A 288,358-nucleotide genomic window follows, 5' to 3' on the forward strand; every position below is an offset into this window, starting at 1 on the left:
TTATTTTTTTGTAATTACAGTGGTCTTTAAAAGATGATCACTGAAAATTAAAATTCAGTTTTGACTTTCATCCTAGGTCCTTTCTAGGAATCAATTTAAAGAAGGTCTAAAAAGAATTTGTCATCACTGAGCTTTCCACTCTCAGTTCTGATAAAGAGATAGCTACATGCTGAGATTTTACAGTAATTTCACGAATACAAGCCGCACCAATTTGACCAAAAGTTTGGTGGAAACCCGGAAGTGCGGCCAATATTCCGGGGCGGCTAATACATTGACAAAATTCTAAAAGCTGCCAACACGGAAGTGACAGCCCGCGGCAGCCCCAAGCCAAGCTGGAGCCCGGCCGGCCCCGGCTGAGGTGGGAAAGCCTGGCAGAGGCGGGGCCAGCAGTGCGGGGGGCGGGCGACAGAGCCTGAGCCAGCAGGGCGGGGCAGGGGGGCGGCAGAGCCCGGGCCAGCAGGGCGGGGGAGCCTGGGAGAACTGGGGCTAGCAGTGCAGGGGAGCATGGCAGAAGCAGGAAGGCCGACGGGTGGGGCTGCCTGGCAGCGGGGGAAGCCCAGCAGAATCGGGGCCAGCAGCGTGGGGGAGCCCGGCGGTGCAGGGGCCTGCAGTGCCGGCCAGGGCGAGGAAACACGGCGGTGGTGCAGACGGGAGGGGGCGGCCGGCGAACCCGGCGGCGGGGCTAGGGAACGCGGCGCGCCGCGGCCGGCGAGCCCGGCGGCGGGGCTGGGGAACGGGGCGCGCCGTGGCCGGCGAGCCCGGCGGCGGGGCTGGGGAACGGGGCGCGCCGCGGCCGGCGAGCCCGGCGGCGGGGCTGGGGAACGCGGCGCGCCGCGGTCGGCGAGCCCGGCGGCGGGGCTGGGGAACGCGGCGCGCCGCGGTCGGCGAGCCCGGCGGCGGGGCTGGGGAACGTGGCGCGCCGCGGCCGGCGAACCCGCCGGCGGGGCTAGCGAACGCGGCAGCGGGGCGGTGCTGACGGGAGAGGGGGGCCAGCGAGCCCAGCGGTGGCCGCAGCACCACCCGGCCAGCCCCGCCGAGCCGTGGCGCTGAGCTGGGCCACCCGGCCCCGTCGGCCACCATGAGCGGGCCGAGCCTTCCTGGCCCCGCCCCGAGCCAGTAAAGCCCGCTATGCCGCGATCCTGTTACTAATTGGCCAATTTGTGAAAGCTGCGCACGGATTCTCGCTACGAACGAAAGTGCGGCTAATATTCGGGGTGCGGCTTATCTATTGACAAAGACAGCAACATTGTCGAGGCACCAGGGGTGCGGCTTATAATCCGTGCGGCTTGTATTCGTGAAACTACTGTAATTGCATTTTATACCTTAGAAAAGTTTTACGACAGCAGAAGAGGTAAATAAGTAATCCCTGCTCCAGTAGTGATGAACTGTACTTGCTTTTAGGAAGCATTTAAGCTTACATAATTGACATTTAGTCTACACTAAATTAATTTACCGGGAATGGGCATTTTCTGAAATCTTACAGATTGCAAGTTGGCCAAATAGCTGAAACTTAAACAAAAACATCCAGTTGGATAAAATTATTGTTTTGTATAGGAAGGACTTGAGAAATAACTGCATAACTTTACAGATATGAAGTTAAAGTCATTTTATCTAGTAGCAAACATGGGACATTCTAACATTATCTTCCTCACGTGACATCATTCCTGAAAAGTTATATTTTTTATAGGGTAGATGGGGACTCATGAAGTAACATGAGTAGCTAGGTGCACCTATAGCTAACAGTTAGAATGGTATACACCCTTAAGTTGGGTCAATCTTAACCATGTGACCGCAGATTTCCTTTTTTATAAAGGACTGTACTCTCTCTGTAATATGCTTTTGATTTCCCCTACGTTGTAAGGTTGTTCTTAGATTGTTCTTACTCTTTTCTTCTTTTTTTCAGTTAGTCGGTATTCATCATTGAATCAATGTCGTTTTGACAGCAAAGTTAGGGAAATAGGAGTTTGAGCAAAGTGTATATTATACCATATAAATGTGATATAAAAAACTAGGATTATGTAAATAAAAAATTTATGTGCAAAAGATAGCACATAAACAAGTACAGGCAAGGGATAACACAGGAAAAAATCCATCAGTGACATTCCTAACATTGTCCCTGAGGCCAGAATTGTTTATGTTCCATTCTAATAAAATGAAAACTTAACCAATGTGTTAATGTGACAGAAAGTCATGCTTATATTATCAGCCTGCAAGTGAAAGAGTTTACAAGTGCAGAAGAGATTTGTGCCATGGGATTTCTATGAGATACGTTCCAACTGCAAAAGTAAGAATGAAGAAATATGATCTTGATGGTGAGCCAGCACTAGAATGAATGTATATCTTTCACTTTATGAAGCCAGCTGTTAAAATTTAAAATAAAAAAAAAAAAATAGAAGATAATTTAAGGAATATCTGTCAATCATCAATTTCATCATTCATTAATATTATTTTTTCTTAGAAAAACATTTCAGAATCTCTGGTATAGAGTAAGATTATAATCCAGTGTGAGACACAATCTTAGATCCACAGAATCTTCTCTCTAAAAGCACATGGAGTAGAGAATGAAAAAGAGGTAATTTGGCTTGCCAGCAAGTATGTCAGCTGCAGAGGAGAGGGCATGACTGGAATGTTAGATGATGTCCAGTGAAATACGAGGTTTCTCATGATATTTTGGAAGTGTAATCCTTCTTTAATCCCCATTCTTTTGTCTGTTTTTTATTGACTGAGATTCTCTTAGGTGGGGGCTATTTCTTTCATGGGTGCAGAGATAAGGTGTCAGTCCAGTTCTGTGGCTCTGCTGTACATGGTTGTCATGAACAACTATCGTGATTGGTTATGTGTTAGATATAAATAATTGGCTCTTACACAAGAAATCTTCATTCTTATTTGTAGAATTTTGTTGGGCAATGACGCAAACGGTGTGAGAAAAAGAACAGCAGTCATTTCAAAGAGAGCAACAAATTTCTTCCAAGGATGTAATATCCACGGTCTTCTGTCCAATTCAGGAAACAGGAGTAATTTTCCTCCGTATTTTTGTAGAAATATGTTGTGAGCTAAGAAAGTAAAAGCTAACAAAATCTTTCAATCGCTTTTGAAATATTTGTAGCCCCGGTGCTGAATCAGCCTCATCTTAAGTGGCACCATCTGTTAGGTGTTGAGCAAAAGTATTTCTTCCAGATCTGCTGACTCTGCACAAGAGGAGTGGCCAGCAACTGACAAAGAGCTAGTTAGAAGTTTAAATTAGATAAAACCTATACATTCATGGAAAGGTCCTCTCAATCTCAACTTGTGCAGCCTGGAGCCAGAGCCTTTATTATTCATATTTGATTTATGCTTGAATACACAAGCCTGACTGAACATGTAGGGCTTGTGAAAGTACTGCATTTTTTTTTAAACATATGATCAAGATACAAAAGAAAAACTTTAATTTATCTGGATTAATACATAAAAATAAGTGTAATTTTAAAAAAATTATATCTATATATATATGCAATAGATATGCTCACTTGATTAAAATCTCTGTTTCTCAAGCATATTGTGATATAATATAATAAATTACTGCAGACATCTAAAGGGATCAAAGACCCCTGTGCAGGATCCTCGAGTGTGCAGGATTAACACACAAGTAAAAATATTAGGTGTGTGTGAAAGTAGAGCTATGTACTCCCACAGCACAAACAACATCAGAATGTAGAGAGTTTTGACCATTTATTCTATAACACTCAGGTCACAAGTCATGGTTTAGAAAGATTCTTTTTAAATAACTACTTCATTAACAAAGAAAATACAGAACAGAACATAATTTCTAGACATAGCTTCAAAAGCAATGTGAAGACCTCAACAAACAAGGTATATGCAAGATACTCAATCTAGTTATGCAGTGGATAAGTAAATTTTCCTAAGAGGCAATTTGTACACTGTAAAACAGGTTAATTCTTTGAATGCAGGGTAATTCCCTCTGCACACCAGAGACCATTCCTGTGCCAAGAAAGAGTGAGCATGTGGCACTTGACTGGTAAAAACTAGACATTTTTTGAAAATTTTTAAGTTAGAAAATGAAAGTCAGAAAATAAAAGAAGATTGAAACCTTCAGACTCCACACATTTATATTATACAAACTCCAAAGTTCTAAAGACTAAAATAATCTGGACTTGGTTTTGTTTATCTTCTTACATTTATATAAATTGCAAGAAAAGTCAGTGAAAGTCATTACTTCATTCTTATATCTCAGAGTATTTAACTAATATTTTATCCTGATATACTTTTATCTCCATTGAATATCTAATCTACCAGTAGTTCTTCTAGTTTTATACTGTACAGTTATTCTGATAAAGATCTTTTACCTGTTATCTTTTGTCTGTTCATTTGTCTTAATAAATATTTTATTTAAAAAAAAATCTGATTAGCCATCATTTGAAATTGCAGGACAAGGTAATTCAATTAAATCACTGTAACTCTTCCCACAACAGCAATATCACAGCAATACATTGATATATAGCGTTAGTATAGTACAGGATCCTTAAATGTTATCTTTGGAAATTTAGACAAACTTTTTTCTCCTTATAAAGCATCCAAGAACCTGTGCTAAAAAGCAAGTTGCCTAAACAAAGGCAATAAATACATTTATTTTTTCTTTAAGAAAATACTCTAGAATGTAAAAACAAGTGTTAAAAGAAAAACCTATAAATCATGTTATTTATAAAAGAATTGCTTATTTGGAGAGTCTTGTTTTGTGTTATGTTATAGTGCAGTCCAAAAATGCCCAAGATTTAGTGTTTAAAAATAGAAATACCAGCCTTAAAGATACAACTGTTCTCCTGTCTGAAGCCCCAAAGTATCTAGGCAAGAGTAACAAGTGTTTTAGATGTTTTGTCCCTAAGTACTAGTACTCACGCTCTCTCCAGACCATGTGGCTGGAAGAGCTTTTGTTCAGTATAACTAATATTCTTTCAAAGCTGCCTAAAGTTTTCTTTCCCTCTTTTTATTTTTTTCTAAATTCTTTTTTCCTCCCCATCCTTTTACAAAGCTTGGAGAATATCCAGGTAAGATGAACAAGAAGATTATTAGTAACCACTTCCCATGGAAGATATTCTCCAAAAGATCTTTTCTTCCAAAGCCCCTAACCCTCCTGTAGACTACAACAGGTTATGTCAGGTTACGTCAGTCTGTGGTTGGAAGTAAATGAAAGGCTACCTTACTTCTGTCCAATTTAGCTCTGATTTCCAAGTCATCTGTTTGACTTGAGTGGGTTTGCATGTAATAGCCCCTGCATATTGTGAACAATTTGAATATTTCAGTTTACTTAATATAGAGCCTTCATGAGAAGGGAGAAGTGTCAGGAGCTGTGAAATACTGAGACTACAGTCATATATGCCTGAAATTCATCAAAATTTCATTTTTAACATTTAAGCAAGCCTGAAATATTTGGCCATTTATTAATGAGTCAAAAATTCTGCTAGATCTGCATCTGAACCATGACTTAAATCTATTTTTATTTTTCCCTGAGAAAAGATAAATTCCTCCACCACATAAGTAAATTTCAAAGGAACCACAAGCAACAGTATCTAAAAGGACAGTATAATTCACATATAATTATGTGGCAGGATTTTTTTTTTCTTTTTTTGCTATTGACTGTATCTGGTGTGGTTTCCAGTTTCTTTGTTTCTCACGTCTGGTGTGCAATCGCTGGCCAGTTATACAGAGTATTGTTCAAATACATGACTAGTTTAAGATAAATAGTAAAATTACAATGCCCACATTGGAAATCTTTATAGGAAAATTGTGTGGGAGGAGGTGTATTTTCCTACAGGAAGAATAAAAATGTTTGTTTAGTAATAAGAATATCTATTGTTATATATATGTCAAAATGTCAGATACCATAAAGCCTTCTTTAAAAGAGCTCACACTTATGAGGACATGATTTAAAAATCTTTACTTCACAGGACTTCAGAGAATAAAATTTTTGAATTTCAAAAAATCTCTTCAATAGATTTTTTTTTTGTTCATGGAATTTCTATTTGTATGCAAAATTTCCTGATGCAACATTTCTAACATAGTGAGAAATTTTCCAGAGCAAACAGAACTATTGGGTCGTGAAGCATGTTCAAATGAAAGGTTAGGTCTCTAAATGTTATTAAGTCTTTTTGAACCTCAATCCTGCTATAGGTATGGCCTCAGTATCACATAATGTATTTGTGGTACAGCAGAGAATCAAAATCAGATCTTGAAAATTGAACACTCTAATCCTTAGACTGTTTTTCCCCTCTGAGAAAATTTGTTGTGATAGCATCAATAGCAGTTACTGGTTGCAGGATGAGGAGAGATGTGAAAGCTGTTTGGGCTATATGCTAGGTTTAGTCTTTTATCTACAAAACAGCAATGGAAAATGTTTATAAAGCATTTAAATTAGGTTCCTAGCCTGTTGGTGGAGAGAGGGAGAAACCAAAGTAAAAAGTGAAAGATTTTTGTAATATCTAGAAAATACTGGGAAGCCTACAAGCAAAATAATCCTATCTTTTCATAAAATTATGGAGAGGATGTAGTCAAAAGGGCTGATAATTTGTGTGTCTTATGAACCACATGGTTTTAACTGCTTTTCCTTTGTAGATTAAAACAATCAGTCCTGTCTTTTGTTCAATATCTTCTCCTAGGTTTTGTTTCATAACACATAGAGGTCTCTTATTTATTCTTCCTTTTCTAATTTGTCTTGTTTGGAGAAACTGGAATTTTGAGAATGAGACAAGAATAAGAAAAAATAATTTAGTAACTAACCAGGGTGGAAGATGTTTTATATGAGCCCTCAGTTTTTTGTCAAGAAAGGATGTAATGTGGTTTGTGGTCCTTGACAGAAGTGAATGCCATCATTGCTAATGAACGCAAAAGTCAAAGTTTTCTCTCAAAATGATTGCTGCACAGTGTAGTACCATAAGTATGATGCTGCAAGGAGCAGAAGCAACCAAACTCACTTTCCTATTGATTTGTATATTGAGTGTGAGTTCCTGCGCCAGATTGTCCCTATGAAATGTAAGGGTTGCACACTATAACCTCTGCCTAATACAGTTTTTCTGCTTTATCCAAGATTCTGTTTTTATGATTCATAGAAACAAAGTCTTGCACTCTTCCACTTATTATGATTGAGATGGGAGAGAGGCTCTAAAAGCTGATAAGAGGTTTCATGCAGATATATATATACACACATAAGCCTCATTTCCTTAGGAAATGAAGTTACTTATGAACTCTGAAAAATCTTACCGTTATCCCCAATATCTTCATAAATTAATAACAGGAACATTTTAGTAGAACTTTACAAAAGTTTGTCTTAAACATTACCCTTTTAGATAACTCTGTTAAAGAGCAGATTGAATCCGGACTGAAGGTTAAATTGCAGCAGTGGGGGAAGGAGCTTTAGGCTTCAATCCAAACTCAAACATATCATATCAGAATTATCTCTGCATTTTCCTTTTAGATCTGGTCTTCCTTCAATTTGGCTAAGTAAGGAGGTTGAAATCCAAATTGAAGTTGTTTTTTTTTCCAATTTTGTTCCAGAAGAGGAGGAAAATATTTTCCTTTTATAGGTGACAGATGTGAAGTTTGTCTTTGTTAGATAATCAAAACCAATACATGCGCATGACAGTTGCTGTTAAATTTTAACTGTTAAACATAAAAAACTAATCTCACATAAAGACTGTAGTCAAGCTTCTTAAATTGTTAAGGATGGAGAACATCAGAAAAGAGTGTTTCAGAAAGGACAGGAGTGCAACTGGTAGAAAGTAAAAATATTACACAGGAAATGCAAGTTTGGGGGACATCATAATTTCTTATGTTCATCAATATCGCATGGTGATGCTGACAAGAAAAGAATATAAAACAGCAAAAGCTGTTTTTCAATATTTGGAGGTAATAAGCAGAACATGGAACTGTTCATTTGCAAGAGAAGAGCTAAATATGTAGCAAATACTCTGAACAATTTCCGTAAGTAGTTGCAGACACCCAGTTATGCCTCTTAGGAAACAGTAGCATGTCAACTACACAACTTGGTGTTCAGACTTTGAGAGTTGGGGATGACCATTAGTTTCTGCTCTGAAGCTGTTACAAAATTTCATGTATTGCAGTTATTTTGCTCCTCAGATTTTCTCCAGTTTAATTCATTATTGAACAACATCGACTGTGCACAGAGAGTCTGACAAAAACTTGCTGAATCTTCTTTTGACAGTAGCAGTGATTCGACTCTTCAGAACACTTCGGGAAAATTTTCTGCTCTGCAGACAAATTTTGCACACTGGTCTTTCTGAGTAGCAGAAGCCCAGTGAGAAAGAAAAAGTCTAGTGTAAAAATCAGACCAGGATGGGTAACTCATGTGAAATGGAGCTTTAAACCATTGAGGAAATCACTTCTTCTTAACTGCCTTTTGTCTTCCCCAATTTGTGTGTCTGTCCCTTTCCATGTAACCTCTTTAGGCAACATTAGTCCATCAGTTACAGCTCTTGAATCTCCAGTCCTTCTTTCAGTGATGGTTCTGGATGTTGGTGTTAAAGATGGGATGAAGATGGTACAGAAGTGCAAAACATATAAATTTTTGTTTAAAAGCATTAATACAACTGGTGCTTTCTCAGAGTCTAACCATTTCCTGAACAATTGGAATCAGATTAACTCAAATGAAAGTCTTACCTCACTCTTGGGTCTCTTTCTGTCTCTACCTTTTTGTGGAGAGAAATAATTAAATTTTCAAGTTAAGCACACTGTATTATAGCAACTTGCAGGTGGCCTATTTTTTACTCATTTCAAGCATTCTATTATTAATGAGAAATTCAGCTTAATTATATTTCTTTATGACTTCAAATTAAAAATGACAGACCACTGCAGAACATGGAAATAGTTTCCAGGTCAGGTAATAACATTAACATGCACATTATTTATTTTTTCTGGCAACTGGTCTTTTCTTTTTAATCTCCAAACTGATGTTAATTTAATAATAAAGGATAAAATTCAATGCTCCAAAAACCTTCCTGTCCCATCAGGGCTTATGCACATTTCTAAACCTGCTCATTCATCTATCTTAAAACCCAGAAATCCCTTTGGTTACAAAAGGAAATGCCTTCTGGATCCTCTGATAGTGGAACACAGGGATTAAACACTTGCATCGCTTGTATTTGAAAGTGTTATAATTGGCATTCAGAGTTCAGAATGTTTTTTTACGTAGAGTGAACTATAAAAGGTTTCTAGAGGTCCAGATTTTTTAAGAAAATCAAAATAATTTGTATTTCTAGTATTCTGCTACTTTTTTTACACTACTAACTCAGATGTTCATGACTTATTTTCTAGAACAGAAACATTTGAAGGGCAGTAAACAAATTAAATTAAATAAATTTTAATAGTAGTAAACAAGCAAAATTTTGATTCAAACTCAATTAATTTGATTACTTAGGGCCAATTAAAGTCTTTACTTTCCTGGTAAATACCTTTTAATATTTTATTCATTCAAATGTTTCAGAAGAGGTTTATTGAAAAAGTGCCTTTATTTCAGATCTAACTCCTTCGTCCAGTGAAAAGAATATCCAAAGTAATATCAAAGCAAGAAATTTAAAAGCTCCATCAACCAAGCCTATTAAATAATTCTTCCTAGAATCTTGTCGGAATTCAGCTTTGACCAGCTTGAGGTGCATCTACTTTTTCAGTACAAAACATAACCTCATGGTTACAATGTCAAAGGTTGCAGATGTTTTACTAGTAGTCATGAGAGACTGAAAGAAAATTCTAAATAATAAGAGAGAAGGTCAGCAGCTACTGTGCCAGAAGCAGGTGTTATAGGTAATACTCTATTTTCTATTTATTTACTGTACAGTTATTCAGTCTTCTGTCCTATTGAGTAGTATATTCTTAAATTTCTTCTAACAATGTAAAAGTGAAGCAATATAATTTTAAAATATTGAACTTTCAGGTTCATTAGGTTTGGATTTTTTAAGAAAAAGGAATCAGAGATCATCAAAAATTCAAATATTAATTTCACATATTTCTGGATGGAACAACATACAGCTTCATTATATAATCCAGCACATTTTAAATTATATAACACAGTAAAAAGAAACCCTGTATTTATTTATTTATTGGTTTTCAGTAAGAAGAGAGTTTCAAACATTTTAAACATTTCAATCAACCATCTCTAGAATTGCATGTTCACTGAAAAGAAATATGAGCTAAATTTAAAAAGCATTAACATCCTGTAGTGGATTTTTTTGGTTTCTGTTCCAAGTATTTGCCTATGTGATTTAACGAAGTTAAATATATTGTTTACATATGTAGCATCTCCCATAGAAATAACCAGATGCTAAGTCCTTTCATGTTCTTTCATACACCTCCATTTATTTTGTGGTTGAATCCTCAAAGTTTCAATTTAAAGAAAGCAACTGATCTTTGTAGCGTCCCTTCCAGTTCAGTGTTATCCTCATTTAGGAGGCCCTAAGTCTCCTGTACAAGAGTGTGTATTTTAATATGTTTTCAAAAGTGGATCTAGGTAGATAATATGTTTGTAACCCTTCAAAAAAGTTTGGGAAACAGTTTTTTGACATGGATTAAGTGAAATTCAAAAGTTTGAAAATACATATATATTGTGCATGGCGATTTTGGTTTAATTTGAATCCAGGACATAACCTGGTTCATGGGATACAAATACATCTTTCCTTGAAAATTAACCTGTTCCCAGACCTGATTCCACCTCTCTGCCCTCACTGGACACCACAGTGTTTTCCTCACTGTTTGTCTTTATGAAAAAAAGAAACAAAGGAAATTTTTAAAACCATATGCAATCATTTTTCCACTTGTCTTGTTGTTATTACTTGTTCCCAGGAATATAAGAATTCATTGCCAAAAGCAATTTAAATGGTTTTTTTAAATTTTTATATTAAATTCCATATCAAATTATTAGCCACATAGAAGAAAGGATAGTTACAGCTTTATAATGACACTAAAACACTTATATGTCTGAGAGGTAAAACGTTCATGGTGATGGAAGGCTACAACATCTCATAGTGAGAATGATAAATGCAAAATAATTTGGGAAATTCTTTTGTATGAGGCACAACAGAAGATAGAGACAATTTTACAAAACAGATTGCACACCTTTTCCCTGCTCTGAAGTGATGACAGACAGTGATGTGCAATTACTCTAAAGGGAGAGGACTGGATTCATGACCCAGCTGAGGACAAACACCATGTCCTCAAAGATTTGTGTCTCCAGAAAATCTCGTCCTGAAAGACAAAACCTTTTTCTCTCTACTTTTTTGCACATACAAGCTTTTGATTTCTGTCTCAAAGGTCAGTAGCTTGGACACCAATCTGTAGTCTTGAATCACCAATACATGGACATATTTAGTGGAAAAGATCATGTGAATACTGCCATATCAAAAAATTCAGTAACTTCTTCAAGCAAAACCTGCCCACCCATGCCACATACTTTTCCTAGTAGACTTCTCATTTCAGTTTTCTAGGAAAGCATGGTATAGAATCCCATAGTAGGAAAGCTTAATGTCTTTTGTGAACAGATATTTGTATCTAAATCTTTAGTTCAAAATCTTATTTTGAGCAAGTTGGGTCACCAGATATTTTTTAAATGTCTTCTCTTTATGTAGATTTTAGTGGGAAAGTTTATTATATCTGGTTTAATGCAATCATCTTCAATTTCTAAAGAAGGTTCTAATATTTAAATCTTCCTCATAGCAAGAAAACTCTACTATGGTACATTTGTCTGATTTTAAATGTTCTTGTTTCTAATCCTCTTTTGATGGGCTTTAAACTGCTCAAGGGAGCCTTTAGAATTTTCTTAACCATCTACTTGAAGTTCCAAGAATTACCTGATTGTATAAGAAGTAATCATAGCTCTGAACAAGCATCTTGGAATGGGAAAAATATACTAAGATGAATATTACCTTTGGAAAAAATAAGATAATAACTGAAAGGTCAAGAATACAGTAATTTCACGAATACAAGCCGCAGCAATTCGACAAAAATTTTGGTGGAAACCCGGAAGTGTGGCTAATACTCGGGGGAGGCTAATATGTGAATAATTTTCTGACATTTACAACCCCAGACGTGCCAACCAGGGCGCCGAGCCAAGTACCTGCCAGTAAAAGCCGGCATTTCACGGTTGTTACAAAGTGTTACTCTGTTGTCCTGGCTCCCTGCAGGCAGCACGGGGGGCGGGGAGAGAGGCAGAAGAGCTCTCTTCTTCCCTCCTCTGCTGCAGCCCGGGGGAGAGACGGGGGGGCCCCGCGCCACCATTGCCGCGGCTCAGGGAGGACGGGGGGAGCCCGCGTCACCATTACCGCAGCTCAGGGAGGAGGAGGGGAGCCCGCGCTGCCATTGCCGCGGCTCGGGGAGGTGGGGGGGGCTCTACCCCCACCCTCCGCCACCGCGGCGGGAGCAGGGGGTGCTCCGTGCCCAGCCGGCGCTGCGGCGTGAGCAGGGTGCACTCTCCATGCCAGGCCGGCGCCACGGCGGGAGCGGGGCCAGGGCGAGCGAACCCAGAGGCGGTGGCCAACCCCAAGCGGCACCACCGGGCTGGGCCACCTGGCCCCGTCAGCAGCCCCTAGCGGGCCGAGCCTGCACAGTCTAAGTTGAGCCAGTAAACCCCGCCCTGCCGCGGTTCTGTTAGTATTTGGCAACTTTGTTGCACGCGGGTCCTCGCTGCAAACGACAGAGCAGCTTATCATCAGGTGCGGCTTATTTATGGACAAAGAACGAAATATTTGCCAACACCCAGAGATGCGGCTTGTACTCAGTGTGGCTTGTATTCGTGAATTTACTGTACTTTAGTAACATAAATCAAAATTCCATGTATGATTTAAACATCAATCCAAATCTGAAACCTAATTCTAACCACACTAGAAAATTCAGGTCATGTTGATTAAGTGACTTACAACATGATGTCCAGTAAAGCTGAGAAAATTAAAATCCACCTGGCAGATGGAAGTGTCTATCTACCAGGAAATAAAGCAAATTTGTTCTTCAGGGCAGGAAGCCTCTTAGAGGACAGGTGGAGTTTGTGTTCCCTGGAGTTAAGCCAGTTAACCACACACAAGAAGTGGCACAGATCAGTAACTCAACACGCTGACATCTGTGTTCACAGAAGTTTGAAGCATATTAAGCCCATCATAAGCCCACTTGAGCAGGAAAAAGGTTATAACAGTGCTGGACTCAGATAGATCACCTGCTTTAAGCAGTGGCAAAGAGGAAAAGGATGAGGAGCAGATGGATGTGCTGCACTGGGAGGACTGACACAATGGAGTAAGGGCTGGAATACACTGATGCATTTGAGCCTTCATTTGGTTTGATTCACCTTCAATCCAGATACTTCCACATTGAATTCAGATGATACTTCCACATTGAGTTCATGATCAGTGCCATGGTACACTGAAATGCAAACAAAAGGAGACAGAACTTTATCTGTTGTTTCAGCTATCGTGAATCATTGATTTAAGGCAGTAATTCTAACAAAAGCAATATATTATTCAGGTTGATATGCAGTACAGGAACAGTGGACAAAATTGTAATTCAGTCAACAGTATGAACAATAGAAGTACCCATGGGTGGATGTTGAAATACTGTAGTTCTTGGAAAAAACAGTCCTGGCAAATAGTGTACCAGTTCTTTCACCAATCACCACGCAAATCAATAACCAAACAAATACAGAGCAGGGTATCTACCTGATGGCAGCATGAATATATAGAAGTAGCAAAAAGACATTTATCCTGAGGAATCTATATCCTGCAGAATCTATATGGGAATAAACGAAATAAAGAGAGAATGTGAAACAGCTTTCAGTCAGGGTCTGAGTTTGCCTTGGGGGCAGTAAGGAAATATTGCATAATTGTTATTACTGCAGTCGAGAGGCTTTTAAATTCAACAAATCTGCAGCAAAAGTTGGAAAGAAAAATTAACATTCGTTGTGCCCACCTAGTCAACATTCAGCATGGACATACCTAAATTTTCTGATGCATTCTGATTAAATATTTCTTTCTTTTATGATATAGCTATTGTTTATCAGCAAAATTTGTTACATCAATTGGTTTAATATAAACCTTCATGTTTTCCTAAAAGAAAAGCCAATGTGAATTCTCTTCCTAATATTATATATTTTAGCATTTCAGCAGGGCTTGCAGAAGAAGTTAGTGTCATCTTGGTGACGAGCACAGACACTGAGAGGAAGATTTCTGCCAGTAGCTCGAAACCAGCCAGTTGGACAGTCTGGAATGTCAGTGAATATTTCATTCTCCAGAAGTGACAGACTTTCCAAGGTATAGGTGGTGCTTTTTTCAGTATAATTTCCTTTAGAGAGTAAAGGAAGAATTATTAAGGGGTACTTCTCTGTACTGACAAAGTAAAATGGTTGCCAGGGTTATAGATCAGGCTGCCTTAGATGAATTTGTAGGAAACCTTCCAGCTGCGGAGGAGGGCAGCAGAAGGAGCAGCAGGCAGTGTGGGAAGGATGGGGGGAGCAGGGTGGGAGCAGGAACAAGCTGCACTCTCTGCAGGACTGCAGGGCATGGGGAGAGGGGAGGAAGGAGATGCTGTCCTTAGCCACACTCTGGAGCCTCACTGCATAATGGAGATGTTTACACAATGTGTGTTTCCATCCCTGGAAATGAGAGGCTACTGTAAACAGCAATGTGCCTTGAAGCCAAGGAGCACCTGGGGACTCTCGTTCTCAGCATTGCAACAGCTTCATTTCGTTCACTGCCACTATGAGAGGGTCCTCTTGTATTTCAGAGAAATGAATCGGAGCAGGTCCAGACTGAGTTCCTAGAAACTCTGTTTCTCTGGGTGTTACTTTTGGGAAGGGCTAGGAAAATACTTTAATATTCACTGTAGATGTTGACAGTGTCAACAGGGTTAGAAGCAAAATATTTATTCTTCCTGTATAGGCCTTTGAACAGTTTCTAAACTCTTTTGAATGATCTCTATTTATTTCCATGATAGGTTAGAGATTTAATTCAGCATAGAAAAAACAGTGGATAGAGGAAAATACATGTTCTCTCCTCCAAAGCTCCTGTTAAATAACATACAAGTTCTCTCAGAGTAGTCTTAAATCTAGATCTGAACAAACAGTACCTTCTAGGGAATAATTAATTCATTTTTCTTATCTACGTATAATTATTATGCAATGTAGTTTGGTGTTTTTTTTTTTTTTAGAAAAAATGAGAGGCAGTAATTAAGGTACCTGTCAGAAGAAAAAAGAAAAAAATGCAATCGGGAGCTTTCTTCAGTATTTATACTTAGCATATTTAAAAGTAGTCTTGTTTTCTTATAGCAGTAAGCTAAGCTAATTTTCTGATATTTTGCTTCCTTCAGACTTCAAGAAATTATGGTTACTGTTAATTTAAATGAATTTTCCAACATTTTTTAATCTGAAATTCTATGGTATTTTTACACAACTCTACCCATAGCCAGTATTAAGTAGCAATTTTCCATCTGGGTATAGTGACATGTCATCCAGATGGTGCTGGTGTTTACTCTAAGGCTGCCTACACATCTGTCTTACAGAGAAATTGAAGTATTCCTTTCTGCTCTGAAAATAAATTATTTCTGGATTTCTGCACTATGAAAACATTATTTTCAGATTAGCAGTAGTCAAGCCCTCTATTACTTCTTTACAAAATGTTATGACATATATCTTTGGGGACAATAAAGCCTAATTGCAAGGATAAAATCTTCAACTCCAAGCTTGCCTGTGTTGGATTGGTCTGAAAAGAGAATGTGCATGGAAAGCGTTGTTACAGATAACATGCTTGCTCCTGTGTCACCTATCAACTGCAAATATGTAACTCAAATCCTTCCTTGTGGTTCTGGTCTTCTGGGACACCCAAGGCATTGTACTGTGGAAGTGAATGGTGCCTACGGCACTGGATACCAAGGGCTACTCCCCCATTTTGCACAGTGAGACCATGTTGGCTTTGTGGCCATCTTGACAATGCTCCAGACCTGAACTTTCTTCTGCAGATGATGGTTTCTGACTATGAAAGGGCCAGAGAGGAAGGGGTTTTGGCTGTTTGGAAGTTTCACCATGGCAATGAACCACGCGTGAAATGCAGATGGGACTGGATTAAACAGAAGGTTCTGGGATGAGCACAGCAAGCTTAATTTTGTGTGAATCAGGACAACTCGAAGGTGAGGTGTTCAAAAAAAGCTTAAATTTCATTGAATATAAACATCGGGAAAGAGAGAAAACAGAGTTTGGTCTCCCTGTGGAAAGGGCTGTGGACCTGCAATGAAACACTTTCACTTCTAAAATGCTTTACCGTGAAAACCTATGACACATATATGGATCTCCATTAGTTGTTCTTTGCTACTTACTTCAGGAGATAATGAGCATGGATAATAAGCATGTTTCTCATCTAATAGTGTGTTTATCCTGTTAGTTGGATGGTAATGTTTTACGTTTTGCAAAGGAGGCTTTACAGTTGTAACGGGTCTAAGCCCAGTGCAATGAGAACCAGACCACATCTCTGAAAATACTCTTGTTATGCCTATCAGAAGCAGAGGTTTCAGAGATTACCAGTGAAACTGCTAAACTGAGATGTCTTGAATAAAAGACTGAACTTCTACTGCTATCTTAGTTACCCCCACGCTGTGTGAGTCTGTTGCAAGATATGTCCTCCTCCTCCTTGTTCCCACTGTGAGATATCCAGGCACTGTTTCCTACTGGATGGTTGTGGTGCAGCTAATATAGCAGGGTCCACTAAGCATAACTGCAACACAATTATTAAGTAATTATACATCTAGCCCCACACTTTGTCCTTACTGGATTCTGTGCTAAGCAGCATTTTATCATTTTATCATTATTTAGCCAAGTTGCACGTACATGTCTTTTTTTATTCCCTAATAAACTAATCTCCCTAGTCCCTTCCTCTCTTTTATTGCTTTTCTCTAAAGGAAAAACCTGGAGAGGGCCTTACAGTAAAGTAACCTATTTTTCATATTTTTAACAGCAGTAAAATGTTCATGTTATTCATAAATAGTATGTGATACCAATGGTTTAACAGGTTTTGCTTGGTGCATTTCTAGCTGTGCCTCAGTTTTCCTTATACCTCCTTTTTACACGTTGCTGTCACTTTCCAAGATCTGGAATAAAATTTTCAGTCTTCTGAAAGTTTTGCATGTGCCTCGCGTGTCTCTCTACTGTTGTGTAAACTTTGTCCAGCACTAGCTTGGGATATAGTGACCCTTGAATGCTCAGCATACAGATTTGCATGTCTGAGCATGAAAACTCTTCGAAAGAAATAAGCTTTGTACGAACTCCATGTTCATACAAACATATGAAGGGTGGTTACCAACGTTTAGGTCAGGCAGAAAGGAGTTTGTATGGAAATACATGAAACAGCACAAGTTTGAATATGCAGAGGCAGACCATGCTTATTAAAAATGTGAGCATTCTATCTTCTTCCTTAAGAAATAAATGAGAATGACAGACACAATATTATACACTACTTTAGAAGATTAACTAGATGAATTTGGGAACTGACATGTACATCATTCATCTCACATAGCAATCATCTTTCATTAACTATACAATAGTAAATTATATTGAATATTGCATAAATATATAAACCATTAATCACAAAAACTATTATTAGCATAAAGATAATGCTGATAAGGAGGTGAACCGCAAAATCTTGCAAAGCAGCCGAAGCTCTATCTATATATTCTCAATCTTACATATCTTTTTGCTCAGAATTTGCCATACAACTGTTAATCTCTCAAGATTCAAGGCTAATGAATACAGAACAGCTAAATTATACCTGAGAATTTTTCAGTAATTAAAATGTTTCTTTTGCAGTGGCAAGTTACATTCCTTTAGATACAGGGAAATTCTGAAGAAGGTATCCATATCCTGAGAATGGTGGTTAGTTCCTCATAAGAATGTGGAAACTGCTGTTCTTTTCTGAGTTAATGCCTGGTGATAGAAAGCTCTGTAAACAGTCTGTGAAGAAGAAAGTAAATTATTTTCAAGTTAACTCCTGGAAAGGTGGGGGAAAAAATATCATTTTACTGCGAAAAGAATCATGCTAAGCTGTCAATGGAGTAAATAGACTGCTATTTCATTAAATACAACAAGCACAGGCAGTGACATTGAGATCACTAACAGCACAGGAGAGATAAAGTACTCCAGACAGTTTGTATAAAGTGTTAATTACTTGAGTCCCTTTGAGACCATAGAAGTACCCTTTGCTGCAGGGCCGAGTTCTTATGCAAAGTAATTAAAAACAAGTTTTGGCCAAACTCTTTGATGTAAATACTACAGATCTTGAGGACATTTTTCTAAATACTCAGATTTCTGATTTGTTTTATTATTGTGGTTGATCAAGCTTTAAAGACATGAATGCAGTCCTCAAGAGCTTCATATTGTTTTCTTGTTGCATATAAGTCCTCTTCAGAATCAGAACCAAAGTATTTAGTATTTTGCAGTACACAGACCTCACAAAATCATGGTAGTGTGTGTTAGAAAGTAGGTAATGGCTTTCAGATACAGACATAATGCCTGCAAATATAAAAGTCTCTAAATATAAAAGGGGAGACTATAATTTTCCAAAAATTATAGTTATATTTGACCTCTGAGTCAAAATGTAATTACAAACTTTGTATTATTTCCTTTAACACAGAAAACATGTCTCCACACAATATGAATTACTGGGCTCTTACAGGAAGCTATTGCAAAAAGACTTTGAGACAAGACTCCATAGATGAACTTTTCTATATTATAGCAAACATGCTAAAACAGTAATTTACAAATTCTGGGCTACAGAACTGAAGTGTTAGGTATAATCTTCCTTATGTAATCACTAAGTAGGATCATCATGAAGTATTAATGGATTCGTCAATAAAATAAGTGTAGATAAGGTCAAACACCTTAGGTGTTATCTCTTCAACTATAATTGCTGCTACAACATGAGTTTATGAACAGCATGATACATCCTGCATTTTAGCAGTGAAAAGACTTTTTCAAGTAACAGGCTGTTTGAAGGTAACAGTAAAATAAAGCAGAAGTGTAAGTAGAACCTAACTCTGACCGATGTGGTCTTAGGGCTGCATACGGAGTCTCTTCCTGGAGCAGATTCTCCCATTCTGCTACTTTTACTAAAATTACATGTCACAAAAAGACCAGAAATTTATAAACTCTAGGTAACTTAGGATTCTTCATCATTTATTGGCTCCTTAGGTAGGTCATTATGCTGCTTTCCTGAGGCCACCACCCAGCAATGGCTATTTAAAGCGGAAAACCTGGCTAGGTCACCCTGGGGAGCACCAGCAACTAAACGACCTTGTTAGGATGTCATTTGTCATGTTTGTCATGTGGTTTCTCATTCTCTCTTTGGTAAGCTTGATCTTAGGCTAGGGCCTAACCCTAACACAATTTACGAGATTGTAAGTGCAATGTCAGTGCAAATGAAAGCACAACACTACTTGCAGTTCTTTTGCAGTCAGTTGCAAGTGCTTCAAGATGCCAGTCACGAAAAGCTAGACTGGGTATGAGATGTGTGGCATTAAATAAATTAACTGCAAAAGTTGATACATATTTGTGCTCAAAGAATGTATTTAGACTTACATCGACACAGAGGGATTTTAATATTGAAGGTGGTTAAACATTTACCAGTTAGCATCTTTTTAAGGCAACAAAAAAAGAAGTCATAGAGGGACTAGAAACTGGCAGTGAATAATGAGAGTTGCTGATTCAAAATGTTCTATATGATTTTTCTGCCTATTGACATTCCTTAACAAAAGCAGAATATGCTAAAAGCCCTCGCTGATTTCTCATTCTTATATCACTTTAAATGCATTAGGATTTGATGAAATGTAATCAGTAAGCAAACCACTGAAATGTAATTTTCAGTACAATGTTATTTGCAACTTTACATTCAAAATTATTCACAATATTATGTACTGATCGTTTAAGGGGATTCACCTTGGAAAATACATATATCTGTTTGAAGTTTCATTTACTTCAAGAATAGGCTTGATAAAGGTTTGATCTTACAAGGAGCAACACTGAGATCCACCCAGGTACAGTGGTCTGTGAACACCGAATTTGTTAAACTTCCTAAGAAAGAGGAGCAGGATTTTCTCTTTCATACACCATCTACTACTAGGTGTCAAGGTTAGCAGTGTTGTACAGTAAAGAAACATCATTATCAACTGCAGTGTCTTGGCAATCTTGAATTCTATCTGGTTGTTACAAAAACAAACAACAACAACAAAAAAATAAACCACGGGAAATAAGTTTTCATAACATTAAAAATGTCCTTAAAATACTTAAATAATATTATTTCCTTTATAAGGTACAATTTTGGAATGAGCTGCAGTCTGAAGACAAAAGTGAAGTTTCAGTTTTTAATCTATATGACCTAATTAATCAGGAAGTTTCCACTAAGCTCATCAATTGGAAAGCTTCATTGCCTATTTTAGAAGAATGAATGTGTCTTGATTGCATTGTGTTTCTTAAATATTTCATTAGTGCTGAGTTTGGAACATTTGTGTTCAGCAGAAATTAGGATCTCAAATCTTATCTTCTCCAGGAGACAAACAAATGGAGAAGACTAGCTTACCTAAGCAATCAGGATGATTAGAACAGAGAATTATCTCCTTTGGAGGAGAAAGATTGGCCTGACTGTTCCACAAGCATGGACCAACCTCCTTCATTGCCACAGGCAACAAAATCTCTGTGACATCTCTGAATATCCTGACGAGAATGCATGTAAGCATGTTTGAATGGCAAATCAATTTTCTCCCATGCCACTCTGTGTATTATAACGGCTCAGTTCTATTTTGTCATCTCTTTAATAGGCACAACTGATTTCTAATATGGAGAGCAAAGCTTCTCCTAAGATAAAGAAATTTCCTCCTGCAATTTGAGACTCTCCCCTCAAGATGAAAAGATTTTTAGAAAAGCAACTGACATGTTAAAAAGATTGTTTAAGACTAATCTAACACAGCCCTGCAGAACTTCAGACACTCTTAGAAACACATAGGTTTCACCTTTCATAAATAATTCAATATTACTGGGCAAGACTTCTGGGCATGAAAGTTTAACCAGTTGTGAAACTGTTTGTATATTTTAAAATTTCTAATATGGCCCTCAGTGTGAGTTTGGCCCAAGTCAAAACACTGTCTCAAACAGTATTTAAATTGGAATCATGAATTTGTATAGACCAGAATCCATTCCTCACAGGTAATTACAGGCAGTTTGTTTTGAATGGTGAAGAGTTTAGTACTCTGCAATAATTAACTGTGGACTGTGTTCTGCCAGCTGGCTTCAGCACTAGAGATCTATCACAAGCCTTTCACTAACCTTGTTTCACAAAGAGATCCCATTTGTCTATAGCTACTTACCCTCTTCCTCTACTTCTGTGACTCTTCTTTTTCCTCAAAATTTGTTTCAATAAATATTTTCCTGTTCATCATTGAGATACTTTAGGAATTCCAAGAAAAGTCACAGGCAAATAAAAGAGCTAATCAAGAATCTTAAACAAGAAATTCAACTTGACAGTGAAGTTGATGAAGGATCTTGAGACTGAGTCACATGAAGAGCAGCTGAGAGAGCTGTGGTTGAAGAGAGCATGGACAAAAGGAGGTTCAAGGGGGTACCTTACGGCTCTCTACAACCATCTGAAAGGAGGCCATAGCCAGGTGGGATTAGTCTCCTTCCTCTGGCAACTAGAAATAGGACAAGAGGACACAGCCTCAACCCACACCAGGAGAGGTTTGGGTTGGACATCAGGAAGAATTTCTTCCCTGTAAGGATTGTCAAACATTGGAATGGGCTGCTTGGGGAGGTGATGGAATCACTGTCCCTGAGGGTCTTTAAGAAAGGACTGGATGTGGTGCTTAATGCTATGGTTTAGTCTGTTTGGTGGTGATTGGCCAAAGGTTGTACTCAATGATCATGAAGGTTTTTTTCAACCTTAATAATCCTGTTCTATGGTTCTATTCTATGATTCCTTGTGCTGCTGATTGCTGAGTGTTTAGAAGATTTACAAAAGAAAAATTGCATTATCATTTTCTTCTTTTATTTTTTCTGAATCATGTGCAATGGTTAGAGGAACCCAACTGTGCCTGTACTCTGCTCTACTGTTCTTATAAAACCAAAAAGAAAATGCTTGTGGGAGACATTATTGTTTTTTATCGTTGAGGGGCATAGGAATTTTTATTACATGCAAGCATCATAAAGGGTAGCAAATCTTGTAGTCTATTGTATGAAAATTCATCTTGATGATTAACATGATCATTGTGTGATTTTTCCTGCAGTAATTATCCATCAGTAATGAAAGAGGAAAGCAGGAAACATTCATATCCTATTGTACAATAGACTAATTTGCAAAATCTGTTTACAGGGAGTTACAGTAATATAAAAAATCATTCCTAAATATGATGAGATTAAATATTGATGTTTTCCTTTTTTGCAACACTTTTTAAAGACAATTCCAAAGGACATACCAGTATACAAACACCTATCGAAATACACATCCACTGCCGAATTTTTAGAATGTAATAAAAACTACAACTAAATATGTCACATAAGATTGGGTAGAGAAAATGCAAACAAAGTAGCAAACCCACATCTATTCCACATTTTATAGCTGTGACCTAGTGTAAGCTATAGATGTAATAAAACCAGTATGTAAATATATATATACTTACAAGAACTGTATTAGAAAAGTATGTAGGATTAATCTTGTGTTTTTTGGGATCTGTAGGATGCTGTATCTGGATATTATTGTAAAGGACTAAAATTTTACTCCTATGTTTTGTTTTGTTTTGTTTTTATGTTTTGTGGGGGTTTTGAAGTTTTTTTGGTTTTGTTTTTGTTTTTTTCTGGGGGGAAAGTGTTTGTTTTGTTTTGGATTTGGTTTTTTTGGGGGGTCATCCAGCGATTAAATTACAAATATTATTCCCATGTCAGGGATTGAAATCAAGAAAATGCTTTTTCATAACCTTGAATCATAGTCTTCACTGTCTAGTTTGTCCAGCATAAGTGTTTCCTAGCCATTCGTTGTTACACAGTAATTGTATGTTTTAAACTATAAGTTTGACACAAATAATTTGTCCTTTCAAAATAACCTAAATATAATTTAAATTTGATTTCTGGTGCATTTTAATCAACATGTACACAAATTAGCAGATTAACTTTGGAAATAGCATTTTTTGCCATGGTCCAGTGACTTTTGTTTGCCTTTTGTTTTCTTTTTACAAGAACAAAGGGTCACCCAGGATAAACTATACATAGAAAAAAAAAAAAACTAAGTTAATCTTCTACTTGCTGTGTAAAAGTCACTCTCTCTTTGAACTATCACAATGCACTGAACTGTATATGGAATCCAAAGTTACTTTTTAATCTAAATGGAGGAAATTGTTCATCTGATTTTAGTTGATAATGGTACTGTTCATGAACTAATATTTTTTATTCAGTCCATGCAGACAACATTTGAAAGATTTCATTTGGGAGATAATGTATATGGTGGGACTTTAAAGTAATTTTCTGCCATTTTAATGTCTTAATCATTAATTTTTTTTATATTTATGGCCAGACTGTTTAAAAATAAACTTTCTTAGCATATAGCTAGGACACAGAAGTATTTATACACGTACATTTCCCTAGTATCACAGACTGGTTATGCACAGATATGAGCTAGATATGTCTCTGAACTAGATAAGTTTATTGCATTTTTCTGATTAAAAAACATACATTAGAGAATATATAAAAAATTTTTCCACAGTGGATAGATTCATCTTGATGGTAAATCACAGAAAGCTACAGCAGAGTCATTAATTACTGCCAAGAAAAGATAGTTCATTTTAGGAATCTAGCCATCTGTAGAAGTGTCAATCTTCAGCTCAGCCCTGGACTTACCAAAACAGCTTCTCCCATTTTACTCACTAGCTTTGAATGCCTTTTTAACCTCAGGACCTTCACTACTTGTTGTCGACACATTTGAATCCATGGGGAAGTTTGTCCAAAAAATGGAATCAACATTAACCTTTCTCATTTTGTAGATCAATTTCTCTCTTATACTGTCCTTCTCTTTTCCACTGATAATACAGAAGACTACTTTCAGAAGAGAAAACATCTGTTTGAGCAAAGGACTATTGAAAACTCAGCCCAGAACTGTATATTACTGTCATAAAATTTAATCTTGCTAAGGGTACCCCAGAGCTGCAGTTTTCAAATTGAGATGCCTGCACACCAGGGGGTAGGGAAGAAAATGGTTTTAGTATAATTAATAAATAAAATGTTTTAAACATTTCATCTTTACCTATTTTTAAAAAATTTCCAGGGGATTTGTATGTTTTATAAAGGACATATAAAATATCAAAGTAGTAAATGTATGTACTTTATAAATAAATTCATTCATAATATATTGACAGTGTGGGCTCAAAACTTTTTAACTGATAGGGTTGTACAAACAAAAAGTTTTGGACACCATTGCCCTAGAGGCCCCCTGTGTGATCACGGAACCACCCAAAACTACCACCCAGCAAGTTGTAACTTCCTCTACAATTTTGTCTCCTCCAACACCAAGAGTAACTGGATTGCGTTGCTGATAAACCACTCTGGCTTATTCCACCCCCTTCCTAAGGGGATTGTCCCAAAGTCCTCAAGATATATATCATATTGAAATTTTCAGCATCTTCATCTTGAACGTATAACAAATAGATAGGTATTGTTCATCTGGTTTTATGGATGTTCTGTAGCACGTCTTCTGTGTTTCTTTACTTATCTTTTTATCTCCTTCCTTTTCAGCTTGTCCATCTTGGCTTTTTCTGCACCCACACAGTTATTTTATACCCTTTACCTTCCTCTTGTCTTGTGTTTCTCCCTATCTGTTTCTTTAATAAAACCCCACATACTTACTGTACGTGACTGCTTCATCACAGAGCAACTTTCAGTTTTCATCAATTAGGTAATTACAAACTAGTCACTAACACAGAAAGAAGAGTAAACAGGAAAAGGAGAACATAGCAAATTAAACTTTCCTATTATTGTAACTCCTGTGTTTGGAATCATTTATGTTGTCAGCTCTAAGTTTAAACTATAAACTCCTCAAGGCAGAAATAATTTTTCACTTTCACAGACTGTTATGCCATCTTATGGCACTATATAAATACTGGTGCACATTTTTAAACACAATTAATAATTTTGCATTTCACAATGTTCAGCTGTCCAACTAAAGAGTGCTTGAAGGTTTATGAATTTTACGTGGTAGGTACTGTTCACGTCCTAAAATGGTATTTCTTTAGAATGCCATGTACTGGGATAACTGAGGTAATTAATCTTGTTAGAAAATTTGAGTTAACAACAACATTAGTCATGCACATTTTGCACATGAAAATCTCACTGGTATCACTGCCAGGAACAAAAAAGGGGAAAACATAGAATCATAGAATCATGGAGTGGTTTGGATTGGAAGGGACCTTAAGGATCTTATTGAGGCCAGGGAACCTTCCATTAGACCTGATTACCCAGCAGCTCATCCAGCCTGGTCTTGAACACCTCCAGGAATGGGGAGTCCACAGCATTTCTGGGCACCCTGTTCCAATACCTCACAACCTTTTAAGGATTGCTTCTGAGTGTCCAATCTAAAGCTGTTCTCCTTCAGGCTAGGGTCATTCTCCTTCTTTACATGCCCTAATGAAAAGCCTCTCTCCAGACTTGTTGTAAGCCCCCTTTATGTACTGGAAGACTGCTATGACTTCTCATCAGAGCCTTCTCTTCTCCATGCTGAACAGCCCCATCTCTCTGAGTCAGTTTATGTAGGAGAGATGCTCCAGTCCTTTTATCAATTTCATGGCCCTCCTCTGGACTTGCTTCAACAGGTCTAGATCTTTCTTTTGTTGGGGACACAGTAGTTCAGGTGAGGTGCCACAGGAGTACAGTAGAGGAGAATCACCTCCTTTGACTTCTTGGTCATGCTTCTTTTGATGCAGCCCAGGATGTGGTTGGTTTTCTGGGCTGCAAACATGCATTGGCAATTTATATTGAGCTTTTTATTCCCAAACACTCCCAAGTCTTTCTCCCCAGGGCTAGTCTCAGCCCATTCTCTTGCCAGACTATACTTGTGCTTGGGATTGTCCTGACCCAGGTGCAGGATGCTACACTTGGCCTTGTTGAATATCATGAGGTTCTCACAGGTCCACCTCTCAAACCTGTCAAGATCCCCTCTGGATGCATCCCTTTCCTCCAGCGTGTTAACAGCACCACACAGCTTGGTCTCATTGATACAATTTTGAGGGTGCACTTGATCCCACAGTCTGTTTCATAAATAAAATGTTAAAAAGTACCAAACCTAATTCCAGTCCCAAGGAAGGTCACCCTCACTGCTTTCTGCTTGGACATTGAGCCGATCACCACAACTCTCTGAGCGTGACTATCTAGACAATATCTTTTTCACTGAGTGGTCCATTCATCAAATATACAAATATTTAAACATATATGATATGGATCCCTCCAGTAACTGGCCCAGACAGTATAAACTGAAACAGGTGCCTGGATCTCATTTGTCCGGGAGGAGCCAGACAAGTGAGCCAAGGCCTGCAGCCTCATTCCAGCTGCTGATACAGGCTTACACACATGCTACACGTCCACTGAGAATTCAGTAGCTGGTCAGTAACTGGTCTTATCCAGTAACTTGATCCAGTAACTTCCCCTTCACTTCCTGTTGTCTCATGCAAACTGCACCCTTGGTTGAACCCAAGAAGCCATGGTCAGCTCAGCACCTGGCTTTGTCCTCCAGATCCCCCCGGTAATCAGCTCATAGAGTCAATAGTCTCTCCAGTGCCCAGAGTCCAATTCTCACCATTTCTATATGTGTCCCCCACATTATGTGCCTTACTTACCCATCAGCTCTCCTTAAAGTTCACCAAAAAATACACACTGACAAGTATTACACACATGGTGCATACACTTCAGCCTCTAAACACGAATAAATGAGGCACTGGGAAGAATTAGCACAAATCAGAAAAATGGTTGCAAGAATGCATTTGCTGGTGGTCCCTCAGATTAAGACAATCTCAGTATATTTATTTGCAACTGCTTAGGAACACCAGATTGAAAGGCAAAGCATGGTGGTTAATTCTCACTGCTCACAGATTTAAAGGGCTGAAAACACTCATAGAGAGTCAACTCATAAAGAACAGAACAGCCATTGAAAACCAGCAGAAGACAATACAACAAATATGAAGAGGACAGGACCCTTTACCTTCTATGTTGTTGCAAGGAATTCTGCTCACATCTCCTCAACACAAAAGCCTTGGATGCTAAATGGTCTACTTGGACGCATAGGCTTTATTGGACAGAATGGGATTTAACATGTGAGTGTGAATGGATGAAATTGGTTTTATTTTAAAATTAAATCACAATTCCCTGTAGTACCTCAGGATAAGCATTACTACATTTGTGTTGCTACAGCACTGCAATATTTCCTACAGGCTGCAATGTCATCTGGCTTGGCCCCTCAGCTGCTGTGAACCTCGTTACTAGCACAATAGGAGTAACCTCAAGGACTTAAATGCTGAGCTTCAATTAATGAATTTCATTAGGTGCTTGACACATAAATGTTTTGTCTGGTAATGTCATGCTATACCAATGAATCTGCTTGTGGATCTGGTTGTGTTTCTATGACAATTCATTCATTAAGTGAGATCTGTTCTGCAAACCTTGCCTGATGCTCAAAATAGGACTTGTTGGCACATTAGTAGGCAATAATCACTTCTTTATTTGACTGCTAAAGGCTTCACAAAAACCCTAAATAATCTTACAATAAATTCTAATTTTATATATATATATATATAATGAAATTTGAAAATTTCTCACCCATTTTACTCACAGAGGTTGTGTTACTTTCATTGTACCATTCCATGATAAATTAACAAGCACAGATTCTGAGTCTTATGAAAGCTGAACTACAGCAAAATAAAGAAAATTTGGTTAGAGAAAGAACAACAGGGTTTAGTCAAGTTGTTGGAGCTGAATTCAATGTAGTCCAATTACTTACTGAGCAGCCAGAGTGTGTGGGTGAATGAGGTTGTGTGTGGGAAGGTCTGAATATGTGTATGTATTGCTATTTGTAACCACTCTTCATGCAGCAGGTGGTACATTCTGCTTCCCTAACAAGAAACAGTTCACTCCACTACAAATAAGTGCAATTTTCCTTTTCCTTTTCTCATTTATTTTGATATGCAGTGTTGGGTTATAATGTGCAGCTGTAATAGCAACAGCTAAAAATATCTTAGAGAACTAGGCAAAAAAGTGCAGTGTACAGGTGACTTCTAAACTTACAGGGATGAAGCACCAAAAGAGTCCAAAGGCTGTTATCTCCCTTAGTACCAGAAATATAATAAGACAGAAACAGTAGAGTATGCTAAAGGTAGGAATTTACGTACACAAAATGCTTTGTAATGCAATGTAAAATTTTGTATTGCCTTTTGTCTCTCTTGCAGGAATGTTTTCCTCAAAATTAGAATAATACTGTATCACTAGGACTGCCTTGCTGACTCCTCATGGGACTTTCTAGTGAATGGGACACTTTCTGCCGAGAAAGTGTAAAGTGTGTGTGAAGGTCAAGTGTTTAGGTTGCTCTTCTTGGATGTGAAAAGCCTAGGTTATACACAGCTGTATTGATAAAAGCTTGAGCCTTTGTTCCTTAGGTCTCCTACTTTCACACTTACTGACTTACTGACCTAACACTCATGAAGAGATACTCAGCTTTGGGAAAGATGAGAGAGAGATAAAGCCTTTTTTCTTTTTTACACTTTTCCTACTGCACATATTTGTAATCTCCCTGCCCAACATGCTTGGGGCTGCACATCCCACTCTGTACAGTTTATACAGCTATGAAAACACAATTTGTTCTGATTTTTTCCAAAACAAGTGTGCTTATCCCTCCTTCTAATAAGTGCTCATTCCCTCAATCTTCACTTTAAAGAAGACAATGTCTTATGGGAGAAATAAGCAATGCATTCCTACCTGGACATTTTCACAACTGCAGACCACATAGAAGAACTAGTTCCTCCTATACACGCAGACCTAGTTTTCTTATAAAAAACATCATATTTTTTCCATGTTTATATTTTAAAGAGACTTGAATAAATGTTTATATGTGCCTGCTTCCTTTGAGACAAAGCCAAACAATATTCATATTTCCAACTACGAGTCAGAGCAGCTCTCTTCAGTTTCAGGTTAATTGATTTTTATTGTGCATTTCATTTCCCCTGTGAAATGAAGTTCTGAGTTCTTTTCAGTATATGGCTGTATATACTCATGTTCAGCACATATATACTCCTACTTTTACAGTATGGCTTGTCAAGTTCTCACTCCACTCAAACCAATAACAAGAATCTACTGAATTCAGGTCCAGAATTTCATCCACAGTTACAGAAAATAAAGCTCTTTCCAGCCTGCAGTTCCGGAAAGGAACAACCTCTTTTAGCAACAAACATGGCTAGAATTCTGTACTTTATTTGTGAGACAGAATTAAAGGCATTTTCTTGCCATCTGGAGGAAACATTCTGTTACCATGGGTTTGTTTTGAAAATTCAAGATTGCATCCTGGATTCATAAGCAGAACAAATTTGGTTTTCAGACACAATAGCTTTATTCGAGTATTTGACAGAGCCAAGTGTAACATGATGCTCCATTCACTGCTTAAATTTCTTGGTAGGTAGGTTTGTATACCAATATTGGGATCAATCCAGGTTGTTTTCTTTTTCAAAGTCCTCATTTTCTCATCACAAAACTGCTGAAGGAGGGATGTGGTTATTTTCTGTTTAGAATCTATTGCACTGATTCTCTTCCTAATTGCATGTCTCTTTTCCAGATTTTACCAGCTGTTGCTTTAAGAGAAGATAAACAAACCAAGTTGAGACCACGTTCAGGAAGATGGAATAACCATGCATATGTTCTGGAAGAAAAGAAAAATCTCCCTGTTAGGATACAGGGATACTGTGTATTAGAAAAAGGGTAAAGTAGAGGTTTTTTTCTCATGCATCAAAACTCTCCTACAACCCTTACAGTAAAATCAGGAAGTGTGCAAAGGGTAACTGAATGAAACCCTGGGTTTTAAAGTGGATAAAATAACAGTGACAAGTTAATATAGAGAAAGTGATTATCCAGTTTTAGCAAGTCAGTAAGAAACTACAATTTAAAGCTGAAAAGTGAAAGAATTAGCATCAGGTTATTATGATAGGCTAAGTAAACTGCAGCATGCAGAGCTCTCAGTCTTCCTCCTACACCTGAAGCCTCATCTTGTGTGAACATGAAGCAGTCCTCAGGTTTTGTTCACTATCTTCTTAAGTGGATGATTTCACTTAAAGTCCCAGCACAAGGTGCAGTGCAATGTAACACCACAGATCTTACTGGTATCCAAATTGTTATTTGTTTTCTTGTGTGGGTATTACAAAGGGTTTTTGATGGACTGAAAAGCAAAATGCTTTTAATCAGGTTAAAGAGGATTTATCACTTCATCTTCATAGTTATAGAAGTCTTAGTCCATCCTTTCCAGAGGTTTGCTCTCAGGAAAACAGGTGAAAACTCAATTCAACTGGAATAAGATACAGATATATCCTCAGAATTTGCTACATTCGTCTGACCATATGACTGCATTTTTCAGCCAGTAGTCAGATACTTTAATATCTTTGACAATTGTACTCAATAAAAATAAAGTATTTTTAAAACCATTGATTATTTGGAACTTCCCACCCTCCCACCCATGACTCACTATTTGGACAGACCCTCTGTGTTAGAGTGCAGTTTGGGGGAGTTTGTGCTTATAGCTTTTACACATATAGGCAAAATTAGATTCATGTTTCCTGTGACATCAGTAAAAATAGTTTGGATCTACTTTCTATCTTGTACATTATATTTTACAAGGGAAAAGTATTCTGGCTCACGTTTTTGAAAACACTGGGAACAAAAAAAATTACCAGAAATAAATACCTATACTGAAGATCCATAAATGAAGCACATTAAGCTAATCTAATGCTCTGAAACGTGTTTTCTGATCTTTTAACTATCTTAGCTTTATATCTACTTTTCATACTGTGTTCCAAGTGCTAGTCTTGCAGGCCACTGTACATTTTAGGCAAAAAAAGAGGTAAGTATGTGTGCAGAATGTGTCCTCTGGCTATGGGACCTGGCATGGCACTAAGATTAGAACCAAGGTCTTGCTACTGGGAAAGGGCTTTTCTTACCTGGCCTGCAGAAGGTCTTTGCTTGAATAATTAATAACCTGGGAAAACAACTAGAGGGCTACTGAAGTAAAGCTGGTGGCTGTATTCATCGTAATAACCACTCTATCCATCTCCATCAACAGTAAATTTTATCAGCAATGATTTTATGTCTTCCATGTAACTGAAAACTTTTGAATACTGTACAACCAAAAATGGACCACCAGTAAAATCAGAAGAGTTGATAGTTCTTCATTCAGAACGACATTCTGACATATAGAGTTTTGAATCCATCTAAAATAATATTTTTTGTATGGGATTTCTGATTTAAAATCCAGTGAAGTCAAAATGTGAGACGAGAACTTTCACCTTTATTGGTAAAATTTGGGTTTTTTAAAAATTTCATCATATTAGTTTGATAAAATATTTGATCATAAGCATCTGGTGATGTTATTTTTTTAGTTACTCTTCTTTAATAGCAGTGTCTTAATTATACTTGTTGCTAAATGAGAAGATGATTAACTGAGAACATAATGCCAGTCATTAAGGTTGCCTGTTCAGGTCCCCCTCTAGAGATTTAGATGCCTTTCCTGGGAATTTGGATTGTGCTGAAAGCTAGCTCTGGAGGTGCGTAGATTCCTTAGAAGTCTAAGCTTTTACTAGTAAAGATATCCCAGGTGCTGAACATGTACTGCTGACCTCATGCAAAGCCATAAATGGCATAGCAGAAGTGAAATATTCCTTGTATACATCAGGAATATTCACGAGTGTTGTGTTCCACTGTTTATATCATCTCTCATGTTTGTTTCAGCAGATTTTTCAAAAATATGGTTAATGTTCTGACCTCCCCTACAGGAAGATGTCTCTTTAACCTGACAGCCCAGTGCTTAGAGCAGCTAGATCCTGAACCAGGACACTGGTTCAGAGAGTCCCTTGGGAAACAATCCTTAATAACAAAGGGGTCCAGGAAAGCTGGATATACTTTAAGAAGGAAATCTTAAAGGTGAAGGAACAGGCTGTTCTTATTTATCAAAAGACAAGCCAGCAGGGAAGAAGGTCTGGGACCTTTGGCAGAAATTCAGGGGGAGAAAAAAGTGTTTATGAACTTTGGAAGAAAGAGCAAGCAACTCAGGAAGAGTACAGGGGTGTCCTTAGGTTATGGAGACAGAAAATTAAAAAGGAGAAAGCTCAGCTAGCACTAAATATGGTCACAACTGTAAAAGATAATAAAAAACATTTTTATAAATGCATTAACAACAAAAGGTGGGCTAAGGAAAATGTCCATCTGTTTATTGGATACGGAGGGAAACGTGATGGATGAGGAAAGGTTGAGGTACTTATTGCCTTCTTTGCCTCAGTCTTTAACAGAAAGACCAGGGCAACTGCCCCCCTGAGCTGGCAGACAGGGACAGGGAGCAGACTAGAGACCCTGCAATCCAGGAGGAAGTAGTTAGTGGCCTGCTGAGCCACTTAGACACCCACAAGAATATGGGGCCTGACAGGATTCATCCAAAGGTACTGAGGGACCTTGGCAGAAGAACTCACCAAGTTGCTATTTATCATCTATCACCAATCCTGGTTAACTGGGAAGGCCTCAGATGACTGGAGGCTAGTCAGAGTGATGTCCATTTATATGATGATTTGGAAGGAGGATCTGGGGAACTACTGGCCTGTTGATATTTTATGAATCTCTACAACTACCTGAAAGGAGGTTTGTAGCAAGGTGGGTGTTGGCCTCTTCTCCCAAGGAGCCAGTGACAGCGTGAGACCCTCAGCTGCACCAGGGGAGGTTCAGGCTGGACATCAGGAAGAGTTTCTTCACTGAAGTGGTTGTCAAGAATTGGATTGAGTTGCTCAGGGGGTTGTTGGAGTAAACCTCCCTGTAAGTATTTAGGAAATGTCTGAACATGACCCTTAGTACTATGGCTTGGTTGATATGGTGGTGGTTGGTCAAAGGTTGGCCTCAATGATCTTGGAGGTCTTTTCCAACCTTAATGACCCTATGATTCTATGACCCATTTACATGAAATTTAAGATGGAGTCCAGAGACCCCCATCACAGCCCTTGTTCTATTCAGGTCACCCAATGTGAAACAAAGCTCTACTTTGTCCCTTAGTTAGGGTCAAGGCTCCAGAGATATCTGTAACCAGATGAGTCTCAGATGCTGACTGCTGTTTTGGAGACAGGTGCTTGTGTGCCTGATTTCTACAAAAACCGTTGGGATATCTTTCCTAAAACGTTTGTAATAGGGGTTGTTTTGAACTTCTTTCTTTTCTCTCACCCCTTTGAAGCAGACCCTAGCCACTGTGTTGAATGTACACACATGTTCCACTCAATCCAGTTCTGATATTCAACTTTTCATTTTTCTCAACTACAAAGGTAGAATAAAGGTGTGCAAGGACTTTAGAAAACAGTTCTGTTTACACAAAAAAGAAAACACATCTGCAGATGTGAACTTTTCCATGCCACCTGAAAAATTCAGCTTAGAATAGATGAGGACACAGTCTCAGCAAAGAGAGTGCTTCATAATAACACACTCTGGGGACTTTGAGGTGTGCAAGTATGCCATGCCTCTTAATAGGAGACTCATAAATTAATTACAAATGAGGCTACTTAAGCAAGACAAATATAAACAACTTCCTTAACAATCAATAACATCACAAAGATCTATACATTACTTTAGACATTTAGATTACTTGTTGCACAGGTAGATATCAGCTGTATGCACAGAGATATGAGTTGGTAGAAGTTTTTGGTTTTTTCACTTTTTAAGATGAGATATATATGTAATTATATGATTCTTGCCCAGGTGTTTTGACTATTTCATAGTCTCAGCCTTGCCATGATTTTCCTTCCTTTCTGGATCTGTTCCTCTGTTTAGCTGCCAAAGGAATGCAGCAGACATCTAAGAAGTTTCCTTGGTGTATCTTAAATATTCTGATTTATCACTTGCTGTTTTGCCTGATGGGATCAATCTGCCCTTTTGATGTGCATAACACCTCTCTCAATTATCCCCTATCCACTGGAAGTTTAACTTCTAGCTAACGCAGTGTTTCCTCATGGCATCTCTTGAGTAATACACAGCTGCAGCATATTGGAACTGTTTTCTTTCACATCTGTCTTTCTGATCACTACATTACTTTTTCTGATTTAGAAAGAAAACAGTCATTACAAGGAGCAGCAAGTGAAGCATCCTGTCTCTAGCATTTTGATTCCTTTGTTTGAGACAGACCTTGACTTATTATTCCAATAATAGTTTGAATGTCATATAAAGTGACATTCCCATTTAAACAATATTAACAGTAATTTTTCAATTCATACTATTCCATAGTGGTCTGCTCTTACTAAATTACAGCTATGACAACTGAAGCTGAAAAATAGGGAGAAAAGAACAAGCCAAAAGAGCATTTTACAAAAATCCAAATTCTGGAGGGCGAGAAAAACCCATTAAGAATAGATTCTGGGCAGCTTCCTTTTTTTCAGTCCTTTACAGCACGCTGCTGAGTCTTTGAAAAGTTTCTTTACTTGTCATACAAGGACAACAGTTCCTCTAATTTTAAACAGAGTAACTATTAACAATCAAATGTACACTCACTTACATGCTCCAACCAATAGACACAACACATAAACAAGATAAAGCACATTTGTTTAATCTTAAATTTAACATAGCATTTTTTCTTTTTTACATAAATTTTTCTTTCCTCTCCCTGAAATATCTAGTTTCCAAAGTAATATATCAGCCATCATCCTGTAATTTGGTTAAGAACTTGAAGAACAAGGCAGACGTAATATGCACATCTTCCCCCTTCTTTTTACTTGGCAAAATGGAATACAGGAATGCTATCATGTAAGCTGACACTATAATATCCATCCAGAATAAGCAGGTTAGGAAGGCTCTGTAGAGGATCAGGCTTCTTGTCAGGTCAATGGAAATAAATGGGAACATTCATTCCATTATGAAAAAAGCATCTAAAATTTCTTTTATATAGGATGTCTGTCTGTCCATACAGAGGATGCCCTTATCCCTTCTCCATACGTCTACTTCAAAACAGTAACTCTGGAGAGAATCTATATTGCTACTTTAAATTTTACACCAAAATACTTTAAATGAAATTAATGTATGTATTCAAAAGAACATATCCAAGGATAATCCAAACAAACATAAAAGTTGTTACTAATCACTTCAATAAAACCAAATCCTTAGACATAAGCATCACCAACTGAAGTAAGGATTCACAATGCAAAACTGAAACTGTTTTTGAGTTTGCTCTGCCTTCTCTTAATATCTCTATGACCATCATGTTCAGTCCCAGCCAGAAGCTCCATAAATAGTTCCTGAACTGAATGTTATGGGATTTAGGAAGCCTCTACTTCTCCCTGTCTAGTCATTCAAGCAGTTATGCTCTAGGGTCACTTGCTAAAGCAGGCTCTGCAGACACGGTAGGACTTAATTGACAGAAGTGTTATTATGGGCTGATTAAGAACTTATAATTAACACCTGTGTGATTATTTAAAATACTTCTGTGGCATCTAAATGTTGAACCTAATGAGGTGGAACGATTCACCACATCCAAGGCATCTAAGTTGGAAAGATATTTTACAGCTGGCGAGACAGAGATGCACTTTCAGAGGGGTATTCAAGTCCTCTGACTCATACCTCTGCTGGTGGTCTCTATCCATTTTGCCTTGGGATTTTTCACTTTGCTTTGCACTAACAAGAGAGGAGAGTGAGAGGAATTCAGAGTTTATAATGCATATCAGCCTTTCAGTCCTTTGAACATTTTCCCTTTTATGTACAATCCCTTGTTTGTTTTATGCATTTAAAATATTTTTTTCTTTTGTACACATTGGTGAAAAGATATTTGCCATTAACAAAGGCATTTTTATATGACTTCCATTATCTAAATGATACATGGTTTAAAGGAAAGGATGAGAAAGTTGAAATTGTTCAGCTTGGAGAAGAGAAGGCTCCAGGGAGACCTTAATGTGCCCTTACAATACTTAAAGAGGGTTGCTAAGAAAGATGGACCGAAACTTTTGGCAGGGTCACTTGCAAAAGTACCAGTAGTAAAGGTTTTAAACTACAAAAGAGTAGATAAAAGGAAGAAATTCGTTACTTTCAGGGTAGTGAGATACTGGAACAAGTCGCCCAGGGAGGAAACAGATGCCCCATCTCTAGTAACATACAAGATCAAGCCGATCCAGTGGAAAATATCCCTGCTCATTACAGGACATGTTGTGCTTGGTGACTTTTATTGCTCTCTTTCAATCCAAACTATTCTATGACAGATATCAAGCTAAATATTCTTCTCAGTGCTACATGGCTACAGCTTGTTTCCTTCATCCCCTAGGCACAGTATCTTCTTCAAGGCATCATTATCACTAGCTCTCCTTAGAAACTCACATTCTTCAATTGCTTACAAAAAATGTAATTCATTAATTTGATGGATGTGAATGCTCAGAATATTGGTCAAGAAATTGATTGGATCCTCAGTATTTGCAAAGTATTTGAAGAGAATTTCTATTTCCTTCTAACTTAAGTCTTTATGCTGTCACTTGTCATTTATCTGTGCATGGTAATAAACTCATTCTCATAGGAGCTGCTACCATATGTTCAACCACTGCTAAAAGTAAACTTTAAAAGGGCAGGAGCTTTGAAGTGATTGATGTTTCAGAAGCAGAAAACAAACAGGAACTGAACAGGTGCCCCAGATACATTGCCTATAATTCTGCTAAATCAAACTTCTGTGTTGTGTAGGAGTCTGGTGATGCCCAACACAGTGATTCACCTCTCTTTATTTTATACTCTGTTTGTTTTCCCTGGATTTCTCCAGTAAGAGGAAAGCAAACATCACTGATATATATTACATATCTGCTCCTTACAGAATGAGACAAGCTTTAGTTTTAGCAGACAGCTAAGAACCCAGAAAAATGAGTTGTCCCATTTTTCTCAGACAAAGCAACTGACATGGTTGTTGTACTTCCTGTAGTTTGTTTAACAAACAAACAAACCAACCCAAAAAAAAGAATCTAAAATGAATCTACAAGAAGATGACAGAAAGAAGTTTAAAGCTGATGGCAATTGCTCTTAGACCCCCATCACAGAAAAATTTTGAGTTATGGGAAAAAAAATAACTTCAAATGAGATGCTGCTATGAAAGTTTTCTATTTAGCTAAAAATAAAACAGGAGTTTTGGAATTATGTTCTAGTTCTAGGCTTTTTCTAACTAAAGTGGGTTTGGACAACATGGATGGCAGATTGATAATGGCCTCTTTATTATAGGTCCTGCCTAATTTGGGGTCTAGTTTAGTCAGTTGCCATAGCAGATTGATATGATGAAGGAAGATTAACAGGATAGCATTCATATTATATTTGTTAGAACAGCAAAATAATAGCTAGGCTCATTTTTTTTTTTACTGGACATTCTGAGGTAAAGTTATTTAAGGAACTAATCATTGTTCCAGTAACATTTATTAATCTATATTTTTTGGCTTATGTGATATCACCATAATAAAGTTGTTTACTTAAACCAGTTATATAATGATCCATGAGTTGTCTTAGCTCATCATAAATTGCTAATAACTCCCTATTCCCCAGTTCTCGGACCCTATTACGTCATTAGCATTTAAACCATCTGGACTTCTTTATATAATTCAGAAAAACAGAGCTTGTTCAGACTTAAACCTCAGATGCAGGGTCAACACCCTAAATATTTTTACTTAATTGTTGTACAGTTGTGGGAAAAAAATCTCCATAGCTTTAGGAGACTTGTCCTGGTTACAAAGAGAGGGTGGAACTTTGAGCCATGTAGGCCTTGCTAGGTTGCTCTTCTATGCCACTGACATCTTTGCTGGGTGCTGTGGTCCCAGGGGGAGAAGAATGGAGAGTTCCCTGGAGCTGCATTATTTGTCTCCCTCTGTCCACCAGGGACATTGTAGGGATCAGCCCTGCAGACCTTGTCCTCTGCCATGGATGGACATCCTGTTCCCCTACCTCCACGAGGAGGCACCAAGAAGTGGTGCTGAGAAACCAGCACCAGTGCAGGGAACAGGGCAGCAGAAGGGAGCTGGAATGCAGCCGAGTCTGACCTGAACCAGAAGGAACCAAGCATCAAGCCCAGCATCCAATGAGGAGGATACTTTTGCTATTAATATTTCTGCTGTTACTGTTTGACTTTTATTCTATTGCTGTTTTCTTTCTCTAAATTGTTATCTCAATCCATAGTCTCTGACTTTGTCCTTCTGTTGCTAACGGGACAGGGGAAGGGGCATGGCTTATCTGGAGTTTAATTTCTAGCTGATTTTAAATAAACACAAATACTGAACTCCTGAAGTGAAACAATAGTCACTCACAGGTTTATATAGACATGTTCTGTTCATGAGTACAGACCACTTAAGTGGAAGTGGAAGACTTTTTCATTGAGCAACTTCTTATCTGAAGCATCATCTCTTTAGGAAACAAAAGTTTTGCTGCACATTTTTTCCTTACTGGAAGTAGGGTTTAGCATTTGTATGACAGTTTTTCTAAACTAAAACAGTCTGGAAGCTAGATTTAGTCTTTTTCTTTACTATTCATTCAATTAAACCTTCTAGAATTGAACTAACATAGCAGGGAAAAGATTTTCTATTGCTATAACTAATTATTTGAAAAGAAGTGAATGAACCGAGACTGTGAAAACGCCAACATTAAAAAAAAAAAAAAAAATCAAACTAAGGTATGCAATCCTAAGATCTTTACTGTAATATTTTTCCAAATCAGTTGCATGGTGTCTACATTTGCCTGAAACACCTCAAGTTATTTTAACAGATTCAGAACTGCACAAATCCATCTTTATGATTTTAATAAAATCACAATTCTCCCTCTGGAATATAGGAAAAGTTGTCCAAAACAGTCATAAGAATGTGTGAGAATTTCAGTTTACAGATATTTATGTTGGAATTAGACTCAACCTTTATGTTACAAAATCTTTTCTGTATAGGGCTGTCCTAAAATTACAAATTGCATAAAAATATAATTTCCATTCTTTCAACTTTTCTTCTGTCATGGAACCTTCAGTTTATAAATTCAGCTCTGAAACAGACTCACAAGTATCCCTTTTTAATGACAAAATTATTCGTTTCAGAGGAAGAACACTGTTGCATTCATATGCACAACTGACATCTCATCAAGTAATGACCCACAGCCTGAAAAATCCTGAAAATAAAGAGTCTGTTTACTGATAATAGATTCGTTAGGATCTCTATCCTGCTGCCAACAGGCACAGGAAAAAGATTTTTGGCTACATGTTCTGGCTACTCCTAGTGTTGATGGAAGGACTGAAACATCTTTCAAGAGCGTCCAAATGAAAGGAGATCTTTGTTCTGTGTTCCAGTGGGACTGAAAACACACATTTTTAAATTCAAAGGTGTATGCTCTAGGAAGACTTAAATGATGTTTGTTAACAGAGGAGGTTCCAACAGGGGAAGTTAGACTAAATGTGTCACTGTCAAATTTATGATGAATTCTAGAGACCCAGACACTTCAAGGTTCCAAAAAACTCCAAAGTAATGCAGAATGTGAAAGAAAATTTTTTGCATGTACTTTACAAAAGCAGATTCATTGACTGCATAATTATGTTTGAATAAAATATTTAAATTGAAATTTAAACTTAGCTTGCTAGGAATACAAAATATTTCCATGGTGTAGCTTGCAAGAAAAAAAAAAGTGTATGTATGGAAAGGATTCAGTTATTCTATTCAATCCTAAGCATAGATATTAGCTGCAAGTTGCTGTTTTAAATATTACTATAAAGAAAATATTTCTTCTAAATATATTTCTTCTTTTATGTTCTAATACTATGAGTGATTGAGAAAAGAAGTGGGCTCAAATATGGTTTCATATTAGTTGAAAGAGATATCAGCTCTTGGGGTAGTCACAGGGATGCTCACTTTGCCAAAAGGGCAGGTGACAAGACAAGAATTTGGAATACCAATATGTGTGGACTCCCAGTATTGCCCAGAAAGAAGCTGGTGGCAAGGATGATGATGAACAGACAAGTTAAACAACAACCAGCGAATTATCAAGGAATTTTTGAATAAGAAGAATCAGCTTTAAAAGAAGTTCAGGAAATGTGAAAATTTTGTTGGTAGGAGGAGATACTTTGGAGAAGAAAGATCAGTAGTAATTCTGGCATGACCCTGTGGCCCTGGGGCTTGACCTGGAATTAGCAGCATGGCCCTTCATGGACCCCCCCAGCAGTGGAAAAAAGTGCAACATTATGAAAACTGGACTCCAGGGCTACCTTCATCTCATCTGTCTCTCACAAACAGCCTCATCCTGTTTCTTTTCATAGCTTTCATTCCCAGGGGTAGGTTCACAGCCACGTATAGAAAACAAAATTGAACTTCTTACATCACTCCTTCCAGTAACAGTAGTAGTAGTAAGAAAAAAGTAAGTTAAGACAGCTGTCCACTCTGCCTCTAGTTAACAACTTTTTCTCGTCTAATGTAGTTTGTAGCACACCCCTGAGATGCAGATGAGAAGTTGACAAATAAGAGAGTCCTTCTGCTGATAATTGTTCTATTTTGCATGTCTCTCAAGCTAGAGAGGTTGCTATGCTATCTGTTGCTGTCTTTTAGTAATGTTTACAATATATTTAACAATTTTAAATTTGTAGCTTGCAGATATAGAGATGAAAAAAGAAATTATTGAAGAATTAGGGATGCTAACATAATCAACTTGAAAAAGCATAACTTTTACTTGGTACAAAATAATCTCAGAGGACATATTTGCCTTACCTCAATTTTATGAATCATATTTTAATTCATAAAAATTTTCTGCTAAAAGATCCTATGTGACTATGAGATGATCATTGCTTTTAGTACATCACAAATCATGTATTTCCATTGTTGACCTGTCCCTTTCTACTACTATCAAATACTTTAGGCAAGTGACCCCAAACTCAGGAGCCCATCTCCCTCTAGGAAAGTATTTAAATATACAGACATGTAAGCTTAATTTTCCTGCTGAACAGGTTTTAATTCACGTGCTTAAATATCTCATATGGTTGGAGCTATAATGGCTTACTATATGCTTGAAATTTCTCTCTCCATGGGTACATGTGAACAGTTCAGCTACTTCATTTTTTGCATCACTCTTAAAGCATGTGGAGCATACCCTTTCAGTCAAATATTTTAACTGATTCAGACATTTACAACATTTGGATATAATCAGTGTCCCTGGAACCTTTGCTGGAATTGTTACAGAGACTTTGGTTCACCAACAAAGCTTTGAAATGCAGGAAGTTTTGCAAAGAATTTTCCTACAATTTTTTGCTAAATTCTCCTGAAGATGAACATACCAAGGAAATGGTCTCTAATTAAACTGAATAGTCCAATAACTTACATGTGCAGCTTGTAGATGAAGAGGAATATGTGGACATAAGGATGTGCAGTACGTGAGGATGTGTTGTTTGTGAGTATTCTACAGAAAAGGCTGGGAAAAGATACAGGAGAAGTAATAAATTAAATACTCAGATGTACATATCCAAAGGAGCCATAGATAACAGAAACAGTATCAAAGACCAGAGATTTTAGATGCCTGATTGAGACAGGTCATGGATAGAACCACTCCAAGCCTTGAGAAGATTCATGCAGATGTTTTATAACTGATAAGTAGGAAAAAAGATTGTCCTGATATTTATAATAAAGAAGAAATGTGTTATGGGATATTCTAAGGGGCTTGTGAGATTGTGGATTTTGTAAGAGGATGCTTAGGAGAAGTGCCTAAGAAGATATAAATGAGTTGCTGGTCTGGCACACTTGGTTGCATGAGCCCTGGCCATTATCATCACAGTTTGCTGTGTCTTTTTATTTAACCCCTCTCCTTTTTGTTCTGCGTTTTGTCCTTTTCATCACCCAGAGTGTGCTCTGGGTGTCTGTACACATGTGTGTGAGACATGGCAGTGGTCATGAAGCTGGACTAACTGGTCAGCAGAAAAGACGGTCTAAGTGGCTGCTATGGAGAATAGGGACTGTGTGCAGATTAAAGGACCTTATAGGAAGTGAGGCTGACAGCTGGAGAGACTGGTACCTGGGGCTGGCTAGTGGAGAGGATGATGGTCTAAGGCCAGAGGGAGGGATCCATTTGTGTGTGCATGATGCTACCAGATTGCAAGCTGCGCTAGCCAGTGAGTCACAGCATATGGCCTGGGAACCTGCTATTGTACAGGCCACGGGTCTGGGGATGGACATACTGGGAACAGCTACTGGAGGCATCCTAAGACAGGGCTAGCCACCACAGTGTCCCATTTGTGAGTGCATGAGTGCAGGCTCTGTTAGTAAGCCTTGGAGCTAATGAGTCTGCAGTAAAGAATGGAATCATAGAACCACAGATTCATGGAATGGTTTGGGTTGTAGAAGTTACCTAGTACAACACATCTGCACTTTCAACAGGATTGGGTTTCTCAGAGCCCCACACAAGCTGACCTTGAAAGTTCCAGGGATGGGACATCTTACACCTCTCTGTGCAACCTGTTTCAGTGTCTTACTATCCACACAATGAGGTCTTTCTTGGTCTAGAAGCTCATTGGCTTTGCCACCCCATTAGTTTGTAGACCATGAGGACCTTTCTGAATCACACCTTGCATACAGAGGGTGGGAGTTGCAGGCACTGACCTCCTAAGCCTTACCTTGACTCCTTGCAAGAGCCCCAGCCCCATCAAGTTCCTAGATGCCTCCAGCACAAAAGTGTGTGGAGAACAAATGCAATCAACATGACAAAGAGAGAGGATGACCATCAATGTCCTAATGCCCCATTTCTTACAGTAATAGGAAGTTACCAGCTGACATTACTAAAAGTAAGAATTTATTTTTTAATATATTCAGTACCTAGTACAAGATTAACCTACCATGACTGTCTTCTGTATCACTTAAAGAAGGTGAAATGCAGTTCTGATACAGAATTGTCCAATTACAAAGGAAAGATTCTTTCTTATCCCCAAAAATACCTAGAGGAAAATCTAAACTATGAAATCAATTTAGTCCTGTATAGACACAGTGCAATATGTTTCCTGTTATGTATCAAAAATTCATGGCCAAGTGTTATTGATAAAGAACCCATTTCTTTTTATCTTTCCAGTGTACGGAAGAGGGAAGAAATGGTGACAGAGGGGAAATTATGTTAGTGCTATTTCTTTTGTCAGCTAGTTTTTCCAATTTTGTTTGGGTATTTGCTGGTTTTCTATTTTGTATCTATATAAGTAATATGTAGGTTGCTGACAAAATCACTTTTCCTTGGCCTCTTTAAAAACACTGGCAAATATATGAAACACCAGAACAAACTTTGTAGTTTCCAAAGAGGGAAAGACTTTCAATTTCATTGACAAATTCTTTAAGGACTAAAAATGTCACTCACATCTTGGCTCTATCTTGTCATTTCCTTGTCTATTTGTTTTATCCAAAAATTGTTAAAAAACAGCTGTTAACTATGGAGGCAAGTACTGCAGGAACCCTAGTACAAAATTACAAGGTAAAATTTACCTATGTTACCTTGTTTACTCACAAGGGTCTGTAAGATACCACATGGTGGTCAAAACTTATCAGCACTATTAAATTCATTAAAGGCTATAAAATCTATTAAAATCAACGAAGTTTTAATTTTAAATTTGTTTTTATAGTGATGGTCTTTGAGAAAGCCATCTGGAAAAGTCTTACTTAATCAGTCACATACTATATCACTTATTTTGAATTATTTTTTTATACCTTAGGAAAGGTATCTTTCCTTGTCTGGAGAAACTATAACAAATAACTAATTCTTTGAAAACTGTACCTCAGGTACATTGTTTTTTCTTAGCCTTCTTGCTTGTAAAAATATATATATATATAATATATTATATATAATATATATATAATACATATAACACATATAATATATATAATGTATATTATAAATATATAATATGTAATATATAATATATAATATATAATATATAATATATAATATATAATATATAATATATAATATATAATATATAATATATAATATATAATATATAATATATAATATATAATATATAATATGCAATATATAATAGATAATATATAATATATTATGTATTATATATTTTATCTATATTATATATATATATTATATATATTATATATATATATAATTTGTGTGCCTGCGTGTCTGTGTATCTATGTGTGTATTTAATCATGGAATCATAGAATGACTTGGAAGGGGACTTGAGGATCATCTAGTTTCAACCCCCTCAGGTAGGCTGGAACACCTTTCATCAGACCAGGTTGTCAGAGGTCCATTCAAACTAACCTTGAATACCCCCAGAGATGGGGCATCCACAGCTTCTCTGGGCATCTACTTCCAATGTTTCACCACCTTTAAAGAATTTCTTCCCAGCATCTAATCTAAACCTACACTCTTCTGATTTGAAGCCGTTCTCCCTTGCTCTGTCACTACATGTAAGTAGTCTCTGTTCATTTTTTCTTAGGCTCCCTTCAGTAGTGGAAGGATGCAATTAGGTCACCCCAAAGCCTTCTCTTTCCAGGCTGAACAAACCCAATTCTCTCAGCCTTTCCTCATAGGAGAGGTTCTCCATCCCTCTCATCATCTTGGTGGCCCTCCTATGGACTCATTCCAACAGGTCCATTTCCTTCCTGTGCTGGGACCCCAGAGCTGATGCAGCACTGCAGGTGGGTTCTGAGCTGAGCTGAGCTGAGCAGAGCAGAGCAGAGCAGAGCAGAGCAGAGCAGAGCAGAGGGGCAGAATCCCCTCCCTGGCCCTGCTGCCACACTGCTTTGGATGGAGCCAAGGCTGCAATTGGCTTTCTGGGATGCCAGAGCACATTGTTGGGTCATGTCCAGCCTCTCAGCCACCAGCACCCCCAAATTCTTCCTGACATGGCTGATCTTAATCTGTTCATCTCCAGCCTGTGTTGATACCACAACCCCAACCCAGGTGCAGCACCTTGCTTTTGGTCCTCTTGAACCTCATGAGTTTCCCATGGGCCCACTTCTTGAGCTTGTCCAGGTCCCTCTGGGTGGCATCTTATCCTTCAGGTGTGTCAACTGCATCACTCAGCTTGGTGCCACCTGCAAATTTACTGAGGGTGCCTGCCTATACCACCAATGAAGATATTAAATAGCACCACTCTCAATACAGATCCTGAGGGACACCACTTTTCACTGACACTCAACATGACTCCAAGCCATGCATATACTGCACTTTTTACAGACATGAGCACGTAGAATTATACCGATTAATTTAATGTGTTAGGGAGACAAAAGATACGTTTAAATTATTCCAAAGATTAATATGGCACTTGATGTCATGATTGAGTCGGGGTGTTGGGCTGGGTTTGTCTCAATAATCTTGGAAGTCTCTTCCAACCCTGTGATTCTGTGATTTAGTTTTTAATAAAGAGGTACTCAGCTGCCCTCAGTGTGCCAAGTCAGTCTTTTCATGAGTCACACTAAGTAGCAACACGCAGAGAGCATATACAGCATAAATCTTGACAATGTAAAGATCTGTAAAAGGGGGACTGTCATAACATGACACACAGAAACACTTATCTAAGTTTAGGCCTTCGTCTGTTTAAAATTCAATTACTAACAGTGAACATTACTGTTATAATAACTTTCAAAAGTGTGTTTTCATGATCATTATCCTGAAAATCATCATCCCCCAAGAGGTTGATTATCATTGTGTCTGGTTTCAGTGAAGAGGCAGAAAAGCATTACGTGCACTTATCCCATTTAAATATTGACATTAAGTATATCTACTTATGTATGGCTTGATATGAAATACAGAATTCAGCAAATGGAGATCCTTCACATTTCCATTTGAAATTTCAGTTACCCAAAACAGTGGGAAACTTGCTAGCTTATTCCTCACTGAGTCAGGTCAATTACAGCAAATGCTGTTTGTTTGCCGACTCAATATATAAACACATAAAAGACAATATGGGATCCAGTCCAATATCTTGAGCCACTTCCTCGAGGGTACTACTTTAAATTTGCATTATTCTTCTACTTTCCAGCAGTCCTACATTTTGACATGTGCTGTCTGGATTCCTTGTGCCTGTGGAGCTGGTTTCTTTTACATGGTTTCAAAGAGGTTTGGTTTCTTTGTATTTATCAATTCATTTGTTCAGAACATGTCAACTTCTAGTGTCTATGATAATTTATAACCAGCAGATGGGCACCTTACCTGTGTGCTGTGTAATGAATCTACTTTGGCTAGCTTTAAGCCTACCACATACTAGTTTCATTTGAATAACTTACAGGGTAAGTCAGTGAAAAAGTGCTTGCTATAGATTTACTCATAGAATTCACTTTTTCAGACCATTTCTGTGTTTCCCCTCAGCTATCTTGTCTGAAAAGTCATCCTATACATAGTCATTTATTATAGAGGAGAAACAACTTTGATAACTTTGCTTATCCTTGTAACCTATATCCAAACACAGACACATTATAGAATATTATTACTTTGCTACTACACACATTTTGACATTCAAGTGGAGGAATGGAGGCAGACTTTCAAACAGAATTCAAGATGAAAGTGTATAATGGATTTATACAGCAGCATAATGATTTTTCTGTGTTTTGGGTCTTTTTGTTCTCTATTCATTTCTAACAACTTCTAACATTCACTTTTCTTTACTGCCACAGTGTATTGAAGTATCACTTACAGATTTCCCTCTCACAGTCCTAAGAGCTGTTTTCAAACACTAATACTTGGCTCAGAAAGCATCATTATAGATAAGAGTTTTATTTTTTTTTCATATGTGTTTCACTTACACATAGTTTCATTTATGCACCATTTCATTTCCAATCTCTTACTATTATGCAGATTTTATTTTTATAATTATTAACACTCTTTCTTTGTCTTTATTAGTCAGCATTATCAGCAAACTTTCTCACACAATTTTTTTCCAGATCATTTATGACTATTGTGAATAAAAATCTCTGTCAGATACTTTTATGATGTCTCTTTATTGTAGAAACTAGGTAATAATGCTTTCTTTTGCTTCTGGTAGCTTAACAACTTGGTTATCCATCTGAAAACCTTAACTCTTTTGCTGTCACAACCAAATTTCTTTAAGAGTGTTTGGAGAAGAATCTTACTAAATGCCTTTTGGAAATCCAGAGAAGTGTACCAATTTGATTAACACTATTTACATGTTTCAAGAACTCTAATAGATGATTCTGTTACTAAAGTAACTCAGATTCAATTCTAATGTATTATTTTTATCCCTGTGTTTACAAGTCACTCTCCTAAGGTTATTTTGCTCACTAGAACAGTTTACTTGGCTGCATATTTTCAGATTTTGCACAAAGCTCTCTAAAAAATCACTTTAACCACCTTCTTGTCATGAGGTAGTTTTAGGAAGAAATGAGCCAACACATTTCATAAATCAGTTAATTTTTTTTTTCAGTACCTTCAGAACACTTAAACCAATTACAGCATAAATTTGATACTTGTGATCCCACCAACTACTCTGTAACATCCTATACTGATGTTTCAGCTTGAGGTGATACTATGACAATCACATCCAGGAAGACAGTTTGACCTCTTCATGTTCTTGCATTTTTAATCCAGATACAGAATTTCATTTCACAGAAGTGAAACAGTGCCCATTATACCATCAAATAAAGTAAAATAAACTTAGAGAACAGTTGCAGGAGTATCCTGTGAGACACCCACACAGCTACTTGTTCACAGCCTGTTGTGCACAGCACAGGGGCAGAAGACAGATTGGAAAACCTCATGAGCTGAGATAAAGACAGGAAGATCAGTTAGCAATAATTGTCATCAGCAAACAGAGTCTGGTGAGAAATGAATTTAATTTATTGACAGTTAAGATAAGTTTGGATAATTGAAAAACACAAACATACTAAAACACCACCTTCCCCTCAGCCTTTCCTTTTCCCAGGCTCTACTTCACTCATGTTCCTGACTCTTTTACATTTCTCCTCCTTGTTCAGGGCAGGTGGATAGGGAATAAGGGTTGTGGTCAGTCTGAAACAACTTCTGTCTACATCTACAGCCCTTCCCCTCACACTTGTTCCGTGCTCCAGTGGGATCTCTCCAGAAGTTCCAGTCCTTCAGAACAAACCTGCTCCAGATTAGAGTCCCTCCATGGGCACAGTGTCCACATCTGGTTCACTATGCTCTCTTGCACAGTCTGCTGCGGAATCTCTGCTCAACACCTAGAGCACAATCTCTTCTTCCTCCTTCTCTGACCCTGCTGACTGCAGGGATGTTTCTCATCTTTTTTTAGCTCACTCCTCACTGCAGGTGCAGTATTTTCACCCATTCTCCCAGAAGCACCACCTGCTTTGTTGACGGGCTCAGTTGTGTCCATGACTGTGTCCATTGGAGCTGGCTGGGAATGAATGTGTGCAGCATGGAGCAGCTCTGGCCTCTCCTCACACCCTGTAGCTACTCTACCAGCACCTGGGCACTGGTAGCACAGAGCCTAAATTTCCTGTAAGCCACCAGGAAGGGGGTCAGCCAACATCTTCAACTGAGGAAGAACTTGCTGTGTCAGATGTGACATTAAAAATGTGAAGAAACACAGAATTTAGTAGTGGCCCAACTGAAGACATTCACTATAAAGAGGTTTTATTTTCATAACAAAACTAGTGTCTAAATTCCTTCTGCGTTGACTGGAGGGGCAGTTTAGAATCAGATTCACATTAGTTGCCATAATATTTCCTAAATGATGTCTGAAGTAAAAAAATACCGAGAAAATACTAAAGAAACAGAGTCGTTCAAATACTTCTTCTCTCTTTGGGTTAAGTTTGTGAATAGCAAAAACTCTCTGAAAACTAAAAATGTAAACTTTCCATTTTTAAACACAAAGAAGACTAAGATAATGAAAGCCATCCAATTACTAAGAACAGACAGATTCTCTTGAGCTGAGGAACTTTGGAGTCTAGAAGTCTCCAAACTCCTGGGAGAATGCTTGAATGAGCTGACCTCTACATGTCACTTCAGAGTAGCATTTTAAGTAGAAGAATCCTGGAGAAGTGAAGAAAGATAATCAATATGGTTATTAACGGCACAAATGTGAAATCTACCTGTTCATCAATTGATGAAAACTCAGAGTTCCAGATGTTTCTCAAAGAGCAGAGCCAGAGTTGTACTGTCTTCATTCTCCAGTGCTTCTTACTCTTAAGAGTAAGACTAAGTGTAACCTTGCTCAACAGGTTGACAATTATAAATCACATTTTTGGTGCTCAGTGTATGGAATGCTCAGCCAAGCTATTGGTGATTCTACTCATTTCAATACAGTGTTGAAACAGCTGGCCAGTGGTGATCATATGGTTCACCAAAGGTCAAAAAAACAGTGTAACTGTGCTGAGAAATTGAATATTATACCAGTTAGGTAGTGTTGTTATGACCTAGGTATCTTTTTCACTCTAGTCACAAGACTACCAAAGTAGCTGCAAAATTACTTTATGTTCTATGCAGATGGAAAGAATCAGGAAATCCTGAGATTGCCAGGCTGCAGTTTGGGTCTAACTGCTACAATCATCCATGTAAAGATTATGGAGGAAAAGCTACTCAGGGGAATAAGATTATCAAGGCTAAAATAATTACTTTTATGTATAAAGAAGAAAGCTCTGCATGAACTGTATAGCTTCTGAGATAAACAGGCACATATGATTGTGTCAGTATAATTTGGAGAAAGTTGGGAGAAGTGAAGCGGAAGTTTTTGTCCCCCAAGGAACTGTTCCTGCAGCCCACATCAACAGAGGCATACCCACTGCAGAGTGCCATGTAGCCTGACCCATCAAAAGAATAATTTAATCTCAGAACTTTCAAATTCTCATCTCTCTGAGCCACTTAGGTTCAATTCTTTTAATTAAAATTTAAATGAGATTACAATTCCCTGTTTGGAGTTTCAACGGTCACTAGGACTTTACAAAATTAGGCAATGTCCCTTTCATATTAAAGGATTTGAAAAAATGTCTCACATCCAGCTATTTTATACTAACTGTTGGTCTGGATTTATTTTGCTGCTTCCTCTTTAACTGCTGATTGTTCCTGGGCCTGATAAGTAATATAGCCCGAAAAATGTGTATGGTCTAGATTTCCCCAAAAGTTAAATACATAGAAATTCCATTGTCAAAATTAATTTCCATATTGTATAAAGCACAGCTGACAACTGCCCTTGCTAAATACTCTGGTCTTTTTTGCTTTTCTTATTTTTTTTCACAGATTTATCTTTCCCCCATTTCCATCTTTTTATAAAATTATTAATATTCTCTGTGTATTCGTTTACCTGGTCCTTCATCCTCTGAAGGACCTGAATATACACAGTGCAGTAACATTTCTCACTGGTTATAAGCTTAACCTGTACAGGTACAGGTGATGGGTGACTTAACTATAGTTACATTTTAGCTGACAAACAAAAGAAATCAAGAATGGGTTGTATTGTATTTGCATGGTCAGGTTTTAGTAGTAGGGGACTACAGGGGTGTCTTCTCTGAGGAGCTGATAGAAGCTACTCCCATGTCCAACAGAGCCAATAGCAGTTGGCTCCAGAATGGATCTGCCTCTGGCCAAGGCTGAGCCCACCAGGGATGGTGATAGTGCTTCTGGGATAACAAATTTAAGAAGGAGGGAAAAAGCCCTGAAACTGCAGATGGAGAGAGGAGTGATAATATGGGAGAAAAAAGCAGCTCTGAGTACATGAGGGGTAGTGAAAAAGGCAGGGGAGGAAGTGTTTCAGGCACTGGAGCAAAGATTCCCCTGCAGCCCTGGTGCAGACCGTGGTGAAGCAGCTGTGCTCCTGCAGCCCGTGGAGGTTCATGATGAAGCAGAGATCCACCTGCAGCTTGTGGAGGACTCCAAGCAGGTAGATATACCTGACAGAAGCTGTCACTCCTTGGGAAGCGGGCACTGGAGCAGGCACCGGGCAGGACCTGTGGCCCCATGAAGAGAGGACTGTCACTCTGCAGGGGTTTGGAGCAGATTTGCAGGGAGGACTTTTGACCCCATGAGGGAACAAACCTGGAACAACCTGCTCCTGAAGAACAGCACTTTGTGAAAGAGATGCACAAAAGAGCAGATCATGAAGAACTGCAGCCTGTGGGAAGGGCGCACTGTGGAGTTTGTGGAGGACTGTCTCTAATGGGATACTGAGGTTTAATTGTTGGCTGGGCAGTGTCCAGTGGTAGTACAAAACTGTAGGAAAGTCAGGTATGCAAATTCATGTCACTTATTTAACCAGAGAGAAGCATGTTTTGAAGTCCCTTTCCATTTTCCTTTTAGTTTCCTTTGTATTGCGATTCCTGACAGTGCTGACATACCCCATTTCATTTCATCGTGTGAGTCTCTGAGTGTTGCTGTATCCAGCATTTATTCTATTGTCTGCATCTCTGTTCTCCTGGAAGAGGGGTGAAAGAAATACAATTGATTTAACTTATGTGTCTTATGAAGAGAAAGTATCCTAAATTAACTGCCAAATGTATCAACCTGTTCAATGGAGAGAACCAACTTCCGAAGGACCTCAGCTAGGATACAAATCTATTATATTCAGGTAGAGCCCTATTGTGGTTACTTTAGGCACAGGTTAGGAGTTGCAAGTTGGCAATTATTCCCTTTGCTGGACTTGTAATGGGCATTTAAGTTTCTGATCCCAAACTGTTTTGCTGATAGACTAAGCTGACCTTGGAGAATGTCAAATTTTACCTCTGAATTTATTACAGTTCTGAATCTAAAGAGTCCCTGACTTGCTGCCAATTATTCCTAAACAGGATTCACAAACTCATAATTCTTATAACTGACCTTCTCATGAATTGTTAGGCTCCATTTCTTTTTTGAATTGAAATACTTTGAGAACATGCCTTATGCCTGAAATTCTTCTACCTGCTGGGATCATATGGAAAGAATGATTCTATCTTACCCACTATGCCATTGTGATTCCTGGAATAACTGTCTCCCAAAAGTAAACACAGGTTTTATGCCTAAAAGGCCTAGCTAATGCACTCCAAGAGAAAATCTGCAATGCACACACAGTGTAGACTGCTACAGAAAGATTTGAGAACAAAGTTATTTGACACTGTGACAGTATTTTGATACTCCATTTTTTCCTTGTAAAACTAGTCCTTCACAGATAATATAGTATTTCATTATAAAAGAACAACATGAATAGAAAAACTCTTCAGAATCTTTTAAAACTGAATGCATTACTTAAATCACAGTATGATCCAAAAGCATGCAGTGGGAAGCTGGCCACTGGGACAGGATAACAACTTTCTGGTGTATAAACAAGAGGAGTGCAGCCACACTTTCATTTGTCATAGTGAGAATGTTTGACTGATGCTGAAAATCAAAGCAAGAATTATCTATGAACCACAACACAAAAGTACTGCACAGTAAATCACTCATCTAGTAATTAGACAGCAAGTGAGCAAGTAATGGATAACAAGAATGCCTCTACATGTCACTTCAGAGTAACATTTTAAGTAGGAGAATCCTGGAGAAGTGAAGAAAGATAATCAATATGGTTATTAATGACACTAATTTCACACCAACATCTGGGAAATTAAGGATGCTCTTTAGGAGCTGTTTCTTGCAGTAACTTGTAAAGGAATGAATAAGTTGCAAGCCAAACTTCATGTCAATATACTGAGTGGTGTGGTTGCAATGATATTTATTTCAGCTTGGAAACTTTTCAGAAATCAAATAGTAATGTAAAAACATCTCTGAAAATATTTTTCAAATACTTTTTCTTTTTTTTTTTTTCTTGCATGCAACTTTACAGCTAAATACTTAAGTTCTCTTCAATCTGAATACCCCAGACTTAAAATATAAAAATAAATTAAAAACTTACAGGGAAAGAGGCACTTAAGTGAAAAAATCTGTATGTTGCACGTACTAAAGTAAGAGGATAAGTTTTTGTCAAGTCTTGGGAAAACTGTATTCTGAAAGTTTGTGCAGAGGCTCATACTATACTTCCCTTTAGGCTGAAAGTGACTTGAGTGAACACTGGTTAGGCATTGATTGGGGTCTAGCTTTTTATACTAATGAAGCACAGATCAAATGCGCACCTAAAATTTGCATATCTTATAGCAAAATCTCCTTATCAACACAGACTCATTTTCACCCAACACCTGCACTACACTGCAAACATACTTGGAGAAAAGGCAGTTTGACTCATGTGTATTGTGGATTTCAGGACTAAATATTCATTAAAGTGCAATTCTTATAACTCATAATAAGTGCTCATATAACAAGTACCCAGAGTTTTCCCATTTAGTTCAGTAAATGTTCCATAAAATATTGATTTATTTTATTTTTGGTTTATTTTGAGTGAAAAATGAGTATGTTCTATGCCATTGTATGCTTTTCTGACCTGAATAAAGTAATATCTAATATATTCATAAGCTTAAATCCCATTGAGAGCTATTCATGTCCAAATGTTTAGTTGATTGTGTTCACTTTTAATAATTCAAATAAGCAACAAGAAAGAGGTTGGCAAGCAATGATTATCTGTTATTCATAATCATTTTTGTTTAGCTAGTTAACACAGTAATTATTTCTTGATTGGAAAGCTTTTTGAAGAATACCTAGAAGCTAAAGCTTGAATTTGGGCCCAAACATTGAAACAAAAATCTAATTATCTGCTACATAACTGTATGGCAATAGATCTGAAAAACTGCTCCAAATTTTTCGTATGTTAACTGTGATTGTTGATGTTTACTAATCAGTTTTCTGCCTGTAGCATCACCTTTACCTATGAAGTGAATGGTATTGAGAAGATATGAATCAGCTTGGAAGTTGTTTCAAGTCAAATCTTTCAGGAACAATGCATTTCCATGAACTTAAGAATGATGAGGTAGAGACACTGCCCAAACTATTCCATTCAGACCTGATGTTTTTCCTGTCAGTCACGTGTATGTAAGGCCCACCCATAGACCTTCTACTCTTTCATGGCTGAGAACTGCAGTCAGTGATTTCTGTTTCAACCATGCACCTCTTATCTAGAATGAAAAAGAGCAAAGCTTCAGGTAGTTTAGTTATGTGATATGTTTGGCCTCAGGTCCTGGACCAGCTTACAAGCACTGCTAACTTACTTGCAAGGGCACTGAAACAATAATAACTTTATGTTTTTCTTCCAATAGGCAGAGCTTGTTCCTGGTTTCCTGTGCCTACACATACGCATGGGTGTAGAAAACCTATAATGCTTTATAGCCTAAGAAGAATTACATGGCTGTTGACATGGGAGAAACACAGATCTTTGCAAAACTGAGCTGGATTGCTAGTTGTACAAAACTTTCCTTTGCTCTTAGTCTTCTGCTCTTCTATTGTGGTTTGATTTCAAGAAATTTTTTGCTGTTGTTGTGTTTACTCTTTGCCTATTTTCTAATTTGAATAATTAGACGCAGCTTTTCTTTACATTATGTTTTTCATGGTTTTGTTACATATAACAAAGGAGGGAATTCAGGCCCCTGTTCATTTTTTGTAGTGGCTGTGACAGCAATCTCCCAGGCATTACAGAAGTAGGTCCACTGTCCCTTACTCTGCTTCTTTTCCAACACAAATTAGTTTTTCCTACTCTATCTTGATTGGAAAAATTAACTAACATTTTGTTCACCTTGCTCATAGCCAGATACATCCATAATATATCTATAAATTGTCATTATCTGTTGTTATACATAGGCATTCATGTTCTGAGGCTAAATTTGGCTTTAATGCTATACAATATTTAAAGAACAGCAGCATAAATCTTACAGCAATTTATACCAATTAAACCACAATGCGTTTATGAAAATTTTTTTCTCTTGTCTTATTTATTGACAGATTTTTTTTTAATTACAACACAATGAAACAATGGTAAGTACATAAGATGCAATAGTATAAAAAGCCATTTTAACCCTTCCCTTGGTTAAGACACTTACAGCAGACAAGAACTGCCCCACCCCAATTCCCCCCTTCTCAAATGAAAACAAAAAATAAATATAAATTAATAAATATAAAACAAATCACTGCACAGCCCTTAACTCTTTGATTGCCATGGCAAGAACCATAATGATGATTCTAGCGTGTGACGTTCGGTGGTTAAAGGTTGCCGCAGCAGTCAAAGGGTTATAGCATTGTAAACATAAGTACTTTGTTGAAAATGTTCAGTCATGTTAATGGTCTACAGCAATGAGATTATTATCATGACCCCTTGACCTTTAATGACACAACAGTATTAGCTTGGTGAGCTGTTACATAGATTAATTAACCCATTTAGTTTAACAATGCACTATGAGGTCTTGGTTTACTAACAAAAGACTACCTGTGTATAATAAAACACTGTTCAATGCATTGATCAATAAAATCAATGAAAAAATCAGTCTAAGCACCACAAAATTTTGCCTGATTATATCTGACAGTCATAATACACTTTAGCACCATTTAGTCAGCCTTGCATTTGCACACAAACAAGCTTTGTGTTTGTCAGTAGAAGCTACCTGAAGGAATAACATATGTCAGTTATAAAAAGGTTACCGTATAGAATGCTGTGTGAGCCAATAAAATAAAATAAAATAACAATAATAAAATGAAATTCAGTTGCAGAAAGCAAATAAATGCTCCAGTTATTTTGATACTAACACACATACTAATAAGCGGAACATGGGCATGAAATGAATATGGAGCTATGCAGAGAAAAGGGAATAAAAATGAGAAATTTTTCACACAAGAGAAATCATCACATCCATATTCTGACTTATTTGTCAGACTCCGAAAATTAAATGAACAACTGTTGGGTGGTTGAAGATAAAGAGCTTGAAGATTTGATGTTTAACAATATGTGAGTTTTAGGGTCATGTTATGAATAAAACCACTTTCAGTGATATCCTATCAACTGCAAAAACACCCTTGTCTCTGCATGAAAGGTTGATTTGCTCTTTCTCAGACATGGAGGATAAATAAGCAAATCACTGGGTGGGAACAACCACAACTGTAGTAGCTTCTATCTAACACATTGGAGCCAGAACAATTTCTGTTGGAAATACAGGGATGAAGGAATGCCAACAAGAAGGAAAATGGAATCAGCTGCTAAAATAGCACTCAACAAAAAGAAGTAAGGAAGAAATCAAGTTCTGATAGATACAAGAATACAGCACTTGGAGAGAACACAAGGTGCACAAGGTTTCTTCATAAAGAGAAACAAGGATGTGTATGAAGCTTGGAAAACAATGTACCCTTCTTGTATATATCCATATCAAACTCTAGTTGACTACAGACTGACAAAACTAGCTGCACATGCTCTAACTGCTAACAATACTACCACAGGACTGGCAAGGAGAAGACATTGCATCCCTTAAACAGTTTCTGATCATATAGCAACACCTACAACATAAAGCAAACCTCAGAAGTCAAACACCTGCACCTTTCTCTTCAAGCTGCATCTGAAGTGGGCAATGAATCCAAGACTACAGTAGCAGATGACAGAGTGAGTTTTTTATAAGTGATACCAAAAAATTAGGATCAATTGGAAAACAGTGCATAATAGCAAAGCATTCTGCTATGTAACAGTGCTAGCCTATTATGCTACAGCAGTAAGGTAATGGTAATTGATGCATGTGTATGAACTGACTTGTGGTAGAGGAAGGAGCCCAGCCATAAAATTCTTGTCTGAATATCCATGACAAAGATTATAAGCATCAGAATGCAAAGAAGAAAGAGAACAGGTTAAAGATGAGAACTGGAACCACTGAAAATAGCACAGACTGTCATAAGCGATACATACAAATAGTATGTAATGGCTGGCACCAAAAATGGTGTTATACTATTGTACATCTGACAATTCAAGTAGTTCCAAGATGCAAATAAAGAATCCATGACGATCAGCCCTGGCTGTACCATGCCTTTTTCATTAAAGAATTAAGGATGGTAATGTCAGTGGATGGCAAAGGCTTCAATAGTCTACTGTAAGTTAGAGTTCAGTGTTGAGTACTGGACAATGAACAAAATTCAGTGAAAGACAGACATCAAGTTCCTCAAATATTTGCAGGAGATTTAAGAAGGTACTACCTCTTCATTGTAGACACAACAAGCTGCATTTCCTAGTGACAAACTGTAAAAAGTTGTACATGATTAAATGAGATAGACAACAAAATTGGTTTTACTTATTTTTATAATGAACAGATAATTTCCTACTTGCCTTCCAGGAGAATATAAAATTAAATATTCCCTTAAATAGTCAGGAAACATGCCAAGGTGCAGTGAGAAAAGGGGATGCAGGGGAATCAGAAGTTTGACTGTATTTATCAATTTACATATAGAAACAGAAATAGATGATACAATGGCCATCAAAGTATTTCTGTCATATCAAACACCTCTGGACTATCATGGAAATAAAGATACGTGGTTGTAATAGAGACTAATAGAGGTTAAAGACTTCCTTGTCATATAGTATTTTAATCAGTTGGATTCTTCATCTTGGATCTAATTTCTGAGAACAAACAGAAGGACATTTCACTGTGACCAGTTTTTGAACAGAGATTCAGGTTAATATTAGTTTGACTAAATCTATCTCAAAAGATTTTGACTGCACCAGATAAATAATTAGCATATATTACTACATATATTTGCAGTCATGTTTAGAGTAACTAAATTGAGAAGCTTTTTGACTGACTGCTATTTGGTGGGTTATGACTCCAAATACAGAATTCAGTGGACTTTCTACAGCCTAACAGATATCTTTGTTGTTGGAGGCCAATAATACTTTCCAAGCTATCACCAAGTTCTTGGTAATGTCTCTTCTCTTTTATTGTTGATTATGTGAAATTTTAGTAGTGTTAGTCATCCTTGTCTCCATCTCTTTTCGACAAATTGGTGTTATACTTACACTTATAAGTCAAAATGTTTTCATTCCTTTTCCTAATGCTTTACCTATTTCATTACATAGAGTAAGAGTTGGGAATAGTATTTGCATCATCACACATTCCTTCAATTCTGGATACCTATTCAAGGTAAAAATTACATTGAGTATAATGATATCAGTTATTTCTGTAAGCTGTGAGTATTGACAACAGCTATTCTGAAAGGTCTTTTTGATTGTTTTCATCTGCCTGGTGATGCATGGCCAGAATTCATAGTACTTTATCATATGAGGTAAAACACAACCATGTACATATAAGCTGCAGCTATGCCTTGCAGGTATGAATTTTAGTTGTCATTGTCATTTAAAACAGAGCTGTAGGTTGCTGATGATATCTTCTGAAGGCATGTCTTCACATGTATCATTTCCTAAGTTACATAATTCTACTTATATCCAAGCAGACAAACTGCCCAGAACTGACTTCAACACAGTGTCCCCAAAAGATATGAAGGTGATCAGTATGTGAGCACTGGCAATTTTGTGGCAATGGCCAAGCATAGCAAATAAAGTATATTTTTCTCTGTTTACAATCACTGTATGCCCAAGTATGAGGCTGTGCATTTGCCTGCAATTTATCAGTTGTAAATCAGTACTTTCTGAGATCTATTTAATATTTTAACCTAATTTTAAACACTGACAAAGAGTACTAGAAACCATCATTATGGAAAGGGATGGAAAAAGTGATACCATGGAAAAACCTATTTTGTCTTCTTTAAGGTTGCAAAATGATAGCAAGGGAACCAAATTTATTATACCTTATAAATAGAGATTACGTGCTGACATGTGGTACTCTTGGGTTCAACAAGGCAGATGAATTTATGCACAGCCTTGCAAGCTATGAATGTGCATGTAAAGGGGGTGTTGAATACCAACACATCAGGATGGAAATATGAATTAGAAACAGTATTTTATGACTCCATACACAACCCTGCAAGTGGTGAACCCATATGGACATCCACTGATTGGCAGAGTTACACTGCTCTGTTGCCTGTATGTAAGTAACAAAATACTTCACTAAAAACTCCTCAAACTCTGTCATATTGTTGAGGACTAACCATGTACTTTAGTTACTGTATGTCAGCATTGTGTTACTAATCCCAGTACCCAGAAAGCCAGTTCCTGTAATGATGGATTGGTAAATGGATTATCCAAGACACATGCATTGCACAGAATGAACAGGATTATTCCACAGGATGGAGACAATATTCAGTATGTTTTACTGCAAGAGAGAAATAAAATAATAAAAAAAAATATCAGGATAGGCTATGAATTAAGATATGACACTCCAAGAAGATTAAGGTTATAGTTATAAAACGGACATTTCAATTTCATATGGTGGAAATTATTAACTAATCAGAAATCCTTGTTTTATGTGGTAGCTATAATAGCAATAATAATCTATGGACAATGGTGTTCTACAGAAGTGGAAAAAAACTAAGCTGTGTGACTGGAAAGCTTCATGCCATCATAAGTGTCTGGCATGTGTAATGATCATTATTTATGAAGTTTTACTGTGACAGCAAGTAGCACTATGCTGCATACACATCTAAGTACAGAAAACTGTCTAGCACGCTAGTTTACATCAGCCTTTCTTAATTTATATATAAAATTTATTTCATCTATACTGTTAGTAGACCAGAGTAATACTTAAGGACATCACCAGAAAGTAAACATACTTTATGGACACACTCACAGAATATCCTCTTTCAAAGAAAAAATGGGCAGCTGCAATTCCAAATGTTAATTAACTGACCATAATTTGTAGATGATATTCTAAATCTTATGTAAACCGGGAAAGAAGATCGGTTTATAATGCATGTGTTTAATGCTGTCTACATCCTTCCTTGAAATACATTTTGATTTTAGGAACAGATGCTTGCTGTGCTCACACACTGACGATCCCTCAAAATATGATCTTCTGATTATTATTGGGCATTCCTACTTCCATACATACATATATCAAATAATTCCACATCATACAAAATCTATGCTGCCTTACATTAGAGGCTTCCTTACATCAAGCCTCAAATGGAGCCAGTTTGCAACAAGTGATGGCAAGCTTTTGATGTTTACCAGATATTTTAAGCATTGATGGCACTGATGACAATGTCTTTCTCCATCAGCCTCTGACATCTCAGATGGCAAGTCACAAGAATGGGTTAGACAGATTTGACTCACACATTACATACTTTTCATGAGACTAGTGGTAGACAATTCATTGAATTACATGCATATATCAGATTAATTTTATGAGCACATGGTTCATTTACACCTGATTTTGTAACTGACATATGTTTAAATGGTCTTATCTCATGAGAACCACTCTGTTTGTCTGCAGTCTATGTAGTAGGAACTAAGGAAGTATGCCTAACATTACAGTGCTGGGGTATCACAACTATACCATTGTATTGAATAACAGGTTATCTGTTCCTCAGCTTCCAGACTACATTATTTGATTTACAGCATAACTGGACACCTAAGTGGCCAGTGACATTTATTTCCTTGGCTGATAGTAATGATTTCCCTTATAGCTCATAGACTGCAACCACCTACTTGTATTCCTGGAAACAGGGGTGTCCAGAGATGGTCTTGACAACAACAAAAGGCAAACCAGGAGCTATTGTTCTGTAATGGCAGCTTCACATCTCCCACTGCCATGGCGCATGGCTTCCTTCACCTTGCAATAGCTGATAAAACTCAGGCCATGTTTTAAGGAGATATGGGAGCCAGGACAGAGCAAGCCCCTGCAGTCATATCCTTGCTCCTCCGCCCAGTCATCTCATGCTCTTTCCAAAGTAGGCTGCTAATGGTGTGGTAGCTTGCATTTCTACTTCCTTAAAAATCCAGTGCCTGGAACATTCACTGTTCAGTTTACTATGTGTGTGTTTTAAGATTTATCGTAACAATGGTCCAAACGAAAAGAAAATAGAATTTAAAAAAAGAAAATAAAAAAAAAATAGGAATTCAATGCTTCCATTGCTTATGGGCAGACCAACTTCCTAGGCTATGCAGTTTTTTCTAACCAACGGCCGAGAATTAGATTCTATATAATTTGGTACCAAAAGCTACGTTTAACTGACATTTAGATTGTAAAGTAAGACCCCCCAAAAAAGTTGAAAATTCAAAAATTAAGCCTTATACTCTGTTCTTAACCCACAGTGCTAATGGCACAGGACACCTGATGAAGCAACTGGGGATGTGAAGTATGCTTTTAAGAAAAAGTGTAAGTCTGCCCCTTATGTTTGGAGGTATTAGCTTATGTTATTTTAATTCACAAAATTAGCCTTAAAAAATCTTTTTCTTTACTTATCCCCTCCCTTTTCCCAGTTTGAAAGAAGAAAAAGAACAAAAGTTCATAGGAATATATAAAATATGTATTACATTTATTCAGGAGACTTGAAAGGGCTCCTTTGGAGCCATTTGAGTCTCTCCACCCCAGCCTATCCAGTAAATATACAGTTACATATTTTTAATTTTTTTTTTTTGATAAAAATTAATTTTGTCTACAGTCAATAACCTTTTCGTAGGTTTAGATAGTGAAAGGCCAAAAGAAACACTGCCATAATCTACTCTGGCCTTCTGCATCATACAGACCATAGTACTCTGAAGATACATGACCTTGTGTAGTCAGCTTGATAGACTGTAGCTGATTAACACAACACATATTTAGTTTTGTATTGTTCCAAAGTACAGATCATGACAATAGCAATATGGAAATGTTTATTAAAAAATTACGGCACATGTGCAGGAACCGAGATTGCAGAACTGAAAATATTTTCAATTTGCTTTTTCTTAATTCTGATAGTCATAGGCCCTTGTAGAGAAGCAACTATTAAAATAAATGAAATTGTCTCAGAACTTTTACTAATTTAAGTTCAAAATTAGATCAGGCAACATCACTAATTTACTCTGAAATTCTATAATTTGAAAGTAGACAGTATGTATTTGGAAATTACAGTGAATACAAATGCTCCTACATCTTTTACTTAAAGCAAACCTTTATGACTGCATTACAACCTACTGAAAACATGAGTGTGAAACAGAAACGTTGACACAATCTTGCTTTGCATGACATAAACATGCCAATATAATTTTTTTTCTCCCTCTCTCTGTATATAGCATATATGCACTTTTAAGTAAAAGAAAATAGATTCAACGATCAACTTATCATGTATTCGTGTAACCACGATGTACCATATACCAAGCACTAGAATTATCACACTTACCTTCCTGTGTAATTACAGTTAAATTCTCCAAACACAAATATTTTTGTTACCTTATCAAAGAACAACAGTCAACATGCTCAGCACTTCATTACTGTCAGGGAAATGGTTGCAGAAAAAAAATTAAAGCTGCCATGAAAGAGATTTCAAAATTGAAATGAAATTTTTAAGTGAATAAAAAAATCTGATGAGATGCTGTTTTGACTTTAAAAAAATATAAAATAAATTCTTCTATTTCCTATTTTATAGGAAAAGCAAATACAGAATAAGTAGTTCTTTTAGTATTTTCCTCCAACTATCCAAGGGAAAAAAATTGGAACAGCAATATCAATAATTTTATTCTGTCTATAGCAGAACATAAGTTTTAGTAGTTTGTTGACAATAACATTCTCTCAATGGATTAAAATGTGCATGTCTGTGCATGTGTGTGTTTGTGTGCTTTTATAAGTATACAAACACACACATCTTAATAGATATTACAAACAGCATAGAATTTCAAATTCACCAAATGAGCTGATCTGCAGCAAAAATCCTGTGCAACTAAATTGTCAATAAATCTATATATTTTCAGCAACAACTGACTTGGATTTACTAAATAATGCTATGGGCTGATACTGGTGCGCTTCTAACCTACAGGATGCAGTACTTCTACAAAACATCTCCAAAATGCCATCTGCATTGCATATTTGTTGTAAAACTATGTCGTCTTCTAATCTTCATTTTTGTTAACCATACATATGTATATCTGTTTATGCTCTAAGAAATAAATTTGCAATGCTTTCTAGCATGCCACATATGTTCGTAAGTCCTCAAATCAATATAAAACCATGTAATTGAAAAAAAGGCATACTATTTTTCATGCTATGCTCAATATAAATATAAATTCAAGGCAGTCAAGCTATCCATTACCAAAACAATAATAATCATAATATATATGTATATATACCTACACTCTCTAAAAAGTGATCCAGTTATGTGGATTAAGAAACCAGTAAGAAATTGGTTGAACATAGTATAAAAGTCTCATTTCATGTAAAAGCCCATACTGGCCATTTCAAGTATTTTAATACTTTCCTATAACCTTTTCATTACTAACTAGATATTTGTAGAAATAATAATTTTATACTGAAAATTGTATTCAAGTTAAATAAAAATTAACTTCTGCTGTAATTCATTTTTAGAGTGTGCATGTATACATAGCAAAATACCTTTCTACAGACCTATCATAAATATTTTAGTCTATGTCATTTCTCTCCTACTAAAACACTTCAATTTTTTTTTTCTCAAATTTTGGATCACGTCTATCAGGCCTTTCAAGAAATAAAACTCATTTCATTTGCAACACCAGATTCCCTTCAGTTTGTGCCAGTTTGCAAGTTAAAGGTCAAAGACATAGGACAGTACACTTTAAGGAAATTCAGACAGTGAAGCTGTTCACAGAAGACAATGTTTAACTTGGTAATGACAGTCAACAGGTCAATAATCAAGTTCAAGGCAAGCTGTTCATTGTTGCAAAAGCTACTCCCCTCAAAACCTGGCTTTCATAAAAAACCAAGTGTCTGACTTTTGGGGTGCATCATTCTGACCATCTTTAATAAGTTCACAGCCCAGTGACTGTAAAGCCTATCACTGCAAGAAGCAGCTCCTAAAATCAATAAAGAGGTCTGTCAGTTGCTGACTTTTCTCTAGGAAAAAATTATTGATACAAACCTGCTCTGCAGGTCACATGAAAATGACAATACTGCTGTTAGCACAAATTACACAGAATGACAAAATGTTTTGGTGGTCCCTTGGCTCTGTCAGTCGATACCATGTTTGACTGAAGGCCAGAAATTTTAACCCTTTGAGAACTATGATGAACATGCAAAGGGGTAACACACCAGAGGATACTCATGCACTATCAGAGTCATCTTCTTAGTTTTCCTTTGAAACTGTAACTCTACCTCTGCAGAGGCAAATCAAATTGTCATGCAACATAGTCTCAAAACAGAAATCCAAAATGCTTAAGATAAGAGGCTAAGCTATAAAATTGTTGTCAGCTCAGAAAAAAATTCTTGGTAAGTGATAGAAATTATTAAAACACGTTTGGTTCCTTCAACCAGAAATATATTTTGTTTTCTATTCATGTTACAAATAATTTTCTATCAATAATGCAAATAATTAAAAACACAATAACAAGAAATATGTTTCGAAAAACTGATTTTCTTTTGAAACTTGTAATACCCAAACACAATTCTATAATTTAATGATGATCAAGACTAACATCCACCAGACTCTGAAAACTGGATGCAGTAGTTCTCAAAGGGTTACACCATCAATATAATACCAGTGTCAAGTTTTAAAATAGCATGTCTGTTGTTTTAGTTCATTGATATCCACTTCAGAGACACACTGCTTTTTTACCATTCTTTGGAATGAGTGCTCCTGACAGACCTATAAAAGGCCTGGGGTAGTTGGCTTGGTACAGCTTGGGAAAGATAATGTAGGAAAACCAACCAGAAATCAAACAAACCAATAAAAAGGTTCTGCTTGAATATAGTATTGAATATGAGTTTAAAACATTGAGGACATAGCCCAGAGCAGCTGTAAAAACCACAAAATGAATGTATTAAGGCTGTTACTATATTGCAGATATTTTGGCCCCTTGTTTGTTGGAAAATGGCTGTCCGAACAGTCTGAAGTCCTGCGTGTCATCCGAGTCTCCCACCTGACAAAACTGGAAGTAGGAGTATAGGACTTTATCCGTAGCAGACAGAAAGCAATCCTCTTTGGAGACGAAGCTGTTTTGGGTCTTCTCACTTTCCTGAAAGTTCCATTGTTGGTTGTTGTGTTTCTCTAAAAAAATTTACTTTCAGCAAAAAATTTTTCAAAGGGGAACAGGCCTTAAGGGGAAAATGTAGAAACATTGGAGATATTTTTATTCCTCTTCGTTAGTTAATCCTGATAGTTTATAGGGCATTGATCGTGCAGAGGGAAGGCCTAGAATTGAATGACAAAGAAAGACAAAGGACTGAAGAAACAGCAGATACTGTGTATCATGGAAGCTTCCCAGCTGAGCGAATCGCCACTCATGCGCAGGACAGGCAACCCCTGGGTTTCAAAGATCAGCTCTGTTTCAGACTGACAGATGCCCGCTCCTAGCTAGGAAACTGCATAACAGCTCTTGTGTTGAATCTCAAGTTATCACAAACTCCTGGGAGGGAAAGAAAAAAAAAACAAAACCCTACATCACACCCACTCTTGCATAGAGCGTTTGCAGTACAGTATGTGGCGGGGTGTTCCTTTCCTTTTGAACTGGAACACAGTGTAAACCAAGACAAGGAGGCACAAGGCCAGGATGCAGGGAATGACGATGGCTATGGCTTTCACAGTGCTGGCTGTGTTGTCCAGTTTGATGACAATGTCAACATCATCTTGAGGGCTGTGTCGGTCTTTATCTCGGTCTGTTGGTCCATCACAACCCATAAAATCCTTGAGGATGGATCTGGGATAGCCAGGTTCCACCTTGAGCATCTGGTTATTGAATTTCCAGTACTCTTTTCCTTTGTAGAAATATGTGAAGCCTGAGGAAGAAAGTAGCAATTATTCATGGTCATATGAAATCATGTCATCAAAATACCATGATGGAAATTACTGGCATTGATTTTTGCATAATTAAAAAAATCAAAACACATAAAGAATAGATTTCAGTTATAGATATTTCAAATTTTTTTTTACAATTTTTATTTCTTTACTGTCTCTAGAAATCTAACATTGAGTTTGAGGGTTTTGCTTTCATTTTGGTTTTATTGTTTGCTCTTTAGTTGTTCTTTCATTCAGTAAATCGGGATTTTATTTTCTTTTATTACTATAAAAATAATTAAACAGTTTCAGAGAATATGGTGTATGAAAAGTCAAGGTTTGGCCAGTTTGTTTATTCACTGAAAAATCAACTAGAGTTGGAATCCTCAGGGACAGGACTTCAAAGCATCACAACCTCTTCAAGATGGGAAGTCTCCTGAGACAAATTGCAATGCTATGCTATGCAATCAAGAAATAAGAACTGACCTCTTTAATCTCACATAGCCTATTGTTGTACTTCAGAAGGAGACTGGATGAAATAACAGCATCTTTCACACAAGAAAACAGGTGTGACCAGATTTAAGTTTTCTGTAAAGACCTGATAGTTGTTCATTCAGGCACAATCCAATGTTATTATTAAACATGCTTAAATGGAGAAAAAACCTTGATTGTTGTCAAAAATCTATGTTACTTTATTATCTCGGCTGAAAAATGGCATTGATCTGGCAGGATACAAACCTTCACATGGGTGAACTTTCTCCTACTATTTATGAGCTGAATGGAAACAGCTGGATTTTTTCTTATCTTCATTTTATACATCTCATATATTTCCTGCAATATTAAAGGCTACTAAGACAGATTAAGCACTATTTGTAGTTAACAATGCTTCCTGAAAAGGCTGGTAACTGCCTGTCTGGAGATAACATTATTAACCACCTATTCAATCATTAGTTATTTTCTTTCAACTCTAAAATTTGAAAACAAATAGAAACATTTGATAGTCTCTTTTGCAGCTCAAACTGTAGGAAATGTTTTCATTACCCACTACTACTTTTCAGAAAAACTTGAATATTTCACCATTCTTCTACATTAGGTACTTTTGTAATTTAAATAGCCTCTCTAACCAATGAAAAGATATTATTTTCCTTTCCTTAATCCCTTGCATTTTTATTACCTGCAAATATGGTAGTAGATATATAGAAAGATCTAATACAATAAAAAAACAAAAAAACCACAGAAATTTCACAGTAAAAAGACAGTAATTTCACAATTATAAGCCGCACCATTTTGACTAAAATTTTGGTCCAAACCCAAAGTGCAGCTTATAATCAGGTGCGGCTTATATATGGACAAAGAACAAAAAGTTGCTGTTTTGGTTTGGAGGACAGGTGTCTGCTGAGAAAGGCAGGAGCTTCTCTTTGAAATAGAGAATGTAAACCCCCTCCCTCCAAATTATTATAATTTTGAAGTCAAAAATATGGGAATTGGGAATAACAGTTCTTTACTAGGGAAATTAAAATAGAAATACAGTACTACAAAGAAACAAACTCCAAACTCTGACAAAGTCAGAGTACAACCTGACACCCCGTCAGGCAGGGTGTTGGTAGCAGTCCCACTAAATGGTGGTTGCATCCTCCTGCAGTGACAGATGTGATTCAGTTGAAGCAGTGCTCCTGTAGAAGGTGCAGTTTCCCTCTGGAGCTCCAGTGGTGATGTGGAGAAATCCGGTTTTCCTCTGGAGTCCAGTGGAGAAAGGGGCTCCCTTAGTGTCCCAAAACCTCTGTTTTTATTTTGGTAAAAAAATGTTGGGCTCTTCCCCCTGGTTGGAGCAACTTCCAATGGGATGCAGTAATTTTATCAGTCCCACAGTGGGACTCAATGGGCCATTAGCAGAAAATGACTCGCTGGAGGAAGGATGGGTTGTGAAAAGATAAAGAACAATGCCCCGCCTGGTTTCAATGGCTGGCCCATTAGCAGAATATCTGCCGTTGAGATAAGGATCACTGCCCCCACCCTCAACAGATGGTGATAGAACAGATACCTTTTATCACACTCTGTATTGTAACGTGTGGCTTATAATCAGGTGCGGCTTATATATGGACAAAGAATGAAAAGTTGCTGGCATCCAGAAGTACGGCTTATAATCGTGAAATTACTGCACCGATATGTATCAAAAGAGTAGCTAGACTTGTTCAGAAAATGCCTTCTATTCTGACTGGAATAAAACCTACAAGAGGACTGGAATCCTTTAAATATGGTGAAGTTTTTAAAGCAATCTGTAGTTTTAATGAAAAGCATTATCAAATGCAAAATTTCAGTATTTTGAACCACAGTTACCCTATCTTTGCATTCCATATAACAATACGCCTTTCCCAAAGTACTGCACATCCTGGCCACAGATAAATATTTCATATATGGAAATTTGATGTATTATCTTTATCAATACTTTAATACATATATAGAGACTATATACAGATGTGACACCTCTAAATCTACGTTCATGTATATATGCAGAATACATGTTATCTATACTCAGGGGTAGAGGTAAGTCAAAATACAGACTTTAGTTAGAAGCAATTGATATGCAGTAAAAGGTCAAATTAAAATTCTTAAAGCAGCAAAGGAATTGACAGCTGCTAGAGATCCAATACAATTTTTTCAGTTAGAGCACATTTTCCACTGGAACAGTGAACATAGTTTAAACTTTTCTGCCATTTTTGCTGAGGTAAGAACCAGGATAATAGTCAGTCACAGCTGAAAGATGGAAGCTACCAGCAGAGAAGGACAGTTCCAAGAGACTGAGTAGTTTTACTGCTTCTCTAGACAGAACAAATGACTTCACACAACTGTTGAAAGTGATTTCATCTAATCTGCTAGATGTGTTAAACCTGCTTTGAGACCTGCTCCTTACAATTTTCTAGGCACTAGTCACTGAGAAGTGAGAGCAATATCTGATCCAAACAGCACTGAAGGGTTTAGCAGTCACTACTACCTCAAATTTATTTATGTAGTAAGTATAAGGCAAAAAAAGGCCAGTGGACTAATAGACTACCTTTTCTCTTTCCCCTACCTAAAAATTGCCTCATCATCCACTTTTGCAGAATTTCTAGTTGGAAAGTTAAATTTTCTCTGCTGCTCTCAAGGTAGAAAGAAAGATTTCTCCAATTTGGATAACTTTGTGTGATCTCAGGTTCCATGTACCAAAAGATAGGAAATTTCTTGTCCACCCCCTCCCAACAGTTTCTACCACAGTCTTGGAAAACAAATCACAATATGGGAAGTAGCAGGACAAGTTTCAAAGATGGTATCTGTACTTTAGCAAGGTTTTAGGATACTGAGTCAGGATACTGACTATAGTAGGAAATTGGTTTTTCTCATCCTTTCCAAAACACTTAATGCAAGACTACCGAAAATTTTGCCATCACTGAAGGAAACTTCTGCATGACCAGAGTTACTGTAGGTGCTCACTTGCGTAAGCTACATAATAGCAAGACAAAAGAAGGAAGAAAAAAAAAATTAAAATGAAATGGATTCCCTGAAAGATGTGCTTTCAGATGTATCCTTATGAAGGTTCATAGTAAAAGTTGTTTATAAACTTTGCTTCTGTCTAAAGAAATAAAAGCAGTTTCTGGCAAAATGCTATCAACTTATTTCCAACTGAGTTGAGGTACTTCTTATTTGCATCTGCTTTTATTTCTTTCCCCATACAAACAACAGCAAAGTTGTGAACTGTTTCTTAAGACTTTAATTTCTTGATTTCAGGGAAAACATCTTAGTGGTCTTCTTGAGAATTTGATGGTGTCATTTTCAGTCCCTTCTTCTGCCCTGGGGCCCTTATGGGATTTCTGAGTTCTCAAGAATTTCCTCTTTCCTTTCACCTCCTCCACAGTCTCCTGTCATGTTTTACTAACCTCCTCATCCAAAGAGTCCAGCAGACTATCAAAACTACTGGAGTTAGTGAGAGAAGTGCCTTTTACGTAACCAAAAGTCTTTCATGCCTTAGGAATGTGTGCTCTGCCTCTGCATTGCTTTCAGTGGTCTGGGTGTTACAGTAAGATAATTTTCATTTTTAATGGGAGGCACTTGTACCTGAGTTCAGTACAGAAAATATAATTATATATATATAAATATATTTATATACACAGATATGTGTATATACACATATATACAGATATAGACAGATGATAGATACACAGATATAGATGTATATACATGTATATATATTTCTATAAAATTTGTGACTATTTCCACATACATGTGTATTTTAAAACAGTTAATTATTGAGTGTGATGTATGCAGAATATCATCTTGATTGACCTACTTTCCAGTTAAAAGCAACACAAAAAATCCAATCTAGCAAAAAGGCCAAAATACAGACACAAAGCAAAGAAGCAATTATCATACTTTGGAAAAAACCCTCAAACATTTCCATGTTAAATTACTTAATCAAGTTAGAAGTTGAAATAGGAGACTAAAATGTTTTATAAAAGGAAAGAAATATTTTTATTTTCTTGTTAAAAGGAAATTAAAATAACATAGCAATAGATATGTTTGAGTCTTATAACTCAAACAGAACAAATTTTGAACCTACTAATAAATAAATCATATATGCCATATAACAATTGTCCAACAATGAATATTTTTATTCCTATCAAAAGGATCCAAGAACTCTGTGCAACTGAGGGGTCTGTTGGCAGCTGGCCAGCATCCCCTGGGTAGCACTGAATTCTCCTAAGAAGGAGGAGATTTTGCTGCTCATTTGTTTTCAGGTGTGTCTAGTAGAGACTCCAAGCTTCAGGCATGTGATGATGCATGTTGATAAAGGTAATAACACATCATACCAAAATCTACATTTCTACATCATGGACTTATGAAATCTTTGATTTACACAAATTCATTGGGATATTTCTGCTTCCCTTTGGTAGCTTTTGAGAATGAAAGCAATACTTTCTAAGCTGTTTAGAAAGCCAACACCTTGAAAGTTCAATACAGATATACTGTGTTTATGAAACTTGTTTTAAGAGGCATTATAATTCAGCAGAGAAAAAAGACAAAATTAATTAAGACAGAGGAAAAAAAAGACTGGAAAACTAAAGTTTAGAATACTAAATTTGAAAGCTTTTTCAACCCTAGGTTAAATAGTACTGCAAAGAACCATTTTCACTAAAGCCAGATCTAGAGTAGGAAATAGTCTGCTCAGATCTCAAAAATTCCTTCACTACTTAACCTGAATAGTCAATCATCCCTCTACTACTCTATCTTACATTAAAGCAAGAAGGTGTTTTCATACCATTTTCTTTGTGGACAAAGGCTCCCTGAGGAGATTCTGGGATACCTTTCCAAATTGTGATTGGTTTGGGATAACCAGGGTCCATGGATCTCATTTCTTCACTGTACCTCCAGTATCTGAAATATTTTTAAAGGGAAAAAAGCACATTTGTAAGATAGCAGATGAGTAACTTTATATTTTCCCCCTCCTACACTTGCTACATTCATTAGCTACAAGTGGGAATACCGGATTTCTTCTCTTTGAACACACTACCAGATTACAAATAAATTTATTTGCCATTTCATGTAAGTAGATAGAAGATAAAATATTTTTGCACTTCAACAACAAAAGCAGCATGCATCTCACTTATAATCACTACAGTTCTGGTGCCTAGGGCTTTTGCACAGTGACACAGAGAGATTCAACACATCAAAAAAAAATGTACATGAATGCTTTTCATAATATTGTAATAATGCAAGTGACAGTAGATTCAGATTAAAATACTGCCAGCAATCTTAATTTAAATTTTCACATGTATTTATTACAGTCGCTTTTCATTTTGTTTCATTATCACTAAATAGATGCAGTGTATTATAAAATTCAACCTGTTTGTGTGCCTTTTTGCCAGCCAGCCCTTCTCAAACTTAAAAAGCTTCAGCATGCAATTCTAATAACCCTGAACATCTGATAAGTATTTACACTTACAGATAATATTGATAATTTCTGTTTCCTTTTACTGCTGATCAAACTGCTATGCATATCTTACAAGCCGGATCTAAGAATACTGCATCTCTCACATCCTCTGTGTACTCCACTATTTTGGGGGGTCATTTCATGTTTTGATTTGCCATAGTTTTATCACTATCACTGATAATCTGGTCGCTGCTAAAACTAAAACTTGACCCTGTTTCTCATTTGAATTCATTTGACTTCAGTTTTTAGAAATCTTTTTCACTATCATCATATATTAAAAAATTCTTAAGTGGATGGTATTTTACTGGTGTGAAGGTACTTAGGCACTCTAACTAATTCACATTTTAATCTTTTTTTTTAAAAAGTATAGTGGTCTAACCTCCTCAGTATTTCTCCCTGTAGGGCATTTCTCTGGCTTTAAACTTTCAATGAAATTAAAAGATGGCAGAATTCAAGTGGGTTAAGCATTGGCAAGTTATATTAAAAAGACATTTCTATTTATTTTTTCTTTCATATGCTTTAATTATTTTTATAGCCTCGATTCTTAATCTAGTCACATATGCATCAGCTACCAACCAACAACACAATGCTCTTTATTTGGATATGTAACATCTATGCAAGTTTACATGCAGAAACAACATGTAGAAGTAGTAAACAAAGCTCTAACATTAATACTGTTGAAAGCAGTTCTTCCTCATCTTTTTACTCTAAGATTCTTGGTCTTTAGTTTATATGTGTTTAAAAAATACATATTTTCTTCTTCCATTCCAGAACTCTATTTCTACCCTGCATAATTTCTCTCATTTTCCTTTTTTTCTTCCTATCTTTTCACCTTTTTGAACTCCTTCTTTTAATAACCTCTGGTTTCTCACTAGCTTAAATGACTTTCAAAGATACACTTGTCATTAAAAGAGTATGAGGACATACTCAGTGCACACTCAGAAATCACAAAACTTCTGGGTTTTCAAAATTGATGAGAAATCCTATTAGGAAAGGACTGATCACAACATCACCTCAACAATCTGTGCAGGAATAATGAACATGTCTGCAAGGTCAGGGAAAGTACAGTCTTGATTCTACTCGGCATGCCAAATGTTCACAAGCAAACTCCTTAATGATGGGTTTAGCTCTACAGCCTATATAAAGTTGTTGCTGTACCTCAAAGACTGATAAATAACAGAGGGGGGAAAAATGAAAATTCACTACATAGCTTTAGAAAAAGGGAATTTGGAAAATATTTGCTAAGTCATGTTCTATATCTGTTTACTTAATGATATCCTGAGCCATTGGATGGTTAAGTTTTATGAAGAAAAAACATTGATTTAAACTCTAAAGTGCATAAAAGCAGTTGGACCAGACAGGGGCATAAACAAAGACATGAGTCAAGAAGTTCCTCAAACCTATTATCTTCTAGTCCCAAATGACTCAGTTTTGGTGGGATAGGAATGACAGAGTGACTAATGTTTTATGTAGTCAGTTATTTCCCCTTTTTCGGTTTCATACAATTATTTGGAAGAATTATTGTTAGTGTTGAAACAGATAATGTCAATAATGTATGGAACAATGTTCCATACATGAGCTGCTTTAGACACATGACTGCTTAGTGGTTTGACTTTTAAATCTTCTTATTGGTTTGATTAATGGGATTTTCTTGGTTGCTTATTTTTTTGTTTGGTCACTTTTATTATAATTTTTATTTTATAGCCAATACTTGATGTCATAAGTAATGCACATTGAGAAACTTACTGTTATAAGAGTTTATTCACATTGATGGTCAATATCCTGTAATGGCTCAATTATCTCTGCAAGGCTCATGTTCAATCTTCTTCTAACATACTGTATTGCATTTATATCCTGCTGAGTTTCATTGTGCTTGTTAGCCCTAAGTAGCAACTTTTCTGCCAGCACCTGTTTTCTCTGCTAGTTCTTTTTGTCTTCTGTTATTACCAATTGTGTTTTAGAAAGTCCTGAATATAAGCAACTGCCTATGCATGGAAATACAAAATGACATTGCTGAATAAAGCCTAAAGGAAGCAAGATTCACAAAATATTCCTAATGTACATCTTCTAACAATATGTATGTGGAGGTGAAAAATTATTACCTGAAAAAGTATTCGAATTTTTTTAAAAAATGTACTCAACCATAGGAAGCAAATTATTTAGGCATCTTCTACTCACTATGGAAATTTATTGCTTGAAATTACAATTAGTTTTAAAACATAAAAAAAATCTGTCTTAGTTATCTACTTCCCTCACCATGAGTATTGGAGAGCTATATATTTTTAAATAATAAAAATAGCTTTGACCATAAAATTTGGTGCAGCATTCTGCAGTGCAATTTTTACAGTATTGGTAAAAAATTACAAACTGTACTGTCCTAAACAATAGCCTATGATGTGCATTAAATTTATTTCTTAAGTGATCCATGAATACTATTAGTGTCTGAGAACACTAAGTGCCACACAGTAACAAAAGCCATCATACTTTTAATATGACTAACAGAAGTATTACAGTTATTAATAAGGAATAATTTGTCTCTGAGCACACAAAATTTGCACAGTGATACATCAATGAACAAACTCAGCACCATACCAAAAACCTGTAAAATCCATCATTCAGACAACTTGCAGTGTTTAAGAAATTAATAAATTCTCTTGATGTCTCTATAAAGCAGACAGATATTCCTTTACTTTTTTATTGACAGGCAAATAAAGATACAGACACTATGTGACTGGTACAAGTATTTCAGGAATGGAAAAACTCTTGGATTTTACTCTTTTTTTTCTGTGCTTGTCTTCTTGTTGGGGATTGTGTTGTTTTTTATTATTAATAATAATCATAAATATGTGTCCCTATAAGATTTATTTAGAAGTAATTCCAAGAAAATGCTCCAATGCTTCTCTAGCTCCCAGGTTTAGCTCTGAGTCCCCTTTTTTACCTCATTAATAAATAGCAGCAAAGAAGTAATTTTCACTGACCTTAAAAGGTTTGCATCATGCCTTGCCAGCTTATGTGCTGGGGTTTAGAAATGTGGATAAAAAGAAACAGGTAAGAGTGTACATAAACACATCACTTTGAATATTTAAGTAAAAATTTGCCACAATTGCGACTTGCCTGTCGAATTCTAAAATGTAATCATTTGTAAGACAGTACAGCCGTCTATGTAGGAAGAGTTAGTTTCATCCTTTTGAGAATCAGAGGAAAAAGTTAAGATATTTATCAGATATCCACTGAATTGTTCCCTTGCAGAAATCCTATACTAACCTATCTCCTTTGAAGAAGTAGGTTTTTCCAACATCTTCCCACCAAATTGCTGAATCAATGCCATGAGAAGGAATTCCACTTCCAAGTGTTATCAAATCATGAGGATAACCTGGTTGGAGAGTAGTGTCCTTGAAAACCCAGAACTTGTTACCTGTACAAAAGCAGATATATACATATATATGTGTGTGTTAGTCATCAGTACTGTCAGTAGAAATATTAATGCATTCCCAATAAATCAGAAAGACTCCCAAAGGTCTGTAGTAGTGGTTCTTCCAAATACAATGAAATTTAAAATGTTCCATTGCTACAGATAATGCAAAATTAAATATGCCTTATGGATATCTAGCATTTATAAAGCACCTTTCTTCAAATAAGTCCACAGAATATTTTGATACCAACTACGTAGAGACCAAAAGTAGAAAAAAAAATTAAATCATCTTACAAGGCTGTGTGGTTGATAATGTAATACATTTACAGAAAAACTATGCAGCAGTTTTATGTTTCATGAGAAAAGAGTGAATTTTAAAAGAAAATAAGGTAAGAGTAAGAAAACACAAAAAAAATTAAAAATAGAAATGGCAAGCCTTATAGAGACCAGATACTTTTATTACTCTGTATTTCTCTTCAAGAAGTTAAATTACTTATTAATGATTTATTTCAGAAATAACCATAGAATTTAATTATTAAACATATTTTCTTTAGGGTGGCCTAAAGACAAGAAACTGAGAATCTGAAGTCCCAAAGGTGAAAGCCTTTTGTCGCTGAAAATGATGGGGGTTGCCAGTGGCAGTAAGACTTAAGTTTTGTCTATAGGTGACAAATCATTCAAAACCACCCAACTGAATTATTAAGCGCTGAAAATGCAAGGTGGTTATATGACTCTAGTAGATGTTAGCACAGTGTCTACACAAATTTCAGATTACCCAGGTTACTCAGGTTACTGTCTGAAATATGAACGATAGCCTAGGGCTTCCTGGACTGCAAGGCTGAGTGGCTGGAACCCCTACTGCCAGAGGGGTAAGTGCAGTCATTAGACAAATGTTTTGTGTACATAGGGATCCATGCCTACAGAAGTAGCAGCTGCACCAGTGGTTTATAGTCTAAATGCCCCCCTGTTTGTGGGAGAGGATGCTTCCTGTGGTCTCTCTTCCACCTGGAGAGTTCACCTCACCTGCCCATGACTCCAGTTTCCAAGCCTGAGCTTTTCCTCTAGCTTCCTGGCCAAGCTCTTCTTCACTGAACACTTCCATGATTATCTCACCTATTTCCCCATCTCGTATTCAGCCTACAGTCCAATGTTTCCCTGATAATTTTGCTGTTCTCCTAGGGACTTCTCAACATACTGTGCCACCTGTGCTATTCTTGCAACTATCTTCTATTTTTTAAATTTCTGCTTTTTTCTAATTCTTCTTTAAAACTCACTTCTGACCTGTGTCTTTTCAGCAGAGACTTCTCTTTCAAACACAGACAGCTTTGGCTGAAAAAAGGGAATAAAGAGCCCCATGTGCTCCCTAGAAATAGGAAAGGGGGAGTATAATTTGCATGTACACTTTCTGATGAGCTTGCTTTGACACCTGTATTCTCCTTGTGTTTTGTCCCCTAGACCACAAGGACACTCTTCTCAGGCTAGACTGTAGGCTCCATTAGTAAGAACTATGTGTTTATTTTCTCTTCAAAGTACTACCATCATAATTTTTTCCAAAAAGCATTGCTAGTTTAAGTAATAATTACACTGAAGGAGAAGATACTCTTTGACATCATATGGACACTTTGAGCTAAATCACAAAAACTCTAGACGAGATCCATGAACATATATGTTGAATCGGCCTTATTGGATTCTTCACTTTGGTTTATCAATTGTTATGCATGACAATCATGTTTAAAATGCAAGGGGAAAAGTTTGAAAACAAGTTTTACTCAAATACATTTGGAAAGAGGATATAGAATAAAATCATGGCTGTTCACATTAGTTTTTGTACTTACCTTTATGGCAAGACAGGCTGTTATACAAATTTAGGAGGTTAAGGTAAGATGTTGCATAAATATTTTATAAGGAAATGTAATATTACCCCAAAGACCTAGGATCAGGTGTATTGCCAGAATCATCAAGAGGGAAAATCCAGAGAGCTGCTCTGCAGTTGGTTTTATATTTTAGCTATGCCTCTGTGGTATTAAATGCTTGTTTAAAGGAAAGGTTTTTTTAATCTCCTTGTTTGTACTGTGGTGATTTAAAGCATGTTTTCATTTTATCAGAGTTTTAATGAGGAGAGGAGGTATAGTTTCCATCCCTCCCATGCTGGGTTTCCAGGGTTAATTTTTTATCAGCTTCTTTACAGCTGCTTGTCACCCACTTTCAAGCACAGACACTGCAGTTTACTCAACAGATCTGTTTTCTCTCCCCTGCCAGATGAAGGACTCAAAGCATGAGTATGTACAGAGCCATTTGAAGTACTGAAAATAAAAGAGGCACAGAGATCTATGAAGAGTAGTCATGGAAAACTGAGTTCTCTGTTGACCTGGGATTAAGGCCTTTGCTAACCTGAGATTTACCTTTACTGAGATGCCTTATAAAAATTCACTTACAGGGTTTGATAATGACAGAGGTGAGGATCCTCAAACATTTTCTGTCCCTCCTCCCATGTGGTTTATCTTTTGCCAGTTTACATGACTGGACACAGAAGGCTTCAGATGTTAATGGCAGTTTCAAATGCAATGATAGGAGAAGTCAGGCATTTTGGACCTTACTAGCTGGTACTTATGGTGTGAATAACAGATGGCATCCAGTGAATGATCCTGGGCCAGCACATTTCTGTTTCAGAAGATCATTCAAAATGACAGCTGTTGCACAGCATTGAGAGGCATATGCTGTGATATATGTAATGCCAATACTTTTCTCTGTGCCTCACAAGGAATTGTCAAAAGTCAAAGCAATTGTTACAAATAGATCAGCCATACTCAAGAAGGCAAAGTTAAATATTAACAAGATCAGGTCATAAAAATGGTTATGCACAAACCATTGTAAGTGACAGTACCATTGAGCCACATAATTTCTGCATATTCAGATATACCGAAGTAAAAGGAAAGTGTAGATGTGGGAACAGACATAAGAAACGGAATTCTTCACATAATTTCTTACTAAAAAGCAAATTCTTTCTTAGAAAACAGAGAAAAGGTAAATTTAGCTGTATTCTGAGGAGACGGGAGCATTGAGAGCTCTAACATATGTAAGCAAGGCCTATTAATGCTAACTAGAGGGATTTTTACTTAACATTTGCTTTAGAAGACATGTTTAGTCTGCTGTAACTGTGTTGATTGTTAATGAGAAGTACTGTATATAAGAAATCCAAATGTTCCATTTGGCTGACAGTTTTCACTTCAGCTTTTTGTTTGTTTGCTTTTTCTAGGAGGTTTTAGGAGGTTTGTTGTTGGTCATATTGTTTTGGGTTGTTTTTTTTCTGTCTCTCACCTGGAGGAAAGTGGGTGACTATTGATCAGAGAATTGATCTGATCAACAGAATATTAATCAGAATCCGATGTTAGGAGAAGTTAAAGCTGAAAATCAGTGCAAAAGATGCCCAGCTGTGATGAGAATGAGATAGTTTGTTTGTAACATATTTATGCAACTTTAAACGTAGTAGAAACAAATGCTATAGTCAGTATGCTGTCATGTAGCACTGTCATATTCCACTTCTACTAATAAACAGTCGATTAATTGTGGTCATAATGGAAAGAATTATGAAAAAAGTAGTCATATTTTTATTCTTGTTATAGATGAATAGTGCTTCTCTGGAGTCAGAACCTATGCCCTTGGCAGAAACCAGCACTGTGTTTATTTTGCAAAGTTGTTTTTTTAAGGTCTCATTGGTAGGTTTGTTATTCTCACAAAGAATAAAGCACCACATGTTTCATGAAGTCTGAAATTTCAGAATGTTTAATCTCTCTCCTTTTATTCCCTAATGTAAGGTCTAATATAATAAGAAGCAGATTGGCAAGGTCAGAAGCTGAGAGTGAAGCAAGTGATAAAAAAGGTGAAATGTCTTCTTTTGAAACAATGTTTTGTTAAATATCATCACTGTAGGGAAACAGCTGAGAAGGATGAACCATGGAATTATTTGAAATACCATCTTTGCCATTCTAAAAAAAGTACTGGAAATAAAGGACATCTGTATTGCTCTGCTTCACTTAAAATTACAATATTCTAGATATTCCTCAGCTTGTTTGATTTCCTACTGACTACTGCCAATAAATATGCAGTTTTTAGTAACTAGTTCTTACTTTATAGAATCTGAATTCTGAATAATTATGCTTCTAGGATTTTTTCCCCATATTATTTGCATTATAGTATGCGTGCATTGCAAGAAGTGTGTTCCATATAATCACTGTGTTAGAGTGGTGAGATGATTTCCTGAATTTTTAAACAATGACATGTAATTTAAATAGTTAAAAATTTAATATCTAATCCTGAAAGTTGTTTTTTTCCAGTCAACATTCCTCTTAATTTTGGTCTTTCAAGCCCGTATCTAATCTTTTTACTAGTATCCTAAAATTAATATTCATGGTTCCTTTTTCCTCATTCCCTGTTTCCCACATCAAGTTTCTGTAATTTCTTTGTTCCATGATATGACACTATAGTAAATCTATTTTTCAATATAAAACTGTCAGGACATGAGGTAAGTGCAGTAGAATGTTATGATGGAGGCACTGGTAGTATGAATTTTACAGCAGCCTTTCTATTGCTACATTTGGTTTACCATAACATTCAACAGTGCAGATGGCTTGACGATTTCATTTTTAGCACTATATAAATTCCCAAGGTACACAGGATGAATTTAACTATTCATGTTTTCTCATTAAATAAAAATAAGAAAGAAAATAAAAAGGTGTTTTCTGATGCCATCCCATTATCATTCAGTAAGGACACTGGCAATGAATAATAACAAGAATTCGAACATCTGTTTTTGTAAGCAGCTATCCACCAGACTTCTCTGTACTTTATGAGTATGGTCTGGTCTACTGGGGGCTGATGAGTCCATCTGGCAGGGAACAGGAAGAGCATCTTGGTCATAGGCTTGCCAAGCTGGTAAAGAAGGTTTTTAACTAAAGTTGTTGGTGGAGGGAGTACCTCAATGCATTCCACTCCTACCAGTGTGGTGCCAGTGCCAGCAAGAGATGTCCAGAGTCTAGGAGAGAGATGACAGGTCAGCAGGAGAGCACCTGAAACAGCACAAAGGAATTCCAGCCACTCCAGCCTGTAATTTGGTTTCACTGGGGGCAGCAAATTAAATGCCTCTATGGAAACACACTTATTACGTGGAATGAGCAACAGGAGTTGAGGATGTTCTTGGAAATTTGTGCACACGTGCAGGGCTCTGATCTTGCCAGCATCACAGAGATGTGGTGGGATGGCTTCCATGAATGCAATGTTAGAACGGAAGGCTACTGGCTCTGTTCAAAGGATGGGCAGGGAAGAGGGCATGGCGCTGTTGTTGACTGTGTCAATGACCCGCTAGAGTGCATGGAGCTCTGCTGGGATGAATGAGGAACCTGTCACAGAATCACTGAATCAGCTAGTTGGAAAAGACTTTGGAGATCATCAAGTTCAACCTATGACCTAACACTACCTTATCAACTAAACCATGGCAACATCCAGTCTTTTATTAAACACCTCCAGGGACAATGACTATTCCACCTCCCTGGGTAGCCCATTCCAATGCCCATCCATCCACTCTTGTGTGAGGATTTTTTTTCCCACAATGTCTAGCCTGTATATTTGTAGTATATTGTGGGTCAGCACTAAAGGGAGAGCAGAAGAGGTGACACTATAGAGTGGGTCAGAGGAGTGCATATTGACATTAATCCATTACAAGTTCTCTGCTGGCACTTAAGCCACCTTTTTTTTTTTATTCTCTGAATAATGGATGTAGGCATTGGCTTAGGTATGTGCTTTGTTAACACAAAAATCTGTGTGCTAGACTTCAGATTTAAAGTTCCTTCTAAAACTTGTTTGGACCAATTTTAGACTGGTAAAGCACACTACCTGGATAAGACATTCTACTTGCTCATCATCTTAGCAACAATCAACATGTCTATTTCTAGCACCTTTGGGAGGAGGACATGTACTCTTTTCCCAGGAAATTTTGTGATGGAATAGAAGAAATGAGACAATGATCATTTACCTACAGTCTATTTATACAGATTTCTGTGATCCTATTCCACAAGGCAGCTGAGATCCTTGGAACAGGAATTTTCACACAGAAGACTCAGCTGAAATTTTTGATTCTGTAGCAGTGGGAAAACATTAATTATACTGATAGAAAACAGTAACAGTTAGATATCAAGAGTCATGGAGACATGGCAGAGAAGCAAAGTTTTTTTTAAAAATTGCACAAGAAAATACAAAGACTTTTGACCTTGGCAAGTAAAGGGATAATACAAATTTCATTGGAAAACTAATGGAAGGAATTTTGAAAAGAAGTCATACAGACAAATATGTACAGAAGAATATCCAAATATCATAAGGTATCAGCTAAAAAGCACAAAACTAATGGTCTGAAACTAGATAGCATAAGGTAGAGATGATGTGAAAGGAAAACTGAAATTTTAAGAATACAATCCCGCTGTTCCTGCTTGCTTTAATTAATCTTAATTTAATTTCCCAGAGAGAAAATACAGAAGTTCCATCCCTCTTCTGTTGTTTGTTATCTATAACTCACAAACCACAGGATCAACTTATTCCTCTAAGACCTAACAGGAGCCAGACAGCAGTGGATGAAGAGTTAAATAATGATGAAACATATTTCAAGGTCACTGGGAAGGAAAAGAAAGCAGCTATAAGAGTAACTTTGATCATTTCTGTCTGGAACTCAGGTAATGGATCCCAGCATTATCAGGGTAGAAGTCTGGAATGCCCAGGTGCATGACATGGTGCAAAGGAATAGCCACAGAATAATATTTTTACCCTTCCATGTCCTACGGACCTAAAAATCAAGCAGTGAGATGGAGATTTGGAGACACATTCATCATTATTCCAAATCATATAAACTTTCCACAGTTAATGACTTAAGTTTACTCTATAGCAACAGAAGTAAAAGCATTTGCTATATTGAAGTCATATAAATAGAACATCAATTATATGGAATGTAATTTTCCTTATGATTCACACAAAAACTACAATTTCACTATTAGCAAAACATAAACTTCACTGTACTGTTAGGAAGTGTTTCTGCATGTTATTATTTTTAGTTTAAAATATCCAAGATCCTGTTTCCTTAGTGAATGAAATACGACTTCTATCTCCCTGTTAATGACTCCACTTGCAAAATTGAATTAATTTTTAAAATATAACAACTTTTAAAAATCTACCTTTTTTGTAATGAGTTAAAAAATTAAACATTCAGAACACTAAATAGCTGAATAATTTTTCACATATTTGTTATCTATTCAGTTTCTTCTTCTCTCAAATGATTACTTTAGAAAACATACTTTGCATAATTTGCAGATTTTTGTTGCTAAGTTTGCATTATTAAACATATAACTTTATCATTAAATCTAAATTAGGTACATGTTCAAGAACTTGAATTTTGAAGATCAGCCAAGGTCTGGAGTGAAATTTGAAAATAATTGTTAGCAACAGTTTGATCTATATCACCTAATTTCTGTAGTTTATGCTTCTTTGAAAACAGTAAATACACATCTCTGAAAAAGATTACTTTTCCCCACATGAAACTCCTAACATTACAGGTATGAGATTAAACAAATACACTGCAGTATAGTGTGGTACATGAGCAGAGGTTCCATTTAAATATTTAAGAAATTCATTTGCAAAAAGGAAGAAGAGTAAAAAGAACAACACAAAAGTTAACAATGGAAAGGTGTTCATTGTGTCTTCCTAAAACACATTAAAAAAATTATTTCATGGCAGATCATTTCTATGTCTCATATTTATACTTTCAAATTTTTATTGAATATGCAAGAGCAAATGACCTGATACTGTGAAGGGTGATCATAAATTAAAAATGTAATTGCCAAACAAGAAAATGTTAACTTATATACTACTCATTTAGCTACCAATTTGCAACAAGATTTACAAATCATTAGTAAAAATAAACAAGAAATCATCACACCCAAAAGTGTTTCACAAAATCTTACTTTTGTTCTTTCTTACCTTTAAAGAAGACAAAATTCCCCTCACTGTTTTCATAAACTGCATCAATGCTGGGAGGCAGTCCCCTCCAGAAGTAGGTAATCTGCATGGGGTATCCATCCATCACCCTGTTGTTTCTGACTCGCCAAAACCACTGATCCTGGAAACCAAACACACACTCCTTACTACATTTATATGTGTTCAGCTGCTGTCTTGGACATACTGAACAGCCTATCCTGGCATTTTTAGAGCAGACCTTTTGCTGAGTGGATAAGCACATTGTGTTTGCATTTGTGTCACATTACAAATGTTTCAGAACTGGTTTTTGCTGAGGTGGGAATAAGCTACACACCAGGTAGAACCAGGTGTTTGGAGCAGATAGCCCTTAGCAGAACATACGGTGTGTCGTATGAGATGATCTGACTCTCTCAACTTATAAGAGGGGCCCAATTTAAAATTTGTGGTCTGACTACAAGTGCTTTTAGACTGAACCATATGCTTATGTGAATGACCAAAATAATGGGACTACATACAGGCTTTGAAGAAAAATTAAATTTTCTTTTTTGCAGTGGCTGCTAAGAGTGAAAGATTTATAGATATATACGTAACATTACTACATCAGTCCAGTAAGAACTATGCTTTGATTACAATTTTACTGTAGTGAATTTTAGCAGCCTTTCCAAGTGACATTAAATAGAATGGTTAATATTACTTCTATATAGCCATATACATATATATATATATATATATGTTTATATATATAATAGGTGCTAAATCCAGTTAAATCCAATACATGGCCCATTAAATGGGTATCAATAAAGATATCATCACTATACCTTGTCAGAACTGTTTCAGTTCATTCAATATTTAGAGATGAAGGATAGGGTAACTACTTAACTTCTTACATACATTTGAACATTTTTCAGCATTAGTATCATACAAAACAACCCCCTGTAATAATAAATAAACACCCCCCTGCCATAATCTGTCACAGTTTACATGACAGTTCTTCCTCTCTGTAAGGAACACAGATTTCACAGTGCAACAAAACCTGTAAAATCATGAATTCAACAAATATCTTCTTGAGAATGAATTATGTTTCAGACTTGGTGGACTTAGTGATCTGTGGAGTATACTTGCATTATTTTATTCTGAGAGCAAGACCAATAAAATTATATTTTGCAGATTTGGTATTGAGTTGTATGTCAGACTCTATTTCATACTTCATACTGCTGACTTGCAGTATAATAGTTAGAATATTCTTATCTATTATTTGCTCAAATTCCTTAGCAAACCAATAATTTTTCCTGCTATACTATTCACATTTTTTATTATTTAACAATAATACAATTATGGCAAAACTGGAATGTTTGTTTCATTCAGCACATCCCCATGAATTTTTAAAAAAATCTGTTTATATGTATATGTATATGGGTCATTGCCTTTAATGTCAAAATATTCCATTCTGAAGCATAATTATGAATATAACATGCCATGTTCTCTCTTCTGCTGAGGGAATTTCACAGACTTATTTTCCTCATCTATTTTCAGCACATATTCCTGTCCTTGCAATAACCACGTAAATGGGATATAGCTCATCATTGAGGATGCTACAGGTTTCCACAAAACTATAATTTTGAAAATTTATAACTTTAGCATTTTTATGGCCTTATTTAAACAGACAGAGGTTGGCATATGATTTGTCAATAGATATAATTTCAGGAAATTGGCAAATATCTGGAAATGTCAGAGGTCAGAATTGAAACTTTGGACCACTTATAAGATTGGGGAAGGTAAGTGTTGGTAGAGGATGACGGAATAATTTGTTAATGTAAATTTAATTTTCCTGGCTGACTTTCCTATGAAAATGATGGACTCAATGTTTTTAGATTGTCAGAGTTCAAATTCTGGAACTCAAGAAATCCTGCTGTAAAGCATGCCAAGGACCTTTCTGAAGTATCAGATGGGATAGGCTCTGCTTACAGAAAGAATTTCAGCACATATATGTAAATGTAATTAATTTGTCTTAGACAAAGTTATATCTGCCAGCAATTTTATCGTATGTATTCTAATATATCTGTACATTTACCAAAAGTATGTTTCCACAAGAGTTTAGCTATTATTGAAATTCAAGAGAGGCACAGTCAAAGAGAAAGCATATTCGCTCTTATAAAGCTCTTTCACACTTAAAGTAAACAGCTTGAAATAGTTTCTCTGGCAAAACACTTCTTGTGTACTTGTTTATGTTGAATAAACACAGTTTTGTCTCTTTTGAGAAGCGGTGTGTATTGAGAAAACCTTTGCCTTTCCCACTATGTTGGTTAAATATAGTTTTCATCAAAACACATTAACTACAGCAAAGAGGTTGAACACATGACTTGTCACATGCACTGCAATGCAAAACCTGCCAAATGCATACATTGAATCCATGGATTTTACTGTCTTTCCTTTCTGACTAGCAAATGTCTCTTTGTAAGCATCTGTAGATACCAAATTGCTTCAATAATATGGATCACTCCTGTGCAGCTGAGATCTGGCATAATAATGGATCATTAAATATTATGACTACAGACACACCAAGTGAATTAAACTTGGGCAATTATTCTCATTCAAAAAGCAAAACTGAAACAAACAAAAATCAACATTTAATTAAGATAGAGCAATATATCTAAAACCCAGAAAATGGGCACTGAGTGAGAAGAGACTGTAAGATGTTTCAAAAACTATGATGGATAAAGAGTAATAGTAGAATGAAGAAGCAGTTGTAGTCACTCAAACTGAATGTTTTGACATTTTGTTTAGAAGATGGGATATTCAGATATGAGATGAGAAAAAAAAAGACAATAAAGCTTTTTAGAGAAAACAAACTAAACAAAGGTCATACATAAATCATTCTGCACTGTCATAAAATGCTTCAGGTATTTTTTTCCAGTTCATTTAAAGGGACTAAATATAGTATATTATGCATGATCATAAAAACACTTCTTTATTAACTCAGAGAATCTTTATTAACTCAGAGAGTATTAGAGTAAAAAAAAATCTGGCTCATAATGCATAATTTTAATACTTTGTTGGTAGATACAGTCTCCTCCCAATCTTAGAACATACAATTTCACCTTTTTTTTTGTGATGATTGTGTTAAATTGTTCTTTATGTTTTATTCTATGAATGTTTAAATATTTACTCCTATGAATAATTAATTTCCATTTCAATATTCATTAACAACTTAAATATCTTTCAGATTCCTTAAGGGGCACAACTGATGTGTATGAGAATTTAAAAAAAAATCTCCAGGTATTTTGGTTTATCTTTAATAAATAAACTAGAGAAGCTTTTAGTGCAAAATTAATGGACCTTTCTTGTCTCAGCACCTCATTTTCTGTTATGTCTCTGGACCAACAACCATTGTCAACATTAAAACATTAATTTGCTACAAAATGTCTAGAGCTCTGACCTTTATTTATACCTAATGAACTCTATCTACAATTTTGTAATGACATGTGACACTCTGACTCAAGGTCAAATGATACCCAGTAAAAACAGAAAGACTGCCCAATGAGACAGACATTCTAAAAAGCCTACAACAAACTGGAAAGAAGGAAAAGATCAGAAATCTTTGAACTGGTACCTTTTTAACTACTTGGAGATGAAGGCAGGTAAAGATTTAAGGCAGACATAGAGGTGCAAAACAAGGCCAAATTGCAACTGTAAATTCTATTATTTTGACTATGATTAGAAAAATGTGTGTGAACCCCCAGTAATTTTTGAAATACCCATGCATTGTGCAGCAAAAATCTCTGTGAATTTCTGCCTGACTTGATGTTTCAGTATATATATGTAGTGCTGTTAAGAGTATTCCCTTAATAAGATGGAGAGATGCAAAATTTAATAGCTACAGTTGACAGGGAGGGAAGTTTTACTATTTCTAGATTCCACAGGATAACTGTTTGGCCTATTTAATCTGGAAAAAAAAGAAAAAGCCAAATAAGCATAATACTTCTGCCCTAAATAAAAGTCAATTAAAACAAATACTAAATTTCAATCAATACTGTAGCTTAATGTTATTGACAAAATACATCAAGGTATCACATGGGGTCTTGTGTTCTCCCACAAGTATACTCTGATCATGTGCAAAAGCAGGCCTGTGTCAATGGAAGATTAAACATATCCAGCAGCTAAGCAAAACAGCAGCAACAGACTGACACATTCAGACAAATGAGTATCCTTCTATATTTGTTTTTTTCATCTGAGTATTGCAGAAAAAAAAAGAGAAAGAAAATAAGCCAGTGGCAAATAATACACTAAGATATTTAATAACTTTAAATTCTTTTAGAGACGATATCTGGTTACATACAGAGAAATTTGCCAAAGGACAAAGCCTGCAGAAACTACATTTCACGACTGTGATCAAGGAGACAATAAAGTTCCCCTACTGTACACATTTATGGGATATTAAGAAAGTGAATTTCTGAAATGCGAGGTATAGTTATTGTATCTAAAGCAAAAGAAATTTGGCATATCCTTTTAAAAGTCTTGATCTAATCTCAAAAGGCTCTTTTCCACATCTACTTCATCAGGTTGTGAACTTCATCAGGGGATCTCAATGTTGGTAATAACACACCTGTGGTGTGTGGAATTAAAGCCTTTGTGCCAACTCATTTGGGGAATTCCACTATTTTTTTAGTGATATCCATTTTCAACATTCTGAATTTGGAATTTATAGCATTTAAGCCAAAGGACATTACTGCACAAAATAGGAAAAAAAAATTTTAAAAATTGAGCAACTTTCTGGGAAAGAATTTTCATGAAGCAGAAAATAGAAGAAGCTACCATCCAGGGGATTTAAGTGCAGAAAAATTATTAGCACAATTCAGCTATGAGAAGGATTCTGGAATTGTTTTTCTTTTCTGTTTTGCTTTTTTTTTCTCAATATAGAACCTGCAATGAAACTTACAGACTACTTCTATTTCAGTTCCTACTTAATTCCATAGTAAAAAACAATTGGCTCTATTGAGACCAGAATCAGACATTAAATAGATGCTACCAATCTAGCTCATTTTAGGAAACAATCAACTAAATGGACTATTTATACACACACAGAATACTTCAGCTCAGCTCATTATGAAGCTGGTTCACGTTAAGAACAAACAAAGCTCCTTTAAAACTACAAAGGACTGTTATCCATTCATTAACAGATGGATGTACAATGCATCACTTACTTGAACTTAGAGAAACAATTTATCTTTCTTAATGTGTTTGGGACAACAGTATAGTTACCCAGCTAGAACAGGGCATACATTTTATCTGAGAGCCATGGTGAGAAGTCAGAGCATCTAGCACCACTCAGAAAAATCTCAGCACCTCCTATGTTGAGATCCTGAACCTCCTGGTGATATCCTTACTGGAAATGAGACAAATCATTGGATTCAAAACAAAGATATGCCAAGACATCACCAAATACTTGTTCTATTTCTTCCTTACTTTCTCAAGTAAGGGATTTACTTCCTTGATGCCAATTATTAATTACAATTAAATAAAATACCAACTATTTACTGTTTGTACCTAATCAGACACTGGAGAACTTCTGTAGACAAATTAAAACCATTGTTTGTTATGAACTTATTCTTTTCCTTAACAACATGTTACAGCAAACTGACAACCATGAACAGAGTGAAAAACTGGCAAACATATCCCACTGTTGAATATGAGAAGTGCTAAACTGAGATTGGTTTAAAGTATCTGTCTTCAGCTAAGCTGAGATTCAATGGTGTAAATACATTTTCAAGTGGAAATATTATATAGCGATTTTATGTAGGAAATCTTTGCAAAGTATTCTTTTTCTAGTATCTGTTCTTATCGCCTCTTCTGTATTTCTGACACAATTAAGTAATGTCAAGTAATTTATTCAAGGTTGAAAATGGCCTTATGTTAAAACCTGTCTTCTTGGCATCTTGTTCTGAGTCCTAACTATTAGCCTGAATAGTGTCTTTCATTCATTTGAGATATCTCAGAACTACTTTTCATTGTTCATGCTGAAATCTATAGTTACACTTAAAAAAAAAATCAAAAAAGAAAAATCCAGAAATTAGATCAAGGAAGATATGAAAATGATCCATATATTTTTTAGAAAGGACTCAAGAGATTATGGCATTTTATATGCATTCTGAGTCTCTTCACAAGAGAAACCTATTGTTCTCCTCCCTCATTTGTAAACTGCTGTACAGATCTCCTTCATGGACCAACAGGATGCAGCAAGAGGAACTGTGATTGAAGCTGGAGCAAAAATATCTCCTTTACCCTCAACATCAAATTCTAAAGTATGATCGATTAGCCAAAACACTGACAGTCCTTCTGAAACCTATCCTGAATTTTTGTAGTGATTTCAATAAGCCACAGTCAAATATTTCCACTGATGCACAGTGATAGATCCAGGATGCAGAGTTTCTCCTTCTTTACTTTGTCTTTTAATTTCCTCCCTTCTCTCTAATTGTCCTTTTTTTACTCTTTCTCTAATGTGTACTTGGGTCATTTGTTCAGGGTGTCAGTGCCCAGGCACTGGCAGAGGGAGCAGCAGGGCTGACCTGTGCTGGAATACTGCAGGGAATGCCTGAGCCACTCGGCCAATCTCCTGCATCTGTGGTAATACGTTTAAGAAAGGGAAAAACCATTACTCCCCACCCAGAGGTCTTTTTCATATTCAAAACCATTTTGTGACCAGTAGCAGATTTGAGAAATTTTTCATTTTATTTCCATTATAAAAATACTGAATGTTTAACAACAAGCTACACAAGAACTCTGTAGTTCTTCAACACACTTTGAAGAGCACACATTCATTTTTAAACTAGATTCTGCAAATCATTTCTTTGTGATATATACTTCTCATTTGAAAGACAACATTCATTGTTCAGCTATTTAACGAGGAGTTATTTTATCTAATGTCATAAACATAAAAAGAAGGTAAAACTATTCATATATTTAGAGCCATAGAATCATAGGAACATTAAGGATGGAAAAGATCTCTAAGTTCATCTAAGTACAACCTTTGGCTGAATACCACCATGCTCACTAAATCATGCCATTAATGCATCGGTGAAGCTTATTTTGGTTGTTGTATGTTGAATTTTTCCTAATTATCATGTGTATTACAAGGCAAATATGTAAAAAGTGCACAATACTGCGCACATAAACAACCTAAACAATATATAACAAAATATTCAGCCAAGTACCACGTGCAATTTGGTCACTTGCTGTGCATAAATTATTCTGGACATCTACTTGGTTGACTATTAGTGTATCCAAACACTTTGTGCTATTCCTTGAATATTGAATGTATAAGACATACAAAGCAAAGCATTTCTTAAAAATAGACTCTAAGCTTTAAAAAAATGCTCAAAGGCACATATTTATCACTTGTTTTGATAAACAGTCTTGGTATAATTCAGAGTGACTGAGAAAGTATCTCTTTCAATGAAGGTAGTGACTGTAGCCTACTTGCAGAGGCATCCACACACATGGCTGTTCTTGTTCTCATCTGGAAAACATCTTGATTGAAATCCAGGTCCTTTCCTGTCACTGCTCATCTGAGTATACAAAATAACTACTTTTATCCATGTTGCAAATGTTATATGATTGGTGTTGCCCAGTCCAATTTCTAGTGTAGATAAAAACTGTTTATACAAAAAATAAATTCTCCACATTTCAAATTAGCAAATTTATATGACTGCACGTAGAAAAAAAAGTTTTAAAATAAACATCTCTAAAAACTGCTTTTAGTATTTTGTGTTCGATGATAGTAAATAATTTAAGAATATTTTGATGCACATTTGTTTAATATTTAATTTATTAATACTGTATCTTCATTTTTTCAGCTGTTTTTATTAGTAAATTATTCTTTGATTATAGCCCTTATTTTATTTCTTCAGTCTTATTCAAATTTTGTTATAATTTCTTCACTATCATTTGTATGTGAACTTTTTATCAATTTTTTTATGCATATCCATCTATCCTCTCTATTTTTCCTGTGCAGACAGAACCAATGGTGTTTTAGCATTTCTTTGTATACATTAACCTTTCAAAAATATCCTGAAGTAATCAAAAGCTGTAAGCATTTATAAAACGCTTTCAGCTCAAGGAAAATCTGTTCTGCAGAATCCATACAAAACCTGCTATGGAGTTTTTGGCTAACACCAGTGACTGAGGTACATTAGATCTCACATTTTACATGAAACTCAGCAAATTTAGAGACTTCTAACAAGACCATGGGTTGATCTGGACCTTCTCTGGATGGTTACCGTGTACTATATCTCCACCATATACTTTCAAAGAGTATTTGGCTCCTCCTGGTAAATCTTCCACGTGAGAACTTGTCCTCTGTATCTCTTCAGATTTCAAGTATTACAGCAATAGACCTTGCACTATGATGCAGGATGCAGCTGGAGATGATATTGCTTTTTCTGATCTGTCCCACAATATATATAAATGGTGACAACTCAGGTAATCAATATTTTATCTTTACCAATTGAACATACAAAATTTTTTTTAAATAATAAAAATAAATAAATAAATAAAACCAATCTCCATTTGGACAGGTTTCTGTAATTCCTAACTGAATTGAGCTTTTTAATTAATTCTGATTTTGTCCAAATAACTAAACTGAGACACTACAAAATGTTCCCATTGCCACATGGTTATGATCCAATACGAAGAAACAAATAGACAGACATAAAAAAAGCAAAATAAAGTCTAGGCTTGCAGCCAGGAATCTCTGGAACGTTCAAATTCCTGCTAATGCTCTCTAGGTATCAGCACATGCTCATGTAGTGCCCCACAAAACCTTTCATCCACATGATCAACATTAAGCCTTCATAGAGCAGTTGAGGGTTTATTTCTTCAGTAGTGACTGTACGTTGAGACTATAGAACCATCTGTAAATTTTCTTGAACCCAGTTCTGTTGCCCTTCCCCATAGGAAGTTAACATAAAAGCAATGAATTCCATGAATTCATGGAGCGGTGGTGTGTTCTGCACCATGGAAAGATAAGAAAATTGGGCATTTTTTATGCCCAAAAGACCTACCAATTTTCTTGGTTAGAATTGAAAAACTTCCTCCTGGTACTAAGAAAAAAGTGTTCCGTTGAAGTATTCTATATTTAAACTGCAAATATTCTAACAAAGATTAATCAAATGCAAAAAAAAAAAAATCGCAGTTTTATTAATACATGTATCTGTCTATGTAATATGATACAAGCAAGCGATCCTTTATACATCATCTTTAAAATCAGGCGGTACATAGAAGAGAAGCAATGAAAAGAGATAAAAAAGGTTTAATATGTAGCTGTGGACATGTGATGAACATAATGTTCAAATGAGTCAAATCTTCTTTTGCACTGACCAGCACCTACTTCTCGGTCTTCCTCTTCCAATAACTCATTCCACTTTTGATGCACTCTTTGGGAAACTATATAACCTATTATTTTCTATGACACTTTACTAGCTTAAATCTGACAAACATATGAGCCTTTAATATATTTGAAAGCTCAGTAACACTAATTGTACAACTCTCTCCATCACCCAAATAATCTTTGATATTATATGTCATACTCCTCACTTTTATTCCATCCTTTTGCAACCTCTTTTACCATTTCATTAAAAAAAAATCAATAACTGTGAACAACCTTTTTCCCTTTAATGAAACTATCAAAAAGATTTCAAAACATGGGAAATTTTCTATGAATAGAGAGAATATGAGCATAACAGTATTTTCAAGATTCTTTTCCCAGCTGCACAGTATTTCCTATCATGAAACTATATTGTCTTATTAACAATAGCACAGAAACAGAAATTTCCTTCCTGAAGAAGACCAAGTGTACCACACCAAGGATGCAATAGAAAAATTAAAGATTTTTTTCCAGAGTAGTTCATAGTTTATTTTTGCTATCCATCCTGGTCTATGAAAAGAGAATAAAGAGTAGTGGGGTTTTTGTGTATATATTTCTTTTGTAACTTCACATATAAACGTGTGAAAATCATTCAGGACAAGCAAAACAGACCCACTACTGCAATGAAATCAGAATAATTTGGGGATTTTTTCTACTTGTCTACCCTTATCACTCTATCACTCACAGTATGATGCTTCACTGTCTGCTGGAGGTGAGCAGAAGATTTTAGAAACTACAAAAAATATGTCTGAGTCATCAGGCTCTCTGTAATGACTCAAGCACTCCGTGGAAAACAGAAAGGTCACAGTAGAGCAAACTCAACTACCATTCTTAATTTCTTATTCCCAAAAGATATGGGGTATTAAATAAGCATAGAATTGAGGCCCTGATACAGAAAAGTTACAGATAATCCAAGAGAGAGTATAACTTTTCACCAAAAATTTCTAGAGGCAGGCAGCAAAAACATTGAAAGAAGTAAAATGGAGAAAATATTAATAAGCCAAAACCATAAATACTTATTTCGAATTTCATTACTTCAGGTAGATATTCCTGGTGAAGCATGAAGATTAGAAAACTCCAAATAGAGTAGAGAAAGATTCACCTGGTAAAAAAACATAATGTGCAGCTACATTAATAAGTTTGTGTCTTGTGAACTATGGCATATCTATGAGATCACTTAGCATAATTTTCAGCTAAAGGAAGCTTCTAAGTCTGTGGAAATAAATGTGGAAATAAAATAGAAGTCATTGTCATTCACTCTTGTTGGTCAAAAGCTTTTAAAGACGCAGTGACAAACTATGTCTACCAGGATTATTCAAAATCGAACATCAGAAATCTATTGTTGATACTGTAGAAACACAGAAATTAGTACTCCAATCATTTTTTTCTAGATGTAATGGAAGATTTCATTTCCTTTAAGCAGTGACCTTTTTACTAGAAAGAATTTTAGTATTTTACTATTTTTTATATGATTTATCACTATATCACCTATATTTTCATATTTCTGTCACATCCATAAATTCATATGCAGATATGTTTATTTCCATATGCAAAGGAATGTCCCAGCCCATGGCAAGGGAGTTGGAATGGATGATCTTTGAAGGTCCCTTCCAACCCAAACTGTTCTGATTCTGGGATTCTACAACTAACGATAGGAAAATATTTACAAGGAAGAGGAAAAAAATAAAACATTTAACGAATAAATGAAATGTATAGTAAACGGAACAGTGACATTAACATTACAGTTGTAAAGAAAGAGGGATGTCAGTGATAGAGGACACAGCATAAACTGATGGAAACCTCTATGTACATATCATACACACATACAGAAATACAAAACATGAAATCAGCTCTCTCATTGACTCTCATATTGACATTTATTATGCCTCTGAAGACCCAAAATATACATGTCCCTCCCTTGAATCTTCATAATTCGTGAAAGTAAATTTCACGGTTTTGCACATATATGCAATTTAATGTGATCCTACATGCAGATGCAGTATGTGCTCATGCTACACTTATCCTGTCTCTGCCTTCTTCACACTGCACATTGCATGAAATCTCTGAGGAAACCAGAAGAATTTGGAGTGCACTGATGAGTCATGTCAGAACCACAGGTGGAATCAAGAAAGAGGGAGTAATTAAAATATTTCCTCCTGATTGCAGTAGTTTAGGACAGTTCATGCATAAATAAGATACTGAAGCTGCTCTAACGAAGAGGAGGTTCTTAAGAGGGCATCTCACTCCTTAATATATTTTTTGTAGGGGAAGTGGAAGAGGAACTACACTACCCATTTCAGGGTCATACCACCTCTGTCTACATATGCATATCTATAACAAGTAAACACTTAAGGTGAGGCTGCCCCAGTGCAGAGCAGAGCAGGACAATCCCTTTCCTTGCCCAGCTGGTGATGTTGTGCCTAGTCCACCCCTGGACATGGTTGGCCCTCCTGGTTGCCAGGGCACTGCTGGCTCAGATTCAGCCTTCCATCAACCAGGACCCCCAAGACTCTTTCCATGGTGCTCTCTCCAACATCTTGCTCCTGAATCTGTACATAAATCCTCGTTTGCCCTGTCCCAGGTGCAGAATCCAGCCCTTTGCCTTGCTGAACTTTATATGGTTGGTGATTGCCTAGCCTTCTATTTTGTTGAGGTCTCTGCAAGGCTTCTCTGCCCTAAGTGGAGTAATCAGCTCCTCCCGATACAGTGCCACTAGCAAACTTACTCAGCATCCTTTCAAGTTGTGTCCAAGTTGTTTGAGAAAGTGTAGAAGAGAACTGGTCTGGAGTCATTTGAAGCCTACTAGTGACTGGACACTAGCCTGATGCAACCCCATTTACTATAGTCTCTTTTTATTGTCCTCCACATTTCTGGACAGCTTCAGCCCCAAGGGTTCTCAATAGCACTTATTTTGTCAAGTTCTGGCCTGCCATCCTACTATTTATCACTGGCAATTGCTTATCACTGGTTTTGTCGCTTTTCCCCTTCCAATCTAGTTTAAAGCTGTGTCAACGAGCCCTGGTAGCTCCTGTGCTAAAGTCCTTTCTCTCCTTTGAGAGTCCATAGGTGAGTGTATGAGGGTTATTTTGCACTCAAGCCACTGCAAGATAAGAGGCTAATATATACTTTTTGTTCTCATTTTATTGCTTGTGTTCTCTGATATTGTGCTGACAACAAAAAGAAAAAAAATCTAGGCACCAAATCGAACTCTGAATGCTATGAGGCAAGGATAAGTAAATGTAGCTCCCCACAGTAATTAGTGGGTGGGCAGTGATAATTTCTAGTGTCCCAGCTTTGAGGTTCACAGCAATGGCCAATGAGCAAAACAGGCCATTAAGAGTGAAACATCCAGAAAACAGCAGCTAACAATAACATCTGTCATGACAACACAAATATGAAAAAGATAGATATTCAATTGTCTTTGCTCACTGCCTCTGTCGCTCAGATACAGGGATTAAATCTTGTAGTACTGTGAAACTATTTTGTCTGTGAAACTATTTTGTCATTTATGATTCTGTGAAACTAGAAAGTGAAGGAATTTCTAATAGTGAATATGCAATATCTTAAACCACATTTGATTACAGATAAGCTGGAAATGTACAATTTAAAGCAGTAAATGACTGTGGGTGTTATAAAGGGCTGGCCAGACATCACTTCAACACAAAATTAAAGGCTCCATCATAGTAAGATTGAGGACAAATGCTGGTGCAGTCTTACAGAGAATGGGAAAAGATTGAACTCTGCCATTATTAAGTATAAACTTTGACCTAATACAGCTTATTAACCTTGGTAAAGATATTTTCTTTAGACATATATCAAATCAGGAATTAAAATTGTCCCTGTGTAATTTTTTATTTATTGACTGGAAATGCAGCACAATAAAATTTGATTTTGTATACAAAACCAGTTTTTGATTTCATATACTTGGTATTATAAGCCTATCTGTTGTTTCTCTTTAGATTTTCCCTAATATGTATTATTCATAATACACAGTCCCTCATAGCCTCATGCCAAAGGTAATTAAAACCACGTGAAATCATCAGTGTGTTATAGCCAGTGGAGTTTTTTACCATTATTTTCAGTTGGGCCAAGTTTTCACTCAATAGGCAAGGAAAGCAACACTTTGAAAATATTTGAGCTATAGCTTGTAAAAGAGAAGGAAATTCAGAATTTAAGTAAATTATGTTATAAATTTTTGTCATTTTTCAATTGCCAAGAGTGTGAATAGTGTTTTAAAAAATAAACGTACATGTGTTTTACATTATTTAAGATCTCAACTGTTTAGTAGTGCAGTGTTTTGCATAGGAAATGGATAATTCAGAGGAACAAATGAGATTAGTTTATTTGCATTTAAATCCCTGCCAAATTTTTACATTGTGGACCTTCAAACCCTTGAAAGGGACAGAAAAAAATCAAAGAAATTAAAAATATACAAATTCTGCTAGAATATAAAGCTTTGGCTGCACATGAAGATTAAGAAAGTATAAGGAAATAATAACTGCTTGAAAAAACCTACATTACACACCATTCAAATTGTTTTCCAAAATGTTTACCTAAATTAGTTGAAAGGCCACAATTTTATACAACAAGAAATTTTAATTAAGCCTTGTGCTTGAAGTGTTTTTGCAATTACTCCCTTTGGTTCCATTAGGATGTAGCCTCAATTAAAATGTATTGTTAATATTACAAGATAACACTTGCTGGTGGCACAAAATTGAAGATATGCCTCTATGTAATTTTAGATTGTTCCTTGTTGCAAGTTTTTGCAATTATTTTTTGTCACTAATGCTTTTTTCTATTCTCTTGCCAATGAAATATTTTTAATCAATACACTCAAACACTGAGCCTCCTAAAACTGGCAATTTCTACAAAATTAAATACCTTTTGCACACTAGAATTCAGTTAAAACTTTCTGTTATTCATTTTTACTGCATTAAAATAACAAGTGAAAAATTAATAGGGTCACAGGATTCTCTGACTTTGGGAAACAAACATTGTAACTGTGAGGGGAAGAATCCCCAGGATTGCATCTTTCCACTTTAAATGACATCATTAGTCCTTTTTCAATTGATAATGTCCATTGAGGGCATTTACATTCCCCACACTGAGATTCTCTGTCTATTGTTGAGCTATGCACAAGAAATAAATGCAATTAGATGCATTTTCACATGCATTTGTTTACCTGCATTTTTATGTCTTTCTCTTTTCAAATAGTGTTATGAAGAACCGTAATTGTTCAGTATTCTTTACATTCGGTTGTATATAAAACTTGTGGTTGAAAACACAGTTTTTAATGTAGATTTAGTTTTTAAGTAGATTTAGAACAAATTCTTGTCATATGGGCAGGAAAAAAGGAACAGTTATTTTCAACATCTAATAACAATAGCCCTTCTAAATGCACAAGTAACACCATACAAGCATTGTTTGTTGGAGCAAGAAAATGTAACAATTCTATTTTTTTATACAACTTACAAGTACTTTCCAAAGAATACATAAAAATTTGACCCACTCTATCCTTTCGCATAAAGCAAGTACCAAAGAGCTTCGGATTCTCTCAGTTCTGCTCTATTTTAAAAAATGTTTTTAAAGAATGACTAATTCTTTGAATTGTGGCCAATGGTTTGCAAATATTTAGTATTACATTTTACAGTATTTATTAGATTAAAACTAAATCAGAAATAAGAATTTGTTTAGATTCACATTTAAACTGCCCACAGTTTTCAAACATTGTCCCAAAGCCTGCTACCACATTTGTACAATAATTCACACAATTCCCTCCAGTATTCCCATTAAACTCACACTGTCCAACTCTCTCTGAAAGCCCTTGAAGAGTCTGAAGTGCTCCTTTTATCTGTGAGGACTCTCTGGGTTAGGGAGTGCACCTTGAGGGTATTAATGGCTCATCATGAGATGGTGAGAGTTTCAAAGAGGTTGGACCAAGTCAGCCTTTGAATAAAGCGTTTTAGCTCAGAGCCTGACCCTAGGAAGGAGGATGATTTCCTCTGAAAGCTGACCCAGGAAGGAAGGAGGCAGCAGAGTGTCTGTCTCACACAGACAGAAAGGGTGGACATTCCCTCCCCTGCACTTCTCTTATTCGTGTTTGTGAGTACCTTCCACATACCCCAATCTCCTCTGCCTGGTCTGTTTTTCTGAGCTGGAATGAAGAAGTCACAAAACAGTCTGAGCAAATCTCACTAGCTATTGCATCTGACATCCATATTCCAAAGGAGCTGGAGCAAATGCTACTGGAAAATGAGTGGTTGAAACAGTCAAATTTCAGCACATTCACAAAATCACAGAATGGTTGAGGTTGGAAAGGACCTCTAAGGTTCTTAGGGGAGTACGTAGAAACACTTGAAACTTCCTTTGGTGTTAAGTGAGGAAAATAAATGACAGAAATATTTGGGAGGCTATGGCTTTTTAGTGCTCATATTTCTGTTCTACATATTTCTTCTACAAAAAGTTGCAGAAGGGACAATTGTTTTTCCTCATGTTTCAATTGAAATTAAACAAATAATCTGTCTTGCAATTCTCTCAAGGAAAATAAAATTCAGAATATTAGCTTTCAAGTTCAAGGTGATGTCTCATCACAGCTGTTAAATCCACCTCATCTTCATGAACTGTACTGCAATGCAAACTTGTAGTATGGACATAGTCAAGCGACAGGTACAATTGTGTAATGCAAAAAGTTGTATGGGAAGAAATAATAATATATTTTGCATATGAGGGTTTATTTGGGTCAAGATGGTGTCAGCAACTACATATAAACAAGCTAACACACCATTAGATGAAACACTTGTGTGATGCACTCTCATGGGGTCCACAGTCAAAGACACCAGTGTCTAAGGGATGGTTACCCTTCTGAAAACTCTGAAACACATTTACTGTGCAACTGTTTGGCCTCAGAGGACAAACTGTATCTAATTAAAAGCAAAGCACATATGATGGACATGAGAGGAACTCAGTACCATCTGCTCTACTACTGATTAAATCCTTTTACACCACACTGTTTGCCAACGAAAACATAGCCTTTTGGAAAAAAATAGTACTCCCTCTCCTGGCAAATCTAAAGCCCTGTGGAAGATACTGAGTCATACATCCTGGTAAGGTTATACTTCTTAATGGGCTACTACATGACTAATGGGAATTTTACTAGGCAGATAGTACAGACTATTAATCAGTTCAAGTTGCTTGCAAGTGTCAAGAAGACGTATATTAATTATACTGATACCTTTGTAAATACAGCCCTAAAAATAGAGTTATGATTTTTTTAGAATTTTGTATACATAAAATTTACATATATATACAGATATGCATGTAGGTGCTAGAGACTAAGATGACTGGGCTGCCATCTTTCAAATGTGCAATAAAGTTCAAGGCAACTTTTTTTAAAAGAGAGACAATAGAAGGATTTTGAACAGAACTATTCCAGTACAATTATTATCCAGGTGATTACATTTTTGTCTAAATTTCTCTGCAGCTGGATGGAATATACTACCCACTTTCCACACTGTAAGGAACAGATTGTACTTCCCATTTTAAGCCTGTGAAATGTGTTAGCTAGAAACCTTTCCTAGCTTAGAAGCAGATTGAAAGGCTGAGGTAATATTTGGAGAATATTTTTACATCTGTCAGTGAAAGTATTCAATTATCAAAAACAGACAAGCTATGATTTTTTAACATCCCAGCATGTCCCGGCTTTTATCCTTCTTGACATCCTACAATTTGGTTTTCTTTCATAAAACAACCATGATGTACATTTCCAGGTAGCTTGGTATATTATCATACATTGAAATCCCCACTGAGTTTTCACTACTTTTCTCCTTCCTTTTCAACATATAAACTGAATTACCTGAATTAAAGCAGCTCTCCTTCCCTGATTAGTTCAAAATTGGCAAATTCCATCAAGTTGTTCTTCTTAACATGATACAAAAAACAGAGGAAAAAGAGTCTGCTCTCTGCAGACTTAGCTACTTCTGAATTGCTGTTCCTAGTATTTTATAGCTAAGATGTTAAGTGGTTTTGCCTCTCAGATCACAAAGTGTCTACTTCCTCAGGATCCTTTGCTGAACTTTCCCAGGCAGCAGTTGACAGCTCAGACACCCACAGCACGACATGACAAAAACCAGCTACACAAACAGACCACAAGAGCTCTGAAAAAACAGTCTGCTTTCAAATACAGTGAAATCAAGTCTCATACTATAGCTGTTTCTTTGCCTCTGTTTTTATTAGTAGCATTTTCTCTCTGTCTCACAGATTTTTAATTAGATTAAATAGCCAATGCTAAAATATTTTAAAAGTTTCTAATGTGTTTACCTCACATCAAGAAACAGATTTTTTTCCCTTTCGTGTTTAATGGCATACTCTATATAAATACACAGTTCTAAGAGGGATATTAAATGGAACCTATACTGTTACGTATGAAAGCAATTGCAGTTTAAACTAATGCCAAGGAGCAATTACAGCCTAATTGCCTTGGCTTGTTTGGTATGTCATAAATGTTTTTACAATGGTTCTTAGCAGATGAAGAGTCAGAAAACAAATTTCTTCAAGTTGTGGAGAAATTACTACAGTCTGTTAAGGCCTTCCTCAAACTGGTTCCCTATTCTACCATCTGCAATGTTCAGAAGACATTTCTCTGAGCTGTAAATGCTATTTGTCTGCCAGAATAAACTCTTTTTCTAATACTTAAATTACATTTCAACAAACGCCACAGTATATGAGAGTATTTAAAAAATGCTGCTGTTCAAGGAGTTGATTTTTCCAACATGAATACTAAAACCATTAGAGAACATATAGGATCCGTTAATTTGTTTCCTAGGGATTTTGCATTAAACAAAGGACCAGTGCAATCTCTATGAAACATTTTTCTGTGAAACAAAAACCTGTGTCACATAAAAAAATGACAGTAACTTGTCCCTCTAATTTGGTGCTTATGAAGGACAAATTCCACATATACTTACTTTTCTACATGCAACTTGCTCAAGAAAGCAGGATTTTTTTAAAATCTGTGAGATTGAAAAGAATGCAAAGGAAAAGGATAATGACAGCAGTCACATTTTGTTGAAGAAAAGCTACAGGTAATGTTGTTGCCATGGAACTAAGTGCGAATCGCACAGGACACAGGAAGAAAGCGGAAGTATATGCTGCAAACTTCTTCACTAATGGATCTTTTCTGCAAACCTTAGACAATGGTTTCTTTTCATGATGCACTAGCCTGGAGGTACTCTCAGGAGATGTTAATAAGACAGTATTGTTGGACACCACATATTGCCACACACAACGGCAGAGAGGATTTTCATTAAAGGCAGACAGTGTCATAACACTTTGCATAACTTGTCCAGAAAAGGAAGAAATTTCTTTTTAACCATTTTCAGCTTTTTTTTCTGTGTCCCAGGGGAATTCTAACTAAACAGGAGAAAAGATTGGAAATGAGTGTGACAGCAAAATACTAACTTCATTGAGTATAAATACAGAAGTTAATAAGCTATCCAAAGATAAAACTTGGCACACATGAATTTTGGCATAGAAATTATTCTGCCCTGATAGTTCCTTATACTAATTCAAGCATGAACCAAATAAAAGCAGTATTTATCAGCTGATGACAACTGAAACCAATAGTTACATTGTATTGATTTTAACAAACATTTTCCTAGCATGGCATACTGTGTCCCCAAACCTTACAGCTGGCAGGGACATTTTTAATAATCTTTTCTTTAAAATCCAATCATTCCTACCAAAAAAAGTTGATCTGCAAAATTATAATTCTATTTGATGATCATTGGAGAATTTTTAGTAAGTTAATTGCTTAACTTTTGTCTTTAATTTATGCTAGATCAAGAACAGTCCCCCTGTTTTTCATCTCTATGACCCAACAATTTTTATCAAGTGTTTCTAGGATTTTTACTTTGTCAAAGTGATGGCAAAACAATAAAAAGAGATGGATAAGTGTAAACCGCATTTTCTCTTTACATTTAGTGATATTCAGTTTTACTCTGGATATATCCATTTGAGAATGCCAGACAGTCTTAAAACCACAGACAAAGCTCATAAATTTGACTGAATGTAGAACTTGTTTCTAAGATTCTGATGCTCTTAAGTATACCTAATAGCTCAACAGCCAAGAGAAAACAATCTTGGAATTAATAATGCTTGTCATCGACTATGAAAATTCACAGTGTATCTCAACGTGTTAGATTTCATGCTTCAGTTTTATGCTTAAATTAGAATTTAATTATTCAAAAGTGCTCAAATTCTTCAACTGTGTGGCTAGGTTCCCAAGCAATTTCAAGGATTATTTAAATAAACTGAGCTCCTGATTTTGAGACTTGCCCATGAGAAAAAAACCTGGCTATTTTCAACTTGAAATCAGTACATGGCATACATTCCATTCAGGAGGCAGTAAAATCTGCCACTACACAATAATTACAGACCTCTGGATAAAGACAAAGAAAGAAAAGGATTTAATTTGATCAGCCTCCAACATTATTCATTTAACTCATCTGGGAACTATCCAGCATTAATTCTTCCAATGAAGGTCATAATTCTTCTTTAATTGTTTCCACCTGGTACAGTACTGTCATCAATCCCCTGTTCACCTTTCTGTACTTGGCTCTCAGCCCATCACTCATGCCCTCCCAGTCCTCCTTTGCACTATCATTAAGGGGCAAGGGAAAAGAGGCTTGGGTTATTTTTGCTGTGACAGATCACAGAACCTCCAGCTTGGTTTCCTCCTTTGCTGGATGATTTCCCTGTAATCAGCCCCTATTTCTGTTTACACCTCCTAAGACTTAATTCCTGCCTTTTTTCTGCTACATTCAGACATACTGAGCTTTTCCTTACAACCTGTCCCATACCCCAGGATTCTGCAAAGTTGACTTTTCTAACTCTTCTGCTTTTCTGCCCCTTTTGGAGTCCTCCCCTATACATCAACCCCTGCTCCCCCTCAAAAAAATCTCAAACAGTTAATAAAAATCCTTTAGCAGACAAAATCTTCACTAGCAAATTAATGCAAAAAACAAGAGACTTAAGGCTCACTAAGTCAAGCATTCAAAGACACTCATTTTACAAATTCAAATTCTCTATACTTAGGCAAATGCCATTGCTTAGCATGCTAACCCAAGGCACGCTATGTTGTAATATTACCAGGCATCCTGAGGAGAAAAGGGAAACTGTGGGACCCTAAAGAAATTAAACTCAACAAAGGTGACCTCTTACTTCCCTTCCTAGCACATCGCTTTTGTGATTGCACTGACTTCATCTGGGGAGTCAGACTCTATACATGAAATATGTAAGCGTTCTGTTACTGATCATTTTTCTCTGAAAGACTTTTATCATATTTCCTCATTGGAATGATCATGAAAGGAAATTTCATTTTGGAACATAAATGCGGTCTTCACACTAGCAAGCATACATGCTTTACAGTAAATATGTGGTGTTAAGGCAGTAAGCAGCAAACATTTTTGAAGGAAACTTAATTTGTTTTCAATCAGACCAGACAAGAGTGATTATAAATAGTGGTGAATATATTCATCCAGGAACACAGGCTTGCCTAGACAGGAAATTTTGTATTAGTGGAACAGCATTTCTCAGTTTATTGATTTATGTCTAAACTAAATGAGAATATGTTCTATTGCTCTTCAGGTGGATGACATGAGATTGAAGTAGGTATTTTAATATCCTGTTTAATGTCAAGTTAGAAAATTAGGTTCTACCTCAACCTTTGAGTTTTATTCACAAAAGACTGATGGTTCAGGACCTCCCAATGTTTCACCATAGACCATCTATTCAAATAGAATGGGCTGACAGCCCCAGGCTGCAAAAATCCTTAGCTGTTTATGGGAAAAATATTTCCTGTCCATTGGACTGTGAAGGTAGCTCAATAATTTTGAATGAATTCATGTAAAGCTATTTGTACAAGTTTTTTTTAGATATGCTAAAGAAAGTGAAAGCCTGGGTAGCATTGCTAATAAATTTATCTGGTAAAATAGGTTCTATAAAAAGAAAACACATAAGGGAGAAATGAGTCCTATCAGCAAGGACAACAAAATTTAACTGGGAGCTTCATGTTTTGGGACAAATACATTGCCTTTACCTTGCACTTACACTGAAGAGAAAATGGTTATCTAGTCACATGAAAGACCCTTCTTCTCTACCTATAATGCTGGAGATAAAAAGATCCTATCACACAATTACAAAACAAAGATCTCACACTTCCCATTGCTTAAGTAAATTTGACACATTAGTACTTAAAAAAACAGATTATCTCATTGCTTGTTTCTGAAATTTTTGCACAACATTACCTGTCATCAAATTGGTTTAAGAGACTGAGCAATAATGATTCTGTAATTTTTCTTCAACATTCAATGCCTTCTGGAAACCATACTGCAGAGCATCTTCCTAAAGATACCTTTGATGTCCATGAGCCTTAGAAAAGTGCTTCTATTAAAAGACTGCCTTTCAGTTCAGTTTATTTCAATTTGTTGCATATACACCACATTTTCAGCTCAGACCAAGAAGATGAATGAAAATAAATAATGACACATTTGCAGTAAGAATTTTGTGGCAAAGACCTTTAGTAAAATATTGTGGTTTCAATGCAACCACAACACAATGACAAACTTCCTTTGTAAATGACAGATCTAATTTTAAAGTTAAAATTATAATTTCATGAAGAAAAAGAACAAGTGCTGAAGACACAATATCTACTGTATGTTGACATATGGCTGCATTCCCAACAAAAGCATCCCTATTATTCATTAATTGATTTACACTTTTTATCTTTCCATAACACACATTTATTTACCCTTACATTTTGAGGCATTACAGTTTCGGCTGACGTGGGTATTTTCTTAAAATAGAACATTACAGCAGTCCCCTGCTAGATGTTTCAGCCATGTGTATGTTTATTTTTTAATTTTTTTCTTGAACTTTCTAACTGTGAGCAGGCTGGGAATGCAGAGTCATGATGAATGAGAGTTTGCTTTATAGAAAAAAACAGAAATGTAGACATTTGATGTAACACTGAAGAATTCACAGCCTCCTACCTTAAAAACAAACATTTCCCGGCGAAGAATAGCCAGAGTGTTGAAGTTCCCATCACAGATGTTGGGCTTGGCTCCGGGGTAGGAAGGTTTGTCACCAGTGGGTGGCCGGGGAGGTTTAGGTTGCCTGTCATTCTTTCGAGGGTCTGCTGGAGGGACTGAACGATGTGGGGGCACTGTTGGCAGAGGTCTGGTGGGTGGTGGTATCCTGTCAGGTGGACCTTTAAAAATACAGCACCTGGATGTAATATACAAACCCACCAAAGGAAACACACACAACAAAAACCAGCTGTAAGCTGTACAAGCCCGACAGTTAAAGGGGAATGAAAAAGTGACCTAGCATACCTTTCTGATGTTATTAAATCATTGAATCACAGAATATGCTGAGTTGGAAAGGACCCATTAGAAACACTGAGTCCAGCTCTTGGCCCTCCCTGGGAAACCCCAAGAGTCACACCACATGCCCGAGAGCATTGCGCAAATGCTTCTTGAACTCTGTCAAGCTGGTGCTGTGACCACTTCCTCGGGGTGCCTGTTCCAGTTACCAACCAGGCACTGGTTATAAAGGGTATAAAGAATGACTACCAAAACCAAGGAAAATAATCAGTTTTCATTATCCAAAATCTTCCTTTTTGGAACAACAGTCCAATAAAACCTTCAAAGGATGCTTAGGCTACCATCACTTCAGATGAAAAGTAGTTCAAAGCAAATTATTTGCCAACTGAGTAAGAGCTCTTATAACAGCATCATTTTCTCTCATACAAATAAATGGAAAAAAATCTTGCTCCTTATAAGAACATCAATCGTCAATAGATTTTCAACCTATATTTTTAATCTATAATCATCAGTTCACACAGGCATATATGTTGCATACCTGCTGCTTCCTAGTGGCCAGATTTTTAGATCAAGTAGCGTCATACTCATTAAAGAAAGGACATTCCCAGCTTTTTCCAATGGCCTTTGGTATGTACAGGAGTGCCTAAAACTGGACCTTAAATCCTAGGCATTTATATAACACACATACCCCATAATTCCCTGACATGATTCACATATTTTCTTCAAGTGAAAAATTAAAACGCTGTAGAGTAGTGTTAAAACATTTTTCTTAATTCAAATATATTATTTGCCAAAATATAGAGAGCTTTATGAAATTACCACCCCACTCATAATTTCTGTACCTGCAAGTTATCAGGCCATGCCATAAAGACACTGATCATAACCCCAATGCCATACTGAATGACTTGAAATGAGCGTACTGAAAATGCCTTCCCCATTCTACACATATCAGCAACATTTATTTTTCATAGAAAAAAATATAAGATTCTTCACTTGGATCAGTAAGACGTCTGGAAACAAGATGAATGTTTTAATTTTTTCTCATTCTATTTACGCCTCTCTCCAAATCTTTTAACTAGACATTCACTTTGTCTTTAAAAGATAAATAGTTTGCATGATCACCTTCAGAAACACTTTTGAATAGTAAGACAACTCTAAAACTGCACAAATGACATTTTAATTTCTGAGAACTTTACAGAAAAACACATACTTTATAAAGAAAAAGATGGATTATGTAAGGAAATCTTAAACTTGCCAAATGGTTGTCATGCAATTTGATAGCACATTTATTTCATTCACAATTTTAAGACTTGTGACATTTATAATTTACAGTTAATAACAGTATTTCAAGGAATACTGCAGACCAAAGTAATTATTTTAATAGGTGTGACATTTTTATTGAGGCATATGATTCCAGATGACATCTTGATTTTAAAGGGAGTAAAGGAATCAGTTTGCAGTAGCTCGTGTTGGAAAGTTTTTAACCCCAAATCAAAGTTTTTTTATGCCATTTGGTGGTGATGTCAGATATTACTTCCCAGGGGTAACACATTTCTCCTAATGTATAGCCCACAGCTGTTCGAGCTTAGCAACTAGTTTTCAGCAAAGTATTCTTGTCTAGCCCTTAAGTCTAGACTACCAACTTATGAGGTTATGAGAAATAACCCTCCTTCCACCTAATCACACAGGAAAAAAACCCAACCAAAATAACTTGATTAGCCAATCATTCTGAAATCGCTATTTATGTTTTACAAAAATATATATCTGTGCTTGTGAATATGATATTTCAAAATTCTTGTTAGTATTAGACCATGGAGTCTGCAGATTTCTAGTTAGCAGTACAGTAATTCTACATGATCATAGTTGTCCTTTTGGGTAGGAAAGATAAAGAAGGAATGGCCTGTAGGGGATTGTATGAGACTGTAGACGGCAGGTTGGACGGTTGGGACAAACACAGAGATTTTTAAAGCTAGGTCTTGGAACTTGTGGTTTATTGTAAAAGGGTGGGGTGAAAGGGCCCTGCTCGGAGCTGCCAGTCGCAGCTCAGAGCAGGGCAGTGAGAAAGTAAAGAGTAATAGAACAAGGCGTAAGCGGGTGGTAAGAGAGGGAAGTAAAAGGTAAAAGGTAGGAGCTAAGAGGAGGAGTAGGAGCAAACAGAGTAAGAGTAAAAGCAAGAACTAAGAGAGCGAAGTTCTTGTTACAATACAACCAATTTTTTTCTGTGTTGAATATTCTAATTTCTACTAATTAATTTCATACAAGATACAAATCCTATAGCATTTACATACAGCTTATAGGAATCATTACATGACTATACTGTGTTACACTTTATTTGGACCCTTTTTGCTAAGCTAGCAGGGTCTTCTCTGAAGTGCTCTCTAGCAGAAGGCATTGTTCTATTAAGAGGGGATTACTTTCAGCCAGCTATCCTACTGTTTTCTAGTTATTTAGTAACTAGGGTTTGGTATCTCAAAGATGGCTTTTATTTTAATCTTGCTTATGTTTTCTACATTCTCAGAGTTTTTTGCTATTTATATGTACAAGGTTTTCCTGATTCATCTTTCCCAACAACAATATTCCATATAAACAGAACAAAATTTACACAGGAAATACATACTTTAATCCAATGCAGATTGGATTAAGGAATATTAAGCAAGGCAATATCAAACTATATGCACTGGATATAGAGCATTAACACAGAGATACAACAGAATTTTCAATCCTAAAAATAAAATATATCTTTAAAGAAAAAAAGGAGACCATTTAGCATATACCAACAGAATCAAAGACATTAAAACCAAAACTAAAACTATGTCTTTGGAAATTTAAGGGATAGTAATATGGGAGTTAATGTTACATTCAACCCATAATCACAATTACGTTATTGTTTTGACTATTACAAAAATTTCAATTGCCTAGTTAAATGCAGAATTTATTTGCATCGCATGTATTTTATATCAGGCCATAAAAAAACCTAAGTTGACATATTCTAAAGAAGTACTTCTTTCTTTACCCCCTGTAGGGACTGGTGATAACATTATTTTGAGATCAGTTTGTTATATTTATCATAATAAAGGGTGTTTTCAGGACCTCAGATTTTGAGGGAAATTTTCTGTATTATAACTGATATACTGAGAAGCAATCAATTCATCCAGATACATGAGCTTGGACACCTGTGTAAATAATTTCATTATAGTTAAAGGCCTGCATTTCTTAATATTTTCATCATTTGGAATAATTTTGCATGAATTTTCTTTATGGATTTTTGAAACATTTAAAATTATTATTCCAGATGAGTGCAAATTTGAATACAAGTTGTGAACAGTGAGAAACAAAATCAAGAGCACCCTCAAACTCTTTGGATGTTTTACTCACATAGACATTCTGCCATAACAACTGGGGAAGTCCACACTAATGAACTCTTTGGGGAGGTGATATGGACAGGAGGAACTCTAAGGCACTCGAAAGCAAAAAGCTTGTGCTGTCTGATGAGAATGCTGTATATCATATATACAGTAATTTTACGACTCTTTTGACTAAAATTTTCCCCCGAACCCAGAACTGTGCCTTATAGCCCGGTGCACCTTATATAATGGACAAAGTTGCGAAATTTGCCAACCTGGAAGTGTGAGCCGCAATGGGGGGGCAGTGCCGCAGGAGTGCCAAGTTGCGCGGGGGGGTGAGAGTGGGCGGCCACAGCTGGCAAGAGCCACATGGGAAGGGAGGGAGCTGCCGCCAGCCCCGGCCCCGGCAGCCGCACGGGAGCGCTGAGGCTCACAGCATGGGGAGGGCACCTGGGGCTGTGTTTAAAGGCTACGCCAATCTGTGAAAAATGTTTGCAAATTGAGCACCTGCCAGTAAACCCTGAGATTGCGCGATTCTGTTACTATTTCGTTATTTTGTTGCAACTCCTCGCTGCACAAAAAAAGTGCGCCTTATAGTCCAGTGTGCCTTATATAATGTACAAAGTTGTGAAATTTGCCGGTTCCCAGAGGTGCGCCTTGTAGTCTTGTGCGCCTTATGGTCGTGAAATTACTGTACATACATACACACACATATATAACATACACATATAACACATACCGTATATCTTCTGGATGCCCTGTAAATCGTCATTAGGTAGTTTGAAGTTGTCGGTTTCCATATATTGGTAAAATGGAGCCATGATTGCAGTGGGGTCATTGGAGTGCTCCAAGCCCAGAGCATGACCGAGTTCATGTACTGCAACTAGGAAGAGATCGTTTCCTGTGAAGAGAAGGAAAGGAAAAAGACTTTTGAATCCACAAAGCCAGTTAAAAAAAAATACATGGAGGACTCTGTACTTGCAAGATGTTTTCACTGCATTTGAGTTTCACATAGAAATGAGTAGAAATTAATGGTTCAGCAAGGATATCAAGGATATCGTGGCAGAAAAAGAAGTTTTTCTCATTCCTTGCTCTAACAAGAAAACAATTATGCTATAATATATGGTATTCTTACAGTCATCATAAACATAAACCTTTTTAATTGATAAACATGGTAAGTATAGGGTTCAAGTGTCATAGCTCACGTCTAGGCTTTTGTGCAATTTATGACTTGACGTTGCCATGAACCCAACAAAAAATGCTTTCATTTCATCAAGACATAGTTCCAATAGGAAAATATCTTTGTTTTGTTTGATAAACTTCACAAACTTAAAATTACCTATTTAGGACAAATCCCACAGAGCACTTAGTCATCCAAACACTTGTAATCAGACCCCTGCTGATTATATGTAGATGTTGTCCATTTCTTAACCACTGTAACTGAAATCCTAATGAGGAAAATAGATGTCCTAATATATTCCACTGTGCAATTCCTTGTAATAACTGTAGTTTTTTTATTTAAGTATTAGAGCTTTTTTTTCTGTAGCTTGGAGTTAATTTTAAAAATTAGAGCTAATTACTGCAGGACTGAAGAAAAACCCTGAAACAATGCACTCATGTTATAGACCAGTTTAATTTTTTTGTTACATTCTCTTCTCAAAAGTATCTTTAAATTCCTTATTACAGAGCATTAGATACAACTGGAAGATTTGGCAGTAGAATTATGGCACTCTTCTGAAGCAAACACAAATCAAAGCCAATGGGATCTTTTCTTAAAAAAAGTTTCAAAGTTTTGTCTATTTTTGCTCATCTAAGATTTTGTTCTGCATATCTTTCTGTGAGTCTTTCATATAGATTCTGTCATACTTAACCTGTCACAAAATGAGACTTTGGAAAAGTGTTTTGGATCATGAGAAAGATTCCAGTTGTCTGAATAGGGTCACATCTAGAATACAGCTCATTTCACCACCTGGGGATGGGAAGAGCTATCCTCCAGAAGTGTGATCCTGTCCCACTGACAAGTGAAGTACTTTAGATTAGCAGCTTGTCCTGACCATCTAATTTGTAAATGCTGAACTCATGTGAAACTGATGTCACCTATAGTAAGCAGTGAGAAGTATAAATGTTGAAAGACCTGTGCTTTGGCCTAATAGTCATAGTTGTGAATATGAAAAAAACCGCTCAATCTTAGCTCTTTTGCTATAATCTGTAGATTCTTTGGGTATAGACAGTTATTTTCCACTGCTGGAACTTGATATGGAAGTACTTTTAAAATGTCAGTAGCAATAATATTATGTTGCATCAGCAACAAAATTACACATATATACATTACAGAATTTTGAGGACATAGTTGACAGTATTTCAATTTCTCAAGCATTTCCTCTTGTTGACACAAAAAAATAAACTTCATCCAAAGTACATATGAAAGAGGAAACACTAGATGCCTTCATGATGTATGAAGCCATGCTGATGTCTGAAAAATAATTTTTTGAATGAAATAATGAAAACAGACACAAGTAAAACTATACGCTTAGTTCAGTCTTCTCATAACTTCTGATTCTTAATTTGAAAAGATGACAACTAAATGTTCTTGATATTTTATTCAATATAACTGTGAAAAAAAATCACATCTTTTAAATATTAATGTGACATAATGTGCTTTTAGAAACGAGAAGTTTATCCTATCATTTATAATTATGTGGTTTCCAGATGAAATGTTTTATGACAATATTTTTCTTAGCTACAGCTCTTTTTATAGTAAAGCAGAATCTCAATGTGCTGTTTCAATAGGTTTGATAAATCTGACTATCCTGGTGACAAATGTTCTTGATATCTGAACCTGGCCTTCTATATGCAGACAAAGATGATCTTGACATCACCTCATATGAATAATCCACAGCCTCTGTAGCTGACATCAGCATAGGAAGTGATGCACAGAAGGAACTTTGCAAAGGTTTTAATCTGCACTTATAATGGAATAATTAATGCAATTTTAAATAATCATAGGTTTAAGATGGAAAGACAGAAGAGCATGTACTACAACTTTCATACTATGATGAAAAGTCTCACTTTTTTTTCAATTATTTTCCGAGTTTTGTGAAAGTTCTAAACTAGGTTTATTAGAATGCAAAAATGTCTTTCCCAGGTATTAACTTGAATATTTCAGAAGAAACCTTCTTTTGCTTTTCTGACCTTCTGAAAACAAATTTATATGCCCATGCTTTCTACATCATAATTAAGAATATTAACTAAGTCTTTTATTTAAAAATGCACTAACAAGTTGGTTACATTATTTATTGAATTATTTTCATATAGTTTTGGATTAGGAGTATTTATTCTACCACTATCGTTAGTCTCATTACTATCAGTAGATGAAACAGTTTTCTACACGTTTTACCTCTACTGTTTGAGGCAGGAAGTCTAGGAAGTTAACTAGTTATAATTTCTAAAATTTCAAGAAACCACAGTCTTGGAAGAATCCACTATTTCCATTTGTGCCAGTTTTGCAATACACGAAGCATCAATACATCCTTTGGTCCTCAGTCCTTATTGAGTCCCCTTACGGATTTCCAGCAATTCCTACATTTTATTCCATGTTGATCCAAAAGACGTGAAATACACAGTAACAGGGAAATAAATAAAACCGACTTTCAGCTACTGGCATATCTTCCTTCCAGAATCAGAGATAATGAGCACATAGTAGAGCATTTCTACAGTAGTACTAAGTGACAGTGGGACCATGTCAGACAACAGATATTATGCAGGGGCTGGCTCTTTCCCCCTTTGTTTTTGGATAGGGAAGATTATGTAAAGAGAAAAAACAAAACAAAACAAAACAAACAAACAAAACAAAAAAACCAAAAAACCCAAAACCCAACCAACCAACCAAAAAACCCCAAACATTACATTCAGTGTCTGACTGCCCCTCTGGATTTAGTCTTTCTTTCCACCTGATGCAATGCAACTTGTAGCCATCAGGGGAGCCATTAAGTGTGGCAAAGGCAGAGCAGCCCTTGAGCAAATGAATAAAGGGGAAGGGAGAAGGTCACAGGATAGAGCTGGGAGAATAGTATTCTTGCCTGGGGTGACAATGATTTAACAGGGAACATATTTTCTACTTGTAGCCAAATAGCCCCATTACTCATAACAATTTCCATCAAGAGTCATGATTGTCTCCAGGGCATCCTGAATTTAAACTGACCCAAATAACTTAGTGAGTGCAATTGAAACTCAGGTTTAAACCAGCCCAAGATGAGCTGTCTGAGTCCAGTACAGGTAGGGCCTTATTACTATCTTAGTTTCCATCCTTTTTGTTTTGCATATGATTAGATTTCTCTAATTAGGCAACAATTATTCAGTGACTCTTTGCTTTAGGGAGCTGACTTGCCCTGAGTACCTCAATGTTACTGTAGAAAGCTCCTGAGAGTGCAGAAGGACAACTTTCTGTAAGTATTGCTCTTTTTCTCAAGGCTGCACAGAAGCATATTTGTGACTGCAAGGTCAATGGTAGCCCACCTTCAATTCCTTGGTCAGCACTCAGAATAAGTTCAAGAAGTGTAAAAATAAGTGACTATTCATATTTGCTCAGGCTAGCTTTGTTATCCTATCAATATCGGGGAGCTTTTACATTTTCAGTTGCCACCACTGAAGGAGAGAGTCCCAAATCATTCTATATTTCAGTATACATGATCCAAGTAGGACATACTTCAGTCCACATGGAAAAATGAAGTACCATCACAAACTTTATTAAATCATTAACAGTGTTAAAATGCATATGACTATGATGATTTTTAAAGCAAAGTTGCGACTGAAAAATATACAATGGTGAATATCCATTGTGATAGTCTAAGCTACATCTTGTTGCATATCCACAGAGCAGTAGGAAAATATTGGAAAATATATTTCACAAATTCAAAACTTGTGAGTCTCTCTTTTTGTGTTCCCTATTAGCATGGAAATTTGGAATAAAATGGCTGTAAGCTCAAAAAGTTTGTGATTGTTTTTCTTATTTTGTCTCAAGTTTGATTTCACAGGGGAAGAAAAAAGACACTGTGTGTAAAGAACTAAGATAAAATTATTATTTTTATACTGACACTTTTCTCTGAGGCTATAAACTATTTTAGGCACTAAATCTGTCTGACTTTACAAGCACTGCCCAAACTCCAGAATATAAATATGTATTAATATATCAAATATTAAACAGCCAGCAATGTGGAGCATGCTGTATGGGGAAGCCTTTCCCTATAGCTAATATATACACTATTATTCACATCTACAGATAAACAAAGCTAATATGTTTGTCCACGGTAAGTTATTAAGAAAACCTAGTCCTGAAGATATTAATTTCCATTTTAAATGGCATGTGAGTTCAATTTATTAAAGCAATAACTTAATAGCTTAATATGTGACCTCAATTTTGAAGACTTTTCCATCCCAAGGAAAAAAAAAAGAAACCTTAGAAACTGAATTTCAAATTACAAGTAAACTGTAAAAATACAAAGCTATTTTATACATAGACATACATTCATTCTTCTAAAGACTATTTTATTTCATTTTTAATGATGTAGATAGATGTTTTCTAATTAAATTCATATCAAAATGAAATTCAAATCTGCGCAAGCTTCTTTTATAGTCCCATTACTAACAAGACAGTATCTCAAAGGAAAACTTACAATTAATCAGAAGTACTGCAGACACACAAAATACCCATCACTTTCTGTTCGATGTATGCAGAATTTGCATTTTCATTCTCCTGTTCATTCGTACTACCTGATGCATCCAAACAGGTGAAATGTTACAAACTGTAGAGTAAGAGTTTTACTCTACACAGCATACAAAAAGAAGTATTATCTTTGTTATTACTATCCTTTCCAGACAGGACAGAATTTTGAAGATGCTACTTCAACAGTCAATTGTAAAAGAAGATTCTTTCTCTCTGACCTTATTACAACACAGCAGAACTGAGCATATACATGTATGCACTTACATAAGCACCATATATGTACATATATGCTATATTGAGAGTATACATGGTCCTAAATATAAGTCATAGGAATACTCTTACCCAAATAAAGGTGCTACATTTTCCAGTCTAAGAAATCATATATAATTGCTTGACATTATCTCAGACTTCTGCCATTGGCACTAAAATTTGATAGCCTGGTGTTTATTTTGGAAAGAGAGTTTTGCTAAAAGATGGATGGAACCCCTTCGAAAAATGAAGAACAAAACTAATGTTTTGTAATTTTAAATGAAAACGTATCATATAGAGCATATCCACTTTCTATATGAACTTTGCATATCTATTTTTACACACTGTATTTTAAACAATCATTTTTCAACAATATATATTTAGGCTTTTTCATTGTGACAAAATACAGTGACAAAAAAAGGTCTTCTTTCACCCTATTAATACATAAATTCATAATAAACTCCCTTCCAGTAAGCTTAGCGATATATATATATATGTGTGTGTGTGTGTGTACATATGTGTGTGTATATATATATATATATATATGCAGACAGAACGGGGGTACAGACAGATTGTTACATACAAAGTCTGTACTAATTACTCTGTCTATAAGTTAGAATACCTACATCCATATGCGTCTATTTTTAAAAAAACTATTCTATTTTTAAAAGATTAACAGATTAGTGTGAAATTTAAAATTGCTTGCTTGAAATTTGACAAGGGCACATTACTACAGAGCATGGCTGTCTTCAGTTGACTCAGATCATTGATGAGATATGATGAGAACATTTGAATTTAGCAGCCTGTGAGTCTGTCCTGGCAATGCTTTACTGTTTCTGCATATTTTGGGCATAAGTTAGAAGTCAGGAGCCCACCTTTTTTCATAACACATATCAGCCTGTACTTTAGAAGACAAAGACATGCAAAAGACAAGAATTTCTGACTTACATCTTAGATCTGTTACCAACCACATTCTACAATGTTTAGTAAATTGCTTGAAATGGTGGAATTAATTATTTTAGTTATTCTTAAATTTCTTTTTGTAAAAAGCACTGATATTAGAATATTTCCACTTTTTCTTACAGTTTCAATCACTAGTAGCGAAAAAATTTGCAAACCATTCTGACTAGTGAATAAATACCAACTTTCCCAAAGAGAGACAAGCAAAATAGCTAGAGATGATCCTAGGGGAGGTAGAGAAGACATGAGAGCTTGCTTCAATGTGATGGCATGTGTTCCTTCTGAAAATATAATGCCTATGGCTTTATTTCATGCTTTGAGGAAACCCTGCTGTGACAGGAAAACTAGCAAACTAAACATTTATGTTGAATCTCTAGCTCCTGGGATCAACTTCTTCATCACTCTGGTCCACTACTGAATTTGTATATTATTCTCAAATGGCATTTTCATTCTACTAGTAATAAAGCCATATTGATTCAGAATGAAAAAAAGTATTTTGGGTGTTTTCATGCTTGTGTTTATACAATAACTATCTTAAATAAATTTGAATTTTAATGAAATTTTGCATTTTGCTAGAAAAGGTCTCCATATTACAAATGCTGCAAATATTGTAATAGCCTTACTTATACTCTTTCCTGTATTTTCTTTATTTTCTTTAGTTTTGCTTTTATTTTTCAGAGGGAAAAATAAGCTAAGAAGTAGTTAAACTTGCTTTCTGAAAACACTGAAAATGAACACATGCTGGGATTGAAGATTTGAGTATGTACATGAGAAGAGCATGCATCACACTGTTCTCAGCTATCCTCCATGGTCTGGTCCCTGTGGGTCATTCAGGTGAAGGGAAAGTACAGTAATTTCATGACTATAAGGCGCACCGGATTATAAAGCGCACTTCCAGGTGTTGGTAAATTTCCGAACTTTTGCCCATATGTAAGGCGCACCGTACTATAAAGCACACTTTTTTTTTCCAGCTCCCCCCGCGTGGTTGCTGGTCATGGCCCCTCCTCCACTCGGCTGCCGCGGCACCGCAGCCCTGCCTCCACCCGGCTGCCTCAGCCCTGCCAGCTCCTCCCACGGCTTGCGGCTCACACTTCCGGGTTGGCAAATTTCCAAACTTCATCCATATATAAGGCGCACCGGATTATAAGGCACACCTCCGGGTTTCCATCAAAATTTTAGTCAAAAGGGTGCGCCTTATAGTCGAGAAATTACTCTATATCTTTCTACCCCTCCTAAGTGGCACTTTGGTGAGAATAAATGCATGAGAACCTTATTTGTGCATGAGGCTGTACTAAAATTGAACTCTCATTTTGACAAAAAAAAAAAAAAAAAAAAAAAGTGGGGTTTGTCTCTAAGCCACTCAAAGTGCAGGTTTGTTAACACCGTGGCTTCTTTTGTTTTGTTTTTACTCATTTACCCCTATGTTCTGTGTCTCCTCCTATGAAGAAATATTTGTAAATGCTAGGAGGAAGGCCAAAGTCATACTGCAAATATTCACAATAGATGCAATTTTTCATGGGGCAGAAATCACAGAAGCATGAATGCTTTGGGTTGGAAGGGACCTTGGAGACCATTCAGTTTCAACCCTCCTGCCATGGGCAGATGTGACAGGCGGCGACCTCTTTTATGGTCTGAGGTCGCTTACCTGTACAGTAAAGGGTGGTCTAAGAGTTCTTATTTTGCAGGCAGGGCGCAGCAGGGCACGAAAGAAGACTCGAGAGCTGTTGTTTTGAGGTTTCCAAGGTCGTTTATTCTTCTTTATCTAAGGAATTTTCTGTCTACCTTACAGCGGTCCACTCTGCAACTCATCCAAGGCTGTTCTCCTGCCCTCCGGGGCAGGACTTATCTTTTATACTCTAATTTACGTCTACTTTATTTACAATTAATCACCAATACTTTATACCCACTTTACACCGAGCAGTTTTCCCTTCACCAATCCCGAGTTGGCATCCCGACCCAGAAGATGGATGCCATGAAGAAGAAGAAGAATTTCTTACTACGCCACAAATCCTCCATCTTGTGTCCAAAAACCCCTTAATGTAAACAATCTTTAAAACCTTACTTTTCTACCTTTTAACACATCAATTTACACTCTACTTATTTCTGTGACTCTGTAATTCTGTATATAAAGATGGTAATTTCTCCCAGGGACTTAGATCGAACTCACAGAGATTTTTGGCACCTTGCCAAGGCTTCTGAGCCCCCTGTACAGGCTCCAGGGAAGCCAGGGGAATACCCTGGGTTCCCACAGGCAGAGACACCTTTCACTAAACCATCACAGAGCCCCATCCAGCCTGGCCTTAAACACTAGCAGGGATAGGGCATCCACAGGTCCTCTGGACAACCTGTTCTAGCATTTCTCCGCCTTTTGGAAATCTGAAAGAGTCCTAGAGACCACTGAATCACAATAGAATGCACACAGAATTAATATGTAAATCTTGTGCTGGCTAATTTTTTGTTTGATAATTTTTTTACCCTGTACCAGTAAATTACTGAGAGTAATTATAAAATCCTCAAAATTAGCTCACATTAAACCACCAAAACCAGGTGATTATTATTATTAACATATCATTTTACCTTCACACAGACACAGGACTTTGAGAGTTTTAAAACAGTGACAATCGTTTGTATTTATAGATAAATTTTTTATATGAACAATTCTTCCTTCACTGATACTTTGTTTTTTTTAATTCACATTAAGAAAAAAACAGTCAAGATGGATGTGTCCACAGTTTGGGTCTTTTTCATTAAACTGGTGATAAAAAGAAGTGGGAATTTTGAATCCTAATTGGCAAAGTGATTAGAAGAAAAAAATCATTAAAAGTTCTCTGATCTGAAAAGAAGACAAGTTTTCTAAGAAGTCTGCAGACTTCAAAGGGAAACCTGATCCAAGCGTGCACCATATTTTAAATTGAGACAACTTCAAACTGGGGATTGTGTATACAGAGAAAGTGACAGAAAGAAAAATCTGCTACTTAGGTCTTACTCTGTTGAAATTTACTCATAAGAAATGCTGTGATCTATTGGAGAATCTGCTGCTAAGATCCTAGGATTCTATTCCCATACGGCTGTATGCTCCTCTGGCTAGAGACACCACTGCAAGGCTCTCTAGAACTTAGGGAATTTGGTCAGTTCTCACCGGTGACTCTTGGCACTTGTTGGCATGGAGAGGACTGAGCCCCTGCCATGGAGGGGCAGCCTCCAGGATGATTGCAGAGGGCAGAGCAAAGGGTGTTGGAGAGGACAAGATGGTCAGGCAGCCAAGCCATGCTGCTGCGCCTGCCAGCAGAAGAAAGACTATGGAAGAATTTGCTTAGAGAGGAAGATGAAGGCAGGAGTTCATTGCCCCTGACAAAGTTCAGGAGAGATTGTACATGAGAATGTAGGCCAGGGCAGAAGTCAACCCCTTCTCTGAATTAGGAGCTCAGCAGGACCCCGGCCTGAGGCAATAGCACTTGGCCTCAGCAGGAAGAAGGGACAATGCCAGAGGCTTCATGTTTGATGGCTCTCAGACCAGGGCTCCCACTGGGAAAGCAGAGATCTGAACACAGAGTCATTGGGGCTATAATTTTCCACAGGTGCTTTGCCGCATGCCACACTCAGGAACGTGGGGATCACATCTCTGCACTTCTGCAAGCCACTATGGTCAGCCCTGCCAGTGTCACAAGTGATCATTAAAAAAAAAAAACAAAACAGCTAAGGAGTGACTGTTGATTATATACAGACTTTGGTGGCTTTGGTTGCTTGCTGAAGCTCAGACCCTACTACTTCTGCTCCTTCTGCCGGCACCGCTAGCTGGAGCACAGCTAACAACATTAATTCCATGTCACTACTGGATCTTCAGCATCCTGAATACTCAGTAATCCCTTTTCCACATCCTAACATAGCATCAGTTTCTAAACTGCATCACAAGAAAGGTGCTCTGTATGATTCTTAGAAATGGGCAGCTACAAGTATGTTTACACATTACCATACTACCAGCTATGCATTCAAAATTTCAGAGGTGCAACCCACTTGTGAATTACTGTGTTCAGACCAATACGAGTGTTTGTCTTGCCATACCAAGAGGGGCAGGGAACAGCCTATGCCTGCAACTGCCCTTTCTGACTGCTGTACTGAAGTGCTCCAAAACAGCCATCTCTGGGGCTGAGACAGATTTCTTTTGACCCCAACTGGTGTTGCTATTTTGAAGTTCTTATCGCTACAGACTGAAATGTCACTTATCACTAAAATCAGAAATGGCACAATTCAGCATCACTGGAGGAAGTTATCTAGCTACTCAACAGTGTAACACAAATGTCTCTACCTGTACCTCTCACAGCAAGAGATGAGAAACAGGTATTTCAGAACATGATTCATGTAGTTTTAGACACCTACTTCAGGATACAACAAACCTTACCCAGAAAGGCAATATATCTCTCCCATAACTCTAAAAGGACTCCATGAGATTAACTCTGATTTAAACACCAACATATGGTCAGATTAATTCCACCCCCTCAAGTCTTCTGGCTTTTGACTTAGGTCTTTTCTTTTAAGTCACTGGCAAAACATTAATTATAGAAATACAGGATCCGGACTTAAGTGATATATGTACAAACCCAGGAAGTACTTACCATAGAATGACTTGAAGAAGAGAGTTAAACGTTAAAAAAAACCCAAAACAACCAGACAAAAATATTTTGCACAAAAAAATGTTGCTCTTTTAACCTCCTTTAAAAAAAAAAAAAAAACAAACTGCTTTCAGTTTTTTGCACAACTTAATGTTTCAGCTGTATATGTTTCCAGCTATTAGTGTTACCTGTTCATCACTTTTTGGAACCCAAACAGTTAGGAAGAATTCTAAATATAGATTAAAACCATTTTGGCCTCAAGAACAAATAGTTTTGGCATTTAGAAGTGAAGAATTGTCAGAAAAGCACAAATTATACTCTAGACTTGAGAATGCTAATATTGTAGGAAATCCTTCATTAGTTAATTATATACTACTCTTAAAATTCAGATATAGTATTTTCTTAAATTTTTTTATTATCTACATCTTTCTAATTTTTCAATATCCAATACATTTCTGCTTAATAAATATGTAATTAAATATGTAATCACTGGAAAATTCCGGTCTCATTCTCTCAGGAAACCATGACAACATCCATATTAATTGGTAACATGATTTTTCAGATTCTGTTTGCACCTAAAAAGGCAGGAGAAACGGGAGGGCAATGCAGTAATAATATTCTATAGTGCATCTTTGGTATTTCCTAAATCTGCTGGCTTGAAGAAAAGTCTTCATTAAGTAGCCCTAGCAACAAACAGAGACATGAGGCACCCTGGATCACATGGGAGTTGGAATGCTAAGCCTGATGCCTGGTTTAAATGACTGAAACATCACTTCCTGTCTACAGGGAGAATTTTAGGTTCATAGATAATGCTTCTTTCCTACATTACTGCTACTGGGAGACCAGAATAAAAAGAAATAATTTCAAGCCATTCATTCATTAGCTGATTTCTTAGTTATAAACTGTTTTGACTTATTTGCAATAATAAAAGGAATTTTCTCTCCCTCTTTTCTTTTTTTTTAATTCAACATGTTTGAGATACGGCTTTTCACAAATTCTCCACAGCAAATAATCTTTCAAGAACCTGAAATTCAGTCTCTGGTGAAATCTCATAGCTCATAAGTCAGTTCCTCTATTATTAGCACTACTATTAGTTTGTATCATACATTTTAAAGAGATATTGCCTGTTCGTAGGCTGACAGTAACACATAAAATGCATGGACGATAAGAACAAAAAGCAGTGAGACGTGTTATTTTTTTTTTTCATTTTTTCCCCATTCTCTAAAACTTTCTGAAACATGTAAGAATTATATGAAGTTCTCTCAGATTCAGTACTCAACATCTGCTAAGATTTTTTCTAAAAGGAGGAAAAATCAGGGTAGGAGTATTTATTTGTTTTTTGTAATATGTAGTGTTAGGGGTTTTTTGTATGAGTTTGTGGGGTCATAAAAAAAATCATGAAGAGGCTGGTCCAAGTTTTATGCTTAGATTCATTTAGAATTATTTGCCTGAACAAAAATGGCTTCCCAATGCTCTTTTCTCATATACTTCAGGGGAAAATGAGAAAGACAATAAGAGAAAATGAAGCCAAAAACTCCAACACTGTTTGTGTCAACTTACTAATTACTTCAACAAACATTTTTCAAGTAAATTTCACATTTTTCCGCTAAATTTCCCCATTAAAACTCTGTTCTCCTAAAACATTAATATGAGGGTCTGATTAAATTAATCCATTTTGGTAGATAAACTGGACTTTATTGTTGCATAAACAGTTGTTTGAGGCAACCACATCTTTAAAAGAAAAAAAAAGAGAAAGAAAAAAAAAAGGAGGCAGGTTTTTTTTTCAGTAATTGTAGGTGCAAATGCTGCCAAAATTGTCTGCAAGGACCCATGCTGCCTTTCAGCTAGATGTTTCCTTGGCAGCAAAGTCGATGTAACAGACAATGTGAACTTTCCTCATTTATTTCCATGCAAAGTCAGCCAGATCCACTTTAACACTTTTCATTAGCAGTTTAAGAAAGGTTGGCTGATTGCAAACTGAGGCAGATGGCAAATGCAAGCAAGCAAGCAAGTTCTGCTGGCCCTGGTATGTGGTAGATAACCTCCAGTGGCAGTTTGAATGGATAGCTGAGTTTGCAGCTTCCCTAACTACTCCACAAAGGATTGCAATGATCTGTGTTTACCCACACCACGATGGAAGCAATATGCAATTTGGTGGCTCGAGCTGTGTTGCCTTTCTGGTTTGCAACCTGCATCAGGACTGTCTCTGGCAATTAAGCTACACTTTAAATATCACCTTGCTTCTATAGACATGAAAAGCATGATGAAAGATGTGCATCTAAGTCTACAATCCCACTGCTTTAATTAAGAATATCACAAAAGTCAATTCTCTTAACATATTCTTGAGCCTCTCTTTCAGCATAATAGGGCGTATAGAAATGCTAGGCCAAGAAGGAAGCTGAGAGTAAGATATTACACACTGAGAGCCCCTGGGATGTACTAAAATCATCTAGTCAAACATACATCTAGAACATGGGACTGGATTCATCCACCAGACTGCTGACTTCTCTTTTAATAACATGCAAGTGAAGTGCTTTCCTCAAAGCCAAAAGGGTGCTCCATGAAAGCAAAATCGTCCCCAAAAATTATAAAAATGAGGTCAGTACTTTGCCAACAATTAACATTTTCCATCTACTGGCTTCCAGCCAGTAGATGGGGTCCAGCAGACAGATCCTTCTCTATCTGCATAGTTCTATGTCCAATGGTTGAGTCCTCACCAGCAGCCAGGGCCATTTATGATTTTTTTAATCATTTCCCATCTCTTCAATAGCTGAAAGGGATCTTTCTATTCTCCAGTGCAGCTTTGCATACCATAAGAATATTTTCAAGGGTGCATTTTATTCATCAGACGCTGGATATCTGAGAGTTAAGATTTTAGGTACAATCATGGAGTGACTGGATATGGGACAAGTATAATCCAGAAAGGTTTGGAAAGTTTGAGGACAGAGGATGTTCTATCAGCACAAAATGCATTTACTGATAAGGGAAAGACTGGTTTCTTTTTAAATGCTGAAAACTTTGTGGTTTAGAGACAGAAAGTATTACTTGTGTTAATTGATTCCTGAATTAAATTGGATTTCAGGGAAAATGATGAAATTAAAAGAATCAATCGTTATTCGGTATGCCTGCAACTTGCAAAGCTCTTTGAAATATTATCCTGGCATCTTCATCATTGTGTAATATTATAAATGCAATAGTTGGGTTTTGTTATCTTTTACAATATTGCTAATTCCCTCATTTTGCACTCAAATAGTTTCAATTTAAAATGGAAGTTGTACTTCCTTAACCTTATAATTATATATAAACAAGGCTGCAATTCAACAGTCTCAGCCTCTTTATCCTGTAAGCAAGATATGACAGAGGCCCATAAAATATTAACGGAATAGATAAAATTATTAGAAAATTACTCCCTTCCAAGATGAGCATCCATCTGTCTTAAAAAAAATCAGAAAGAAGTAGTATTTCACATCTGCTTAAACTATAGGACATATTGTCACAGGATGTTGTGGATACCAAATGCTTATGTGAGTTCAAAAAGAGATTACACCGATTAATGAAAGGAAATCCCGCACAGGCTACTAAACACAAAAATATGGCCTGTGCCTCAGAAAATCAATGAGCCACAGATTACTGGAAGCTAAGAGGGAATATGCTGGGGTTTTACTGCCATATGTTTACTCTGCTCTTATTCTCTTCTTTAGGTATCTGTTACTAGCTATTAACTGGAGATAGGATATTTTGTAGGATAACCTTTGATCTGAACCCCCTTTTGCAATTCTCTGTTTACAAAGCAAATACACAAGTACCATAAAATAAAAATTCAAATAACATATTAATCTTTTACATAGTTATCATAGTGCAGAACTAGAAAATATGCATATGGCAACTGGAAGGTCACACTGCTTGGTTACAGATCAATCTGATGTTGATAATTGCTTATTAAAAACATACATAATCAATTAAGAACACTATGCTTTATGAAATTAAAGCCATGTTAACATTGTAATACAGAGCTTCCTTTGATCTGAAATGCTTGGCTTCCTTTATAACAAGCCACAGCATGAGCACTGTTCAAGACACAGAGCTCCCTTAGGAGATGGTTTTCACAACTCCGCCGGTTCACATTTCCAACAGCATATATCTCCTGCACTGTGTCAACCACACTGGCAGCCAAAAGAAATTTACTACAAGTTGATCTATGCAGTTCAGAGATCAGGATTTTCATAAATTTTTCTTGGCTGCCAGCACAGTGCCCACAGCAGAATCTACACACTAACTTGAGCACAAGTACATTACACAAGGCACTGTATTTGCATCAGGTCCAAGAAGCTTTTACTTGGCAACCTGCAAACAGCATGGTACAAAGTGACAGGTTTCTTTGCTTGTTTTCTTGTTACTGCCTGCAAACTTGAATAGTTTTTTGAATGCTGGAGAGTTAACAAAAAAAATAAACAAAACTGAATTCTTGAATTTTTGTTTTCCCAAAGATGGAGCTTTATGTGTACACAAGTTACAAATATCCCACATGTATGTAAGTACTTGGCAGTAATATTCTCCTTACATGTCACTATATACTAAAACAATCTATTACTTTTGTAAGGGAGTTCCACTTGTTATAATTTATCACATGCTCTTTGATAGAGGAACTATTTTCTGCAGATTTCAGTATGGTAGAGTATCTACCTTTGTAAAATTGCTACAGAGGTTAAAAAGAATGTATTTTAGTTTAGACTTCTATTTATCTTGCTGATATGAAGATAACAGTATCAAATCACCACTACTGATCTACTGTGTTTATCTGCACTTAGTTTTTGCCAAATATTTTCTGCTGCTGGAAGACACAGTTCTGTGGTCACATTTTATCTAGTAAGTGGTACATTACATATCATGCCTAATGTGCTTGAAAACTAAGCTCCCAAGAAATCCTTGTTTTCCCCAAGCACTTCTAAATCTTGCAATTTTTAAAAAAGCTGCACTTGTGCAAGTAGGTCGATCTTAAATTAATCTAGTTATAAGTAGTGCACTCTCAATTTAAACTGGTTTAACACTCCCTTAAATAGGTTTAGATGCATTCAGTAACTTCCCAGAAAAAAAACAACTGCTTTAAAAAAGGTTTAAACTAACTTAAGTACATGTAGACAGACAAATGTGAAATCAATTTTGATAAACCAGTGCAATAAAGGCTAGTAAGATGCTCCTTTCAGTTTTGGTACCGAAACACAGGACATAAGACAGGATTTTTCTTCAAGCTACTAGAAAATTTACAGAGACAGTATCTATCCCAGATGTTCCCTGGCAGTGACTCTGAAATTCATCAGTCATTTTAAATATTACCATTGAAGAAAATACTTTGAAAATGGTTTTTGTTGCGGGTTTTGATAGTACAGTACCTCTAAAGTACTGCCACTCCTAGGAAGAAGTCATTGTCCTTTTCTGGATTTAGATACATCATTCATTGTCCATAAATTTTTAATTTAAAAACAATGAGGGGATACATATCACCTAAATGGACTGGAGTCATGGGAACAAGGAAATCTCTCCCTAGACTCAAGACTGATATATAAAGATTTCTTCCTCTTTCTTTTTTCACTTTTTTTTTGTTTATTCTATTAAGTTCTTAAGTTCAAAAGAAAATAAGGATTTAATTTTTTCTTAATAAGTGCTGATTTTTCAGATATCTACTTATGCAGCATGATTTGGACCTCCTGTTTATTCCTTTACCTTTTTACATCTTTAAATGTATGCATTGTGAAACATATTCCTGTAAAATCCTATCCATTTTGATTTGCTGTTCCTGAATAGTGTTGTTTCTTCTTCTACTGTATTTGCCAAGTGCTAGCAGAATAACCTGAGCTTTAATTGAGACTGCCTAGGAGCACAAGATACTTTGCAAGGTGCATGAAGAAACCATCCTGTTCCAAATAATTCAAAAAGCTAAGGCTCTTATCTCACCTGAAGTCTAGATAGGCAGATCATAAAGGAAATGGAGTCTACTGTAAGTGAAACAGCCTACTCCCACGGGAACTTGAAAAGCAGCTGTGCTAAAAGGGAAACTAGAAGATGAGAATTGACGGAAAGAGAACTACAGTCCAATACACACACTTTGTATAAAGTACTGACAGAAGAGCATTCCCTTTTCTCATAAAAAAAAAAAAAAAGAGGAAAAAAGAATAAAAAAATGTACATCATATTTTGTCCTCCAGTATGCCCCTCATTCCCTGGCAAAAGAAATCCTGTCCTTGTTTCCACTGTTCCCCTGTGATACTAAGTCTATTGTCCTTCTTTCTGGCAATATTTCTGGGATCACCTGCAGCACCGTGGATGGAAATTCCGAGAAAAGACCTCCACAGCTCAGCTGGCGTTGAGGTACCAGCTGTACTCTGCTTACAGGGTATTATGAAGGCAAAGAAATATACCCTTGTAGAAAGCCTGCAAGTGTAAAATTGTATGACAGGAGGTTTTTTTCCTGAGTGACGGGTCTATTAGTCTTTACTCCTACAAAAGCCTCGTTCATTCATTCATTCATTCTTCAGGATGAGGGAGGAGTCAAAGCACAGATCTCTTCACAGCACATGACTGACAAGACAACATACCATTGGAGTGAGAACAAAGGAACGCAGCAATGCACTGTGCAGATGATGTATTTGTATTGTAACTGTCCTTGAAGTCTAGAGTATTATTAAAACAAAGGAAAACACAAGAAAATTAACAAAACATGATATGAAAAAACCCACCAAATCAACTGAAAACCTGAAGTATGAAGACACTGTAATTAAGTAGTCAGAATAAATTGCTGTAGTAATCAACCATACTCAGAATACTGATTCTGTATATGATTTCTTATTTGGAATGAAAATTACTTTAAAAAGGACAACAGTCTATGAGAGCATTTCATTAAGTTGCCTCTCTTTTCTGAAGTAGATGGCATATAAACAGTTTCCATTAGTACAGTACAAGGTGAAGAATGAGGCTAGGACTTTTCAAAAGGACTTTATTTTTGCATTCTTGCTGCTAAGTAAACAAGTTGTTCTGAGTTTTTGAATCTCTCTGGGATACTGGAATAGGAATGAGACACAATCAGCCCCTTGGGGTGAGAGTTTAAAAATAAAAATAAATCATCAAATATTTTTCCCATTCTACCAGATTTCAAATAATATTACAAGAAGATGACTACTAGACTATTGGAACAATGGATCTTAAAACTGACACTCACCTGGGAAAAATGACTCATACCTAAGGTCACATATATATTTTCCAACCTGCTTTTCAGTGTTCTGAAAATCAGCTCAAAATGATAGGAAGCCTAAGAGAGCTGTAAGTCTTTCTTTCCTGTCAATCCCAAATTGCATGTTTGTCTTCTTCTTCCCCCTGGAAATTTTTCCCACGCACAAAAACAAAACCCAAAACAACCAAACAAAACAACTCCAAAAACAAGCAAACAAACAAAAAACCCCAAAGCAAACACAACAACAACAAAAATAAAACCAAACGAACCCCCAACCCAAACAAAACCAAAAAAGCCCCCTAACCGGCATGATCCTCCAGAATTCCTAAACACAAGCTAACCAGTAAGGCAATGATGAAAGCCTGGCATACCCGATAGGTAAAAATCACTAATTAGACAAACAGGTGCCCTGCTGTTTCTGATGAAATGCACCTATATTGCTCTTTCTAAGGTTACGATGAAGGGGAGTTTTCTCTGGATAACAACTATGACATATGGGTCTCACCATTTCAACAACGAAACTAGCAGTTGCCAAAATTCTTCAGAGGACTTGTGCTGGTAAGATATTTTTTTCTAATTATCATGCATTTTAAAAAAATCTTCCTTTTTTTTTTACTGTGAATATTCCATTTTATCAGGAATATGTGTCCCCCCAAAAGATATATATATGAGCACACCCAAGTGCATAAGTTATCAAATTTGCAGAAAAAATTTCCAATGATAACTCTTAAACCTTTGTGATACATATAGCAAAGCTTTTTGTTATAAAAGTTCAAAGTTCTAAGATACATAAAAACACAGTTTTAGTGATAGCATCAATTTACTTTCCCTTGGGTTTTTTTTCATCTAAATATATTAAAATTCATTAATACAAGCAAAAACTTTTGAAAACTGTTCCACAAAACTCAACCTCAAAAGCCATATAAAGACATGAGTATCATTTTGCACTATGAAAATTGTTTAAGTTAAAGAAGAATGAGACAGCCAGAAGTTTGTTCACTTTCATACAAGGTGTGAAACTGCTCCGAAAGAGTTATCCCCATTAAACTGACATCCAGACTTCAATGTACACAAGCCTGTAGATTTTCCTGAGCGCTTGAAACAACAGCTCCAAAACCACTGAACATTATGTCAGTGCTGATCTCCAACATAAAACACCAGACACATAGAATCACCTTTATTTACCCTCAGCTGTGACTGACTGTGCACCTGAACTGCACAAACGGAGGACTCCCATCAGCGTTTCTTTGAGCTAAAGAGGGCAAATATGAGATGTGCCATACCACAGTTTTTGCTAAATTAAGAATCTAGGGCCTGTGTCACAAGAAAGAAGTGTCTTGAACCCATTGCACAACTGAGAGCTTTCACAGTACCACACACAGCTCTCGCTACAACTGACTGGTCCAGCAGAAGTACTGTACCAATGGAATAGTCACAACACAATATTTATACTCCTAAAATGTTACATTAAGGTTTTGTTGCAGACTCTAGGCTACAAATACTGCTACATAAAAAGCTATGAATTTTACTTGGAAGATCTCAGGTGAGAAGGGGAAAGAAAAGGAATTAGATAAAGCCTCTCATCATTCACAAATTCAGTGTAACATTGAAATACAACAGTTCTGCACTTCTTGTCATCTTTATCATCTTTTGTATGCCAGAAACATCCTATTTGTGCACCTGCGCATCCTCTTTTGTGTATCATTTTTTGCTGAAGAGCTGTCTCAAACTTCATGTAACTGACTTAAAGAGATCTACCAGGACACCTGAAGCTGTTTGGAAACAAAACCTGTGACAGCATCAAACACAGAATATGACTGCAGAAGATCTCTTCTTTGATACTGTTTTGCAGAGATGCAAAGTTAGACTTAGCTTTAAATTAGCATTCCCAGATAATGGCAGTAATTTAGTCACATCACCCCAGAGCTTGGCAGTGGATAGATTTTAGTTGTGAAGAATAACTTTTAAGGGTATATTTAGTCTTTATTTGGTAAATTTTAGGTGTGTCAACTGCTATGAAGTCATTTACTTGACTATGAGGAATGTAGTATTGAAGTAAATTGGACATTTTAAAATCAGCAATTCCAAAAGACATTCAAAAGTTTTTGAGAAACACCAAGTCTGCTCTTAGAATGGCATCTTTAAGACTTGCCTTTAAATGCTGCCACTACATCATCATAAATACAAACTGAAGACTAGGTTTTATGTACATTGGTATCCACAGAACTGGCAGATAGCTGGAGCAGTTCTTAACCTCTCTTATATCACTGCTAAAGAATATTCCACATTTTCCCTGAACCTAAATAATTTTGACATGTTAAAACATGCAAAACTAAAGTAGATTAGGTATATATTCACCAGTACAACATTCGAATGATAATGAAGTTTCCTAATAAGAATTCAGTGTTTTTCAAACAAAACATGTTTTCATACTGTATTACATTCAGATACTTCTCTGCCTTGGATTCAAAAGACCAATCAACTGAATATAGGAACACAGAAACATGGAAGTAGTTCTGTTAGCTGAAAATTCACGCCACTTTTCTATTTTGTTTAAAATTAAATCTTCTCTTACCATCATGATTGGGATTTCCCAAAGTCCATGGCTCATCTGAGTCAAAATGAGTGTCTCCCCCAATTCCTGGGCCAGGAAAATATGCATGAGCTAAAAATCCTCCCTCCCCATCAAAGGGAGAACTGTCTCCATGAAAACCTGATGCAAAAATGATAGTAATATCCACGTCTCTCTTGCCATTTTCTAATTCAATATAAGGAACTTCTTCAAATGTCAGAGGAGTTACATTCTGCCACACATCAAAGGCACGGCGAATGGCTTTACGAGTTTCAGCATCACCTACTTTTGGAGTGACGTTCTTTATGCTGAAAAAAGGAGAGAAACATTACATAGATTAAATTTAACACAGTGGTGACACTGCTAATAACCATTTTCCCCTAATTATTATAAGCTCTGTGCTTTTAATAAAACATGCTAGTCTGGCATTATATACTTTAAGAAGAGTATTTTTAAACAAGCTGGTGCAGAATAATGGTGTCAATCTGTATAGCCCTTTAAGCTAGAACTTATTATGTTAGCGAGCTTACTCCCAGCAGTACAAAAAAGTCTTATATTTAGAAGATTAAAAATATATTAAAATGAAAAATTCTTAACAGTGGGATAACCAGATTAATCAACCACTGACTGTTTACCTCCTGGACCACAATTATAATCCATCACAGCTAAAAAATGCCATGTTCTTTCTGATCAAAAGAAAAATGTTTTTAGTTAAATGAAATTTTTACTTATTAGTGAGTTCATTAACAAAAGCAAACTTCATACTGTGACCACCAACCAGTATTCACAAAGCCTTGTTGCATTTGCAACTGCATAAATTCCTGATCAGAAACAAAGCCTTTTGACTTCAGTACAGGCTAAGATGTCCTTTTATGATCTGATTACATCTGTAAATCTTGCATAAAACTGTTGAATCCATGAGAGAAATCATTTTATAGAAGGAAATTATGTGTTAACTCAGGAATATGTATTTAAACAGCAATTTCAGTCCTCAGTACTTCTTCAAGTGACATACATGTGAAAAAGGAAAAAAAAATCAGAATTGAAGTTTATTCTCATAGTTAATGAATTATAGTGAAAACATCTTTTAAAAAAATCTTTATTTTCATTATTCAATTCAAGAAAAGAATGTCAATAAGGAATTTTAGGCCTATCCAATTTTCTGCATCATTTCCACTCAATTCATATGGGCAGCAAAAACTCTATTAGGTTTGTGTCTGCCCTGAAACTACTGCAATCAGATTCTCTTTGTTCATTTGACATGTGCATGACTGAATATCCAGCACAAATTTCAGAAATTGCATAGAGTACATGTAATATTTTTGTCAGTTTACACAGCATGGCACATTAAAGGAGAACAAATATACTTTCATGAATAAACCTTGAATGATTGATTTGTTTGGTATATTAAATGTGCTTGATTATATGGTATTTCTGTTTATATAAATGGAAACAAATATTTCGTGTATTTTTATAGATTTTACTTCATACATACATTTTTTTCATAGCTTCATGTAGAAAATGTAAAGTTACCTATTTGGACTTCCACTCAAAAAGATTGTATTGCAATAGACCTGTCTAACCAAAGCATAATTTTTTAGCTGGTATGTATGTTCCAAAGAGATATCAACACAGGTTATAAAATAATACATTGTAAAGAATCCACTGTTTTCCTTGATCTTTTGTTCCAAAGGTGATTTAACCAATCAATTTATACTTGTGCCTATTCTATTATTTGCCTGGCTTGTATTATTTGTTCTTGTTCCGCCTTTCTCTCTCACATACATGAGCTTCAAAAATTTTCCCCCTATACAAAGACATTTAAAAGACATTTACACACTTCAAAGTCATTACCTTCTAGTTGTTTCTAAGAAATAAAAATTTTGAACTCTTTAAATCTCTGGTTACAAGACATTTTCTCCAGTCTATCAAATATTTTCTGTGATTTTTTATTTAACCCAATTTTAAAATTTTCTTTTAAAACTGGCTCTGTCAGAACTATAAAGTACTGCAGTACTGATCTTGCTGTCAGAGAGAAAATGTCCTCTGATCTGTAGGCATGACATTACTCTACATAATGTAAATGTCATGTGCTTTAATGTGCTTTCTATGATGCCCTTTCATAATTATTTGCTCATCAGTAATTTTATGATCAGTGTTGCATTGCTTTTTCTGTGGTTAAAAAAATATTGGACACACTGGACCAACAATCAGCCCTTGCAGAACCCCTCTCTGAAAGCTCCCATATTTGAGAATTGGGTTTTTTGAGACGTTTTAATTAGCAAGTTCATAAACTACTGTCTGTGCCCCCTGAGAAAGTACAACATTTTGGAACCTGTCCTGTGACACAAAATCAAAAAAACACATCACAGGGGCACATTTATACTGCCACTACCAAAAACTTCACTGTTGCTATGCTAAAAATATCCCTGACAAATCTGGCAGATGTGCCCTTAGTCAGTCCTGCTGTGTGCTCCCTAAGGCACAAGCATTGCCTCAAGCAGAGCTCTTTGAAGGATTAGAGCCTCTGCTATTTGCCACATATAAGGAATATGGGAAATGAATCAACAGGCTCTCATCGAAAACAGAGCATGTCTAGAAAAACTTGAATATTGATATAGAAAAAATTCATCTGAAATGCACAGCTTGTTTTGTTTTGGTTGGTTTTTTATTGGTTTTTTTGTTTGTTTTTTTTTTTGTTTTGTATTTAGGAATCTTAGTAATTGGTTAAAGTCCCACTTTGGTTTTAAGTAAACAGGAGAAGGGTCTTCTGCTATCATATGTGAAATGAGGAAATGGATAAAAATGGATTGGAATTTTGTATTGATAATAAAATGAGTAATTAATTGGTCTAAAAGGGTTTGACTGAAACATTAAAACATAATGTTTTACATTTTCTTGCTTTTCAGCACATTGAATTAAGTTTTATCAGATTACAAATGAGAAAATGAGCCATTGGGCTACTTTCACATTAGAGCAGACTACCTTTGATAGCTGACATTTTCCATGGGATTCAGCTATTGACTTACTTTTGTAATAGCATCCTACATCTCCAGATTCATTGTAAAGTCATATTTTTTCAAAGTATACTTTCTGTATTAAACCAGAGAGATTTCTGGCTTCCAAACCAACATGCTAGAGTGGGTAAGATTATATTGAAAAATGTAGCTTGAAAGAGAAATTGCATAAATCAGCAGTTATTTCTACACAAGAGTATTTACAGAAAACAACTGTCCATTTTTAATTTGTCAAACAAAATCTGGGTTCAATCCTAAATGAACAAATACCAACATTGTGCAACACAAACATTGATATTGCCTTGCTGGAAACTTTGCTTAAAATAACTCACCAGTGCAGATATCTGAAACCCAAGTTATGTTACATTTCTTTCATGTTGTTTATCATAAAAAGTCCAAGGGGCAAGTACAGTAAAATCAATCCATAAAGACAGTCTATCAATTACCAGAGATACTAGGACTCGTCTTTTAAAAGTCGTCAGTTTATACCTATGATTACAATAGCAAATCAAGTCTCATATGAGCCCTTTCCTGTTACATTTAGATCTACATCTTAAATCCAGCAATCACCTGACATAGTGTAACTCTCACAGACAGTTAAAACACTAGAGGAATTGGGTATCATACCCTCAACATGTCCAGATAATGGAGCTCAAATAGAAATAAGTATAGGATATGACAAGTCAGAACCACTCTTATTGCAAGGTGAAAGCATAGCAAGACAAAGGCCTTCACAATAAAAATCAATTTTTTTTTCTAAGTACAGTAATTTCACGATTACAAGCCGCACTGACTATAAGCCGCATCTCCGGGTGTCAGCAACATTTCGTTCTTTGTCCATACATAAGCTGCACCTGATTATAAGCCGCTCTGTCGTTTGCAGCGAGGACCCGTGTGCAACAAAGTTGCCAAATAGTAACAGAATCGCGGGATGGCGGGTTTTACTGGCTCGGCTCGGGTCGTGCGGGCACGGGGCTGCCGACAGGGTAGGCAGGGACGGAACCCGCCGGCACCCTCACCGGCGGCGGGAGGAGGGGAAGGATCCCCCTCACTCCTGTGGCGGCGGTGGCAGGAGGGGACAGGAGCCCCCCTGCTTCCCCCTCGGGCCACGGGGATGGCAGCAGGAAGCCCCCGCCTCCCTCTCCCCTCCCCCGTGCTGCCAGCACAGAGCGCGCCTGCACCTGCCGCGCAACACAGTAACCAATTTGTAACAATCGCGAAATGCCGGGTTTTACTGGCAGGTGCTCGGCTAGGCACCCTGGCTGGCACTTCCGGGGTTGGAAATTTCAGAAAATTTTTCACATATTAGCCGCTCCTGCGTGTAAGCGCATTTCTGGGGTGGGAGCAAAATTTTAGTCAAAATGGTGCAGGTAATAATCGTGAAATTACTTATTGCTTTCCTAGTCTCAATGTCTAGTGATCATTTCACAGCAAAAAAGTTCAAATGAAAGATCCAAAGCTGGCCTTGACTAGACTGGCAGTGCAACTTTATAAAGAGGTTGATTACTGTAATTACTAAACAAAAGACAATCTATATGATGAAACATTTATTTTCATGCTATTTTTTTACAAACTAATAAACTGAGCAATACTTTTTATAAGTTTTGAGAGCTGTTATTTTTAGACAACCACAGCCACATATTAATTGATTATGCTTTTTTGTGGTTATTATATCTGGTTTTACATGATTTTCATACTTGATAGCTGCTTCAAGCACTATAACTTTAAAAGACATGTCTTCCACAAGAACACTTAGATTTTTTCACTGATCTGCACTTTTAATGTTGATTTACTATTTCTACAGTTGCCTTGAAGAGTCCTGTTTTGAGAGTGTTATCCTAGAATCCTGAGTCCTGTTGATTTCAGAAAAGCTTTGGGTTTTCCTTCCCTTCCCACTCCTTTCCTAAAATATCTTAAAATAAAAATTATCCATGTTTCACTGACATATTTTTGGCTGCATCAGCTTCAGGAGCCTTGTGAGATTGTCAGGATATACCTCACTTTACTGTGTAAAACCAGTAATCTGAAATCTAAATAGATGAAAGAGCAGGAATTTCAACTGAGTAGGTAAAAAGATGCAGTCAATAATCTGTTTGAAGTCAGCTAGGTACAGATCTGTGCTTGATATTAAACTGTTCAAGTAAAATGAATTGAAACATACATTAGATTCGAGTAAGCTGTTGACACAACCTTTTTATTTTCATTGATGTAAATCAAACCTAAACTGAACCAAGACTTTTGGGGTTTGTTTGTTGTTTTGGTGGGGGTTTTTGTTTTGCTATGGTTTTTTTTGTTTGTTTGTTTTTTGGGGTTTTTTTTTGGTTGGTTGGTTGGTTGGTTTTTAATCACACTGTAACTTTTTTTGAAAGCAATAAATTACCTCTGGCCAAAAACATATTCCACTTTGGGCCATCATTTTTCTAGAAATTGGTTTCTATGAAGTTGTTTCACTGATCTCTTGCTGATGTGAGATTTTTTAGCTTCAACTTCTTTCAGTTTCAGTTTGCTGACTCTTTGTAGCTATAGACTAAGACGATTATCTTGGTTCATACAGCTCTTGCTCACCTTGATGGAACCTAAACCTGAACTACTACTTTTGATTTTCTGTGGGTTTGATTTTCAACCTACTGCTTCCATGATTGAAAGAATTTATAATTACCTTGCCTCTTAATATTCATGGATAACATTTTCCTCAACATTCATTAAAAGAATGAATGAGATGAGATTTCCAAGACAAAAACCCAAGACTAGCAAAATACTTGACAGATAAATGCTTTTATAGGAAAGCTATTTTAAGAAATCTGATGTCATAATATACTACTAGATAGTCTAAAATCAACAAAATGCAACATAAACATGGAATGTGTTCTAAATATTACTTTGTAGTAATACACTCAAAAATCTTTTTGCTACTATGAAGCAACAGTATTTCCAAAGTTTTTACTTAATCCAGTATTTTCTTACTTTTTAGTGTGGATTTCAAATATCCAAGAAAGAATTCTCTCTCCATATTCTACACAATGTAGACCATTCAGACTATTGAAATTGCAAAGTCTATTGCTAACAAGCCAGATAAGACTTTTCATTGCACACTGAAGCTCCAAGTTTGTATTCATTTATTTATCTGAATAGTATAAAGTTTGAGCAGTTCAAATCTTTCATCTTCTTTCAGAAATGAAATCTAGGATATATCTAACTTGTAAAAGGACAATGGCAATTATCTGGGGCTTGACCCATTGTCCACTGGAGTAAAGAAAAAGATTAAATTATTTATAGTGGGTTTGGGATGAAGCTATTGAATATCTACAGCTAATTTTCCTGCACCAATTAAATTATTACATATTGATTATTGATTGAATTTGACTTTTTCCTCCCTTAAGAAAAAAAAAAAATCAGAATAGCTTTTAAATTATTATTTTATTTTAAATCATTACAAGTTCTAAGTCATGGTTATAATTCAAGGCAAAGCTTTTATTTTTACAGAACATTTTCCAATTTTACTTGCAAAAATATTTTGCACATAGAATAATCTGGGCAATTGAGAAATAAATGGCTGCTGGAGTTCAGATTATGAATAGGATGCACAGAATTCTGATGAGGAGGGCCTCATATTCAATGATTCTCTATCTAAAATGGACATATAAACATTTATATTCTATTATTATAAAACTGGTAGCTTAACTGATCCACATTGTTGCTCCTTCTTTAAAGTACTGGATTATTTTTCTAGCAAAAGAGAAGGTGACTATATTTTTGAGAATCATAAATACTCCCTAAAAAGTTTTTTTAAAACTTAAATAATTTTTAAAAATCTGTTCATAGCTTTTTAAAATTTCTTCTCTGATTCTGTACAATATAACTTGACAAAGCCTAAAATATTAAGGAAAGATTAAGACTATATCATTAAGATATCAGTAGTGTTTTCTGTAATGGAGTCATAATTCTCTGGCACTCTAGATGTCTTCTTTCATCCCTATACTCTTTCGATTAGTAAAAAGTTTCAAATATTTACTTTTTGTTTCTCTCTTTGTAAAAGGCATGCTAGTCTATAACACACGTATTAATAACGTTCATGAGGTTTATCAGCATGAACTATACCAGGCAGAAAAATACTGTAAACCGGGTAACTTCATTGCAAACAGAAATTCTAACAAACATCACACATCAGTTCAAATGAGAAGAAAAGTGCATTCCCTGAGGGAGAGTAAGTAAAATTAATGCAACATGTTGTCCATTCCATGCTCATGTTCCCAGTACTGGAAATCTGTATTTTGGTTCTGTCTGTAAACATATTGCTTCCTAGGAATAAATATAATATAAATGCAAAATTTAATCAGTTGCCAAAAGGACATAATAAATATTCAAAATATATTAATGCAACTTCTAATTATAATTGTAATTTTAAGTCACTTCTTTGAAACTCCATCTTGAAATTTTGCAGAACTTTCTTCAGGTGAAAAATTACATGTTAAAAATATGGAAAAGTTCCAGGGCAAGAAGGGGTGGGGAACTTGCTTTGAGGAGTATTTGCTGTGGGGTTTTGGTTTCCACAAAATTGTAAGATGTAGCGCACACTGGAATTAAGGAGAAATTGCTATTTCTGTGGAGGAATTATTAAACTGGCTAAGCAGGCACACTTCAGACTGCAAGGTCTAACTGGCCAGGAAAGCACAATGCAGCTGGCAACCTGCCAGTTATAGAGACTGACGAGTGACAGAGAAAAATGGAGCAGACAAATGAAACTAGAGATATGATTAAAATTTTAGGAACAAAGCAGGTTAAAATGTCATTCATTTAACCTGTCATAAGTCTGTAAGCTGGGAATTGGTGAAAAGTGTGAAAAGAATTGTAGTTCTTTTTTTGGGTCCTTATTTGCTTTGGTTTATTTTCTAATTCAAAAAGATAATATAACATCTTTTTTTATTCTAATCAAACCTAGGGCTTCTATTTTAAATATCTTTGTACTGTAATTCACTGCAAAAATATTACAGACTTATTCACTTCAAAGCTCTGTTTGATTGGAGGTCTTGTCAAAGCTAGGGAGAGAACATTTTCGAAGAGGGGAGGCAGGAGATAAAAAAACTGCTATAAATTCTTCAAAGTGAGAAAGATTACTAGATAGTTGTCACTTAGTTTAATACTGGACGCCTTCATTTGTTATTTGGATTAATGCTTTGGGTGACAGTCGAGAAGATATACAAGAGGTAGGATTTAGACTGTTGTAAAAAAATCTGTAATGAAATAGGGAATCAGACTCTGTACAAATCAGAGTGGTAGAAAACCACACATATGAGTAGATGATTATGCATGCCTCCTAAGTGTGCACACACTGCATTTAAATTCTAAAATGCAGCTAGATGTAAAGTGCTGTAGGTGGGCATTCTTATTCTAACCAACTATAAGTTACATTTACATTAACAATAAAGGACTTCAGCCAATACAACATACCAACCCCAAGGCAGCCAGTTGTCTATTGATTAATGTTATATCAGAACATAATGTCTTAAACTAGAATTCTCTAATTCAGTCATAAACTACAGTAGTGATATAGGGTTCCTAATGAAACTAGTATTCACCAGGGTATGAGGAACAGTCTATATGACCATTAGGGCTTACAAACTTTAAATTTATACTTATGAATGAATAAATTAATGAATAATGACACCAGTTAATGCATTTGATAACTATTTTATCCCTCAGAACTTACCCCTTTTAGATATCACAAGAATCCATTATGAGGCTGTGTAAATTTTCTAACAGTCTGTATTGGAATCCTTGGTTTGCTGACAGATTATGGATTTTATATTATATACATGACATTTTCTCTGGTTGACAGAGCTCTCATGAGTACATCTTGAAAGTTTCCATCTAACTTTCCCTGCAAGGCCTCAGTTTTGACAGCAGGCACACTGTGCTAACTATGCCAGACTCAGGGGTGATACAGATGTACTGCCCAGTACACACTCCCATATGTACTACATATATATGTACCATCTGTACTATGCCCATCATCACCTAGACAGGAAAGGGTCACGTCAGTGACTCATGAAATTATAATCAAATTAATTTGTATTTGGAATAGACCCATGGACACCTACATTTTGCAGAGACTGACTCCTTTCAATAACCTATTTTACATATTTAAATTAGAAATCTGGGTTTTCATTAAGCACTCCTAGATTCAGAACATTATTCCCTGCGAAGCTGCCAAGAAAGTTGAAAGGTAACCTTAAGGACATGCTGGGTGTTAAACTGATGTTGTAAGCTTGGGGGAATTCACTGGCTACTAAATACACTCAATTTTAATCCAAGAAAACAACTCGGTTCTTATGCAGCACATACATACTTATAGGAGGTATCTATAGTAGCACTTTTATACTATATATTAATAATAAACTTTTCAAAATAAAAGATCAGGAAATTATATTTACTTTAAATGAAAAGTCATCACTATTAGTGACGTTTGAATATCTTTAGTACCTGTAAGTGATATGTTTGTGTTGCCATTTCTGTCCTGTTAACGCATAGCGTTTCCGACGAATGTTAAATTTGGAGCTGCCTCTTGTTTGGTCAGGCACACCACATCGAGGTTTCTTCATCCAGCTGCAAGAAACAGCACCACACAGTTAAAGCATCATGAAAGAAAAATCATAACCACTGCATCCCTAATACAAACATGTAATTATATCTGGATATATAATTTTATACAATATGCAAGCTAATAAAAACAACAGACCATTGGTGTTCTTTTAATTCAAGATACGGAAATTGCTAACTTTCTAATACTATCAAGTTCTTCTACCTTACTCTTTTTCCACACAATGAAAAGTATCTCATTGCAACTGTAAACTTCTAATGGAGATATTTAACTCAGGAATTATTGCTTAAGAATATTTAATGTTCTGCACAAAATCAAGCTGAAAAATCTAAATCACATACAATAAAAATGACCATTGCAGCAGCACCAGTTTTCCCAGAGAAGGACTGTATTTCTACAGTGCTCTTCAATATTTCATTGTTTTCCAGTATTTCAAAAACTTTAAACTTGCCAGCATTCTAAATACATTATAATTAAAATGATATCTAATTCAAAAGTATAATTTCCACAGCAATATCCTTGAACTGTTTCTCACTTGTAAGGTACTATTTAGTTCAAAGAAAACAGCTAAAGTTATTATTTTATATTATTTTATATGAGTTGAATGACTCTTCTTACCATCAGGAAGAGAGTAAGACTAAAGTCTATTACTGCATAAGTAAAAGACAAATCTCCTCTGTTACTTTTTTCATCTCATTGGACTATATTTCTATGCCAAACAATTACTTATGTAAAAGCTATATTTTTCCAATGGCATTTACCAGTCATACCCTATATTCAGCCTTTCACGAATTTCTGACCATTAAACTGGCATTATTTTGTAAAAAAAATGTACACATAACAGCTGTATATATGTGTGATTGGATGACATAAAAGTAATTTCAAATGTCATCTAAGGAAATAGATTCCCTTTAAAATGTGCACAGGTAATAAAAAGCTCCAAAAAAGCAAACAGTCAATCATCAGCCTCACTTATTTTGATAAATGTGTAAGAAGCGGTTTAAAAGTACAGTTAGACTTGTAACACTTCATATATGCTGCAGTTATAGATATATAACAAACTGTTTTTCAAAGGCACAAGTAGGTGTTAAACTCACCAGCTTGTGGGAAAGTACTAAATTTTCTTGACAATACTAAGATGGCACTGTACCCCACTTGCACCGGTAAGAGCTACAGAAATGCCTGCAAAAACTCTGATGCGAGACAAATCTATTGAATAGTACTGGTCAGGAACCCAAAACTCAAGAATCTAACTGCCTTAACTGAAGACATCAAGTTTACAATCACCTGTTTCAAATAAGAAACACAGAATGATTTGCTCTCGTTTCAGAATTTACTCTAGTAGTCAGAATACTTAGGCATGGCACATAAAACAGCTGATATACAAGGAAAATAATGTTCTTTCCCTAGTGCCTACAAAGACCATATTGCAAAAATCGAAAAAAAACCTTATCTCCACCAGAATTTGCTGAAACACCCTACAACTTTACTTCAGGTTCCTTTGGTTTTTGAATTAAAATAACAATTCAACAAAGTAGATGTTAGGAATTTTTGGGACTAAATATTACTAAAAGTGCAATTTGCTCTAATAATGAAAGAAAATGAAGGAAAGAAGTAGACCTCTGTGACAGACCAAAGGGCAATAATATTCTTCTTAGTAAAATGCTATATTTACACTTCATGAGAATAAAATTCACTCAGATCTTTGAAAACTTTTAGACACATTGTCATTAATGCTTTTTCACAGTCCACGTTAGATCAGTATGCAGCATTTTAATAGCAGGGTATATATAAATTATGTTGCTGAAACTGCAGACACACATTGCAAAAACATAAACAAAAGATTGGTGTTTTCACCTTAAGGTGATATCCCTACATCAAGAGCAAGAAGCAAGGAATAAAACAAAACCAAATAACTATTATATTTTGTTAGAAACATGCCCAAAGATATTTCATAAAATATATATCACTGATAGTTGTATCATTTCAAGGTCAATGACTTAAAAGTCATTGAATTAGGGCTTTCCCCTCTCCAAAAAATTTACATTATTTAGCTTAACTGATGGAGACCTATTTTAGTAAAAAGGGTTGCTCACTGGTAAGCTAGAGGCAGATAAGAGTAAATATTCTAAGTCCTAAATTTAAAAATTAATCTTTAAAGATATTGAAATAATTTCTCAAGTCAATAATCTTACAGAAAATCTTGTTAATATAAACAGTTTTCACACTTTAGGACAAACACCAAAAGTCAAAACCATGGATTCAAAAGTCAACATTGTATTATCTTACTACAACTACTGACAATCCTTTTTTTACCAAACAGAATGTAGCCCAAAATAACATGTTATGAAATTCAAGCAGTCACAATTTGTTCTTGGACTGTTTTTGAAGTAGTATGTACCTATCAAGGACATAATGCTTGTACTCTTATTGGTTTGGACAGGGAGGGGATGTTCCAAGTTGTCATGCTGTCTGGACCACTAATGTTCTTACTGCTCTTACATGAGGTCTGGGACTGTAGTTCACACAATATAAATCCAAATATAAATCAAATGGAAGTCATTGCATGGGCAGTTCAGCAGCTTTTTGGAAATTATCTTCATGTAAAATTTAAGGAAAGATGCAATTCGCAACCAAAGATTTGGAACATCATCAAATCTATCACCTAGATGTTAGCTGAGCTAAATTTAGATGTCAATTTTTAAACAAACTAGTGCATGACTATTATAGGAGCTCAGTATTTTCTAGCACAGAAATGAGGCAAAATCTTCACAATTTCAGATGCTTAAATGTTCCTTTTATTTCTTTAATATATTTTTTTTCCCAACGGTAATTGTTCTCACACTCACTGGGAGGAAGATTTCTCTTAGTAATAACCATTAATGCTCATGACATTCCAGATACTTAGCACAATATGCTAGCATATTATGGTCTTAGCTTGGGGGAACTGACAAATAAAACATTGATTTCTATGTTCTTCCAAATATAGATTCTTCTAAGGTAATATGATCAAGGTCTTCCATGTTCCTGATTGTTTGTTAGAGTCAGATTTTTTGACATGTTTTTGAAATGTTTTGAAATATGCTGCATTTTTAAAAGGTGCATACATGTAACGACTTTGCCTCTCTTTCATCACTTTGTTTTTGAACTTGTAGAAATCTTTTCTGCAGCAGCCCTTCAAAATTAATATTTTATAGGTACTCAATAAAGAGGCTTAATTGTGACTAATGTTCTCTATCTGTACACTATGTCACATCACATTCCTCTTCTAACTCCATTAGTTTGAATCTTGAAGAACTATATATGTCAGGAAAATTTAAATATTTTAGACTCACAGCAAATTTAGAAAGATTAAAAGAAAAATATGCAGCAAAACTGTGATTCTCTTCCAGTAGAGAGATGAAACTGAACTTCTACCTCAAGCCAGTTGCGTAACCTTATTTTGCTCTTTGAAAAATGTCTTTCTGTCTATTATTTTTCTTGATCCTTCAGGAAAAAAAATTTACCCTCACAGAATCAAAACATTAAGAACATATCTTTGGTTGAAGGCTCCAACTGCTTTATCCTTTACTGCTTTATCCTTTAAGGTTGCACAATTGTTTTGCTGTTGTTGGCTTTGGGGGTTATTTGGGACAGAGCTATAGCAAAAAAAGGAAACTAAAAGAGAGTGTTCAACTTTACTTACTGCAACTTAACTTAGTGGCTGGACAAACTACAGATGTCTATTTAAGAAAACTACTGAATTATACTCTTAAACTTCTAGTGAGGAGAAACAGGTATGTCTTTCTAAGCATCTTTGCTTACTGTAGCCTCTTATTGCAGGATTTTATTGACCTTTGCTAAGTAATAGGAATGAAATACCCTGATGATTTCTTTTCAAGACTTCTCACAGGATATTTGCTGGAGGTACAGACCTTATGTATACTTTTGTACAAAAAAAATTACTAATTTACTAAAAAAATAAACCATTGATTCAATTTTAACAGCTCAGAATTTACTTTGTGACTGAAAGTTTATGTATAAATAGCAGAGACTTGTTTGGAAGCTCATCTAAGCATTGAAATAAGCATATTTGCCATTTATTTCTAAAGGATGACATTAGAATAAAATGAAAGTTTTGTTATTATTGCACAGATTTAGTCAGCATCCGATACATGACTATTCCATCTGTGTATCAAGAAGTTTGTATGTACCCCCCAGAAGTGATGAATAAGTTTTGGGAATAAACATGTACAGCAGTTTTAAGAAAAGGCAACTGTTAGTCTTTTTCTACATGCAGAAGACCAGGAATGCCAATAGTGTTTCCAGTTTCAGAAATGTCTTTTTTCATGAATCATTGACTGTGTTTGGTAATATATAAATGAAATACAGAAAATACTGTGGCAGTCCATGCAAATTTTCATTGGGGTAGCATTGTCAGGGTACTTGCATTCAGAACCTCCCTCACATTTTTACACCATTAAAAGGATGTCTCTTCCTAGCACTCACTCTTCTTTATCCCCAGCAATAAGTATGCATCATTCTTTTCAAGACACTTAAGGGAAAAAAAAAAAAAAACAACAAACCAAAAAACATAAACGAGTGAATGCTGAGCAGTAGGGAGAAGATGAATAATGTTCATATTTATGCATACCAAAATACTCATTGAGGGATTATCTTTTTTCAGACCAGCAAAATTCCCCCAGGAGACATTTGATGGTGCTGCTGCCATAGGACATTATTTCTTTGTTAATATCCCCAAAGTTTTGTTCCTATCAAATTGCCATTATAACTTTTAAAATTGTTTGTCCTTCAGAAGACAAAGAGGTACGTCATAATCTCTTCTAAAGATGTGTCAAAGAAGCAGGTAAATCCTCATGCACAAGATGAGAACATATTTTTATAAGGTTCCTGCATTATTTATTACTTGCAACACCAGCATTGTAAATTATGACAGCATATTAATCCCAGAGAAACAAATTATAAACTGTCACATATTTCTGACTTAAAGAGCATATATACTTTCTGTGAGATTAAAGGAAAAATAATTTCCAAAATTTCCAAAATAATGCCAGAAATGAAAAACTGAAAAACAATCTACCCTTTATAGTCATATCTCCCATGAATATTCAGTGATGTGAACTGATGGTATCTTGAGGCCAGAATTTAATAAAAATCAGGTTTCTGTCGTTTTGTTTTTTCAACACCAATGTAAGTGTGACAAGCCTTTAAGAACCAGTTCTGTTCCTAACTTGACTCAAGGTAATGTGACTCCAAATATCTAAGCAAATGCACCATTCATCCAGCATGAGTTACATGTACCTAAGAACCGCAATATAGTAATGTAGCTTTCTGTGCAGAAGAAAATCATGCATCAAGAGATCTTGAAGACTCAATATTCACCACTTTATGAGATTAAAATTTTGGATTGCTGCATAGATTGATTTCTTCATCTCTTAAACTGCAGAAGTGAAGAAAATCTTGCTGGCCAAAATGCCAAATTAGCAACATTAACCACTTCCATTTGAGTTTGGAATTTTGGGTCGGTTTGTTTTATTTCAGTTCTCCAGCTGATACTCTAAACTAAGAGATGGCCTCTGCTTTCCCTTAGATTACCTCTTTCTGTCTCTTCCGTGCTGCTGTGAACAGACTGTTATACTCTTAGTGAAATATATTGTCTCTCACAAAGCTGCTACTAACGTGTCTTGAAAAGGGTACTAGTTACTGGCAGTACTTTCTCCTCAAAGATCAATCATTGAAGCTGTATGAAGAGCATAGGCTCTCCACCCTGCAGAATGGACCATAAACATACTTTTGAACACGGCTCTCTCACAAGGCATTTACTGCTATTGCACTGCATGGCCTAAGATCCTTTAAATTCCTAAACTGTGTGATCAACTCACCTCCCCTGAGGGCAGCCACAATATCTGCTTTGTTTTATTGCTTTTCAATGCAATAGAGTATGTGTCAGTGGAATAAAATGATTTTTCCAATCCTGCCAGCATTTTGTGTAGCCTCTTCCCTAAACTCTAAATGATAGAAAAATCATTAATGTCAGCTACTTTACCATAAAAGAACAACAAAAGATGACACATCAGTTTGGGGGTGGTAAATGGGAAATGAAGGATGACGTTCCCGCCTCCCCTCCCCAAATAAGCATTTTAGAGCAGTAGAAGCATATTTCACTGAAGCAAATGCTGATGTGCAGTGACAGTACTATTGAGTTATTGCTTGCTTTTCAAGTAAAGTAACTTTTTCTGCAATCACAAGATAACCTTTATCACAATTTGATTTAAATTAGTCCAAGAAGCACTTCAAATCAGAGAACAGTTTGAGACAGTTTAAGAAGACCTCTACAATCATTGATTCCAACCATTATCATGGCACTGCCAACTCCACCATAAAACCACATCCCTAAGTGTCATATCTACACTTCCCTGGGTAGTCTGTTCCAATCCTTGACAATACTTTAGATGAAGAACTGTTTCCTAATATCCATCTAAACCTCCCCTGTACAAACTTGAGCCTTGGCCTGTCTAATTACTTGGGAGAAGGGGCTGACCCATGCCTGGCTACAACATCCTTTCAGTCGTAGAGAGTGACAAGGTCCCCCTGAGCCTCCTTTATTGAGGTTAAACACCCACAATTCCCACAGCTGCTCCTCATGGTACTCATGCTCCAGACCCTTCCCCAGCTCTGCTGCCCTTTCCTGGACACACTCCAGCTCCTCAATGTCCTTCTTGCAGTGAAGGGCCCAAAATGGGACATGGGGTTCGAGGAGTGACCCCACCAATGTGCAGTACAGGGGCATGATCCTGCTGTGTTAATCCCAGACACATTCTCTTAATTGTGTATTAATAGTCCCTGTTATTTTATATTTTGGGCATATTTTTAAAATTTGGCATAGTATAGAGTTCTTTGAAAGTGTCCTTTAATAGCCCTGTTTTATAAAGTTTCTCTGTGTCCATTCTGTCACCAAAATCAGACACTGAGAGCTTGAAACAACTTCACAATCACAAAGGGCATGCAAAACTGATTCTATTTTACTGCATGTTAAAATGACCACACCTGGTCTTTTGTTACTGGAAACCACTAAACAAATAGGCCAGTGGAGTCTGCCAAATTTAATAAATAAGAATAAAGACATTTACACTAAAGATTTTACAGTAATAAAAGACTCCTTCAACTGTAAAACATTTAATGGATTCTTGCCAGTTTTCAATATGTTTCTTCCCTTCCACAATGATAACCTTTTGGCCCTTCCTTTAGGTAACCCTGTAACATCTTGTTTACAATCACTTGCCCAAAGGCAGAAGGCAGTTAGGCAGGTGATGATCTGCTACCAGGAAAGACAGACTATGAAGAAAATGAAAAGGCAAGGAAAGAAAGAAACAATTTACCTCCCCATCTGAAGCTGCAACACTATTTGGATACTCCGGTTGCACTGCTGCTTCCCAGTTCTATTTTACCCTGCTAGAAACAGAAAAGTCAAGAGCAGTTCAGTACTGGTTACTTACTCAATTGTGTTCCTGTCCACTTTTCCTGTCATATTAATGCCATAGAACTGCTGCATGGCAGCTATAGCTGATTGCATGGTTTCTGCAGAGCGCAACACCGACATTCGGGGGTCAGTTGGTGGAAGGTAGCCATACTTTTGTAACCATACCTGCAATGACAAGTGCAGTGGCTATTAAATAGAAATTAGAGGTAAATAAAATGCTCCCTAGTAATTAGTTTTATACCATACATAAAGAAGCTTCTAATTCACCAGTATAAGAACTGTTAGTTTGGGTGCTTGTTTTTTTTAAAATTTATTTTATCTTCAGATAAGAAATTCTTTGGGGATTTTATTTCATCTTTATTAAAGATTCTGTTGCTGTAAGACTGAGTTTTCCACCCAGAAGCCATCTCTCTTTATTATCTGAAACTGCTTTCTTCAATTATTTATTTAATGTATTTATTTATTTATTTGAAGCTACAACTTAAGCACCTAACCCTGGCTCTAGGCACTTCAAGCAGTGTTTTAAGCAGACAAAATATAAATCTACGATATATGCCTCATACAATTGACTACCCACAGGGCACATAATAATATTCACCATCTACAATAATAAATCCACAATAGCTCACACATTTACATTAAATTATTATTGTCTCTAGAAGAATATGAAAGAGAGGGTAGGGATACATTGCTTTCTGAGAAGAATACCAAAGTCACATATTTATAGGCAAAGCATATGTCCAGGAAATAGTGAAGTAACAGTCTGCCTTCATTGAGAGAGAACTCTGTGTAAGAGAAACTGCCTTTTTAAATCAAGATGGATTTAATGCTGACTGCTTATGCTATTAATTGTGTAGATGTGTGAGGTCCAAATTACTGAAAGCTCCATGGATTAAATCCACTATCTTAATAACACTTGGACAAGCCCTCTGAAACATGCTGTCCTCTTGAGGCAACGTTTCATAAACAAGTAGCTGCAGTTTCATAATATTTCTATGTATTCTCAAAATCAAGACTCTACAGAAAACAGTGAAAGACTTTTGAGGAAGTGAGGGCACTAATACAACTTCAAAAATGGCTTTTCATTCAAGAGCTGGAAGTACTCACTAGAATGAAAAGTACATATATTGGCAATCTACAAGACTCAGTTAAAATGTATTGCTGCAGTTTCACTCCCCCCAGTAACAAAAGATTTGTGACCCCATAAATCTGATCTGTTCTTTAAAAGAAAAAAAATAAAATTGATTCAGCCACCTCTTTCAAACATATCACATCACAATTCACAGGTTCTGAATCATTACATTAGTGAACAGTATCCACCCACCACACCTTACAGTATTTTGTGAGCTCTCTCTGCCTCATACAACAATTCTGGGTTTTTACCTGTTTGTATATGCACTGTTTATACCCAGCCTGACACGAAACTATGCATCTATTTTTAGTCTAAATTTATCTTGTCAAGTCCACCATTTCAGTTTTGCAGCAGTTAACTATGGTGCACTCCCCTTTCCTGAACACAGTGAAGATGATCACGTCAAATTAACTTATTATTGAGGTTCACTTTACTAACGCTGAATGTGTATTAGAGGTGAACATTGGCTCAGTATATGTAAAAGATCAAACTGGCATTAAAGATTGTGGAAATCTTCAGGTTATGAATTCAGATATTTCTAATTTAAACACATTTACCTGTGTAGTTCACACACAAACTCAACAACCACAGAATCACAGAATATTCTGAGTTGGAAAGGACCCACGAGGATCATCAAATCCAACTCTTAAATGAATGGCCCACAGGAATCAAACCAACAACCTGTCTGTAAGCTCCACACAACAGGGAGATACAAGAGGACAGGGAAGTATAGACAAGATTAAGACCTAGACTACAGTAATTTCACGAATACAAGCCGCACCAATTTGACTAAGATTTTGCTCCTAAACCGGAAATGCGGCTAATAATCAGGAGCGGCTAATATGTGAATAATTTTCTGACATTTACAACCTCAGAAGTGCCAGCCAGAGTGCCGAGCAGAGCAGCTGCAAAGTCGGCATTTTGCGATTGTTACAAATCGCTACTCTGTTGCACCACGGGTGGAGCCTGGCTGCCTGCAGGCAGCACGGGGGGTGGGGAGAGAGGAGGGAGAGTTCTTTCCTTCCCTCCTCTGTCGCAGCCCGGGGAAGAGACGGGGGGGCCCCGTGCCGCCACTACCGCGGCTCGGGGAGGCGGCGGGGGACCCGGGCCGCCCCTACCGCGGCCCGGGGAGGAGGGGGGGGACCCAGGCTGCCACTGCCGCGGCTCTGCTAAGAGCAGACAAAATTGCTCAGTAGGCTTGGGAGGTCACCTATCAACATGCAAAACCATCCTCACTGCAGCATAACTGAAGAATTCAGAGTTATGGGGTTGCAAGTAAGAAAATTTGCCAGAAGTTAACATTCAGATACCCTGAATCAGAAAAGCTATTAATACAGAGACAGGAAAAAAATATCTTGGGGACTACTGCTCATGGGAGAAGTAGAGCAGGGAGAACAAACTGGAATCTAACAGAGTGCACTGCAGTGAAACTTGGCAGAAAAGGAAAAGAGAGTTGACTCAGAAACAGCAGGAGAGGACAGTATAGCCTTTCCTTATCTAAAAATCGTACACACAAGGTAAGTACAGGATGCCTGAAAGCCACCCCCAGTCGTAGAACAAAGGAAGTAGACCACCTGGGTCCTCCCTCAGCCTTCAAAACAGCCTAGAACACAGAGCCAACATACTGGAAAGTCAGATGACACTCAGAAAGTAAGTTTCTTTTTGAAAATTCAGACAAATTGACCTCTAGGCTGGTGAATGTTTGAGAGCTAGTAGCATTTAGTATTACAAAATTCTTTAGTCTGTCCTTATGAGAAAGGATTATGAAACAAGAAAAAAGACAGCAAATCTGGTTCTGCAGTTTTCTGCAGGAAGGACAGAAAATTTTGAAGGACCTTGGCTCAGACTACCAGATATGTGAAATATGCATCTCAGATTTTATTGTGCATAGCCCAAATGCTGTGAACTATAGAGGAGAAGCTTAACTTAAAGCCCAGAATATACAGGTGGACAAAACAGCAGAAAGCACCACAGTACGAGGAGAATGAAAGAAAACAATTTTCTGTCAGTCTTGTATTTTTGAGGCAAGCTATAAAAGAAATTATATACAGAAGAATTCATGCCCCTCCTACTGAAATTAGACTCAGTCAGCCTTTAAGGTACTTCAGCAATGACAGTGTCTTGGCAAGCCTCATCCTGAGGACATTTTTGGTCTTGGAACGAAGAAATAGTGAAGTAGATCCATCCAACATGTTATGTCTTGGATGCCAACAGGGACCCTTTGCACAGACTCCAAATAACTGATATGTTTCATTATTTTAAACAAATTAAAATACTGCTACTTCAAGTCAAGTTTTTGGGAAGAATTTTCTTGTCCTGCTGCAAAATGAGATCCATGGTATCTCTCGGGTAACCACAGAAAAACACAGCTGGAAGGCAACAGGTTCCACCATTTCCCTCTCTAGTGCAGTGCTTTAGTATCCAACTGCTGTGAAGTTTCCTTTAGAGCTGAATCCTTCTTACTAGAATTTAAGCCTGTAACTTTTTATTTTACGTGCTACAGGTAAAGGCAACCAGTAATTAATTTCCTCTCTGAAGCAGCCTTTCATGTACTTGAACTTTCTGATGTAACTCCTTCCATTATTTTAGAAATTAACTAAAGAAACCTCTTTTGCTTAATCATATTTAATTATCTGCATTAACTTCCAGAAAACTTGCAGCTAAAATTTATCATTACTAAGCTTTTGCTTGCACTAGATTTCTGTGTTAGTTCCCATTGTTGGCCTATCAACAAACACTGGAGTTTAGCTGAAGTGTTAGGAGTAATTCAGAAGAACATGGACACCCAAATATTTCATTTTGAAAAGAAAAAGAAAAAAACCAAAAGCACAACAGCAACAAAACCAACCAAACAACAACAAAAACAAACAAAAAAACCCCACAAAAAAACCAACCAAACAAAAAAAATTAGCTTGAAAGTATTTTTATTCAATCACAGAACTTCAAAGTTTATGTTCCATTCATCTATACCTTTTAAAATTTTAAAACCAAGTTTTGCACATTTTGCTCACCAGAAAAGTTTCTTCACCTTAATCCCACCTTCTGTTTTTATAATTGTAAAGAAAACTATAAACGGAATCCATTGGTGATGAAGTCTATAGACACAACAGGAGTTTGTTGAGGACCTGGCACTTCTGCAGGCATCCATGGAACCTATAAGTGCTCAACATATGTGCTGTATCCCCTTCCAGGTTTTGGATATCATTGACTAGATACCTAGGGTTTGGTGTTTTTTTCTGACATGATGAAAAGATCTTTTCATTTTATGCTACTTATGCTCCACTGTATGGATCATCTGGCTATGGAACAGGTAGAACTTTCTCATATGGCTGTATTTTTTTCTCCTCTAAAGAACAGAGAATGCACTAACTTAAAGTTTATTAAATACACCAAGGGAATGTAATCATTCAGATCTTTGTTAGTTTAGGAAGAAAGACTGATCTTAAAAAAATATGCTGACACCAAAGTCTTATTAAGAACACAGAAAACTCATGTATATTATCATTAAAGATTAAACAAGAATATTATTAAGATAATCAGAGTTCCAGAAAGATTACTGATTTCTAAGATAGAAGAAAGCTTAGCAACAGATTAACTGAATGACAGTACATAGCATAAGCTACAGTACAATTATGTTCTATGAACCTGAAGGCTTAGTAAATTAGTCTAATAAGCCACAGATAAAAACAATTTCATAAATATCTTCAGTAGTGCAGCTGCATATCGTTATTATTCATGTATTCCCATTCCTGTTTTAGATCTTATCTGCAAACATAATTCCTATCTGCATTGAGTAAAACTGTGATATTTCATAATTTCAAAATATTTTGACTTCTGTTTTTTAATACACTTCCACCAAAGACATAAGTGAAATGATTTAAAGTGTCTGAGTAATTCAAGAGATTTATATTTTCAAAAAGAATACATTTATGATTCTAACTTACAGAGATCACAGAACTTAGTAGTTCAAGTACTGACGTAATTTTGAAAGGGATTGAAGGCTTTAACTAAAGTCAGGATAAATAAGCTAGTTCTAGAATTAGTATTCATATGACCAAATTATTTCTTCATTTAGGTCAAACAATCATGGCTAATGGTGTGGTTTAATTACAGACCTACCTATTGCAGCTAATACTGAATTTTCAGTGACAACTTGATAAACAGGTAGCCAGAAACAAAGCAAAGCAATATATGAAGTCTTCTGATGTCTTTCCTTCCTCTTGCCTTCAGTGCCACCAGGTCCTTATCAGTGGTGTTTTTTCTTCCTAACAGAATACACTGATGTGTATGGGTATATAGTAATGGCATATGTCTAGTAAGAAAAATACTTCCAAGAAAAAGCACATAAGAACACACAGTCCAGAGAGTCTAACCTAGTCTATAAGTAACATCTACAGAATGAAAAAAAGAATTATGATAGATAAAGCAGAAGTTTAATGGTCATGATTCGCTTAATACTCAGGGTTTTAAACTGAGATAACTAATCCTTAACAACCAAAAAACCAGCTTCTTCAGAGTACACTGAAGCTCACAAACAAATCAATTTCTTGGAAATGGTATGCTAGTTTGGAAAAGGTCTTAAATTGAAGGAAGCATCTTCTGACCAAGAAATTATCTTTTTTATCACTTTGAACATGCCCGAAGGAAAAAGTCAAAACACCAACTTGCAAAATTTATTTTTTTATTGCAAAATTTATTATTTCCCACTGACATACACTAGAAAGTGGCCAACCTATTTTTTTGTAAATTATTGTGACAACCTCCCAGTAAACAATTTACATGTGACACTGGCACATTCTTAGACACATTAATGATTGCAATCTTTACTGAGGATTTCAAAAACTGTAGCAGGGGCTTAATATTTCAGACAAGTCTGTGGGATGTCTAAGTTGCAGCCTGCACTACAGTAAATAATCAGATACATGACTAGAAGTAGCAGAATTGACCTCAAAGTGGGTCACAGAAGAGAATAAATTGGGTTTCACTGGAATCAGTGTTGCTGCACCTAGCTAGTTCAAAATTAATTACAGCACCTCCACTGTTCTATTTTGTATCTGCCTATTGTTTTCTTTTTTCTGTGTTCTAACTACAAAATAGATGTGAAACCGAACAATCTTATTATAATAGTCTACAACACTAGAAAACTAGATTTACCAACATATGATACTGCATGTCAGCAAAGAGGTGACAATCTGGAATTTCCTCACTCACATATAAGGTGACAAAGATAATTTTAAAAGGGTACTCCTCCCAGTGAGAGGCAGCTCAAGAATGAAGACAGCAGCCCAAAGACAGAAGTTCTGCCTTGTCACTTTGATTCAAACTCAGAGTCCAAGAAGTAAAAAGACAAAAGTAAAAAGGCAAAATATATTCAAAAATGCGTGCTGAATTCAGGCAAAATGTATTCAAAAATGTGTGCTGAATTCCTCTCATTTGTAATTCAAGTTCAGTTTAAATATTCTAAATAATTTCCTTTACTGCCACATTTACAGATGGGAAAATCAATGTAGCTTGAGAGCAGCAGAAGTGGGAGGTGTAAAAGAGCTGCTGGGAGCACCAGGCCAGGGCCATTGACAGACCCCAGGCAGATGGGAATCTACCAGTAAGCAGCAGATGTGGGGTCTGCGTACAGCACTGTCCTTCAGCCACTGAAATATTCTTGGAACAGAGATAAGACACTACCCAGCTCCAAATGCAGAAACTACATTGTTTATTCACTACTTTTACTGTCTGTGTGGTGAGTGGGTTAGTGGTATAACAGCTCTGACAAACCCCTGGCCTGGAAAGAAACTCTTGATCATTCCCTGTAACACATTTATAACTGACTTCAGAATGTGGACCTTATTCATTAGTTGCTCAGGGAAATTTTCTTCAATCACTAATAGAAATCTCTGGCAAAGTCTGGCAGAGACCCAGACCAGTGGAAATACTTCCACAAATAAAACTTACAGTTCTATGTAAATACTCAACCATACAGCTCATGTTAAAGGACTCTGTCTCTGCATCGTACTAGAATTTCCAGAGCCTCTAGAAAAATATTAAGTGTTCTGCAGGGGTAAGAATGCTGTATTGAATAGTCTGGCCGAATTTGTCTTGACTAGTCCCAAAAAATAGGGAAAAAAAGAAACTTTAGGCCATGAGGATGAATAGGGGCTAGAGCATCACTCCTACGAAGAAAGACTGAGAGGGCTGTGACTTTTCAGCTTAGAGAAGAAAAGGCTCCAGGTGTATCTTATCTATGTACACAAATATCTGAAAGGAGGGAGCAGAGAAGATGGAGCCAGGCCCTTTCCAGCAGTGCCCAGTAGCATGACCAGAGGTTATGGGTACAAACTGAAACACATGAAGCTCCTTCTCAAGTCTAAGGAAACACTTTTTTACTGTGCACTGGCAACAGGTTGCCTACAGATGCTGTGGTGCCTCCATTCTTGGAAATACTCAAAAGCCATCTGGATATGGTCCTGGGAAGGGGGTTGGACAGTGCCCTCTTTCCCCAATATCTATTCAATAACATCTTTGTTATATGCATTTCAAACTAACAAAGAGTATGGGTGCAACTTTGCAACTTTCTGCCTGATAGCTAAGCAAGAGCTTACATTTAGAAAGAATTGCTGTCTACTCTTTTGATAACCATAATATTGTGGGGAATGGAGATTGCCCACAAGATTCCATAACCTCCAGTTCCTTTAAGACTCAAACCTTTTATTTTTTTGCCTCCTTCTGTCCCTCTTTGTATATCTTCTGAGAGGTTATTCACATGCTCCTGCTTGGAATATTCTTGATATTTCCTGGATTTAGATTTTTCTTTTCCTTTTATGGTTCTCTGTGGCTCATTATATTTAGCTGTGGAGTTCATTCAGTTCAGATGCCTGGATTCCAGAACACCACTGCCTAGATCAAGGTGATGGGCATATAACAAAAACAATCATGAGCCTGGAGTCAGAGCAATTCTGGTTGAACCAAAGGCCCATGAGGTGCTCCTTGAAAAACCATCACTCACTTTTTGGTAGCAAAAATGAGTGATGCCTCCCAACCTTCCTCTTCACAACACTGCAGGTATTTAGACAAGGCTTAGAACATATTAATCAATATATAAATGCAAGTTTTGTTTGGTGATATATCAAAAAAGGCAGGAGTTCCATGTGAGTCTTTCACCACACTCCAGAAGATCACCCCATCTTGTCGTTGCCTTGGTATTAGCATCTTTGACCCCTATAGCTTTGCAATACCTCACATGCAAGCTGATTGTTTTGGTTGAATCCAAGTATGTGCTGATGGCATAACATTGGCGATGCTTAGCATAACAATATTTTAGGGCAGAGTTGTTTATTCCTGCCAAAAAAAAAAAAAAAAAAGGCAAGCAAGGAAATGAACAACTAGTGAAACAGAATTTGCTGCTTAGATCCTACAACTAAGTACTTGCTTGAACTTTTGTTCCTTCTGGTTTAGATTTCTCAAGAGAAAGCCTATCTCCCCTCACACACATATTCTAAACAACCAAAGCAATGCATTTCATAATGAATTCATGAGGAATGCCTCCCTGCTTCAATCATCATCCTACAAGCAGGAAAATCTCCAAGTGGTTGGAACCAGCTGGAAACTACCACATTTTTTTAAGGCTTGAGAATATCATTGCAGGCAGCCGTGTACTTGAAAAAGGACTATGCACATCACTAAAACTTAAAAAAAATATGATTTTTTCCTCAAAGGCTGCATCATCATTAGCAGCAGCAGCAACACCAGAAACAGAAACTTTGTAACACTATAAGACTGAAGTAAGAAATCTTGGTTATTTGTTATGTCTGTCTTCTATGGTGCAATTATAAATTACATTCTGTGATGTAAACCAAAACAAAACAAAAAAAAAGAAGTATATTGACAAAAAATATGGTAATGATCACTTTCTTTTTTATATATCCCAACAGGTTGCTTAAAATAATTTTATAAAAGTACCAAAAACTTTGATCTAAAACATTTATGTAGGAAACCAAGAGATGGTGGTGTGTTACTTTAAAAAGGCTGGTGGGAAGGTAGACCATTGTAAAAAAGGAAAAGGTCAATCTACAAAGTTCCTTTGGGGAAATTATTATTCAAACCATATTTGGCACTTGGTATTTGAATCCATTAGAAAAAAATATCTTTAATTTTAAAATTTATGCAATTTCAATTTACAGCACTGAAATAGATGAAATGCAATGTAAATATCTAAAGGAAATGTGACTTGAACAAACTTTTTTTACCCTTATTGTCTTTAATTTTCATTATAATAAGTTTTTTCTCACTTTATAAACATAAGAACATATTCTGAACCCCAGAAAAATCCACTAAATATCTACATAAATATTTTCTGAATAGATATCAATATCATTATATCATCAATATCAATATTCTTATATTATGGGTTAAACTAAAATTGAATTAAGGCAAAAGAACAGAAATGGAACAGCACAATGCAACGTTTTGTTGATTTATACTTCAGAGGTTTTTTACAACCTCTTTATAAATAAGATTGCACATAAATTCATGCTTTAGCACACATAAGCAGTGTTTAAAAGTTTGTCTGTAGAAAACCAACTGGCTATGCCAAAGTCAAAAATAAAGCTGCCTTCAGTGGAAACAGGAAGTATTTAACTGAACCAGTTAGTTCCTTTATTTGAACGAATATCACTTATTTCTTTCTATATATTTTTGAGCAATTAATGATACCATCACTATTAGCAACATTAACTTGTATAACGCAGTATGTTTGTTTACCACAGTCAAAAGATTTTTGAAAATGTAAATATATAAATATATGCTACACCCTCTTTTAAGTTTTAAAGATTTTTTTTCCTTATGCTTTTTAAAGTCAGATATTTAAGATGCAGAATTTCAGATCCTGCACTTCTTTGCTGTATGTCATTGCATATTTTAGAAATACTTCCTTTTTTTGACTGGTCTAAGTTTGTGAAATTTACAATACTATTACAGCTCTTTGAAAAATCTGAATTATTTTCCTGCAGAAATCTGTAGACAGAAGATGAACATAGGTTTTGTAAATACATAAAATTGATGTATGATATCAGTTTGTCATTTCCCAGGGAGAGACATGAAGAAAATGTAATGAACAAAAATGGTGATTCTTTCCCAATGTCTTTCCCAAATTATTTTATTTGGTCCACATGGCAGAATGAAAACAAAACAAATACTACAACAAACAAAATACTACAACAGAACATTTAACAGAAAAGCCTCACAATATCTGCAAGGAGGACAGGGAGCTAATAAAAAAAAAAAGGAAATAAATTTCCTGAATTGTATAATTTCTTCATGAGGAAGAAGGACATTTTAGTTCAGCCACTGTTTTTCAATGAACGCAATCTCTATAGAGTTCAAATCTTATGTAGCAAGAAAAGGTGAATTCAGTACTGGGATTAATAGCTTTTGACTCCCGCCAATGATGATAAGGTGAAGGAAAAAAGATACAAGGTATAGAGAAAACTATCGCACTTGCTCTAATAAAGACATATAAATTCCAAGGTAAAATATTTATTTTCCTTAAATCGATGTCTGCATAAATTAGTGGCAGAATAAGACCAACTCGGCTACCTCTATTAGCCTCCTACTTTCATAAAAACAAAATAATCCTTATACATCATTTGATGCCTATTTTGCTTGTACAACACTAACTCACCAGCTGTTTGTAAGCCTCCTGCAAGTAGAAAAAAAAAAAGAACATATTTCAGTACATCTGCAACTCTCCTTTTTTTATGTCACTCTCTAAATTCTATTTTTGTTAAAGGGTAGAATTACAAAAATAGAAGGGGGGAAGGGGAAGTGGTAGATTGATTCATGTGAGGGATGTGACAAGGTGATTCCTGCAGGCAGAAAGGGACGTAGAGTAATTGCTTCAAAGCAAGCCATGGGATTATCTTTTATTAGCTCCCCTATGGGCCGTGGTCATGTGTTTTGCAATTTTAAAACATAGTAGAACAATTTCAGCTTTGCTTAATTAGGACCTGATGCTGTGAATCCCTGAGAGCTCTCAGTAGACATAGGTTGAGATGGATGCTTAGAGCACTCAGTACCCAGCTCAACTCAATCAAGTGTCACTGCCAACCGAGAAGAAGATTAGGATTTATCCATACTTTTATATAAATTAAAACACAACTAGCTTAATGAAAATAATTTCCTTACACTCGTCACTGGTAATATTGCAAAGTTCAGATATTTTAGAACTTGGGGTATTTTTTTAAACACATTGGTTTTCTAGCTAAAACATGCAGAGAGGATCACAATGGCAGAAAAGGCCAGGGAAAATTATATAGTATACTTTTCTGTTTTCTTCTTCCAAAAGACATGGTCTTCCATGAAGTTAAGTAACCTAGTACATTTTGAAAATTACACTTGCAATTAATAATCATCACAGGCCCTGTATTCTCACAGCAATGCCATTACTATCTTAATCCTGTGAATACAATATTAAGCATCCCATGCAGCAGTTTATTTGATATGAATTTGTTTTTAGTTTAACCTATGTTTTTAGACATGGTCTACCACAAACTAGAGGCAAAATTAGACCTAGTTTTACCCCTTCAGCAATTAAATCCAAATTTCCAAAAGTATGTATATATTTTTTAGAGGTTCACTGTGCAAGTGAGAACAGATTTTGTGTGTAATAAAGACAGGGGTGTTTACAACAGTTTATCTGTGTATGTGTGTATATGATTCAGAGAAACTTTTTTTTTCAGTTTTGGTCTTAGAAACAAGAAAAAATATTTTAATATAGTAATTGAGTTAGCAATTGTTAATGAACAATCTGAATATTGTATTTCTCAGCTCCTACTGGAAGGAAAAAACCTGAGGAAAAGGAGCAGTGTAAGTTTTGCTGTACTGAAAACAAAAAACAAAAATGAAAAAACAGCAACAAAAAACAAGAAAAAGAAAAAACAAAAACAAAAAAAACCCCACAAAAAATAAGGAAAACCAAAGTTTAAAAAGAGAGACAACAGAGTGAATGAAATCCTGAATTTTGTTAACATCAATCTCTTCTACAGATTAGGATATCTCAGAATTGCAAGTAAGGATCCCAAAACAACCTCCAAAATATGATCCATGTTTAGTGAACAAAAAAATTCAGATTATGATTGATGTGGCAGCCACTGTTTAAGATTCATTTTTCTAATCTATTCTATCCCAAATCAGAAATCATACACAAGATATTTCCAACTGAGATCTTCCAAAATGTGGTGGACATCATGGAAAAAGTATTGTCATGTTGCTGTGCCATTTTTCTGTATGACAGCTAAAGTAGAAATAACTTTAGAAACATTGTTATGTTTTAAAAAATTCTACAGGTAAGATATAACAGAATGTTTTCACACTGTTTAAAGGTGATGAGTGTATGATAAACATCTGCAGAATAAATCAATTTTTACCAAGAGCTACTACCTTAAAATTCTGCAACTGACCATCATCATACCTACCCCTAAGGTTCATTTTTTTTAATATATGCTTGCCACTATAGTTTTTTTCTGTAAGAAATTTTTCATGAAAAGCAATCTTTCTTCTTTCTTCCAATGTAAGGAATATTCAGTTTGAGAAAATTCACATTCATGCAATCAGTTAGATGTTGATTTTTAAAAAGCAATTTTCACTTCTAAGTTTACTGTCCACTACAATTTATCCACATTCATTTTTGAAAATACAAATAGAATTCAGTTTAGCTTCTCTTATTCTGAAGGCTGATCCTATATAGTCTTCTCAAATGAAACAATATTAATACTGAACCTTACAAAATGGCATTCCTATACTCAGATTTCCTTTCACCCTTTTCTACAATTCTGTCTTTTCTTGACGAATCACTTTCTGAAATTAAGTTCTCAGAACCTAATAAACAGTATGCAAGAAGATAGCAGCAGAATATCCTAATGACACTAAAACATTTCAGGATTTTTTAGAATTGTTTCTAAATGTCCCAGCATTTTCCTTTTGTAGTGCACTGAACAGCTGTTTTTGCTGAGCTGTCTAAAACATTGCCCAACTCTCTTCCCTCAGTGTCTACAATTTATTTAGAAATCTGCAATGTGTGTGAAGAATTCAAATGATCCCCTCTAGCAGGCTTATCCCATCAGCACTGAATTTCACCTGCCACCCTCAATAAATTGACTATCATTCACTACAATCCACACATGCTGAGAACTGAACTACATCACTGCAAATAACTTCTCCCTGTCTCTTTCACCATCTGTATCTATCTCTCTCAATTCAAAATCTCACCATAAGCTTCTCAACAAAGACTGTGGGGAAAAAGTCTTGCAAGGTTAAGAGGCTAATTTAATAAGTTTCAAAGTTTTAAGAAATTTTCACTGAGAAGATGAAGATCAGGATTCATTTTCCCTAAATGGTGTGTAGAATTTCAAAGTAGAATTAGTTCAGGGAAGTCTTATAATCTTTACTATGGAAGCAGGATGATCAAAAAGTCTTCTGTGAGAAAAGCTTTCACATAATTTTCCTCCTAGAATTAATGACCTCATCAGAGATAATAGTTTTTCATGAAGAGGAGGATGGGATGGTATACTAGTACAAAATCACCATGGCAGTAGTTGTTAGATTTGGATTTTTAGATATGATGATCTAGAAATCACCAGTTTGTCTTCTGTGCCTGTTCAATTTATCTAATTCCAGCAGAACACACAAGGCTGTGACAGCTAAGAAGTAAGGCTTTCTGTAAGTAAAATCTGTATATTTAAGCAATAGCATCACAAGACTTTGGGAGGACTGGCATTTGATGCCTCCAGGGGACAGTGCAGAAGCCTTAATGAAAAAAAAGCAGGATGTAAGTCTGCAGGGGGACTAGTATAGACCAGTCTGGGGCTGGAAGGATCTGCAAAAGATTCATGTGGTTTTAGTGAGCACTGAACTGCTTTGTAGGAAAAGGAGTCTGAGAGAAACACACCAAAGTCTGCCACTGAGGCCTCTGAAGGTGTTCTGGATCAGCAGCTGTGTACATAAATGGCTCCATTGTGCACACAAGGTCTAGACAGGTAGCATATTTGTATACATCCTTTCAAACTTAACCAAGGTCAGTTTTCTGACATATGATGAAAAAAAAAAAAGTTTGCTTGCAGATTCAAAATGAGCTATTTGTTTTGTTTGTTTCTGTAGGGCACATAGGGCACATGACATACCAAGTTTTGTGGATACCCCTTTTCATAATGGAATACTAGAACTAAATATTGTAAAATCTTTATCACTAAGTGTGAGAATATATATAAAGTCTGTTCCCTATCTGGTGAAGGTCATGAAAAATTTCAGATAGTGCTAAGTAGAGCACAATTCAATATTTTAACAGAATTACATGGCAAAACTTCTTTTTTCTTCTACTCTTGCTACTTTTTATGTTCTTCTTTCCTTATAACATCAAAATATAGAAAACTTGTAACAGCAGGAAAGGATCTGAAACATCTCAGAAACACTGTTTTGATTCTCATATCATGAGTTGGAAATTCTTCTGTAAACTCTGCTTCAAGGACCTCCACACAGAACATGGATTTGGTACCCTCAGAGATTTTTCTACCATTCTAAAAGGCTTCTAGAGCAGCTACACCTTCTAGAAAGGTCCATAATCTAATTTTGAAATACTCAGACTTTCATTTCCACGTAAGACTGGAATAAGTTTATTACAGAAAGGCTAATGCCATAGACATGTACACATAAATATGTATAATAGAGTTTACATTGTCATAAAAAAATGTCTGAATATTTTGCAGCTTTAATAGATTTCTTCTTACAGCAGATCAGGTGAAGGAAACAATGGTAATCTTCTTCCATAGATGAGGAACTGCCCCCCACCATAACCTCTGATAAGAGACTGAGAGGAGAGAAAACTCTTAGACACCAAGTGAGCTTCCTCCTGATTCATCAGAACAAACACGGTGATACTTTCAAGTGCCTGAAATCGATTAAACTACTTTCACCTTGATGTTTGACTAAACGGTTTGTAAAAGATACAAAGACAAAGGCTTCAGGACAAGTCTTTTGCAAAAGGAACCACATGTATGAAAATGTACAGTAATTTCATGACTATAAGGTGCTTTAAAGCTTAAAATTTTGATTGAAACCTGGAAGTGTGCCTTATAACCCGGTGTGCCTTATAGATTAAAAAAGTTCAGAAATTTGCCAACCCGGAAGTGTGAGCCGCAAGTCGAGTCACGAGCCTAGCTGCATGCCGCGAGAACCGTGCCAGCCGGGGGTGGGCAGCAGCGCCGGGGCCTGCGGCACAGGGAGGGCGCCTGGGGTTCCATTTAAAGGCTATGCTGATCTGCGAAAAATGTTTGCAAATTAAGCACCGGCTAGTAAACCTCGCAATCGCACGATTCCATTACTAATTCGTTACTTTGCTGCACGCGGATCCTCACTGCAAAAAAAAAAAGTGCGCCTTATAGTCCGGTGCACCTTATATATGAACTAATCAGAAATTTGCCGACACCTGGAAGTGCATCTTATAATCCAGTGCACCTTACAGTCGTGAAATTACTGTACTTTCTATACTTACTATACATATACTGTTATAAAGTATTTCCCTATTCAGAGGTGAGAGCCAGTTTGGTAAATTGTATTTAACTTAGCTAATTAATACTTTGTTTCCTATTAAATACGTATTACAAAAATTTTCCTCCCATAATGATTAAATACTAGAGCTTTAAAACTTGGCATCTTGACTCTTGTATTACTGACTACCTTAACATATGTGATCCCAAAGTCTACTTTGGATCATACACTCATGTCTTAAATCAACTGCAAATTTTGCATACTCTTAAGCAAGTAAATACATTTATATTGCGCTAATATTACAAAACATGCAGTATCAACTAGCACAGTGTAAGTTATTTTCATGAATAATTATAACCTATGGAAATTAAATATTTCTATATGAGAAAATAAAATAATTAAAATAAGCTGTTATTTGAACTCATGTACATCAGGATTCCTTTAAACCCCTTATTATAGAACTCTGTAGATTTGGCATTTGTTCTTAGTGCACTGCCTATAGTTCAACTCTTATTTTTGGAGACAAACACATTTTCCTTGGATAGCCTAAGGATCATCCCAGATTCCTCAGGTCACTCTGAATTCAGGTTTTTGCTATGCAGAAAGATCTTTCTATCACACAGCTATGCATGAAAATTTCCTTCACAGGAAAAGAAATCAATAGCTTTTGGTCTCATTCTCCTCTTTTCTATTCTAACCACTGGAATACACACCCATAGTGTTACTTATGCCTGTGTGGAGGCATTCCCACTGCCTCAGGTAGCATTCTACCTAAATGGTAGTACTTCTCCAGATGAGAGAAGTTTCAAACTTGCCTGTACTCTAAGTGTATTACAAGGAACTGGCTAAACAAGAGCCTAAAATATGAACAAATGCTTTAAAAAATACAGTGGTAAATTCGATGACTCTTTAGTACCTGCTAAGAATTTTTCAAAGACCATGATACCCAAAGAGCTTTTTTAACTTGACAAAATCTAAGGAGAGTAACTGACAAACAAACTTCTTTTGTCCACAGTTGTGAATGGAAGCTGAAGGTATTTTATAACCCATGATGATAAATACCTTATTCTCCCTTACCTGTTAAAAGAATGAAGATTTGGGACATGATTTTTTTTAAAAAAAATCTCTTTGCAGTCCAAGCCTGCTAACACTCAACTTTGTCACATTACATCTGCTCATTTTCCTGGGTCAGACATTTTCACATGTGATTGCACACAGGATATACTATAGTGAATATCAATATGAACTCCTTAAAATGTTCAAAGTATTTAGGAAAAAGATATAACAATGGAAAACTAAAAATCAGGTCCTATATAAAACAGCAGGCAACCAAGGGGGTCGTTCATCCTTGTGATCAAAACCAGCTCATATTTTGTCTTCCACACCCTTATATGTGAAATCTGGAATCCCTCTAGGGCTTTGCAAGACTCATAGATGGCACAAAAGGAAGAATAACATGAATAATTACAACAAATCCTCAAAAGTCCTCAAATAGTACCTTAAGCCGTGTAAGTCTAGAGCAGCTACTCAGAGGCAGAGTGAAAAATCTAATAGTGAATTTGAACACATATTGAGTGTCAGTTGAAAGCTACAAATTATAATCTGGAAAAGCCTGAAAAATTAAATCAAAGCCCGTTCTGGAAGACAGTTGAGTAGGTCAGGTAGAACCAGTACACAAGCTACAAATTGTGAGTATTTCTTTATTATGCATTTCTGGCCAGGATGGTTAAAGCATAATGGTTTGGGGTTTTTTTCCCCAAATAAAGCATTTTTTTTTCATATCATATACTGTTCATTACTAATATGAAGATTACTAAACCATATAAAATGCGTATCTTCACAGATAGTTGCACATGCTTAAATTTTTCATTGGTCATTACTACAAAATGTTTAAAAATCTCAAATTGTAAATGAAAACAAGGAATGGAAACCATAATAGAGTCCACATACATTAATAATACAATGCATCTAAAGCATACAAATATACAGCGAGCTATTGAAACCACAACTATTTCTTTCTCATTATGTGACAAAACCAAAAAAACATGGATTTCTCCCAATGAAATTGTAGACTCTACATGCACAAGTCTGATTAAACTAAAATACCTTATATGCAGTTCCTGTGTTTGCAGTCAGATAGAAATGACTTATCAATTTCACAGTGTGTATGCATTCTATTTCCATTATTATTAAATTAACAGTCTCATAATTTCAAAATACTTTAATGATTATCACTTGACTCTGCTTACTGTCCTTCACAGGCAGTTTTATTATTTAAATAATAATGTTGTTCTGTTATTTAAAACACCTTTCCTTTAATTAAAGAAACTGCATTTCAGTTTACTGTGAAATTACAGTAATTTCAGGACTATAAGATGCACCGGATTATAAAGCACACCTCCAGGAGTCGGTAAATTTCCTAACTTTGTCCGCATATAAGGCACACTGGACTATAAGGCACACTGGTTTTTTTTGTTTTTTTTTTTTTTTTTTGCAGCAAGGATCCGCGCACAACAAAGCAATGAATTAGTAACAATCACGACAGCCTTGCTGTCTTGGGTTACAATACAGGATGTGATCAAAGCATCTATTCTATCACCATCTGATGAGACCAGGTGGGGCAGTGATCCTTACCTCAGTGGGAGATACTCTGCTAATGGGCCATCCATTGAAACTAATAGGGCATTGTTCTTTATCTTTGCATCCCACATCCTTCCTCCAGGGAGTTATCTTCTACTAATGGCCCATTGAGTCCCACTGTGTGACTGATAAAATTACTCTATCCCATTGAGAGTTGCTCCAGCCAGGGGAGAGAGCCCAGCCTTTCCTACCTAGATAAAAACTGAAATTCTGGGACACCAAGTCACCCTCTTTTCCCTGGACTGCAGAGGAAAGCTGGACTTTTTTTTCCATATCACACTGGACCTTCAGAGGGAGGCTGCACCCTTCTAAAAGACCACTGTGCTTCAACTGAACCACATCTCTCACTGCAGGAGGATGCAGCCACCATTTAATGGGACTGCTACCAACAGCCTGCCTGACGGGTGTCATCTTGACGAGGTGTCAAGTTGTGCTCTGACTTTGTGTCTTAGTTTGGAGGACAGGTATCTGCTAAGAAAGGCAGGAGCCTCTCTTTAGAATGGAGAATGTAAACTCCCTCCCTCCAAATTATTATAATTTTGAAATCAAAGGGCTCTCACGTAAAGATATGGGAATTAGGAATAACAGTTCTTTACTAGGGAAATTAAAATAGAAATATAGTACTACAAAGAAACAAATTCCAAACACTGACAAAGTCAGAGCACAACCTGACACCCCATCAGGCAGGGTGTTGGTAGCAGTTTGATTACAGTAATTTAATGAATACAGGCCTCAGCAATTTGACAAAAATTTTGTTGGAAACCCGGAAGTGCGGCTAATACTCGGGGGCGGCTAATATGTGAATAATTTTCTGACATTTACAACCCCAGACGTGCCAGCTAGGGTGCCAAGCCAAGCACCTGTCAGTAAAAGCCAGCTTTTCGCAATTGTTACAGTGTTACCATGTTGCCCTGGCTCCCTGCAGGCAGCACGGGGGGCGGGGAGAGAGGTGGGAGAGCTCTCTTCTTCCCTCCTCTGCCGCAGCCCGGGGGAGAGACAGGGAGACCCCACGCCGCCATTGCCGCGGCCCGGGGAGAGACAGGGGGAGCCCGCGCCGCCATTGCCGCAGCTCGGGGAGCCGACGGGGGCCCCGCGCCATTGCCGCGGTTCGGGGAGGAGAGGGGGGGCTCTGCCTCCGCCGTCCGCCGTCGTGGCGGGAGCAGGGGGTGCTCTGTGCCTGGCCGGCGCTGCGGTGTGAGTGGGGCGCGCTCTCCGTGCCCGGTCGGCGCCGTGGCAGGAGTGGGACGCACTGTCCGTGCCCGGCCGGCGCTGCGGTGGGAGCGGGGCCAGGGCGAGCGAACCCAGAGGCGGCGGCCAGCCCCGAGCGGCAGCGCCGGGCTGGGCCACCTGGCCCTGTCAGTAGCCCCTAGTGGGCCAAGCATGCACAGCCTTAGTTGAGCCAGTAAACCCCCCGCCATGCCGCGGTTTTGTTAGTATTTGGCAACTTTGTTGCACGCGGGTCCTCGCTACGAACGACAGAGCGGCTTATATTCAGGTGCGGCTTATTTATGGACAAAGAACGAAATATTTGCCAACACCCAGAGATGCGGCTTATACTCAGTGTGGCTTGTATTCGTGAAATTACTGTAAATAGTGGCTGCAGTTTTCTTGCAGTGACAGATGTGATTCAGTTGAAGCAGTGGTCGTATAGAAGGTGCAGCTTCTTTCCAGAGGTCTCGTGGTGATGTGGAGAAATCTCATTTTTTTCTAGAGTCCATAGAGAAAGGCTACCCAGTGTCCTAGAATTTCAGTTTTTATCTTGGTAAGAAAGGCTTGGCTCTCCCCCCTGGCTGGAGTAACTTCCGATGGGATGAAGTAATTTTATCAGTCACACAATGGGACTCAATTGGCCATTAGCAGAAGATAACTCCCTGGAGGAAGGATGAGGGGTGCAAAGATAAAGAACAATGCCCTACTGGTTTCAATGGATGGTCCATTAGCAGAATATCTCTCACAGAGATAAAGATCACTGCCCCACCTGGCCACAACAGATAGTGATAGAATAGATACTTTGATCACATCCTGTATTGCAACTCAAGACACTTGGTCAGTGTTTGGGGTTTGTTTTGGCTGCGATTCAGCTCGCAGCTCACACTTCCGTGTTGGCAAATTTCCGAACTTTGTTCGTATATGAGGTGCTCCAGAGTATAAGGTGCACTTCTGGGTTCAGACCAAAATTTCAGTCAAAAGGGTGCGCCTTATAGTCATGAAATTACTGTAAGTTTTATTCTGGCATACATTTGGTAGTATTTTACAACATGAAATAATGACACAAATTGGTAACTAGGTAGAAGCTTTAAATTTAGACAGAGAGGCTCCACAAGCACAGCTCATACCAGGAATTTTTCATGTCCTATTGCCAGCAATAAGGTCCATAGACCCATAAGACACCTTAAATAATGATAACTTTACTGTAACTGAGCCCAGTAACAATGGCTTGACTTTCAATATCTTCCATCTTTGCAACGAAATCTGTGCTTACTTAGAAGTGCGTGTTCCACCATACTTTAATATATCCAAGTAATGCTTTTAATGTTGCTTGTAACACTCAAGTTCTTGTTGATAACTGTGCTCCAATTAATAAAATGAACTGCAAACACAAAGTCTTAAGTTTATGTTATTTTTTCAACACTTGGTTGTGGAAACATGGAATTAAATCCAGATCCAGATGTCCTTCCCTGAGTGTTACAGATTCATGCAAGCTCGCACATGAGGAAAGGCTTAGCTTCAAGCACATGAAAGTCAGAAGTTCATTATCTAAATGGGATATTATTAAAATTTGGATTAAAGAGACCTCACCAGATGTTTAATCTTGTGAAATGCTTAAAAGCAGCACCAAGTCAGGCTTGGTGTCAACTGCTTGCTCTCTTTTTGACCAAGAACTGCTAAGCAATATTTTTTCAGTATTTTCAGAATTTAAACAAATTATGACTAGTGTTTTGGAAGGGCAGTCATTATTTCACCTGATTTTGCTGGCAAAAATTTTATCAGTTTTCTGATACATAATAGTATCATAGATGGTTTTAAGAGCTGCATTTTCAGATAATGCCCAAATAACTCTCAAGGTTTTTATCAGCCTATATTTTACTGACCCAAAATTCAAACACAATCTCAGTGACAAGGGATCTGACAAAAAACCTCTAAGCAATGCCATCTGTGATGAGAATCTGACATGTTCAGCTTTAGAAAGGTCAATGCAGAAGGACAACCTTGCTTGCCATATCCATCACAACAAAATTCAGCAGTTTGGATGAAGAAAATACTCTCCTTTAGTCTGAACAATCGTGCAATATCAGGGTGTACTATGAATAAGTACTAAAATGTTTGCAAATATTGATTTTTCTTTGATGCTGTCACCTTCAAATCTGCCTAATACTCCAGCTTGGGAGACTACAGTAATTTCACGAATACAAGCCGCACCAATTTGACCAAAATTTTGGTGGAAACCCAGAAGTGCGGCTAATATTCCGGGGCGGCTAATCTATTAACAAAATTCTAAAAGCTGCCAACACAGAAGTGAGAGCCCGCGGCAGCCCCAAGCCAAGCTGGAGCCCGGCCGGCCCCGGCTGAGGTGGGAAAGCCTGGCAGAGGCGGGGCCAGCAGTGTGGGGGGCGGGCGGCAGAGCCTGAGCCAGCAGGGTGGGGCAGGGAGGGCGGCAGAGCCTGAGCCAGCATGGCGGGGGAGCCCGGGAGAACTGGGGCTAGCAGTGCAGGGGAGCATGGCAGAAGCAGGAAGCCCGGCGGGTGGGGCTGCCTGGCAGCGGGGGAAGCCCAGCAGAATCGGGGCCAGCAGCGTGGGGGAGCCCGGCGGTGCGGGGGCCTGCAGTGCCGGCCAGGGCGAGGAAACGCGGCGGCGGTGCAGACGGGAGGGGGCGGCCGGCGAGCCTGGTGGCGGCGGCGGCAGCCCTGCCGGCGGGGCGAGCGAAAGCGGCGCTCGCGAAAGCGGCGCTCGCGAAAGCGCCGCTCGGCGAGCGAAAGCGGCGCTCGCGAAAGCGCCGCTCGCGAAAGCGCCGCGGGGCGGGGCGGGCGCGGCGCTCGCGAGGCGCGGCGCAGGGCGAGTGAAAGCGGCAGCGGGGCGAGCGAAAGCGGCAGCGGGGCGAGCGAAAGCGGCAGCGGGGCGGGCGGCGAGCCCGGCGGCGGCAGCCCTGCCAGCCGGGCGAGCGAACGCGGCAGCGGGGCGGTGCTGACGGGAGAGGGGGGCCAGCGAGCCCGGCGGCGGCGGCAGCACCACCCGGCCAGCCCCGCCGAGCCGTGGCGCTGAGCTGGGTCACCCGGCCCCGTCGGCAACCATGAGCGGGCCGAGCCTTCCTGGCCCCGCCCCGAGCCAGTAAAGCCCGCTATGCCGCGATCCTGTTACTAATTGGCCAATTTGTGAAAGCTGCGCACGGATTCTCGCGATGAACGAAAGTGCGGCTAATATTCGGGGTGCGGCTTATCTATTGACAAAGACAGCAACTTTGTCGAGGCACCGGGGGTGCGGCTTATAATCCGTGCGGCTTGTATTCGTGAAACTACTGTACTTCAAACTGTTTTTTGAAAGAATTAGAAAAGTTATCAGAAAAAAATACTTCAGGAAATAATGTTTTCTTCTAATCACAACTTTTAATATTCCTCAAAGTATTTGCAAAAGTATGTTTATTTTTAATTGAAAAAAAAATGTATAAGCTTAAATTCTGGTTAACTAGTTACAAAGTTGTCCAAACAACCCCGGGCCATGAACCTACTTTAATTGTTTTATGCCTTCATGAGTTACTCAATCCTGTCTATGCAGACAATGCCCTTCAGCAACTTTTCTGAGCTTCTGATCTGCAGAAACACTTTGACCTTCTGTATGCCTCTTCAAAATGTGACAGTAAGGTAGAATTACTCACACTTTGCTCTGCTCAGAGTTCAACTTTTTCCATGGACATGTCAGAAAAATAACTACAGTGATCTGGTGACATTTGAGTCTTGAAGGAAGCTCAGCATTACCTTTTTACTTTGCTAGGTAACAACGAAAAATTCAAGTACAAACACTGCAAGGAAATAAGGATGGATGCAATGAATGCTGTGTAGAATTAAGGAAATGATGTATGGCAAAAAAACCAGCAGAAGGAACATTACAGAAAGCTACAAGGTGCTTTACTGAAGCCAATATCAAGCACTGCTTGATTTCTACAGTACACTAGGTGTAACTGATCAGTCAAAAGTCTACAAGAGTATAAATGTGGTACATACACTTTCATTACCTTCCACTGTTGAAGTAATATGTACAATAATGATTCATAAATTATGATTATTTTTTTCTTTGGCAGGATGAAGCAGTTAAGTAAATTTGAATTAAATAATTTATTTAGTTCTTTCAATAGTTCATGATATCTTTTAACCACCAGGGTAACTTACAATAAGCAGATAATAACTTCCAGAAGTACTACATGCTCTAATGCTTTCATCCATGCATAGCTGTATCTCCTTTTAATGTTGCTAGCACTGAAAGAAAAATTCAGTAGTAGTAATATTTAGCATGATGACTAGATGGTCTCCTGCACTAATCTAGTGTAGCAGCCTACAGGTAGAAGCACAAATAGAAGCACAAACATGAAATAAAATGGACTATGAAGAAGACACTCAAACCTATGATAGTCACTAACTTTGAAAATACATTTTTTTTATTTTTAACCAAAGCCTTGCAGTGGTTAGAGGAGTCAAATATGATAAGAATGATTTAAAGATTATCACATCTTTTAGCTGCTGTAGTGCCATCTAATGAGCATAAACCACTAAAGTCAACTCAATATACCACTGTTTTTAAAAGTGCTTTAAAACTCGTATCCAAAATATCGAGTGTGGACAACATGATGCTACTCTTCATGCATGCCAGTTTAGTATTTCTAAGTCCCACTGGAATGGTAGGGAGAAAGGAATCACTTAAAGCTGATAGTAAGTTAAACTGTAAATGTATTTTACACCATCATCATCTCTTCCATAGGCTTCTTTAAACAAAACATAGCACATGAAAGCTAGACAATTATTGGTAGAATATGTGGAATTGCCCCTTAGCTCACTTGTAATGCTTTCTAATATGTCATTTTTTCCACAGGGATTCCCTGTATAATGAGCAGCCTCTCCTGCAGGGTCAGGGCGGTCTCACACACACTTAGGAGGGCTCTAGTGCCACCTCTTCTGTTTGGCCATGGTAGTAGCTGGCACATCTCTGTGCCAGCCAGATACAGGACGGGCATTTACTGGCTACCAGCTGTCATTCATCTCCTCTGTGAATAAAGGAGCAAGATGTCATATTATTGTTTTGCATGCTACTTTGGAATAGCTGGTGTCTGAATTGTGAATAGAGGTATGCCGCAGTTTGGCAATCATTGTTCTGCACTAAAACAACAGCAAGAGACAGTTTTGCTATGCCCAAGATCAATTCAGACTTGGCTGCAGCCCATTGCTGGTAATGATGCAGCTCCACTGTTGTCTTGAAGAAGTCCACTAGAACATTTGCATTAGAGTGATGCCCCCATGTATTGTGCAACGATAAATACTTAAGCACTGCACACTCCTATTTAGGTCAGTGCTTTCCAGACAGTTAAGACAAACAGTGACCTCCATACATTTTTAGGGCATAAAATGTATTCAACCTTCTGATCCTGACAGCTTGCACCAAGCTCTCACCAGCCCCAGCTAAGGGCAGTAAAGCCTGGTAGTAAACACATGCAAAGCAAAGCAAAACCATTACTGTGCTAAAAGTCCTTTGGAGTCACAGACAACCAGTGCAAGTCAAAGCACACCACTCAGAGACTTCACCTGTGCTCCGAGACCAGCTTCCTGAGAAATCAGCCTTGCTTGAAGGGATGTTTGCACCGTCCACCACTTCAGATGTGCTAAGCACTACTTGGTTACAGTTATGACGCCAAATAAAAATCTCTACTACTTGGAAAAAAAAATCACATCCTTCACTTTTAAAAGGTAAGAGCTTTCAGATGGTAAAACTGTCAAGGCAGATCACTTTATGAATGAGTTCCAGCTACTTTGACAATATCATTTTTAGTACAGATGCAGACAAAAAAGTCCAGAAACACAAGAGCAAATTTGAATTTCAATTGTAAGGTTCTATCTTTTACTCTTGTGATAAAAATAATTTTAAAACAATGCAATGTTCAGCTATATTGCTTTTTAAGTATAATAATAATATGCAGTATATGCTATAGATAGAATTAAAAAGCCCAACTCTGAAAACAGTCCAATGATTCCTGAGTAGTATTGTACAATACAACCCAGCAACATTTCAGTATTGTTTTAAGCAAAAGCAGAGCAGAAATGACACAGCTGAAGTGTCTAGGAAAACTGACAACTCTAAGATATAAGAATGTGTAATTCAGAGAAACTACACATCCCACACAGTCATATTTCTGGCACTTGTGAAGGAATACTTAATTAAAAATAAAAGAGTTAACAGAAGCTAAGAATTACATGCAATTCTAACCAGATGAAGTTTTTCTCCTGCTCCATTTCTATACATGTTACACCATTACTTCAGCCTTTCAATAATCTTTTTCAGAACATTTGACCACCTGAAAATCACAGTTCAACCCAGTTGCTGTTCATGCAAGTTCCCAGATCTGTGGGGGAAAAGTGGGTTGTGGTAGGTGATTTCCATGGTCAAAACATACTGTACAAAAGAATTAAGCAAAATGAGCCACCACATATCATGTAGGAGATTGTTAATTGCCAGAACTCTTCTGAGGCTCCTCCGGGAAGGAGGAAGAGAGAAAAGTGGAATATAAGTATGATGTAAAAGACAAAATATGAGAATAGTATAATTGTATACATTCAAATTTGCAGATGATCTTCATAAACAAATAGAAAAATTTAATGTATTCTAAATAAGTTCCAATATTTGCCAATAGGAAACATTTTACAGTTTGCCTGTGACATATGCAAATAATTTTGATTCTTTTTATTCTTACCTACACTGTTCAGGATGCAAAAGCCATATATAGTTTAAGCCCTACTGCTAATTGATTTATTTGTAAATAATTCCCAGATCATTTGGGAAACACTTTTCTCCATTTAAGGAAAAACATAAACCAAAAAAGAACTCTCGAACAAGAACAAAGTGCTTAAGGTATTTTTGGATACAAAGAAAATTATAAAAATTTCAAAAACACAAGCAGCTGGTGGATTGGCATGTGAAGGCTGATGACAGGTCTGTGGAATTTATGGAATATATATACACACTTTTATATTTCCATTCAGAATAAAAATAAAACTGAGCTACCTATTGCTTACCCTAATGCAGTGTAAAAGTCAGAACTATATTTTTTAGTCAGAACTATATTTTACAGTCAGACCTGTCTCAGATAAGAAAGGGACACCCATGCTATTGCTGTTGGTTACCATGTAAGCTGGTACATTTACACAAATGTGTCTAAAGATCACCCACAGCACATCACAAGCTCAAGTGCCCATCAACTTCCAGATATAAAACAGGCATTTGACTTCCACTATGAAAGATCAAGAGTTTCACAAATGATAATACTGCAGTATAACATCTTTTTTTATGGAATGTTATGACAACTTATGTGGAAACACAGGGTTTGTATCTTGCAGAAGAGAAACGCTGCTGTCAAGGGGAAAACTTGTGGGTATATTGTGATGAGAAATACTTCTGCTTGGTTTCTTATGCCTGCACCTGGTGGAGCCATTTATAGCAGTTTGCCACCATAAGCATACTGACCTAAAATGGAAATATGAACCATTACAGAATGACATGCATAAGCTTTCTCAAATAAAAACATGCAGGCAGCCATCAGCAGAACTAAATCCATATGATCAACCTGAAGTATGCTCTAAAGCAGCTGTGTTGATTATACTGTAAAGAGAAAAACTGCAGCTGGAAAAATCTTCAACAGCTTCATATCTTTGCCCTCTGATTATAAAGGAATAGGAACAGGGAGAGAGTAAATATCAACTGCACCATGCTTCACCAGTTTCTTTATGAATTAAATAAATTGCAATTTCTGAGTTTAGAAAAATCAGACATTCCTCTATGAACCAGCTATTTAGACAGCCTTCCTTCTTAAGAGCATATTAAGTATACTGTTTTATGTGACAGAATATATTGCTTCCATTTATTTGCCCACTTGTCTGTCTCTGAAAACCTGACTGACACTCTTCCTAAAGTTCTTCCTGCTGTCATCCACCTTTCTTCTCTACCTTCTTAGGCTTACACTCAAAGCACTTGCTCAACTTTTACACAGTTCTACTTACACCCCATTTGACCTCTCTACAAACTCCAGGACCATGTTACCTGCCTTGGGATTTAAAATCATGAATTCTGAGTGCTGCTCTTGCTCACTCACTTCAGCCAGGCATTACTGTGGCCTTCTTGCCTGCGTTTTCCAAGCCAACAGCTTCCATAGCAGATTATAGCCTTTCTGGCACCGGCCTGCATGAGTCTACACAGTGCATTACAGCAGGTAATTAGTTTGTTCTGCCCATGCCATGAGCTAGCCAAGACCAACCTGCTTTACATGGAGCTAAGCCTGAATTTAAAAAGCACTCCTGAGATAATGAAATACATCAGATCAAACTCAGCTTTCTGTCAACATACACAGATATGTCAGACTCCGATCTGGGCACTTTCTCAGAGCCCATATGAGAGATTCTAAATACACCTATGGAATATCTTATGAAACATTTCCTCATTCCTCTAATTCTATTTCCCGTCACAAATTCCACATTGCATTCATATAAATGTGTGGAAACCATCCCTGCATGAAGCATAAAACACAAGAGTATTCAAGAATACTTGTTCTTGTTTACCCTTGGTATTTCCTCTGTAGTTTTGGAGGGATTGGGATTTGGAGGGATTTAAAAATAAATAAAAATCTTTTTTGCACAAAACTTCTGCTGAAGGTGCAAAAGCACCTGAGTCAGTACTGCTTAGGACAATGTGGATATAGAGCATCACTAGCCTAGGCTGTTCCTCAATTAAGTGTAGCTGCCCTGCATGCTGTCTCTTTTTCTTCTTTTGAGATTCCTATTTGCACATATTGAATACTTTTACCATCATGTCATGATTACAGTGTCCCATTCTGGACTCTCCAGTACAAAGCAGACATAGATTCATGGAAGGAAGTTCAGCAAAGGGTCATGAAGACTATCATAGGGCACCTGTCATACCAGAAGTTGAGACAGCAGCAACTGTTCAGTCTACGGAAAAAAGGACTCAGGAAGGATCTCATCAGTGTAAATAACTGATGAGAAAGAGTACGAAGAAAAAAGTAGACTCCTGTCAGGGGTTCTCAGAGACAGGACATGGACAGGATAAGGGACAACAAGTACAAATTGACAGAAATTGACATAATGGAAATTCTGTTTTTATTAAGAAAAATTTTTCTCTCTGTGAGGTTTGTAAGGCAATGAAACAGGCTGTCCAGAAAAGTCTTGGAATCTCCTTGGAGACATTAAAAATCCAGCTGAACATGGCTCTGGGTAATCTGTTTTAGCTGATCATTCTTTGAGAAAGGGAGTTGGACTACATTATCTCCAAGGATGCCTCCCAGACTTCAACAACTCTGCGATATCTCTAAATTTTTGGTCCATTTCTTGCTTTTCAAACTGTTCACGACTCCCTCTTCCTTCTCCTATTCCTGGAAATGTGTTTTCCTCCTTCTTGGAAGGCTCATTAATGACACCCAATGGCAAAGTCCGCTCAAATCAGATAGCAGTTCACCACTCCCACACAGTTTTGCACTTCTGAGCAATGCCACATGCAAGAAATCCAGAGTAGAGCTAATTCTGCTGACTGCACCCCTCCAGACAATCAATAAAAGAAAACTGATTTAATTTCTTTTCTCTCAATTCCTGCTGCCCCCTTGCCACCTTTGTCTATCATGCCTCTGGATCTTTTTTACCAGGTAAAAAGGTCATGCTCATTCCAACTAAACCCAAATCGCTTATATGACTCTCATTTATTTACCAAAATAAGCAAAACCTGCCTTTTAACGCGGAATATCAAAGTAAAAAAGGCCATAAAATCTGGAGATTTTAATGGAAGATTTCTCAAATTTTAACTTCGTTATTTTTTCAGTTGCTTTATTCATTGTAAATCAGCCTATCCTGAATACCAGTCACTCGTCCACCCCTATAGACCTTGTGTAAACAACAGATCTGATAATTCTCTCATTAATCCTGATAGCCTTAATGGAATTATTCCTTGCTTTTGTAGATGCAATCAGGGGGAAAAGCTGGTGCTCCATGCTGCAAGACTTACATCAAAGTACTGGAGCAATAATCACCATGCTTTCTACTGCTCTTTTTAAAATATTGTATTTAATTGCTGTTACAAGAATGGTTGAGCAGAAGCTTCAAACCTGGTTATATAGAGCCATACATGCAAGCTGACAGAAAAGAAAAACTTCAAAGAGCCCTGTTTGTCCAATTGAGATGGGCTAGATTCAATTAAAGATAAGAAAAAGGCAAAGTAGTAAATTATTTAATCAACTGCATGTCTGTTTTACTAGAGATTGTAGTATAATTTAGCTTTCTCTAATAAGATTTTAATTTATCACAAATCCAAACAAACAAATTGAAATATCATCCTGCTTCATAAAAAATACACACTACCAATGCTATTAAAAATATTTTTTCTGCATTCTGTTATATAAGCTGGTATTACCAAAAGTTACAGAGCGCTTAAAATACGTAATTATACTGAATAACAAGGACAAAGCCCTGAGGAGTTTCAAAGTCACAGATAAAAGCCAGCACAGTAGATGTAGGTCTGCAGCAGGGACACTGCCATTAGTGCTGCTTGACTTTACTCCTAAAAGTAGACTGACAAGTCAAAATCTAGTTATGATACAAGCAGACACAACTCAAAATGACTGAAAAGCTATTTGGAACAGAAAGCAGGGAGGTCCTGCTGGATAAGGCGCTCCTGTTTTAACTCAGTGCTTGCCAGGCGTATTGATGCCATGACAGAGATCATCCACACTCCCCCATCAACAGACACCTCCCAGTGGTGGTTATGTCAGGACAAGGAACCAAGCTCACATGGGTTTTTCCACTAGACACGTACTTCTTCTAGGTATCTCTGGCCTAGAAGTCATTTTTCCAGGTTTTTCTGCCCATGCTCTTCTAAGAACAGGGAAGAAAATTAAGGCAGAATAATTTTCTCTGGCTGAGGACCGAAGAAAAATGTAAATTCTAGATATCATTTCCCATATAAAAGGACAGAGTCTGAAAACAAGACCCATGGAAGCAATATATAAAGGCAAGAAAGCACCAGTGCAGATTTTACTAAAAAATAAAACATGTATAAGGCCAGATAGGAAATTCCCATCACTTAGCTTCTGGATGCAAGCCATGTAAAAAAAAAATAAATCCAATGACAAAGAGAAGTGAAATGCAAATGCACAACTAATCAATGAAGATGAATAATGAAAACTGCACTTGTCATTTGTTGGGCCCGAAACAAGAGCATTACAATGGATGAAGAAATATGGTTGCTACAGTTTGAATGGACAGAATTTCTGTATGAGGTCACTTTCATTATCCATAAAAGAGCAAACACTTTAATGCTTTCAAGGAATACTATAGTTTTAGTGAACTTATGACATGGTAGTCTACTATTTATTTTTAAGAACAAATAAAATGCAATATATTCAGGGAAAATGTGAATGTTTTACCAGAAATAATAAAAAATGTCCAACAAACAATTTTGCTTGAATAATCACTTTAACAACAAAAACCAGAAGAATCCTGCTTAATTACCAGAACACCGTTAAGTGCCCCCCATCACCTGAGCAGAAGCAAAATAAACAAAATATTACATTTTTACATTACTGCTGCACCTGAAGCCACGTCTTTCCTTACTCCAGCCAAGGAACCCTTTCCCTGCCCCCCCTTTATTGAAGCAACAAAGATGGGTAAATCTGCAGAAGCTAATTTCATCATCAATGAAAATAAGACCAGGGATTTCATATAAATCTCTCAGTTCTTAAATAAGAGCAGGAAATATTCTTGAGAAAAAACCCAACCCTCCAATTATGAAATAAGGTTCTGTTTTGTTACTGAATCACACAGTTTGGCATATCTGCTTAAGGTTCTCTTGCTTACACAGGCACAAATAAGGAATAACGCTATGAAAACTTATATAACTGATCTGGTACGAAAGTCATGCAAGCAAATGGAATATCCAGAACAATTTGTTCCAAGACAGTGGTGAAACACCTGCTAGGCAGTCTGAACTACATCTTCCATGAGGCACTGCAGTCTAAATGAAACCAATGTGATAGAGGAGATCTAATCTAGTAAGGAAGACAGAAAACAAATGTCAAAAGACTAGAATTGCCTTGGGACAAAATTTATGATTCCAGCTAGCTCTAATGTCATGTGTTCAGATATGGTGGCTGCCATTTCCATCAAAAAGCCCCAAATAAACAAGATCATAGCCTGGAGAGGTGACATTCTCAGTGCACTGCAGAGAGAGGCTGCCGTGCTCCAGATGTACATCTGGAACATACACGAGACAGAAGAGCATTCGTGCAAAACTGTAGAGAGAGTATCTATGCAGTAATTAATTGCAGTAGTCTGGCAAGTGACTCACCCTGAGCTGATTCAGGAACTCTTTTCCCTGCTTCTGTATGTGTAAACCTATTTGGAATAACTGATTAATTAGGAAGGCATCATATTTGACATAACCTGTCAGGTTGCCCAGATACAAAGACCAATTTAAAGGTCACATTAAGCTAAATAAATGTTTAAAGACAATAGAGATGAGGGTAAACCCAGAATTTTGACATAGATTTTGCAAAGAACCATTAAAAAAAAAAAAAGCAAGGTGGTCTGAGTGTACGAGAGTAATGAAATCACTTGCTTATCCCAAAAGCAGAATAAAGTGCTGCTAGACTACATAGATCAGAATTTTTTTTCCTTAAAAAAAACCACTGAAAGAGAACCTTCATAGTTTCCTGTTACTCAGTATTCCTGCATTTCATTCTCAAAGCTGAAGGTTTTTCAAAATACCAAAACCAACCTTTGGTTGGTTCTTACCTCTAGGGTTTTTCTTGAAAAATAAACTATTTATTACCTATTTATACACATGGATGTCTTTTGTTTATAAGTCTTTTGCATACGAAAATCTTCTATAATGAGTTACACTATTTAGATGAAATTAATTGAATATATCTTCTCTGCTCAAGAATTTTCCCTACCTCTTGTAATTTTGCAACTGTCCTCTGAGCATGCTATGAATTTTAGCTCTTTTCTGAAGAAGGGAGGCAAAGAGTGGATGCATTACTTCATAATTACTTCATAGTCACATCTTTATCAGGTTTGGAGTGAAATTACTAACTTACATACCCTGTATACAGCAAAATTTCTTAGGACAATCAGAATAACATCTGATGTTTATTTTTCAAAACCATCATTATTTTAGCTCACAAATTCTGTGGTCAAGTCTAGCATTCAGATATCGATCTTTAGAATAAATATCTTGTTCTTTATTCTAATTTTCTATTTGAGCATTTCCCTCTTCTCACTAATCATTTTACAGTTATTACCAAATTTCAGCACATGATATATTGCAGCTAAAATTTCCCAAGATAATGATCTTTCTTTCCTATTGTTGATACACTACCAAATAGTAACATTTCTTCCATAAAATATATAAAGTATACTTGTTAGTCTGCTGCAAAGTAATTTTAAAAAAATCTTGGAAAAAAACCAGACCCACTGTTGACCCTTCTTTTTAGTCAGATATTGTAACTCAGCTTTAAGTATTGTTTCCAACTAGTTATGTACCTCATCTTAATTTCATCTAGATCATATTGACCTAATTTATGTATGGACTTCTTTGTGGGACAGTGTCAGAAACCTTGCCTGAAGTCAAAATTAATCCTATCTGTTCCCAGATCCGATTAACCCAGAAATCCCATCAAAGATAGTAATTAGAGTACAGTGATGTGATTGTTTTTGACAAAATCATTCTAGCTGTTTTTATTATTTTATCTTCTCTGTACACACACACACTGAATGTTAATAACTTGTTCCAGTAACTTCCCAGATGTTGAAATTACACTGATTCATCTGTAATTCTACAATAGTCTATTTTTCCTTTTTTAAAGTTAGGCACTATGTTTGCTAATGGTTCAGGGATTAAGCTGGCTAGGTTTTCTAAGTACTTAAGGGCAAATTTAATTGGATCTTGTCAACACAAATACGTCATATTACATTAATATTCTTTAAATTGTTCCTTCCCAATTCTGTTTGTACCTATTTGATAATGGCAATGTTGTTTGGTTACATACTTGCCTACAGAAAGGGGATTGATTTTTTTCTTTTTATTGTTATTCTTTCTTCCTGAGTAATGGACCAGGGTTATCCTTTTATCATTCTAATACATCATTCTAACACCTTCAGAAATTTTTATCCAAAGTTTTCACATTTATTTATGTACTCTAATGCATCCATATTTTTGAGCATATTTCCCATGTTCCCTGCCAATTGTGACAGTTTTCAGCTCTGTTTTTAGCACGTTCTCTTTCAGTAACTGCTAGCTCTCCTTCACTCATTTATCCTTTAGATTACCTTCCCAGGAGATCACTTCTACCAGGACCCCAGGTTCATTAGAGTATGCTCTTTTTGAAGTTAGATGTTCATGTTCCACTACTATGGTTGCTTCTTCCTAAACCCATAAATATTGTCATTTTACAGTTATTTTTACCCAGATTGGTTTCTGAGTGGAGATACTCATCTAGTTACAGAAATCTTAGTCTCAGCCAAATCTAACTGTGATAATAACAACTTTGTTTATATTTTAAAATAAACTTGTTCATGTCAGACCTTCTCTAGCTTACACACTATTTTTGGAACAGAATATCCAGCGTTCCTCAATTCAATCATGCCAATTCATTCACATGTTTCTCGTGTCTCCATTCTTCTGACCAAGTTGCCTGCAATACATTCCAATAATGACAATATCTCATCTCTTTTCCCTTCATAGCCTGTGAAGGTGTACCTTCAGGAATTCTACTTCTCACTTTCTTACTTGAACATCAGAAAAGTAGAAACACATTTTTCAAATGAAATGTAACTCTACCAGTTTTCCTTGGCTTGTCTTTTCGAAACAGGTCTTAGACTTCTAACCCACCAGTCCAAAATCATGGCATGTCTATGATTCATAGTAACATTTTTAGATGCCTTTCAGACATTTCTGTAGAGAACTCTCAATGATTATCAGTTTTAACCTTCAATCTTGCCTACTATCCTTCTATAATTTTTCAGATTCCTGCCTCAATTTTCAGTTCCATGAATAGTTCAGTCTATCAGTGATAACTTACATGTAGGTCTTTGTCATTAAGACATTTCAAAATTGAGTGAAAGGAGCTGAGCACCTCTCCTGTGAGGAAAGGCTGAAAGAGCAGAGACAAGAGAAGCCTGGACAAGAGAAGGCTCAGAGGAGACCTTACTGCAGCTTTCCAATAGTTAAAGGGAGCATACAAAAAAGTTGGAGACAGACTTTTTGCTAAAGCTCGTAGTGGCAGGACAAGAGGCAATTATTTTACACAGGAAGAAAGTAGAGTTGGACTGAAATAAATTTTTTTTTCTCTGGGGGTGGTGAGTCTCTGGAACAGGTTGCCCAGATAAGTTGTGGATGCTTCATCCCTGTAAGTGTTCAAGGTCAGGTGAGATGGGATTTTGAGCAACCTGGTCTAAAGGACAATGTTCCTGCCTACAGATGGGTTGTTCTAGATGATCTTGAAAAGGTTCCTTCCAACCCAAACCTTTCTATGGTTCTTTCCAATCTGACTGTCCTCTCCTCATGGCTGAGTGAGCTGAATATTGAGTGGTTTATATTCCTGAAATTCATCAGAAGACTTCTGTTAATTGTGTGCCTATATATAACACTTATGCTAATAGAATCAAAATCAAGAAGAAGGGAAAACAAAGGTATTTACAAAATCTGTAAACCTCACAATAAAACCTGTTAACTATATTAATCAAGTCTTTCAAAACTTATAATTAAAACAAAAACAGTCCTGTTACAGGTATGTTTTTTAAGACTTGATAATTTTTGTCATTGTTTTAGGCAGAAGCAATGCAATCCTAAGTGTCTTTTAAAGTAGTACATATGATGTGAATACCTGAAAGTCATGTTCCTTAATCTCATTATGGCTGGAATTTTCATTAAATTATCTTCAGAACTGTGGGGAAATTCTGAATTATAAAGATTTCAATGAAAAAAGGGTGACTTTAAGATAATCATTTAGTTTACACTAAAATAAGTATCAAAAGTGTGTATTCAGAACACTGGACAACACTTGCTGCACAGAGGAAATTGTGCAAAAGAGCTCTATCTGTAATAGGAAATTCCACCACTGACAATACAACATTCAGATGCAATTTTGAGGTAAGCTGCATAGCATCTTAATTTCTGAACATGTAAGATTATATACATTAAAAATACAGTAATCACATCTATAACTTCATGAGCATATCTAGCAATGGGAAAATACATCTGCACATGCAAATATTTTCACAATTAAATCATAATAAAGACATAATCTATATTATTTGAATGGAAGTAAGAGACTTTAGAAAGTATCTACACATCATGCATTATAAACATATTAGAAAAATGCAATGAAAATTTAAAAGGATCCATCCTATTCTAAAGCCAATGCTTATATAAGACTGTTTCAATATCTCAGATTAATACTAACTGAAAGGCTTGGAATCTGGGTCAAAAATGTAGAATTCCTTTGTCCTAAAATAAAATTAAATGAAAAAGAACTCCAATAAATAAAAAAATCCAATAATATTGAATATTTTGTAATAGACAATGTTCTATTTCACATTTCACATACACCACCGCAAAACAAACTGAACCACTTATTTTGTGACTATCAACTGGTAGAGAGCCATTATTTGCATTTTAACTATTTAATTTTAATTAAGCTATTGTCACATTCACATGAGCTTATCAGTAGTCATTTTCTCAGTATAGTTTTATGCACAATTCTGATGCAGTAGAACTTTTTCATCTTTCTGTGGTGTAGTTTAATATTTAAGAGAGGGTTTCTTTTACATTTCACTAGCAAATTCCTGGCAATTTAACAATCTCTCTACAGTACAAACATGTATGAAACTGTCAATCATTGTGACTTACACATGCTTAAAAATATTTGAAGTTTCTCCAAAAGGTGGTAAGCTCAGCTTCTTGTCCTGTTTTTGATAAGATAATAGCCTGCTATCATTAGAAGTTCTCCCAGGTTTTCCAGTTCTTTTAGCTGGACCTAAATATGGAGAGAAGGCTGCTTTCTTTAATGTCTATCTAAAATGACCTTATCTCCAGTTCATTTTTTTTTTTGCAATCTCTTCAAGATGACATAGGTTTCTGGGTCTTTAAGGTTACGTAAACCTAATCATTAAAACCACAAGATAGCATTACAAAAAAAATAAATAAACCAACCAAACAAAAAACCAAAACAACAACAACAAAAAACTAAACAAGAAGAAAAACCCTATCAGAGACAGCAAAAAAGCATTTAATTTATTCTATGATTTCCGAAGGTGCCTTAATCTGGTGTTGTTTCAGAGCTGGTGTAAAGTGCCTTCCTCACACTGTGCTGAAGAGAATAAAATGGAGAGGTTTTTTTTCATAGTTTATCTTATTATAATGAATCAGATAATGGCAGTTTATAAAGAGTAGGGTGCTTTGGTGCAGAGAAGAAACAGAAATGGATGAAGAGGAAGAGAAGCAGCAAAGGTCTAAATACTGAGAGATAACATCTCTTCTCTAGAAGACAACTTAAAAAAAAACTATAGCACAACAACCTTCAGAATTGCACAAACATTCCTGATTAAGCCAAAAGACCCAATGCAAACTTTATAGCCTTCTAAACCAAAGATGAACATTAAAATCAACAAAAGACCAACTGGCTTCAGCAATACCCAGATTTCTTTAATACAGTAACACCATCCCTCTGCTGTCTCAATATACTAAAAATGTCAAAGCTCAAATAAAATTGTAGTGGTGAAAATATTGTACAGAAGTCTTGAAAAGAAGTCTTGAAAAGTGTAATGTAGTCGTATGGAAAGTACCAGGAAAAGTTTCATGGGAAATTCAAGGATTTCAAGATTAAAAAATAGAGGGGTCAGATGTTATGAATCCATCTCAGACTTTGTTACAAAGAAGTTTATTCATCCTTGATGTTAAAATAATAAGTTAGTTCTGCTCTGTTTCTGCAGTAGCCTACAGTGCCTGAGCCAAAAAAGTAAGATGTTTTTATGGTTTCCACTAGAAAGGAACAAAGCTTTTTGTCTTATTAGCAGAAAAATGTTATAAAAATACCACAACGTTTCCAAAGTTCACCTTACACATTGAAGAAAATCTTGCTCATTGAATGACACTAAAATGTCGAAGAAACTGAAAAGGAGATTACTAAAACAATAGTTGAATGTTTATATGAACTCTGTCAAAATCTATGAGAGACATTTTAGTTAAAGAACACATCTGTGAGACAGAAAATTAACAAATCAGAAACATGTCAACAGGCTGGAAAGATCTATAAAGAAAACCTTACTATGATAAATTGCAGGCACTTAGAAAAGTTATGTGTTGGAATTTAATATAATTTACTGGAATCAGATCCTTGTTAACAGATCCTCCAACCAACAATGCTATTGTGCTATTCATAAATTTTCACTAATATCACATACTCTGCTATCCAGCAGTGGTGTCCAAGAATCACAGATACAATTTAAGATAAAGGTTTGAACCGCACTGAGAACTTATGACCAAAACAGAATTCGGAAAAATGTCCGGTGAAATTTAGAGTCCAATAAAACAAAAGAGAATGAATTATTCATTACATGAATTTAAGACAAAAGGAATGTTTTGCAAATAAATAATGGGTCATGTCACAAATCTTTTATCTAGAGTAGGGAGTCCAACATTTCTAAACCAACCACTCAACAATATCTTTAATTTCTCACAAACATGTTTTCATTAGTCAAAGTTTTTAAGTAAAAAAAAACAACAAAAAAAAATAAAAACCAAAAAACCCCAAACCAAACAAAAAAAAAAAAACCAAAAAACCTAACAAACAAACAAAAAACCAAAAAAATCCTACCAAAAAATCTGCCTTTCATCATTAGAATAAAGTCCTGAACTCTTTTGAAGTCAGTTACATAATGCTCCTAGCAATGAGTAATTCATTCCCTGAAACTTTTTTTTGTACTAGGAGACTTCATACTTACACAGGAGTAAGTGATCATAAATTCTGAAAGACTTCTGCACCACTAACTCCTTTCTGAAAAGTGCAGTTGAAACTGGTAGTGTAGAATTATATCGTGCTAATATGATAAAAAAAGAGATGAGACTATATTTACGACTTCAGGGAATTAACTATCAAGATCCATTCTTTCTGAACAGGCACATGTTTTTATTTAATTATTTAATTACGAATCTGCAATAGTTCTCAAAACCAATAGACAAGAGATTTATATGCACATAGTAAGTACATGATTAAAGGCTGCTCATGGAACTTTTCCTTTGATTGACTGGGTTTGAGGCATGAGTTTTATGAAGGAGACATACGCAGCTAGCAAACTCAGCTTTCAGTTATTTCTCTGCTTCCCTCAGAATCCTTAAGCTTTGTATTTACTTTGACTAATTTGCACCTTTCTATTTCTGACAAGGCAAAGATGCTATATTTAGTAGTTCTAACAGCTTTCATCATTCTGTCAAATAAATGATAAGAAAGCTGCCCTCGGAGCATTAGGGAGAAAACATCTGGCCCTGCTTGAGAATTTGTCACATTTCAATAGAAAATACTACAGAAAAATGAACAGGAGTGGCGTTTTCATTTTTTTTGTTGTTGTTGTTTGATTGCTTGTCAGCTTTTTTATCTGGTTTTACTCAGTTTTGAAAAAGTTTAAAATATGAAGTAATTATGTGTAAGTCTAATCACTAAATTTATATGCAAGTAAACAGTAGTCATCTTCAGGCAACTTCTCAATATCTCCTAGTAAACATATAGAAGTTAGTTGTACTAATTTCACTTACAGTAATTTCACGAATACAAGCCGCAGCAATTTGACAAAAATTTTGGTGGAAACCTGGAAGTGCGGCTTATAGTCGGGGGCGGCTAATATGTGAATAATTTTCTGACATTAACAACCTCAGACGTGCCAGCCAGAGTGCCGAGCCAAGCACCTGCCAGTAAAAGCCGGCATTCCGCGATTGTTACAGTGTTACTGTGTTGCCCTGGCTCCCTGCAGGCAGCACGGGGGGCGGGGAGAGAGGTAGGAGAGTTCTCTTCTTCCCTCCTCTGCCGCAGCCCAGGGGAGGACGGGGGGGGGGGGGGGGGGCCGCCATTGCCGCGGCCCGGGGAGGAGCGGGGGGGGGCTGCGCCATCATTGCCGCAGCCTGGGGAGGACGGGGCGGGGGCGCGCCGCCATTGCCGCGGTTCAGGGAGCCAACGGGGGCCCTGCGCCGCCATTGCCGCGGCCCGGGGAGAGGGAGGGAAGTGCGCGCCGCCATTGCCGCAGCCCAGGGAGGGGGGGAAAAGTGCGCGCCACCATTGCCGCGGCTCGGGGAGGAGGTGGGGTGCTTTGTCTGCGCCCGCCGCCGGCACCACGGGCGCGGGAAAGCTCCGTCCCTGCCCGCCGCTGGCGCCACGGGCGCGGGAAAGCTCCGTCCCCGCCCGCCGCCGCTGCCGTAGGAGCAGGGGAAGCTCCGTCCCTGCCTGCCACCGCGGGGCAGCGCCGACCCGGGGTGACCGAGCCCAGTGGCAGCGGCGGGTGGCCCCGAGCCCAGTGGCAGCACCGGGCTGGGCCACCTGGCCCCGTCAGCAGCCCCTAGCGGGCCGAGCCTGCACAGCCTTAGCTCAGCCAGTAAACCCCGCCCTCCCGCGGTTCTGTTACTAATTGCACGCGGGTCCTCGCCGCGAACGACAGAGCGGCTTATATTCGGGTGCGGCTTATCTATGGACAAAATCGAAATATTTGCCAACACCCAGAGATGCGGCTTATACTCAGTGCGGCTTGTATTCGTGAATTTACTGTGCTAATGGCTTTGGACCCTAAAAGAGCCGACAGACACTTTATGAAAGAAAAGGTGAATTCAAACAATAACAATTTCTGTTTTCAGCTCTTGCCGTTGTGAAGTTGTATTTAAATTCTTAGTAAGTAGCTAGTAGAAAACAAACAAACAAACAAACAAACAAACAAAAAACCCCAAATTTCTTTTGCTTTATTTGTAGATCCAATTGTACAAATCTTCATTTGTCCTGAGTTTAGATCACAGAGATGAGCATTGGATCAGGTGGAGAGAATCAATTCTCATTCTCTGAATGAAGAATGCCCATTGTGGGCTGCTCCAAAAAAAGGACAGTTTAATTATAGATCCAGGCACATGTCAAACTGCATTAGAAAAAGACCTGTAACTGAGACCTGAAACTGACTTTTTTCCTAACATTTTAAGATATCACTTGTATCATTTGTTATTACAACTGTGCTAATTCACTTTCAGACTAAAATATATGCTATCATCCAAATCATGCTACTCTGCAGAGGTTCCACGCTGCTTCCATTGAAGTTAAAGGGTTCTCTCCCTCTGACCTCAATACTGCTGGGATATTGCAGCCACTTACATCTACATTGCCATCTACATTTCACACATTTCATTCACAATCTACATACCCGCAAATCTTTTTTTTTTTTTTTTTTTTAATATTTATGGTGAGTTCTACAGTTTGCAATCACTTAATTCCGAATGAAAATTAAATTCAATAGTGGATATGAAATAGTCATCAAGACATTAAATTCGCCCTATTTTCTTATATTCACAGTGCAAACAAAGCCGCTTCACTGTTTACATGAATTATGCTGCAATAATTGCCCAGCCAATTCTCAGTCTCCCAGGTCATTGCAAGCTCCTGCTGGGTCATTGCCACAGCGATTCACAGGCCACACAGGGAGACTTGACCAATGAATTAGGTAAGTGAATGAAGGACACTTGCTCGTGAGAATGTTCATACACCTCTGCCTCTGGATATTTGATGAAATATAATCTTATAATTCTTCTGGAGCTGCTGAATTGTGAAGTCTTATTTCCCATTAAACTTGTAGATAGCTGGAGATGTGTTAATGAAAGAAGATGATTTCTAAACCATCAGATGATTTTCAGTTCCCTTTGATCTATTTTTTTAAAGAAGACTGACCTGAAAATCTATCATGACACCAATTTTTTTTTTTTAGTTTAGTAATCTAAGATAAATAACATTCTCTTTAGAAAATTGTCACTTTGGTAAAGTATGCGTACATTCATAATTTTTCAATTTGTATTCTGAAAAGTTTAAGTTAATTATTATGCTAGTCTCATAAGAGATTGCATAACAGGTGTCTCCAACTGTTTTATAATAAAATTTTTAAAAACCCACAGAAATTTTATTTATGGTCATTTTAACTATGCAGTATGTCTTCCTCTTTTCAGTGATGGACTAGGGCCAAAGTCAATTATAGAATCCAGCTCTTCTGGCTCCATTGCTTTGCTGTGCCACCTTGGTACTAAATTCACTCTACTTGAAAACAAATAATGAAATACAGTGCCTATGTAACTAACTACATTAAAAGTTTAATTTAGGAAAGGGAAGACTTTATCTTCTTAATTAAAAAAGCAAGTGTCCATTTTTCAGTTATCATTAGTTAAGTCTATTACAGCAACATCATGTTTTTAATTCTGACTTTTTTTAATTACAACTGTGGGTAAATCTTCATTGCTTGTGGTTAGCACAAAACATTGATATGTATGACCTACAGAAATTCAAAGCTTTAAAATAAACCTTATAACACCTACTCTTATCTTATTTAAAAGCACTCCAGTATACCCTGCTCATTGCCTTAAGTATTTGGAAGATCAGAAATTCTAATTTCCTGTTACAGAAGAAAAAAAATAATGTACCCATATTAACCTGCACAAAATGCATCTGTGTTTAGGAGACTGAGTAAGAAATAATCTCAGTTTCCAAGTACACTGCTTAAAGTAGCTGTATGTACACTACAGCCCACAATTCCCACACCAATTTGTCTTCCTACAATCACTGTTTCTTACTGCTAACACTGTTTTTCTCTCCTCTTTTGTAGTGTAAAGCACCTCCACTAAGAGTGAGAATTGATTTATTAGCACTCCTTTTAAGTAGATCTAATGCACAAAGATGGGTCTGGAGCATCTCTCCACTCCTATAAAAGAGCAAAGTAACTCTGCAGCCTATTCATCTTTTTCCAAACTTAAACTCATTTGCATGAGCAGTGATGTTAGAGATACTGCTCCTATCTGGGGCAGATGCTAAACCCATGAAACAGCTACTGCATACTGACATCGCTTTTGCAAAAGAGACAGACCACTCCAATTTGCTTCAAAGATAACTGATGCATGGCAGAATGAGAAGCACTAGTTCACTCATGTAGCACAATTAATTTCCTTACTGTAACTGGGTAGGAACACTTGACAGTATGAAGCATCTAATTGCAGGCGTTGAAAAAAGAGCCTTCTTATGTGACAGGGGAAAGGCAAAAGTAGGGCACAAAAAACAAATGAGAAAATGCCATGCCTGGCTGAAGTCCACACCCCTACTTTTCTCATTAGTACAATGTTTCTTTCCATTACAGATGTCCTACTGCAAATCAGTGAAGGCCATAATTCATTATGAACATTGTTTATTTTTTCTAGTTTGCTTATTTTAAGAGGCTCAAGCTTCACTTCCAAACTATTTGATTCATTTTTAAGTGAACCATATTCCATATGCAAAATGATGCTCCAGTAGCCAACACTGTATCTTCTACTGAGAAGAAGAGATCCCTTCATCCATATATTCAGTTTTTCATTATGAATATTCTGAATTCTTCTTTACTATTACTCAGACACTGAAGAAATATGATAGTCTATTGCCACATAATACATTCCTATAAATAGTACCACTACCCAACTACTATTACTTTTTCTTATTTAAGTGAAACCAAAAATTTTTCATTTCCTGTGAGTTCAGTGGATTAGTTAGAATCATAGGAACACAGAACTGTAGAATGCTTAGGTTTGGAAGGAACCCACACCTACCAGCATACCAAGTTGCTGGAACCCCATCCAACCTGGCCCTTAACACTGCCAGGGATATGGCATCCACAGCTTCCCTGGGCAACCTGTTTGTGCTCCTGTGCAAAGAATTTATTCCTAACATCTAATTTAATCCTGCTGTGTTCCATTTTAAAACCACTTGTCCTGACACTACCTGTTCATATCAAGAGTCCCTTTCCCTTTTTTATTTAAGACTCCTTAAGGTACTGGAAGACCAAAATGAGGTCTTCCCAAAGGTTCCTCTACACTGAAAAACCCCAACTCCCTCAGTTTGTCTTCATAGGACAGGTGCTCAATCCCCTCTGATCATCACTGTTGCCTTCTGTTTCTTCAGTGATACAATCAGCAAAATTACAAGCCTATAATCTGTTCAATTTACTGAAAATCCATGATACAGTTTTTTGTTTCTTTTTTTTTCCCCAGCATTTATCCAACAAGTAGATATTTTCAATGGGTTCATCCTTGATAATGTTAAAACCAAGCCCTCTATCGCAGCTTGGTCCAGCTCTGCTGCTCTCACTGAAAGCCAGTCTGACAGAATGCACAGACCTTGATACACTATATCCCTCTGTTTAAGCAGTGGGTGAAAAACATGGTTAGGTTTGGCTCTCTCAATACAAATTCTAATCTGACACTATTCCAGGTGAGTAGGATCCTCAGATCCAGCTGCCTCCACTCTAGAATAGCCTTTCAAGCCTCCTAGGTACTACAGTTAATTGAATACATTTCTCCTAGAAAACACAGCTTTATCAGAGATGCTGGCTTATCATTAATTTTTGAAACAAGCTGGTAACACAGAAAGAATTCAGGTTCAGCAGTGGAATTTCTAAACCACACAAAAAATGCTACTCTCCTGAAAAGAAGAAAAACATGGAAAAAAAGTTAAAAAAAAGTAAGAGTTTGAAAGGAGAAGTAAGTTCCTTAAGGTAACAACAGGTTTCTGAGTATAATTTTACTTCTGAAATTTCTAATGTATTTCTACTCATCCAGAAGCTACTTCCTTTTTCCCTTTCCTATTACATTTCTGGGCAAAAGCAACCTTCTTTTTCCAGACAGCATGCTCCTTTTAAAATTTTCTTACTTCTGCTGTTTCAGTGGCAGCTCTTTTTGCTCTAATGCTCCTGTCATTTGCTACTGGATTTCTGGCCAGAGCTGCTCAGAGCAAATGGCCCTGTGTAAAGAACATTCACGCTTTTCCCAAAGGGAATCAATGTCAATAGTACTGCTTTTCTCTCTCACATCTTCCCACATTGGGCAATAGTTCACTCGTAGAAAAGTTAGCTCTCACAGTATTAGCAAAAATCATATTCAAAATAAGAATGAAAGACACACAAAGAGGAAAAATCACCCCCAAAGAACTTCAAGTCCAGGTGGCACCTTAGGTACCATCTGGTCACAGAATGTAGCACAACAAAATATGCTTCTTAAACCAGTGAGCAATTTTTAAGGGGTGAGTCCACCCCAAGAAATGGTTCTGCAAAAACAGCACTTCATGGCTCACTGTATTTTAGTGTTTTTAATATTTCATTTATCCTTTTGCAAGTAACAAGATTATAACAAAGCATGCCACCCCCCCACCTTCAGCCCCTCTCAAGCTGTCAGCATGGGATCCAGAAAGCTTTTTTTCTCTCACATTTTCCCCAGTAATCTTGATCTAGCTTGTACAGCACCAAGGGACAACTATGGCAGGAATAATTTCTCTGAAGTACTGCCCTCATCAGTGAATGCAGACAGTTAATAATTATCTTAACTGAAGATAATGATTTGATTGATAATATTGAAAATTCCTACACACATATTAGAATATAACTGCAAATATTCCAAATTCTCCAGATCCTTGGCAGATACCAATTCCAGGTGCACCTTTGAAAATAAATGTCTTTACACACTATTTGAAGGCAAGTAACACCAGACAGACAGCACAAGTAGAAGCCCCCAAGATTAATGTGATTATTTGAGAATGCTCCTGTGTAATCACGATGGAGCATTGAGTTCTGGAGGGACTGTCCACTTTCAATTTCTAGAAGCCCACCTTGAATAAAGAGCAGCTGTATTTCAATTAAAAATGATGTGACAAGCAACACTGAAAATATAGTAAGTATTTTTGGGCATAAATTGCAATAACAAATTGTCACCTGCTCTTGCTACAGAGCATCACCAGTAAGGGCTGGGATTTCATCACCATACAACTGATAGAGCATGCAGGACAGTGGTATCAGGATGGAGGCTGCCACAGTCTGTGAGAGGTTGGCAGATGGGAGACAGGCAGAAAATATCTTTGTATTTTCTGGCAATACACTCAAGCAGCTGCATCACTTGGACTGTGTAGCAGAACTAAGGAGGAAGGCTACAACCACCTTCACCTGCTGTAAATCAAAGCTTGGAATAAATCCAAGCCATATAAGAATACAAATTACTACACCCCAACTTTGCTTTTTTAATGTTTGCTAGTATTAATGGTTTAATTACTTCATATTTTTTAAAACTCCACAAGCACAATAAAACCCCCTTACCTCTTCACCATAAATCAACATTTCATTTGTAATATTTACAGGTAAATTATCATCTCTGTTAGCAAAGAATTAAGCAGCTAAGCATTCTGACTGTACAAAAAAGAACCTCTACCTTTCATAATATTTTAGGTAGTCAGAAGTTAAATTCTAGATTACCTAATCAAACACCTGTATTTTGCAGCACTTGGTATGTAATTAAAGGTGCAGCACTGAGCCATAGTGCTCAAGGTCAACAACTAAAACATCAATCATGTAAGTAATAAGCCCTGGTTGACTTTCCTAAAACCATTCTTCAGCAGTAAAGTGTTTTTTTTAAATAGATCAAGAAGATGGCTAGGTTATGAAATAGTCATAATTCCCACTGTCAGACCTTTTCAGAAGTTTTAATTAGAATATAAGCTTCAGACTCTGCAGCATACTATTCCTGTTAAGACTCATATCATAGGTGTATGCTCAATTATAAACATGTTATAAAGTGATTTTGCCTGGGTACTCCTCCCAAGCTAAACAGTTAGCCTCATACTCTAAATATTATCTTCATTAACTCTATCTCAATAATGCCCAGAATTGTGTACTGCAGATACACTTATCATGTTCCATTAGGTTGTAATTCAAGCATATATTTAACTACTAAGTATGCAATTGATATTATCTAAGTCAACGGGTCTAATTAAAAAGCTGAGAATTTCCTGTGGAAAAGCTGAAGGTTAGTACCAGCACACAGACTGCAAAAGCAGTCATGCTCTAAGACTAGTACAGGTCACTGGGAAGATTAAAGATTTGCTTGAAGAAGGACCTTGTAGTACCTGGACAGAAGGAAATGGTTTCACACTTGCACCCTGCTGAGGGTGAATGCAATTAGTCTTTCTTAGGCAAGATTTTGTTCCACTCGTGTAGTGGCATTTTACCTGAGTGAGCTAGAAGGAACCACTGAGCTAGATGAACTTTAAAAATCTCTTTCAAACCAAACTATTCCATAATTCTATGACTCTAATTTGGTCTAAAACTCCCCAAGTTTTGCAATTCAGTACAATCCAGAAAAGCAACCCAAAAGTTTCCTGAATATTTGACTATGCTCCTTTCTCCATTCAAACATCCAAAATTACCTCAGAGGAGTCACACTTCTCATTTTAGTTATTTAAAAATAGAGAATAACATCAGATATATGCATTGAGAATAGAATTATTAAAAATGCAATTATCTCCCTTTCTTCACAACTCTCAAGCATGCAGGTGCATAAGAAGTTGAAAGGAAAGTTCATTGCAAAAATGTTGACAATATTTTTTCATAGCAATGCCACAAAGGAATAATTAAACTAATTTATGTTTACAGAGCATTTTGATACATATTAATTCAGTCTTAATAACTTTTAAGGAACATAAAATTCTCTTCCAGACTCCAAAATACCAGGAAGCAAGTAGCTTTATCCTTTTGACTCTATTTCTAAAGAGCTTTTTCTATTTGGCTATGAAAAATGTAAAAAAGAAAAAAAAAAGAAAAAAGGGTACAATAAAAGCAAGAATGACACAAAAGCAGCTGTAATGGTTCACTGTTTCACAGAGTGCTGGGTGAAAGGCAAATGGTAAAAGGAAAGAAGAGTGGATAAACTGCAGCAAAGATGAAGAAATGAATGCTTTGTAATATGTATGTGCAGTGTAAACCTATTCTACAGATATGGTTGCTCTGAAGAGGAAAAAAGGATTTTTTTTCCTTGAGAGTTAAGAAAAATCTTATATAATTAGTATAAATAGCAGCCCCTCCAAGAGAAGAAAAAACAAACAAGCCATTTGCAACTCAGTGGCTTTTATCACAAGATATCAAATGCATGTCTTTAAACAGAATTTTTGCTGAATGTGCACTCTCCTCCCACTAAAGCATCCTGATGGAACTGTGGGAATACTTCTGTAAAACAGTGCATGTTTTGTTAAGTATATTTATGAAACTACAAAACTACAAAGTTAAGTATATAAAGGAACCAAAACTTGTGATTATGCGAACCCGCCTCTGTCATATCAACATTTGAATATCATTCCATGAAGGCCATATATATGTGCCTATAGATGTATTTAATAGATCTCATAGAAAAGAAAAAACCCTTTTAGTTTCAAAGGAATGGAGAGAAGATGGTGTTTGTATTAGAACAAAGACTAAGAACTGTCTTAATTCCCCATACAGCAGTACATATATCAGTTATGCTGCAAGTGATACTTACCATCCTGAATTTGCAAATCCTTTCAGATCTGAGAGCCCTGTTTCACTCTTTTTAGTCTGCAGATTTATCTTAGGGTCTCATTTATCTTCTGCAAATGGTATTTCAAACAACTGTTCAAAGTATAGCTAAATTCTCAGAAAATGATACCTTATGTATTATATTGGTATGGTTCTAGTTCTAGCACATATCGCATGAAACCCATTCCAAGACAGGACCAGAGGTCATTGAGACCAAACCCATTACCATCAAGCATGGTTTGCTTCCCTTCTTATTTCAGTCAAGGTGTGCTTCTTAACCATGCAAATCATTCTCATTTATATGTCTATAAGTATAGCTGCCTATTATTATATAAAATGGATATTTCAATATATAAAGGGCATAAACCATATGTACTTTGAGCTCCACATTACAGAAATCTATGCATTCAGAAATGGAGTAAACAATTTCAAATATAAGACAAGAATTTAAAGGAAAAAATATCTTCTCTTTAGAAGTGTTCTTCTATCCTTTACAGGTAAGAAAATTAACAATGCATGTTCATATTTTTCAGTGCACTGACTGCAATAACCCACTAGAAACTGTAACTTTAAGTAAGAGAAGACGGAGATACGCTTTAATATATTTACAATGATATATACTTGGAAAGCATTGATTTTTCTCTTTGTGCCTTGATCAGAAGTGAAATTTGCATGTCTGCATTTGTTTAACAAGAGTAACATCACCTTGCACAGTGTCTTGACATTTCCATATATCTCTGTCTGCATGCTACCACCACTTGAATGATGGTTGCATAACTCTAAGAATAGTGATTGCTTTTCAAATGTATCAACATTACAGGCAAAGAACCAAAATCAATGTGTACTCCATAGAAACAGAGATTTTAGGAATCCTAATATCACCCTACAGTAACAGTGGCCCATCCTAGGTATGGGGGATCTGAAGACTCTAACCCAGCAGAAGGGACCAGTGGCTAAGCCTGATTTGATGTTGACATGCTATTACTTAATAATATACCATGACAGACTAGTATCTGTTTGTCTTCTGGCTATACTGCAATCAAAGTAGTCTGACTACATTATCTTTGAGGACCTGAATAAAAATCTGGGGTTGGTTCTTGTACTTCTAATATAGTAACAAACACCTCTGCGTTCATGCCCTGAAGACTCTGCTATTAAGAGAGAGAGAAAAAAAGTAAGGAATAATTAGCATATAAGAATTACTTCTGTCTCAAGGAAAAAATTAACCAGACAAATAACACCGTATGCATAATATGTTGTAAATGAATGATACATGGAGTCAATTACAAGTTTCCCTACAAATACATAGCTCTAGTTACTTGCAGATACAGATCTTCAAAGGCATTTGGAAAAGGAGGACAGAGTGACCTTGAGGACAGTTGCTAATTTCTGTTATTATTACGCTGAAAAAATATCCCATTTTTACAGAGGTGTTATTCAAAACAAAAAATTCTTGCATGCTTGCCCGTGTGACAATAGGATTTTAAAAAAAAAAAAAAAAAACAACCAAACTTGGTCTAAAGAGCCTAGTATATTAAAAATTATAATAAGATCTTCCATCTATTTTGTGTCAATAGAAAACTGGAGCTGCTCCAGGGTATTTCACTTTGTAGTAGGCAAGAAGTGAGTCACATTTATGGAACCGCAGTCCATCTCTGAATTACATGTATTTGACTCAGCAGTCACTTACAGACAGAAAAGTAAAGTTTTTCCAATAGTAAATCTTAGAGTAATAGCTTTAGCTAGCTGGTACTGTGGGATTAAACTTTTCAGTAGCTCATCAGCCACAGTTTAGCCCAGACAAGATAAGTTAAGGTCAGAGGTTTGAGTACAGCTGCCTTTAGCTGATGAGTTCTGGGATAAGCAGTGCAGGTTGTCTCTTGCTGTCATAGAACAAGAACATGTGCAGAACCGCATGTTTCTCTTCAGTGTATATGGATGAGCTTAACACGAAAGCTTTCTCTTCACCCCTTCCCCATTAACTTTTCTGAAGAATTTTTTCTGTTCTAAGTTTTTAAGCATATATTGGTATTCCAATGCATTATTGAAATAGCTTTTGTCAGACCTACCTGTGGAGTGCTTACTTTTCTTAAATATTTCTCTGCTATGCTTTGATATCTGCTTCACCTGCTGTGCCTGCAGTCACGCAGGGTTTGTTCTGCGGTTGCTTCATCCCATATTCCCATTTGAGATGTTATCAAAACTTCATCAGCTGGGACATGGTATTGCAAATGGAGAACAGAATAAGGTAGCTAATGGGACAGTGTCCAGGAAGGGACATGGACAATGACAAATGGAAATACAATGGAAGAAGTAATAAAGATTGGGAGGTAAAGTTGAGGAAGGAAAGGGAAGGAAAAAGCCGGTGGTTTGGGGACACGGGGCAGTTATAAAAGCATTCTGGAAGTAGAATGTTAGGTCAAATTCTGTGGAAAGGGGAGTAAGGCAAAGAGATAATGGCAGAAAGTGGAGAACAGAAAAAGGGAAGAAGGAAAAGGAAAAAAAAAAACAAACAGGAAGCCATAGTGAGCTTTTTTTTAATATTTTAGAACATATTCACCTTAGTCAGCAATTTCTAGATATAACAGTGAAAAAAATAGTTTTGTCTATTTAAATAATAAAGGTTTTTAAAATCTCAGGATGAGAAAGCAAAATCACCATTTCTTTGAACTTTTAACTCTGCTTTCACCTTCTTACAGGAAAATACATTAGTTAACTTCAACCGACGCAGTCTGTTTTAAAGGTAGGTAGGGCCATGGGGATTCTACCCCAAAAAGTATCTTCTCTCCTTAGCTGCAAAAGCATTCAAGACACTTCTCAAGTGTCATTAGTCACACACAGAGAGCTATGTAATACTAACTGGAAATACAAATAATAGATAAAAACAAAACAACTTGATGAAAACTGCAATGGAACTTGAGAATTGCTTGCAAAACTTTTTCCCTTCTTTGAAATGTTAGCATGCTTTTATTCAAAATAATAAAATCAAGCAAAATATTAAAAACTGGTTCCTAACAGAACATTTCATTAGGTAGGCATTTATTCCCTTTTCAACCAGTCACAGGAAGCAGCTATCCAGTTATTTAAAGATACTCTAAAATGCATTAGAACAAGACACCAGAACACCAGACAGCTCCTTGCAATATCTTCGTGGTAAAGTATTCAAGTTTAAAAGAAATAAATAAATAAAATAAAAGGCAAATACAGTAAACCCGAGAATACGGCAAAGAAGCCAATTTTTGACTCTCTACTTATAGAAACCTGACTAGTAATCATATTCTGAACAACCTAAAATAATCACGCATAGATAATTCTGGAAGATTCAAACAATCAAAGTGCTATCCTCCAGGATTAAATAAAATTTTGCAGTGGCCATCACTTAAATTGAGCTAGTACAAGCATTCCAAGTTTGAGGTATAGAAATAAAATGTGCAGCAACACTTTGAACATAAAAGATCGATAACACAAACAAGAGTGTGGACTGCAAACACACCATTTCTAAAAAGACAATCCTATTTTATCCTAATAAGTTTCATATGTATTTTAAATTTAGTGGACATCCAAGGAAAAAAGAAAAATCTTAGAGAGTTTTCCAAAATCAACACTCAATCACCCATCCAGAAGATACATTTTAAATAAATGCTTAAGTTTTACAAATCAGCATTTACATTCAGAAAAACACAAAATATAGTGGGGATCAGCATCAGCCAAGAGTTTAGCTAACCACAGACCATATGGGAGGATGTCCCCAGAGACTGTGTATCTTGTACTAGCATGGCATCTGCAGTACATAGCAACACTTTATCTGATGTAATAACACCTTCTGCTCTTCGCCTTTCCAAGTTATAAAACAAATGATTAAGTGACTTCACCATAAACAGTCTCATGGAACATAGACAGAAAAGGATGAAAATAGGGAGTTATGTCAGGCACCTTGCAAGTCAATATATTAAAAGTTACTGCCTAAGTTTATCCTTTTTTAAAAAGAAGACCATATTGCTTTTAAAAAGAAATATAACTAGTAAATTGAGTGGAGGTTCCTGGAGCTCTTCGGTTCCTTCCAATGCTTATGCCAGTAGATCAGTAAATTCGATGAAAATATAGTAAAATCAATGTAAACCTCAGTTTCCAAGAAAGTGCTATCATGCTTTTAAATGATTATGTTAGGTAGAATGTTCTAATGTAACCAGCACCATTCACAGCACCAGCGTACAAATTCTGAATCACCAGCCTGGATTTACCCAAAGAAACAGGAAAAAAAAAAATAATAATAATAATCAGGCAGTATTTCATGAGTCTTCATCACAGGAGAAAATAAGTGTAGAAGAAAAGATAACTTACTTTTTTTTTTTCTGTTTTATCAAGTGTTTTCTGACACATGTTCTTCCCTAATAAAAATAATCCATCTGGCTTTTGTCCTGTCCTATGCTAAAAGCACTGAGCAGGAAATGCTCCACTGAAGTTATACACCTAACAACACAATAAAAATATCTTCAGAGTGCTACACTTGGGAGAGCTCCCTTACACATTCTGTGTCCAAACTGAAAGCTCAACTGACAAAACTAGCCCAGGAAAAGACCACATTAGAGATTAATTTCAAAAAATTTCTGCAGTGATGTCATGTTCTCACAAAACAGGGTTTAATATTCAATTAAACAGTCTTGTTTTTATTACAAATATCAAATTTAGTATAATATTGCTTTAACATTCATCACTAATGCATGAAGACCACTTGACCAAACCTGACCAAGTGTTCATCAAATACTTGAATTTATTCCTCAGAATTATAAAACAAGGATTATCCAGAAAGCCAAATTTCATACTGCTTTACATTAAATATTTTTAACCATAAAGGTCTTGACTCTCTTATCATATCCCTTAACACATAAAATGCACCTCCAGGTAATCTAATGCTATTTAAACAGGGGAAATACTTTCAGAGTTTTCTTAACATCTGTAAAAGATATTTTCTCTTTTGGCCTCAGATAGAGATAACCTTAGAATTTAATCGATTGCTTTTTATTAATATTCTGAAAATCATAATTCTTTTCTCTGTAACAAATATCTACCTAAGAGATTATTTGCTTGTTTAGAGCAAAAGGAAGACAACTGCACTGGTTATAAAAGAGGTCCTCTAATTTTATGGAGGTCCTCTGAATTTCCTCAGACCATCCTATTACATTGACTGCTTAAGACATGACAGAGTTTAAGGACTCATCATTTGAGAAGTTCCAATAACCTCAACTGGATTAAGGGTCCTGAGCACTCAAAAATTACATGATCTCCAAATATCTGTAGGAAAGTGGTCAGCTCTGAGCAGGGCTTCTGAAGAACTCTCCATTCAAGTCATAATGTTCCACCTGAATTTCCATTAGTGTAATGCTTTTTGTATATTTTCATAAAAGGGATTAAAGAGACTGAAGCTGTTTTCATGTACGTTACAGGAATGCTGCAGAGTGCTCAATATCACTAAAACGTGGTGGGTCAGTAGTCATTTCCTCCTTGAAAACTGTGACTCATCCAAATCCACTTCATGCAGTAAGGTCATTCCAGAACTAATCATCAGTAATGAAAACGTAACGCATCATCTTTCAGTAGAACAACTGCTAACTCAGTTAATATCTAAAAGGATCAAATAAAATCTTGAAATAACATGTCTTAGTTTAATTATCTGTCAAGTCATGCCAAATGAAACACCCAGGCAACAAATGTGATTATAATGAAAGAGGAGGGCCACTCTTTTCCCATTCCAGCCAATGATACAGATCTCTTACCCTCATTTTCAATATGAACATAGGTCTTTTTGGTTTAAAATTATGAGTAATTGCATTACAATAGATAAATTTATGGTTTAATTCTTTGGTATTGCCTTTAATTTTAAGGAGAATTCTCTAGGCCTTTTTTGGATTTTTTTTTACAAGTACTTGTCAGTATAATTCCTGTTTCCATCTGTGACTATTTCCGTCCAGTTTTGCTCTCAGAGGAGGACAAAAAGATAAAAAAGATTCAGAGATGGGCCTAGGAAGCAGAATACTAAGCTTTGCAGGATGTGCCAATGTTTTTCCATGATACTGTCATTATTTTATGTGAACAAGATCATGCAGATAGAACCAACAACACTGGTCTCTAGCTGGAGGTAGAACAGAAACTCTTGGTTAAAGAGTAGGAAGAACAGAAAAAAAAAAAAAAAATGAATGCGTAACAAAGATAGAGAAGAAAGAACTGAATAAACCCATGCCAGAAGTAGTTAATTATTCAGATTTTTTCAACAACCAGGCATGGACATCAAGCTTCTACTAATCTTTGTCAACAACTGACATTTGTTTGTGAGGTTCAGCGAAGGAAGATGCAATCAGGAGTCTTTTCTTCTGTTTACTGGTAGCCCAAAGAAAGGTTTATTTTATACTTTCTGTTTGATATCAAGGTAACTAATGCTGATTCCAGAAATTTTTGTCCCTACATGGGCTCGTTTATAACAGCTGTGTTCAAACCTCCCAACTTAGGAAGGGAGGAGGAATTTTCAGGCATTGACTACACAATCTTCAAATAACTCTCTGTGATAATTCTAAACTAAGAGAATATCACAGAACCATAGAATGTTACGGTTTAGAAGACAATTTAAAGATCTAATCCCAATTTCCCTCCCATGGACAGGGACACCTTTCACTAGACCGAGCCTTGTCCAACCTGGATTTGAACACTGTCAGGGTTTGTGCACAACCTCCCTGAGAAACAAGTGTCTCACCACAGTCAAAATAAAGAATTTCTTCCGAATATATAGCCTAAATTTCTCCTCTTTCAGTTTGTACCCATTACTCCTTGTCCTATCATTACAGACAAATCAACACAAAACAATCAGTGGAAAAGTTGCCACACTAGCTTTGGTATTGTTGGAAGCTGGGATTTAGCCATCCGTTCCAGTTCCCTCAGCAATAATCAAGGGCCCAGCTGTTCCACTGTTAACCAATGGGGCGGTACAGCATGGTGAGGACAGGAATGCCAGAAGAAAGCAGTGAGACACATTGACATAGCAAATGGGTATAATGAAAACAGACTTCTGCTTGTATTTTTACCTCATCCCCTGAACTTCCTTGCAGACTGGCTCTGAGCTGTAAGGTTCTTGTTCTGCATAGGCAGTAAGCTGGATTCCAACCTATGTCAGCAGGATATAATGCTGCCTGTGGAGTTGCACAAGCCAGCTCAAACACTGGAGGCAGTATAAGTGCACTATAGAAGCGTTCTGCCATAGCTAATTAGACTAACCACTGCATCATGTCATGGGAACATTCCCTAGGAGAGTGCCTGAGATCTGACACTACATTTCTCTTAGATTTTAATTTCCAAGGTGGTGTATCTTTTGTTGAACCTAGACTGCTTCATGGCCTTTGAAACACTTTGGATGATGAGCTTTCCCATCTGAACTGACTCAGAACATCCAAACCCATTGATTTGTTTTTGGTTGGGTTCAACCTACTATCACAAACTCTTAGTTTCTTACTGAGTAGGTTTCAGGTTAATTTGTGAAGCACTTCACAGTTATCAGCAAGCACGATTATCAGCTTCTGTTCCAGGCACATGCCCAAATTACAACATGCTCCAATAATAAACCCTGAATGGTATGGTAGTATGGGAGCTGAGTCTTAAAAATGCCTCCTCTTTGTAATGCAAGCTTATTTCACTTGCAGTGATTTCCCACATCTTCCTACTCTATGTTATACCAAGAAATCTCTTTACTGTTTTAAACTCCCAGCAGTCCAATAGTTTTATAAACAGTTATAGAAACAGTACCTGCTATTCCTGAGCCAGAACAGCCAGTTATTACTCATAACCTTCACCTAGAGGCTTCTACATTCTTCAAGTATTTTACTTTCAAAAATTATGCCTTCACACTTTGATTCATAAGTGATACTCTGATACTCTGAGGAGCACTTTGCACTGCAGAGTGGATGAATTTACCAGTTCATATTCCACTAATGTCTATGCTGACATGAGGAACTTCTTTAATAAGTTTTCAATAGAACTGAAAACAAATTTGAATTTTAAGTCTCCTGAATTATATAAGGAGATAAGCCTCTCTTACCATGCATACTTTCCTTCTGTACATTCAATTTTTTTGTTTATCTAGACACTGTCCCAAAATATCAACCATTTGGTTAGGACATCAGCATTACTGTGTTTATGTTCATGCCTGCTTTAAATCTACAACCTGTCATAACACTACAGGATTTTTTCTATCCACTTAGCAAGCCTCCCCTCAAGAATCTCAAACCATATGAATCCATTGCAGGGATACACAATCTCTGTTGAAGAGAAATATTGAAAAATAAGACCTCGGTGTTCTAGAATGTAAGCACAACTACAAGGTTATGCAATTATTTCTCTAAGGAAAATCTGAACTTCTCCCCTAATGACACCAACTCCTTAAGACACTGGTACACACATTTTGCTGAGATTGTAAGGACTGACTTCTGTGTTCAGCTTTAGAGAATTTTGGCATGCAAGCAGGTTGAAACTAGAGAAATGGCTGCCAATACTTGAAAAGGGAAATTTGCATTAAATATTGCAAGTTTGCCTTTCTCATTTAATCTTTTTTTTTTCCTGTGAAATACTGGTTTAGCAATATTATTCAACAAAAGAAGAGGCTCCTGCAGAACTTCACAATATACCAAAAGGAATGGAAAAATATCCATTTCCATATAGTGTTAGTTACTACAGAAGAAATGCTGACACCACTGACTTACTGTCTGCTTTTTAAATAGCCCTCTTCTCTTTGGATTCAGTTTCTGAATGACAGGCTCCACAAACTGCTCGCCAGACACTTTGTCCAAGATTCAACGTGCATTAGGCTGTATTAGCAGGATGACAAACAGACATGGAAACCTTCTGTTGATCAAGTTGTGCCAAAACTTTCACACCTGTCTTTTCGTTCATTCTCTTTTCCTTTTTCATACCCACCCACCAACACAAATAATGTCCAGCACATGCCCAGCATAATGTTCTGTCAAAGCTTTTCTATGCACAGTCTTTCAGTTTCTGAGCTTATTTGCACTATTGCTGCTTCAGACAGACAGAAATGTTTATGTCACATGTAACCAGCAGAAATGAAAGCCACATATTAAACTATTTCCTTACTTTGATTTGTGAACATGAACAGCAAATTGAATGAATGTTCAGCATTAATCTACTATACAGCTGCTGATGCAATAATTCCTTAAAAAAATTAGAGAAACAATGCATATACAAATATTTCCAGAAACTGAAAAACGTTAAATAGCAATAATGGCAAGTAGCTTGCAAATTCAGCAGGCAGATTTTCAGTGCTGTTACATATCTTTTGATAGTATTAAATAGAGCCATGATTCAAAGCTTTTAAACACATGCTGTACTTATTTCTATGGAAACTAAAAGTTTGCTTTAATTTAGAGCTGCACACCAAGCAAACCTCACAAAATCCAGACAACCTATTTCAGAAGGAAAAGTGCCCAATTCTCACAGTCACTTATCGCATCACACCAGAAGGGCTTTCATACGTCCAACCTACACACCTCACCAGCTAAACTCCACAAGGAATAAAAGGAAAAGAAAGAGCTCACGGCATTTCCTTGGACACTGTGCCTGTCACCAAGGGGATGAATAAGGACTCTGGATTCATTAGACTGACCCCTGAAAAAGCTCTTATCCATGTACACAATCACCATCCCCATGAACACATACACACACACTTACAGGCAGAGCAGCACAATCAGCAACACACCAGTGACTGAATGGCTTTACCAGTGACTGAATGGTCTTTTCTCAGGTAGCACAATCACTGCTCTTAAGTCTCTCTTTTGAGAAAAAAAATTACTGATCATCATATTAAAAAAGGGTGTGCAACACTCTCATTAGGCATTATTCAGAAAGGTACTTCTGTTTGAGTATATTTTGAAGGAACATTTAGAAATTACCCCAACACAAAATCTTTCACTCTTCCTTGAAATGAAGTAGGATCATTTTCAGATGAAATCACAAAACTGTCTGCATGTATAAGGGAATGAAAATTTTTAAATCATGCATAGACAAAAATAGTAAAAAACCATGCTTCACACAGAGGTCATGAGTATTCTTCTGAAAGTATTGCTGCACATTCTTTGTTGCAATTGCCTGGTTTTGCATTTATTCTTATTTGTATTGCCTGTTCTAAGCTCTTTGAATTTTCTTAGGAAGTTAAGTAATCTAGTTCTATTCTAATAAAACCTAAAGGCAATTTATGCATTTAATTATGTATTTAAAAGCCTTTTGTTTTCTTTTTAACAACTTCTTATAAAAGAAATTTAACAGACATCTGCCTTACAAGAGTTGCTGATATGGGGTACCATGAACTAAAAAGTAAGTTCTCAAATTTTAACTCTGACTGCTGTCAGACAAGCATCTACCAGAAGGCATAAGAAGCACCTCACGAACAACAGGCAGATTCAACCCAGTTATTTGCAACAAGGAAAGCCAGGCCCATAGCACCAAACATCTCTCTGAGGCCCCATTAGTCTCAGCTCTGTCAATGTGGTTTCAAACTGTGCCATTGCCCAGAGAAGCTGTGGAATGTCCCATCCCTGTAAGTGCACAAGACTAATTTGGATGGGGCTTTAAGCAACCTGGGCTAGTGGAAGGTGTTCTTAACCATGGCAGCAGGTCTGGAACTCAATGATCTTCAAGGTTACTTCCAATCCAAACCATGCTATAACTCTACGAATATGCCCCAAGCATTTTTTATTAACCCTTTACTTAAATCTTTTATAAATGTTTTTTGGAAGCTTACGCTTTTCAAGTTAGTCTGAAGTTGATCCATTCTAATTTTAACAACAGCACACTGAATAGCACAGACTACTTTTAGGGCAATGTTGATGCTCATTGTCATGACAGAAGTGTACCCAGAGCAACAGCAATTTCTGGAGAAACACACACAGGAAGGTGGGCAGGTGCAGAGGACTGGGGAGTGGGGGAACTGTCCAGCAGTGCAGGGAATACACTAGATTTGGCTTCTCTACTTGCAACTTCTTTTATAGCTGTACCAATCACCAAACGCATGCCAGGTAAAATCTTTTCCCTGAGAGCCATTCCACTCTGCAGTCTTTACAGAAGCTTATATGTGCCATGAGAATCCTCACATGTTTCTTTTTCTGTTATATTCATGCCAGTGTTCAACAGACAGAAAATACCAAAAGCTGATTAAGGTAAGCAGGCACTAAAGGATATTCAACCCATTGCGCTAACCAAAAAGAATTAAAGTGTCATTTTTTGAGTCAGAATTTACATAATAGAAACTTCTCCTTCCATATCTAAATTGTGCTGTATTTTTGAAAAGCTGGTCAGCTAATATGAAAAGTATTTCTTTAATAATGTTGGATTTAATTGCATAAAGTAAAGAAAAGTGCCTTTCACACTCTTAAATTATGGATTACAGTCGTCTTCTTCAGTCAAGCTATGAGATCATATACTGCATTAAATGTTAATTAGGATATTTTCTTTCAGTTTCTCCATATATTTAAGGACACGGGAATGAATTCTGTGGAACAACTTGGTACAAAACTCTCTTCCCTTTTACTTAGGATAAAAATGACAGGTATAGCAGCAGTGCACTTGAACGGCACTATTTTCTGACTAAAAACTAAATAAAATTGAAACTAACTTACAAAAAATTCTCTGATTCAGGTAACATGTCAGGAAAATATCTGAAATAATACACTAAACTGGATGGCAGAGTTTTAATTGGTTTGAAGAACTTTACTTGCCATGATTATTGCGTTTTGAAATTTATTTTTTTTTTTGTGAAGCACAAAATGCATTTCAGATGGCTTAGTTGAAGTCACATTATCTTAATGGGACTCTTCAGTAAACACAATTACAAACTAAAGATGTGCAAGCCTCATAACATTTTTTTAAACACCATTTATCCTTGCTCCAGACTCTTCTGCTTTAAGTAACAAAAGACAACACAAGAAAAAAATTGTGAATATTCCAAATTAATATCACATTATACAGCTAGACCATTAACAAGTCAGTTTAAGTAATGATTTGATAAAATTTTAAGAATACTGATTAGAGGTTCTAAACCTCACTTTTAAACATAGTTGAGCCATTAAGCAATAAACCTAAGACAGTGATTCAAGTATTTTCACTATGACTTTCAAACTGTTAAAAAGAGAAGACACAGAGATTGAAATTCTTTTTTCACTAGGTGCGGTAGCAAATGGAGATATTTCAACAGGGCAAAATGGCACAAGGGGATTAAAATAGACAGTTGTACTAAAAGCAGTGCTGAAACATCATAGCCAAACTCACACACTACACTGCTGGTAGAATTTATTTTTACATGTCCACCAGGTTAACACCAAGTTTTCTAAAAAGCTAGAGCTGAAAAAACAAGACCTATCTAATAAATCTTTGTAACTGTCGATTAGTAATCGAAGCTGGTGAGGGCCTCAGCAGTAGCAAGACAGACATCACCTTGGATGACTAATGCAAATTACCAGACTGATAAACTGGTACTCTAAAATAAAGTTTAAAAATATGCATATCTGAAACTAAAATACATTACTTAAACACTTTTAAAAGGAAAAAAAAACAACATTCCCATCTCTTAGTACCTTCTTTAGAATTACAAATTATCCAACTAATGTTAATAAGATCAGTCTAATGAGATTTTATAATGGATTTTTATCTCTACTGTTGCAATAGTATTTCAAGGAATTTATTTACTGCACAGACAATTGTTTTTGATGATTTCTACAGAGATGCTTTAAATTTTGATGTAATGTTTCTTTGTAAGATTTTTAAAGTGAAACTAAGTATAGGCTTACATATTTGATTATTTGGGAGTAAATATAATCCATGCAATAACAATACTCAGACCTTCCACCTGTTAAAAATAATACAATTTAAAAGCCATAATTAAATGCCTAATAACCTTAGGTGGAGAACCATTCTCATTCAGAACCAGTTCCCCTAAGAATAATGAATATTCCTATACATGAAGAAAAATAAAGGTGATAAAGTAAGCCTTAATGAAAAAAAGAGAAGAGTACTTGTTGATTATTCATATAAAATACGGAGTTCGTAATTTTGTAGAGTCAGAAATCTGTGTATTTTTCTGCTGAAACCACCAGTGCTTCTTCACTGTAGTGCTTCAATACTGTGGTATGTTTCTCTGACAAAAAATTATTTCTTTTCTTTTTTTTTTTATCATTAGCTGTCTGCCTTTGAATTACGTTGACTTTGCAAGGTCTTCACATTCTTGTAGGCTCTTGACTGTAAGTGAGTTCTGTGCTTACTAATTCATCTTTATTTGCAGCTGGCAGATGCAAAGATGTTAGCTACAATCAGGAGACACTGGCATGGGAATTCTTGAAATGTAGAGAAGTTACAATTTTCCCTTTAGCAAATTATTGCATGTTTCATTTTCAAGAAATGTGAGTCCCCAGACAAAATGAGATTATTAGACTAATTTACCTGCTTTTAAAATAAGAACTTAATAGTCAACATGCAGCTTTTTACTTCCAATAATCTTAGCCAGCCAAGTTTAGTTCATGTTACTTCTGGGTAAAACAAAAGCAAAGTGCAAGGGAACAGAGTAAGTTTGGCTATGTCATTCTGTCCTGCCTTGGATTTACAAGCCGTTAAGATGATTCTTCTGGTTGAGGATGAAGCTGCAAAGCAGACTGGAGTGAATGTTAGGCTCCTTTGTGAGCCACTGAGGGTTAAGAATACCTCTGGTAGCATTTTGTCAGGTTAGTTCGTGGACAAATCAAGCAATATACCAAGCAGGGATCATTATTTCTGCGGTTCAGATTTCATGCAGAAGGTCAATTACATGTTGCCACTTTAAAACGGAAAGGAGTTGGTCAGTCAAGCAAAAACATAAACCTGAACTCCAAGCCCCTGACAAAGACATGCTTCCCCCTGAACAGCTCATTTTTAATCCTTACTTAGTGCTGTTGTACAGGATGGGGCATAAGATGAGCTACTGTATTTCCCAAAAACATGCAAAAATATACCAGGTCCAGGGTAAAAACTATTTAAAGATTTAATACTATCGACATGAACAAGATCTTTAGTCAGTAGTAGTATGATGCAATCGCCCTTCCTTAGAAAGAATATTATGAGTTCTTCTGAAAAAGAGGGTTTTTGAGTCATCCACATTCATGCAATAGTACTCTGCCCTGAAGTACATGCACAGAAAAAATCCTTTATAGACTAAACTTGCAAAAATCAGGCTAACTGGTAAAATTCTTCTGCAAAGTCTGAGATGCCAAAACAAGCACTGTATACTTGATACAATGTCTCTTCCTCCAAGAGTCCAAATTTTCTTCATACCTACAGATAATACTGCTAGAAAAAAAAAAGCCAAAAACTCCTGTCTATTCTGTTTGCACTCTCTACCTGCAGGTTGGCCTCAAAAGCCAAAATGTCAAATATATGTTTAGGGTTAAATACAGGTAAGGAAGTGCACTAACACCATATAATGCATATATAGAATAAAAGTCAGTAAGTATTCACAAGTGCCAAACACTCTTTAACAATCATCTAAATGCACAGAAACACAGAAATGTTGTACTTAATTACTTCCGGGCTTAGTAATTCAGTGTATGACATTCTAAAACTCTTCACAATTTCTAACAATGTGGATTGTTAAAAATGGAAGAAAAAACTGTCTGAATTAAAAGATCAAAGGAAAAATAGACTATCAAGGTACTGAAGTATAATTCTCTTATTTTCTGTTCATAAACATTAACAAAATGTGGGAATCCAACACGGACAATGATAAATAGCATAAAGAGTCTCAAGAAAGAGAAGAGCAATCCAATCCTCTGCTCGCCAGTGAGAACCCTCAAGCACACTGGAATAAGCTGACTGATGTCACCTTACTGCTTTCCTCAGTTACTCACTAGAAGCCTGTTGCTGTATTTTTTTTTTTTATTCAGCAGAGCTAAATAATTCATCAGGGCACAGCATTTTGTGAGCAGGCCAGACTGCAGGCACCAGGCCAAGAGCAAGGTCGCTATGGAGACCTACATGAAGCATCATCTCCCTCCCTTGCAGGGAGAGCCTATGGAAAACGGCATCAGCTCAGCAGCCCTGCTCATTTCAGCAGTGAACAATAGCTACAGTAAAAGAAGAAAAGAAAAAAATTAAAAAGCAGCAAAATAAGGATATAAAAGCATCTTCTGTGGCTGTATTGAAAGACTGAAGTGACAAATGAGTCATTAAGCAGTTCCTATTTGGACTGCTACAACTATTATTTTACATGAAAGAAGCACTAACCCCCCCATTATTAGTAAGAGCTATTGCTGCTCTTCAAACAAATAGATTATCTTATACAGTGCAGATGGAAAATTATTTAAGATAGATTTTCTTCAGAACACAATTTTGTTACTAAAATAGAGTTGGAGGGGTAAAATGAAATCCTAACACAGAAATGAGATTTATTGTTCAGATTTTTTTTACCATCTTTTGCATAGTTTCTGTCTAATACTGATTTTTAGAGTTCTCTCATCACTCTTCAAAAAGACAGGCATATTTATTATCAAACAGAAAAAATAGCAGTTAGAAATGGAAAAATTATATTACATCAAAAAGGAAAAATGCTTTTGAACTGTGCTTATTGAAGGGTTGTTTTATTTCTCACTAAATGTTTTCCATTAACATGACACCAGCATTTTTGTATGCTTTATGAATGAAAAAATGAAAATATACTCTGATGTATTTATAGTAGATCAGTTTAACTTTATAATCTCTATTCTTTCCTTTTTTCCTACTATGTAGTGCTGTTCCTTGGCTATCTTGTTCTCCAGGCATCTGTTATTCAACATCACCAGATTTTATTACCCAAAATCACCTCAAAAGTGAGAGTTTGATCATGTTTTATTAGCTATATAAAGTATAAACCTTAGAAAAACTGTATTCTACAACCTTCTAAACTTCTTGATTCTTTTTTATTTTTCCTCACTTGTAACTTTGTTTATTCCAGAAACAATATAAAACTCCTACCTCTAGAACTTTCTCATGTCCTCAAGCTTATACATTTATTGGAAAAAGTGATTCTGTAGAATGCTGACATGACACTAATACAGCACAGTACTATATATATAAACTTTGCAAGTCACAGTGAGCTCTCTATAGGTGATAATGGGAAAATTTACAGTATGAGACCACAAGTACATAAGTGAGAGGACCATATGACTTCTGTGTGGTAAACCTGAAAACAGAAGAAGAGTATCTCTGACCACTTACCCTGGAAGGTCTTACAGAGCCTCCCACTGCCTGCCATACACACTCCTGTTAGGGTTGCAGAACCTGTGTTTAGTAGGGACCAATTCCCTTTTTTTTCCTCTAGAACTTTTAATCCCACCTTCTGCATAGGTTCAGTGTTTTCCAGCAATATTGTTGTCGATCGCTTCTCCTTACAGATTTTTGTTTTACTAAACACTGTAGTCAAAGTACAAGAGGGCAGAGTGGAAATAATTGCTGATTTTCAATATTCAATATTTTCAAGATTCTCCATGTTCAAACTAAAGTTCATGAACAGAAGTTCCACTACATTTTTCAACAGTGTTGCCTCTGCAATTGCATGTGTGTAAGCCATACAGAATTTGAGACCAGATTCTACTGAGGTTAGTCTAATAGATAAAACTTGGAAATTAGTGCAGTTCTTGAAAAAAATCAGAAGAGGTAAAAGGCAACCCCTGATGTAAGAACCATCAAGCCTAGTTTAAATCCCAGTCCACCCACCAAAACCCACCCTGTCAACATATTTCTTTTGTCTCTGCTAACTATTGAGGCAAAAGAGCTAAAAAAATACTTTTTCATGTTACAGAGGAGATTTTTTTTTCAGACTAACATATTGGCATGAAACAATTCAGAAAACCGACTCTTGTCATCGCATATTTTCTGGGCAGAAGGCATGTGGGCATCTTTTCACTATTTCATCACACCAAAAACAAGAGTTCCCTTGTCTAGAAAGAGACTGTTAAATCACAAAAAATCTCTGCTGATGTTCTGACACACTTCAGACAGAAAAATAAAATAAGTATAGTCCTTTGGCTCAATTATGAAATGCTAAAAGACCTCTAAGTTTAAAGCCTTGCAACTCAGATAGTGATAGCATGATCTGTTGCTGGAAGACCAAAGGCCACCACAGGAGGAGAAAAGACCTCTGAGGGGAGTTTTCATTCCTGATGATCTAACTGCAGCCTTCTAAGCCAGCTGGCCATTACATTTATTTTCCATTGGCTTTGACAGGTCTGGTTTGCTTCCAAGGCTGCACACAGAACAGCCTGGTTATCATGGATCTAAAGACCTCATTATGGATGTGTAAAAAACCCAGATATGGTAACACAAACACCAGCAAGTGTTGGACAGCTGAGGAAATGTGCTGATGATTTTGATGCCCACACAGATTTAAATGGACTAGAAGAGATTTAATTTTGATTCACAAAGTATTCTGAGTTGGAAGAGACCCACAAGGATCATTAAATCCAACTCTTAAGTGAACGGTCTGCATGGGGACAGAACCCCCAACCTTAGTGTTACCAGTACCATGTTCTAACCAACTGAGGGAATCTATTACAGAACCAGGCCTTTTACCCTCTCCTGAACATGCATCATTTGTAAAAAATAAAAATGTTGTTTTTCCCCTTCCTTCAATTTATCTATTGTCTCATTAATATTGCACTTACACCCTTGTAAATCCTTGCACTTACCTATGGTAGTAAATCTCTTTTCTAAAACTTGCTTGTAAAAATAAAAATATTTAATAACTTAATTTATTTCTAAAATGTGCAAAGATAAATTAGTCTGTCAACACATTTCCTTTAGAACATCTTTTTCCTTTAGTGTAAGTGGAAATGGGGAAAAATATAGAAAGAAGAATTACCATGAAAATTTACTAGAAAATGTAACAGATGGCTTCAGTAACTGCTGAGGGTATATGTCAAAGAAACAATGGGAATACAGAAAAATCACATTTCATGACATACAGCTTCTTCCTATGTTATCATGATCATGTGGGACACAGAAGACATAGGAAATGTTCTTCCTTAGTTTTCAGCTACTGGTCAGTTCTTCCAATCTTCTCTGGACAGAATTCCTACAGCAGACATAAATGTAATTCACAGAACTCAGGGTTCTTTTAACACAGAAGAGGGTAAAGAAGCAGTTATTTACATGAGGTGCATTGATTTTCACCTTGTCCCAAAGCAATTACTTCTTTCTTCTTTATCCTTTTAGGAGAAAGGAAAAATTAAGTAGAATGTTCAAGCCCTCGTCCTCTGTCAAAAGAAGCCACACCTTTAGACAGAGGAAGGCAATTTTCTCATTTCTTTATGGTTGCTTGGGTCTCTTTCCATCTCCAGGTTCCTTTAGCATTTCTTAAGCACTCTGATGTTAGTTATTTGATCTCCACTTCTTTTCATCCTGTGTAACCCTTGCAGACAGTGTTGCATATGTGCTAGTGTATGGATTTTAAAGCTGGTGTACTGATTCTAAAGCTCATTAATAGGAGAATGTGTGACACTGTGGTCTGACACTGTTCTTCCAAAGGTATTAATCATGATGTCTGGGTCTGTCTCTTGCAGCAAGGTTCAGGCAGATTAACTGACATCAGTTTCCATGTATATATCTATGACAGACTAATAAAAGCATCTAAGAAAAATTCCATTTGACAAAGAGGGCATGCTTCTGTCACAGGTCTGCTGAAGTTTCACAAGGCTAGAATGGTAAGTGTATTGGCATCAAGCATGTTGTACTGTGGTTTGCTTTTGATCACAAAAATCACTTTACCAAACATCTCCTTTATACTTGAACTGCTTGCTACATATGAGGAAACCTTCTGGAGCAAGAACTTTTGGATCCATACCATGAGTCCTTAACATTACCACCACATCACAGCAAGCGCTATGGCATGTGATAGACGAATAGAAATCACTGGGTATGGTGGGCATTTGCCAAATGGGATATTTAAACAAAGAGTGACCATGTCCAGAATGTGAAAGTGGCACAGATTGGAGACTCAAAAAGAACTACAGGACTGTGACAGAGTGATCGAAAGAGTGAAAGAATTTGTTTGATGAGGTTTGTCAAGCATTTTGAACAATGGCACATTTATATGCAATAAAACAAAAATACAGGATGCAGACAGGACAGCTGACCCCAACTGACCAAAGAGATATTCCATGCCATTTAGCGCTATATTCAGCATACAAAGATGGGAGAAGGAGGCACGGGGGAACATTCAAAGTTGTGGCAAGTTCCCAAGTCACTGTTAGGCAAGATGGAGCCCAGAATTCCTGGGCATGGCTAAACCATGGGAAGTGGTGAACACCCTCTTAGCACTCCTCATTTGCACAGCTTTTGCTTTACCTCTACAACTGCCTTTGTGTGTGCCAACCCACAATTTTACCTCACTTTCACCCTTCCAGTTCTCTCCCCCATCCTACTGTGGGAAAAGTGAGATGTGTACGGCTCAGCTGCTTCCTCATGTTAAGCCAAGACAATTGTTTAACAAAATGCTATGCTGACTAGGAAAATGAAATACAGCAAAACAGATTTTAAAGTTAGGAATGGAACCCCCTAGATCTCTGTCCAAAAGGAGTAAAGTGATGTAGGTTTGGATCTACTCGTGCACATATTAATTTTCTGTCTTTGGATATGGGGATTTCAGGATCAGGCATAGCAGCAAATGATTGCTATTGGGTGCCTGATCAATTATCAGGCACAGAAGGTAGGATCAGTAACTTTCAGGATATCCATGTTTCACTCTGTACTGCAGGACAGATACCCCTTGCATATCACAGACAATATTATAGACTATTCATCACTATAGTGACATGAGTATCTCATATTTCAAAAGAAACATTTAATTTTGTCCTTGGCTAAAGAAAGAAGCAGTAACACTGCTAATGCCAATGGAGTGGCCATGGTGCAATCTATCTCATACTCTCCTGATCCACATGGAAAGGAAGAGTAAACAATTTGTCCCAGGTGCAGACCAAACAAAAAGGTTAGGTCAAAGTAACAACATTTACACCTTGTTCTGCTGGTGATTATTAGTATCAGAATAAAAAAAATTTAAAAAGAATAATTTCAAGTTGGTGCAGAAACCATTACCTCATTCTATATCATGATAAAATATAAGAAAAATATTTCTAGTGATCTGGTATATATCTGCCAGATAGATATAGATAAGTTACACTTGTTGATAATAATTTGCCGCATTTTTAAGTGGCTTAAATTTAGACACTACCATGAAAATTTCCAGACACTTATTGAAAGGATTCTTCATCAGGTTTCCCCATCTCAAATAGCTGTGTTGCCTCACTTGATTTTTTTTTTTTTTTTTTTTTTTTTTTTGCATTTTAACATTTTCTAAATAAAATAAAAGAAGTCTTAATGACCTGAAGATAACTTTGCCAAGTACACTTGAAACATTTCTGGAAAATTATCACCACATTACCATCATGCAGGAAATGCTCTCCTGAATTACAGCTACCCCATAGTCTGCAGCATTCAAGCTACAGCACTGATAAGGATTAATAGGAGCTAATCCTGGGAGCAAAGAGCAAAGTAACATGAAGCACTCTAGCTGGTCACAGGGGATTCACAGCTTCAGATATAACCCCTCACACCTAAACTGGAAGCTTTCTAAGAGAAGTGCTCCAGATGAAACCACAGGCACATAGAGGTCTGTGTAAAATTCCTGGTTTTTTTCATTAAGATACAATTTCACTATAAGGATTTAATTATTGCTAGTCTCACTGTATTTTTATATCCTTTCTTCTACAGTAATTTCACGATTGTAAGTCGCACCATTTTGACTAAAATTTTGGTCCAAACCCAAAGTGCGGTTTATAATCAGGTGCAGCTTATATACGAACAAAGAACAAAAAGTGGCTATTTTAGTTTGGAGGACAGGTGTCTGCTGAGAAAGGCAGGAACTTCTCTTTGAAATGGAGAATGTAAACCTCCTGCCTTCAAATTATTATAATTTTGAAATCAAAGGGCTTTCAGGCAAAAATATGGGAATTAGGAATAACAGTTCTTTGCTAGGGAAATTAAAATAGAAATACAGTACTACAAAGAAACAAACTCCAAGCCCTGACAAAGTCAGAGTACAACCTGACACCCTGTCAGGCAGGGTGTTGGCAGCAGTCCCATTAAATGGTGGCTGCATCCTCCTTCAGTGACAGATGTGGTTCAGTTGAAGCAGTGCTCCTGCAGAAGGTGCAGTTTCCCTCCGGAGGTCCAGTGGTGATGTGGAGAAATCCAGTTTTCCTCTGGAGTCCAGTGGAGAAAGGGGCTCCCTTAGTGTCCCAAAACCTCTGTTTTTATTTTGGTAAGAAATGTTGGGCTCTTGCCCCTGGCTGGAGCAACTTCCAATGGGATGCAGTAATTTTATCAGTCCCACAGTGGGACTCAATGGGCCATTAGCAGAAAATGACTCGCTGAAGGAAGGATGGGTTGTGAAAAGATAAAGAACAATGCCCTGCCTGGTTTCAATGGATGGCCCATTAGCAGAATATCTGCCATTGAGATATCTGCCCCCACCCTCAACATATGGTGACAGAATAGATACCTTTTATCACACTCTGTATTGTAACGTGTGGCTTATAATCAGGTGCGGCTTATGTATGGACAAAGAATGAAAAGTTGCTGGCACCCAGAAGCGCGGCTTATACTCAGTGTGGCTTATAATCGTGAAATTACTGTACTTAGAATAAAGAAGTGATGTTAAAAAGCAGATAGAAAGAACCATATAGTGTATGGTAATAATTATATTTACATAAAAACAAGGGAGTTCTGAAAAACTTCAATCCAGTAACTCTGACTTCAGTTTTAGAAAAGAAATTGTAAATACTTTCTATGGCCTAATGTATAAACTTTAAAATTGTATGCAGTACAGAACAGTATCCTAAATTCATTGAGAAAAAACAGAACCAACAACACTGTATGTCTTGTTGATATGACAGAGATAAATTTTACACAATGAACACTTTATTTATGTCAGTTTTAAATCAGTTGATGCTGCATCACACAGCAGTTTCACCCACAAGGTCAGACATTAGAAAAGCTGCTCACAGAGATTAAGAAGTGGTTTTCAAAAGAAGAATGGAGAGTGTCAGATCAAGAGAAAACATTTGACTTGTGTAGGAGTAATAAGCCCAGTAGGTATCAATAGCTTGATTTTGTTTACACAGTTTATACTGAAGGCAGTATTTCACAGGCTATCAGAGCAAGCTAATAGTATCAATGACAAAAAGCCACTCTGGGCTTTCTACTTTCAAGATGCTGACTGGTCTAGCTTTCCAAAACACAAGTCTCAATAGCATGGTTTCCCAGATCGAGGCTAAAGTCCTCTGTTGTGCACCAAGCTAAGGTTTATAAAGAGAAATGGAAAGGAATAAAGCAGAGGAAGACTCTAAGCACTACTCTGAATGTCATTTGAAAGGCTAATATTGCTACACCATTGCTACTACAGGAGTGCAGAGGGCTACCAGTATGTAAAACAAATTGAGAATCCCAGCTCAGTTCCCAAAAATATAGTACAGATCAATTCTCAGCAGCATTCTTCCTTGGTAGTCTCAGGACTTACCAAACAGTGGCAAGCCTTGGAAAGCTCTCTTGACTTACCTCACCTTCAACAGAGGAGACTCCAGGAATGGAGATATGAATCGTGCCACCAGCATACAACTGTCCACATGCCTCAAAGGGCCTTTGGTTTTCTCACCAAAGGGGAACACATTTTCCAGCAAAACTCTATCCACTGTGAGACTTGGCCCAAAAATACAGGCCAGACTATGAGGCAACAATTTAACATTTGCATCATCCACAATCTACAACCTAATGGAATTTACAGGGTACTGCAAATACACAAACTGCAGGGAAATGTTTCACTAGTCAGCTGTGTGGGCCATGATCAGAGCTAACAATGTTTCTGCTTCAGGTGATTCTAGTCTTTCACCTCCACACTCGGGCGCTCCTTCTATCCTTAGAGAGATCCTTTGTTGGACAACAGCTGAAGAGCTGAATCTAACCCAATTAATACAATCAAAGTGCAATGTCTCAACAGACTACTTCTTATTTTTTTTTCAAAACTGAAAGCCATAGTTTCTACTGCTTTTCTGACTCGTTACAGTCTGTTCATCTCTTTGAAATCCATTGCTTGCTGTCTCCTTTCTACCCAAGAAATGTTTTCTGAATTGTAGGACAGAAATGGGGTGGCTGATTTAAAATACCCTCTATTATAAATATATATGGTTTATATAATGTTAAATTCCCCATCTGCCTTCTTGAACAAGTAGAATCCCTATTGGCAGGTTTTCTAGAGGCTATCCTCTGACTTTTAAGTCAATATTTAATTAATCAATTACATTAATTCAATCAGTATGGTAATTTTGAAGTTTCAGTTTATATTGTTGGCAGTCAACTATCTACAGTGTTGTGTCATCCCCCGCTTCAACCAATATTCATTGAGTATGTATGAATCAATGCATTTTTCTCATGAAAATATTACCTAAGCAGTCAGCTACTAAGCAGTCCTACCTTGTTAAATTTAATCTATCTCAATCAGAGGGAAATAAAATAAAACACAAAATAAAAAGGCCAGATTACACAAGAGAACAGAGAATTTATATTATCAAAATACTCATGTAAAAATTCACTTGTATTATTTAAATGCTAATATCTAAATTAAACTCCTTCAAAAATTAATGTTACTTTATAACTAAAATAATATATCTTTATGACTAAAATCTTTGACTAAAACAGTATCAGTAGTACATGTCCCTACTGATATTGGTACTTCTAATCCTAACCTCTACGACACTGGTCCTACCTCACTTAAAACCCTATTTTTGTCACTCACAGGTGCTACAAAATACTAAATCAAGAGTACAAAGTCACTCAGCTTAAAATATGTGTTTTCCTTTTCCTCCTGGAAAAAACTGCAACACCTATAAAAATAAAATAAATTTCAGGAGAACTACCCTGTCCCCTGCAGCTACAATTAGCATCTAAGTCCAAGAATGCAACAGGCGTCTCCTGCCATAGTGATGCACAAGGTCAGTCAGATACTGTTAAACATTTAAAGGTGTTATGCAAATTGTGTAATGTTAACAGTCATCACATAATGAAATACAGTGTTTGTCAGCAGTTAGAAGTACTTTGACCTTTTGAAGTGGCAGGTTTTAACAGGAGCAAAAATAGCAGCAAATACAATTTTGAAGACAATCAAAACTGAAAAGAGGTATGAAGTAAGTGTGCGTGTGGCTAGTGTTAGACAGCTTTCATGTAAAACTTTTTGAAAGCTTCTTGAAGACTTGGCTTACTCTATAAAATGAAAATATTCTGTTTCTTCTTTAACTGTGAATTTCCCATTCTTGTTTCAAAAAGAAAACAAGAAAAAAATTAAACCTAAGCTCAAAAAGAAGAAGACGACCAAAAATATTCTAAAAGCCTTTTTTTATGATTTTCAAACAAGTATGGTTGATTACATGGGCATTATTTACAATTTTCAGCATTGAATTCAATGTTATTGGAAAAAAGGGACTTTCACACATGGTAACTGAAAAGTGTAAATGACAAAAAGCAACGAAGCAGAAAACTGTATTGATGTAATATAGCCCACATTTTTGGTCTAATACAATAGCTATAGGGTTCTTAAGGTAGACACACTAATTCAGAAGAATAAACATTATAGTCAATGGCTGTCAGTAGAGCTATCAGCCTCTCTGAATGAGGAAATTACAGTAATTTCACGAATACAAGCCGCACCAATTTGACCAAAATTTTGGTGGAAACCCGGAAGTGCGGCTAATATTCCGGGGCGGCTAATCTATTAACAAAATTCTAAAAGCTGCCAACACGGAAGTGAGAGCCCGCGGCAGCCCCAAGCCAAGCTGGAGCCCGGCCGGCCCCGGCAGAGGTGGGAAAGCCTGGCAGAGGCGGGGCCAGCAGTGTGGGGGGCGGGCGGCAGAGCCTGAGCCAGCAGGGCGGGGCAGGGAGGGCGGCAGAGCCTGAGCCAGCATGGCGGGGGAGCCCGGGAGAACTGGGGCTAGCAGTGCAGGGGAGCATGGCAGAAGCAGGAAGGCCGGCGGGTGGGGCTGCCTGGCAGCGGGGGAAGCCCAGCAGAATCGGGGCCAGCAGCGTGGGGGAGCCCGGCGGTGCGGGGGCCTGCAGTGCCGGCCAGGGCGAGGAAACGCGGCGGCGGTGCAGACGGGAGGGGGCGGCCGGCGAGCCTGGTGGCGGCGGCGGCAGCCCTGCCGCCGCCGCTCGCGAAAGCGGCGCTCGGCGAGCGAAAGCGGCAGCGGGGCGAGCGAAAGCGGCAGCGGGGCGGGCGGCGAGCCTGGCGGCGGCAGCCCTGCCAGCCGGGCGAGCGAACGCGGCAGCGGGGCGGTGCTGACGGGAGAGGGGGGCCAGCGAGCCCGGCGGCGGCGGCAGCACCACCCGGCCAGCCCCGCCGAGCCGTGGCGCTGAGCTGGGCCACCCGGCCCCATCGGCAACCATGAGCGGGCCGAGCCTTCCTGGCCCCGCCCCGAGCCAGTAAAGCCCGCTATGCCGCGATCCTGTTACTAATTGGCCAATTTGTGAAAGCTGCGCACGGATTCTCGCGACGAACGAAAGTGCGGCTAATATTCGGGGTGCGGCTTATCTATTGACAAAGACAGCAACATTGTCGAGGCACCGGGGGTGCGGCTTATAATCCGTGCGGCTTGTATTCGTGAAACTACTGTACTGTTAGACAGAGTGTAGAACAAGGAAGGATGCCACTCCATTATTGCTAATGAGTGAAGTTACACTTTGTAAGCCCCCACATTATATAGTTAGATCCCATTTCAAGTTAACTTTTTCTTCTCTGCATGACCACAGTACTGTTCTTTTCAAAAAGTGGTTCAAGAATACCACCCCTGTAATGATTTGAAACTTTCTTCTAACTACAAGATTCAGCTTATGCATAAATAGTGTATCTCCACTTCTTTTTGTACTGATTTAATCCTTTATATATAGGTTAAGCCTATGGATTTGTACACCAATATTTATCTTAAATATTTAATGAATATTCATATTAAATATATATCATAATATCTTTATATAAATGTACAGTCTGGAGAAGAAAAGGCTTCAGGGACCTTCTAGCAGCATTCTGATACCTAAAGAGGTCTACAAGAAATCTGGAGAGGGACTTCTGAGAAAAGCATGTTGTGACAGGACAAAGGCTTTAAAATGAAAGAGGGCAGGTTTAGATTAGACATCAGGAAGAAATTTTGCACTCTTCCAGTGGTGAAGGACTGTCACAGGTTGCTGAAAGAAGTTGCAGATGCCCCATTCCTAAAATCTTCCAAGGCCAGGTTGGATTACTTTGAGTAGCCTGGTCTAGTGGAAGGTGTCCCTGCTCATGGCAGGCAGGGCTGGAACTAGATAATCTTAAAAGTCCACTCCAACCCAAATCATTCCATGATTCTATAATCTAGATACATACTTTTAATTTACTACGTTAAAATGTTCAGTAATTCAGTGTTTTTCAAATAGCTTGGAGCAAAATCTTTGATGCAAGTAAATTAATGGCACAATTTCAACAATTCCATGAAGTTAGAGTCTCATTCAAGTTTCCCAATGAAGACCAGATATTTTATTAGGCTAGTAAGTACATAAGTAAACAAATAACAGATACAAAAAAGAAAATAAGCTAAACAAGAGTGGATTCCCTTTCCTCTTCTTGTCTCTAGTTTCTTCTTATAACTGAAACATAGGTAATAGATGAGCTCCAAAAAAAAAGAAAGCATGGAGGAAAACTGTGTTTTCCATTTCTATACAACTCTGAAGGCTCTTGACTTCTTTTAACAACTCTATTAATTCTTTGTTTCAATTTTTTTAAAAATAACCACTTTTTTCATTAGTTACTTCACCAAACACCATTACACAATTTTCAACCACATGTTTAGCTATTTTATTTCTAAAAACAAGTTAAAACCTATAAAGTGCTCAGACTGCAGGACATTTAAAGTTAAAAGTCCCTTTCTCCTTTTCTAGCTATCAGGATAAAGCTAACAGGCGTGATGAATTTCTCTATTGTACTACTGGAGATGGGGCATGAGAAAAGTTGTAGTTGCTTTAGGCTCCCCTGTCTGTTAACTTTTACAAAACATCACAGAATGTATTGTTCCAACATTTTAAAAGCTTAGTTTCATCTTAAGAATCATTTCCTCTGGTGCTGGAAATTTAGATAAGGAAGCAAATATTTAAACCCCCAAACTTTTAATGAAACAGAATCTTTATTTTGAGCAAAGTTAGAGAAAGAACATATTTCTATAGAATCTAAAGCTTTTGATCCAAATTAAACTGACATCATCTTCTCAGGAAGATCTTCTATGTAGAAAACTTCTCTAATATCTCAGTGGAAATGGCATCTAAGCAATTAATCTATGAAGAACAATGATTGTATCTTTATCTGACTGGGACAAAAAGTGAATTCTCTCAACAGTTAGGAAAAATGACAGAATTACTCACAAAGGATCTAAAATACTATTTATCTCTAAATGAGCCTGAATGCAAAAACAAGAGTAGAGCTATACATTACAAAGGAAGCTCTTCTGTATTAAAAGATTGCAGATATGTCACTCTTTCTTCAAAAATGCAGACTTAAAAATCTACAGCAGTTCTAGTCTCCCTCTAATTACATGATACTAGAAAGCTCATTTTAATAGTATATCAGCATACTCAAGTATTTCAAATTTTTGCATTTACAAATTAAGTAAATAAGCAAATTTATAAATACAAACTGGTCAGCTACTCTTAATCTGACACAGTTAATATTACCATTTTGAAGGTCTAAAGCAATCCCAAAACCTAAAGATCTAAATTCTGGTATCAACACAAAAATGTAAATTTCAGTTGACTTAATCCCCGTTTTGCTTTACATAACAAAAGTACTTGAAAACAAGATGATTATTATTGAAGGCTGAGGGCCCTTAGCCAAAGAAATTATTAAAATGTCATTTTCATTTTTATCTTGGGGATTGTCTATCAGGCTATCAGGCAATAGACACTTAGCAAGCTTATTTTTCTAAAATATGTTTGTTCTTTATAAAAATGCTTAACATTCTGTTTTCTCCCCTCAAGCTGTTTAGATGTTTGTAAGTTTAGGATGGAAAGACAGTCTTTAAAACCATTTAAGGTAAGGCACAAAACAACAGTCAGAAGCAGTACATTTATAAAACCTGCTGTGTTTGCTCGGAGTTAGGTAACATGTTTTACCTGGATTTGAACAGGCTCAGACCTGATCTTGTTGCAATTGAAGACAAAACTGCCTTGTTACAGTAGGGAAATGTTGTATTCTTTAAATCCCTTACTAAATACTTAGAATACATGAGATCCAAAGACGTATGTTAACCTTTTACATTAAGGGATGAATATATTTAATAGTATGCAGGGCATCAAAGTGACAGGGTAAAAATTGTAGTGACATAAGGATGGAGCTCTATTCTTGGTTTTGTCAGGAGCACAGGTGTCCGGTGTGATCTGAGATGAACTACATTAACCGGGAGATGGGAGAAGTATCACTGGATTTTTTAGGAGGCCCATGATTTTCTGAAACAATATCTAGAAACCAAGCAAGTCAGACCACAGAGCCTGAACAGCATCAGGTCCCTACACAAGTTTAATGAATCCTACCACTGCAGAGGGAAGGTATTCAACTCCAAATTATGACATTGGAATGCCAGTGTCTACCTGGGGAGCCCCACAGATATAGGTCTCACCACTCTCCACCATCATTTAAAACTAGAAACAGATTTTAGTTACCTAAATAGAAGTATCTAGGGTCATATGAGCTGATTTAGAACACAGAAAATTGTTTCCTGTTGCTAGCCTAAAGAGAAAACTTTTTTTCCATGTCATTTCTGCCAGCCTTGTGCACATCTTGGACCAAGGGCACCTTAAAAGGTGCTTGACATCCACATGTGAGCAACTTAATCACACTTCTGGTTAATACCAACAGGAGAGCTCAGAAAAATACTACAAGTCTGAAACAGAGTCACAAGGTGAACAGATGGTACAGGAACCTTGAGGAAAAAGATTCAGTTTCCACCTATATCACACCTCCCAACACATAATCTTAGCAAATCTTATTTACCTTATCCTCTTCCCATTAATTTCTTAACATCCAGGAGTATGTGCGTAGTATGGCTGCCCGTTAGTAGTGCTTAATATAAAACATTAAATGCATGGAGCAGTGCATCTTTTATTGTAAGTCATAAAAAACCACAAATACACAAACACAAAAGAAGCAGCTTAGGTATTGTGATGAAAAGCAAACATGAATGTATGTGGAACAATTTACTTATTTAAGGGTACATTCACTCAAAACCAGAACAGTTTTTAATTGTGCATTATGTGGTATTTACAATCTGATCCAAAACTGATTTAAGACTTACATTTATTTAAAATAATTTTGAGTACGTTTGGGTAACAAAAATGATCTTATACAAACTTTCATTCTGAGACTGTGCTGTGCTCTATCTTCAGTTATCTAAAGATATCCTTCATCTAATCCTAGTGTTGCCTGCCAAGTTTTGGTACTCATATTTTAAAAGACCAAAACAAAACCAAAATAAATAAACAAACAACAAACAAACAAAAAAAAATAATAAAAAAAAAACCACAAAGCAGAAAAAAAATCAAAGCCAGTGTTCAAACTGTTATAGACATCTTTTCTGCTCTGGTTTTCTTTTGAACACATTCAGTTCTAGAATGGTCATACAGATGATTAAATGGAAATGCTGTATTTATATTTTATTATATTCCTCTACTATATTTTATGGAAAAAAGTGCAACAGTCCCAAGATAAAGGAATGATGAAGACATATTCCTGGCTCTTTTACACTTTTCCTCTATTGCTCTTGATATGTATTGGAAAAGGCTGGTTACAAAGATGGATAATCTACTGCATAAACTGAGAAGACTCATGATGGAACTGGACACACAACCTGGGTCTTCAGCCTCCCCAGCAAAATGCCTCAGTCACTTACATCACATCCTTTTCCCTACATATTTAAAAATGTATGCAATAGAGAAGAATATAATACAGGTCTTTCCAAAGCTGGCATTTAATGTACAAGTAATAAAGGACAGAAATATCAGAGCTCAGCACTTCATAATCAACAAGAAAAACCAGACACTGGAACACTGTCCTGGGTTGGTTTGAGGGTTTTTTTTAATTATTATTTCATTTTTCTAAATACATTAGAAGCAATGAGAGCAAAAAAAGAAAAAAGTCTCACATGCCAAGACCAAAATCATGCTGTACAATTAACAATATATTTCTATTACTTCTCACAATATTATGATTACTACTACTACCACTACTACTACCAATAATAATAATAATAATAAATTTTCTTGCATGAAAGATTATTTCTTTCACTTGCAATTAAGCATAAACTACAACACAGACAGATACAATCTGTCAATTTCTCAGCAAAGATGGTGGGTCAAAGCAATTTCCTAGAAGAGCATCGCACAACCAATATCTGAGGTAAAAATGTGACAGGATCATCAACTTCAGATCTGCATGCCATACAAAAAGAAAGCAATTTCCTCTGTTGTACACTTTGTAAATATCCACCAATATTTTTAAATGAAGTATCTTCCTCCCCATTGAAAGGGAGGTTTGTTTTCTTATTCTACTATCTAGGTTTTAAAGACATTGATAATTTTCTTTCTGCCTTTCAGCTGGTAATTTTCTAAAAAATTAAGTCTTCCCCTAGCCAACATCTATTTCACAACTGTAAGTGAATTTGTGATTACATCCCAGCAAACATGAACAGCAACAAAGGAATAAAATAAGTTTTTCTCCACAATATTATGAGAAAAAAAAAATACTAAAGACCAGATTTTCTGAGGCTAGCATTTCTTTTCAAATTATCTATACAGCTTTGAAACCAGTTCAACTGTTTTGTAAAAGGGAAAAAACACACAACACCATCTTCATGTATTACCAACATATCATCAATGGGAAAATCTGATCAAAATTGATATAGATTTGTCTTACAGCAGTTACTTTGCTCCCCCTAACTGACATGATATGATGAGTACTCGTGAGTTAATACAATCACAAGCTCAAAGAAGAGGGCATCAGTCCCAGAGGGACATTCTTTCACATAATCACAGAATGGGTCAGGTTGGAAGGTACCACAGTGGGTCATCTGGTCCAACCTCTCTGCTCAAGCAGGGTCATCCCAGAGCACAGGGCACCAGATTGTGTCCAGATGGTTCTTGGATACCTCCACTGAGAGAGACTCCACACCATGTTTCTCATATTCAGGTGGAAATTCCTGTATTCCAGTTTCTGCCCATTGTATATTGTCCTATTGCTCAGAACCTATTGAGCAAAGCCTGGCTCCATCCTCTTAATCCCTCCCTTCAGATACTGATAGACACTGATAGGATCCCCTCTCAGTCATCTCTTCTCAAGGCTGAACAAGTTCAGATCCCTCGCCTGTCCTTGTAGGAGAGATGTTCTTGTACTGAGGAGTCCAGAACTGGAGACAGAACTCCAGATGTGGCCTCACCAGATCTGAGTAAAGGGGCAGGATCACCTCCCTCAACCTGCTGGCACTGCTCTTCCTGGCACCCCAGGATACCTTTGTCTTTCCTGGCCACAAGGACACACTGGCTCATGGACAGCTTGTTGTCCACCAGGACCCCCAGGTCCTTCTCCACAGAGCTGTTTTCCAGCAGGTCACCCCAGCCTGTACTAGTCCATGGGGCTGTTCCTCCCCAGGGCCAGGACCCTGCACTCACCTCTGTTGAATTTCAGATGGTTCTTCTCTGCCCATCTCTGTCAGGGTCCTTCTAAAGGGCTGCACAGCACTCTGAAGTATCAGCCACTCCTCCCAGCTTTGTGCTGTCAGGGAAATTGCTAAGAAGGCCTCTGCCCCTTCATCCAAGTTACTGATGAAAAGTTAAACAATACTGGGCCCAGTACTGAACCCTGGGGGACACCGCCAGTGACAGGGCTCCAACCAGACCCTGTGCCACTGATTACAACCCTCTGGGAGCTGCTGTTCAGCCAGTTCTCAAACCACCTCTCTGTCCACTCACACAGTCCACACTTCCTGAGTTTGCCTGTGAGGATGTTGAGCAAGACAGCTTCAAAAGCCTTACTAAGTCAAGGTAGACAATATCCACTGCTTTCCTCCTCATCCATCCAGGCAGCTGTATCATTACAGAAGGCAATCAGGTTGGTTGATTTACCCTTAGTAAATCCATGCTGGCTACTCCTGACAACATTCTTATCATCCATGTGAACAGAGATGGCCTCTTTTCCAAAGCACTGAGCCAACCAAGAATAGAGACAATCCTACCAAATGGTGGTAGCAAAGACATAAATCTACCTCCACTCTGGCCACACAGTGTAGATGCTCTTTTAAGATGCAATTATAAGGAATTTTCTTCAATACTCTTTACAAAGACATTTTCTACAAATACTCCATAACCCAACAGGCTCATTCCACACTGCTATTCCACACAAGGGTCAATCATTATATGATTCATAATAAATTAATAAAGAGAGCAAAATATTTTCATCCATAGTCACAAAGCAATTGTTGAATACTATGCTTTATGTGTTTTCCACAGGGTAATAAAAACTGCTAATGTTCTACAGAGAGAAAGCATCAAATGACTTTAATGTCCTTCTTATTGCTTCACCTGCACATCTCCTAGCACACCAGTTTCAACTCTAGAATGTGAAACCCCTTCTCCAATGAATGGGTTCAAGCTTCAATACTTGAGATTGGACTGCCTAATATTAAGCTCTGAAATCAACAGGACTTAAGTTTCCTAGAACCCTGAAGCCTTGATCTTGAAATTAACAGGAGTTTTTAAACCTGGCAAAAATACCTGAACAAGCCTCTAAGTCATTTATGTGCTGCAATACTTCAAAAGGTACGCTAGAAACATTATTATTACAGCCAAACTCCTCACTTGTATAAACCAGATGTTAATAAGCAAAGAAACATTGTACCAACAGTTTTGGTTAACAAGTAAAGCTACAGAATTTTTCTTTATCTGTAATTTATGTCAAATTTAATTCATCCTAGAAATAAAGTGTTGCCACTTAATTGGTCTTAGTGTACAGCAAAGATGCTTACAATGAATGATGATAAGCAGGAACATGAATGAACAGTTGCCAGGCAACCAATAAATAAAGGTTCCAAATAGCATGACCTCTCTTTAAAGGATAAAGCTCTAATCATAATTATTTTTCAAATCTATTTCAGTGCCAACTAAAATCATGTTTGCAGCACTAATCCTGGCCTTCCTTATACAGAATGAAACCAAATCTGTCATTTGACATATCACAGATAACAAATTAAACAGACTCAACCTGCTCCTTCAGATTATGGTCAACAGTGCAGTTTGAGGATGGCAAAAATGTTAGACAATAAACTGGAATTTGAAATAGAGAGCTGAGAAGATTTAAGCAATTTAAATAGGGTAATTAAAATACTTTTTCAAAAGTTACACAGTTTCCTTAAGGATCTTTAAACAGTATCAACAGAAAATCCTCCAATGTTTAAAATCATAAAATGGTAATTCAGCAAAGTACAAGAATGAGACAGACTTTAAAATAGTAAAAACAGATGCAGTTTGAAATGCTTTAAAATATATATAATACCACATTCTATCTTTATAAACTCTTACAACACAGTCTTGCTGAGTGCATAAGCAGAGCTGAGGTGCCTAGAGCAAGCACTGACCTTTTGGATGGATTCAAATAAAACTGGCAAAGAGCGGCATAGATCTTAAACCAGTTAAAGAACACAGTATATCCACGTTGAAGAAACAATGAATGGTTATGCAGGAGTTTTACACTATGCCTTCCAAATAATGAAAAGGGAGAGCTTGGGCTTGTTCAAGGTTTACTGGTGGGCTAACAAATTTTGTATTTATTTTTAGCAAGCTCTCATGTCAGAAAACATCAGAAATACATGTTTTTGTAGTTCTGTCTTGCACTACACAAGGTGATTACATAAATCTCTTCAACCATTTTATTTTTTTTCTTTAGTAGAATTGAGACTCACTAAGAGCTGTGATGCCTAAACACTGAAGATGCCTAAACACTGAACTGACAAAAATTTGCCACAGGAAAACAAGTTGAACTACAATAATAAACAAATGTTTTGTACCTAAAGTATAACATACTATGAGAGAAGTGAACCCATACCAACAGGCACCATCCTTCCAGCCTGCCTTTGAAAAAAATACTGGCAACAGAAACCATGAGCTTCCCTGCAATGTCAGTAGCACAATAATCTCACACTTTACAGTATGAAATGCACTCCAACGACTAAGTAGTATTTCTTCATATGTATTTCTTCATATCAAATGAGAGCCAGTTCATTATATAGTAGGTATTCTCCTTCTTAGACAGAAAAGCATTCTGTTGCCTATCATCAGACACAGTTTTCCAACTGTTTTCCTTATTTAGATATATCTTCTCACCAGAGAATTTTATAGGAGCTTTTCTTTGTATCTGTATTTCATGAACAAGCAAATAGGAAATGCATCACATAGTATCTGTATTTTCCTCAACTAGTATTTCACCCACTAATCGTCATCATCACCTGATTCAGTAACTCCTCTCCATCTTTCCAACAATTTTAGTTTGAACTCCTTGTTCTAATAAAAGTCCTGTTCATTTCGTCAATATCATATGTAAGAGTGAGATTCAGAATTTAAGTAATTGAGAATCACACACACTGACTGTAACTTAAATCAATGCAGAAGATCCTTGTTAGGATCCATGTTAGGACATGTGTCACTTTAATACCAAAACCACCTTAATCCTTTTTCCACAGTTTTCAGCTTGCATTTTAATGAACTATAAAAGTATTGTGTTGTGCCTATAAACCTCACAACCAAGTCCACTAGTCCAAAAGTGTGTAAAGGTGATATTGGAGGATGTTTTTCCCCCTTCCAAATGTTTACTCCTTTTCAGTTGCCAGCTGAAGAATGAAACTGGTCTGGTTTTAAGCCTAAAAGACTAAGAGCTTATGGAATAAAAGGTCATGCCTTACCATTTAGCAGGAGCTGGAGGCTAATTGTAAATAAACAATGAAAACGACGGGGTTCTCAGAAACTTATTACCATGGAGGAAACTGATGTTATTTTTCTAAAGTTCAGATTCCACTCTGTTTTGTTTCACAATATGCAATTTAACTATCCCACTTTTGAAAATGGGAGATGACCGTATTGTTTTAAAGATCTGCTCACACTAAAATAAGAGTCATTTTAAGACCACCCCTAGGGATTCAAGTCCATACATTTAGCAATAGAAGGAGGAAAACAGCAAAACTGTCAGCTTGAGGGGAGAGATGATGAGGCATGCTTTCTCTCTAGTGTTTCCCACACCACAGATACTGTCAATAAAACTAGGTGGAATGCTAAAACCACTTTCCTCGACAGGGCTTAGGAAGATACTCATCTGAGTAAGAGTAAGCAGCATTATGTTCTGGAGATCAATCGTATTCCAGATGCATGCTGATCCTGTCTTCTGATCAAGGTATTTTTGTTTCAACAGTCATTTTTCCCATAACAAAATGGTAACATTTGTTTTTATTATTTTTATATTGGCTATTCAATAGTTAATTAAGTATAAACACACTTGTTATTCAAGTCCATACAAAAACTAATGGATGACACTGGGAGATAAATCTGCGGAACAATACCGGCTCAAAAAGTGCAATATTGTTTGGTTTAGGAAAGCAAATATACACACATTTATATATACATACTAAATGGATGATACTTGTGAAAGACCAGCTATAGACACGCCCAGTAACACACAAAGGAGTTATCTTTGAGCCCCACAAAATATTATTACTACAGTAAAGAGCCCAGTAGGGGCAAGAGGTAGTTTGTTGCTCTATCCCTTTTTAGTAACAATTAGCTTCCATGTGTTTGATTCTGTTTTATATTTGGAATGTTATTTTCATAACTGTTATTCCATTCACTATTCCATTCACACGTTCTATTCTCATTGTTGGAATCTTCCCGTGTTAGGGTACAGAAATAGTTGAAAATAGCAGCAAAACTCAACATTGATGACACAGTCTTTCACTAACGTACTTCATGAAGTTACTGTTTTGGACCAACACTTCAGCTCTAAAAGAAGGAATTAAGAGTGTAGTCCTTAGTTTTTCTCATGATGTTAGAAAAAAAGTCACAAAAATGCTACTGGTAATCAATGAACTTCGAAAATTAATGCTAAAAGCCTCCTTCACATATGACCAAGTGATTCCTAAATTTCATCATGATTTCTTAACCTATCAGTTACAATCATCTCTCATGAAGCTTTAGCACAAAACTCTCACCAATACAGACTGCAAGCGTGCCCCTGTCATGTATCATGTCTGAACCCTACTCTGCTGCGTCTATTACATGAAACACTGTATACATTAATGCATTTCAGGACAGACAGCTGTATTTAGCTATCATTGGAAACTTGAGGAATTCCTTCATTCTTGGCTAAAAGAAGTTTGGTTGAAAGAAATTTTACAAAGAGACAACCAAATTACAAGGAACAGAAATGTTCATACAAGCTTGTAAATGTCAGCTTTGTGTTTTACTTTGAAAAGGAAACATTATTATTTAATGTTTTTGAGCTACAGTAGTATCTCTTAAGAATTGCCCTTGCTCACAGCACTGAAACAAACAAACCAAAAAATTCAACAAGACTGCACAGATTTTACTTATCAATCAGGAAAGTGGATTAAACAAGACAGAACAAGAGGAAATAAATAATCTCCACAATTTATAATGTTCAACAGGTATTACCTGTATTTTATTTAAAGACAGGAAAGAATGAAAAGTAAATCTGCTTTCCAATCATCTTAGGCACTTTTTTCAGTAACATTTCATTCAGCTATATATACATTGCTTCTTTCTTGAAGCCTACTTTGCATATTTATTCTTATTGTCATAGGAAATCTTTGTTATATTTTCACAATTTACTCTGAAGTACAACTGCTTAATGCACTTGTGCTGACATGCAGAGTTTTACAGCACAATACATACATGCTGCTGCCAAGTCCTTTGCCTCAAATTTCCCATGCTTTTAGCCTTTGCTGTTCCCAGCAAAAAGAAAATTGAATTTTCAGCACTATTCCAAACAATGTGAACACAGCAATGGCTGTTCTGGGGCAAATCTGAGGTTCATTTAGGTCAGGACCATGTCACTAGCAGTGGTCAAAGGCAGTGACCTAGGAAAAAGCCCCATATTTGGACAACTCTCAAATAATCAAGTAATCCCTCGAACGCTCTTCTGGCTCCCAGCAATGTGTGGCTCAAAGACTTACATATGAAAAGACTGGAAGCGCTGGCATATGATAACACTCTGTTTTCAGAAAGGCTGGAAAGAAGAGCAGGAGATGGCATATTTCAAAAAGGAGAAATATGTGCCCTCATCACACATACATGCCACTTCATTTTATCCAGCAGTGCTCTTGCTCCTGATACTGCCTTTACCCTCAAAATGTGCTTCCATATGGAAGAGGTGGCAAGAATGAAAGTGTTTCCCTTCTTTCCTCAGAAAACCTCATCCTGACTGGAGCTGGCCTCCTGTTCATATTCCACTTGACTAAACCAATCTTTTTCTCCTCCCACACTAGCTCCATCTGCCGCCCGTCTCTCCAGCAGAGCCAGATGCCAGCAAAGCAGACTGCTGTGGGAGGAGAAAGTTCTGTCGCTGGAATTTCATCCCTATACTCTGCAGGGGGCCAGCCTGTGAAGCATGGGGAGGATAGAGAGAGCAACTTCCTCTCTTCCAAGCTCCTTCCTCTGCTCATCAGTAAAGAAGGCAGCTGAGGACATGAGCAGAAGGATAAAACATCATTGTGTGCTCTTAAATATGCAACTTTAGATATTCATATAGCAGAAGTCTCACAATTGTACTCCAGGCTTGAGCATGGTACACGCCAGATAAACGTGAGAAGACATGAACCCGGCTCCAAAGATCTTACAGTCCAACTGAAGCAGAAATGCACATTTGTGATAAGGATCAAATGAGTGACTAGAGCACAGAATGACAGAGAAAAAAGACCTGTATTTATAATCAGGAAAGATTTTAATGATGGAATAAAAAGACAATACTTTCTGGAGAGATGGAAGTCAAAGAAAGAATCAATGGATTAGTGTTGTTAAGCTGAGAGAATTGAAAAGGAAACTGCCTGTAGAGAAGGAAACAGTAGGATGAAAGCAGACATGGAGAAAGAAAATGTGGGTTCTTTATACATTTGATGTCATCTTGCATGATACAGAGGGAGAAGACACACAGGTAAGAACTTCAGACAAACAGTCTAGGAACAGAGCAGGATCTGCATGAGCAATCTTGTCAGAGGAAGGAGCAAGAATGTGTGTCACTGAGTGAGAACAAGAGCTCATAATATGTGTGAGACAGGGACACAGACTTCATTTTTCTGAGAGAAAAAAATCATGGGAACCCAGGAGACTAAAGAGATCATAAAACAAAAAAAAAGCTGGTGTATGGGTGCAGCAGAAAGTTTTGAGTGGGGTTGGCAGGACAGAAGAAAGTGAAGGTACAGAGCAACCTAACAGAATACCAGAATTACGTATAAGAAGTTGAAAGAGCACATATAAACTACAGAGACATAACAAGAAAAATCAATAAGTTGAATTGACAAGGAAAAGAAGGAAATAGACACATCCCATTGCAGTAGAGTAAAGGATCATAGCAGAACTAATGGAGCGACAGGATGGAGAAAAGGGAGGAAAGAATATATGCAACGATGTAAAAGTCAGTAAAGAAACATTAGCTAAGTGAAAGCACTATGTAAAAATTCCTAATGGGAAAACTGGGAGCGTAGACAAAGGTGACTGGAAATGGACGGTCACTGCAAGTGTAAACTCTTAGGGTTTGCCCCATCTTGGTATCCCCACATTTTAATCTTCATTTTCTCTCGGAAAAATACATTTTCCTTGTCCTCCACACCCCCTAACTTCCGAGCTGTAGTTGTACCTTTATGCCATTTGTTTCACTATTTCTAGTGGAAACTCTTTTTCTTATGTCTCTATGGGAAAAAAAAGATTTTTTTTTCCAGATACTCTACCACAAAGAAACGTGCCAAAAATCTCAAGTTTCCTTCCTCCTGTCCCCATAACGCTCTTTCATTCATTCTTCTTCGGAAAAAAAACCAAACAAAACCAAACCAAAAAGGCTGGGAAAACTCAGAAAGACAGTGGTATCTTAAGTCCAAGACATTCAGCGAAGCTTTCCTGAGCTGCATGTACATACTGCGCCCCAGGTTTCCTCCGTGCCCGGGCGAGGGTTTCCCGTCTCCCGCGGGCTGCGTTCCAGCGCCCGGCATCGCGCTGCCGGGATAACGGGATCTCCGGCTGAAACGCATCCATCAGGCGGGGCAGCGCGGGGAGGGGAGCTCGCTACCGGCTGCTGGAAGGAAAGCCTACACAGACGTATGCCCTGGCTGCTGGAAGACATGGCTGGCTGGCTATTTGATTTGATTTGAGGGACATAAAAAAAGGGAAGGGAGGAAGGGAGAAGGGGGAAGCACACACGCTCGCACACGCATCCGGCTGATCTTACCTCCACATTGAAATACTGCTCCGCTTTGCACACTGTAGCACATAAAATCCAAATGAAGGTTTGCAAGAAAAACACCCTGGACTGAGACACGAAATCCAACCGGCTTCCAGTGCTGGATGCGAGTACGATCATAGTGAACTGTGCTTCAGCGGGTGGAAGATCTCTCTTTCTCTCTCTTTGCCTTTAACAAATGCACAAACAAACCAACCTCCCCCGTGTCGGTGAAGAGCCCGTAGCGCAGGTTCACCCACGGCCGGGGAGGAGGAGGAAGAGAAGGAGGAGGAGGAGCAGACACTTCACAGCACAGGCGGCGGCGCGGCAGGGTCAGCTCTCGCTCATCCTCACCACCAGCCCCATAAAGAGGGAATGTGGCGTCCGAGTGCAGCCGCTGCTCCTGCACGACTCCTCTCTGCCCAGCAGCAGCAGCCACCTCCCCGTGTCCTCCCTCCGCTCCCGCCTCCTCCACCTCCTCCGCCTCTCCTCCTCCTCTCCTGCCTCCTCCCCTTCAGCCTCCGCCTCCTCTTGGGGAAGGCGGGCCGGCTTGGCTCGGCTCGGCTCGGCCCAGGGCTGCCTGCCGTGGCCCGGCCCGGCTTGCCTCGGCTCCGCTGCCTGCCGTGGCCCAGCTCGGCTCAGCTCCCTGCCCTGCCTCGCCTCGCCCCCCGCCGCTCCCCTCCACTCCAGAATGTTCAGCCGAAACCTTCATGGCCCCGCCCCGTAGGCGGCCTAGGGGCGACGGCCCCACCAGGCGGCCCCGGCGCGCCAGCGCCGCACGGCCGCGCTCGCCGGGCCCCGGCCGGAGCCTCCTCGGGCGGCTGTGGGCTCGGGCGGCTGTGGGCTCGGGTGGCTGTGGGCACGGGCGGCTGTGGGCTCGGGTGGCTGTGGGCACGGGCGGCTGTCGGCACCGGCGGCCCGGCAGCGGCCCGCGGCCCTTCCCCACCGTCCCCAGCAGCTGCACGAGTGCCGGAGCCTCCCCGCCCTCCTCACGGGAGGCGCCCGGCGCGCCCCGAGCCACCCGCGGTGCCCCTGCCCGGGGAGCGCCGCGCTCGCTGCCCGCGGTGCTGCCTGGGGGGACAATGTGCTTAATGCGTCCGAAAATGTGGCCATACACTTAAGGGAAAGCAGCGTGTGAAATCCTGTAGCACGGACTAACTTCATGCTGAATATTGTCATATTCAAAATGCCTTGTGATTATGGTAGATGAACTATTCTTGCAGTGATTTAATGGTTAACGGGACTTTATCGGCATAAATATATGATATTATGATATATTTGATATATGGCCCTTTGATATTTCATCCAGTGAAAGGAAGGTGAGACGATCCATCGATCCATAACATCAGTGGACATGATATTGCAATAATGCATCTTGGGGGAAAAAAGGGAGGGGAAAAACCCTCAAAAAGCCCCCAAAACTCCAACTTTACTGGCCAAAAAAACAAAAAAAGAAAATATGTATATATTCTAATTTTTGTTTGTTTTGTTGGTTATGGAAAAATACCCAAAGATAGTTGATCATTGTATGATCAGGATGTAGAAGACATACGAAGTGTGAAGTTTCCTTACTCTGATAATTGAGGCCAATGGCTGAAATTAAAACACATGCAGACTAGATGTACACAATTTTGGCAGCACCTAGTAGGTAATGTAGGAGTGTATTAGGTTGTCCACTGTTTGGTATCTTAAGGGTAAGGCACTTACGTGAAGAAGTCATGATCTGCCTAATCAAAAGTAATCCTGTTTAAGCAGAGTTCCTTATATGATATACTTTTTACAAGTGCTTGATCTAAATGCATTTTCTGTTCTTTTGATTGTTAGTGATGTGAATTATGAAATTATGTAATACAGAGTTGTCAGCAAACTAAAAGGACCTGTTGGCACTTTGGTGACAAATATGGGAAGTCAAATTAATGAAATGAATGATTAAGAACAAGTTAAAGAAATGCCTTGGAAGAAGCAGGAGAAAACGTGGTACTGACGCATGCAAATTATATTTGGGAAGAAAAATTAAAAAGTATAATCAAAAGGATACTGGTAAAATAACAGCACTTCAGAAAATAATGTGGGGGCTGTAATGTAAATATGAGTCAGCAATGTGCTACCATTGAAGAAAAAAGACAGCATCACTGTGGAGTGTATTAATAGGTGTGCAGTACATCTGACAGGACAAATTATCTTTCTGCAAGGGGTTGATGAAGCCAACTGTGTTTGGTCTCAAACTGAAGATAGTCCAGAGGAAAATTACGAAATATTAGAACATGTAGCAAGTTAGAGATGGGTTAGAGAAGCTGAAAGAACACTTGTTTAAGACGTTAGAAGTAAAGATTTCTTTATGTGATAAGTGGTGCTCTGAAAAGGACAGAAATACTGCATTCTTCTTGGGCAAAAAAAAGTAAGAACCATCTAAATTATTCATAAAGTTCAGATTCAATGTTGACAAAACTTTTTAAAGTGTTACAGTTTCGATAGTGAAATACATGTGCTTTTATATATACTGGAACAATAATGTCCCAAATTCAGCATTTGGAACAAGATACCTACCTAGTGGAAGTGTGGAATCTCTTCTATATGTAGGTTTGATAGCAAGATTATTATAGTTAACCTCTCTGTTCTTAGGAAAGTGGATTGCGTTATGAGATCTAGTAAACTTTTTTTACTTCTAGCAAAAGTAATTCAGTAATTTCTTTCCATTTATTACTGTGAATTCATCATTGTAACTGGTATGAAGGAAGCATTAACTTTAAACTGTCCATATTGTTTTTCCTCTTTCCCAAAGGGACTGTGTGTGTGCCCTCAGCAAATACTAGCTCTATGTTTGCTGGTCTATTTTGCAGAATCTGCCATTACTGCAATATCCAGATATTGAAACGGAAATGGAAATAGATAAGTTACTGTAACAGGGATTTCATTTGTCTGTCCTGCCAAGACTACTGTGACTATTTATTGTGAAAAGCACAGGGCCATAAATACAGCTACCTCCTTCCTTTACTCTGTATCCGTTGAAAGAAAGAAGAAGAAAAGCAATGATATTAAGAGAATGGTGGACAAGGAAGGCATGAATATTTCTGAAGTGTGTTTGAGGAAGAGAGAGAAAGATCACACAGGTGGAGTGAGATTGGTGAGGAAAGAGAGTAGCAATGTATGAATAGGAGCACCAAGGGAGAGACAAGGCATATGAAGGACAGAAAAGATGTTTGAAGTGAGAGAGATCTTTCAGGAATGCTTGTGTAAGTGAAGAAATGGCAGAAATGGTGGGAAAGGGCTTTGAATATTTATGAGTAAGCTTCGGGCAGAAATGTACAAGAAGAGGGTCAGAGCCACATAAGAAATGTAAGAAGGAAAATAAAATAGAAAATAATTATAATCTCCATACGGAGCACTGTTTGTGCTTACATGTGTCTGGGATTATGATAGAGATTAAAGAAAAGACAAAAAAAGCAACAAAGATGAAAGGGTAAGTAAACAAGTAAAGAAGGAAGAGAGCAGAATAATTGAAACAGAAAAGAAATGCAAAGTGTTTGTTGAAGTGCTTGAGTGATTCAAGTCATGTACTTTATAAGCATCTTGCAGATTTTTATCTTTATCAAATACCCACATGATTTTTATATTCTTGCCTATGGCAGTTACCAGCAGTAATTAATAAACAGTGAGCTGGTTTGTGGGGAAGCAAAATTGAAAAACTGAAAGTTTTAGTTCTAAAATTTTAGCCATTTAAGAAGGCAGTAAAAGATCCCTCTCTCCACTGTGTTACCAGTCAGCCCATATATCATCAGAGTTTCTTAAACTCTAGAATATCTTTTATGGATGACTGTAGTCACAGGTTTGCAATGAATAAATACCAGAATCTAACATGGATATGATACATTCCCATGTCCATCTTTGAATACAAGGCAAAACTCTTTCACTGTTCTGTTTACAAATTATGAATAGAAATTCATATGATAAATAATTTGTTAAAAAGAAAATATTACATGTTGTCCTTTCTGCGCTTTGTGTTGCTTAGCTGCAGATAGTGCCAGCTGGAATTTTTTAAAAAGAGATCTTTATTACAAGACATAACAAACTGCGAAGAGTGAGGGTAGATATCACGTATTTCACACTGTTATATTTAGTTGTGGTTCGCAAAAGATTTATCTAAACACCTTGTCTTTTATTCATGGAATGAGATTTTCATAGATGTGTCCATATGAATTTTGTTTGACTGTTTGAAAGGTCCTACAGGATGTGAAGGCAGTGAGAAAGTTTAACAGCATAGGAGGGATTATTACATTGAAGATATATCCCTGTCAGGATCACATTCATACTGCCTGTGTTCAGGTGTCTCTTTACTCAAGGCTCACTGTAGGCATAAGGTTATCCTGTCAGGAAGTAGAACTGACTTACACTGTCAGTGCACTTTACTATGCTGTCTTGCAGCTCCATCGATGGCTTTGTAAAGAACCTAAGTAAAAATAACAAGAAATGACAGTGTAAAACCCTGCACATAGTTGTAGAATCACAAGGAAAATGCTTAGAGTCATAAAAATCAGTCATGTTTTAGAATATTTTGGTTCACATGTGGTTGGGATTTTTGATAAAGAGCCAGTGAAGTTAGAGAGGAAGAAAATCTGAAAGTGTAAGGTTTTCTTTTTTATTTTAAAGGAAGTTTTAAATTGAATTTCGAATTCATAGAAACATAATTTCATAGAATAATTTAGGTTCAATGAGACATTTGTAAGTCATGACCAACTCTGTACAAAGCAGAGGAAACTCAGGTTGCTCTGGTGCTTGCTCAGGGAGTTAGGAATCAAGTTAGTCTAACCCAGGCATCATTTTCTCATCTGCAATGTGATTTCTCTGTCTCAGGGAGCTATTTTGAGAGTAAAACCTCTTTTGTGAGATATTTGTCAGGCTTTCAGTTATTTTGGTCTCTGTAGAGACAACACCCATTTCAACAAGTAGAGCAGGTATCTCCTAATCTCTTGAAGGCAGGAGAAGTGGTCAAGAGAAATAGGAAGAGAAGATAGAATTCTGCGGCTGAATGCTGAGAGAAACACATTTGAAAGAAAGAGAACATAGAATTAGAAAGAGAAATGTCTCCTGGAAGAAAAACATCAATAAGTATACAATAATTTTTAAAAAAACCCTTTTTTGATAACATTTTTAGAAAAGTGAGTTATTATTGGGTTAGTGAAGAAGAGGTAAAAAAATGCACTGAAGCAGTCAAGTTTTACTTCTTCATTCTGTGAAACTGTTCTCATGAAACTTTATTTTCTTTGCTTTATGACAATTTTCATGCTGCTTTTTTTCTCTCCTACTCTTGATGCCTTGTCTCCATGCTTTCTAATTTTTTGCTTTGTTGCAGAGCAAGAAAGGCTCATTCAAATATCAAGTCTATCAAAAATGCCCCAAAATGTTTATCTCAAATTAGAGGATTCTTTACAGCCAAAAGCTTACAAGCATCCATCTGTCCTTTGGAATGTGCTGGTGATTATTCGCCGAGTTTGCAGTAAGATCTGAATGGTGGTCCAGTGATTGTTGTAAGATGTTAACAATCTCCTGCATCTTTACAAGGTTTTCTATGTTTAAGATTGATATTGCTATTAGGTAAGAGAAGAACACAGTACATGAAACTGAAAAAATAACGCAGATCAGTGTCAGGTGAGTCTGACAGATTTGAGGAAAAGATATGAGGAGTTCTGAGAGAATACACAAGCATAGCTAAATGGCTTGAAAAGTAACCAGGACCTCTAAGAAATATTGAAGGGTTTGGTCAAGAAAGACATAAACAGGTATCTGTCATAAATATTATGTTTCAGTGGTGTTTAAAGATTTAGTTAATAGATGGTGTCTACAATGTAAATACAAAAGCCTCCATAACTCTATATCAATTTGAATCTTAAAAGGAAGATAAATATTTCAGGTTTTGTGTTGCTCAAACCCAGCTGGAAATTCTATATCAAGATGGCTTAAAATAGGCATCTTTAAAACTACTCTAATAATTAATGTCCCTATATCAACTGTACTTAGAACAGTTGTGTCATTTGTTTCATTATCCACGAAAATGAATTGTATATTTTCTCTTTCCAGCTCTCAACGTACTTACAGTAAATTCACGAATACAAGCCGCACGGAGTATAAGCCGCATATCCGGTGTGTTGGCAACATTGATGTCTTTGTCAATAGATAAGCCGCACCCGGAATATTAGCCACACTTTAGTTCGCCTCGAACTTTCACAAAGTCGTCATTTAGTAACACAATCGCGGGATCGCCGGGGCTTACTGGCTTACTGCCGACCTCGGAAACATTGTTTCCAAGTGAAAAAAGACACACCCTTTATTTACAAGCCGAAAAAGACAGGAACAATAGTGTGGTCATTTTGCGAGCATTCCCAATGGATCCGCGTTGCCTTTAAACAGCCGCTCAGCCGCGCGGGCAGGCAGCTGAGGTCCGAGCGGAGCCACATCTCCGTGCTGGCACAGGAGCGGCCGTTGTAGCCCTCGCGGCCCGGCGGGGGGAGCGGCTGCTCTAGCCCTCGCAGCCCGGCGGGGGGAGCGGCCGTTGTAGCCCTCGCAGCCCCGCGGGGGGAGCGGCCATTGTAGCCCTCGCAGCCCGGCGGGGGGAGCGGCCGTTGTAGCCCTCGCAGCCCGGCGGGGGGAGCGGCCGTTGTAGCCCTCGCAGCCTGGCGGGGGGAGCAGCCGTTGTAGCCCTCGCAGCCCGCGGGGGGAGCGGCCGTTGTAGCCCTCTCCCTGCGAGCCGAGTGGCCGTTCTACCCCTCTCCCTGCGGGGAGAGAGGCTCCCCCAGCCCTCTCCCTGCGAGCCCAGCCAGCCCTGTAGCCGCACAAGACTGAAAACACTTTAAAAAGTACAGAGAAATATCACACACTTTTATCGAACTGCCGAGGTAACTCACCCCGATAACAACCCCCGCCCCTCAGTAATGCCGCCATCCACAGGCAGGCAATAAGCTGTTCTCTGATTGGTTCATCGTCGGAACAACGGGAAACCATGGATTTCAGACTGTTTTGGCTCGGGACTGGACCAGCATGATACTAGGTAAGGGCAGATATCACATTTTTGTCCATAGATTAGCCGCAGCGGAATATTGGCCGCATTTCCGGGTTTCCACCAAAATTTTAGTCTTCTTGCTGCGGCTTGTATTCGTGAAATTACTGTAATACATTTTCTCCTGTATATTTACAGCGTAAATGAACATTGGAAATGTTGTGTGGGGAAAGATAAGTCTTGGCAATTGGAGTTTTGAAATAGCATTGAGTTTGGAAGAAGTAGACCTAAGACTGGAATTTCACAGATGGATTGGATGTATCTAGCAAAAAGAGTACCAGTAAAATAGATAGGAATGTTAATATTTAAATATCATTGGTGAGTTTCAGAGTTAATTACCAGCATCACTAATGAAATCACTGCACCTCTTAAAGCTATTTTTCTTCAGTCTCGAGAAAGAAAATAATTATTATCCCTTGACATACACATTCAGGAATATCTTTACTGTGACAGCATAATTTATTTAATTACTTACTTCTGCATGAATTAAATTTTAGGTTCTAAAAAGCAGTTCCGCAGCTTTAGTAGCCCAAGAACTGGAGTAACTTCCTTCAATAACCACCAGACACATATGACTTCTTAAGAACATTTTACTTTATACCATACACATATGAGCTTTTTGTTCAAGAAGAGCTGAGAGGAGAGCTTAGAGGAAAAAAATCTTCATGTTTCTTGTGAAGGGAGAGTAGTGCTAACAAAAGAAAATGTGTTCTCAAAGGACACACTTGAAAATATATCTGGAGAGGCCAGCCTTCAAGAAAGAAGAGGTTTCTTAAGGTTAAGATTTTTTTAACTTAACTCTGCAATACAGATACACCCAAAGTGACAGATGCATATCCGATAGAAACAGTTATTAAAGTGAGAGAGGAAAAATCACACACAGAGAGTTCAGTTTCTTTTGTATCTCTGTTCCTCCAACTACAATCTGTTTGTTTTCCCATTTTATTGACAAATTTCCATGTCAAGATTATCTTAGCATGCTTTTGGTATAACTGACTATTTGTCGTTTGGGAAGTAGTCATGTGGTCAAAGAGGACTATAAAGTAATGCACACTCTCATGAGACTAGCATAAAGGTTCCATTTGCAATTTCAGCTTTTTATCTTGAGTGCTGGTGGCCTAATAATAAACATTAAATTTAGAAATGCATCTTTTAAGTGCAAGAATATTAGAATGTGGGTGAATATCTATAGTCAGACTTATCCCAAGGTGAAAAGTTTGGGAAGGTGAAGGGAAGAAAAGAGTCAGCAAATGAATTATTCAGAATAGTAGGGTGGACATATTTACCAGGATGTTGCTGTCTGAAAAGGCATTGGACACTCACAGAGTCTAGTTGCACTGTATAGATGATTTTACATATCTTTGAGGAATGTAAATTTGGACCTGATTCAGTCCTGTGCCCAGGCTCCTCTGACTAAAGAATGTTCAGTTCCTCTGTTTTCAAAACCGTGTATTCTTAATTAGAGCACCATGAACATTCTCTTCTTACTCTTACAGGTGGTTTTTAATTTATATTCCAGAAGGAGAGAATAGAAAATTATTTTAAAGTAATTAAGCTGAAACCAAATTTTGCCTTGTTAACTATTTCCATCAGATTTCATGACCACCTTTGCTGTTCTTTGCTATTCCAGCGGCAGTCATGACCTTAGCAACAGAAATTTAAATAGTTAGCATAAAATATGTGGAAAAGTATGAAGGTGCTGATGTAGATTGTTAAGAAGAAAAGGATAGATCCGATGATGTACTACAATATTACTCTAGAATTTTGGTGGGGATGACCTCTTGTAAAGAGTCACATTTCAAACCTATCTGTATGTATGTTGGCATTGTAGGTGTGTGTAGAGCTATTAAAATAGATTTAAATTCATTAAGTTTCTAGTGAACTCTAGTAAAGGAAAAAGATAGGAAAATCAGGGGTTGGAACTAGATGAGTTCCAGACAAGATAGAGTTAGTAAAACTAACCCTGATCCACTAATTATCTTTTTGACTAATTACAAGTAAATAATGCAACTTAGGAAAAAAAAAAAAAAAGGCAAATTGATATTTGATTGGGGTTTAAATATGTATAAAAGTTTTTTACTGGTTCCAGCCCTTGAGAAGGAATACAGGACAAAGAAATATTTGCATTTCTGCAGTACATAAATCAAATTTGGTTATTAAATATAAGTTTGTTGGTTTTTTTCTTGGTCAGGAAAGATCATCACATGATGTGGGCTTCTGTGGAACACATTAGTGTGCTGACTAATGGGACTACTCTTTGAAACACTAGAATTCTCTCATTTTTGCAGAGAGATGATATATTTTTCTCTAGCCCCTGGAATTGAAATCTTTTCATTTAATGATTAAAAATGTACTTGTTTAGAATGACAAGAGCTTGCTGTTCTGAGAATTTGTTGACAATATTACAACTGTGATGTAATTACAGCATGTACAGCTTTGGGAAGTGATCTCATTTTTCTGAAAGCCATGGATTCTCATAAGTTACCAGTACAGACTCTAAACTTACTGTTACAGGTGGGGAAAGGTCATCACAGTCTTTCACCTTTATGTTACTGCCTCTGCATGTTCTCCCACTCTTTGGTAGGCATTTTGATTTTTGTGGTGAACGGAAGAAGCAATGTCTTCCCTGTTCAAAGGGGTAGGTTGAGTTTGTGGCATCTATCTGAAGGTGACTTTTATATTGCGCTATAATAAGGAAGAAGAAGAGCAGAAAAATAATAAACATACCTAACCAAAAAGCCCCAAAAACCAAGGAACCAACAACCCCAAACCAAAGCAGAACAAAAAAATATACAGCAACAAGGAAAAAGATAACGACTGTTAAAAAATGATGAGTCAAACTGTATGGGGGAATATCCTTTTCAGAGGCAGGCCAGAGATTGATTGCATATGGTAAAGATGAGGCATCAGTGCCACTAGGAGAAAGCAGGAAAAATGATACTGTCTGAGGACATCATGATTGGAACAATGAAATGAAAAAATAGTGAAGTAATAGGATGAGATCAAGAAGTGAACTGTGAGACTTATTACTGCTTGACTGAATTGGAAGAAAATATCCTTCATCTGTAAATTGCCTGGTGTATGTTAAAGCAGTACAGGCAAAATTATTGTGCAGCACAGGAAAGAGTTTTTGATTCCTTGCAGGAGTAATAAGGAAATCCTGCATCCACTGAAATTCAAAGGGGCGTGTCTCATAATTACAACCCAGAGATGTGAGTTCCCCCAGTTTATTGAATATTTGCCTATAGATTTGTTTATCATAAAACTAGTCCTAGATTCTCATTCACGAATATTGCTGTAAATTTGGATCCTGTCAATTTCGTTCATAGAGTCAACCCTATAATTTTATAGAATGTTATGAAATTCTTGACAAGACAAGCACAATTCAAACTCAGTCAGAATAAGCAGAGAGATTCCCTAATATGAGGAATCCACCCTAGTGGCATTTTTTTAATCTAGTCTAGGGATGGATCACAGTTATGACCAATGGCTGCTTGCCTTCATCAGCTGCATATAGAGTTTCTTTGTAGTTGATCTGACCCCAGGAATAGTACAGGGATGGAATTGTTGCATGGCTGACACACATCTCACCATGTTCACCCTTAGAAGCCGTGCATATGATGACTTATATCAGTGTGATGTGTACTTCACCTGTACTGTGAAGCACTTAAGCTGATCAATTTTTCATAATGGAAGAGGCAAAGCACCTGCTTGCCAGATTTTCTTGCGTTCTTCTCTGAGGCTGTATAAGATACGGTACATCTATCTGCTCACATTTTCACCAGCAGGTAAATGTTGCACATTTCTCCCACCCTTAGAGGTAAAACTCCCAGGTAGGCACCAAATAGTCAAAGGAAGATTTGTCTTTGTCTAGTTTTAGATTTTAACTGTGGATGTCTCTTCTTTCACAGTGATTTTACTGTGATTTTTTTGCCTAAATCAACAGCTGCTGAGAGAATATACTTGGTAAATTATGCAGTCTGAAGCCAAATTTTAAATTGCAGATACAATCTAGCAGTTAAAGCTCTGAAAAAGGGTTATAAGTAAAGGTTGGGTTTTATGAATATATTAGGCTTCTTTATGACAGGAACTGAATAATACCAGATTAAAAAATATTTGGAATGGTGCAAGAAATACATTGTAGAAAAATGTATCACTAATTCTTTATGAGTGAGGTGTAGAAGTCCTCTCTGCCCTTAAAACTCAGAAGCATTAAACATGATTCACAAAATTCAAGCAAACATAAATTTGTTCCTAATTTGCTGATACTGAATGTAAATTTGCTGGGGAAAAATTCTTGTTTTATGTACCTGTTTTTCCGGGAGCAACAAAAGCCCTTGGTTAGAGGGATCTGGTCCAGTTCAGAAGAGGATGGTTCACTGGTCTGTTGAAGAGTATGAGCCAAGAGCTGAGCACAGGCAGGATAATGTTCTCTCTGACAAAAGAACAGCAGCACCTCAGGAAGGCAGGGCCGTGAGAGGAGCAGCATCCATCAGCAGTCCCATATATAACATCATGGGTCAAGTCTGGAGTGATCTCAGGGGTTCCTTCAGGAGTGGCAGGAGGCAGGGCTGGATATAAGGCTGCTGCAGCATATGCCAGGTCTGTGGAGTAATCCCCTGGACCAGGAGAGCAGGAGGCAGGTCAGGGCTCAGGGATACCTTCATAACAGGGTGGGGCTGTGTCCTGGCATGGAGCTTCGTGAAACCTCCGTGCCCATAAGAAGAGTGCCTGGGTGAAGATCCAGGTGAGGCTGCTTAGGCAGCTAAAGCCTGTTAATGTATGCCTCGCCCTTGTGTAAATCCCGAGTAATCTAATTCACTTCAAAGTATAAGCAATGGAATTTGCAGTGATCAGTCTCTCTCAGTCAATTTTCAAGCCTGCTATGCTAAGAAATGGTTTTGTAAAATTATGCATCATTTAATAAACACTTATGTAGCTCCTTATTGTGTGAAGTAAGTACTATTGATGGACTCCAAATAATAAAACAACTCCCGCCGAGTATTTAAAAAAATATTAAATTACCAAATTATGTTAATATTAGAAATGCTGCAGCATGGAAATTTGTGATATTTGTGAAGCCATATTTTACTCCCATTAATACTCAGTATTTCAAAACAAATTCAGACATACTTTATCCCAAAGAGAGTTTCACTGATTCTTGTTCCAAATTAAGACATGTAAATTACAATTACTTTCATATATAAAGGCCACATTTAGACACATGTAAAGGGATGCTATCTAGATTGATGATCAGTCCAATTTGCAATAGCAAGTTAGGTTCCTTAAACAATGCTTTTAGAAGTCAACAAGTTAAGTACCTAGCCTTATGGTTTCTTTCTAAAATGCATCTACATCTTTATTCACCTTAGCTATTTTTATTAGACCAATCCCTTCAATTTTAATCTTTATAAAGTAATTTAAAAACTCTTATATTTTATGCATGGCCTGATAATTTTCCAATATACTTCTGACAATATTTTCTTTTGTTGCCTTTCAGTGCTTACCCTTTGCTTTTTTCTCTGATAGAACATTTTCCAAGGCTTGCTCTCTGTGCCCAACAGAGTTTGACATGCTGACTAATTTCAGAAATTTAACCAAGCATTGAAGCTACAATAGAATATGAATAATGTCTGAGAGTTATTGAGACTGATTAATGCACATACTGAAGAGCTGAAAACATAGAATCATAGAATGGTTTGGGTTAGAAGGCACCTAAAAGATCATTCAGTTCTAAACCCCCCACTGTCATGGATGAGGGGCACTTTCCTTATACCAGGGTGCTCAGCCTCCTGTCCAACTCTAGGGATGGGGTATCCACAGCTGCTCTGGGCAACCTGTTCCAGTGCCTCACCACCCTCACTGAAAGGAATTTTGTCCAAATATCTAACCTAAACCCACCATTTTTCAATTTGAAGCTATTTCCCCTTGTCCTTTCACTACGTGCCTGATATATTGTTTGGGCCTTAGGCAGTCATGCCATACTTGCCTGGTTGGTGCCACTACCAGGTAGATATTTGAACCTTTATTGCAACAGACTTTTTTCATTTTTTTGACATAATATAAGAAGCTTCATGTCTTCCAATATAATTTGCATTTCATAATCCCCAACACATACTTTATGAAAATAATTCATGGGATATTTTTTGATCAAAGTTATTTTTTGGTTCAGACTCAATATTCTGTGTTACAGAACATATGTTTTTAAAAAGATTTTCAGGTTAATTTATGCAATTGCAAATAAATAAGTCCACTAGAGGGCAATAACATTGTTAATGTAGCTGAAATAGCAACATTTCATTTTGATTAAAAAATTTTGAGTGAATAATGAAAAGCATAGGGAGCCATTTAAGTGAAGGGTGTTTGACTGACTCCAGGGGAGCACTACTCATTTAGCTTCTTCAGTTTTTGTATTCCAGGCATACAAGTGAACACCCTGGTCAACATCTTCAGATGTACCGGTCCTCGGATGTTCCCTTTTTCCATGAGGAGAAAAGGAAATGTCAGGACAACAATTTTTTTAAGTAGAGAGTTTCAGGGACCCCATTTACCTATGTAATTCAACCTGAGATATTAATACCTTCAGTCTTCAACAATAAATTCATTACCTACTAGTTAAAATGTCCTTTACTTACATGAAGAAGTTGGAAAAGTAAAATACTTATTATCAAATCCATTTTTGACCTGCAAAGTACCAGAAAGACTTAGCAGTGTCTTTTAAAGCCATCCTTTAGGAGTTTACACTAAACCTTAAAGTATGAGAAGGAAAACATGAATAAAGAATCAGAGAAAAGATAGAAGAGTGGTTAGGAGTCTCTTTCAAAAATGTTTTGACTGTAAGGAAAGACAAAAAGAATATTTCTGAAGAAATATTCCAGTCATTTCCTGAAACTGCACCCTATGGCCTGGCCCCGCTCCCCAAATACCTTGCAGAGCTGGCCGTGGATGCTGTTTCATGTAGAACAGAAGGACATTAGAGGCTCTTTCTCCCAGGGTTGGTATTCTGCTTTATTCTTAGGCTTCCATGTGGTCAGAGCGAGAGATGGGGATAAAGGGAGCGAGTCCACGTGGGCTCAGGGTTTTTCTCTGGGTCAGGAAAGGGGAGGGGTCAGCCCCGGCCTCTGGCCAATCCCACCGCAGGGGCCAGTCCACCGGTCCTGCAGGGGTCACAGGGCTCAAGGGACATACCATTCCCAAAACAGTAGGGTATTGGGTTACAACAATTTCCCAGCTCGTTCCCCAGTGCTTTGCTACAGCTTTCTTCCATGTATGTTTCACATCTGATGAAATAAGTAGTGATTTCTACAGTAAGTGGAAGCCTAATTTTAATCCATGGATTATACAGAAAGTGTGCAAAAATGATAAATACAATGCAGTTTCAGACTCAATGGGAAGTTGATTGTGAGCCAGCAGTGCCCTAAGAGCTAGGAGGGCCACCTGTGTTCTATAGTGCATCAGGCACAGCATGGCCAGCTGGACAAGGGAGGGAATTGTCCTGCTGTGCTCTGCACTGGGGCAGCCTCACCTCCAGTGCTGGGGGCAGTTTTAGGCACAACAATAAAAGACATTAAGCAATTAAAGACTGTCCAAAGGAGGGCAATGAAGATAATGGAAAGTCAAGGGGAAGCTGTGTGAGAAGTGGCTGAGGTCACTTGGTCTGTTCAGCCTGGAGGAGACTGAGGGGAGACCTCACTGCAGTCTGCAACTTCCTTGTGAGGGGAAGAGCAGGGGAAGGCACTGATCTCTTCTCTGTGGTAACCAGTGATAGGACCAGAGGGAACAGAATGAAGCTGTGGGGAGGTTTACATTGGATACCAGAAAAAGGTTCTTCACCAGAGGGTGATTGGGCACTGGAACAGGGTTCCCCAGGAAAATGGTCACAGCACCAAGCCAGACAGAGTTCAAGTATTGGAACAATGTTCTTGGGCACAAGATGTGACTCTTGGGGATGGTGTTGTGCAGGGCCAGGAGCTGGACTTGGTGATCCTTGTGGGTCCCTTTCAACTCAGCTTATTCTGTGCTTCTGTAATACTCATTGGAGTGCAAAGGCTAACAAAACCTTTTAAACGTCTATTGGCATCCTTCATCTAGATTTTTCTACTTTGATGCTTAGTACCACAAAAGACACTACAGGCTTTAGCAAGTACATGTAGCATATGGCACTCTATTGTCATGCCAAAAAAATCAGACTTCTCTTTAGGCTTTGTCAACATAAGAATTGATAATTCAACTGCTGTATTCACAACTAGAGAAGCAGCAACTGATGCTCTTTTCAAACAATGACAATACACACTCCAAGAGTTAGTGAGCACTAAAAACCTTTTTTTTTTTCTAACTTCCCTCTATGACTATTGTCTGTTGTCTGCAAAAAGTCATACCTTAAAAAGAAGTAATGAAAAAAATCATCTAATCATCTTTATGTCTTCATGGGTACTTTGAAGACCATTCATACTCAGGAGCTCTGACAACTCTGTTGCAGATTTAATTCCAAACAAAGCCTTCCAGAACCAAATATTACTAGTTTGTTTGAAAAAAAAAAAGGTTAAATGACGTTTAATGGAGAAAACAAAAACTAAATTTGGATACTTTATAAAGGCTATATGTCATTTTGTCTAAACGCTATTCTGTTTGGTATTATAAGAAAATTGTCCTCTCCACAGAGTGCTTTGCTCCAGGGAAAAATTGCCATTACCTGTGAATCCTAGGAACAGCAGCTAAGGAAATTTGAAGAAACATTACTTGGTAGTTATGGCACTAGTCAGGTCTCTCAGAGGTCTGGGCCTTTGTTGTAGAGGACATGTGGGTAGGAAATATATATTAAATAAGACAACATTAAGAAAAGGAGTATGTTAGAATAGTCTTCTGAGAAAAATAGTAACATGCATTTATTAGGAAACAAAAAATCCAGCTAGTCTATGTTTAGTTATAAAACTAATCTTGCAAATTAATTCAAGCAATGAAAGTAGGAATAAAATCTCTCTTTAAATTTCATCCCAGTATTAACCAAGCTTTAATAATATCTCTAGTTGCTATACCACATACACTTATGTGCAAGGTCTGAAATGGATTAAGGAAATAAACATGCATATGAAATTATAGGTAAATCAGTTTAAATGAAAATATGTTCCAGATACCAAAGGAGATGCTGATAAAATGACTGGGATGTGACGTCAAAGATGATGAGTAAATGTTGTTTAGTAGTAACATTGAATTAATTCTGAAGATAAAGTAACATTGATGTATGTTCCAGGAGGAATTCACAGAGGAAACTGTAAACTAGAAGGTCTTACCTGTTGCACTAGATGGATGAGGAAGTATATTCTGCTTGAGCCTTCTCTCTGGCACGCCACAGATGCCAGGGCTGCTTGATTCCCTGTGCCTTCTGATGGGCACGTAGAAGCAAGGGAAACAGAATATTACACCATCTTTTCCTTCTACCTGGGTAAATGTTAAAATAAGTCCATAGCCTCTCCCATTTTCTCCCAAAATGTACTGGACCTATAAAATCATTGTATCTGCATAAATTCTGATTTATCCTAATCACCTCTAAGGTAGTATGTACATAAGGAAAAACAACACATCTAAATATTAAAACTCATATTGGAAAATTCTTTTTGGAAAAGCCTCGATGGGTTTTATCTCCAGAATATCCAAGTGAAGATTTGTGGAAGTTTTATTTTATCTTTCAGGAAGTACTTATGCCCTACCTGATGCAGCCCTTGGCCCCTAAGCCCAGCCCCTGGCCCCAAGAAAGCAGTTGCTCTTTTCCGATCCTTGGAAATCAGCTTCTGAGCAAGTTTTCACTAATAATAACTTAAAGCAAAGCTTTCAGAAATAATAGGGGTCTGAATTTAAAACCTTGAAGAGATAAATTCCACGTCCAGCTGTGAACATGTTCTGTTAACCTTAGATATTTCTTAAACCATGATGTCCACTGCAGTAAAGCAGCATAGCTGAAATAAATCCTACACTTTATTGTAATGAAATCTTTGTCTGTTACTGTGTTCTTAAAAACTCAAAATTAGTTCATTATAAGAATACTATTAAGTGTTATGTGAAGTCTTATCACTCAAGAACTATATGCTCTTGGCTTTAAAACTATAGGTTCACTCCCCATGACAGGAAGGCAGGATTAGTAGGGAGGTGTCATGCCAGCAAAAAAAGGCAATACTCACTCTTATGCAAGTGAAATCCTCTTCTGTGGACACCTCAGTAACTCAGTGAACTTTCAGTAAACTCAGAGTCTCTGTTCTGGAAACTTTTTGAATTAATCCTTCAGCAACTTAGAAAGAATATTATTTTCACCATATTTTTAAAGGGACCTTAAGCACTCTAACCAAGATCAGAATCCATGTAGCACAAATAATATATAATCGTATTAATTTTCTGTTAGAAGATTGAGTTATTTTTTGATTTCTACAAAATATCCCTTATAAGGCAATTTTAAGTGGATTACTGTGTTCTTTTTTGGAGTTACTAACACTTGCCAGGATGTGGAGTAGAAAAAAAAGGATAATCTCCACAGATTTCTTCTCTGTCAGTGAGAAAGGTTTCTCCTTTAACTTAACAAGCTGAACTACCTCTGGAGGAAACTTTCTACATAGATTATGTAAGTCAAAGCATAGACATAATTATGGGTATAATTATAATAAAATCTATTTTAAATAAATTGTTATTTTTTTCTCTCTGAGGATGAGCCCAGATATGTAGGCCTTCTCTAAACTGTATATGATTTTCTGGAAGTTTGAAATTGTGCTATTATGTATGGTGATTAGATTGTTAAATAATGTATTTCTAAAAAATCAGAACTAATGTCCAGTGAATCATAGACAGGATGGTTGTGATCCAATTTTGTGCTTGAATGAGAATCCCTGCTAATTTTCTTTGTCTGAAATGTATATCTAAATTTTCTCAAGTACCTAGCATAGGCAATAAAAAAACCTTTGGTGAAAAAGTACAAGGAAACATGTTGATTTATAAGCTAAAGTATTCCTTTAGGATATTTTCTCATTGTTTCAATGTCTTCCTTTTCTCCATCTGTTTTACCAATTAGTTTCCCTCAGAAAATTAAGGCAAGAAATGACAGTGGCATAGTTAGAAAATCCTTCCTTTAGAATTATTTTTCAGGAAGCTGTATCTATGATGAGGTGACTCTGAAAAATTTAAAAAAAAATCATTCAAGAATTCTTGATACCTTTCGGTTAATGCTCCTCACAAGTGTGTGTAGTTTCTTGCTGCCAAAATAGTTGAAGGTTTCTCGTGTCTTTTTCACGACCAGCTTTTTGGGTCTAGGGCACAAGGAACAGGACAAATAATATAAGGAATGTGGGGTGAAACCTTAATGCAGAGAGATACAGAGGATGTCCAAAATGTGACTTTGTATGTCCAGATCTTGCAAATGACTGCCTTTACTTATGCAGCCCTCTAAGGTTTTGTAAAGCCAGAGACAGACTGACATTCGCCAGCGTGCCCTGCTCTGAAAATTCACAATAACTATCAGTGCAGTTTAACTGGGGTCTGAATTGCTTGGCATGGTAAAAAGTCTGACCTCAACAGTCAAAATACAGTAAATTCACGAATACAAGCCGCACTGAGTATAAGCCGCATCTCTGGGTGTTAGCAAATATTTCGGTTTTTGTCCATAAATAAGCTGCACCTGAATATAAGCCGCTCTGTCGTTCGCAGCGAGGACCCGCGTGCAACAAAGTTGCCAAATAGTAACAGAACCACGGCATGGCGGGGGGTTTACTGGCTCAACTAAGGCTGTGCAGGCTCGGCCCGCTCGGGGCTGCTGACGGGGCCAGGTGGCCCAGCCCGTGGTGCCGCTCGAGGCTGGCCGCCGCCTCTGGGTTCGCTCGCCCCGGCACTGCTCCCGCCGCGGCGCTGGCCGGGCACGGAGCACCCCCTGCTCCCACCACGGCGGCGGAGGGCGGGGGCAGAGCACTCCCCCTCCTCCCTGACCCGCAGCAATGGCAGCGCAGGACCCCCGTCGGCTCCCTGAGCCGCGGCAATGGCGGCGCGCCCCTCCCCCGTCCTCCCCTGGGCTGCGGCAGAGGAGGGAAGAAGAGAGCTCTCCCGCCTCTCTCCCCGCCCCCCGTGCTGCCTGCAGGGAGCCAGGGCAACACAGTAACACTGTAACAATCGCGAAATGCCGGCTTTTACTGGCAGGTGCTTGGCTCAGCGCCCTGGCTGGCACGTCTGGGGTTGTAAATGTCAGAAAATTATTCACATATTAGCGGCCCCCGACTATTAGCCGCACTTCCGGGTTTCCATCAAAATTTTTGTCAAATTGCTGCGGCTTGTATTCATGAAATTACTGTACTTTAATTTTTTAAGTTTCGCTAATTCACATTTTCATGTCATGAGAAGTCATGAAGGGCATGTTCTCTGACTTCTTATTTCAGTTTTCTAGTATGAGTTGTTTAGCAATTCTTTAAAGGTAATGTGAGTAAAAGAACGAAAACAATCACTATTTTCTTTCTTGGTGAGCCTCTATATTACTTCCCAAAAGAAAGGCACAAATAATAGCAATTTTTTTATAAACTTAATGCTTTTTCCATCAGGTATTGAATTATGCAATGAATATGCTCAGGCCATTATACTCAAATGGCCTCAAGTTAACTATATAATAACATTATTATCCCAAACTCCTTGTAAAGCAATGTCAGAATAATGCAAAAAATAATATTTCTGAGCAAGTTGCTCTGATTTAGATCCACTGACTGTGTCACTTTGGATGACAAATGAGTTTGGTGATTCTCCTTGAAAAGGATTTTGTGTGTTCACCTTAAAGGAAATGCTTATATCACATTATATACAGATTTCTTTTCAAGGTAGAAAGTAGCTCTGTCATGCTAATGAAATTGAACTTATTTTAGTATTTGTTATATTTTCACTGAATTATATACATTAATATGAACAAAGTAACAGGTAAAGTAGCTTTAAGGTTTGTTTTTCTCCCTTTTCCCCATAGCGCTTAGTTAAAATAGTAATAAAAAGAAAAAATCCTCAGAACAAACCTCATAATGAGACAATTGTGTCTCCACAGACTGAAACTTGACATCTCAGCTTAACAAATGGATGATAAGGAAATATAAAATGCTTTTATGTTCTTATCTCAGCTTTTTTTCCCCTATCCTTTTCTGCTAAAGGTTAAATATAATAACATCTGGTTTTGTTAATGGTCTTTCCAATTTCAAGTACCCTGAAGTATATTACAAAACATTGAGGCACCAGCTGGTCTTTTCAGTGGGTGTGTAAGAAAGAGTGCAGCGTGTCTGGTAAAAGGAGGAGGGTGCTCTTCATATTTTCTTTGGTGGGATGTGCATTGACCTCATGCAGAACTGTCCTTAATAATAACTGTAGGCAATTTTGCAAGAGTAGCACTGCTTGAGCAGAAAGCCAAAATGTTATCCCTCCCAAGGAAAAGGATTTAGCTGAAGTATCAGTGGAACTTCTGCTCTAACCTCCCAGATCAGCCTGGCACAGATTATCATGTGAAGTACAAATTAAAGGGAAGAATAAAGAAAATGCAGCCAGAGCACTACATATATCTCCTTCCTCATCTCCAGTCACCCTTTTCCCCCCATACAAAGTCAGAGCAAATAAATATCCAGCTGGATGCAAAGTAATGTACGTACTTTGATTTTAAGTATCAATGTCTACATCACAAGAGAACAAAATAATTGGGAAATTGTTTGGGAAAGGACCCCTTGACATTTTAAACTGTCACAGATTTATATATAGCAATGTCAGTTAATTGCTGTTGCCCTTGTTTCCTGAAATTTCTGCAAACTATTCTGAAATATCAGACTTGAGAAACCTTTAACAGTATATAACAACTAACAACTTTGGACAGCGCCACCAAAATGTTCAGATGTAGTGGATACATGACTCACACTCACCATCCTCTATCCTAGAAGTGGTTTCTAAATTAGGCTTCTAAATTACTTCTTCATTGTAATAATATTGTCATCCTTCCTGTTCCTGCTGTATTGTGGCCATAAGATGTTACTCAACTTCTCTCTGCAAGCATCCTATAAGTGAAAACACTTATCTCTGAGTATTGATATTTAAAGAAGAGCGCATTAAATACAGTAAGAATTGGCAACAACACAAAAGCATACGGGGACGGAAGGTAACTGGTCTCTGCTGTCTGCATCAAGGTTAAACATACCATGTTAGATTGTGGCCAGAATAGTATTTGACTTAGAAGTGGCAGAATACTTTATTGAAGGGAGAAGGAAAGCAGCTTATTTGGACTTTTTGCTGTACATAGTGTAAATAAATTAGTAAGAATTTTCTTAATAAAATTCAACTGATCTTTAGAAACATTAGGTGTTTTCATCTGTGTAATGAGTTAATGAAGCTAAAGTAACTAGTGTTATGTTGGTTGTAGTGGCAGGGGGTTGTCTGGTCAGATCCAGAGTTGAGTATTTGATAAGTGAAAAAATAAGTACTTTGGAACTAAGCAAAGTGGAACTGTGGAAAGATTCAGCTTCTATAAAACCTTACCTCTTCAGAAACTAGAACAGCCATGCATTATTTTTAAATAAAGTTTCAGGAACTACTGATGTGGTGGATTTTGCCCTTTCTCAACTATATTTTCTTAGAGGTGAATCAACAAGAATGCCTTCCTGATCATTGATACATATATATGTATATGCACATCCTCAGTTACTCAGTTACAGGTAATTGACCAAAGTGTTTTATAGTGATGTCAAAAAAAAAAAAAAAAAAAAAAAAGATTCATTTTGAGAGGGAAGAGAAGTAGCATTGAGTTTTTGACCAGGCCAGTCAGATGGTGGCCTGTGCAATGACGTTAGTACTGATCAGAGAGAGACATGTAAAAATTCTGCCACATACCAGCACAGGAGACAACGGCCGCTTGTGACAACAGTAGCAAGAGCTTGCGGCAATGAGCTCTTCATGAAATGCAAGGCAAGCTGTTGGGATTCAAGAGCTGAGGCCACAAAATATTAAAAAATAAATGCATTTCTGAGGAGTAAGAGGTTTATGCTGCTGTTGAGGACATTCTGCATGCCACTGCAGTGCTAGGCAATCACTGTGATTATACCCTAATCTATCTGCCCTGATTTTTTTCTTTAGGAATTCAAAACTCACTGGTGGAAGAATAGCTACTGCCATGTAGCAAAAATGTGTGCTGACCTTTACCCAGTAAATATGTACTGGCTCAAGATCCAGATTGGGGCTACATGAGTTTATTAGTCTGTGGCCAGCAAATCAACAATGTGAGAAAACCAAATTCCTCAGGCAATTGAAGCCCCAGCATATCATGAATTTTGTGCTGTAAACAAACAATGGAGTTTGTTTACAGATAGATCTTGTAAAATTACAACAGAGATCAGGAGGTGATGAGCTGCTAATTGGAATCCCTCCATGGGAGGAGCTGCCACCTGTGAAGGGACTGGAGGCTCTAGTCAGTTTGCAGAAGTAATGGACTTGAAAATAGCCTTGGAATATGTTCAGCTGCATCAGTGGCCCCAGTATATGTACATAAAGTCTTCTGGTTAGTGGCTAATGCAGTGTAAAAATGTCCCAAAAACTGGAATCCTGTTAACTGGCAGCAACAAGCAGGTGAGCCTGGGGAGAGGGGAGGAAAATATTAGTACTTAATTGTGTGTTTTCCATTTTTTTACATGAATCTGTAATAAAAAGTTTCTGTTAACTGACAATAAAACATAAGTAAAATTCCTCTAATTGAAAATATTTTGCCTCCGACGACTGTTGGCAAGGAGGCACAAACAAGATTCCTAGAGGATAGCTCTGAAAAGCAAAATACTGATTCCATCAGGTTCCTAGCATACCCTCACTTGTGAAAAATGCTAAGAAAGGTATTAAATGGATGGACAGATCTTAAAGAACACATATGCCAAATTACTGAGGGAGCTGTAGAGGTAGCCCTCACAGATTTAGGAACAGACCTAATAAATAAATAAAAATGAATGTTTCATGCTGGACAAATGTAGACAAGTGTCTGTGTACGCAGGATTATAGTGCATATATTTAAGCAGTGAGAAGAGTACAAACACTACAGAAGACACATAACCCCAACAAATTTTCAACTGGACCTGGAAAAGATTGGATCAGTATTTAGGAAATATTTGGATGCCAGAAGATTTATTTACAATTTCTGAGAGAAACTCTACCTGAAGGGCAAAATATGTCATGACAAAACTAAAGATAGATTTCTGACCTGTCTGACATTGAGTCAGGAAATGAGCAACACATTACAGAAGAATTCTAGTGATTCAGTGGCATCTGGGAATCTGAAAACATAATGGATAGCAGTAGGCATGCATAATCCCTTGGAAATACATCCAAGAAACTGATGACAAGGGCAAACAAACAGAAGAGGATCCTTACCTAGCAGTGTTGGATCCAGCAGAGCATCTTCCCAGGTAACAAAACAAAGTGTGATGAGCTAGAGAAACATTTTTATCCCCTGAAGTCATCTGGACCCCATTAGAGAAATGACAGACTCTGTCACAATTAGGAGAATGCCAAGCAATGTGGGCAGCCTTCTACAGCAAGAAGATCTACAGCTGCGCATGATCACGTCCGACTGTCAAATTGCCAAACAACGGCAATAGTCCATGTTCCCTTGGATAATACTGCCTGTAAGGTAAACACAGACTGAGAGAACAGTGGAGAGAAACTGTAGACAACAGCATGGAATATAAAGGACAGAAGGATAGCTACAGAGTGACCTAGAGTGACATCCTAAGAGAAATGAGTATGCCTAATACATCTACAATGAGGGTTACATGAGCTGATAAATCCTTGTAGGTACTAAAAATACTATCAAAATCAAACTTTCAAAGACCAAAATCTTTTTAACATTGATAGGAGTTCTAAAAAAGATTTTTTTCCATTCTGAATAAGAAGTAATAATCTTTTATCCTCCAAGAAGAAAGCTGGATTTAGCCAACTGTACATCAAGCCCATTTCAGACTGATGGCAAGATCTTTCTCTTTTTTTCACCAGATTCTATCTATGACTTTGTTTTAATGTCTAAGCTATTACAGTATGCAGACTTTCTGAAAATGTACAAAATAAATAGCTTAAACAATATTGGAGGTTCCCAAGCATGAGTTATTTAACAATACATTAATTTGATGCAGATTCTTTAAACTGTTAGTGCAAATGCAAAGAGATGAAAATCTGTTTTATTAAATACAACACAAATAAGCAGAATTTCCAATTTTTCCCTGGTTTGATTTTTAAGTGAGAAATGTTGCATTTATCCTATATAATCAATACTAAGGAAATATATATAATAATCTTTCATATATTCATAGAACACTGTCACAAATGGATTATCTGTGTTGTGGATTCTAAATTTAATCTAGGTAGAATTGGTTATCAGTGTAAGTGAGAGTATTACATCAAAGTAAAATTATATGATATTTGTCTTCACAGTATGAGGGAAGAGTGTTACTAATTAGAGATTTTAGGTTTTACTTAATTTGTATGAGGATACTCAAAACAGTTTCTTAATTTTATCTCTACCGCATTAGCACCAGTGGAACTTCAGTGTTTGAAATGGAAATTAACTGGCAAACTAAAATTTGATGGGAAAAGGTGAGATTGCATTTAGAAGGGTAACACCTTCCCTAGCCTCCTCCCAGTGAGACTGTAAGAGAGCTGACAATGTGGTAATGCCCATTTCACAGTTTACTCACATTTTTCAGGTAGCCTTACTGAATGGAATCTCTTGCTTAAATGAAAAATACAACTGATCCATTGCAGACAGGCAGGATGGATGAAAGAAATGGTGCCAGGTACTATAAAAATATATTTTGCCTTGAAGTATGCTGGAATACTGGATGTGAAATATTAAATATTAGAGCTTTTAAATACAGCTGTAGAAAGTCATGATACTTAGGCATCAAACTGAATATACCCTTCCTATCTGTGAAGTATCTACAGTAAAAGACATCATCCTTTTAAACATATGTAGTCATGAAATATGATGGAAGGATTTCTTTTGTTTGTTTTTTAAAGTAGGCAGTTATACCTCTTTTTAATATTTTTTTAAATTATGCATATATTTTCAAAGCTTTCCATATGATTGTGGATATTCTTGCAATATATAATTCCATTCAGGAAGTTATTCCAGTTAATGCTATTTATGGAAAGATATCAGAGATTCAACTTTAATCTTAGATGCTATTGTAAATAGTATTCTTTTAATACTGAGCATCATATTTTAATATAATTTCTGGATTGCATCTAGAATACCTAACCTTAAAGTAGGAAGATAATCTAAAGAGATAACTTACCAACCAAGAAATTGATATCATATTACATTATATTTCAAAATTAGTTACTTCCAGTTAATGTAAGCAATTAACAACTGAGCTCAGGAGCAAATGTATTGGATTTTCCTGACACTGAATTGAAAACTGAATGCATTCCTATAATTCATGGTCTAATTAATAAATTATTTAAATTTAAAGATGAATTTCTATTCCTTTCATATACACAAGAAGTAATTATAATGATACTTCTCACTTGAAATACTCTAAAGATATCTCTTACCTAACAGCATACCTGTAAATTCTCATCACAATAGGGATGAACATACTTCCATGCTAAAGGAAAAAATTAAACATCTGTTGATGCTGATGGCATGCTGTGATATGACAGCATTTATGTGACACTCTTTGCTTCCATTCTCATTGCTTCTAATGCAATGTTTTAGTTAGCAATAAATATTTGAAGCACAAGAAAACAAAGAAATTTCCCCTGACAGGCATTTGAAAACTGTCACTCTGAAAAAGAGTTTTATATTTTATGTTAGCTGGAATTTTTTTTTAAATACATGTAGATTAAACGTTGATTTTATAGGTTTTAAAATTTCTCATTCATAGTAGTGCTTATGTGCTCACAGATATAGTATAATATAATGTGAAGTGAGGAGGGAAGAGTTAACAACCTTACAATCTGTTTCTACTACCATATTTTTATTGGAATGAGCTATCCATTTCACTATATCATTACAGTGCTGATTTAAAGCCTTAAAATGTGATACATAATTTCCCTAAGTAAAAAAAAACAAGAAGTGAGGATTGGAACATAGCTTATCTGCAAGGGAAATAAAGAGTTTGAAATAAAATAGGAAAATGTGGGTAGGTAGTTCCTTTAGTAGGTTAGTAATTTTGAATGCAAATTTTAAAATGTAAAAAATAATTTTAATTGCTCTGGTATTGCAAGAACATTATTGGATTAGTCATTAATGCATGCTGGCAGCAGATTTTTTAATACCTTTCCTACTTTGCTCTGTGGGAAAACAGACAATTTTAATGGATATTTAAAACCCCAAGATGTATCTAAGGCTGGAAAATCCTCAATACAAAACTGGCCAAATCATAGTGACTTCTTAATTTTATTCAGAACTGTCTCAATGCAGCTAATACATCATGGAGACAGGTCTCACAAAAGAGAGATCTTGTTTACAGAATGACAGCAATGATAAGGTCTGCTCCATTTGTGCTGTGTCTTCTTTGCCTTCCCACTTTTACTATTTTAAAGTTATAGAGTAGAAATTTGCTGTTTCCTTCCAGTGTGGAAGGCTTCCATTGAGGATGGTTAATGGAATTGAAGAGTAGTTTAGAAACTAAATAACTGACAAATAATTCTACATTAATAAATTTCCACTGGGTTATGTTTTCCTGTTCGAGGCTGGACCAACCACAGACAGAGCCACTCAAAAATGAGTAATAAACTCCTGTGGGGACAGACAAAGGATTAGATTTCGTGAGAGATTTAGGTACACGGAAGTGTTTGAGATTCACCAAATAGCTCCAAAAGAGATGATGCACCTGTACTAATAACCTCAGTTACGTGCCCAGATTCTGAAAAGGCTCAATTTTGTTATCCAAAGCTCCACGTGCCTGGAAGAAAAGGATGTTATGCAGTGCAGTACCATGTACAAAAGCACAAGTGCTAGCTGGCACATCAGAGTTTACAAAACCCTGATTACTGTATGCATCTTGAAATCTTTTGCACTGTGTAGTAGTTACACATTCTTGGCTCATAAAATCATGAACAATGGTTCATTTATCTACATAAACAAATAATTAAACCCCAAAGTTTTATTACTCTTAATTACACTGGGCAGTCTTTACTGGTGTCCTTGTAAAAGTTGCCTCAATCCTAACAATTAAGCCACCAACAAAACTGGAATTATTTGTTCACAATAACAACCAACAGTAAAATTTTTAAGCCCACAGGTAAAACCAATCAAAACACTTCAACCTTGAATGATCAATGAAGGTGAGTAAACAAAATATTACTAACTGCAATAGCACATTCCTCATTTTTAATTTTTTTTTTTTCTTTTAACTGTGTGGAATCTTAGGCAGAAAAAGAGTCACTTGGCAGCATTTGAAAAACATTAGAGATTATAGGATTCAATATGCTGTTTTTGTCAGAAGAGAGGCAAGCTGAGCTATATTATACTGAGCAGTTATTGCTGTTGCAGAATTCCAGTTGGTTTTCTTTTAATATTTGCAAGGGCAGGAAAAAGATAAAAGAGTTGGTGAGACTCAATTGCAACTTAAAAATAAGGAAATTATAAATGCAGTGTGCTATCTTATCTGTCCATTCCAGACTCAATAAGTGTCTACCCATGCCTGTGAACAGAGGAATAAGTGTCTGATGTAGAAAAGCTCAAGTTTCCTGACTTATACAAGTTGTATAGGCAATCTGTGTGTGTAAAATCACCTATCCCAGGACTGTCAGCCCCTTTTTAAACTTATGCCTGAGCTTATCCTGACCCATCTCCACTTAGCTAAGGAAAGTGCTTTACTTCTAAACCTTCATAGTGCTAAGTGCTATCTCCTCTTCCTTCAATCTGTACCTTTGAAATGGAAATCCAGTGAAGTTTCTTGCCTGCTTCCCTTCCTAACTTCTGCATTTGCACAACAGTGTCATTTCTGGATTGCCTAATAGATCATTTACAATGTAAGAGATCAAAGCTCTTAATTTGTATTTTAGATTCCAGACTAGCAGGTCTCACATGTCAAGCCAATATTCTCCTGGGGATTAAATGCAGCTGATTTAACTTAGATAACTAGCTAACACCCCCATTTTAGATATCTAATGTGGTAAGATTTATCTCCCTTCGAACGTGTATTTGTCCAAGGTGAAGCACCTAAATTAGGCAGATGTGATGTCACTCATGAGGACTTCAGAGGCACCCCTTGACCAATGGAGGTGAGCTCCACCTCTAGAACTTTGCATGCTTTTATACAGCTGAAATGGAAGGTAAACAGAGCAGGCCATGCCCTAATGATACTTTGGGGGTCTAGCCTGCATTTTAAATTTTTTACATTGTCCCATTTATGTTTTATTCCAGTCCTCAGAATCATTCAGTCATCCTCACATGATATTCTATTTATGATATTCTATTCCTATTTAAAGTGCTTTTCAATTCTCTGTCATCAATAAATTTCATTATCACATTGACACTTTTAAGCTAAGTCCCTAATGAAATATTTAAATAACATCAGACCTAAGGCTAACCTTTTAGGAACTTCACCAATAAGTTTCTTCTATGAAGAAAAATCTAATTTCAGTTCTTTTTCAGATTTCATTGTCCATTTCTTACCTATAATACAGTTCCTCTATTATTCCTGGTTTAATGAACATCCCACGTGACACTACATTAATTTCTTTTAGTGAAGAACTGATTAAATCTGCTGCATTTCTCTAAATGGCTTAAAAACAAAGTAACATGACCCATTATATTAAATCAGCTCAGAAATTATATCTCAGAAAAGTTTGGTGTGAAAAGATAATAATTTTAAGATATTAATCAAAAATGAGAAGTAATATTCAGAATTCACTCAGAGCCCTAACTGAAAGACTCCTTATTAAAACAGGTGAAGATAAACCAAAAGACTACTCTCCAAAAAAGAAAAAATAATCAAATTAAATAATTAAGCTTTTTAAAATGACAGTTATTAACTGAGCTATTTTTAGTGATTTGATATTTAAATATCAGTCAGCTGGGTACCCTACTCCCTTGGAACTGCAAATACTGGGTTTACAATATAATATGATATTTTATTTCCCTCCTCCTTGGTTCTTTTTTTCTGACAGTGTGATGAATTATATTGGTGTTTCACGTTATTGAGTCACTAAAGTTAGAGCAAAAACTCATTTTTATGACAGCACTAAGATATTATTCTGCCTATTCCTTGAAAATAAAGAGTCTTTTTGAAGCTACAGTTGTTTATATCTGCACCAAAAAACAATTTCTGTGGTCTCTTAAGAGAGAATGCACATCCATGTGTCACGTATGACTTCAATAAACCCTGATATGTTTCTTTCTAGGTCTTCAGGTCAATGCCTGAAGTACTGCTCCAGAGGAAAGGAATAACCTGGGAAATGCAGATAAAGAGAGGACTCTTGTGATTCAAAAGCATAGAGATGTCTAACTGGGTGCAGTGCTGAATATGTTCTGTACACTATTTTCCATCCATGACAGACGGTATTTTTTTTTTCCTATGAGCAGAAGAGACTAGTACACAGATGTGTAATAATACATATCAGGCAGCAAAAACAGAAGCCAACAAGATCAAAGGCAATTTATTATTCACAAAACAGGCTATTAAAATTTAGCAGTGGTCTCTGAGAATGAGGTCTTTTTGAAAAATGGATGAGATACTGGTTCCACTGACATTGGTGAAATGTTGCGATTTTAACAGATAAAATTCTCTTTTCTAATTTTTTTTCTTTCTTTTCTCATGTCCCTCTCTTTGACTCCCAGGACAATTCATATTAGTAGTTTAATTTCTCAGTTTGGGCCTAGGAAAAAAATTTGCATATCTGTATGTCCAAAGCATTTGCATCATCTCACTACATTTTGATTGATTATTTTTAAAGTCACATTTATTCCTAAGCATTACTGTGGAAAGGGTTGGAGCATCTGTGAGAAGGGTGATCGAGTGACAGGCAATTGCACAGATTTGACACAAATTCAATGGGAGACAAGTATGACTTACTGTCTTTAAAATGTCTCTGTCTCTAAAGAAAGCTGATGCTCTTAAGCATGATTAAAAGTTATCTACCAAGATAGTCAGAGAAAAAAGTCTATAGGAAGAGGTTAAGGGAGGTTTTTTGGACTGTCAGAGGGAAGATTAAGAGACAATGAATGAACTAATTGACGGGCAGTTACAAACACGAGGGAGCAAAACCCTTCTCAGCGAATGTTTCAACAAGCAGCAATAAGTCAGGCTAGAGAGAGGAACACAAGAAATCTCTGGGCTGACTTCCTACTCATAGCGTAGTCAGCTGTGAGATTGGACCTGTTTGCTTATGGTTTCATGCAGTCTGGTCTAAAATCCTTCAGCGATGGAAACTGCATAATCTCCCTTGCCAACCTCTTCCATTTTCTGATTGCCCTCATTGTTTAAACGTTTATCATTATATGCAGTCTGAGTCTCTCTTGCAAATGCTCCAGCACCAACCTGGAACACCAAATTCTTTTCTGAATTTGATTCACTTGTTCAGAATATTTTTTTATACTGGGACATCCAAAACTGGATGCTGTATTCCAGATGTGGCCTCATGAGTGCTGGCTAGAATGGAACTGCCTCATACGTGTTTGCTGTGCCCCTTTTCATTTCACCCAGAACACAGTTGTCCGTCTTCTCTGCTATCAAAGAAGACTTCCAGGTGCATTACAGAACAGCATCTCTCTATCCTGGCTCTTCGCAGCCCATATTGTTTCCAGGGCTTCCTCTTTCTAAGAAGGATTTTGCTTTTGTCCTTGGGGAATTTTTTACAGTTCTTGTTGGACCATGCCTTCAGCCTGTCGAGGCCACCGTGGATGGCAGTCTGCTCTCAACTTTGTCAGCTGTTCACTCCATTTTAGTGTTTTCTGAAAACCTGAGATGACTACACAGTCATTTTTTCAAAATAATGGTGTTGAACAGAGCAGGTACCAGAGCAGACCCCTGCAGTTCCACACTTTTTTCCACCTCCAGATAGAACGCAAATCCATTAACCACTACTCACTGAGCCCACTACCCTCCAATCATCTTTTTACCCATCTTGACTGAAATCTACTAATTTTGTGTAAATATTGTAAGTCAGTGTCAAAAAACTTACTAAAGGTAAATTGTATTCACTGCTCTCACCTCATTCACAGACCTTGATATTTTGTCATGCATGGCAATCAAGCTGGTTAGACGTGATTTATCTTTGGTAAATCCATGCCACTGCTTCCAGTTACCTCCTTCTCTCTCATGTCTCCTGGAAAGTGTACAAAAAAGACTTCTTCCATTATTTTCCTAGGGATTAAGGTGGCTGTCTGGCCTGCCACAAACTGAGGCTTGTAATACTAAGGTTGGTGATTAGGTAAAAAATTTGATAAGGAGTAATGCAGTGCTGGAACAGATGATGAAATTTCCATCTCTGGAGTTTGTCGAGACTCTCTAAGGCAAAGACGTTACTGACCTAATTAAACACTGGTGATCTCCTATATTAAAGAATTTTATTAGATTACGTGATTTGCAAAAGTCTGCCTAGCTAGCATTTTTGATTTTATAGCCCTTTGATATAATTGACCCTAATTCATAGGGTTTTGAATATTCTCTATATGACAGGATGTTTAGATGCATTTGTTGCTCTTAAAAATAACCTTATTGTATTGTGAAAATTTATTTAGTGTTGTACCACAATCACATTTTCATAAGTATCAGATTAAGCCATTTTTTGCCTTTCATTCAGCATACGTGGGACTGTATTTTGCCCATTGTACATTATTTCATAATTACTCTGGGAAAAAAAAAGTACTTAAGGATGCTCTAAGGCAACATTTTAAGTACAACCAAGAGAGCTTTAGAAAATATTATACAGAAAATGCACAGTCATTTAAAACTTGCCCTCATATGAAGTTCACAACTAATCTAATAGCTGGAACAAAGAAACAAGGTGGCATTGTCCCTCCTCAACCACTCTAAACCCTATACAGACACAGAAAGAAATTTTTAGGTTCTATTGTGCAATATGAATAACTACATTCCAAACAGCTTTTCATCCAAGGATGGCTTAAGTACCTCAAAAATGTTGAATGCCATCAATCATATATCATACAGATTTCAAGACTGGCATTTTAGTAGTGCTAGGAGCACTCACCTCTTGCAGGGTTATACCAAAGAAGTTCCATTCAAAGAAACTGTGTTGAATTGACTTTTTAAGAAATATGATGAGAAGATGCTGTTCCAACAAAGCTGTATTTTCCATCTTTTTGCATCATTGTCATGTTCAGTAGGACCCATGTGCAATTGATTATATGTTGCTTAAGGCTTTTCATATAGAGCCACTTTTTTCAGGTCATAAAAATTGTGTTATTATACTTTCATTGGACCTACAAAATCAGAAACTTGGTAGTTATTGAAACTAATGGGGATTTGACCTGAATAAAAATCTAGCAAAACACGTTAAAAATTCTCAGATTCTATAGTCATTTAAAGAATTGAATATACTTTGTCATGCAATCAGTTAATGTATCTTGCAAGGTTTTCTTAGCAATTAAGTATGGCACTCTGTATTTTTATTTTTTCAACATGATTTCACATTCTTGTGTATTTTAATGCTTTTTTAAAAGCTGTGTGAAATTTGATTTTTGCTTGCAGTGTATCATATTATATACATATAATTTTCTGTCCATCCAAGAATATGACTGCAGAAAGGATATCATCCTTGCAGTAAGTTGTGCTGGCATTGGATAGCTTTGAGAAGAATGTGATTATTCATTTAAGGCTTGAATTAGATTTTCTGTTTTCATCTCTACTCACTACCCTATTTTCTCCATGATTTACTTTAATTTCCAGGCCTTGGGGAAACATCAACCAACTGGTTAAAAAAATAAAATCAATGCACTGAAAAAGTATTTTCCATCTTCCACATTGCAGACCCTAGTGCTACGTCCTCATTTTCATCTTGGAAATTATGATCTCACAGAAACTATTTTTAGGGCCTGGGTTCAAATCTAACTCACTATTAAAATGGAATGAGCAGAAGTTTTCCATCTCTTGCCCAGAAAAAACTTTGTCACGTTTTAAACATATGTATTAAGCATGGTTGTTGCCTTTGTCAAAAGACAGAAAATAGAGTACTCCAAACTGAGTGGTCAGCAAGAACCCAAGCGTTACAAAACAGTGCTGGAATTTCAGTTGTGTCCTTTTGGTCCCAGCCAAAGGTAAGGATAAGGAGGATAAGGATGGATAAGGAGGTCAGAGGGGACCTCTAGGGCAGGGGCTCTTCTGGCTCATGCCCACACAGATCTCCCTGGCAGCCAGGCCTGTTGCTCACCTGCTGCTGGGTGCCAGACGATGGCAGCTGCTGCTCCAGCATGTCCCTCACTAGATGCCAAATGGAACCACCTTCATCTCTCCAGACTATTCTTATCCAGTTTGCTATCAGGCCAATTCCTGCTGCTTTAATATTTATCTCTAACCAAAGATTTTAATGAAATGAACCTAAACTAGGTTTTTAAAGATCAAAGCTGTATATATCATCTGATTACCTCCTAGGAAATCATAAGTCCAAACACTCTGGAGCCACTCAGGTTTGACAGATTAGTGGCCCTTGAGATCCTAAAGTATCAGTGACCAGCAAACAAACATTTTCTCATTGTTGGGCAAAAATAAACAGATTAGTGCCCCATGCACCTGATGTTTTGTACAGCCTGGGCATTGACATAACAAGTTTATGAAGTTGGGGCCAGGCCAATTCTGATTCCAGGAACACAGCAAGAGATTGATTAGAGTGAGCTTTATACCATCTGTGGTCAGGTTATGCTTGGTATAGTTCATCTATCTGCAAGAGTTGCAATAAATATGCCGTTAGAGAGAACAGGTTTCATGAATTGAAAAAAGAAATAGGAGGTGACTAGGAAGATGACTTCTGCTTATCAATAAGGATTTGAGAAAGGGTGGCTCCCTGTCACCTGCAAGAGAAGATCATGCACAAAGGAAAGCTAGTACTGGGAGATGCTCCCTCAGAAATGAATTTATGATTCAAACTTAGATTCATTCCAATATTTATTCAATTAAATTTGGTATAGGCATTTTGGCAGAAGTTCAAAGTCTACATTAGCAAGACAGCAGCAAAATATATATCTGGTTAGGAATGACTGGCTCTCAACTGCATCACTCTACTAATGAAATTGAAAGTAAATACCAAATTATAGCCAGGGCATAAACAGGCACAGTTTAATTGTCTTCAGTGGTATGGTACATATTTATGCCAGCTATAAGTTTTGCCACAGAAGGTCAGTCTGTAAATAGTACTTTTTTCTCCACACCTTTGGCTAACCCTGAGCAGCTGTCCCTCCCACCACAAAAATTACTTGATTCTATGTACATGCCATTTCTGATCCATCCACAGCATAGGCCTTGTGCCAGCTCCTGCTGTGGGTGGTTTGGCAGAGAACTCCATTGAGATGTGAATTACCAGCACACATAATCACCAATGTCAGTTGTTAAATATGAGGTAGTTTTTTATCAAAGGAAAAAGCAGAGATTATAATTTGTGATTAATCTCTTGTTTAATGTTTTGTTCTCTCAATCATCCAATTGAACTCAGAAAATACTTGTTAGAGCCTATAAACATTTTAGCACTGAACTCATAAGAGTTGGAATACTACAGGAAACACTTTTCATGTTTAAGAGAAGGCAAGAAATAGATAGCTGAGAATGGTAATGTGTATAATTTTAGCAAGTAAAGCAATACTGTGTTCCCAGATCCACTTACACTGGAGTAATTTAGATACACTTTTGTTGCCATTTTCACTGCGATTTTGATATAAAATTTTCCAAAATGGGTTATGTGTGTATATATGGTGAAAAAAACATAAGGCATATTTCTAATAGTAGAAACTTACAAATATCAAGTTTCTCAGGCATGTGCAATGACTGTTGAATCTTCTCTGGAGCAGTATCTTCTTGTTAAAGAGTACCTAATCCATTCTGTGCTATTAATTAATCCTATCATTATTACGTGTATTCTCCCTGATGGAGTTTGCCAGGGTAGACCCTGCTTTTCACTAATGTCCTCATCAAATCCCTTTAATATGGGATTAGATAGTAATGCTAACAGACCAAGCAGCTGTCATGGACTCCAATATCATCTTCTGACATATTCCTTTAGAAACTATTGGATTATGAAGGAAGTCTAATAATCTCACTGTTTCTGGGAATGTCTTTTCTTACCTAGCCTTCTGATAGAAAAACATTTTTCAAATTTTATTATAGCAGAGGCAGTCTTTGGATATATCTCTGGATATTCTTTGAACTAGTCTTGGCTAAGAAAATCAACCTACTTGTTGCTTAATAGTTTTAAGCTTTACTTCTTTTTTGATCAATTTCATGTAATTTTTGATGACCAGAATAGATCTTAAAATGTTAAATATACAGTTGCTTCTTAGGCATTAACACAACTCCCATTAGCTTTTTTGGTGGATGGATTTTCAGGTACATGTTTTATTTGACCAGGCTAATTCTACTCTCTTTTTTTCTGGATTTTGTGATTGAGCTTTTTTTTTACTATAAACGAAGCCATGTGCCAGACTCAGGATGGCGTGTCTTTTTGATCATTTAATACCACAGAATCTTTCTGGGAACCTTAAGCCATAAAAGAAATACATTTTGCAAGTTATGTACCTTTCATGTTCTTGGTCTCATACAGATAGATGATTGACTATTCTCATCATTTTAAAGCAGCAAATTTAAGCATTAAATTCTCTTTTGCGTATCTGAAAAGATGTCTTCTTCTTTTAAACCTAAAATTACCAGATCCAAAAAAATCCATATTTTGGACTCTCTGTGATGCCATGACTCTCCACTACAAGCTAGGAATCCATATGTCTGCTTTGTTTGATCTTCAGTAACAGAATCCTTTCAGATTTATTCATCTATTTAGACAAAATTAAACAGATTAAGATAAAGAGCCAAGTTCACAAGAAAGAACTAACCATGGCTTAGAGAGCATGAAAAACGGATTCTGTGGTTACCATGGTGAATGACAAGATTCCCAAATGCAGGTCCAAGACTTGTCACTACTTTTGCCTCATCTCCTAAGTTTAGCATCACTGAGGATATTCTGAGTGTTTGGGTCACAAGCCTAAGGTGGAGAACTGTCAGTTCTTAGGTTGGTTTTAGATTCAGTTTTCTTCAGCTTATGTGAATAGAAAATGCATGTCATGGGGGAGGCCAGCAGAACAATCCCATTACATACAGAAGCTTAGGTAACAGTACTCACCCAGCCACAGACAGAAGTGTGCATAACACATGCACAGGCTTTAAGTCAATCTCAAAATAACTGTCTGATAGCATGTGATTTATAAATTTTAGAAGGGCTTATATCCTTGCAGGGTTTTGTTTCACAGAGGAGGCAAAGGGATGGACTTCGCATCTTCAGTAAAACACTGTTTTGTGTTCAGATGTTTGCTGTGCTTCTGGTATTGTGAGAAATAGCCACTGACTGATTTCTAAACATAGGAAACACGGTTTTTTCACATACTTCAGTTTTGGGTAAAGCTGAATTAACTGGGTGAATTTTATCAAATTTAGACCAAGACATGTATCTGGTAAGAAAATTGCAGCTCCATTGCTGAAATTTCAGAAAGGTAATTGCAGGTGGAAATAGAAATAAGTGCAGGAATGGCATCATTACTAAAAGGTTCTTCTGAAATTTGCATTTTATTTGCAAGAGATCTTGAAAAAGCAGTCATATAAACACAATTGCCCAGTAGTACCTAATTACATTACCAGGATACACTTGTCACTGAGATTATGTGCTGCAGTAAGTGCAATAATAAATAATATTAGAGAAGGATTTGCTGAAGAAATTCCAAAGGCTGAATCGCCATTTTTGTTAAAATAATTACATCGGGAAGAGTTTCAAAATTACAAGAGGAGCCATTCACTTAAACCATGTAGAAAGGATTAAACAGCGGTGGTGGAACATTGAGATCGTCTTTGGCCCATCCTCAACAGAGCTGAGAGTATGTGAGTAGTCACAAAATTCTTAGCTCAGCAGGAATTTTCTACATTAAGTTTTGATGTGTTCTTTTTAATTCCCCCTTAAGTAAAATCTATTGGGAGACATATTTCAAGTGAGACAGGTTTTCTTTCTTTATTTTTGCATCATCAGCTGCTGTTAAAACTGAGAAATGAAAGGCTAAATCTTAACCAAATAGGAAAAAAGAGTGGAGAATATAGGCTGCCTGCACGAAAAAATATGTAGGGGCCAAAAATCTGTATGGCAGCAGACCAGAAATAAAACATTTCTGTCCCTGGAGTAACTAGTGACATTAAAAGCCATGGGACTCTGGATAATATTTGTCCATTGTGCTGAAAACAATCCAGACCCAGAGGTTCTCGTTCATATTTCTCTTACATAGAAGACATTACCTTTTTAATTGATGTAAATCAAAGTGATCATTTATGTACCTTAAAGAGAATAGATCTAGGGCCAAGAAACTTTGCTTTTCTAATTTCCTTATTTCTGGAACCTTTGTGTGAGGACTTATCATTAAGCATATTCAGTGCAATACAAGTCCATTATCTGTAGACTATTATAGCATACCACAAAAAGAATGCTTCTTCTTTAAGGCAAGCATTTGAGATTTCAGACTGGAGGTGAAAGTCCTCTAGAGTCCGATTAATTTATGTCATGCAAGTAGACAGACAGACTTGTGCACTGTACTATTGCCTATGGAAGAAGCTCTAAAAGACAAATTGGGAAGTTATAATTCCCTGCAGGTACCCATATATGAGTTAGGAGGGAAACTGGATTAAGATGCTAAGAAAACTGTACTTATACTTCCTTCTAACTACTCCTCTGGGGAATAACTAAGATGCTGAATTTAATAAGGCTTGAATTTGGAACAGAATTCACACAGCTAAAAGGATTTTTTGGGGGTAAGAGCTCTAGCCATACTTATGAGATTCCTGTGGTAAACATAAAGAAATCGGAGAGAATGTGCATTTATGTTGGATCGTGTCCCATCTACAGTTAACTGCTCATCTTAATTTTGAATTCCTCCTCCTTTGCTATCTTCACTTAATAAAACACATTTTATTTCTAATTTCTAAAAATCCAGTTAACCTCAGAACACTCTAATAACCTTGGTTCAGAGAATAATGAAATGTAACTAGGCAAATGAAAAGGATTCTTGGTGAAAATGTCCTGTTCTTAGATTAATTTCTTCTAACAGCTAAATCTAAACTATGAAGTTTTTATTATATAGTTAATTCCATGGGAACATTTATTAGCATTTTTTCAGTGGTGTCTAATATCAGCTTTAGCCTTCATTATTTTTATAAAAGCTAATTGGCGAATAAGGACTTTTCTAAAATATTTGAATTGTATTTCAAATACAGAAATACTATTCCATTAGATAAACACATCATAGACACCTTTGAAGCCTAATGAAAAAAAACTCCTAAGGTAAATATCACAGTAAGTGCTACAATATCTCTACTGGATTTAAACACTGTAAATTTATTGTCTGTGAATATCTACAAGATCATCAATTTTAAAAACTTCCATGTCATTAAATGGAACGGAAAAAGTCTCAATTATCTGTGCTAAGGAATATTGTTGTTTTGAAAGCACAAACTGTGTGTTGATAGTACTGCAGAATGTAAGACTAAAAAAATTAAAAAATTAGTATGTCTTTATTCTTCCTTTGACTCGAGCCACCCATAAAATATACATCACAGAAGAAAAACACAAATCCCATCCACATATTGTCCAACATTGTTCTGTAGTAGACATTTTATGTGATTCACCAATTACTAGGAAAGGCATAGTTAGAATTTCTGTGATTTTCCAAAAATACACTACCCACATACTGCTTTCACCTTTTCAAAACCCAAAAGCATTTCTGAGTTACCTTCAGAGGTGGCTAAGTCTGGTCTGTCACTGACTGTGACACTACCATATAGACCAAGGTAACCAGGAATCAGAAACCCAGACAGTTTGAGTAAACAGAGACACCACCGTGCATCTCCCATAGGCGGCAACAGGAAGATGTTTACAAAGTGATAAAAATTTAACAGACAACTTTGACCAAAAGCTTCTGCTTTTCCTCTAAATCATCAATGTTACATTAAAATGTTCTTCATCAATATGTCACCCGTTTGAAAGTAAAGCAAGATTCATGTGCTAGAGGAGGGCAGATGGTCTGGCTAGTTCTAGTGAAAAGGTCTGGGGACCTCTGAATTGAATGACCTAACTTTGAGTTTAGTGGAAGCTAAAAGAACAATGAGAAATTTTTTCAGGAAAGTGGTGCTTCTTTCTGGGTCACTTAAGAATTGTATGCAATGGAAGTGAGTAGTGTTTCATAAGCATTTGGAGACCCTCAGATGTAAAATGCTATTTAAATGGTAATATAACTATGTATTTATTCATGAGAGAGGCTGAAGTGGGATTGGCTTGCTGTCAAAAACTGTCAGACAGAAATAGGATTCCTTCTGGATAGCTGTCTTGAGGATTCCTACTGCTACCTAAGAGATTTACTTGGAAATAGTTGCCAGTGTGTTAGGGGCCAGTAGGTAGGACACAAGACTAGATATGAAAATAATTTTATTCTACTAATGCCTCTGACCTTAACTGTTTTGTGATCTTTTACATGTGTGATATTTGTGCAATATTACTAGTGCTGTTGTTATCACTGCTAATACCAATCATAATTATAATGAAATTGTTAGAACATATTTGTATAAAAATTGTTTAGCTGTACATTGGGGTCTCAGACTACAAGTTCCCATAGCAGAGATCTCCTGGTCATCTGAATATGTCAAAAGCAGACATCAGTCTCAGTTTGGTTACAGAAAGAACTGTAATGCATTCTTACAGGTCTTGATCTGAACAACAGAGTGACCTGGAACCCTCCCAGATTTATGTAGGTAGTAAATTAATTCTTTTCAGACTGTGAAGAAACCATAGCACATACATATTTTTGTCTTGAGAGTTACATAGAGAAATGTATGCATGAGGAATATTGTACCCCTTCAGTTATTTGTATGTGCCTGTAAAATAGTCATATTCAGAACTATCAGATTAATCTATAATCTGTCCATGAAATATTCATTCTTTGACTTTTCCTTTAAACATTATGCTTTATTGATTTTCTAGTGCCATGAAAAGGACATGTAATTATTTAGCACGGAAGAAAAACAGGTTTAGATCTTTCAATAAACAGAGGAGACAGAAGAGCCATAACAAGAAATAACAGTTTGCAGACCTTATTTCATAAATTATGGAAAAACAAAGAGAAAGAAAGGAATAATAATTTAATGGTAATAAATAAGCTAAAGGAAGATAATGCAAAATATTTTCTGTGATTATCTGATTGACTTTTTTGTGCATTCCTTTTAGTCACATTTTATAGTTCGTGGGTTTCTTTTTGTTTTGGTTTGTTGTTTTGTTTTCTTTATTAAAGCCAGTACAAATTACTGTTTGTGGCTAAAATGCTTGCAGAGAGCACAAGGTCACTTCTATGAAAATAACCTGAAATCTAAATTTATGTTTGCATGTGTGAGGATTTGTAGTAGAGCTGCTTGGATGTCTATTCAATCAAGAAATAAGAACAGTACCATATGACTCTGTTGATCAAGGCATCCAAGACACAAATGCTCTGTAAAAAACAGTTCATATTCAGTCCCTAAAATGAACAACTTTTAAAGGAAGCTATTTGAATTCTGAGTATTTTATAAATTTGAAGGAACTGCAATCTGCTCATAGATATGGCTAAAGGATTTAAATAAATTATTCATAACAAGCCATTCCCTCATCGTTGTTCGAAACCATATCCATCAATATCCAGTATTCCTGAAGGTGTTTGTATGACAAAAAAAAAAAAAAACAACCAAAAAAAAAACCACAACAGATATGAGAGTGAACAGCTCTAAATTATGCTTGAGAAAAGTAAAGAACAAACTTGTTAATTCAAGCTATAATCCACTATTTAAAAACAATTTAGTAACCTAACTTTTACAATAAAATTTCCAGATTTTGTTTGCATTATATTGTTCCAAAGGCCATTATATTGTGTAGGGAGCAGTTAGGCAGGTGAGTCCCTGATTTGACAGTGTTATGTGTCATGACACTTGATCTAGTTAAACCAGCCAAAAATTCAAAATGAAGTAATATTTCCCTCAAAGTACTGAAGCTGCTCTAATCTAGTGAAGATTCTGTAATATTGGACAGAAGAAAAATAAACTAACTGTTTATTTAAACTAACTGTTTCCACACTTCTGTATAAGAACTGTTAAATAACATCTTTTCTTTAAATGACCATAAATTCATTCCATAATGAAGATACTATATTGCAATATTATATAGCTTCAGTTCTCTAAAACTGTAGAAATCTCTGTTGTTCAAAATGTAATCAGATGGGGCATGCATTCACATGCAGACTGTGACCTAAACTGTATATTTGGATGTGCAAGGTCAGGTCTTGAATCCATAGTTGTCAGCAGGAACTCAAAGGAATATGGACATGCTCAATGGAAATAATTCAGGAATCAAAGATTATAACAATTTTGTTGTGGTTAAAGTAATAAATCAAAAATCTGAACCCTGTTATAGCACATGGATAACACTTAGGGACTTTAGTTCTCCTTTTATCCCCCCCACACCAATCTGTGCCCATGAGTGTATAGAAGCAATGACACAGGACAAATTCTGGGACGTCTGATCTCTGTTGTACAACTAGCTCAGCATTTTAACTCTCATTTTCCTGAAAACCCCAAAGTGATGGGGTCCATCATGCCCTCTGGAAAAGTCATACTTTAGGTGTGAGATAATTTTTTTAATAAATAAACCCCACAGTGAACATTTAAAGAATCTGATTTGGGGGCTGTGATGTCTGTGAATGGGCTGTGATGACTTATTGTATTAGCAAACTCATAAACTATTCCCAAGAATTTTTTGGCAAAAAACTGTTTATGTCATTCCTTTCCCAGCACCAGGGAAAGAACTATGCTAACAATTGTACAACATAGATAATCACATTCTCATTCCTGGAAAAAAACTGTCTATCCATTCATGAGTTTGCAGGACGGAAGACTTTCTGGGAATTCCCTGGCAAAAATAAAGGGATTCAGTTTCTTTTTCTTTTACAGTTCACAGACCCTGATACACTTCAAAGACTTCTACATTTTCAGGCTGTAAGGAGTTGCCACATCTCAATACAAAGTTTTACTCTCAAGCATATAGCATATCTGCATGTTTTTTTCATGATTAAACACAGCGTCCTTCAAAACACAGGGAGGTTTCATTTCCAGTATAGAATTTCTCATAATTTAGTGTTTGCTGTGGGAGGAAAATCATCATTGTGTGGGTAGCAGAAACCAGTAACAAAGAAATATTAATTGCATCATAAATGAGATTCATGTAGTACTGAGAGGCTTGGTTTTAGGCCAGCTACACTGTGGGGAGAATCTGTAAAGGAGTAGGTTTCTCTAACTTCATACTCTTAGTTACAGACTTTAGGAGACTTGCAGTAGTAGAGTTTCTGTTAATGTTGAGTAATAAATGTAAAGAAAACCTTTCTCTGATTTCCTTCTTGAAAATGTGCATTCCTAGTATAAAGAACATGTAGCGCATGTAATTGATGCTCCTGAGAACAATGTATTTTCTGCTTCACAAAAAAAGAAAGTTTAAGCTGAGGGAGGACATTCTTGAGATTTCTGGGAATGGTACTAATCCTAGTACTACTTTCATCATCTGTGTAACACCAGGCTAAAAGGGCATATAGTATGAATCTCATAGAGCAGCTGAAAATTAAAGGGAAGATATCTTCAAAAATTTCTCACTAGTCCCTTAAGGAGTATCTGGTTCTTTCCCTTGCATTTTAAGACTTTTAAAAAACAATATTTAGTAGATTATCTTATTAAGTTTACCCATGGGTATGTGTGTGTGCATGCTGTGAGAAGCAGGAATGCTTGGGAGCTGTGTGTGTTACAGTAGGATTTTTGTCTTGTAATTAGTTGGAAGAATCTGAATTCCTAAGGCTTGTCAGACAAGTGATATTTGTCTGATTTAGGTAAAAGATGTTAGGTAATGTCTGAAAGAGCACAAGTAACTTGAATAGAATATTCCATCAACTAGCATACATAGTACTTGGAGTCACATATGGTAAGAGCTTAGAATTGTAGCTACCACTGGTGCTGGCAACACAGATGTTGAGACACGGCTGGGTAGGGGGAGTAAGTTTGAATGCTAAAAAAATAAAATAGAATTGGAGAGGAGGTGTATCCCAGAAAACTACATAATCTAATTGCTATTTTTTTGAGAAATGAAGATTTTTTCAAAAGTTATATTACCTAAAATACTTATTGTTTAAATTAATCAACGGGAGGATTGTTGCATTCTAGAAGTAATGGAGAGGGGACTTAGAGCCAGCACTTCCTGTTCTTAAATTCATTGGGAAGGAGACTGAAAGTGTGTAGAAACTTCTAAGCAAATACTAGCTTCTTTCTGCATTAGATTGTTTTGCCGGGGATGATTCACCTCGGTGGCTAAGTGTGCACTAAAAAATACATGATATCTGGCTTGCTCAGGGTCTTCCATTCTGATTTTGTCATCATTCTGGTTTAGACAATACTCCTGTCTCAATTTTTGTATTTTTCATTTGCAGAGAAAGAAAATTACAGTAATTTCACGAATACAAGCCGCACCAATTTGACTAAGATTTTGCTCCTAAACCGGAAATGCGGCTAATAATCAGGAGCGGCTAATACAACCTCAGAAGTGCCTGCCAGAGTGCTGAGCCGAGCAGCTGCAGTCGGCATTTTGCGATTGTTACAAATCGCTACTTTGTTGCACTGCGGGTGGAGCCTGGCTCCCTGCAGGCAGCACGGGGGGCGGGGAGAGAGGCGGGAGAGCTCTCTTTCCTCCTCTGCCGCAGCCCAGGGGAGAGACGGGGGGAGGCCCGGCGCCGCCATTGCCGCGGCTCGGGGAGGAGAGGGGGGACCCGGGCCGCCCCTACCGCGGCCCGGGGAGGGTGGGGGAAGCCCGCGCCGCCATTGCCGCGGCCCGGGGAGGGGGGGGGAAGCCCGCGCCGCCATTGCTGTGGCCCGGGGAGGGGGGGGAAGCGCGCGCCGCCATTGCTGTGACCCGGGGAGCCGACGGGAGCCCCGCGCAGCCATTGCCGCGGCTCGGGGAGCCGACAGGGTGCTTTGTCCCCGCCCGCCGCCGCCGCGGCAGGAGCGGGGAAACTCCGTCCCTGCCCGCCGCCGGCGCCACGGGCGTGGGAAAGCTCCGTCCCCACCCGCCGCCGCTGCCGTAGGAGCGGGGGAAGCTCCGTCCCTGCCTGCCACCGCAGGGCAGCGCCGACCCGGGGTGACCGAGCCCAGGGGCAGCGGCGGCCGGCCCCGAGCTGCAGCACCGTGCTGGACCACCTGGCCCCGTCAGCGGCCCCTAGCGGGCCGAGCCTGCACAGCCTTAGCTCAACCAGTAAACCCCGCCCTCCCGCGGTTCTGTTACTAATTGCACGTGGGTCCTCGCTGCGAACGACAGAGCGGCTTATATTCGTGTGCGGCTTATCTATGGACAAAAACCGAAATATTTGCCAACACCCAGAGATGCGGCTTATAGTCAGTGCGGCTTGTATTCGTGAATTTACTGTACCATAAAAACAGTCTGTTGGTTTGAAAATCCGAATGTTATCAAAATATTTTTTTTTGCTACTATTTCCAATCTAATTAATGCCTATTCTATAATATATATTTTTCGAAGTTTTCTTTCTCCATTTTCATGATATAGTTCTCCCCTTTTGAGAAATTAGATTAATATATGTTTCCTGTCTTCTATGCATTTATTGTCTTCTGTCACTAAGGAAATTTAACAAGGATTCCACTAAAGAGGTTCCACAAGAAGATGAGGTTGACTTTCCAAATGGATTTTACAGCAAAGTTCATAGATTAATCTCTTTCTGAAAAGGAGAGAGATTAAGTCAGCAGAAAATTTCACCCAGAAACAATTTTCCAGTTTCTTTAATTTTCTTGTAGATTTTATTAATTTGCCCTTCAAAATATTTTCCTTTAATGTCTTTGAACTTGGAATTTGATTCTGCCAAGGTCATTCATACTTTAAATTGCCAACTGTTATCTCTTTCAATGTAATTATTTACAGTTTGTCAGAAAAATGAATCTTGAATACATCTGTGACAACTTATTTTTACTTTTTAAGTGTCTGGGATGTTGGTTGGTTTTTTGAGGGGTTTTGTTTTGGTTTTTTTTTTGGTTTTTTTCAGACTTCAGTCCAGAGTTAAGCACCTATGCCCAGTGCTCAAAATCTGAAGGACTTATCCAAAATACATACCTGTTTGATGGATTTATACAATTCATCTACCTGCAACTGGATGAAAAAGAATGAGATCCTGCTGTCATCTCGTTGATATACCATCCAGTATATTAGTCTTCAGAATGAAAAGACACTATTTCAATATGAATACATGTAGACAAAATTCTCCCTCTGTATTAATTTTTAAAATAAAAATTGAGTGTAGGAAAGGACTAGGCTTAAGATTAGTAAGATTTTTTTTTTGCTGTGAGGAGAGGTGACTGAGGGACTAGAGCATGTGAACTTTAAGGGTGTTAACTTCTAAGTTTTTCTATGAGACGTTCTGTCAGTAAAAAGATTAAAAGAAGTTGCATGTCTAAACAAGCAAAGTCATTCTTTTTTAATAACAGACAAAGAAAAGATGATTCTGACTTCGTTGTAGCAGAAATCTACAATGCCCAGGTGAAGACCACTATGTATTAAAACAGTTTTCTAGTTTATATTCTATTTCATGAATGCACGATAATATTGTGTCTGGTTAGAATTATAATTTCTGCGTCAAAAATCTTGCATTTCATAGAATTTATTACTGAGAAAAGAGAAAACATAATTTTTTATGCATGTCACATACAAAACCAATTGTTTTAAACTATCTGTATGTGAAATGAAGATCATATTATCAGGAATTTATACAGGGAAGTTTGTCCGTGGAAATCCAAAGCTGTCCACATTTGTAGTGTAAATGATTACACTTTCCCATAGCATAAAAAGGGGATTTGAAATAATTCTGCGATATCCCTTATGTTTCTTGTTAGTTGTCCCCTATTTTCTGTGCTAGTTTTTAAATTTTGTTCCTGTACATGTGTGCTAATTTTTTATTTGTGGTTTCAACTACATCCCACATAATGTGAACACAATCATAGAATATCTCAAGTTGAAAAGGACCCATAGGAACCACTGAGTCCAATCCCCTGCTCTATGCAGGACTCTGTGAAACTACACTATAATACTAAAAGCATTGTCCAGACACTCCTTAAACTGTCAGGCTTGGTGCCATGACCACTTCCTTGGGGACACCATTCCAGGATCATCCTGTCAGTGAAGATACATTTCCTAATGTCCAATCTGAGCTTCTCCAGCCACAGTTTCTTCCAATTTCCTTGTGGTCACCAGCAACTGAGAGATCAGCTGCCCTGCCTCTTTGATGGGGTACAAACTGATTTCAGCCACTCTTTGAACATCTGGCCTTCTCATCCTCAGTGTTTGAGTACAAGGGTTTGTTCTCCACTCTGTCACAAACTGGCCCTTTCCACAAGCAATACAGGGAGTATAGTAGGGTATTCACCAAATTTATTTTATATCCATATTATTGGTGCTTGAAAGATCAAGTAGATATGGTCACCTTTTTTTTCCCTCTATAATTGATTCCGGTAAGATACGTCTTAACTTCTTACTTCAGTAATTTTTTTTTTCTTTTGTTTTTTTTCTTTCTATTCTTTTCTAACCATTTGTGTCTTTTTCCACTAGAGACTGCTTAAAATAGATTTTTTTTTCCTTTCTGAAGTGGATGTGCCAGATATTTCTCTGTTATAAGACAGGGAAAAGTAGAAAACAAAAATACAGTTAAGGCACAACATTGGAGAAATTGTAGTATAAAAAAATAGTGAATTTGGTGCATATGTTCAAATGAGAGGGGAAACCTCTCTTCTAAATCTTTTCTTCCTACCATTGAGAGTCAAAGTTGTTCCTGATGCTTGCACACAGTGGAAGCACTCTAGCACAGGATGATGTAAAAACACATCCACCCCAGAATATCCTAAAACTCAAGACTGAAGAATTTAGAATTAAAACTCGACTGCAAATCAAACAAGGAGAAAAATTATACCTGGAAATTGTGTCACACACATGTTGACTTAAGTTTTCAGGAAATCCTTGCACTGTTTGCTTGTTCAATAGTCAGATTGTAACTAAAACTGAGTGATAAAGAAAGACCTGGGGTGGCAGCAGCTATAAGTGTGGATTTTCAGGAACTGTAAAGTCTAAGCAAGTGGAATGTATGGAAATGAATTTCCGTGGGCTTCAGGGACTCCAGATACTGAGGGCTACAGAACCTGGATCATCTTGCAATGCTAGTTTCCTGAGGGCTATAGGGTTTGATGGATCAGAGAAAGTTGCAGCTGTGAACAAAACATGCTGATCTGTGGTGTGCTGCTGTCACCCAGGATAGGTCTGATTCTGCTTTGTAGCAGGCAACTGTCAGGGGCTTGCCCAGCTAGGCAGATGGGATATCCCTCATAGTCTGGCTCTCCTAATTCAGTGAATGAGCAGCCATTCATAGCTATAGTTTCACATGGGCTCCACCTGCCCTTGTGAACTCATTCTCCATGACATCACAAGGACCCAGCAGTACACTCATGGCAATGAGGATCTATGCAAGGAAGATAAAACCAGAATCCAGCCAAAGACAGAAACTGCTGCAATTTCCATACTTTTCACTTATCCAACTGCTCCAATGCCATAGAAGAAAAAGCTCTGCAAGGTATCAATATGGCCTGTGAACAGTTCTATAACGCCAGTAGAAAGTTCTATAACTATTATAAAACTGGTAGGTTATATTATATAAATTTGAATTAATATTATCTTTAGCTATTAAATAGATAAACTAGTAACCAGAACATGCTCAGCACCTTTCTTTGACTTGGTGCTAGCAGGAAAATGGGTTTTCTTGTTGAGTCCTACTAAACTGTCTTGAAATTCAGAGAACTCTACCAGAAATATTCTGCAGCTTGCACTGATGACTGGCTGGTCATTGTTTGATGCAGCATGGTATGGGTCAAAACTTGGTCAGACACAACTAAAACAACTTAACACAAAGACAGTCAGATTTAAGACCCTGGTAATGTTAATTGTAAGTGTACACTGTGTATTATGGCTTGTTTGCCTGGTATCAGACAGGAAAGTATTATAGAAATATGGACATATATTCTAGATGTTACTACATTCCTAAGTAACTGCAGAAAATATTGTCAGTGACCTACAGCTCTTGTAACATCTGAGCAATACCCCTTTCTGTTGATAAATTATTGAACCCAACATGAAACGGGAGGGGGAGAAGGAAAATAAAAGAAAGCAAGGTAATAGATGGGTTCAATAGATATGAAAAAAGTTCATGATGAAGGAAATTTCCACTGTGAATTCTTATGTCTCCATCTTCTGAAAATGTCGTGGAACCAGATTCCTCAAAATGAGGAATATCACCTCTGGAACTGCCTTGTGGTAAATCAGGAGATAAGAGTTGGTATTGCCAGCTTCTAAATGTTTCTTCCACCCGTTGTCACTCTGCAGCAGTTGTCTTCTGTAGTAAATGAGCAGTGACCTCAGTACAGTTCCCCATAAACGTGAACTCTCCTTCAGTTGGCTCTTCTCCCACATTTCTAGTAAGATTGTCTGCATTAGTTATTTGTTCTTTTCAGAGGCTGAGTGCAGTAGGAAGCCATTAATCAGCATGCTGAAGGTCAGTTCAGACTCCTGTAATTTAATTTCTTCATGTGCTCCTTCTCTCTGTATCTGGTCTGTGGTAAACAAGACAGCTTGCTCCCATACATCAGTTTGACCATAGCTGAGCAGATGAAGATTGTTGCAGCAGCTACTTTGTGTTCATCTTGTCAGAATGAGCCACAGATGAGAATAAAATTTGGGTTGACAATTCCACATTGCAGATGGCCACCTGAACCAGCAGTACTGTGGTATTGCTCTTTTAAAGGAGCTTGCTTCTGGGGTTCTGGTCAGCCTTTAAAACCTAAGGAAAACCACAGGGGCATGACTGGCATTCCAGACTGCAAACAGACCACAGGAGGAGAGATGACAGCACTGAAGTTTAAATGCACTGACTGTTTAATACAGATTAAATCTAAGAGTAACAAGGTCAAAAATCGTAGTTGCATGCTCTTGGTAATTTATCAATATAATTTAACATGCAATAATGAGACTGAGCTCTCTCAACGCTACCAGTGAGCCCTGGAAGCATTAGCTTGTTAGAGCTAGTTATTTTCTTTCTTTGCCAATAACTTCTGCTCAGTGAATGTTAACTGCTGTTTTATTGCTATGCATTGGTATTTTGTGTAATTTTGTTATTTAATATATTGTGATAACTAAGCTAAGAGCAGTATGGCTATTAGTTTTTTGATGCTGCTTTTTAAGTTTAGTATTGTTTGTGTGGCCTGAAATAGCTGTTTTCCAGCTTTCCTACAAGGCCTAATAAAAGATATTCCCTCTCTTCACAAGCCTTTCTTCTATCACAGAAGAATACTTTAAATTTGAAGGGACCTCTTAAGATCATCTGGTCCAATATCTCTGCTTGAGCAGCTTGCCCAGGACCCTCTCCAGTTGGGTTCAGAGTATCTCCACAGAGGGAGACTTCACAACCTCTCTGTGCCAATGTTTTACTACCATCACTGTAAAAGAACCCCTGCTTGCTTGTGTTCACATGGAATGTAATGCTTTTTGTGTGTTTTCTTTTTCATCTGTCTTCATCCTCTCTTGTTCTGTCAATTGGCACTGTTGAAAGAGCCTGGGTCCCTCTTCATCATTCTCTCCCACCAAGCATTTATATACATGGATAGGTTCCCTGCCAAGCCTTTTGTTTTCCAGACTGAATTTTATCTATGTAGACAAGGAAGTAATTAAGAAGGTCTAAAACTGAAATAAAATACACTTTTCCCAGCTTAAATGAAACCTTTATCTGAAGGAATTTGTACAATAAGTAGTAATCTTTTGGTTTTATAGTACTTGCTGTATTTTTGTTTTGTTTTGTTTTATTTTTTTAAATTTTCTTTTCTTTTTGAGACTTCTTTACTCTTTTTTTCTTTTTTTTTTCCTTTTTTTTTTTTTTTTTAATTATTACTCATTATTGCACCTGTTGTGTCAAAGTTATATTGTGTCTCTAAACTAAGGAATTATTTTCCTCGGTTGTTTTTGTTTGTTGGAGTTTTTTCAAATCTACACCAATGCTTTCTTTCTCCCCTATAGAAAATACCCATATCCTGTGAGTTTTATGAACATCGCCTTTTAGGAAGGCCTGATGTTTTTCCTGTAGATTTTCAATAATGTGGCCACTGTTAGGAATAGCCCTGGTAAAATATAAATAAAAGGTTCTTTGTGGTAGTTTTATTTCTAAATGCTAATAGCATAGCATCAGCTCATAAATCATTAGTGATGAGCTCCTAATTATGTGCCAGCACCACAGTGGGATCCAACATAATACCAGAAATTTACATATTCATGAATACACCCGTATTCATGCATGGAAAAATGCAGAATACAGCAGAAATCAAATAGTCTTAGTTTTCTCCAAACTGTTATTTGGGGGAATTGCCTTATCCCCAAAAATACTTCTTACAGTTATTTACCTATGATATATACTCAAATTTCAAAAAGTTTTCTTTGGAATTCAGTTCAGACTGTACATAGTTTCAACTTGTCCAAAAGAATGTGTGTAGTCTGCAATGTTACAGGTAATGAATACCTCCTATAATTAGTGTCCACTCCATTTCTACTTGCTGACATGAATTTTGAGTTTAAAATATGGCTGGTGTATGTTTAGTCTAGAACTAATGGGCTATTATCTAAATTTTCTGTGATGTAAGTTGGAATTAATGTTTTTTTTTTTTTTTAAATCTACTCTTCAATGGATATTTACAGTTGTCTGGAAATGGGAAAGTTTGTTTTGGATAGTGTAGATACTTCAACAGATCAGCTATAAGGGATGACTTGTACCTGCAGGTGGTAAGAACTGGAGGGAAGAAGATGGGCTTTATTTATTGTGTGTTTACAGAACTTCACCTTACAAGCCCTAGAAAACATCAGCTTTATTGATGTGAAAGCAATCAGCCTTTTCCCGCCCTGAAAGAAAGTAATGGGAGAGTTTCTTTTCAGGTGCAATTATTTTCTCCAGAATAAAACTTGAGGGAAATATTAAAACAAACACTATTTTAATGTTTACTACAGGTTCTCAGCCCTGGAGACTAGGAGGGTCTTCTCTTTTTTGCCCCTTTAAGAGCAATACTCTCTTATGTACCCTGCTCAGTCTTGGGATCTAATGTGGCAGCTCACCTGTAGATCTCTTTCAAATGAGTCACTTCCTGTGTCTCTAGTAATTTTCACCTTTTTCATTTAAAACTTTAATTGAAAAAGATGTACTGACACCTGATACCTTGCCTCCTAAAGACTGCAGTCTCTGCTTGGGACTTGGGGCTCTGCTGCAATTCAGACACCAGTTATAGTAATTTTTAATTGAATATATCTATGATGAGTTATGTGTGTTTCCACAGAAGCTATTATTCAAGGATCTCTAAGCAGTTATTGCAATTAAGGATTTCTAAGATTCATATCAAACCTGCCCAGTATGCCATGATAATAAAAAAATCAGTATGTGTAGCACTGAGCAATCTCTATTTTAGAAAGTAATCTCTGTTAAAAATTACTTGCCAAGAAATTCAGAATGCCTATTCTCTTCCCACCTGCTCCCCACCCAGCCCCAAAAACTGTATACCAGTATTCCTCTCACAGTGGCATAGAGTCCTTGCTGCCTCTCTGGCCAGATGCTGTTGGTCAGAGACTGGAGAAACTCCTCCTGATGGCACACTTTTCCACGTCAGCTGAATCCCTTCCTTGTTATTCAACAGACTCTCTAGCACAAGACTCAATATTGGCCCATGTGACAGGTCTGCCGAGGCATGAAATGAAAGTTCAATATCTAAGGGAAATTGCACAAGGAATTTGTTGAGTCACACTTACCCGAAGTATGGCAGGGTGAAAATTGCCAAGTTGTTCTGCAACAGTGGTTTGCATAGTCCAAAAATCTGTCTTTGACAGAGAGAAATGTTTGGAGTTTTCATATGATGTGCTAGAAATTCAATAGTTATATGGTAAGGAATAAAAAATCTGATTAAATAAAAAGTCTTTTCAGCTCTTAATTTTGAAAGGTGCTTCTTTGCTCTTACGTTCCTTAGGCTACCACAGCAGTCTGATGGGACCTTCTCCTTTTCCCCTCTACTCAAGCTTATGCTTGAAATGGCAGGCAGAGCCCTGCTTGTCCTCTCAGCTAAGTATTTTTCCTGCCTGCAGAGTCCACAGTGGTGTGTCACAGTGGTTGTGCCTGTCCTGGTCCTGGACAGCTCTGGTTCTATCTGGAGGAGGCTGGAACATAGTCTGAAACCAGCAGTTCCAACCCTCAGTAGTGGATCATGATCTTAATCAGAACAAAACAAAAAAAAATTATCTGGTAAGGAAATATGAGGTGTTTTTCATTACCCA

At 37.1% G+C, this 288,358-nt stretch overlaps 1 protein-coding gene and 2 long non-coding RNA genes across 5 annotated transcripts; all 3 read right to left on the reverse strand.

Annotated features, from left to right (window-relative positions):
- Nucleotides 1-54,979: 54,979 nt before the first annotated feature.
- Nucleotides 54,980-236,095, reverse strand: MMP16 (matrix metallopeptidase 16). 3 transcript variants are annotated; one of them, XM_033065315.1, is made up of 10 exons: nucleotides 235,663-236,095; nucleotides 147,853-148,001; nucleotides 140,239-140,361; nucleotides 130,745-131,049; nucleotides 110,143-110,304; nucleotides 105,727-105,944; nucleotides 83,266-83,404; nucleotides 75,102-75,252; nucleotides 71,166-71,281; nucleotides 54,980-65,877 (listed from the first exon to the last, which is right to left on the reverse strand). In XM_033065315.1, exons 1-10 carry the CDS (start codon nucleotides 235,792-235,794, stop codon nucleotides 65,543-65,545), a joined length of 1,830 nt encoding a protein of 609 aa, XP_032921206.1. In that variant the 5' UTR covers nucleotides 235,795-236,095; the 3' UTR covers nucleotides 54,980-65,542. The 3 variants fall into 3 exon arrangements, with proteins under 3 accessions (XP_032921206.1, XP_032921215.1, XP_032921220.1); XM_033065324.1 differs by lacking the exon at nucleotides 147,853-148,001 and having other exon boundaries at nucleotides 64,431-65,877; nucleotides 235,663-235,755; XM_033065329.1 differs by lacking the exons at nucleotides 147,853-148,001; nucleotides 235,663-236,095 and adding an exon at nucleotides 146,239-146,267 and having other exon boundaries at nucleotides 64,431-65,877.
- Nucleotides 236,096-244,778: 8,683 nt separating this feature from the next.
- LOC117002757 lies at nucleotides 244,779-252,957 on the reverse strand. The gene is made up of 3 exons (XR_004419391.1): nucleotides 252,880-252,957; nucleotides 251,995-252,086; nucleotides 244,779-247,323 (listed from the first exon to the last, which is right to left on the reverse strand). It is a non-coding gene; the product is annotated as an uncharacterized LOC117002757 (long non-coding RNA).
- Nucleotides 252,958-253,772: 815 nt separating this feature from the next.
- On the reverse strand, nucleotides 253,773-259,227 carry LOC117002794. Its single transcript, XR_004419412.1, has 3 exons — nucleotides 259,091-259,227; nucleotides 256,609-256,740; nucleotides 253,773-253,992 (listed from the first exon to the last, which is right to left on the reverse strand). It is a non-coding gene; the product is annotated as an uncharacterized LOC117002794 (long non-coding RNA).
- Nucleotides 259,228-288,358: the final 29,131 nt, after the last annotated feature.

Source organism: Catharus ustulatus, chromosome 1, assembly GCF_009819885.2.
Source record: "Catharus ustulatus isolate bCatUst1 chromosome 1, bCatUst1.pri.v2, whole genome shotgun sequence".
NCBI classification, from domain to species: domain Eukaryota; kingdom Metazoa; phylum Chordata; class Aves; order Passeriformes; family Turdidae; genus Catharus; species Catharus ustulatus.

Excerpts from the sequence above, each read along its gene's own strand:
- MMP16 (XM_033065315.1), bottom strand. The coding sequence starts at position 235,794 with ATGATCGTACTCGCATCCAGCACTGGAAGCCGGTTGGATTTCGTGTCT. Across the intron at positions 148,002-235,662 it reads AGCAGTATTTCAATGTGGAG|GTATGGTTACAAAAGTATGG; the intron begins GTAAGATCAGCC and ends TTGTCATTGCAG. Across the intron at positions 75,253-83,265 it reads GAATTTTGTCTTCTTTAAAG|GTAACAAGTTCTGGGTTTTC; the intron begins GTAAGAAAGAAC and ends GCTTTTGTACAG.